Source organism: Phocoena phocoena, chromosome 2 (assembly GCF_963924675.1).
Source record: "Phocoena phocoena chromosome 2, mPhoPho1.1, whole genome shotgun sequence".
NCBI lineage: Eukaryota > Metazoa > Chordata > Mammalia > Artiodactyla > Phocoenidae > Phocoena > Phocoena phocoena.
The window spans coordinates 138,667,617-138,925,069 of NC_089220.1; the positions used below are offsets into that span (position 1 = coordinate 138,667,617).

The window sequence follows — 257,453 nt, forward strand, 5'->3', positions numbered from 1 at the left end:
AAGTTGGATCTGAGTTTGGAGAAATATCTTTCCAACTGAAGAGGGTGTGATTTTGAAACCAGATTTTGTAATGTAATAGCTCATATTTGTAGCGTGTTGGACAGATCTTTCCAGAGTGTTATCTTCTCAGATGAAAAGTCACTCTACATTTCAAGTACTACTTTCCTCCAATCCTGTGGTACTTGAATATCTAAAAACCCTGCACTTTGAAAAATCAGCAGTTGCTATCTGGAACTAAACAGAATTACAAGTGAAATGACCTATAGATACTTTAAAAAAAAAAAAATTCCTGGCTTCCTCTCCTTTGCTATAGGACAGACAGGAATGTAAATAGTGGGTCTGTATGTGGATGTTTAAGGGGTAAAGGGAGCCACCTGAGGGCCTGGATGCAGACCCTCATGGCCGCAGGTGAATGTAGTTTGGGCATCGGTCCAAGTCATGTGACAGTAATGTCTGTAACCTGAAGAAGTTGTTTTCTGACAATCACCAGGTCATCCTAAATAATAACATCAAAAACAGCCGTATCTGAAGAGACTGAGACTTCTATGGTCTCGACTTTGCTTCAGTACAATTTCTCACACACACCAAATTCATCATTGTGACTTTCCCCCCAAGTTGTTACTTTTCAAGTGCTTTTCTTTTTCATGTTCTTTTAGTACAAATTGGCACTTTATCATCTACCCCTCAATTTCGAAGCTAGTCTCTCCCCTCTGTTACTTTTCCCTCCAACCAACAACCACAGCTATAATCTAGAAGGTTCATGGTCATATATCCTGCCACAACCTTCACGTCTCAAGACCTTTTTTTGTGAAATTAGATGAATGAAGCAATAACTTAATGGGGTTGATCACCATCCCAGGAAGCAAGAGGCTCCTTTTCATTTGCCTTAGGTCACATCCTTTGATCTATTCTGACAAAGCAGTGGCCAGGTACCAGCTCCATTCAGGAGGAGAAAACAGTCCTGTTGTCGCACACTTGGCAGGGATGGGGGCAGAAGTCCTCGGAGCCTGGTGTGCACGGCAGTTCTGGTGGCCCACGGAGGAGAGGCAGGGCTCGGGGCACAGCCTTTGTTGCCACATAACCGGAATTTACCCCACGGGACTGTGGAGACTGCCTCCCAGCTGAAATCTTTTTAGTGTGTGACTCTGAATGGCACTTACATTCCATTTTGGCTCACATGAAATCAACTGAAGGCCTCTGTTCAAGCTCCAGGCTCTCAGGCATGGAAATAACAGTGTAACTGTGGCTATCTTACAGGAAAATTCTTGTTTGTCCCTGAATGAGAGCACAGAGGCATTGAATTTACAGAGATGCGAGCTCGCCTAATAAACAAGGAAGCAGCATTTTATATGTAGGTCAGCTTTTTCCTTCCTCCAGCTTTCCTTGCTTTTCCTTCGTTCCTGATGATAATGTGAGGGCTCTTGCTACTGAGGTCCTCTTGGGCTAAAACAAGGCAGAATTTTCAAAAAGTATTTGAATATTATATTTTAAAATCAGGTTAAAATACAATAAAATCAGGTTAAGGATATAAATTGCGGAAACCTAGACAGTTCTATCGCAGGAAGAACATGTTAAAAACCAAGCAGGGGCTTCCCTGGTGGCACAGTGGTTGAGAGTCCGCCTGCCAATGCAGGGGACACAGGTTCGTGCCCCGGTCCGGGAGGATCCCACATGCCGCGGAGCGGCTGGGCCCGTGAGCCATGGCCGCTGGGCTTGTGCGTCCGGAGCCTGTGCTCCACAACGGGAGAGGCCACAACAGTGAGAGGCCCGCGCACAGCAAAAAAAAAAAAAAAAAAAAACCAAGCAGGTTTTTAACAGTTCTCCGGGTGGTTCTCCCTGCCTCTAAACAGTTTGAAGACAGTGATGAAGATCCCAGTCAAGTCAGGATTATCTGACTTGAAAAAATGGTCTCAAGTCTCCTTGATGCATTTATGTTAGTAGGGAGTTTAACAGACTTGAGGAAAACCTCTTACCTTCCCGCCCGTGAGTTTGCACCAGTGATTCCAGAGCAGAAGGAAGGCAGAAAGTTGTTTGTTGTCACTATATTCTTTGAACCTCCCCGCAGCGTTTTACACGTGAGAGTGGGAATATACCTGCAAGGGGAGCATCCCTTTCTTGACATGGTGTTAGGGAACCAGGGTTTGGGAGACTTGGATTCTTGTCCTGTCTCTAATTTACATTGGATTGTGGGCAATCACTTCACCTCTCCGAGCTCCAATTACCTCATCTTAGACCATCTCTAAGTCTACTTAATCTACTTACACATCATTTGCCAGAACATTCCCGCTGGCCTTCTTACAGCCATTGCGAGTGGAAACAGATAAGTCAAGACTTCAGGCTGATCTTGAGGGGACTTGGAGAGAGGGAGCTACTGCATTCAGCCTTTGCTGGTGAAGACCCTTGATTTTGCCCAAAGCCCTGTGTCTCTTACTGGCTTCTCTTCAGAGCCTCCATTGTCATCTCAATATTCTTTCTGTACTGAGGGTGGTCTTATGACTGGGACAGGTGCTGACCATTGGAACGAGGTGAATGTCCCCATCCTTCTGTGTGACTCGGGCAAGCTTTGAGAGTTCCCAGGGCAGAAACCCTGCCTGCTCAGACTTTCATTCTAAAACTACAGTCTTCATTAAAGCTGAACTTTCTGGGTAGCTGAGCTTATATGCCTGGCATCTGAATGAGAGCTCTCTTTGTCACTGTGTGGCTTGAGATCCGTTTTGCCAGCTCCGGGGAAACAATACATGTGTTCTTGTTTGTGTTTGCCGGGCAAGCAGATGTCTGAGCTGTGAGAGGCTTTTCTTTTCCCGTGGCATTGCTTCTGACTTAGCACTAAAGTGAAGATCACTGAAACATCACGTTGAGTTGAAAACTCAGGTCTTTGTCGTCTAAGGCAGGACAGGAGAGTTATTAAGAAGCATTTCACTGCAGCATCCACTCACAATATCATCTGGAATTGTTCTCTTTGCCCAGAAAGCCTTAACTTGCCTCTAGAATATCCCCTGGTGGTACAACACTATAGTGGCTTTGGAATTCAAATTATTCTGCTGCAGAAGTCTGAAGCAAAGCTGCCACAAAACCAGAAAATGTCTCCATGTGGCCTGTACGCTCCTTATTACATTAGGTGCCCCCACCCCTTGACAATAAGAGCAATCCAGAACTGGCCAAACACCTCATCTCTGATGCCTTTCTTCCTTCTTGGCCTCACTCTGTTGTTCAAAGCCACTTTGGATGCTTCAAAAAACCATGAAAAGTGGCCTGCCTTTGGCATTTAGAGGCCAAGCAATTGAGGGAAAGGTTTTCTTCTCCCCCGTGTTACCAAAGCAGAGGGAAGTGCCCCCTCTTCATAAACTAGGATTGCTTTTGCCAAATTCTATTTGAAGGGGAACAGGCCCGTACTCGCAGTGAGAACTGGGATGCTATCCAAAGCTACAGCTGCTTCCTCTTGCCTATGTCACTGCTGCAACCGCCTCGGACGCTGTAGCCCAGGCATCCCCCCGAAGTGGCCCTTGGAAGCAGGCTGCAGAGCCCAGCTCGCCAGCCATTCTCAGACCCCAGACGGTAGACAGCTGCCCCTTTTGAAGGAGTCAGCCCCCTACACACACCACGTTTTCTGAACCGTTTTTCCTAGCATGTATTGTGGGTAAAACATTCACCTATCTCTAATGAATAAGCTGAAGTTAATTTCCAACCAGTGAATTAAGTCCTTTAACTTGACTCCTGTCAGTTAGTAATAAAACCTATAACCTGCCGTCTTCCCGTTCTGGTCCTCATTAGCCAAGAAATCTATCGCCGTAAGTTGGGGACAGTCCACGTATAGCACCTGCAGAAATACCTTTCATCTCAATAGGCATTCTCCTTCCAGACCACCCACATGGAGCAGCCAACAGTCACGTAGAATAATTGCTGAGGCCTCAGTCCCAGCGCCAGCCACTCCCTCCCAGTGGGTGGACCGAGTTCCTGGGTGTGGGAGTTAGGCTTGGTTTGGTTTTTGTTTTGGCCTCTTTAGTTTTCCTAAAGCACAAGTCCATGTAGAATCCTGTCACCTCTCCACACCAGTTTCAGGTGATCTGGGTCTCTCCCACTGCCTCAGGAAGACCTTCACTGTACCTGAGCTTTTGACTTCTGCCACTGCAGCTGCCTTAGCGACACCAGGGGCTGGGGGCGTGGAGGGGGGAGCCAGTTTGCATCTCCCCCTTTCCTGGTTAGACTTCCATGAACCCCATGTTTCTGTTGGCAGATCTGCTTCCAGACTGATTTTTGAGAACCATCACTTTCACATTCCTAATTTTTGTTTGTTTTGTTTGATTTCTTTTTTTTTGGACTTTCTGAAACTTCAAATGCTGCCCTGAAAATAATGTATTTTTGAGTTTGTGTTCTGAAAGCCTCCGTGCTGGTGGATTGGGGGTGGGGGAGGCAGAATACAGGATCCTCCAGCACTGAGGTGTTTAAGATTTGCAACTAGCAATGCAATTTTTTCTAAATATGAGGATATTTACCTTTATTAAGAAATTAAACAGTGGTGTCCTTGATCATTTTATGTTCTCATATTACTTTTGGTTCTGTTTTGATTCTGTGTGGTGGTAAACAAAGATCATTACAAACAAAAACTGTAATTTTGTTATCTTTGATTCAATGGAATTTCTTTACTTAAAAAAATAAAAGGCTAAAAATGTGGCGTGGCTGTGCGTCCTTTGTAGTGGAGCTTTTCTATCTAAAAGGATTCTTCCTGTGTCTTCACCGAAGCACGAGCTTGAAAGAAATGGGCAAAACACCAAGTTCTCATCACAACTGATTTTAACCCAGCCTTGCAAATACCAAGGAAATGAGCAGCCCACAGGTGTCTTTACAAGCCCATCCTCTCCAGGAAGAAAGCCAAGGCCTGGGAAGAGTGAGATATCAGCATTTTAAATACTTGCTCTATAAAGTGAACCATGTAGACAGAATGTAAGGTGAGATGTAAATGGTGGCTGCCACGCATGAGTCCCTTCCTTTTCTAATAGTGTTCTTTGAAAAGACTGGGTGAACGTGACCTAAATTAAGGTTATACTGGGTTGGTTGAGTAATGGTGGTGTTTTTTTCTCCTTTGCCTCTGTCTGAATCCAAGCTAAGGGTCTCCAAGGGCCAAGCCCTGGCCCAGCCAGGACAGTTGTGCCAGTCCGTGCTCCCCCCACCCCAGGGACCTTGCACTCAGAGTTTTCTTCCCTCCTTGGCCATGCAAAACCTTTGACAAGCTAAGTGGGGTGGGGAGCGTTGGTTTTGGAGGACATTCATTAGCGAGGCCTAAAAATGCCCAATATCGAATTCCAAAGTGTATCCCTTGCTGGTAAGCAAGCTTCTCCCCCAGCACCAACCCCACCGCCCCACTTCCTATCACCCACAAAATAGCCAGACTACTTTGATCCAAGAAAACCAACTTGCAAAGAATACTAACTATGAAAAGTACCACATGAAAGAGATTTCAGGTCCAGGGTGTTAGGCAGATCGATGCCAACAGCTTGCCAATGTGGTCAGCGCACAGCTGTGCCTCTCCTGATTCTACCCTATAGATTTGCTCTCGGTGACATTTATCTACAATCACTCGCTGACCCAAGGGTGCTGATGTCTTTTTTATTATACCTTCCAATAACAGGCCTCTCAGCTCTAGCTCTATAGGGAGTACTTTCCCATGTTAAGGACCAAACACCTAACCGGATGGCCCTCCAGCTGTATGACAGCCTCCCTCCTCATTTCTGTCTTGGTGTATCCCCCCTTAGAGGGGGTCACATGTAGCTGAGTGGTTGGGATGACCTTACCGGTGGTTTAGCCTTGAACTGCTCAATCTCTCCCCAAAGAAAAGTTAAACCTCTCTCTCTCTCTGTGGCTATGTGCACCCAGGACTTATATTTGATTCGTGCTGTCTACCCCATTTGGAATTACCCCAGCATCTCTACTGAAGACCATTTGGTTTCCCCTTAAAGTTATTTCCTCCTTTATCTGATGATGTTGGTGAAATTGACCTGGAATAAATGAAGCTCTAATTCCATGGTTCCTCTTCCCCACCTCTACCTACATTTCCTCTATCCCCAGAAATAAACATTTGAGACAAAGCATTGGTAGTAACAGAGCCAAGGGATTTGGGGCCAGAGTTGCTGGGTTAGTGTCCCATCCAGGCCACTTCCTAGCTCTGTGACCCTGATCAGTATTGGACCGTGGGTTTTCCTTTTTCTTTTTCTTTTTTTTTAACCCCTAAGATGAGAATAATTTTAATAAGAATGGCTGTCTCTAGATATTGACAGAATCAAATAAAATAATGTTTTTCAAAGTGTTATGTTGAGCAGTCCCCTCCTGGGACCACACTTTGAGTTGTAAGTCTCTCTGGTATCCTGTGAGCTTCCAGACCCTGCACTGCTAACCTTCCTCAACACCAGAGCCACGCCCACCATTGAAAGTGGGATGAAAGGTGGTCCAGTTCACCCTGAAGGTGACTCTTCAGCTCTTTTCCTGGTTGACTTAAGACCTGGGCATCCCTCTTCCAGGAAGACTTTGCCAGGATACCAGGGAGCATTGGCCTCCTACAGCGTCCCTTAGGTAAACTCGAGGCTCTAAGCAGTGACCAGTCTTGCTCAAAGGCTCTCTGCGGCTGATGGCCCATTTCCCTACTGAGACCTCCATCCACACCTTAACAAATGCTTCCATCTGCTAACAGATAGTATTTCCCCAAAGGGCCACATGACGCATCACTGTGACTTCCCAACCTTTGCTATGCTCAAATTACTTTCACATGCAGAACGCCTGCTTCATCCCAGACGTCTCCAGAAAGGAAGGTGTTCTGAGCAGCAAGTGGTCCTCCTTCCCATATTTGCTGGCTTTCAAGAGTATTTTACTGTCCCTCTTCCTCTCTCATTAATGCGGGGGTTGTGGCCACTTGTAGGAATACAGCATATGTAGGCAGCTCGGATTCTGTGAGACTGAGCACATCAGATTTTAACATTAACATTTGTGGTCTTCAGGCACCTGTTCCCAAAGGTGGCAGCACCACCTTCCTGGCAAGGTCTGGCTTGGCCTGCCCCTGGCTAGTCTGTCCCTGGGCATGGAGGGGCAGTACCACGGCACGGCCAGCAGGGGGTGGTGAAACCCACGGTCAGAACCGACTCGCTGGGTCCCAACCCTCTAGATTCTTCCTCAGAAAGCCCCTGGGCTTTTACGTCAAACCCTCCCTAAGCTAAGGCCCTAGCCCTGCTGACTTTAGGAGGGACACCAGCATCCGTTTGGATTTGAGTAAGACAAAGCTGCCCCAAGAGCCTCGGCCTGCAGTTTTTTCCATATCCTGATCCCATTTATAAATTAGAGCTCCCACAAATCAGAGGGTGGGACTAGGAGGGCTCCTGGCAATTAGGGGCCAGGGGAAAGATGAGAGTCATCCAAGAGTAATCAGCCACTGTTTTCCTCAAATTTGGGACACAACTCTTTTACAAAACAATTATAAGTGTATCTTGAAAGTTTAAAAAATGCTCATTCCTGTAATTTTTTAAACTCAGCCTCATCCCTGCTCCCACTCCACCAACACCTGTACTGTCGACTCACCAATGCCCTCTATCTTAGCAAACGCAAGTCCCCATTCTCTTATCACTTGCCCCCTCAGCGGCATGTTTGTGCCCTCACACTTGAAATACCTTCTTAGCTCCAGATGTTCTAGGAGATCTCTCGGGGTGAGGCTGCTGAGCCCCCTTCAACCATATCACCTCCACTCTTTTTAGGCTTAATACTAGAGTTCCATGTAAGGTTTGATTTGGAAAAGTTTCAAGGGGTTTAAAGAAGGGTTTGGGAGAAATCCTCACTGGTCAGCCACCCACAATAATTTGCTATGATTCCTCCTCCAGCTCTGAAGTCGTATATGTATCATTTATGAACATAGATTGTTGACTGTGAACGTCATAGAGAAGGAAATTACTTGGGTGATGAGCATACACTGCAAACCCTAGAACTGAAAGAAAAGATATAAGAAGTAAATGCATATATATGTACAGTCACATATATATATATATGTACATGTACATAGCCACACTGGAAAACGAGAAAGAGAATTCAGTGGTTCAGAGAAATTCCTAAAGGCGTGAAAACAGACTGCATTGGATTGAACCCACAGCCCAGGAAACAGCTGAAGGTCCCGCCCCAAAAGGTAGGTACAGCACCAAGGGTGCTTCATGCCCAGAAGGAGGCAAGAGCAGAGAAGTCTTGGGATGATTATCAGGGTACCTCGTGGAGGCAGCCAGGCCAGGTGACCCTCACCCACCACCATGAGCCAGACAACAGGAACAAGTGTCTGCCTCCACTGGGAAAGTCAGTGTAGGATCTTGGGAAAAGAATCTGTCAGTGCCTATGAGCCCCATGCCCAGAAGAAGCCAGGCCTTCCCCAAGACAGAGCAGCATGCCCAGCACACACTCAAAAGTCACCAGACACTTGAGGAAAGCCAACTGCACAGAAAGGAAAGCATTTATATTTGTCTAAATATGCAGAGCTTGAAAGTAGAAGTTCATTTCTATAAGGTGTCTGAGACTGAAGACAAAGAAGAGCTTTCACTGTATAACTTGAGGACTGGGAGAGTGCTCAGAGAGGATACCATCTGTAAATCTAAGTAAAACCATCCGTTGAGGCAAGGGGTCTGGAGGAGAGAGCTTTGGTGGAGAGACCCCACAGACAGAAGGAGGGGGACACAACTGCCACCCTTGAAAGAAGTCCAAGCTCCTGACCACCACTGCATACATCAGACTGCACCTGAGGGGGACCAGACCACCCCAAAATGGAGCTACTTCAAGGCTGCTTCCACCCTGGAATTACACGTGGAAAGCGTTTCACCTGCCTACCAGCCACCAAGATCACTATACTTGCCAGATCATTTGCACTTATATTCCCCCTCTCTTATCTTCTTTTTTATATTTTTAGGGGTGGGAGAGACTTTTAAACCAGCCTCCTTGCCTATTTTCACAGACCCTAAATAGTAAAACTATTACAAAGAAAATCACTGAGAAGCTTGATTAGAGTCTTTGACACTCAACCCCACACAAGTCTCCGTCCTAAAGCTTCAGAGGCAGTAGGAATATAACTGCCCTCGCTTCTTCTTGCTCAAGGGAATTCCCCTGCTTTTTTATTGCCCCCCAGCTTGGGAGGAGGGTGACACCTGAGCTCACCCAAGCTTAGGAAGGTTCAGAGGAACCACAGTCACCCCAGGCAGCCCTTTTCCCAGCCTTCTGGGTCCAGGGCAGCTGAGGAGAGGCGCAGGGACACTAACTACAGATCAGATGGCAGGGGATGTTCTCAGAAGGCTGTGTTCTCAGCTTGGGCCCGGGGACCAAAGAGCTGTTCAGCAACGACTTTGCCGTCATACTTGGGCAGTGTGCCCCCAAAGTCGGAGGGCAGGATGTCCTCGTTGAACTCCTGGTAGAAGCTGGAGAGGTCTTCTCCATGGACAAAGACCTGCAGGGAAGCAGAGGAGATAGAGCTGAGCAAGGGGGTTCCCTTAGGATGAGGGCTGGGGTGAGAAGAGGGACAGGACAAACGCACACATGCCATCTCTGCCTGGTGATGGCCTTCTCAAAAGTCCCCCTTGTTGTGCTGTCTGTGGGATCCACTTGGTTCGGAACCTTGGTACAAAGCCTGAGGAGGGCTCAGGCGGGGTGCCCTCCTCCTCCACCTTCATCCCTCTTGTCTCCTGAACCCTTTCCTGCTACAACCCCCTTCACTCACTCACACACCAGACGATCACCAGGCACCTTCCCTGCGTGGCCATGCACTCACCCTCTGGAGCAATTTGCTCTTCAAGAAGGGCTTGACCACGTTGTAGGTGGTGGTGAAGTACCACGGCTGGTGGATGAAGTGGATGGCTTTGAACCGGGCTGGGAAGGAATCCTGCAGGGACAGACAGCACCCCACCACATGCCCCATGACCTCAGAGGTTCCCACTCACTCTCCCACTGCCTCTCCCCATGACAAGAGGACAGAGTTGTCATCACTCGGTTGCCCCAGAGGATAGCCCACTGAAGGTTCCATCCCCAGGCCAGCAGCTGGGGAGCCCTGGCTTCACTGCAGCTCCAAACTGAAGGAAGGATGCCCCAGAGGCCACGCAACCCAACCCTCATCCTGCAGATGCACAAAACCTTGTAATTAGGTGGAATAAGGAAATGAAATGGTAGCCTTGCTTGGTTTTTAGGTGACCAAGGTTTTTCAAATCCACTTGCCTGCTGAGCAGACTGCAAACTATTATAGACCAGAGGTACACTATTGTCATGCCTCATTGTCCTTTGTCCCCTCCCATGACTCCCACCTCCCATCTCTCCTTTCCAAGGCAAAGCAGATTTAAGATTAGATTAGGTCTAAGAAAGGACTTCTGACACATCGGTATATAGGAGTGAGTTGTCAGGAGCACTAATGATATCTCTTTCTCAGGAGAAATTCACATCCAGAGGGAGGCAGCATGACATATGTGGACAGAGAATGGGATTCTAGGTCAGAAGGTGTAGGTTCAAGTCCCGCCTCTGCCACTTGATAGCTGTGTGACCTTGAGAAGTCACTCAAATCTCTGAGCCTAGATTTCCAGGTTTGTAAAGCGAAGCAGGGAAGCAGGCAGAGAATGCTTTTAAGAAGTTAATAAATTAATGAATTGTGGACACGTGGCAAACTGTTGATCACCACGAAGTGTTTGTGGCTGGGGCTGTGATTGTCATTGCTCTTTTGGGCACTAGACGGCTGTCTTCTCAGGTCCCTGCCAGCATCATTAAACCGGGAAACCCAGCCCAGCCTCCCAGCCTTCCCACCCGTGAGAGGCTCCTGCAGGACAGGGTTCTGTGGCCTCACCTGGAGCATGTCCACCATCTTCCTGAGATCTGAAGCCCGAAGTCCAGCAGCCTGCTGCATGGTAAAGCCCTTGAAGTTCTCAATGATGCAAAAGCCATTAATTTGAGTTTCCTCATTCTCCAGTAGCTTCTCCAGGATGAAACAGTATGCCTGCAAGATCTTGGGCACAACGTGAACAGGCTGTAAGATCCAACCCACAAAGACAGTTAAGACTCAAGGTCCTAAAGGGAGAGCTAACTGGTATACCCCTTCCCAGAGGTAATTTGTCACAGGCTTTGAGCTGGGACAGTCCACCTCTGTGAATGTATGCCAAGAAAATAATCTTCAATGTCATATCCACAGTTAGATGCCAGAGTGTTTATCGTTGTACCCCTATGATAGTGGAACAACCTAAATGTCCAGCAATAAGGGACTGGTGAAATTATGGTGTATTCATGCCATGGAGTATTCTAGAACGGTGATATATAAGACTAATGATATAGAAAGATATCCATTCATGGTATATTATTGTAGCATACAATCCCATTTTTATAAGAAAAAATGTGTATGTCTGTGTGCATATGCGTTCACATATGTTTCTAGGTTTCTAGAAAAAATAGGCTGGAAGGATGTCAGTGGTAGAAATCTCTGGGTGGTAGAATTGTGGATGATTTTAAATTTGTGATTTTTTTGGTATTTTCTAAAATGAGTAGATATCACTTATGTAACAAGAAAAAATATTTGAAGTCTCTTCCTTACCATACGTGTGTATGCCTCAGTCCTAAAGCCAGTATCTTATTCAGTAGCAAACACTACAGGCATCCCTAATACGATCAGGAACAAGATAAGCATGTTCACTTTCCCCACCACTCTTCAACTCTGTGTTGGAAGTAGTGGCCCGTGCATCCAAGTTGTTTTATTTTTTTTTTTTTTAAATCAAGGGTATAAGAACTAGAAGAGGAAAAGAAAAAATGTCCCCCATTTACAGATAATATGATAGTATTCTTAGAAAATCTGAGAGAGTCATTTATGTGAGTAACATAAATAACAGAAGAATTCAGTAAAAATACCAGGATACGAAATTAACATACAAAACCAATAATCTTCATAGATACAAAAAATAACCAAGTAGGAGATATAATGGCAGAGAAAGTCCCACCTATAGCAACAATAAAATAAATACTTATGACAAACTTATTGACAAACATGCATAAGGTTTGAAAACTTTAAAACATTCCTGGAAGCTCAAAATGTAAAAAGGAAGGCATCCCTTTTTTGTGGATAGTACCACTGGCCATGGATGTTGCATTCATAAAGATGCTGATTCTCCCCAAGCTTGTTACTTACATTAATGTTATACCAATAAAAATCTGACATTTCTCCTAGAGCTTAATAAATTAATTCTAAAGTTCATAAGGAAAGGTAAACATGCAAGAATAGCTAGAAAAGTCCTGAAAAAGAGGAGCATTAAGGACAGAACTAATCCCAACAGATATTAAACATTCTATACCATCTCTATAATTAAAACAGTGTGATATTGGAGCATGAAAAGACAGACAGATGGCACAGAATAAAAAGTCCAGAAATAGATCCAAACACATATGAAGATGCAGAATATGATAAAGATGGCCTCTCAAGCCACCAGGGAAAACGATGGACTTCTAAATAAATGGTGTTGCGACTACTAGGCAGCATTTTCTAAAATGAGTTTGTACTTTTTTTTTTTTTTTGTACTTTTTTTTTAAGGCCTGGTGGCACATGCCAAAGTTCTCCCAAGATAAACCCTAGTTCCCCCGCTAGGACAGCTCTCTTAAAGGCCTGACAAGTGAAATCACATATATATATATATATATATATATATATATATACACATACATATATATATATATATATATGGCCTGTGTCACTCTCAGCTTTCAGCATTTGGTAGGGCTGATCCCAGCTCGTGGCCCATAGCTGTCACTCCCACTTGGCAGGGGTATCAGGGGCTGGCAATGTACTGCCAGTGGGCCCTGCCTTCAAAGCTGCTGGATTTTCCAGCTGCCATGGCACATCCTAGGATTTCTCCTCCTGCCGGGAAAGGGCCTGGTGCCATGAGCTACTGGCCATTCCCCCACAAACCTCGCTTCCTGGGGAGCCAGGAATGAGGGTCCAATAGAGGCCAGGTTTGGAGGAGGGAGCCCAGCCCAGGGGATGGGAAGGAGCCAGGCGAATCCCCACTGACCTCATCAAAGGTGATTTCTTCAGAGTCCCAGTTCTCAATATTGAAGAGCATGACCACTCGGCCATACTTGTCCCGACTGGAGAGGACACCAGGGTAGCCAGCCTCGACAGTGCAGCGGACAGCCTCCAGGGACAGGCTGTCAAAGAGCTCTGGGTACTGCAGCCGGAAGTTCACATAGCCTGGCAGAGGGGGAGCAGAAGAGGCCCCTCAGTGAGCCAGCCCATCCTGGGGTGGCACATGGTGGGCATCCAGAGACCCAGGCTCCTGCCTGGCTTCTCCACCTACATGCTGTGTGTAACCCAGCAGGATACTCAACCTTTCTGTGCCCCATATTACCTCTTCAAAAAATAGGACGATAATATTGGCCTATCTCAACAAATTGCTGTGGTAATCAAACAAGATTCCAGGTACAGATGCCATGAGTAGACTGTAAAAACACAAGATGTAATCCTAAATCTAAGGACAATTACTATTTGGTATTTTTCTCTTTCCCAACCGTAGAAGCACAGGTTTCTCAGTTGGGCACAGGGCTAGCTGAGAGGGGGCGGGGGTGTGGGGGGGGAAATGACCCCCAGATAAAACCCAAAGCAGGATACAGAGGCCCTCTCTGACTCCAGCGGCACTCCCACCACCCACTAACCCCACCCTGACCCATCCTGAACAGGTCCCCGCCTATCTGCGATTGTCTCTTCCACCAAACCCCGGAGGGACCTGGCCCAGAGGAGGTTTGGGGAGGCATTTGCCAAGGGAAAGCCACTGACCTCCTTGCTGCTCCTCCAACACTCCAGGCCCGTTCCCACCACCTAGCCTTCATCCTTGCTGTACCCTCTGCCCTACTGCTCTTTCCCCAGGCATCTCATTTCCTTCAAGTTTTTCTTTGCACTGGAGCCTTCCTAGCCTCTTTACCTAAAACTTCGACCCCTCAGTCCTTTATATCCACCTTCTTTTTTTTTTTTTTTGCGGTACGCGGGCCTCTCACTGTTGTGGCCTCTCCCATTGCGGAGCACAGGCTCCGGATGCGCAGGCTCAGCAGCCATGGCTCACAGGCCCAGCCGCTCTGCGGCATGTGGGATCCTCCCGGACCGGGACACGAACCCGCGTCCCCTGCATCGGCAGGCAGACTCTCAACCACGGCGCCACCAGGGAAGCCCCATATATCCACCGTCTTTATTTTTCTCTGTATATTTTTATTTTATTTGTCTGGTTCATTATTTCCACCATTAGACTATAAGACCCACGAGGGCCGGCAGTTCTTGTCTGCTTTGTTCTCTGCCACATCCTTTGGCCTAAAGCAGCGGTTGGCAAAGCAAAGCAGAGAATTACCATTTGCGGAAGGAAGGAAGAAGTAAGGAGACTCATCACCCTGCATAGGGCCTGCTCAGACACCCCCTCCCTCCACCAGCACCAAGGACTTGATTTCCTTAAGACACTGGTCTTCATCCCGTGGGCACGGCCAGGATGGTTCTGTCCTTGGGACTCACCCCCAGGGCTGGCACCATCTTCAATTCTACTATGCGTGAGGTTTGGATACCTGAGGGGAGTCAAGCTCATACCCACCTTCCCTGCAGTGCTCCAGAGCCAAAACCTAGGCTGGGCGGGTGGGGGAGGGGAGAGCAGGTGTGAGAGAGGAAACTACCCCAATTTGGGTGACTCAGTTCTGCTCATTGAGACTCAGGAGAGTGGAGAGGCGGGGCCAGACCTCTAGGAATCTGGTCCTGCCAGACTCATCCATTCATTGTCAGAGCTGAAAGGGATCTTGAAGTCTATGTAGTTCACACACCCATTTTACAGGGAAGGAAAAGGAGGCTCAGAGAGAGTGACTTGTATGGCACAGGGAATGGGAGGGAAGTGAAGGAGTGGGTCTCAGTGCCCGGGTGAGGGTCAACGCCCTCCTCGTGACCTTCCCCCCTTCCCCCCTCACTCCCCACCCCCCGCAGCCTTCCCAGGGCCACCCATCCGGCGCAGGCCTCACCTCTGAGCAGCTCGTAGGCTCGGCCCACGTGGAATTTGCGCGCGCGGATGAAGCGCAGGAAGAAGGCGCTGTCCTTTCCCTGCACCCTCTCCGCCACGGCCACGGCCAGCTCCTGCCCCGAGGCTGCCTCCCCCTGCACCAGCTCCTGCAGCTCCCGCACCGCCTCCTCCCGGGTCTCCTCCCTCTCATTCAGCTCGTCCTTGGCCTGGAACAGGGGTGGGGTGCAGGCACGAAGTCAGGTAGGCGCGGGTGCGGGAGGCTCCTCCAGGTGCCAGACCGGCTGAGGGGCAGAGGGCACGGCAGCTGGGGCCATGGCTGCTCTGCCCACAGGGGCAGCTTCTGCACTGGCAGCACCTCAGACTGCCAATTACATTTGGAGAAAATTAAGTCAAACTTTCATCCTGGGTTTGTTTGAGGAGACAGCCAGAGAGCTAAACGTTTCTAATCACAATAGCCTACTGGAGCCCTGACTTAGCACACTGCTAAGTCCTTTAGATACATTATGTTTTTAAATCTTTGCCACAATCCGTCACAGGAAGGTTGTCATCTTATCCCCATTTCTCAGGGTGAGCAGACTGAGGCTGATAGAGGTCAAGGTATTCTTGACCAAGGTCACCCAGATAAAAAGGGGTGAAGCTGAAACTCTTACTCAGGTTGGACTTTTAATCGCTTCACTCTGCTGCCTCCCAGGCTCATTTCTGATCTTTCCAAAATCAAAGATACCAGGCAGATGGCAGCCTGTCCTCTGCCTCCTATTCCTCCCCTTGGCTGAGCCTGGAGAACTCCTCAGCATGCCAGGGGCAGCTCTTTCCTTGGATGGCATGAGGGGGAAAGGCAGGTCTGGGGGAGCTCAGAGCACCTTTCCCTTGAGACGCCCAGGGAGCAGAGATGGAAGCCAGGAGCCCGGGTCCAGCTCAACCCCAAGACAGCTCTGCCACCCTCCACAGAGCACAGTCTGATAAACTCTGAACTGGTTCAACAACTTTCTTTCACAGGTACAGAAAGCAAGACCCAAAGAGGGAAAGAAGTTTGCTCAAGGTCACACAGCAAGTTGGAAGTCGGTCTGGTATTAGAACTCAGGCCTTCTCCTATCCAATGGGGGCAGCAGGTGGATCCCTGTTCTCCAAGACCATTGCAAACCAATGTTCCTCACATCTGAGTCTAGGATGATCCCTGGTCCAGAAGTCCTAGGTCTCGGCATTGGTTTCAGGGAACACTGTTGGTGCCATAGTCTTGGAATAGGTTGGCCTGGACATCTCGTCACCCCAACTGCTGCCATGGCCCTGACCTTCAGAATAGCCCCTAGAACAAGCCAGTCCTTTAGGTCCAGAATGACCTGGAGAGCTGGTGCTGGACCCTTTCTACAGGAGAGAGGATGCTATCAACATTCCCCCTTTTTGCCTCTCTACCCTGTCCCTCTGCACACCCCGGGGCCACCTCACCTTCTGCAAGGTGTGGCGGGGCAGCTGGCTGCACTGGCCAAAGACAGGTCCGTGGTCTTTGGTTGTAAGCCGCTCCAGTTGGGCACGGAGCTCTTGTTCCTCTTCAGGGACCATGCGGAATGTGCCCGCCTGGGCAGAGAGAAGTCAGGAAAAGACAGGAAGAGACCCCCAGCAACCTGAGCAAGCCAGTCAAATGGGTCTGCTCAGACCTTAAACTAGTGCTTTTGCCCAAGGTCACCGTTGAGCTTCCTCCCTTTGGGTGGGGTCAGGGACTGCAGAGAGGTTGTAGGGGTGAATGCCCATAACCCTGAGCAGACCAGATGACAGAGAAGCAGGAAGGGAGAAAGGGAAGGAGGGAAGGTGGATGGAGGGGAGCCCCAGGGCACAGGGGTACTCACCCCCTCTGACATGCTGCCTCTGGAAGACTCGGAGTGCTCGGAAAATGAAGGACCCCGCTTCTTCTGTCCTGGCCTCTCCAGGCAACCTCCTTCCTAGGAGAGGAAGTCAGGGCTGCAGTGGTATGGAGAAACTGTTCTGTTATTGTCTCAGAACAGTGGATCTCAAACTTTTGAGTGCATCAGAATCACGTGGGGCATTTGTTAGAAATGCAGATGCCTGGGCCCTTCACCTGTGATTCTGACTCAGGAGGTCTGAACTGGGGCCCGGGCATCTATACTTTAAAACAGCACCCCCGGTGGCTCCGAAGAAGGTGGTTCTTGGGCTACACTTTGGGAAACACCCCTTTGAGACGGAACACACACAAAAATACCTCAAACCTCAGTTCTTAAGATGAGTTGGCCCAGCCAGGGAAAAACTAGGATCAGCCTCAATTCTCAGTTACATGATCACTGCAGGATAAGGCAATCCATCCTCCCATTTGTGACCCTCCTTTTCCAGCCCAAAGGGGCACCTCAGAAACTTCCCAGCCTAGTGGATGGCCCCGTTCCAGTGAATTAACTCTCCAGAGGGGTGGTGGCTAGTTACATAACCATAACTGGGTGCGTGTTCTGTGCCTTGTGATGCGCTATTTTCAAATCCATTGTCTGGGAGCCAGCATTATTATTCCCATTCTACATAGGAGGAAACAGGCCCAGGAGAATAAGTGACTTGTCCAAGGTCACACAGCCCTCAATAGCCAGGGATCGGGACTTAAGACCAAGCTGTGAACTTTCCATCAGCATCAAGAGGCAGCCTGTTGTGGCAAAAGTTAGACCTGGGTTCGAATTTTCTCTTCCATTTGCAAGCTTTGTGATTTAACCTGTATATTGGCTGTCCCCTGTAAAAGGGAGATGGAAGTTTATGAGGATTTAATTAAATAATGAACACAGAAGCAGTGCCTGACCACCATAACCAATTTCGTTGTGCACAAGACAATCCACTGAGTATTTTTGGAGACAACTCTTCTATTTCGATTTTCCCCTCTCCTACCTAAATGTCCCCAGACCCGTCACCACCCTGCTCCTGCCTCTGACCAGGTTTCCGTTGGTCAGTTCTGTCATCTGTTCACTGTTGGTTAGTAGCAGAGGTGGGGCTTGAACCTATGTCTGCCTGAGACCTAGACTTGCCTTGACACCTAGAGCCAAGACATCTCCAGGCAAACTCCCTAGGAGAGCTGGTGTCACAGAAAACCCTTTAGGGTCAGAGAGAACCAGGTTTGAATCAGGCTTTGTCATTTACCACCCATATGAGCTAGGGCGGTAGGTTATTTAACCTTTCTGAGCCTCAGTTTCCTCATCTGCAAATTGGGGATAATAACCACACCTACCAAATAGAGTTGTAATGAAGATCCTATAATTTCTGTAGGGTACCTAGCACAGTGTTTTGCTCTAAAACATAGTTCCCCTTCCCTTTCTTAGCACCATACTGATCATTACCTCAACTTGCACAGAGAGACTTAGAGGATGCCAGGGAACATCTGAGGATCTCCCATTTCCTGCCTCTCCCACTCCACAGACCCAGCAGGGCAGGGATGTTCTGGGGGCTGTCATCCACCAACAGGAATAAAATCTAAGTCAGCTTTCTAGCAGGTAGACTTCCAAATATGCAGGCATATATACAAGACAGACTGAAATACGACTGTGCTCTCCCTTGGATTTTGCTGGAAGAGAAAGGGAGAGGCTGATAGAACTCCCTGAGCAAGGGACTCAGACAGGAGAGACAGTGGCTAGACACCGCCAGCCGGTTAGGCAGCTCATCAGGACAAGATCCTAGATCTTAGAAATGGAGGGTTAAAGTCAGTACAGCAACTCTTTTTAAAATATGCCCAATCTACTAACTCTGATTTTTTAAATATTGATTTATGAGCTGTATACAAGAAAATATACCCACCCCTCACTCCGTGTCGAGGCTGTTCCCTGCCGTCTAGGGTTGCCAGTTAAAATACAGAATGCCCAATTACATGTGAGTTTCAGATGAGCAAAAGTTTTTTTGAAGTGTTTAAGTATGTGCCATACAAATTTGGGACATACTTATACTAAAAAAGTATTTGTTGTTCATCTGAAATTCACATTTAACTGGGTGTCCTATATTTTTATTTGCTAAGTCTGCCATCAGGTTGGTCTGGCTCAACCTGAAAAATGGCTAGCTGGTTTCGGTTTTTGAGCAGCCTGAGATGTGGTCTCTCCACCGCTGACTCCTCACCCTAGTCCTGGGCTTCCTGGCCCAGCCAGGCCCCTGCTACTGACTTACCTGCCAAGTCAGCGGCTCCTCCTTGGGACACCTGGTGCCTGTGTCCTCCAGGGCCTGGAGGTTGCCTCCTCTGGGGGCGTGGTCCAGTCAGCAGGTTGGAATTAGCGTGTCACAAGGAACTTCTCACGGCCCACAGTTTCCCGTTAAATCAGGCTCACAGGGAGGCCCAGATTGGGGCAAGTGACGCACCAGGGGGGAGAGGGGATCAGCCTGGGCCTGGCTGGAGCCACCTCAAAGCCCTCCTTTGTGTGCGTCTGCTCCAGAGTTCCTGCTCAGCCATGTGGAAGCCGGGCTGTGGGGATGGGATCTGGGCCAGCCCCATACGCTTCTCCCTGTCTTCTCTCTCATCGCAGGGAGGTCTGAGAAAGCACACCCCTGGGTAGGACATGCTCAAGATGGAGGGAAATTTTAAATGTGATTGTAGATGAAATGGCAGCTGTGGAGAATCCTGGCCTGTCACCCTCTCCCCAAGCCCAGCAGGGCCTGGCGTGGTTGGGCAGTGAGTGAGGCCAGCTGGGAAATGTAGCTGGTTAAGATTGAGTGTGGAAAAGACAAGACAGGCTGACCCACTTTTAGGCTGTGGCGTGCAGTGATAGGAGCCTGCTTGGGCACCAGACTGCCCACTTTTATATCCTAACTCCGTCACCTTCTAGCTGTGAGACGTGACTTCACCACTCAGTGACTCAGTTTCCTCCTCTGAGAAGTGGGAATAATTAGAGGAAGTCCTATCTCCCAGTATCTCAGAATGGGACTGTATTTTGTTGTTTGTTGTTGTTTGCTTTTGTTTTGTTTTGTTTTTTTTTTGGCCTCACCGCGTGGCAAATGGGGATCTTATTTCCCTGACCAGGGATCGAACCTGAGCCCCCTGCAGTGGAAGCATGGAGTCTTAACCACTGGACCGCCAGGCAAGTCCCAGAATGTCACTGTATTTGGAGAAAGGGTCTTCAAGAGGTAATTAAGGTAAAATGAGGTAATCAGGGTGGGCCCTAATACAATATGACTGGTATCCTTATATGAAGAGGGAATTTGGACACAGACAGTTACAGAGGGAAAACGATGTGAAGACACAGGAAGAAGGCACCGTCTACAAGCCAAGGAGAGGGGTCTCAGAAGAAAGCAGCCCTGCGGACACTTTTACCTTGGACTTCTAGCCTTCAGAATTGTGAGAAATTGAATTTCTGTTGTTTAAGCCACTCAGTCTGTAGTACCTTGTTACAGCAGCTTTATCAAAGTGATGTTAAGTGGGTTGTTGGATTTTTTTCCCAGGTATTTCACAGAGTGTGAGGCTCATGGGAGATAATGGAGGTGGAGGTGAGGGCTCAGGGTCCCCACAGGAAGGAACTATGGAGGCCACAGAAGAGGCTTTGTCAAGCTGGGTGATGGACTCTAGCACAGAAAAGAACGCTCCTGTGCACCAAGAACACTTTCGAGCTGATGGCACAGCCCTGACGGAAGTGAGCTACTGTTCCCACAGATTTTCAGGATGCTGGCAGGCAGCGAGGCCCTTTTTAAAGAGCAGAGCTTTCTATGACATTCCTCTGCTCACAGCTTTTCTCTGCCTCTGCCCTGCCCTTCCCCCCTCCCAAAAGTCACATTCATGTCCAGTCTCTCTGGCTGGAACAATAGTACCAGTGTGTGAGCAGAGATGCTGCCCTCATTGGCCCAGACACCTGTGCTGGCCACATTGGCGGACTCTGTGGGCTCCCTGGCTCTCTCTGCCAGGCTGGAGGGAGGGAGGGAGGGGGCTTGCATTTGCTGTGCCCCCCATTCTGTACAGTGGCAAGAGCCTTACCAGTGTTATCTCATCCAGTCCTTTCAGATGTGAAGTAGAGAGTAAATTCCCCCTTTCCACAGAATAGGGAACTCAGAGTCAGAGAGGTAAGGAGACCTGCCCAAAGCCACACAGCTGGTAAAGAGTCAAGTCCTGGTCTCTCTAAAGCCCTCTCATTATTTAATGCACAAGGCTGCCCCCTTCTCCAGAAGCGAGAGCGACACAGGTGTGACTGCCCAGAGAAGTCACACCTGCCCCCTGGCCGCTGGGGAAGGTGACATCACCTCACCTTCCTGGGAGCAGCTTCAGTGGGCAAGTCTGGTCATTGCCATTCCCTCTTGGCCAGTACTAATACTCCTGGGCCAGGGAGGACCCCAAGGGGTACCTGGGCCTTAACCCCTCCTTTGAGAGATGGGAAAACCCAAGTCGAGGAACACCTTCTGCACCTTCCTTAAAATTACCCAATGGTATTGAGTGCCCCGACTAGCATGGGCTGACCCACAGGGCTTGCAGCCACCTCGTGCTCTAAAAAGCTCCAGTTCCTCCGGGAGCCATGCTCATTCCATGAAAAAGAGTCTGCCCTGTGGCAGTGGTGGAGTGAGAGGTGTCAGAGATTAAAGTAATGAGGAGTAGAACAATAAAATCAATCTGTGTGCTTGTTGAAAGAATATTTTCTAACTAAGCAGGTTTAACAATATGAGGAAAAAACAGTTGGTGCTTTCAGATGGGAAGTTGGCTTTAGCTCCCCACCACTAAAGAAAAAGATGTAAGTGTTTGCTATGGACTGAATGTTTGTGTCTCCCACCAGATTCTTATGTTGAAGCCCTAACCACCAATGTGTTGGTATTAGGAGGTGGGTCTTCTGGAAGGTGACTAGATTTAGATAAGTTCATGAGGGTGGGGTCCTCATGATGGAATTAGTGCCATTATTAGAAGAGGAAGAGACACCAGAGCTCTCTCTCTCTCCACATGAACACATGGAGAAAGGCCTCATGAACACACAATGAGAAATCTGGCAATCTGCAAGCTTGGAAGAGGGTCTTGACCATGCTAGTTACCTGATCTTGTGTAGTGAAATGTAGTGGAATAACTGAGGACATGGAAAGGAGATGTGACCCATGAACCCCTCGGCAGACCGAGAGCTAGCGAATAAGCCAGAACCCCTTGGCAGACTGAGGGCTGGCGAATAAGCCAGGATCCCTCGGCAGACCAAGGGCTAGCGAGTAAGCCAGAACTGCAGGCAGTCCTGGATACTTTGGGCGCTGATCCATGAAATGATCTCAGTATAATCAGAATGATGGGAACACAAGGAAATGTCCTTGTGCTACTTTAGTATAATCAGAATCATGGGAACACAGGGAGATGTCCTTGTGTTGCTTGTGAGCTCAAGGATGAAGTACAGCATGTCTTCAAGAAAGCCCATTGTTGCTTGTATAATCAATAAAAGCATATGTTGCTGCTTTGGCATTTCTGGAATGTTAAGAAAACAAGTCTTAAGATGTAAACATAGATAATGCCTAAATAAAAGCTACCACAGCAGGACAGATGGCGCTGTTTTGCCTGAGCGAGTAGCAGCCCTCTACTGCTGTGTTTCGGCACAATTCATCTCGTGTGATGAGCTTACTTTCGGCCCTGTCATTAGAAAACTACAACATCTTGTGCTTCCAGCCTCCAGAACTGTGAGAAAATAAGTGTCTCTTGTTTAAACCATCCAGTCTATGGTATATTTTTATGGCAGTGTTTATAGGAAGGAAGCCATAGAAAGGGAGAGGTTAAAGACTAAGGTCAGAGAGGGGTAAGTGATAGTAAGTAAGGTTCTTGGTGAGAAGATGGAACAGAGAGGGAGTCATTGCTCCAGCAGAAGTACCAGCCTTGGCTGGGTTGGTCAAACACTCTCCCATTGCTACAGAAAGCTAAAGAGAAGAATTTGTGCGGATGACAGTGAGTTTAAAGGTTTGGTGTAAAGTTAAGCTCACCTGCTGTGAGTAAAGGATGATAAAAGAAAGTTTGAAATAATTCTCATGAAGAAAAAAAAGGTTAAACTTACTAGGGAAGATTGGCTGTGTTGAAGGCTTGAGATTGGTTACAATGACTTCTTCTTTTCAAACTGAAGTATAGTAGATTTACTATGTTGTATTAGTTTCGGGTGTATAGCACAGGGATTCAGTTATATATATTATATATATAATATATGTATTGTTTTTCAGATTCTTTTCCCTTATAGGTTATTACAAAATATTGAGTATAGGTCCCTGTGCTATACAGTAGGTCCCTGTTGGTTATCTATTTTATATATAACAGTGAGTATATGTTAATTCCAAACTCCTAATTTATCCCTCCTGCATCTTTCCCCTTTGGTAAGCATAAGTTTGTTTTCTATGTCTATGGATCTATTTCTGTTTTGTAAATAAGTCCATCTATGTCTTTTTTTTTTTTTAGATGCCACATATGAGTGGTATCATATGATATTTGTCTTTCTCTGTCTGGCTTACTTCACTTACTATGATAATCTCTAGGTCCATCCACGTTGCTGCAAATGACATTATTTCATTCTTTTTTTAATGCCTGGGTAATATTCCACTGTGTGTGTGTGTGTGTGTGTGTGTGTGTGTGTGTGTGTATATATATATATATATATATACATATATACCATATTTTCTTTATCCATTCATCTGTCAATGGACATTTAGGTTGCTTCCATGTCTTGGCTATTGTAAATAGCGCTGCAGTGAACATTGGGGTGCATGTATCTTTTTTTTTTAACATCTTTATTGGAGTATAACTGCTTTACAATGGTGTGTTAGTTTCTACTGTATAACAAAGTGAATCAGCTATACATATACATACATCCCCATATCTCCTCCCTCTGTGTCTTCCTCCCACCCTCCCTATCCCATCCCTCTAGGGGGACAAAAAGCACAGAGCTGACCTCCCTGTGCTAGGGGAAGACACAGCGGCTGCTTCCCACTAGCTATCTATTTTACATTTGGTAGTGTATACATGTCCATGCCACTCTCTCACTTCGTCCCAGCGTAACCTTCCACCTCCCCATGTCCTCAAGTCTGTTCTCTATGTCTGCATCTTTATTCCTGTCCTGCCCCTAGGTTCTTCAGAACCTTTTATTTTTTAGATTCCATATACATGTGTTAGCATACGGTATTTGTTTTTCTCTTTCTGACTTACTTCACTCTGTATGACAGTCTCTAGGTCCATCCACCTCACTACAAATAACTCAATTTCGTTTCTTTTTATGGCTGAGTAATATTTCATTGTATATATGTGCCACATCTTCTTCATCCATTCCTCTGTCAATGGACACTTAGTTTGCTTCCATGTCCTGGCTATTGTAAATAGAGCTGCAATGAACATTGTGGTACATGACTCTTTTTGAATTATGGTTTTCTCAGGGTATATGCCCAGTAGTGGGATTGCTGGGTCATATGCTAGTTCTATTTGTAGTTTTTTGAGGAACTTCCATACTGTTCTCCATAGTGGCTGTATCAATTTACATTCCCCCCAACAGTGCAAGAGGGTTCCATTTTCTCCACACCCTCTCCAGCATTTATTGTTTGTAGATTTTTTGATGATGGCCATCCTGACCAGTGTGAGGTGATACCTCATTGTAGTTTTGATTTGCATTTCTCTAATGATTAGTGATGTTGAGCATCCTTTCATGTGTTTGTTGGCTATCTGTATATCTTCTTTGGAGAAATGTCTATTTAGGTCTTCTGCCCATTTTTGGATTGGGTTGTTTGTTTTTTTGATATTGAGTTGCAGGAGCTGCTTGTATATTTTGGAGATTAATCCTTTGTCAGTTGCTTCATTTGCAAATATTTTCTCCCATTCTGAGGGTTGCCTTTTTGTCTTGTTTATGGTTTCCTGTGCTGTGCAGAAGCTTTTAAGTTTCATTAGGTCCCATTTGTTTATTTTTGTTTTTATTTCCATTTCTCTAGGAGGTGGGTCTAAAAGGATCTTGCTGTGATTTATGTCATGGAGTGTTCTGCCTATATTTTCCTCTAAGAGTTTTATAGTGTATGGCCTTACATTTAGGTCTTTAATCCATTTTGAGTTTATTTTTGTGTATGGTGTTAGGAAGTGTTCTAATTTCATTCTTTCACATGTAGCTGTCCAGTTTTCCCAGCACCACTTATTGAAGAGGCTGTCTTTTCTCCATTGTATATTCTTGCCTCCTTTATCAAAGATAAGGTGACCATATATGTGTGGGTTTATCTCTGGGCTTTCTATCCTGTTTCATTGATCTATATTTCTGTTTTTGTGCTAGTACCATACTGTCTTGATTACTGTAGCTTTGTAGTATAGTCTGAAGTCAGGGAGCCTGATTCCTCCAGCTCTGTTTTTCTTTCTCAAGATTACTTTCGCTTTTCAGGGTCTTTTGTGTTTCCATACAAATTGTGAAATTTTTTGTTCTACTTCTGTGAAAAAATGCCATTGGTAATTTGATAGGGATTGCATTGAATCTGTAGATTACTTTGGGTAGTATAGTCATTTTCATACGTTGATTTTTCCAATCCAAGAACATGGTATATCTCTCCATCTATTTGTATCATCTTTAATTTCTTTCATCAGTGTCTTATAGCTTTCTGCATACAGGTATTTTGTCTCCTTAGGTAGGTTTATTCCTAGGTGTTTTATTCTTTTTGTTGCAATGGTAAATGGGATTGTTTCCTTAATTTCTCTTTCAGATTTTTCATCATTAGTCTATAGGAATGCAAGAGATTTGTGTGCATTATTTTGTATCCTGCTACTTTACCAAATTCATTGATTAGCTCTAGTAGTTTTCTGGTAGCAACGTTAGGATTCTCTGTGTATAGTATCATGTCATCCACAAACAGTGACAGTTTTACTTCTTATTTTCCAATTTGGATTCATTTTATTTCTTTTTCTTCTCTGATTGCTGTGGCTAAAACTTCCAAAACTATGTTGAATAATAGTGGTGAGAGTGGGCACCCTTGTCTTGTTCCTGACATTAGTGGAAATGGTTTCAGTTTTTCACCATTGAGAATGATGTTAGCTGTGGGTTTGTCATATATGGCCTTTATTATGTTGAGGTAAATTCCCTCTGTGCCTACTTTCTGGAGAGTTTTTGTCATAAATGGGTGTTGAATTTTGTCAAAAGCTTTTCTGCATCTATTGAGATGATCATACGGTTTTTCTCCTTCAATTTGTTAATATGGTGTATCACATTGATTGATTTGTGTATATTGAAGAATCCTTGCATTCCTAGGATAAACCTCACTTGATCATGTTGTATGATCCTTTTAGTGTGCTGTTGGATTCTGTTTGCTAGTATTTTGTTGAGGATTTTTGCATCTATGTTCATCAGTGACATTGGCCTGTAGTTTTCTGTTTTTGTGGCATCTTTGGTTTTGGTATCAGGGTGATGGTAGCCTTGTAGAATGAGTTTGGGAGTGTTCCTCTCTCTGCTATATTTTGGAAGAGTTTGAGAAGGATAGGTGTTAGGTCTTCTCTAAATGTTTGATAGAATTTGCCTGTGAAGCCATCTCATCCTGGGCTTTTGTTTGTTGGAAGATTTTAAATCACAGTTTCAATTTCAGTGCTTGTGATTGGTCTGTTTATATTTTCTATTTCTTCCTGGTTTAGTCTCAGAAGGTTGTGCTTTTCTAAGAATTTGTCCATTTCTTCCAAGCTGTCCATTTTATTGGCATATAGTTGCTTGTAGTAATCTCTCATGATCCTTTGTATGTCTGCAGTGCCAGTTGTTACTTCTCCCTTTTCATTTCTAATGCTCTTGATTTGAGTCTTCTCCCTTTTTTTCTTGATGAGTCTGGCTAACGGTTTATCAATTTTGTTTATCTTTTCAAAGCACCAGCTTTTAGTTTTATTGATTTTTGCTATCATTTCCTTCATTTATTTCTGATCTGATCTTTATGATTTCTTTCCTTCTGCTATCTTTGGGGTTTTTTTGTTCTTCTTTCTCTAATTGCTTTTGGTGTAAGGTTAGGTTTTTTATTTGAGATGTTTCTTGTTTCCTGAGGCAGGATTGTATTGCTGTAAACTTCCCTCTTAGAACTGCTTTTGCTGTGTCCCATAGGTTTTGGATCGTCATGTTTTCGTTGTCATTTGTTTCCAGGTATTTTTTTATTTCCTCTTTGATTTCTTCATTGATCTCTTGGTTATTTAGTAGTGTATTGTTTAGCCTCCATGTGTTTCTCTTTTTTACAGATTTTTTCCTGTAATTGATGTTAGTCTCATAGTGTTGTGGTCGGAAAAGATACTTGATACAATTTCATACTTCTTAAATTTACCAAGGCTTGATTTGTGACCCAAGATATGACCTATCCTGGAGAATGTTCCATGAGCATTTGAGAAGTGTAATCTGCTGTTTTTGGATGGAATGTCCCATAAATATCAATTAAGTCCATCTTGTTTAATGTATCATTTAAAGCTTGTGTTTCCTTATTTATTTTCATTTTGGATGATCTGTCCATTGGTGAAAATGGGGTGTTAAAGTCCCCTACTATGAATGTGTTACTGTCGATTTCCCCTTTTATGGCTGTTAGTATTTGCCTTATGTATTGAGGTGCTCCTATGTTGGGTGCATATATATTTACAATTATTATATCTTCTTCTTGGATTGATCCCTTGATCATTATGTAGTGTCCTTCTTTGTCTCTTGTAATAGTCTTTTTTTTAAAGTCTATTTTGTCTGATATGAGAATTGTTACTCCAGCTATTTCTATTTGCGTGGAATATCTTTTTCCATCCCCTCATTTTCAGTCTGTATGTCTCGCTAGGTCTGAAGTGGGTCTCTTGTAGACAGTATATGTATGGGTCTTGTTTTTGTATCCATTCAGCCAGTCTATGTCTTTTGGTTGGAGCATTTAATCCATTTACATTTAAGGTAGTTATCAATATGTATGTTCCTATGACCATTTTCTTAATTGTTTTGGGTTTGTTATTGTAAGCCTTTTCCTTCTATTGTGTTTCCTGCCTAGAGAAGTTCCTTTAGCATTTGTTGTAGAGCTGGGTTTGGTGGTGCTGAATTCTCTTAGCTTTTGCTTCTCTGTAAAGGTTTTTTTTTTTTTTTGCGGTACGCGGGCCTCCCGCTGTTGTGGCCTCTCCCGTTGCGGAGCAGCAGGCTCAGCGGCCATGGCTCACGGGCGCAGCCGCTCCGCGGCATGTGGGATCTTCCCGAATCGGGACACGAACCCTTGTCCCTTGCATCGGCAGGCGGACTCTCAACCACTGCGCCACCAGGGAAGCCCTGTAGAGGTTTTAATTTCGCTGTCGAATCTGAATGAGATCCTCGCTGGGTAGAGTAATCTTGGTTGTAGGTTTTTCCCTTTCATCACTTTAAATATGCCCTCCACTCCCTTCTGGCTTGCAGAGTTTCTGCTGAAAGATCAGCTGTTAACCTTGTGGGGATTCCCTTGTATGCTATTTGTTGCTTTTCCCTTGCTGCTTTTAATATTTTTTCTTTGTATTTAATTTTTGATAGTTTGATTAATATGTGTCTTGGTGTGTTTCTCCTTGGATTTATCCTGTGTGGGACTCTCTGCACTTCCTGGACTTGATTGACTATTTCCTTACCCATATTAGGGAAGTTTTCAACTATAGTCTCTTCAAATATTTTCTCAGCCTCCCCTTTTTTTTTTCTCTTCTTCTTCTGGGACCCCTATAATTCGAATGTTGGTGCGTTTAATGTTGTCCCAGAGGTCTCTGAGACTGTCCTCAATTCTTTTCATTCTTTTTTCTTTTTCTGCTCTGTGGTAGTTATTTCCACTATTTTATCTTCCAAGTCACTTATCTGTTCTTCTGCCTCAGTCATTCTGCTATTGATTCCTTCTAGAGAATTTTTAATTTCATTTATTGTGTTGTTCATCATTGTTTGTTTGCTCTTTAGTTTTTCTAGGTCCTTGTTAAACGTTTCTTGTATTTTCTCCATTCTATTTCCAAGATTTTGGGTCATCTTTACTATCATTACTCTGAATTCTTTCTCAGGTAGACTGCCTATTTCCTCTTCATTTGTTTGGTCTGGTGGGTTTTTACCTTGCTCCTTCATCTGCTGTGTATTTGTCTTCTCATTTTGCTTAACTTACAGTGTTTGGGGTCTCCATTTCGCAGGCTGCACGTTCGTAGGTCTTGTTGTTTTTGGTGTCTGTCCCCAGTGAGTAAGGTTGGTTCAATGGGCTTTGTAGGCTTCCTGGTGGAGGGACCTGGTGCCTGTGTTCTGGTGGATGAGGCTTGATCTTGTCTTTCTGTTGGGCAGGACCATGGCCAGTGGTGTGTTTTGGCATGTCTGTGGACTTATTATGATTTTAGGCAGCCTCTCTGCTAATGGGTGGGGTTGTGTTCCTGTCTTGCTAGTTGTTTGGCATAGGGTGTCCAGCACTGTAGCTTGCTGGTCGTTGAGTGGAGCTGGGTCTTAGCATTGAGATGGAGATCACTGAAAGAGCTTTCGCCATTTGATATTATGTGGGGCTGGGAGGTCTCTGGTGGACCAATGTCCTGAACTCGGTTCTCCCACCTCAGAGGCTCAGGCCTGACACCCAGCCAGAGCACCAAGACCCTGTCAGCCACATGGCTCAGAAGAAAAGGGAGAAAAAGAAAGAAAGAAAGAAAGAAAAATAAATAAATAAATAAAATAAAGGTATTAAAATAGAAAAAAATTATTAAAAATAAAAAGTAATAAAAAAGAGGGAAAGAAAGAAGAGACCAACCAAACCAAAAACAAATCCACCAGTGATAACAAGTGCTAAAAACTATACGAAAAACAAAAAACAAACAAAAAAAATGGACAGTCAGAACCCTAGGACAAATGGCAAAAGCAAAGCTATACAGACAAAATCACACAAAGAAGCATACATATACACACTCACAAAAAGAGAAAAAGGAAAAATATATGTATATAAAATAAAAAAAGAGAGCAACCAAATCAATAAACAAATCTACCAATGATAATAACTCTAAATACTAAACTAAGATAAACATAAAACCAGAAATAAATTAAATGCAGAAAGAAAACCCCAAGTCTACAGTTGCTCCCAAAGTCCACCACCTCAATTTTGGGATGATTCGTTGTCTATTCAGGTATTCCACAGATGCAGGCACATCAAGTTGAGTGTAGAGATTTAATCTGCTGCTCCTGAGGCTCCATGGAGAAATTTCCCTTCCTCTTCTTTGTTCGCACAGCTCCTGGGGTTCAGCTTTGGATTTGGCCCCGCCTCTGCATGTAGGTCGCCTGAGGGGGTCTTTTAGGAAGTCTGAGGTCTTTTGCCAGCGTTCAGTAGGTATTCTGTGGGAGTTGTTCTACATGTTGATGTAGTTTTGATATATTTGTAGGGAGGAAGGTGATCTCCACATCTTACTCCTCTACCATCTTGAAGGCACCCCCCATGTATCTTTTTGAAGTATAGTTTTGTTCAGATGTATGCCCAGGAATGGGATTGCTGGATGATATGGTAACTCTATCTTTAGAGTTTTCTACAATGACTTTTAGGGTCCCCGTGAACACAGTCACGTGAAGCCTCCAGCACAACCAAAGCAATCCAGATATAGCCACAACAAAGAATATGGCTGGCCTCATACAGGGTTAGGATTTGCCAGATGGGTGGGATGGAAGGACAGACAAGGTGGCAAGTTGAATTCAAGATGAAGGAGGAGTGAGGGACAGCAAAAATTAGAGAATAGGTAAGTGGGTATAATTGAGCATTGAAACTGGACAAAGAGGAAGCTGCTGTCTGAGTAGTGATTCTGCTCAGGCTGTGTCCAGGAGAGTAAGTGGCTGAGGTGACATAGATGAGGAAGTCAGGGAGATGGGAAGAGAAGCACCAAGAGGCCTCATGTAGGATGGAGGATCCACCTCAGTTTTGCAGCCATCTAGGGTGACAGCAGAAGAGGGTCACGTGAAGTGGAAGATGAAGAAGAGGCATCTACCTGTCGTCATCAAAGGGGCAGAGATGGCTGCTCAAAGTTTGCTGATTATTTACAAGCCAGAGCAGATCACTAGGTTCACAACTGGCCTGATATTTTCAAAAAACTTTTTTATTTTGTCATAATTTCAGAATTACAGGCCACAAAAATAGTACAAAAACTTCCCATATGCCCTTCACCTAGAAGTTAACATTTTATCACATTTGCTTTACAATTCTCTGTCAATATATACATATCATATTTTTTTTCTAAACCATTTTAGAGTAAGTTGCAGACATGATGCCCCTCTTCTCCTAAATACTTCAGGATATATTTCCTAAAAACAAAACATTCTCTTAATTAACCACAGTATGAATATCCAAATGAGGAAATGAACATTGTTATAGTACAATTGGATAGTCCATAAACCTGAATCAAATATCACCAGTTTTAAGGGACCAGTTTTTTTTTGGGTTTTTTGGCTGCTTTGGGTCTTCGTTGCTGTGCATGGGCTTTCTCTAGTTGTGGTGAGCGGGGGCTACTCTTCATTGCAGAGTGAATGCTTCACATTGAGGTGGCTTCTCATTGCAGAGCATGGGCTCTAGGCGCACAGGCTTCAGTAGTTGTGGTGCATGGGCTCAGTAGTTGTGGCATGCGGGCTCAGTAGTTGTGGTTTGCAGGCTCAGTAGTTGTGGCACAAGGGCTTAGTTGCTCTGTGGCATGTGGGATCTTTGCTGACAAGGGATCGAACCCATGTCCCCTGCATTGGCAGGTGGATTCTTAACCACAGCGCCACCAGCGAAGTCCCCAAGGGGCCAGTTTTTAAGGATTACTTTCCACCCTGCTTCCCCTTTCCCAAGTCCTCTTCCTGTCTTCCAGACAGGCCTCTGAGAAACAAGAGACAGAGCAGGGTAATGGAACTAAACTTTTTGTTTGTTTGTTTGTTGTTGTTTTTGTTGTTTTGAACTTTTAATCTTCAAATGACTGCCGATTCACAGGAAGTTTCAAAAGCAGTAATGTAGTTTTAAGTCAAAATTTTCATTTTGAAATTGAACATTTTATTGAAATAATTTAAAAACCTATTTTTCTAAGGATGTGTTCATAATTTTGCACCCATTTAACAAATATCTGAAGCACCCACTGTGTGCCACTTTTCCAGACCCTGGGATTACAAATGGTGAGCTGTTAAACCTCTACCTTAAACCCTACTAAGTCAGAATTTCTTCAGGATGGAGTCAGATGGTTCTTCTTAACAATCCTGTGACCTGCCCACGTAATAGGACCTTTTTTTTAATCTTAATCATTTCTAAGTATACACTTCAGTAGCGTTAAGTACATTCACATCGTTGAGAAACAGATATCCAGAACTTTTTCATCTTACAAAACTGAAACTCTATACCTATTAAACAAGAGCTCCCCAATTCACCTTCTCCCCAGCCCCTGGCAACCACCATTCTACTTTTTGTTTCTTGGAGTTTGAATCCTTTAGATACCTCATGTGAGTGGAATCATACAGTATTTGTCTTTTTGTGACTGGCTTATTTCACTTAACATAATGTCCTTCGGTATCATCTATGTTGTGGCATGTGAAGGGATTTCATTCCTTTTTAAGGCTGAATAGTATTCTACTGTATGGATACACCACATTCTGTTTATCCATTCGTCTGCCCATGGATGTTTGGGTTGTCTCCACCTTTTCACTATTATGAATAATGCTTCCTTGAATATGGGTGTACAGATATCTGATTAAGAACCTGATTTCAATTCTTTTGTATACACACTCTGAAGTGGGATTGCCGGAGGGAGCTGAAACTATTTTTTTTAATTCAAAAAATACTTTATTGGTAAAAAATACTAAACATCTGAAACTTCAGTGACTTGTAATCTTTTTGCAATAGTAACATCAACACGGATCACCAGACCTACACTATTAAGTGCTCCTAAACACTAGGCTCCTTATACATGCTACCTTGATTATTCTCTCAAGCAATGCTGCCCTTAAACCCAGGCAACTGGAGTGCTTGAAATGGGTGGGTGCTTCAACAGCTCCCTTCCTAGATGATGAGGAGTCCAAGAAACTTGGAGTGTGAACGCACTGAAGCCCACGTGCCCTCCTTTAGACCATGCTTGGGGTACCTTCCCAAACATCCCCAAGCTCAGTTCCTCGGCCTATATAGGCTCCTTCCTAAGTCCACCCTCCCCAGAGTGGACCTGCTAGTGTGTACAGCATAGTCAAGGGTAGCCAAGGGCAGCTTTAGAGGAGAGACATGGTGTGGATTTTCAGGCTGGGTGTCCACATGCAGGCATATGAAGCCCCTCACACTGCAGGATGGAGTGGGGAATGATAGGGGGCCTCCATTTGTACTTTTCTCTGGACTCCTGCAAATACCAGTAGCTATAATATTATTATCCAAACATGAGCTACTGACAAGGTCTGAAGAACATTTGATTCCAGTGTTGTAAACCTGTTTTTAACTGGCTGTGTTTTCTAGAATCAGTGTATCACTAGCTGACCAGTGCATGGAGTCTAGTTGGTTGAAGCAGATTGGTAAGATTTGCTGCTTAGTAAGGAAGCCTGCACCAGGGTGAAAAACATTGTTATGAATCTAAGTCTGTTCTCTTCCTTTGCATATGTAACACCCATTAGCACTAATGGAAAATACAGATGATACATTCATGCAACAAGGGGAGGCAAGACCCCCTGCCGCAATTGTCAATGCCAGTGGGTAGATGCTCACACAGGCAATGCAATAAGTGCACCTGGGATGCAAAAATGGAAGTTCAAAAAGGCAAATGAGCCCTTTTGAGCTACACAAATTCATGGCTGCCTGGCTCAGTCCCAGAAGCAGCCTGGAAGGGTGGTTTTGTGGGGAGAAGATGAGGTAAAGTCATCTGATTCCTTGGCAAGCTAAAGGATTCCTCTCAGGAATAATCTTCCAACCCTGCTGCTGTGTTTTAGCCAAATATCACAGCTTAATATTGGGCCAGAAATGTGGTAGAAGTAAAAAGTACTTAAGTAGTGTCATAGGCTTCCCTGGTGGCACAGTGGTTGGGAGTTTGCCTGCCAGTGCAGGGAACGTGGGTTCAAGCCCTGGTCTGGGAGGATCCCTCATGCCGTGGAGCAGCTGGGCCCCTGTGCCACAACTACTGAGACTGTGCTCTAGAGCCTGTGAGCCACAACTACTGAGCCTGCATGCCACAGCTGCTGAGGCCCGCCTGCCTAGAGTCCGTGCTCTGCAACGGGGTAGGCCACCGCAGTGAGAGGCCTGCACGCTGCAGCGGGGAGTGGCCTCCACTTGCTGCAGCTGGAGGGGCCTGTGTGCAGCAACGAAGACCCAACACAACCCAAAATAAATAAATTTATTTTTTTAAAAAAAAAAAAGAAGCGTCATAAACAAGTAGCAGACCTAGGCACCTGAGAGGCATCATTCTCTTCCAGCAGCTATGTTTCTTCCAGAACTGGCCAAATAGATCCATCCTACCCCTGGGAACTGGGAGACAGGCTCCAGACTGAATGCCCCCTGATCTTAGCATTCCTTCACATGCCATCCCATGGTCTCACATTTGGCAAGTCCAAATCTGAAGGCTTCATCATCAACTCAAATTTTCATCCTTCCCTGTGTGTCAGTCAACTGGCAGTATCACCAGGGTGCACCCAGTCACTCAAACCTGAATATTCCTCAAACCCCTCCCATCTCTCCCCAAGGTTGGGCCACCACCACCTATGTCCAGGACAACTTAGAGCCTCCTAAGGGGTCTTGCCTTCAACTTTCCTCACCTCCATCATCTTTTTTTTTTTTTTTGGCTGCATTGGGTCTTCATTGCTGTGCATGGGCTTTCTCTAGTTGCAGCGAGCGGGGGCTACTCTTTGTTGTGGGGGCATCATCTTATTGTGGAGCATAGGCTCTAGGTGCGTGGGCTTCAGTAGTTGTGGCACGGGGCTCTAGGGCACACGGGCTTCAGTAGTTGTGGATTGCAGGCTCTAGAGCGCAGGCTCAGTAGCTGTGGTGCGTGAGTTGAGTTGCCCCACAGCATGTGGGATCTTCCTGGACCAGGGATCGAACCCGTGTCCCCTGCATTGGCAGGCAGATTCTTAACCACTGCACCACCAGGGAAATCCCCACCATCTCTTTTAAATAACCTCTGCAGCACTCACCTGCCAGAAATACTGTTCTACAAAGTGAATACAATCACGCCCTTCCACTTCAGCTGTTCCCCTCTTGCTCCTGATGTGAAAAAGATTAACAAGCCCCTGCTTTCCCACCCCCACCCGAAGCACCTGCACCTCCCGAACCAGTCAGACGCTGGATTGCTTGTTGCTGTCAGGCCCTTTGCACATGCTGCCCATTCAACGTAGTACAGGTTCTCGAACCTCTCCTCCATTTCTCTTTGCTCTATTATCAGTTGTTCATTTAACAAATATTTACTGAGCATTTACTGCTTTGCCAGGCTTTGTGCTAAATGCTGACATTTTGTATGCAATAAGCCCCCTGGCCATATGAGGCTTACATTTTAGGGCTGTCGACTGAAAGAAAAGTGCGTAACCTAAAAGTTGTGAGTTATGTTTTATCCAGGTACCTTACTGAGGACTATAGCCCAGGAGACGTCTCTGAGATAGCTTTGAGGACCTGCTCTGACGAGTTAAGGGAGGAGCCAGGATATATATATAAGTTTTCGGGGGGGGGGGGTTTTGGGGGGAGATCCATGTAATCAAAGATCAAGATTACTGATCACAAAAAAACAGATATTTCAAGTTAATGACTTAAGTGCTTTCCTATGTATGGGAAGATGCAAGAATCTGGGTTCATTGAAACTTTTCCTTAGATATGCATCTTAACAATCCAAGGATCCTTACATCCAAAGCACAAAATGTTTCCTGTTTTTCTCCATCCTGAGCTCCCCTCAGGCACACTGAGGCCAACGACTGCAGTTGCTACAGCCTTGATCCCTATAGAAATGGAATGGCAGGCAACCCTTTTTTCCTTTACAGGAGTTACACCTCCACTGGCACAAGGAGTAGAACACCTTCCTGCGCCTTCCAGGCACTTCCAATGCAAAGACCTCTACAGCTATCACTAGATTCATCCCCTTTCTCACTAACCCTTTCCCCAACAGTACACAAGAAGGCCTTAACTGGTCAAGGCACCGTGGTGGCCACACCCAGGCCACACTGCCCTGGCTCACTCTGCGGTCCCGAATTGGAGTTCTAAGGCTGCCCCCGCAGGAGTTTCCCCCTCCCTTCTGCCTTAATGGTACGCCCCATGCGCGTGCTCCCGGGCGGCGGAAGTGAGCCGCGGGAGGCGGGAGCTGCTGCTCCCGGTAACGGAAGTTCGGCGGCGTTGGGTTGAGCGGACTTTTTGGAAGCTTTTGGAGGAGGTGAGGCTGAGGAGACCGTCCGGAGGGCCTTCGCGCGTTGCAGGGGCGGTGGGACTCAGACCCGGGGAGGTAGCGGGTGTGGGAGGACAGGAGGACCCCACTTCCATTGTGACGTTCTGGCGTTTTCCTTGGTTTGGAAGGGTCCATGTGCCCTGCTGTCTCCCTCCGCGTTGGTTGGCCCTCCCTGCTCCCCGGGCGTGCTACACTCTCGGCCCTCTTGTTAAATTCTTCCTCTCCATCAGCGCTTAGCTCCTACGTCTGAGAAATTTCTCTAAACCTGTTTCGCCTTTTTAGTTCGGTCACAGCGCACATCACCAGCTGCCTCATTTTATAGTTTCCCTATTGGTGTTTACTTCTTGCTCTCTGAGGAGCCCCGGCGCAAGACCCGCGGCGTTTCACTTCTGTGGTGCGTCACTAACCTCAGGGCCTCTTGACAGAGAATCTGCAGCCACCTACTTGTTACTCTTCTCTGGTTTTAGGAAGAATTTAGCAAGTGTACCTGCTGAAATAGAAAGAGTTCAGCATCTTCCCCTTAGGGCTGGACGTCTCTTTTAGTCGGTATACCTTGTTTGCATCCTCTACTGCCACCCAGCCCCTAACAGAGGGTAGCAGGTAAAAGCATGGGATTTGGGGTCCGGAGCTGGACAGACTCGGATTTCAGTTCTGCTTCTACCCTTACTAGCCTTCTAACTTTGGGGATTTGGGGAAATTCCTTAATCTCTCTGAATCCCAAAAGATCTTTATCTAAATTGGGAGTAATAACACAGACCTCATGAGGTTGGTGTGAGGATCAAATTAATGAGTGTAAAGAGCTGGGCCCAGGGTCTTGCCCATTGTAGGGATTCAGTCATTCATTTGTTCAGCAGATATTTACTGGGCACCTTTTATGAGCTAGATACTGTGCTAAGTACTGGAGGTTCAGTGTTAAACAAAACCAGACAGGTTTCCCTGCACTCCTGGAGTTTGAAGTGGAGTGGGAGGTGTAGTTCTTAAGCTAATAATTACAAATGTAATGTTAAAAGTGTGGTGATGGTGAGAGAGATTACAGTTGCCTTGAAAGAATGTAATAGGGGAGTGTTTAATCTAGACTGAGCTTCTAAGGAAGTGTGGATTGAGCTGAGATCTGAAGAATTTATAGGAATTAGCAATAAAAGATTGGCAAGCAGCAGATGAAAGGAGGGGTATTTGTATAAGTTCCAGACAGAAAATCATGTGTAAGGGTCTGTGGCGAGAGGAACTTGGGGGTTTGAAGGACTGAAAACAATTCAGTGTGCCTGGAGAATAGAGTGAGGAAGGGGAGTTAGCGTGGACCAGACCTTTTTATCCTGAATTCAGGATTTTGGACTGATACGAGAGTAATGGAAAGCCACTGAAGAGTTTTAAGTTGAGGATGGAGATTGAGGGAGGATAAGTCACATAATCTGGTTTGTGTTTCGAAAACATTATTTTAGCTGCTGTGTGGGGGACAAGTTAGGAAACTATGCAGTAGTTCAGGTGAGAGATGATGGTGGCTTTGGAGTAATGTGGAGGTAGTGGATCTCAGAGAGAAGTAGACTTGAGAGATGTTTTAGGGGGGTAACATCATCAGGACTTGGTAGTGGATGTGGAGGATGAAGGTGAAGTGGTTAAGAATGTTGTCCAGGTTTTTGGTTTCAGCAGCTGAGTGGATAATGGTACAATTTATGGAGATTGGAAACACGAAGAAATGCAGGAGGAGGAGCAGGTCTTCTTTCCATCAGTGTGCATTTCCCCCTTCCCATAATACTCCCATAGCTAAACACTAACTCCTGTCTGTCTAATGTGCTTCCATTTCACCCTTTCCTTTCTACTCCCCAGAGTCACCACCCTAAGACAGGCCTTTGTCACTACCACTAAAATAGCTCCCAGTAGCCTCTTAGCCTGTTCTTCCTCCTTACTCCCTCCCTGCTTTAATCTGCACATTGATGCCAGATTCAGTTTCCTCAAACACTGTTTCAATCTTGTCAGATTATCTTTTACTACAGAAATTTTTGTTGCCATCTATTATTTACAGAATAAAATCTGAATTCCTTAACCTGGCTTTTAAGAGCTTGCACAGTTTAGTCCCACCCTTTCTTTCTAGCTTTCCTACTCACTACTCCCCTACTTGAACTCTCTACTACTCATTTTCCCCAAATAAATTTTTCAGATTCTCTTATGAATGCCTTTGTTCATGATACTCTCCTTCCCAATAATGTATACCATGTGGTTATCTTGACTGTCTAAATTTAATCTTTAAGTTCCAGTTTAAGCTTTCCTCTACTGGGAAGGCTTCTTGATGTTTGAGCACACATTTATTTCTTAGCCTTGTTAACTTCTCATTTGTTTTTACACCATTTAATTGGTATAAATGCATTTACAGTGCTGTTGATTTATTCATTTATCTAGTGTTACTTTATTATATGTTATAATATTCTTGTGTATGTGTCAATAATAATTTATTATATATTTGCTAGACTGTTAAATGATAGCTTTGTTCTGGGCAGCATACTGGGTAGATGCTTAAAAAAAATGATAAAAATGTGACTTGGAATTAGGAAACCACTTGATTAGACTACAACTTTCTAATAAGGAAATTCCAGGGAATTCTCAAGATTATTTTGGTTTGGATAAGAATCACCTACTCATACTAGTTGGTAATCCTTAGCCTGTTGAGTACCCACTGTGTACGTAGTCTATAATATGTATGAAATACTCAGTTAACAGGTAGAGAAGGGAAAAAAAATCAAACTTGTTTCCTTCTGGAAGTTTCATCCAGCTCTGACATTTTCCCTTTCCAGTTTCTTGATATGTGCAACAATGGACCAGAAAATTTTATCTCTAGCAGCAGAAAAAACAGCAGACAGACTGCAAAAATTTCTTCAAACCCTGAAAGAAGATGATGTGAGTATTAGGAGGATGTTCTGCCAAAAGCAAATGTCAAGCATGATAACAAATTCAAGGGACATGTTAGAAAAATTAATTCTGCCACTTCATCTGTCCCCCACTCTCCTTAGGAGACAAGGATTTATTTGATAACAACTCATAGATACAAAGAAATGGGAGAGAGGAAGAGATATGCACAACTTAAGGGCATTTATGTACATTTATACAACCGTATTTATTTGTTTGTTTATTGATTGATTGCTGCAACATGCAGCATGCGGGATCTTAGTTCCCTGACCAGGGATCAAACCGATATCCCCTGAAGTGGGAGCGTGAAGTCTTAACTGCTGGACCACCAGGGAAACCCCTACAACTGTATAATATTTAAATGACATTTATGCAACCGTATAAGCAAATTAGTACACTTTTTAGTTCTTAGAACAATCCTATTTGAAAGCAATATCCAGACTGTAGTTATTGATGTGAGACATTAGATTTGCCTGTTGATGCTTCATTTGTGTTTTTCCCTAAAGAAGATAAGTTCATAAGTAGTAAGATATTTTGAAATTATTAGTAAAAGTGAAAACCAACCAATTTACATTGTGTCTTCACTATAAGTATATGATTATAAAATGGGACAATAATTACCTTCTATGTTAGGCTTTCTAATCTTTCTCTCCTGATATACTTCTCCTTATTCCATTATAAATGATCTCGGCTTATTCAGATCCCTACATGGAAAATAATCCCTCCTTAAAATTAACCTTAAACATTAGTATATATGTATAGACAAATTAAGACTTTGAGTATTATTATTATTTTTTTAATTTCTTTAATGTTATATCTATTTATTTTTGGCTGCATTGGGTCTTCGTTGCTGCGCATGGGCTTTTCTTTTTTGTTTTGTTTTGTTTTTGCGGTACGCGGGCCTCTCACCGTTGTGGCCTCTCCCGTTGCGGAGCACAGGCCCAGCGGCCATGGCTCACGGGCCTAGCTGCTCCGCGGCACGTGGGATCTTCCCGGACCGGGGCACGAACCTGTGTCCCCTGCGTCAGCAGGCAGACTCTCAACCACTGCGCCACCAGGGAAGCCCTGGGGGGGCTACTCTTTGTTGCGGTGCACGGTCTTCTCATTGTGGTGGCTTCTCTTGTTGCGGAGCACGGGCTTTAGGCGTGCGGGATTGGTAGCTGTGGCTCACAGGCTCTAGAGCACAGGCTCAGTAGTTGTGGTGCATGGACTTAGTTGCTCCACAGCATGTGGGATCTTCCTGGACCAGGGATCAAACCCATGTCCCCTGCATTGGCAGGCGGATTCTTAACCACTGCGCCACCAGGGAAGCCCCGAGTGTTATGTTTTTAAGGAACTTTTTATGTGCTAGTTTTTGTGGTCATTGAAGCTAGGTGCATCTCAATCTTTGTTACCTTATGCTAACTGGGAATTGATATAGGGATGTGCTCTCATTTTTTTTTCTTTGAAATTATCCAGAAATTGCTTTTTGTGGCGCTTTTTAAGACAGCCTTTGCATGAGTTGAGAGTTGAATCGTCCTATAGACAAGTTAAAATTTGGTTGAAACCTGCTTTCTATTTATTTATTTACTTAGAATTTTTATCTTACCTGCTTCCAAAAGGAATTTGAGGCGGCTTTAACATTACACTATAAAATAAGTAAAAAATAAGAACTAGAACAAAACCCATGATAGATGCTATGAATTACTTCTCTGATTCATGCTTATCACAAAAAGAATTCCTATCTTGGTTTTTGTGAGGATGAAATGAGATACTGTATGCATCTAACATCTAATAGACCCTCAATAGGCATCCAGTAGATGCTGAATAAATATTACAAAAGGTCCTTCAGCTCTTCCTATTTTAAGTTTCTTCGCCAACATGAACACAGTCCTCTGAACATTTCTGTTTTGTTAACATTACCTTTACAAGTTTTGTACCTCGAACACAGGGCTCCACGTGTTCTACCACTAGAGTAGAGGGGCACTAATATTTCCCTAATTCTTCCATTAATGCAGAGTCAACTTTTTGGCAGCAATATCATATTACTGTCTCATTGCTCTTACAAGCAACTAAAAACCCCAAGTCATTTTTGCATATAGGCTAAATTTCCTTCATCTCCGAACTTCAATAGTTAGTTCTTAGAACCCACATCAAAATTTTTATTTTAAATCTGTTACTTATCTTTTTAGATTAATTTGATTTCACTCCATCAAGATCTTCTTGTTGTATCCTGATTCTGTTGACCATTGTATTAATCATCATTTTATATCCTCTATAAATTTGATAAGCATTCCAGCAATATATGCATTCAGTCCATTTGATAAAAATGTCCATAGAAGATGTGCTTAAGAATACAAAATTATAAAACACATAAGTCCATGACAAGGAAGACTGACCTATCCAGCAGTGGGAAAATTTACATTCAAAGATTTAGAGAGAATAGAGGAATCTAAAAGGGACTGCTAGAATAAAAGTAGAAGTTAATAAAGTGGAGAACAGTAGATCAAATTAATACATAAAAATCCTGGTTCTTTGAAAAATAGACAAAACTATTAACTAATCAAGAAAACAATGGAGTAAGCACAGATATACTAAATAAGAAATGACATGGGGGAAATAACTATTCATATAGAGAAAAATCTCAAAAAATACTAAGAGACTACTCTATATATCTACTGCAAATAAATTTGAAAATGTAGATGCAATGGATAATTTCTTAGGAACATACAGTTTAATTAAATTGACCCAATTTGAGATGGAAAGCTTAACCAGATCAATTTCTATAAAAGAAAAAAAGAGTTATCAAGCAATTACTTGACACAAAAATACCAGGCCCAGAAGTTTCATAGGAAACGTCTACCAAATCTTTAGAGATCAGAGGTAAGAGATAGTCCCGTTGCCACATAAATTGCTTTAGAGTATATATAATACATAAGAAAAAATGTGCATATATAAGGAAAACTTCCAAGTGCTTTTTTTAAAGTATAACATTGATACCCCAAACCTGATAAAGACAGCTTGAAGGGGCTTCCGTTGGTCAAATCTGAACATTGAAATAATCAAGTTCAGTTATGAATTATAAACCACTGAAAAATATAGAAATTTGTGAGTCTGTATTGATAATAAATGATAATAAATGATAATAAATAAATAAATAACTCTGCTTACCACAGAGTTAGAAAATCATCATTTGGCAACCATCATGATAAAGATTGGATCAGGCAGGAAGCATCAGTGGATGCTAAATCCAGGAAGAATTTTTTAACTCTTTATTTTGAATTGATTTTAGACTTACAGAAAAGTTGTAAAAATAATAGAGTTTCCATCTATCCCTCTCTATTGGTGTCTCTTTTTTCTTTACATTTTCTCCCTGGATGATCTTACATGTTCTCACTGAGCTCCACTTTGGCATATTCAGTTATCGATTTGACATCTCCACTTGGATATCTTAAGAGTAACAGTTCTGAGCGCCACATCAGATCTGCTGAATCAAAAACTGCAGGTGGAGTTCTCTGTTTTAACAAGCCCTCTGGATGATTTAGATGCTTGCTTAATCCGAAATTTTCACCATATCTGTAAATGGTGCCACCATCTACCCAGTTAGTTGCTTAAGCCAGAAATTTGAGTCCTCCTTGATTTCTTCTTTTCCTTCATCACCACACCCATTTCACGTCTAAAGCCTGAGGAAGTCTGTCTTAGTCCATTCAGGCTGCTGTAACAAAATACGGTAGACTGGGTGACTTCTAACAACAAACATTTATTTCTCATAGTTCTGGACACTGGAAATCCTAGATGATGGTGCCAGTGTGGTCGAGTGAGGGCCCTCTTCTGGGTTGCAGACTTCGCATTATACCCTCATATGGTAGAAGCAGCCTGGGGGCTCTGTGGGATCTCTTATAAGAGCACTAATCCCATTCATGGGAGTTCCACCCTCATACCTAATCACCTCCCAAAGGCCCCACCTCCATATACCATAACATTGGGTATTAGGATTCTAACACGTGAATTTTGGGGGGACATAAACATTCAGACCATAGCGAAGTCCTACTGATCAAGCTCCCAAATATATCTTCAGTCTACGGATCTTCCCCAAATTTTGATGGGGTTACATCCCAATAAACCCATTTTAAGTTGAAAATATTCTAAGTCAGAAATGCATTTAATACACCTAACCTACCAAACATCCTAGCTTAGCCTAGCCTTACCTTAAACGTGCCAAGAATGCTTACATTAGCCTACAGTTGGGCAAAATCATCTAACACAAAGCCCATTTTACAATAAAGTGTTGAACATCTCATGTAATTTATTGAATACTGTACTGAGAGTGAAAAACAGAATGGTTGCGTGGGTACAGAATGGTGTATCGGTTGTTTATCCTTGTGATCCTGCAGCTGATTGCTAGCCCAGGAAAAGATAAAAATTCGAAATACAGTATCTACTGAATGCCTGTCACTTTTGCCCCATTGTAAAGTTGAAAAATTGTAAGTTGAACTGTTATAAGTTCAGGGCCATCTGTACTTTTCTTCATCTTACAAAGTACTACAAACTGAGTACCTTAAACAATAGACAGTTATTTTTAAAGTTGTAGGAACTAGAAGTCCAGGATCACGGTGTTGGCATTGTTGGTTCCTGCTGAGGGCTGTGATCATCTGTTCCGTGCGTCTAGCCTAGCTTCTGGTGGTTTGCTGACGATCTTTAGCATTCCTTGCCTTGTGTCACCCATGGTCTCTGCCTTCACTTTCACACAGCATTCTCGCTGTGTATGTGTTTCTGTCCAAATTTCCCCTTTTTCTAAGGACATTAGTCATACTGGATTAGGGCCTACCCATATGACCTCAGCTTAACTAATTACACCTACAATGACCCTATTTCCAAATAAGATCACATTCTAAGATGCTGGGGGTTAGAGCTTAAACATGAATTTTGGAGGGGAACACAGTTCAACTCAGGACATCTCCCCTGCTATTACCTTGCTGTAGGCCACTATCATCTCTCATTTGATCACTGATAACAATCTCCTAACAGATGTCCCTATTTCACTCTTAAACCCTCCCACAACCTATTTTCTACAAAAGGAATAAGACTGATTTAAAAAAAAAAAAAATCTATATATCACTCTCCTCTTTTCTCGTTAGTTACTTCTTTTGCATTTAGAGAAAATCTAAGCTTCCTATCATGGCCTACAAGATTCTTATTATCTGGTTCTTGCCCATCTCTCCAAATTCATCTTGTGCCACTCTTTTCTTACTACTCTTCAGTCAAATTGGTCTTTTTTTTTTTTTTCAGGCCATCCAATATGCCAAACTCTTTGCTCTCTCAGGGCCTTTGCACATAACAATACCTTTATCTGAAGTGTTCTTCTTTCTTCCCTTTGCATAACTAGCTCTTTCTCATCCTCCAAGTCTCTAAAGAAGTGTCACCTACCTCAGAGAAGCTGACTACCCTAGCTGAAGTTGCTTCCCTTTCCTCAATTATTGTCTCAGTCTTTTGTTTCTGTTACAAATTTTTTTTCTGATTTTTTTTTTCTTGTCGTCCTTTTCCCTCCTGCTCTACTGTAAACTGAGTCAGATTATCATGTTCATCCTTGTATCCCTAATGCCTAGGAAGAAGAACATGTTCAAAGAGAATTTGCTGAATGAATGTATATCCCCAAGAACATAGCTTGATACCTAGTGCTGATTAAATACTTAATAAACGTTTGTAGAATGAATGTATGAATAAATTTCAGTCTTGACAACCAAGCATCATGTTAAGATCTACCCTGCTATATGTAAATAAATATATTATTTGTGATACCTGGAGTCTCTGAAGGATATGAACTTGACAGATGTGTGTTTTTCATACAGGGAGTTTAGGTCATTCAGGTAGGGAAATTGTTGCCAGGGACTTGTAGCTTTTTCTTTTCTTTGCAGCTGGCTAATCTCCTTCAGAATCAGGCAGTGAAAGGAAAAGCTGCTGGAGCACTCCTGAGAGCCATCTTCAAAGGTAATAATAATGCCACTTCTATCTCTCTGGATTCATTGGTATATTTGTTTACTTTGGGTGCATATTGCTACTTTTCTTACTGTTTGATGCCCCACTGAGACTTTTCTGTTTTGGGGATTTTACAGAATCAACTAAAGCAGCAGTCTCCTGTCTTGTGGACTTAAATAATTTTGCTAAAGGGGGTTGAAGTGGCTACCTGAGATTGTATTGCTGGTTTTGGAGCCTGTAAAGGATGCACGTCATAAAATCCGCTTTGATTTATTTGTGCTTTTAAAATTGTGGAGAAGAGGACTTCCCTGGTGGTCCAGTGGTTAAGACTCCGTGCTTCCACTGCAGGGGGCCCGGGTTCTGTCCCTGGTCGGGGAAGTTCCGCATGCCCTGCGGTGTAGCCAAAAGAAAAATTGTGGAGAAGAGAGCAGCAATGTTTAATAGTTAATCTGTGCTTAACAAAAGAGGCTAGGGTGCTCTGAGTTTTAATGAAATGGAGTATCTTAGGTGACTTATGTAGAGATTCTTAATTCCCAGTGGGGCATATTTTTATTCCATATCTTGAACAAGGGCCAGTTCTACATTGTTGCTGGTTGTGACTCATAGTTGTTTTATAAATTGTAGTAGAATAAAATTCTACAAGCAAAAATTAAAAGTTGCTTTACACTCTTAGCAGGTTATTTTAACTTGGTTTATTTTTCTTACCCCCTCAAGTAAATTGTGTCTCTCCTTGCAAGGGTTCAAAAACACATCTTCCTGTGCATGAAAAAAAAATTTTTTTTGACTCTTTATTGGAGTATAATTACTTTACAATGGTGTGTTAGTTTCTGCTTTCTAACAAAGTGAATCAGTTATACATATGTTCCCATATCTCTTCCCTCTTGCATCTCCCTCCCTCCCACCCTCCCTATCCCACCCCTCTAGGTGGCCACAAAGAACTGAGCTGATCTCCCTGTGCTATGCGGCTGCTTCCCACTAGCTATCTGTTTTACGTTTGGTAGTGTATATATGTCCATGCCACTCTCTCGCTTTGTCACAGCTTACCCTTCCCCCTCCCCATATCCTCAAGTCCATTCTCTAGTAGGTCTGTGTCTTTATTCCTGTCTTACCCCTAGGTTCTTCATGACTTTTTTTTTCTTAGATTCCATATATATGTGTTAGCATACGGTATTTGTCTTTCTCTTTCTGACTTACTTCACTCTGTATGACAGACTCTAGGTCCATCCACCTCACTACAAATAACTCAAATTTCGTTTCTTTTATGGCTGAGTAATATTCCATTTTATATATGTGCCACATCTTTACCCATTCATCCGATGATGGACATTTAGGTTGCTTCCATCTCCTGGCTATTGTAAATAGAGCTGCAATGAACATTTTGGTACATGACTCTTTCTGAATTATGGTTTTCTCAGGGTATATGCCCAGTAGTGGGATTGCTGGGTCATATGGTAGTTCTATTTGTAGTTTTTTAAGGAACCTCCATACTGTTCTCCATAGTGGCTGTACTAATTCACATTCCCACCAGCAGTGCAAGAGTGTTCCCTTTTCTCCACACCCTCTCCAGCATTTGTTGTTTGTAGATTTTGTTTGTTTGTTTTTGTTTTTGTTTTTGTTTTGTTTTGTTGTACATGGGCCTCTCACTGTTGTGGCCTCTCCTATTGTGGAGCAACAGGCTCCGGACGCGCAGGCTCAGCGGCCATGGCTCACAGGCGCAGCCGCTCCGTGGCATGTGGGATCCTCCCGGACCGGGGCACGAACCCACATCCCCTGCATCGGTAGGCGGGCTCTCAACCACTGCGCCACCAGGGAAGCCCCATGTTTGTAGATTTTTTGATGATGGCCATTCTGACCAGTGTAAGGTGATACCTCATTGTAGTTTTGATTTGCATTTCTCTAATGATAAATGATGTTGAGCATTCTTTCATGTGTTTGTTGGCAATCTGTATATCTTCTTTGGAGAAATGTCTGTTCAGGTCTTCTGCCCATTTTTGGATTGGGTTGTGTCTTTTTGTTATTGAGCTGCATGAGCTGCTTGTAAATTTTGGAGATTAATCCTTTGTCAGTTGCTTCATTTGCAAATATTTTCTCCCATTCTGAGGGTTGTCTGTTGGTCTTGTTTATGGTTTCCTTTGCTGTGCAAAAGCTTTTAAGTTTCATTAGGTCCCATTTGTTTATTTTTGTTTTTATTTCCATTTCTCTAGGAGGTAAAAATTTTTTTAATTGGTTAAAAATTGGAAACTTGCTAAATGACTGTTTTGTAGAAATATCAGAGAAAAGGAAATAATGAAAGATCAAAAGCAGCTGTCAATACATGCTAAGTGACAGTAATAAGAATAAGTGGAAGAAATAAGAGTAATTTCTTTCTTGGGTAGACATACCTGGAACAGATTATCATGGCTCCCACTTCTGTAAATAACCTTATTTTTACCTTATATAAAAACATAGATTTGGAAATCCTAGTTTAAAAGTAGCATGAATTACCAAGTATATATGGACACTACCTCATAATCATTTTAATCCTGTTAAATCAATGGTGTAAACCAATAGTTAGCTAATGATGACATTTTAGAAAATTGAGATATAATCCACATACTAAAAAATTCACCCTTTTAAAGTATACATTTTTTGTTGAGATATAATTGACATTGTACAATTCACCACTTAAAATAATGCATTTCAGTGGCTTTTAGTATATTCACAGAGTTGCACATCTATCACCACAATTTTCAAGAATTTTTATTACCCCTAAGAGAAACTTTGCATCCCTTAGCTATTGCTTCCCTAAACTTCTGATCCATGTCAGCCCTAAGAAACCACTCATCTACTTTCTGTCTATAGGTTTGCCTATTCTGGATATTTCATATAAGTGGAATCATACAATATGTGGTCCTTTGTGACTGGCTTTCACTTACCATAAGGTTACTAAGATTCATCCATGTTGTATCCTGTATCAGTATTTCATTCCTTTTTATTGGTGAATAATATTCCATTATATGAATATATCATACTTGTCCATTCATGAGTTGGTGGACAATTAGGTTGTCTACACTTTTGAGCAATTATGAATACTGCTACAAGTTTTTGTGTAGACATATTTTCATTTCTCTTTAGTAAATAAGAGTAGAATTGCTGGATCATACGGTAACTCTATGTTTAACTGTTTGGGGACTGCCAAACTGTTTTCCAAAGCTGCTACATCATTTTACATTCCCACCAGTACTGAAATAAGGATGCCCATTTCCCACATCCTCTGTCAACACTTGTTATTGTCTTTTTCATTCTAGCCATTCTAGTGAGTGTGAAGTGGTATCTCATTGTGGGTTTGATTTTCATTTCCCTGATGGCTAATGATGTTGCATATCTTTTCTTGTGCTTACTGGCCATTTGTATATCTTCTTTGGAGAAATGTCTGTTCAAATCCTTTGACCTTTTAAAAATTGGGTTGTCTTTTTATTACTGAGTTCTAATATTACTTTAAATATTCTGGATACAAGTCCCTTATTAGATATATGATTCACAAAATTTTTTTCCCATTCTGGTTGTCTTTGCACTTTTTTGATGGTATCCTTTGATGCACAAAATTTAAAATTTTGATGCCTAATACTTAATTTTTTTGTAGCTTGCGCTTTTAGTTTTATATCTAAGAAGTCATTAATCCAAAGTCACAAAGATTTATACCTGTGTTTTCTTTTCAAAGTTTTATAGCTTTAGCTTTTAAATTTAGATTTTTGATCCATTTTTAGTTAATTTTTGTATATGGTGTGAGGTAGGAGTCCAGCTTCATCTTTCCCCATTTTCAATAGCACCCTTATTGAAAATCAGTTGCCCATAAATGTGACGGTTTCTTTTTGGACTCACAGTTGTATTCCCTTGATCTAGGTGTCTCTCCTTATGTCAATACCACACTGTCCTGATTAGAAGAGCTTTGTAGTAAGCTTTAAAATTGGGAAGTGTGAGTCCTCTAACCTTTTTTTTTTTTTTTTAGGATTAGTTTTGATATTCTGGGTTCCTTGAGTTTCCATATGACAAGATTAGCTTGTCAATTTCTGCAAGAATGGAAGCTGGGGTTCTGGTAGTGATTTTGTTGACTCTATATATGAATTTGAAAAGTATTGCTATCTTAATATGTCTTCCATTAATGAACATGGAATATCTTTCCATTTACTTAGGTCCTCTTTCATTTCTTTCAACAGTATTTTGTACTTTTCAGAGTACAAGTCTTACACTACTTTTATTTGTACTTTTCAGAGTACAAGTCTTACACTACTTTTATTAATTTATTCCTGAGTATTTTATTCTTTTTGGTGTGATTGTAAATGGGATCGTTTTCTTAATTTAATGTTCTCAGTGTTCATTGCTAGTGTATAGAAATGCAATAGACTTTTGTATATTGATCTCATATCTTGCTACCTTCCTGTACTTGTTTATTAGTGCTAGCAGTTTCTTCTTTGTGGATTCCTTATAAACAAGATTATGTCATCTGTGAATAGACACTTTATTTCTATTTCAATCTAGATGCCTTTTGTTATTTTTCTTACCTAATTACCCCAGTTGGAACCCTCAGTAGAATAGAATTGGTGAGAGTAAACATCCTTCTCTTGTTCCTGATCTCAGGGAAATCTTTCAGTTTTATATTATTGAGTGTGATGGTAGCTGTGGGCTTTTCATGGATGCCCTTTATCAGGTTAAGGAAGTTCCCTTCTATTCTTAGTTTGTTGAGTGTTTTTTATCATGAAAAGGTATTGGAATTTTCAAATGCTTTTTCTGTGTCTACTGAGGTGATCATGTGGTTTTTATCCTTTATTTCTATGGTATATTATATTGATTTTCATACATTGAACTACTCTTGTATTCTTGGGTTAAATCCAATTTGGTTATAGAGTATAATCCTTTTAAAAATGTTGCTGGGTTCAGTTTGCTAGTATTTTGTTGAGGATTTTTGCATCTGTAGTCACAAGGGATACTGTTCATAGTTTTCTTAGGATGTCTTTGTCTGGTTTAGGTATGAAGATAATAGTGGCCTTGTAGAATGAGTTGGGAAATGTTTCCTCCTCCTCTTTTTTTTGGAAGAGTTTGTGAAGGATTGCAGTTAATTCTTTACATGTTTCATGAATTCACCAAGGAAGCCATCTGGTTTTGGGCTTTTCTTTGTAGAGGAGTTTTGATTGCTAATTCAGTCTCTTTATTTATAGGTCTGTTGTGGTTTTCTATTGTCTTTTTTAGTCAGCTTTGATACTTTGTGTCTTTATAACAATTTATCCATTTCATATAAGTTTTGTAATTTATTGGTATACAGTTACTCATTGTATTACCTTATTCTTTTTATTTCTGTAAGATTGGTAGTAATGCCCCTCTTTCATTCCTGATTTTAGTAATTTGATTCTTCTCCCTTTTTTTCTTGGTCAGTCTGAAGATTTTTCAATTTTGTTGATCTTTTCAAAGAATAAGCTTTGGTTTTCTTGATTTTTCTCTATTCTTCTATTCTCTTTTATTTATGTCTGATTTTACTTTTATATTCTTTTCACTTGCTTTGAGTTTAGTTTTGTCTTTTTATAATTTCTTATGGTGGAAGATTGGGTTATTGATTTGAGATCTTATTTTTTAATATAGGTATTTACAACTATAGATTTCATTCTAAGCACTACTTTAGCTGTATCCAATAGCTTTTGGAATATTGTGTTTTTATTTTCATTCATCTCAAGGTATTTTTCTAATTTCTCTGTGCTTTCTTCTTTGACCCAGTGGTATTTAAGATTATGTTAATTTCCACATATTTGTCAATTTTCCAGATTCCTTCTGGTATTGATTTCTAGTTTCATTCCACTGTGGTCACAGAACATAAATGATATGATTATAATCCTTTTAAATTTATTGAGAATTTTTTTATGGCCTAATGTGTGGTTTATCCTGGAGAATGCTCCATGTGCACTTGTGAAGAATGTGTCTTCTGTTGTGTGTAGTGTTCTATATAGATGTTTGTTAGATCTGGTGTGTTCAAGTCTATTTCCTTGTTGATCTTCTAATTGTTCTGTTGATTATTGGAAGTGGCATGTTGAAGTCTCCAACTATTGTTGAATTGTCTATTTCACCCTTCAGTTCTGTTAGTTTTTGCTTTGTGTATTTTGCAACTCTTTTGTTAGGTGCTTATATGTTTATAATTGTTATGCCTTGATTCTTTTATCATTATAAAATGCCCTTTTTTGTCTTTAATAGTAATTTTTGTCTTAAAGTCTACTTTTTTCTGTTATTTTTAGAGCTACTTCAGCCCTCTTTGGTTACTGTTTTCATGGTATATCTTTTCTAAACAATTTGTATCTTTGAATCTAAATTGTGTCTCTGATTGACAGCACATAATTGGATTTTTAAAAATCTGTTCTGCCAATCTTTGCCCTTTTTTAAAATAAATCTATTTATTTTATTTATTTTCGGCTGTGTTGGGTCTTCGTTGCTGTGCGCAGGCTTTCTCTAGTTGCAGTGAGCAGGGGCTACTCTTCGTTTTGCACGCGTTTCTCATTGTGGTGGCTTCTCTTGTTGCGGAGCATGGGCCTTAGGCGCACGGGCTTCAGTAGTTGTGGCTTGTGGGCTTAGTTGCTCTGCGGCATGTGGGATCTTCCCGGACCAGGGATTGACCATGTCTCCTGCACTGGCAAACAGCTTCTTAACCACTGCTCCACCAGAGAAGTCCCAATCTTTGCCTTTTGATTGGAGTATCTAATCCCTTTACATTTACCATAATTGCTAAAAAAGTAGGATTGATATCTGCTGTTTTGCTCTTTGTTTTCTTTACGTCGTGTCTTTTTGTTCCTTGTGTGTTATATGTTAAGTAGGTGTTTTCTAGTGTACCATTTTAATTCCTTTGTAATCTTTTTCACTAATTTTTTCAGTTACTTTCTTAGTGCTTGCCTTGGCGATTAGAACTGACATCTTAACACATTATTGACTGGAGACATATCAATACATTTTTAGAGAGTGCTACAATTAACATCACCATGAGAAGTTGTTAGAGCTTAAAATTGATCAAGGGTTCATTATACAACTTATGATTGTCATTATCATTCACATTTTGCTCCGTTTGGTTTTTGCTTCAATCTTGTGTATATTATAAATGTAAAGTTTTCAAAAGTGACACATCATGAAATTTTGAGTGAAAAATTTTTTGGTGAATTTTATGCAGATACTTTCTATGATTGTCCAAGTGACATATATACTAGTGTCTCAGAAGATGATAGTTCTTCAGAATATAATTCTGATTCAGACGATGTATTAGACCAACAAAGAGACAAAAAACCTTAGTGATTGATTCTGATACAGAAAGTGAAAATGAAATTCATGGTGCAGGAGAAAGCTCCTTTGCTTCTATAGAAGGGTGGCTTGAAGACAACATTTTACAAAAATTAGAAGACTTTACAGGTGTGTCAGGTCTAACTATTGAATGTAATAACCCACAAAGTGTTAGTGAAATAACAGAATTAATTTTTTGGCCGGCCAAAATAAAAATCACCGGCCACATGCATTAGTTTCTGCAAAAATTCCCCTGGGCAATAATGAGTTAATTTATAACAATCTAGTTCAGATTAATACCAGCTTAGATTTAATAGTTATAAAACTTTGCTCTACATATAGCTTCATTCTCCCCTTTCCTCCTCTGTGCTATTATTGTCCTATAAATTACATCTTTACACATTTATTCCCACCAATGCAGATTTATAATTGTTGTTTTATGCAGGTGTCTTATAAATCAGATAGGAGAGAAAATAATTACAAAGCACATTTATACTGTCTTTCATATTTTCCTATGTAGTTACCTTTACTGATGTTCTCTATTTCATGTGGATTCAAATTCTGTCTGGTGTCCTTTCATTCCAGCCTGAAAGACTCCCTTTAGCATTAGGGCAGGTCTTCTGGCAGCAAATTCTCTTTTGTTTATCTGGGAATGTCTTAATTTCTCCATTTTGGAGGGATAGTTTTTCTGGCTATAGAGTTCTTGGTTGACAGTTTTGGAGGGATAGTTTTTCTGGCTATAGAGTTCTTGGTTGACAGTTTTGGAGGGATAGTTTTTCTGGCTGTTGAGTTCTTTCAGTACTTTGACTATGTTATCCCATTTCCTTCTGCCCTTCAATGATTTTTTAAAATGAGAAATCAGCTGTTAATCGTATTGAGTACTCCTTTTACCAGATGAGTTGCTTGTCTCTTGTTGCTTTCAATATTCTCTTCTTGTCTTTAACTTTTTTATTTAACTGTACAGTTCAGTGGCACTAAATGCAATAATTGCTCTATCTAGAACTTCCAGTATTATGCTGAATAGAAGTGGAAAAAGTGGGCATCCTTGTATTTTTCCTATCTTACGGAAAAGTTTTCAATCTTCACTTATTGAGTATGATGTTAAGTGTGGGTTTTTCACATATGGTTTTTTTTATGATGAGGCATCTTTGATTTTGATAGTTTGCTATGGTATGTCTAAATGTGGATCTCTTGGGTTTATCCTATTTGGAGTTCTTTGAGCTTCTTGAATGTGGGTTTTGTTTGTTTGCTTTGTTTTTTTGGCTGCACTGTGCAGCTTGTGGAATATTAGTTCCCTGACCAGGGATTGAACCTGGGCCCTCGGCAGTGAAAGCATGGATTCCTAACCTCTGGACTGCCAGGGAATTCACTGAATGTGTAGATTAGTGTTCTCATTAAAATTGGGAAGTTTTGGGCCATTACTTCTTTTTACTCCTTTCTCTCTTTCCTTTCCTTCTGGGACTTTCAGTATGTCTATGTTGGTATTCATGACGGGATCCCGCAGGTCTCTGAAGCTCTGATCATTTTTCTTTTTCTTTCTGTCCCTGAGACTGGATAATCTCAATTGCTCTATCTTCAAGTTCTCTGATTCTTTTTTCTGCCATATCAGATCTCCTGTTGAGCCCCTCTAGTGGACTCTTCAGTTCAATTATTGTACTTTTTAATTCCAGAATTTTTGTTTGGTTCTTTTTTATAATTTCTGTCTCTTTATTGATATTCTCTATTTGGTGAGACATCATTCTTATATTTTCCTTTAGTTCTTTAGACATGGTTTCCTTTTGTTCTTTGAACATATTTAAAATAGCTGATTTCAGTCTTTGTCTAGGAAATCTAATATCTGGGCGCTCTCAGGGGTGGTTTCTATTGATTCCTTTTTTTCCTTTGTATGGACCATGCTCTTGTTTCCCTGTATGTTTTTTATTTTTTTGTTCCTGAAAACTGGACATTTTAAATGATATTTTGTGGGAATTCTGGAAATCAGATACCATCCCCCTCCCCCAGATCTGTTGTTGCTGTTGTGGTGTTGCTTTTGTTTTTATAGTTGTTCTTCTGAACTAATTTTGTGAAATATGTATTGTTTGTTGTGTATGGGCACTGTTCTATGTGGCCCCTGAAGTCTCTGTTTGGTTAGCTTTGTGGTCAGCTAATGATTTGGCAAAGATTTCCTTTAAAATGCCTGGAACCAGTGAGTTTCCCAGCCTTTGCTGAGGGACCCTGTGCATGTCAGATGCACACCTCCAGTTCTCAGGCAGGTAGCTTATAACTCCTCCTTAGCCCTTCTGCTTGTGTAGAGCCTCAGGATCATCCAGAGGTGAGAGATTAGGGTCCTCTTGGGTGTTGCCTGGCCATACACACAGCCCTTCCCATGTGCACAACCCTAAGTATTTTCATGGCTTCCTAGGTTCCCAGGAATATGTCAGAATGTTTCAGAGTCCCCTCTGCACCTTTCTCCAGGCTTATATTTTAAGTTCTTTGGTCAACTTGTTGCATGCCCAACTGTTATTGCTATCCAGGCAGCTGAAAAAGTAATCACTTGCAGCTGGTTTAGACAAATGCCCCTGGTAAAAGATTGCACTGGGCGAGTTCTAAGTCAGGTCAAGTAAAGACAAGTCTTGAGAGTGAAAATTTCTAAGGAATAGCCAGACAGGTCAAATAATGACAGTTATCTGGGAATTGGGCTTTGGTGGAACTCCAGTTATATTCTGTCCCCTCCAGAGGCTGCTAGACTGGTGGCTTGTACCATGAGTGTGAACTGTTGGTTTTAAAGACTACTGGACTGGTGGGGGGTAGGGGTTAGGAGGTGGAATGAGGGCATGTTGAAACACAACAGAGCCTGCTTTTCTCACTTAGATTCAGCTGTTTATCTTAAATAAACTCTCCCTGGATTGTTGCAAGTCTGGTTAATTTCCAGAATCCTGAACAAGTTGGTTTTCACTGTTTTTGTTAGTGTTCTAGTTGCTTTTATGGAGGACAGCATTTTCCAAGGTCTTTATTACTCTACATTCCTGCTGACATCAATCAGTGATGATGTTTTGAAGTGAAGTATGTTAAAGGCACTTAATTTGGGTTACTGGATCCCAGAAAAGCTCTAAAGTATATTAGAAGGTGTTCCTTCTTCTGCACTATAAAATTATTTAAAAAATTAATGACATGGGTGGAAGTAGAAAAGGTAATGTTTCAGTTTTCTGTCTAAATTAAATACTTTTTCAAAGCTCCTAAATATTGCTGTTCTAAACACCATAGTAATAAGTAGTTTGATAATTCTGTTTCTATATTCAACTACAAAGCTGTTTTGTTTTTCCTGTTTACCCTTCAACCTTGTAAGAATTCTGCCTTTTTTCTTTCTTTGTTTCTGTACCACCTGTTTAAAACAATAAGGTTTCCCCTGTTCTGAAGAAGCTGGAGCTCTTAGGAGACTTAAGATATACAGTTGTTGTGTCCAATTGTTGGAATCAGGGGATTTGCAGAAAGAAGTAGCATCTGAAATCATAGGATTACTAATGCTGGAGGTGAGATGGAAAACAAAAACTTTTTTGGTTTTGGGTGGATTTTGGGGGGTTTGTAATTTGTTGAGGGAGGGAAAACTTAAGTGTGCCAAACCTACCATAGCTCCTATTTATGAATAAGAACTACTGTTATAAAACAAAATAGTTGATGGAAGAGCCATAAACCATTTAGATGTTTACGTTATATTTCTGGTATCATGGACATGTATCTCTTTGAAGAGTTGGCGTATTTGAAAACATCAGGGAACTGGTGGAAGATCCTGATCTATGAAATCCTTTACAATTATGTTTATACCAGAGCAGAATGATTCCCTGAATCACTTATAGGACCAGTTCTAGGTTTCAATGCCAGTTCTATTAATTCAGCAAAAGAGTATTTCTTAGACAGAGATATCGAACATTTAGATTTCTGCTTAACATTTTTTTAATCCCATCAACTTTTAGGTTCACAATTTTCCAGGAGCATTATTGGTTGAATTAGCCAGTGAGTTTGTTGATGCTGTCAAACAGGGCAACCTAACGAATGGAAAATCTTTGGAGCTATTACCCATCATTTTCACTGCCCTTGCTACCAAAAAGGAGAATCTAGCTTATGGAAAAGGTAATTTTCTTCCAATCTTAGTGGCTTTTACTCTCTTCACTGAATTAAATTTATTCCTCAGTGTATTTTGCATTTCTAGGTGAACTAAGTGGGGAAGAATGTAAGAAGCAGTTGATTAACACCCTCTGTTCTGGCAGGTGAGTCTTTCTTATTAATGTGTAGAACTTTCTCAGGACTACAAGTGACCAAAAAAAGAATTATCATTTATTTTAGGAATTTATATCACTCAAGTTTTTAGCCCATTTTGGTTTATGGTCTACCATTATAAAACCATTTAGTCTGTGATGAATTTTTGAGAGAGATTATTTACTGTATTCTCTGTTCTAAGACTATACATATAGTTTCTGTTTACTTGACTCCCCATCTTAACACAGCAGTTTATCCCTATAGCAGTATTTGGAGTCCCAAGGTCCTTAAGGCTGGAAAGTCACCCTACCACTATCTTTTATATTTTTTTGAGGGAGTGAGATGTATAAGTGATGTTGTATCTTTAAACCAGAAATATGAGAATCTACCCTAAGGAGAAATTGCAACATATAAGAAAATCTTCATACATGAACATTTCAACACAGAAATTTGTGACCAACTTAAGCATACAATAATGGAGATATGTAAGTTATGGTATGTAAGCTATGTATCAATAAGTTAAGGTAGACCCATTCCATGTAACTTATAGCCATTAAAAATGAAGTATATAAAGACATACATCAAAGATGAAAAATTCTTACTAGTAAGAAATCCTTAATACGTATATATTTTTTAAATTATTTTTGGCTACATTGGGTCTTTGTTGCTGTGTGTGGGCTTTCTCTAGTTGTGGTGAGCAGGGGCTACTCTTTGTTGCGGTGTGCGGGCTTCTCATTGCGGTGGCTTCTCTTGTTGCGGAGCAAGGGCTCTAGGCACACAGGCTTCAGTAGTTGTGGCTCGCAGGCTCTAGAGCACAGGCTCAGGAGTTGTGGCGCACGGGCTTAGTTGCTCTGTAGCATGTGGGATCTTCCTGGACCAGGGCTCGAACCCATGTCCCCTGAATTGGCAGGCGGATTCCTAACCTCTGCGCCACCAGGGAAGTCCCTTACAGAAATAATTTTAGGCATGAATCAGCACATGTATATTTATCCATTTATTTGTTTTTAATTACACAAAAGAGTTTATTCATTACATTGTAATATACCTTTGATTTTTCATTTAACACATCTGTTCATGTCAGCATATACCACTTTACATCATTCTTTTTAATAGTTCCATAGTATTCTGTTATAATATTTGGCTAGTGTCCAATTGTTAGATTATTTGTTTTTTGCTGATAAATAATATTTGGCTATTTGGTTTTTTGCTATTATAAAAAGTGTTGGAATTAACATCCTTATATGTCTAGGTGACCTTTTATAAGCATGTACATAGGATATATTTCTAATAGTAAGTTGGGTGGGTCTTTGGTTATGTGCATTTTTAAAGTTGATAAGTAGTATTGCCAACTTGTCTTCCCAGAAGGATTATATCAGTGTACATCCCCTAAAACGGTATGTTAAGTACTTGTTTCCCAAAATCTCACCAGCACTGAATATCATCAGAGTTTGATTTTGCCAGTCTGATAGGTTAAAAGCTGTTATTTCATTGTTTTAAATGTCATTTCTTTGATCTTGTTTCCCAGTGGTACCAAATCAAACTTGAAATGGCCCTAATTTTTTCCTCCTTACTAATTTTACAAAGTAATATGTAAATAAGTTTAAATGACATAAACTTCCTTTGTCAATTTCTTTAATCAGATGGGATCATCAATATGTAATCCAACTCACCTCCATGTTCAAGTAAGCATCATCATTCCCTTTTCTTTTTATATCCTGCTATGAGAACTTACCTACTAGAAACTGAAATGTAGCAAGGTCAAATACCACTGTTCCCTAAATAAGAGTATCGGTACCTCTGTTTTCTGTTACAGAATTTACCCCCACTCTTTTTTGCTGTGATTTCTTACTTAAAGTATAACTTTATGATTTTTTTTTCCAAGATAACTTTGCTTAGGTAAGGTTATTGGTCCCCTTTAAGGTTCTGCATTAGAGAAAAATCAAAAGAGGTAGTTATAGTATTCTAATATCTCCCAAATTAGGCTCTGATCTTTAGAATCTTTGATCCACAGGGATGTCCCTCTGACTGCAGAAGAGGTGGAAACTGTGGTGGAAAAAGTGTTGACGATGTTCTCCAAATTGAATCTTCAAGAAATACCACCCTTGGTCTATCAGCTTCTGGTTCTCTCCTCAAAGGTATAAATGAAAAATTTGCTTTTTTTTTTAACTCTGGTGAAATGACCAGTTAGTACCATTCAGCTTATTCATACTCTTGTTTTATATACTAGGGCATAGATGCTTTTATTTCATGTATGATGATTTGATCTAGTAAAAAGGTCATGGTCCTCAGCCAAAGTAAACATACATTATCTCTTGTAGTACCACATTTTGTGTGTGTGTGGTAGTAAAAGGGATAAAGATTTCAGAAAGGGTGGACTATAGGCCCCTTAAAATCTGATATTAAGATGTATTTCAAACTCAGTTTCAACATGAAAGTGTTCTATAAATTCTTAGTGTGACTCTAGGTTATAATTTATTTCAATTCATACTTGAAAATCCTTCAAGCTGAAAAGAACTTTAAGTTCAACTTGCCCTTTATGGAGAGACCTTACTTATTTTGTATTTTTTTCAGGGAAGCCGGAAGAAGGTTTTGGAAGGAATCATCACTTTCTTCAACAAGCTAGATACGCAGCACAGTGAGGAACAGAATGGTGATGAGTGAGTATCACAGTATAGAAATAAAATCATTTTTCCAAATTCATCTTATTGTTATCTAACTGTTCAGTCCATACCTTCACTTCAGCACAGAATTTCCCTAGTCCCCTTAGCTGCTCAGTAATAAAATTAAAAGAGTAATGCAGTCTCTTCAACTCTTTCATTTTAATCTTTCCAGGAAAACAGCAATAATTATTCTGTAAGTTGCAAGCTTAAAAGCTATTTAAGTGTTTACTTTGTGCCAGAAACTATTTGGCCCTAGGACTACAGTGATGAACCAGTCAGACAAGGTTCCTGCTCTCATGGAGATATTTCAACGAGAAGAGAAAAGAAAATAAATAAATAACAAAAATATTAGAGTGAAAAGTGTTATGCATATATTTCAGATGGATGATGTGACAGTGACAGCATAGCTACTTTAGGTTGAGTGGTTAGGGAAAACTTCTCTGAGAAGGTGGTATTTTAACTGAAGCCTAAATGATAAGAGCCACAATATATAGATCAGGAAAAAGCACATTCTCAGTTGGTGGAACAGTTAGTGCAAAGGCAGGACACAGCATGATGTGACTGAAAAAGAGGATGTTTTTTGAAACAGATACTTAACAGAGTGCTTGCTCTGTGCCAAGTGATGTTCTAAGCACTTTAAACCTTACAGCAACTCTCTTTTGCCTCTGCTTTATGCATATAGAAACCAAGGCACAGAGAAATTAAGGAATTTCCAAGGGTTATGTAGCGATAAATTGGTGGACCTGGGATTTGAATTCAAGCAGTTTGGCTGCAGAGTTCGTGCTTTTAATCCTGTTTCAGCCTACTGCTTCTAATCTGGAATAACTTTTAGTTGCTTGGCTTGAGCAATTGATTAGAAGGTGGTCTTGTATACTGAGTTAGGAAAGACTGACAAAAAGCAAGTTTAGGGGGAAATAAGCTCAGTTTTGACCATGTAAGTTTGAGATGTATATTAGTATCCCATATGGAGGTGTTGAGCAGGCAGTCTGGGGTTTTAGAGGTCAGGACAGGAGATACAGATTGGAAAGGACTAAAGCCTTCAGACTGGATAGGGTCACCTAGGGAAATCGTGAAGAGAAGAGAAAGAAACCCAAGACTGAGCTCAGAGGCATTCACCATTTAAAGGGAGGATGAGCCAGCACAAATAATTAAGAGGCCAGTGACAATGCCTCGGAAGCTAAGAGAAGAAAATGTTTCAAGAAAGAAGGGGTCAACTGTGTCAAATCTGCTGAGGCTTTAATTAAGATGAAATTTGGTTATTGGTTTTGACAGTGTAGAGGTCATTTGATTATTCTTGCAAGGGCTACAAATAGCATTGGAAGGGAGGTTAGGGAGGGGACAGAAGCCTAATTGAATTGAATTGAACTGGGAAGAGGTAAAGAAGTGGAAATAATGACTATAGACAGTTCTTTCAAGAAGTTTTGTAAAAAGGAGCAGAGAATGAGACAGTAGATTTTGTACTTTGTGCCTGCCTCCAGTGATCATATTAGTTCAGCTTGAGTTTTTCTGTTTGTTCATATGAGCATATGCACTGTTGTCTCTTTCCCAAACTATAGCTCATACCGTTCTGTTGAATCTTTTAGGCTGTTGGATTTTGTTACTGTACCATCAGGTGAACTTCGTCACGTGGAAGGCACCATTATTCTACACATTGTGTTTGCCATCAAGTTGGACTGTGAACTAGGCAGAGAACTACTGAAACTCCTGAAGGTAGCCCCACACTCTTAAGGAGATCCAGGATCTCTTTATGAAACAGGGATGTTTGAACTCAGGCCTCTCTTATGCCGGTTAATGACAGGAAACAAATACATAGAAATATTGTAGAACTACCCTGGGTCTAGAGGATCTCTTTTTTTTTTTACTTTGAAAGTGGAAGATATGTGATATCACTACATTCTTAAGCAAGTTCTGTTTTAAAACCATACCTTAAGTGTTTTAGTGTTTAAAAAGAAAAAAAAAGGTGAAGACTGTTCAGCAGGAAACTCAAAATTTAACCTTAACTCCATTATTCTATGAGCTTCAGTCTTGACCTCTGTTTCCGTATTTGTGAATTGGGAAATTGCCTATTTCTAGTAATATATTGTGGGGTTTTGTGAAGCTAAGTCATTCATCATTAAATATTTGTGAAGTAGTAAGATAAAAATTAGAAATGTTTTGAACTCTTTTTAAGTATTTTGCTACATTTACCTTATCTCACTTTCTCACAAGTATAGATTTTTTTCTGAACCATTTAAAAGAAGAAATCATGACCCTTCAATGCCTGAATACTTCCACAGATGTCTTCTAAGAATAAGGATTGATACCTTTTCATTGAGTTTTTTGAAGCATCCAGCCCAGTTTTCTTGTGTCTCTCATTGTCAGATTTGTCTTTTTCCTCATGATTAGATTCAAGTTAAACATTTTTGGCAAGAATATGTCATAAGTGATGTTGTATACTTTCTCTTGTTGGGGTCAGCAAACTTTCTCTAAAGGGACAGACACTAACTATTTTAGGCTTTGCAGGTGATACGGTCTCTGTCAGTGCTACTCGGCCCTACTGTTGTAGCAAGAAGGCAGCCAGAAACAACACATAAATGAATGACTGTGGCTGTGTGCCAATGAAACTACATGGGCACTGCAATTTGAATTCTATTTAATTTTCGTGTGTCACAGAATATTATTCTTCCTTTGATTTTTTTTTTCCCCTCAACAATTAAAAAAGTGAAAATCAGTCTTAGCTCATGGGCTGTACAAGAATAGGTGATGGGCTAGATTTGTCCCAGAGGCTGTAGTTTGCCAACCACTATTCTATTGCATTATGTCAGAAGGCTCATAGTATCAGGCAGTCTTAGCCAAATCATTTGATCAAGACAATGACCATCAGTTTTCTTCATTTGCAAAGGTATATGTTTCATTTTGTAATTAGAAAGTAATCCATAATTCGAGGCATGCGGAAATTCTTTTCCTCAGCAACCTTTCACACAGTGGATTTTGTTTTCCCGTCTACTGATGATTCTTGGCCTAAATCACTAATTATACTCGGAGTTGCAAAATGGTAGAATTAAGATTAGAAAATTTTAATTCTGTCATTCCTTCTACATTATTAGCTGGTTTTCTTCTGTGAAAAGAGCCACCTCCCATTTTTTTGGATATTGTTATGCAGCCAATGAACCTTTTAAAATTCAATCTGCTCGTATGTAGTACCCAAAGTGACCCATATTTGGCTAATTGGATCCTTGAGGTAGGCTATGTGTCCTTCTAACATGGCCCCATTAGTCTTTGAGCACTTCTGTGGCATAAGCTATCCAAGACACACTTGTACTTTCCGTACCCCATTCTGATTTCTCTAAGGAGCCTTGGGTCCCTTTTGTAGGAAAGGATATTTAAAGACCATGATGTGGGAACTAGCCTTTAAAGCTCCTTTGTCTTGTCTGTATCTGTTCACTCTTCTTTTTATTTAGGTTTACAGTAACTATATTATTGATCTTTTCAAAGAACCAGCTTTATCGACTGTTTTATATTTGTTTGTTGGTTTTCTGTTTTATTCATCTTTGATTTTATATTTATTCCTTTTTTTCTTTTTTTTAATTGATTAATTTATTTGTTTTTATTTTTGGCTGTGTTGGGTCTTCATTGCTGTGCACAGGCTTTCTCTAGTCGGCGAGCCAGGGCTACTCTTCATAGCAGTGCATGGGCTTCCCATTGTTGTGCCTTCTCTTGCTGCGGAGCACAGGCTCTAGGCGTGCGAGCTTCAGTATTTGTGGCATGCAGACTCAGTAGTTGTGATGCACGGGCTTAGTTGCTCTGCAGCATGTGGAATCTTCCTGGGCCAGGGATCAAACCCGTGTCCCCTGCATTGGCAGGAGGATTGTTAATCACTGCTCCACCAGGGAAGCTGTATTCCTTTTTTTCTTTTGTTTCTTGTCATTTCTTTCAGGGCTCAAAGATCTATTTTTTAAGCTTTATTGAGGTACAATTTACATAACATAAAATACACCCATTTGGGGCTTCCCTGGTGGCACAGTGGTTAAGAATCTGCCTGCCAACGCAAGGGACATGGGTTCAAGCCCTGGCCCAGGAAGATCCCACATGCCGTGGAGCAACTAAGCCCGCAAGCCACAACTGCTGAGCCCATGTGCCACAACTACTGAAGCCTGCGTGCTTAGAGCCTGTGCTGCACAACAAGAGAAGCCAGGACGATGAGAAGCCCACGCACCGCAACAGAGTAGCCCCCACTCACTGCAACTAGAGAAAGCCCACGCACAGCAACGAAGACCCAACACAGCCAAAAAAAAAAAGAAAAAAAAAATACACCCATTTTAAGTGTGTAATTCATTGATTTTTCATAAGTTTACCTAATCGTGCAACCATCATCATAATTCAGTTTTAGAATATTTTCATCACCTTGTAAGATTCTTCATGCCTGTTTCTATAGATTTACCTTTCCTGATTTCATATAAATAGAATCATACAATATGTAATCTTTTGTGTATGTCTTCTTTCATTTAGCATAATTTTGGAGGTTTATCCATGTTGTAGCACTTACAAGTATTTCATTCCTTTTTATTGTTAAATAGTATTCCATTGTATAGACATATCCATTGTTTAGCTGTTCACCAGTTGATGGACATTTGAGTTTTTACTTTTTGGCTATTATGAATAATGCTGTTGTGAACATTCACATGCATGTCTTTGTGTGGACATACGTTTTCATTTCTCTTGGGTAGATACCTGCAAGTGGAATTTCTGGGTTATGTAATACATTTATGTCTCTCTCTCTCTCTCTCTCTCTCTCTCTCTCTCTCTCTCTCTCTCTCTCTCTCTCTCTCTCTCTCTCTCTATATATATATATATATATATATATATATGTATATATATAAAATGTTTTTCTTTTTTTCTTGGCCATGCCGTGTGGCATGTGGGATCATAGTTCCCTGACCAGGGATCGAACCTGCACCCCCTGCAGTGGAAGCACGGAGTCTTAATCACTGGACCACTGAGGAAGTCCCATATGTTTATAATTTAAAGAAACTACCAAATTGTTCTTCAAAGTGGCTACATCATTTTACATATCTGTCAGCACTGTATGAAGGCTCCTGTTTATCCACATCCTGGCCAACATTTGTTACTGTCTTTTTTTTTTTTTTAATATACCTATTCTAATAGCTGTGAAACAGTATCTCATAGAGGTTTTACTTTGCAATTCCTTAGTGACTGATGATAACCAAACATCTTTTCATGTGCTTATTTAGTCGTTCTGATATCTTTGATGAAATGTCTTTTCAGATTTTTTTTTTTTTTTGCGGTACACGGGCCTCTCACTGCTGTGGCCTCTCCCGCTGCGGAGCACAGGCTCCGGACGCGCGGGCCCAGCGGCCATGGCTCACAGACCCAGCTGCTCTGCAGCATGTGGGATCTTCCTGGACTGGGGCACGAACCTGCGTCCCCTGCATCGGCTGGCGGACTCCCAACCACTGCACCACCAGGGAAGCCCTTGCCCATTTTTTGATTGTGACTTAAAGAGTTTTAAGAATGCTTTGTATACCATGGGTACAAGTCCTTTATCATGTATGTAATTAGCAAATATTTTTTTCAGTCTGTGGCTTGTTTCATTTTCTTAATGGTGTCTTTTGAAGCACAAAAGTTTTGATTTTTAATGAGATCCAATTTATCAGTTTTTTTCTTATATAAATTATGTTTTTGTTATTGTATCTAAGAAATCTTTAATCCAAAGTCTTGAAGATTTCCTACTGTGTTTCCTTTTAAAAGTTTTATAGTTTTAGCTCTTATATTTAGGTTTCTGATCCATCTAAGGACTTGTTTTTAAGTAGGATATGTTATACTTTTCAGATGTATGTTATGACTCCTTTTTGATTTATCTGTTCTAGGCAGGACAGCAAGGAGATTTCAGTAGTAATATATGTCCTTTCAGCATTGCCCTCTTCCTCTCTGTAACAAGAATACAGAGATTTGAGGAACAGGTATTTATGAATGACTTTTTGGTTCCTTCTGTAGTTGATAAAGTGTACAATAGTCTGTTTTTAAAAAATTATCTTTTCCTAAACAATTCCACTCCCACCCTGCTAGCAGCATATTTCCCTATAAGAATGTAGGCCCACACTGTTCTCTGTGGGCTGCTTGAAGACTTCTTCAGATACTTGGTTTATACCTCCACTTCCTATTGTGTGGTAAGCCAGGTGGTGAGATGGGAATAAGAGTGGAAACATCACACAGTCCAAGTAGCAAGAATGGGAAGTTTAGCTGGGTATTCATTGCAGTTGTATTATGTTGTAGCTTTCTAAGAAACTGTCCCTGATCAACTTGAAATTAATGAGAATCTGTTATTTGAAAGAATGAAAATACAAAATCCTTTACCCTTTTTTCTCATATGTGTTTCTCTGGTTGTGGGTAATATTGCTTTTTAGCCCTTTTTCTCTCAAGGAAGACCTGTCTTCAGCTCGTTTAAGTTCCCACTGAAAGTCATAATTTTTGTATCATACTCATCAGTGAAACAGTTGTCATAGGGATATGAGTGTATGGCAGCAAGTAGGAACAGTTACAGGGTTAAGATTCTATAGTATGGGCTATCATTTTTTGCTTCATTTTCCTATTTCTTTCATTATATTAGGTATTTGACCTTTTAAAGTCTTTGGTTATAAAAAGCTTTAAGGATCTTCAGCTTCTCCAAGGCTCAAAATTTCTTCAGAATCTAGTTCCTCATAGATGTTGTGTTTCAACCATGATCTTGGAAGTGGTAAAGAATAGGTAAGTTCATGAACCATAAGGTTCATAGGGTATTTAGTGTTAAGATCAGAAGATCCTTGAATCCCAAGGGCTGAGTTCTTGGCCACCTTGATAGCAAGGATACAAAACTGAAGTAGGTACCTTTGCTCCTTTCATGCTATTTCCTTTAATGCTATTACTACTCTATTGGCCTGAGTCTTCATTGGCTTTTTAGGTGAGTAGAAAACCGAGTTTTATTTACTTTAACTGTTGGAGTTTGGGACTGATGGATGGAATTGAATTAGCAGTTTTAGACAATTAAATTAGCAGTTTTAGGCAAATCCATTTTAAATCAAATTGAAAAAACTGGTAACCATCCTGGTTGTTACTTTCATGTTTAATGTTGTATTTCAGAATATACTTTAGCTGTTATAACGGTCTTTACTATGTCATGCTTTGTCTGTGGTTTGTCTCCATGGTTTGCTATATTTAGCTCTATTGACATACTTTGTGTTTACCTGAAGATACTTAGAGGTGCAGAACATTAATGTACTAGGAAAAAAAATCACCTATGAACCAATACAACTTCCAGGTTATACTTACCTACCCTGTTTACCAATCATGTATGAGCTCTTTCATGTTACAGATAAACATTTTGTAGCAAACCGACTACAACTGTCTCCTCCCTCCAAGATGGTAACTTTAGCCCACAGCACACATTTCTCCACTTCATTCTTGTTAAGATTATTAACAGACTATACTTACTTAGACTTCATAATTTTACTGGTTTCTTTGTTTACATCTATCTTTTGAACCTCATACTTTTCACTTGGAAATATGCCATAAGTATATATTTTTTGCAGTAATCCTTTCTGATATGGTTTGTGGATAGTAAACTTTTCATATCTGAAAATGTCTTTGTTTTGCTCTTCCACTTGAACAGCAATAGTTGGACGAGGTTTAAAATTCTGAGTTTATAAAAAAAAATAATAATTCTGAGTTTATAATCAGTTTCACGTTGTCTTTTTGCATCTAGAATTGCTGATGAAAAGTCTGATGGTTATCTGATTCTTGTATTATTTTAGATAATCTGTTATTTTTCTTCATGGGAACTTTTAAGACTTTATTTTTATCCTTGATCTTCTGAAATTTAACACAATTTGTGTTTATGTAAAGTTCCTTTTAAATTCATTTCTGTTTGGTAATTGGTGTGCCCTCTCACTGTAAGGAGTCATGTCTTTCCTAAACTCTGTAATGATTTTCTTCTATTTTCTTTGAGTACTGTCTCCCCTTTTTCTCTCTTATTAACTGTTGGAATTTCTTGATCTGTGTGCTGTATCTCTTAATTTTTCTTTCACGTTTTTCATATTTTTGTCTTTTTGTGTCAAGTTCAACAAAAATTCCTTAGTTTGCTCTTCTCGATAATTATTTCTTCAGCTCTGCCCATTTTATTCTTAGGTCCATTTATTGAGTTTTTCACTCTATCCGTCATGTTTTTTATTTCCAGTATTTCTAATTGGTTCTATTTTCATAACAGTTCATTTTTTGTTTCATGCTATAATATTCTTTCTTATTTCTCTGAGGATATTCATTAGACTTTTAAAATCTTCTCTTTGTTCCATTAACCTTTTCCCTTAGCGATTAGTTGTCTTCATTGAGTTTGGTGCTTTTCTTTCGTGGTGATATTGTTTTCTTGTATTTGGTGGTTATTGCTTATCTCCTTATTATCGTTTTTGATATTCCCCATTAGTTTGTCTGAGAGTGCTGTATCTTTTAACACATTCTGCCTCTGTGACTTGAGGATAGTGGTAGGGTGTACCAAGGGCTAATCTTCTAGGTGTGGCATTGCCCTAATCCTCCAGCATGTTGTCATCCTCTCAGAGTGCTGCCCTGCCTCATATGTTTTTTAATGTTCTGTAGTTTTTGGATTTTCTCGGTGTTCTGTCGTTAGAGATTGCTTGCCTACCATTCCCATTACTGTTCATTAAGAAATTCAGAATTGATGTGGAGTGTTGGTTATCCAGGTCAAGTTTGGGAAATATGTAACGTGGCAGAGAATATAGAGGTAAGGTATTTTACTAAGTTTTTCTTCTTAACTAAACTTTGTTTTCTTGCAGTGTTCACAGTTGGGATCATGTTACTCAGGGTCTGGTAGAACTTGGCTTCATTTTAATGGATTCCTATGGGCCAAAGAAGATTCTTGATGGAAAAACTATTGAAGCCAGCTCAGGTCTTTCTAGAATGCCAAACCAGCATGCATGTAAGCTGGGAGCTAATATCCTGTTGGAAACTTTCAAGGTGAGACTCTAGTTTAGCAACCATTCCCTAATAAATAGGGCATTAACTTGGGAGTCTGGGGGACAGGGCAATTTGAGTATGTAGCAGTTTCCCAGAACAGAAATTGGGATAGTAATTGAAACATTATAGACCCAGTTTGATGGAATACTTACTTTCTCACTCTTTATTTATATGAGATTTTCATTTATTCTAATTTCTGTTCTTCCTGACCATGTTTTAGAAGTTTGAATATAAGTTAACTTCCTCATGATTTCCTCTTCTTCCTCTAGCAGTAAATCATTTCTGGGTTTTTAAAATTCCCTTATACAAAAAATAATCTTTTAGGTTGCTGTAGAACATCAAGCTTGAAGAATCATGCTTATTGGTTCATTGTTTCTGAAGAACCAAATTGGGGAATTTACACTCTTTTAATTCATTACCATATTATGGCTATCATCTCAATCTTAATTTCTGAAATAGCTTTCAAAAATGCATTTCAAGTTCAAAAAAGATCATATCTGAGACTAAACAAATTTGCTTTGCTAGTGATTTCTCTAAGACATCTTCTTTACATTCAGTTGTTCACTGTATCTACACAACAAAAGTATCTGCTAAAAATGTTATTTGGAGGCCAATTTAAATGTAAATCTGATGTTCTGATCCAGAACTATGAAGTGAATGCCATATAATAGTCCTTGAGAGTTGTGTATTAGATACATATGACTCTCCTTAACCATAATCCGATTAAAAACATTCTTAGAATAAGAAAATGGTTTTTGTTTTTAAATTAATCTTTTTTAAAACTAAGAAGGTTCCACTTGATTTCACACAGATGTTGGCTTTGCCAAGGTATCTATAGAACATAGAATTTACTAATAATCAAATTATTAGTCCAGGGTCTGAAAGTAATTAGTCTGTATCCCAAAGTTATCAAGTTCAGGTATGAAATTTAACTAAAATTCAAGTAAAAATTCAAAACAGGTTGTTTTTTAGGCAGTTGCTCTGCTTGTAGAAACTGAGGAAGGGCTTGGTGAAGATTTTGTAGGTTTTCAGAAATTTTCGTGGGCTTTTAAATTTTAAAATAAAAGTTGTGCATACTGTCAGGAATATGGACATTGGCATGTAATAGATACCTAGGTAGAATTATTCCTGTTTGATGCTGGACCTTATATGTAGCAGTACTTTCATATGATTTCTCTTTTAGGCTAATAAAAGTTTGCCCTGCTAATGAATTGTCTGAGCACAGAATGAGGGTAGAATTGAGTGATTCCAGATGATTCACATTATATTTGTCTTTGAAATAAACAGTCCAGTTTTACCCATATTCAAACTATTCTTTAATCTGCCTAACATGCATTGATATAATTGTAAGCTGAAGGTCACCAAGGAATATTTTATTGGTTCTTCTGTTCTTTTTAGATCCATGAGATGATCAGACAAGAAATTCTGGAGCAGGTCCTCAACAGGGTTGTTACCAGAGGATCCTCCCCCATCACTCATTTCATAGGTATTGAACTTTGGAAGGGTGGATAAAGTTGTCAGGAACATTTTTATTTAAATGTCATAATGCTTTTGGTCCTGGAAAAAAAATGTAATGATACAGTAGATTGACATCTTTAATGACATCTTTGATTATGATGCCAGTAAAACATAAATGCATTTATATTGTCTATGGTTGTCAAGAAGGGAAAGAGCATATAACTAATGAGTGAAACTTCTGTCTTGCATCAGCTTTCTCTCTTTTTTGTTTGAATACTTCTCAGGTGAGTGCTACCCTTCTGCTGTCACTCACTGACCTCCCGTTCTCTTAACCCTTGACATTCGTTTTTTGTTTTTTTGTGGTTTTTTTTGGCGGTACGCGGGCCTCTCACTGCTGTGGTCTCTCCCGTTGCGGAGCACAGGCTCCGGATGTGCAAGCTCAGTGGCCATGGCTCATGGGCCCAGCCGCTCCACGGCACGTGGAATCTTCCCAGACCAGGGCACGAACCCGTGTTCCCTGCATCGGCAGGCGGACTCTCAACCACTGTGCCACCAGGGAAGCCCTAACCCTTGACATTCTGACTTCAGTACTGGTCTCTTTGGTGACCTCTGAATATTTTGCTCTTTTAATACGTATATCCTAATGTCTAAATCTACTGGTCTTTTCTTAATCACCAACTTTCTTAATTCCTCTATCATTCTACACTGTTTACAACTCCCCTGAAGTTGATAACTGTAATAATTTGCATCTTATCCTGCCTATGATCAGTTTTTTTTTCTTCTTTAGTGATTCCTTTTCTTCTATCCTTAAATGTCAGGGTCTCCAAAACTCTGTACTTGACAGTTCATTCTACTTTTATTCTTTCTTTACAGCTTTATTGAAGTATAATTGAGGTACAACAATGTTCACATATTTAAAGTATAACAGTTTGATAACTTTTGACATACGTATACACCAGCGAAACAGAAAGTATCACCACAGTCCAAATGAACATATCTATCACCCACAGATGTTTCCTGGTGCCTCTTTGTAATTTGTTCCTGCATCCCTCTCTTCCTTCCCATCTCTCATCTCTAGTCTGGTCTGCTTTCTGTCACTATAAATTTAAAAAATTTTATGTAAATGGAATCCTACAGTGTGTACTCCTTTTTTTTTTCCTTTCTTTTTGGTCTGGCTTTCACTCAGCATAATTCTTTTGAGATTTTTCTGTAGTTGTCACACGTATCAATAATTGATTTCCTTTTTATTGTTAGTATTCCCTAATACGGATATAACCACAATTTATTTATCCGTTCACCTGTGTGCAGGTTTTTAGGTTGTTTCTAGTTTGGGGCTATCGCGATTAAGCTGCTTTGAACATTAATGTATAAGTCTTTCTGAGGATGTATGCTTTCATTTCTGTATGGAAACCTGTTATAATGGAATGGGTACACCATATGGTAGGTGTAGGCTTTATAGTTTAAGAAACTGCCAGACTATTTTCCACAGTCGTTGTACCATTTTACGTTCCTATAAGCAGTGTTTGTAGTTGCTCCACATTGTGACCAACTCTTGGTATGATCAGTCTTTTTAATTTTACTCATTCTAATTGTGTTTTTGTTTGCATTTCCTCAATGCCTAATGATATATTGAACATTTGCCATGCTTATTTGTCATTTCTATATTTTCTTTGGTTAAATGTCTGTTCAGGTCTTTTGTCCATTTAAAAAAATTGAGTTGTTTCCCTTTTTTTACTGAGTTGTAAGAGTTATTTATATATTCTAAATACAAGTCTTTTGTCAGATATATGTTTTGCAGATATTTTCTCCTGGTCTGTGGTTTGACTTTTAATATTTGTAACAGTGTCATTTGAAGAACCAACATTTTCAATTTATCAGTTACCAGTTCATCAGTTTTGTGTAGTTCCTGCTTTTTATGTCATGTATTAAAAAATTTTTTTGCCAAACCCAAGGTCACTAAGATTTTCTCCTATATTTTCTACTAGAAGCCTTATAGTTTCAGCTCTTATACTTAGATCTGTGATCCATTTTTGTTAAATTTTGTATAGGATGTGACATAACAGGGTTCATCTTTTTGCTTAAGGCTACCCAGTTGTTCCAACACAATTTCTTGAAAAGATTATCTTTTCTTCATTGAGGTACCATGATATCTTTATTGAAATCAACTAACCATACATGTGTGAGTCTATTTTAGGAATCTGTTCTATTCCAGTGAGCTATGTGTGTGTTATGTCTTGATTGCTATAGCGTCATAATGTGTCTTAAAAGCAATAGTGTAAGTCTTTTAACTTTTGTCTATTCTAGGTCCTTTGCATTTCCAAATAAATATTCTAATCAGTTTGTCAATTTTTATAAAAGGTCTCAAGTTTTGATGGAGATTGCCTCAAATGTATGGATTAATTGGGGAGAGAATTGGCATCTTAGCAATATTGAGTCTTCTAACCCACGAACACAATGTATCTCTCCATTTATTTACTTCAATTTTTTTCAGCAATGTTTTATAGTTTTCAGTGCATGGATCTTGCATATCTTTTGTCAGTTGATCCCTATTTCATTTTTTTGACACTATTGTAAATAGTATTTTTAAAATTTTCAATTTCTGATTGTTGATTGTTGTTGTGTAGAAATAGTTGCTTTTTTAATATTGACCTTATATCCTGCAACCATGCTAAACCCACTTATTAGTTCTAGTCGCTTTTTGGCAATTCCTTAGGATTTTCTACATAGAAATCACGTCATCTCCAAATCTAGACGTTCTTGATATCAGTGATATGTCTTTTTTCTTTACCAGTCTGGCTTAGAAGCTTGCCAGTTTTACTAATCTTTGAAAGAATGAGATTTTAGTTTGAATTTTCTCTCTTTTTTTTTTTGTTTTCAGTTTCACCAAATTCTGCTTTTTATTATTTCCTTCCTTTTGCTTGCTTTGGGTTCATTTTGCTCTTTTAAGTGATTGAAAAACATCAAAAGAAGAATATATCATGATACATGAAAATTTTAGACTTTAGAGTTCATAAAGTATAGTATTATTGGAATACAGACATGCTCAATCATTTATGTGTTGTCTATCTTGCTTTTATACTTTACCAGCGGAGTTGAGTTGGTGTGTGTATATATATATACACACACACACACACACACACATACATACATACATACATACATACATACATACATACATACATATACCAACTCGTGATATATATATCTATCTCACATGACCCATTAAGCCTAAAATAGTTATTGTCTGGCCCTTTACAGAAAAAGTGTGCCAACTTCTGGTCTGTTATATTTACCTAGATATTGATATTGCTATTTTTTCCTTCCTGATGATTGAAGTTTCCTTTTGTTTGTGTGAAGGGTTTTAACTACAAAATCCATTCTTTTAATAGAAGTAGGGCTAGTCATGTTATCTGAATCTTCTGGGTGAACTTTGGTAGTTTGTGTCTTTCAGGGAATTTGACCATTTCATCTTAAGTTATCAAATTTATTGTCATGAAGTTCCGAGTATTCCATTTAATGTCTGTAGGATCTATATTGATTTGCCCTTTCTGACTCCTAAAAGCCATAATTTGCATCTTTTCTCTTTTTCCTGATTAGTCTAGTAAGAGGTTTATCAATTTTATTGATTTTTCTCCAAGAACCAGCTTTTGGTTTCATTGAGTTTCTCTGTTGTTTTTCTGTTTTCAGTTTTATTGATATGTGCTCTTTTTTGTTTTGTTTTTACTGCTACTTTCGGTCAGTCTGTGCTTCTTTTGATTAAAAGTGTATGTCATTAATTTGAGACCTTTCTCTTTTTTTTCAATACAAGCTTTAAACTATAAATTTCCTTCTAAACGTTGCTTTAGCTGCATCCCATAAATTTTGTTTTTTATTTTCATTCCGTTCCAAATACTTTTAATTTCTTTTGTGATTTGTTCTTTAACCAGTGGGTTATTCAGAAGTGTGTTGTTTAGTTTTCAAGTATTTGTAGATTTTCCAGATTTTCTGTTATTGATTTCTAATTTGTGGTTATAAAACATACTTTGTATGATGCGAATTTTAAAAAATTTATTGAGACTTGTTTTATTCTCAGAATATGGTTCATTTTGATAAATGTTCTCCATGCTATTGAAAATAATATGTATTCTATTATTAGGTAGTTTTCTATAAATCACTGAATTCAGATTATTCAAGTCTCCTGTGTCCTTACTGATTTTCTGTCTACTTATTCTGTTAACTATTAAGAGAGGGGTGTTGAAATCTCTGACTTTGTATTTATAGAAATGCCTGTCTGTGCCTTTCAGTTCTATCAGTTTTTGCTTCAGGAATTTTATAACTCTATTATAGGGCATAAACATTAAGGATTGTTATGTCCTCTTGGTTAATGGATCCATTAATTGTTATGAAATGACCTTTTTGTTCCTGGCAATATTATTTACTCTGAAGTCTACTTTGATATTAATATAACCTCTGCAGCTTTCCTTTTATCAGTGTTAACATGGTATATTTTTTCCATCTTTTTAGATTTAACTTATTTCTGTCCTTATATAGTTAACTTGTGTTTTATTATAGACAACATACAATTGTGTTTTACTTTTTTTTATCCAATTTGACAGTCTCTGACTTTTAATCAGGGCAGGCCATCTACATTTAATGTGATTAACATCTGGCTATTTGTTTTCTACTTTGTCTGTTTTTTGTTCCCTTTTTTCTCCTCTTCCTTCTTTTTTTTTCTTTCCTTCTTTTTTTTTTTTGCGGTACACGGGCCTCTCACTGCTGTGGCCTCTCCCGTTGCGGAGCACAGGCTCCGGATGCACAGGCCCAGCGGCCATGACCCACGGGCCTAGCCGCTCCATGGCATGTGGGATCTTCCTGGACCGGGGCACGAACCCGTGTCCCCTGCATCGTCAGGCGGACTCTCAACCACTGCGCCACCAGGGAAGCCCTCTTTAGTCTTTTTTACTTTGTGTTTCATTTTAGATAGTTTTTATTGCTGTAAATTCAGATTCCCAAATCTTCTGCAGTGATCTTATCCATTAAAATTTTCATTTTTAGATGTTTGATTTATGTCTTCCGTATCTTCTCTGTCTTTTTTTTTTAAACATGCTTCCCTGACCTATCTTTTTTTTTGCTGTGCCACATCTTCTTGCAGGATCTTAGTTCCCCAACCAGGGATCAAACCTGGGCCCCTGGCAGTGAGAGCACCAAGTCCTAACCACTGGACCACCAGGGAATTCCCTTCCCTTACCTTCTTGAACATATATTTATTTTAGTTCTTTTAATGTCCTTGTCTACTAACTCTTATCATTGTGTAATTTCTGATCTGTTTTTATTTATTTATTTCCTCGTCGTCATGAGTTGTGTTTTCCTGCTTCTTTGCCTGATGAATAATTTTGATTGGATGGCAGACACTGTGAACTTCACATTGTTAATTTGCTGGATTTTTTTTTCCTTCGAATATTATTGAGCTTTAAGTTTCTTGGAAAGCATTTAATCCTTTTTATGATTATTTTTATGTTGTGTTATATAAGACCAGACAGCCTTTAATCTAGGGCCAACTTGGTGCTACAATTAAAGCAATGCTCCTTGTATATTATGAGGTGTCTCCACTGTGGATGTTGTGAATATAAACTATTTCCTGTCCTTTATGACCTCTGAGAATGGATTTGCCTACTGCTTGGCTGTGATCTTTTCCCTGACTTAGATTGTTTTTTCATACAGATGCACTGACTAGCATGCAGCTAACATACAAGGGGAGCTACCTGCACATCTCCAGGGCCCTCTTTCCATGCAGCTCTTTCCTTTCTGGTACTCTGCCCTATGAATTCTAGCTGCCTTAGCTTTCCTGAATTGTCAGCTCTGTCTCTGTAACTCAGGAAGACCGCTGGATTCTGAGTTTCCCCTCTCTGTGCTACTGCCTAGAAACCCTCCAGGCAGTAAGATGGGGCAATTATTATAAGTCTCTCCTCATTTATTTCCCTTCTCTCAGGGATCATTGGCTGTACTGCTTCTTGTCTGGTGTCTGAAAATTGTTGTTTCATGTAATTTGGCTTATTTTCTTGTAGATGTTTAAAGTGGGAATATAAATCTGGTTACTCTTACTCCATCCTGGTGGGCAGTGTCTGTCCCTCTTTTTATACATTATCTTACTTGCAGATATCATACCCCTTCTCATGATTTCAGTTATTTTGGTGGGGTCTTTTGTGGGCATGGCTCCCAAATCTTTATGTCAAGACTCCTCTTTCCTTAGTTCAGTGCTTCAATGACTTCATTCCTGCTGGATATTTCCATTTAGTATTTTTTTTCCTTTTATTTCAAATGCAATACTGTTGCCTTCAAACAAATTCCCCTTTCCGTTGTCCCTATTTCTGTTATCTGAAACACGGCTCTGAGTCTCAGAGGCTAGAATTCCTTTTAATCTTCTCAAATACACTTGGTACCTAAGTTCTTTCATTCTTTCCCTCATACTGTTACCTCTTTCTTCTTTTTTATACCCTCCCCCACACACATACACCCATTGCCTAATTCCCAGTCTTATAACCTTGCATTTAGACTACTACCACAGCTTCCTAACTGGTTTCCCTGCTTTCTTTTTTCTCTGCAGCGATTCTGCCTGCAAATTGCCGCCAGATCAGTATTCCTAAAATACCACTCTGTCATTCAAAACTCACTAATACTTCCTTTCATAAATTACCAGCTCTTTATCCTGGTATTTAAAGTCCTTGATGGAATTCTCTGGCAGTCCAGTGGTTAGCACTCAGTGCTTTCACTGCCATGGGCCTGAGTTTGATCCCTGGTCGCAGAACTAAGATCCCAGAAGCCACGTGCCACGGCCAAAAAAAGTCCTTGACAATTTGATCCAGCCTACCTTTCCAGCATTAACTTCCATTATTTACTTTTCTGAATGCTTCACCCTATCTCCGCAGATTTCTCCACCATCCTCTGAATATGTCTTACACTTGCCTTTCCTGTACTTTTACTCGTACTTTTCCCTTTAAATATAATAGTTCTTTCCAGTTCTTTGTGCATCTAAATGTTACCCATCTTTTAGAATCCAGCTTAAATTCCTTCTTCTCTTTGCTCTCCTAAAGCACACCATCTCATAATGATCTCTTCCTTTGCGCTCCTGTTTAAACTCTCTCTTTACCATTTGCTAGACAATAAACAATGTTTGGAATTATTAGATTTTTGGTATCATTCTATTACTTCTTTCATTCTTTTAAAATATTTTTTTCTTCACTTCCAGCTAAATTAACATTCTTGAAGGAAGAGAGACCAGGTTTTGTGCTTTTGAATATTCCTTATAGGACCATATTATTATGCTTGCACATAATAGAAATTCATAAATATTTATTGATTTATTTCAGTTTGGAAATATGAAGACACTGTGTGCTACTTATTCAGGCAGTATAATGGGTTTCTTCCTTTCTTTTAGACAGTTTAATTTTTGTAGTCTTATACTATCACCAGAAGAAATTTTACAAGTATCCTGGTTACATTGACCTTAAAGTCTTAATACATAGAATCAGTAGAAATCAATGTTGCAGTGTATTTATTTGAGAAAGAAACAAAAAACTTTTTACCATTTCTTTCTCCATTTTATGTTCCTTTTATTTGAAACGTTTTTAGTTATTTAAGGCAACTGATTATAGATTCTGTTTTTCAGACCTGCTTTCAGATATCATCATGTATTCACCCTTAGTTCTTCAAAGTTGTTCTTCTAAAGTCACAGAAACTTTTGACTATTTGTCCTTTCTGCCCCTTCAAACCGTACAAGGGCTGATGAAGGCAGTGCTGGTAAGTCTTGACTCCTAAAAAGAGCTCACCACAACTGAGGTTGAACTGCCGAGTGGAGGTCTGATGTATTTCTTACACATATACGTGTAAGAAATACTGTTTTCCTTGATTCTAGAACATAAAACTTTCCATTAAAATAGAGTCTATTTTCCAAGTTTACCCCCTCTTCATAGTGCTACTCTCTCTCCTTTGATTCAGTTTCAAGTTAGTGAAGTAATTGAAAGGCTCTTAGGAAATTATTAATTGAGGACAGTAGGTTTAAAGGTATTCACAACTAGTTTCAATTAAGCATTTCAAAATATAAAATTGTCCTTATTACTAAGTGTAATAAACAATGCAACTTGTTTATAAAACAGAGCCAAACTTTCTTATAAAAGCCAAATGGTAACAGTATTGAGTAGAAATGTGCTAAGGCTAATAAACAAATTGCTGTTTTTACCTACTGATTCTTCCTCTTTCAGCCCCTTCTAAAAGTCAGCTTGTCAATAAGAGACTCCTTGATACTTGTCCTTCGGAAAGCTATGTTTGCCAGGTATGTAGCCTCCCATGAGATCTGAGGAAGTGATGCTTTCTAATGTTACTTAGAGTCCTCTCTGCAGTCATCTCTAGTACAACCTATTCACAGCAGTCATGCAAATTCCTAACCCAAACTTAGAGATGATAATACCATCTCCTAAAGATACTATGAGATGGGTAATATGTGGGAAGCATTTGTTACTTTAAGGATAAGATACCAAATTAATATCACATTGGCCATATTATAATACACTCATGGATATTCAGAGGAGCAACGAGTAAGTAGCCATATGCTATTTATCCCTATTCTAGAATTAACAGTTTGTTGTTACTCCTTACCCAAAAGCATGTCTGATAGGCCAAGGTTGTATATTGTAGCATCTATAACATGAATTAATCATTGAGCCTCAGTGAGATGAGTGTATCATTTTTCTGCATGGAGGGTTTATAAGGCACCAAGCACTGCACTCCTCTATGAAGAAAGGAAGTGCTTCTTTAAACTCAGAGAAAATCAACAATTTCCTTTGCTATATTTAGTACTTACATTTGAGTTATCAACCCATTGTAGAGCCTTTCAGCACTCTTGTTCTCATTTCCCTCATAGACTTGTCAGCAGGATAGAAGAAAGTATAGATAGTGCCATGAGGTTAAGTAGATAATGCAAAATTCAGCTGAATTCCTATACTACTAATTGCTGTGAACAGCCAATGCCTTTTTTTTTTTTTTTTTTCGGTACGCGGGCCTCTCACTGTTGTGGTCTCTCCCGTTGTGGAGCACAGGCTCTGGACGCGCAGGCTCAGCGCCCATGGCTCACGGGCCCAGCCGCTCCACGGCATGTGGCATCTTCCCGGACCAGGGCACGAACCCGTGTCCCCTGCATCGGCAGGCGGACTCTCAACCACTGCGCCACCAGGGAAGCCCCAATGCCTTATTTTGAGTATATAAATTCAATTTATTTTGCTCTGTGCTTCATTGTTTATACATATTCCTTTCCTGTACAGAACTAACTGAATTTTTCTGACCCAGAAGCCTATTCCTGTGAAATCAGTACTGTTTGGTAACTTCTTCTCTGTCTATTCCTGAGCTAGCCAGCTTGATGCCCGAAAATCTGCAGTTGCTGGGTTTTTGCTGCTCCTGAAGAACTTTAAAGTTTTAGGCAGCTTGTCGTCTTCTCAGTGCAGTCAGTCTATTGGTATTAGCCAGGTAAGGATTTTTTTTCACACCAGCTTATAGTGTGTGCACTGATGCAGGAGCTGATGATGTGCAGACTCTTTTTCTTTTACTCCTGTTCTGGTTGTACAAATGATCCTGAAACTAAGAGTCTGATGATGATGATGATATCAGCCAACACTTTTTAATGGAAAATTTGCTGTGTGTTAACTGTGCTTTTCAAGGTGGCTGTTGAACTGAATATTGATTGAAATGTCGCTAGTTCAAATTGAGTGTTGCTCTGTGTGTAAAACACACACTGGATTTTGAAGACTCTGTGTGAGATAAAAGAATGTAAACTATCTCGTTAATTTTTAATTTTGATTATGTGTTGAGATAATATTTTGGATGTGTTGGGTTAAATAAAATATTAAAATTAATTTCACCAGTTTTTTTTACTTTTTTGATTTGACTACTAGAAAATTTAATATTATATATGTGGCTTGCATTTGTGATTTGTATTGTGTTTCTACTGGACAGCACTGTGCTAGACTCTATGCTAAGTGCTTTACATTTATTTTCTCATTTAATCTTCACAGCAATTCTCTGAGGCTAAATACTGTTATTGTCCCCAGTTTTAATAGTTTACTTACTTTGTACATCTATTAAAACCTGTAACCTGAGAAAACAAAACATTTTACAGTAATGTGATAATCTAGGTTTTGCAGCAATAAAATTGTCTTTGTCATTTAAATTCAGTAATATACGATTTGTAAATAAGAGATGTATGTGTTTACTAGTTTCATTAAGAATCCTTTATTGCTCTGGTATAACTATACAAAACTTGTGTTTATAACATACGACATAGATTAAATATTAGGAACACTGGGTATCATTTATGTATTGTTATTATCCCCAATTTAAGGGTAAGAAAACTGAGACTGAGAGAGGTTAAATAACTTGCCCAAGGTGATATGGCCAGTAATGGGTAGAACTGGGATTTGACCTCAGTCAGTATTAACTTCCTCACTAAGATGCCTGAAGTAAGGATTAGGAGTTCTTGGTCTATAATGGCTGAATTTATTATATGACTCAAACAAGCAGTGTTATTCTTTGTCAAGTCCATATCTGAAGAAAATAACTACCTACCTCTAAACCTCTCAGGAGTTCACGGAACCAAAAAGCTCAATTCTTCTAGCTATTGAAGACATGTAAGGAAATCTTTTAGACCTTTTATGTAAAATCAAGTTTATTATGACTACTGAATTCTAGAGGCATGAAATAATCTGTGTGCCTTCCTAAGCAGGTGACATTGCCAAGGAAAATCTTAAGGAATAAGGAAGAGTTAATTTTTTTAAGTGCTTGAAAATTCTCTTAGTCCAAACTAGAATAAGAGTGATAACTTATCATGGCCTAATAATGGTTATAATGTCTGCCTCAGTCCTGGGTTTTGGCATATGGGGAAAGCTAAATGTAAGGTTCTTTGACCAAGTACATCAGCTCATTTTACCCCCTTGATAGAAACTACTTACTCTGGTAAGATAGACATGAACTGGCCTCTCTTCTTTTCAGGTCCATGTGGATGTCCATAGCCGTTACAATTCTGTCGCCAATGAAACCTTTTGCCTTGAGATCATGGATAGTTTGAGGAGATGCTTAGGCCAGCAGGCTGATGTTCGACTCATGCTTTATGAGGTAAATCAGCAGAGTGAAGAGATGTAGTACTTCCCTCCCCAACTCCGCTAATAATCCTTTTAATTTTAATAATTTTTTTTCTGATTATCAAAGTACAGTAGATATGCTCTTACTTAATGTAGTTAGGACCAGTAGTTAGCGATGATTAGCCAAAAAGTCATTTAAGGTGAGGAATCATAAAGAATAGTTAAAACACCTTAAATGTTTTATTTTAATTTGAAATATTTAAATGTACTGTTAATTTACCAGTCTTTTGCTTTAAGGCCAAGTCCTTTTGGTTTTGAGTATGAGTCTGCCATTTGGAACTTCCTGTCTCTCAAACAAGCCATAACTTCAATGTATTGCCTATAATTTCAAGTTTTTGCTTATGTAAAGTAGGATAAAAACTTTAAAACACTTCAGATACAGTCTTAGTATAGAAATCTTCTAGATATGTTCAGTTTTTCCCCTAAGTTTTTAGAATTGTCTTACCCCTAATTCATCAGAAATTGGTTTTAGAGATTTACTTTTATTAAGTCTTTCCAAAACATTCAACTTAGTGTTTTTTTTTTCAACTTAGTTTTTATGAAAACAACTTCTCATTTTTTTGTTGTTGTTGGTTTTGGCCATGCCACATGGCTTGTGGGATCTTAGTTCCCTGACCAGGGATTGAACCTGTGCCCTCGGCAGTGAAAGTGCAGAGTCCCAACCACTGGACGGCCAGGGAATTCCCAGAAACAAGTTCTTTTTCATTTTGCTCTTGGTTTCCAACAGTTTACAGAATATCTGATTAGATCACATAATTAACAATGATGGTACAATTAGCAAAAACTGAGAGAACAAATATTACTACTGACTTGTGATTAGGATATAATTCAGCCAGTGGGAACAAAAGTTTGCAGTCATGAGGGATTGCACTACGATTGCTAGCATTTAGTATGCTGTGTACTTCAGCATACATATTTCATAGGATGGAGAGCATTAGATAATCTAGGAAGTAGCTTAAGTGGAAGTCATTTCAGAGAACACCTACTGTAATACTTTTAATTTGCCCCCCTTTTTTTTTTTTTACTAAATTTATTTATTTGTGGCTGCATTAGGTCTTCGTCGCATGCGGGCTTTAGTTTTGTCGAGCAGGGGCTACTCTTCCTTGTGGTTTGCGGGCTTCTCATTATGGTGGCTTCTCTTGTTGTGGAGCACAGGTTCTAGGCACGCGGGCTTCAGTAGTTGCAGCATGTGGGCTCAGTAGTTGTGGCTCATGGGCTCTAGAACACAGGCTCAGTAGTTGTGGCGCTCAGGCTTAGTTGCTCTGCGGCATGTGGGATCTTCCGAGACCAGGGCTTGAACCTGAGTCCCCTGCATTGGCAGGCGGATTCTTAACCACTGAGCCACCAGGGAAGCTCCTATTTGCCCTTTTTAAAATAACATTTATTGAGCTACAGTGGTTGCAGGGCACTGTACCAGACATCGGATTTTTCAGGTTTATTGTAGAAAATACAGGATTTTTTTTTTTTTTTTTTTTTTTTTTTTTTTTTTTTCTGTATGCAGGCCTCTCACTGTTGTGGCCTCTCCTGTTGCAGAGCACAGGCTCCGGAAGCGCAGGCTCAACAGCCATGGCTCACGGGCCCAGCCGCTCCGCGGCATGTGGCATCTTCCCAGACCAGGGCATGAACCCATGTCCCCTGCATCGGCAGGCGGACTCTCAACCACTGCGCCACCAGGGAAGCCCCAGGAAAATATTTTTTAAAATATTATTACTAATCCTAACACTCATATATGTATATTTATACAAAATTGGAATCATAAGATTTATCTAGCTTTTATCTCTTAATATTGTTGTACTATGTATTTTCCCATTTCATGAAATGTTCTTTGACACATAATTTTTAATGCTAAAAAGTTCTTTGTGTATACAGTGATTTATTTAACTGCTTTGGGTCATTTCTGTTGTTTCCAGTTTTTCACCGTGAACGTTGTTGTACCTGAATATTTGACCACATTGCTGGGTTAAAGATTAGAACATTTTAAAGTCTACTGGCATACTCTGGCAAGCATTGAATTTTTTTAATAATTAAAAATATTTTTGTTCAACATTCATTTGTGGTAAAACTCTCAGACGCTCTTAGCAAACTAAGATTAGAGGGGAATTCCTCAACCTGATAAAGGGTGTCTATGAATCCTACATCTCATATAAATAGTGAGACACTTAATGTGTTTCCCCTTCGATCAGGAACAAGGGTATTTGTCCTCAAAATTTTTATTCTGCATTAAAGTGAAGGTCTGATCCAATGCAGCAAGGCAAGAAAAAGAAATAAAGGCACACAGATTTGAAAGGTTGAAGTAGAGCTGTGTTGTTCACTTAGTGTACATAGACAATACCAAAAAGTCTGCGAAAAATGAGTTTAGTAAGGTCGTATACAAGATCAGTAACCATGCAAAAATCAATTATAGTTCTATTTTCTAGCAATGAACAGTTTGAAATTGAAAGAAAGCAATATTTATAGTAGATAAAAAAATACTTAAGGATAGATTCAACAAAATATGCACAAGATATGTACACTTGAAGACCTCAAAATAGCTGAGAGACATTAAAGAAGGATTAAATAAATGGAGAGATATGCAATGTTCACAGATGAGAATGCTTAATATCGTTAATGTTTTTAAGTCTCAGAAATATCTGTAGATTCAATGAAATCCCAGGCTCTTTTTGTAGATATTAAGAAGTTGATTGTAAAATTTATGTGGGGCTTCCCTGGTGGCGCAGTGGTTAAGAATCCTCCTGCCAATGCAGGGGACACAGGTTCGAGCCCTGGTCCGGGAAGATCCCACATGCTGCGGAGCAACTAAGCCCGTGCGCCACAACTACTGAGCCTGTGCTCTAGAGCCCGTGCTCCATAACAAGAGAAGCCACTGCAATGAGAAGACCGCGCACTGCAACGAAGAGTAGCCCCCGCTCTCTGCAACTAGAGAAAGCCCGCGCACAGCAACGAAGACCCAATGCAGCCAAAAATAAATAACTACATTTTAAAATGTATATAATAATAATAAAATTAATGTGGAGTGTAAACCACCTAAAATGAACAAAACAACTGAACAAGTATAAAGTTGGTCAGTTGAGTTTTTTCTTTTTTTTTTTAATTAATGTATTTATTTTTTGGCAGCCTTGGGTCTTCGTTGCTATGCACAGGCTTTCTCTTGTTACAGTGAGTGGGGGCTACTCTTCGTTGCGGTGCGGGGGCTTCTCACTGCAGTGGCTTCTCTTGTTGCGGAGCACAGGCTCTAGGTGGGCTTCAGTAGTTGTGCCACACGGGCTTAGTTGCTCCGTGACATGTGGGATCTTCCCGGACCAGGGCTCGAACCTGTGTCCCCTGCATTGGCAGGCGGATTCTTAACCACTGCACCACCAGCGAAGTCCCTGGTCAGTGGAGTTTTCATGGAAATCCCAAGTAATTCAGTGGAGAGAGGATGGTCTTTTCAACAAACGGTGCTGGAACAATTGTTTGTTGTATTGGGGGTCCCCAAAACCACCTCTGTGTTTAAAGATTTCTTTAGAAGGACTGATAAAACTGAGCGTAAATTTGTTCTCATGGCTGAGATTTAGAGTTAAAGGATAGAAAGCAAAAAACAGCAGAGGCGAGAGGCAAATAGGGTGAAGTCCACAGGAGACCAGGTGCAAGCTTCTAAGAGTCTGCTCCAAGTGAGATTGCACAGGATGCACTTAATTCTTCCAGCAAATGAGTTGTGATAACGTACGCAAAGCATATTCAAATAAGTTGTGATAACATATGCAAAGCGTATTCTACTAGGGAAGCTTATTAGAGAGCACCCAAAGCTTTTTATTGGCAGCTGGTCACATAGGCACCCTTATTTAGCACGTACCAAAATTCCTAACTCCCAGAAGGAAATCAGGTTTTCAGCATAAACTATATTGTTTGTACAAACAGTTTAGGCACAGTAAGCTTCTGATTGTTTAGGGAGTTTTATATCAGTATAGGAAAAAGCTGTTTACCAGCCAAATTCCCAGCCACCAGCCAAGGGCCAACCTTGGAAGCAGACCTTTCTAAGGATAGCAATCTCAGACCACTGTGTTAATAACTCTTTTCTGCACAGTCATCCATATTCAAAAAAAAAAATCTCAATCTTACCTACCTCCAAATTTAAAAAATTACCTTGTAGCCGCCACCTTTCCCGTCCTGCGTGGGGCTGAATGGGCTTCCGTGACGCCCTCTGCCGTGAGGCGTTGGCGATTCCTCAGCACCCTGAGCACTGCTGACTCATCTTCCTTCGGCCAGAAACCCTCCTCCTTGGGCCCGCGCGGGAGGAGCGGAGCGGCGAGTCCGCTGGCCCCAGTCTCTTTCCCTGGCAGCGGCGGCTTCTTCCGTGGGACAGTATGTTCAAGAGAATGGCCGAATTTGAGCCTGACTCCGGTGGGAGAGTGAAGGGGGTTACTGTCGTTAAACCAATAGTTTATGGTAATGTTGCCCCATATTTTGGAAAGAAAAGAGAAGAGGATGGGCACACCCATCAGTGGACAGTATATGTAAAACCATACAGAAATGAGGATATGTCAGCATATGTGAAGAAAATCCAATTTAAATTATATGAAAGCTATGGCAATCCTCTAAGAGTTGTTACTAAGCCTCCATCTGAAATTACTGAAACAGGTTGGGGTGAATTCGAAATAATCATCAAAATATTTTTCATTGATCTTAATGGAAGACCTGTAACCCTGTATCGTTTATTAAAGCTATTTCAGGGGCTTCCCTGGTGGCGCAGTGGTTAAGAATCTGCCTGCCAATGCAGAGGACATGGGTTCGAGCCCTGGTCTAGGAAGATCCCACATGCCGCGGAGCAGCTAAGCCCGTGAGCCACAACTACTGAGCCTGCACGTGTAGAGCCTGTGCTCCACAACAAGAGAAGCCACGACAATGAGAAGCCCACGCACCGCGATGAAGGGTAGCCCCCGCTCGCCGCAACTAGAGAAAGCCTGCGCACAGAAACGAAGACCCAACATAGCCAAAAATAAATTAATTAAAAAAAAAAAAAAAAAACGCTATTTCAATCAGACACCAATGCAATGCTGGGAAAAAAGACAGTGGTTTCAGAGTTCTATGATGAAATGATATTTCAAGACCCAACAGCAGTGATGCTATAATTATTAACAACATCTCGTCAGCTTACCTTAGGAGCCTATAAGCATGAAAGAGAATTTGCAGAACTTAAAGTGAAAACCAGAGAAAAATTAGAAGCTGTGGGGAAAAAAAACAAACTTTGAAATTGCAGAGCTTAAAGAGAGATTAAAAGCAAGTCGTGAAACTATAAATTGTTTAAAAAATGAAATCAGGAAACTCAAAGAAGATGATCAGACAAAAGAAATATAAACGGTTCTGAAGAGAACTCGTAAGTGAAACTAAAAATAAGGTGGAGTTTAAAGGAGAGATGGACTACAAATACTGCGATGTTTCTTAGAGGAACTGCACATATAGTTGTCAGCCATAGATTTCTCAGCAATGGGGTCAAAGTATTTGTACTTTACAAGCAATCTTTAATGTGAAATAATATAGCTGTATAATGCTGTATAGGCATTTTATCAACCCATTTAGGGGTAGTTCTGTGATACTAAGCACAATTTTAAAACGTTTTTACTGCATTGTATATATAACTTATCCTTTTGACAGACATCAAAATTTCATTATAAAGTATAACTTGTACAAATTTTGTACTTTCCTAGTTAAATTCGTGGTAAAATTAATGTGTATATTTAATTTCTTAAGTTCTTACCTGCCCCAGTCCCAACTCTTTTGTATCTGATGTGCCCAGTAAGCACTCAATAAATGTAGTTTACAGATGCTGGAAAAAAAAAAAAAAATTACCTTGTAATGGATCATAGACCTAAATCTGTTAGGCTATTGTTGTTCATTTATTCATCAAAGAGCTTATTTGTCCTCTGTTTGATTCCTTTTAGGGGTTCTATGATGTCCTTCGAAGAAATTCTCAGCTGGCTAATTCAGTCATGCAAACTCTGCTCTCACAGGTAAAATGTATTTTTATGGATATAAGGGAACAGATACTAAGGCAATTAAGAGGCGATTGACATTCTTCATAATTTTCAAAATATGAAATAGTTCCCAACTAGTGCAGTGGTGCATTGTGACCATGCCTGAGGTATGTGATGCTATTTCATGTTATTTTATTTTAATCACCACTTATTGCCATTATCTGACAGTTATCCCTCTCAGTTAACAGTCTGCATCCTAAGTTAGAAGGACGTTCTGAAGAACCATTTGTACAGAGGCCATCAGCAGCTTTATTTGTTATTTTTATTTCTGAAAGAAGACAAAGAGAGATTTGGAGAAAATATAGCACAATATTGACATTTGTTAAATCTGAGTGACATATTAATGAGTGTCTATGAGGTTATTTTCTGTATTTCTCAGTTTTAAAAAAAGCTTTAAATTATGAAATATTTCAGAGGATTATCAAGATGAGAAGAATTCAACTGGAGAATATCTGCTGTAAATAAGACCTTTTACTCAACGTTTATTCATTAAGAATTTATTTGAATTTTTTTAATAACAGTTTAATAGCAGTTTTGTGGTGACATAATTCACGTACCATGCAATTCACCCATTTAAAAAAATATAACTCATATATTTGCAGAGTTGTGCAACCATCACCATAATCAATTTGAGAACATTTTATCACCTCAGGAAAAGAAACCCTACGCCATTTAGCTACCACCCTCTAATTCTCCCATCCTTCCCCCAACCTCCTACCCCTAAGCAATCACTTATCTTCTTTCTGTCTCTACAGATTTGCCTATTCTGGACATTTCATGTAAATGGAATCATACAGTGTGTGGTCTTTTGTGACTGACTTCTTTCACTTAACCTGATGTTTTCAGGGGTCATCCATGTTGTAGCATGTATCAGTGCTTCATTCCTTTTTATGGCTAAATAATATTTCATTACATGAATCTTTTTATATATTGAGAGAGTTCAAGATACTGTTATGTACTAATAGTAATAACAACAGTACCTAACGTTTAGCACTTATAGAAGGCCAAGCAGTTTATGAAGCATTATATGGTGGATGATCTCATTTAGTCCTCACAAAACCCTGTGAAATAAAAACTGTTATCTCCATTTTACAGATGTATATTTTAAGGGTCTGAGAGATTAAGTAATTTAATTTGCCCAAGGTCACACAGTTAATTAGTGGCAGAGCTGGGATTTGAACTCAGATCGTCTAGCTCAAGAGTCCAAGCATGTTATTCTCCTATTTGGAGTTGATTAAGCTTTTTGGATCTCTAAGTTGATGCTTGTCACCAAATTTCAGAAATGTCCACTGATTATTTCATCAAATATTTTTTTCTATCCCCTTTTTCTCTCCTTTCCTTCTGCGACTTCATTGGTATGTATGTTGGAATGCCTGATATTATTCCACACATCTCTGAGACTTGTCTCATTTTTCCTCAATATTTTTACACTATTTTCTTCAGATTTGATATTTTCTCGTAATCTGTCTTCAAGTTTACTTTCTCCTCTGCCATTTCAGATCTGTTGTTTTACTCTTGAATGTATGTTGAATTTTATCAAATACATTTTTGTATCTATTGAGATGACCATTATGATTTTACTCCTTTAACCTATTACTGTGATGAATTATATTATTTAATCTTTTAAAGCAACATGGTGGGGGGACTTCCCTGGCAGTCCAGTGGTTAAGACTCCGCACTTCCAACTGCAGGGGGCGTGGATTCCATCCCTGGTCATCAGGGAGCTAAGATCCTGCCTGCCATGTGGCACGGCCAAAAAAAAAAAAAATTGCATTCCTGGGATGAACTCAAATTGATGATGATGTATTACCTTTTTTATACACTACTGGGTTTGGTATTCATTTAAGACTTTTACATATATGTTTATAAGAGGGAATGGCCTGTAATTTTCATTTCTCACTGAACTTCCTTGGTTTAGTATGAGCTTATTAATAAAATGATTAAGGATATTCCCTCTTTGTCTAGTTTATGTAAAATTTGAAATTGTCTCTATTTCCTTTTTTTCATTTTTTCCCTTAACTTTTTTCAAAGTTATATGTTATCTTTCTTTAAACTTTCAGCTAGATTTTTGGCTTTTGATTTTTCGGACTACACAGGTAGTGTGAATTCTACCCCATCTACGTTTGGAGACTGGCTTGTGGTTAGAAAGTCCCAGGAGAGACATTTTTCCCCCTTCACCTAAAGTCAGGGGTCAGTTAAGCCGATACATATCCCTCTACCATCCTCCTCCATATGGTGGATTTATTTTTTAGGTTTATCCACTAAGAATATCTCCTGAGAATTCGAGCTTTATGTGAAGGTTTCTTTTTTTTTTTTGCTGTACGCGGGCCTCTCACCGTTGTGGCCTCTCCCACTGCAGAGCACAGGCTCCGGACGCGCAGGCCCAGCGGCCATGGCTCACGGGCCCAGCCGCTCTGCGGCATGTGGGATCTTCCCGGACCGGGGCACGAACCCGCATCCCCTGCATCGGCAGGCGGACTCTCAACCACTGCGCCACCAGGGAAACCCTATGTGAAGGTTTCTGATCCAGCCTCCACCCCATGAGGGCCCTAGGCTTTGTCTTTAATTTCATGATTCCTTTTTACTTTCCTTTTCCTTTCCTCTTAGCTATCTATTTAATAAATATGTCTATATAAAATTTTTAATGCAATATTATTTACTGTTCTTTACCATGAGGATTTCTCTAAACCCTAGTCCACCATTTTGCTATAAATGGAACTGCTCTTTCTCTCCCTCTCCGTCCTTTTTATGCCATTGCTTTGTGATAATTCTGCTAACGAAGCTCCATTTGAAAGTACGGTCTCAGATATGGAGAAATTATTGGGAGGTCCTATACTATTCATCGAAAGCTTTTCAGTGGGCCTTGGACCTGATCCTATATAAAATTTGTATCCTGGTATATTGTATCTATCAAACTGTAATGATCAGTCCATCTACGTTTGCACATTTAACATCGCAAATTATGACTGAAGGCATAGACCAGTGCTTCCCAACTTAGGTTAGTATGTGGACCTGTAAAATTCTACAGACTCCAAAAGTTAAAAAAGAGAAAAATGATAACTTTTTTTTTAATGGAAGTATAGTTGATTTACAATGTTGTATTAGTTTCTGGTGTACAGCAAAGTGATTCAGTTATATATATATTCTTTTTCATATTCTTTTCCATTATGATTTATTACAGGATGTTCAGTATAGTTCCCTGTGCTATACTGTAGGATCTTGTTGTTTATGTATCTTATATACAGTAGTTGGTATTTGCTAATCCCAAAGTCGTAATTTATACCGCCTCTTTTCCCTTTGGTAGCCATAAGTTTGTTTTATGTGTCTGTGAGTCTATTTGTTTTGTAAGTAAGTTCATTTGTCTCGTATTTTAGATTCCATATGTAAGTGATATCATATAGTATTTGTCTTTCTCAGTCTGACTTAGTATAATCTCTGGGTCCATCTTTGTTGCTGTAAATGGCATTATTTCATTCTTTTTTATGGCTGAGTTAACTAACAGTTTTTTGAGCTCTGTTACGTGCCAAGTAGTATTTGAAGCTCCTTACATGTGTTAGCATGTTTAATCCTTATATGAATTTATACATTTATATTAATAAATATCCTCATTTCACAGATGAGGAACCAAGGCATGGATACCTTTATTGAATTAATAAGTGGTGGTACTGGGATTTTAGACTCAGCCAGTCTGACTCTAGAGCCTATATTCTTAACCTTCCAGCTATACTGAAAATGCTGATTGCCTATACAAATTTAGGAATTGGTGTGAGAGAGTATGAATGTTTTATAGGAGAGGTTATGAAGTGGAAATAGGAAAGAAGATCTCAGTTGGTACAGTACCTAAAGCAAGGGCAAAGGATATGGTTGAGTCAAAGCAACACAAATTTTGCTGCAGTGTTCTTTGGACAGTTGGGAAATAATGTCTTAGAAAGCATTAAAGGTGCCATTAGCTTGACCCGCTAAAAAAGTGAAAAACATTCATGAGCCATGGTATCTTTTTCCTTACCATACACAGTTAAAACAATTCTATGAGCCGGAACCTGATATGCTGCCACCTCTGAAATTAGAAGCTTGTATTCTGACCCAAGGAGATCAGATCTCTCTACAGGAACCACTGGTGAGACTTTTTTCCCTCCTCCCAGAACCATTATTTTTACTCTTAAGTAAAACTATCAGCCATGTTGATATGGTTGATCTTCAGAAACAGATACCTTCCCCTGTGGAGCGCTCTTCCCGGTACTCCCAATGAATTTTTACTCTTAACTCTTAACTGCTTATCTTTTCTGACCCATCTTCACCTTGGTTTTCTTGGTAAGATATCTGCATGTCAGCACTTTACTAAATCAAGGCATCCATTGTTTCTCCCAAGGAGCATTTTATCTCCTGTTTATGGCTCTTCGGTTACATACACTAAATAAATATACTTTAGAATGGAGAGAAGGAGGTCACCCAGAAGCAGATGAACCCAGGGGACCTGCTTCATTAGTCTGGGGTATATGATTTAGGCTGAGCTAGAATTGGCATTCTGTCGAACCTTCAGAGGAACTAGGACAGGTTGGTTTTCTATTCTAGTTGTCTAGCCTCAGAAAGAGAAGAAAAGATAAAAACTGAAACTGTCTCATCCCAAGTGACTTATAAGAGATGTCCTCAGCCTGGATCAGAGATGCTAAAGATTGGTCTCCTAAAGATTCCCTCAACATAAACCCCTATCTTTAGAATAGCCTCTGTGACTCAAAGGAGCTAGAGAGGATTTAATTTCACAGCCTGGCTCCATGGTGTTCGTACCAAATCAGAGGCAGCACATCTGATGTTGCATTCTTAGGTGTCAGCTACTTATGAAGCCAGTGCCTTTGGGAAAGGCCAGAAAACAATGCCTCTGTTAGTTCAATTATTTTTTTTCCAGTTTTGTTAATCCAGATTGACTTAACTTGTGATGCTAATGAATAACTTACTTTAGCCTTATAGATAAGGATTATTTGTTGATTATCAACAGCTTCATAGGTTATCCTTTAACAAGAATATTCAATTATTATTTTCTTCTGCAGGATTGTCTGCTTTGTTGTATTCAACACTGTTTGGCCTGGTATAAGAGTAGAGTGATGCCCCTACAGCAGAAAGAAGAGGAGGAAGAAGAAGAGGGATTCTACCAAGACTTAGATGATATGTTGGAGTCTATTACTAGTAGAATGATTAAGAGTGAACTAGAGGACTTTGAACTGGTAATTGCTAAGTCTCAGCTGTGTTGAATAATGGAGGTTTTTAGTAGCTTATTAATTTTATCTTCTGTTTTTTAGGACAAATCAGCAGATTTTTCTCAGAGCACTGGTATTGGCATCAAAAACAATATCTGTGCTTTCCTTGTTATGGGAGTTTGTGAGGTTCTAATAGAATATAATTTCTCCGTAAGTAATTTCAGGTAAGGTATTGCTGTGACTCTACTTGTAGTTCATTTTATGTGTGTGTGTGTGTTTTTTTTTGTTGTTAACACTAACAATATGCTAGGTATGAACAGACCACAGACCATACACTATCTATTAATGGACATGTAGCCTAAGACCAATCTATGTTCTTTCTACCAGGGAACACCAAAGCATATGCCAAAGAGGCTGGTGAATTTTGTCCCTCCAGCAGGCTTTAATGTATTCAAAATTCCCCAGACCCTGAACATAAGAACTCCTGATTTTAACAGAGAAATTTTGATTGGTGGTAGTATTGAACTTTCATTCTCTGCAGTGACTGGTATAAATAAGGGAAGAAAAGAAATAACCCAGATTGGTATGACCTGGGAGTGCTATGTTAATGAAGATCCATTCATTTGTAATGTTGGGTCTAAAATATGACATCTAAAGAAGCATTGTGATTTCTTTATTACTGTTTGTGAAAATAAACCACAATATTCTGATGCTTGTCCTTGGTGGTCTCTTTTTCTTTTTTACACAGTAAGAATAAGTTTGAGGAGGTTCTGAGCTTATTTATGTGTTACAAGGAACTCTCTGACATCCTTAATGAAAAAGCTGGTAAAGGCAAAACTAAAATGGCCAGCAAAACAAATGATAGTTTTTTGTCCATGAAATTTGTGTCTGATCTTCTCACCGCTCTTTTCAGGTAAGATTCTAACAGTGCTTAAAGACAGCAGTGTGGTGAAGATAAAAATACCTACCCAGGCTCACTGATATTACCTAGCTTGGATTCACACAGTTCTTAGCACATATACAGTAAGAAGTAAGGTAGGAGGTTTGTAATTTTCTTGAAATGAAGGCAGAACAATCCTACCTAGGCATTAAAGAGATACTTTGAATTATTAAAGGAAAAATCAGAAACATGGACTAGTGAATGAAAAAAATAGGATGAATTCCAACAATGTGTTCTAAGAAAATCAACCTAAGTAGCTCAAACACGCTAACAGATAAAAAAAGAAGAAAGAAAAACCTGAATTAAAAAAAACAAAGGGGCTTCCAAAGAAAAACCTGAATTAAAAAAAACAAAGGGGCCTCCCTGGTGGCGCAGTGGTTGAGAGTCCGCCTGCCGATGCAGGGGACACGGGTTCATGCCCCAGTCCGGGAGGATCCCACATGCCACAGAGTGGCTGGGCCCGTGAGCCATGGCCGCTGAGGCTGTGCGTCTGGAGCCTGTGCTCTGCAACGGGAGAGGCCACAACAGTGAGAGGCCTGCGTACCACAAAAAAACCCCAAAAAAACAAAGGAACAACAACAAAAAAAAACCACTAAAGAAAACTAAGACATTTAAATTTCATCAGAGTTAAAGGAGTGGGGGAGGGGGAGAAAGTGAGGAAACACTGAGAATGATGTTTGTAGGACAGCCATGGCAGTGACTCTGGCATGGGCTGCTTAGAGTCTGTCATTTAGAGCTTGCTCTGTACTATTACCCTGAACAGTCTCTAGAAAACCTAATTCCAGGTCCCAATAGCTGTAGAGGAATCTTTCTCTTCTTCTTTCTCTAGGGACAGTACCCAAAGTCATGAAGAGAGCCTGTCTGTTCTAAGGTCCAGCAATGAGTTTATGCGCTATGCAGTGAGTGTGGCTCTGCAGAAGGTACAGCAGCTAAAGGAAATGGGGCATGTGAGTGGCCCTGATGGCAGAAACCCAGAGAAGGTCTTTCAGAACCTCTGTGACATAACTCGGTAAGCCCCACTCACCCTTAGAAACCGTTTCCACTTGCTGTGGAGTCTCCAAGAGAAGAAATTGGGGGTGGGGATGAAGGTGGGTTTGAGGTTGGGCATTGCCCTAAAGGTGAAAGTGCAGTCACTATATTGGGTTCTTTTTCCTAGTCATATTTTGGTGTGGATTGTTAGTCACATATAAAACGTTATTCTGTTACCAGGAATAAAGAGGGATATTACATAATGACTAAATAATTTATCAAATAGACATAACAATTTTAAATGTATATGTACCTAACAACAGAGCTTCGAAATACTTGAAGCAAAAATGGATAGAACTGAAGGAGAAATAAATAATCTACCTCTCTTGGTAATCAGTAGAAATAGAAAATCAGGGAGGACGTGGAAGACTTGAACAACACTATCATCCAGCTTGATTTAATTGACATTTATAGAACATTAAATAAGTTTCAAAATACACATTCCTTTCATGTGCATATGGTACATTCATCAAGATGGACCAATATTTTGGGCCATAAAACAAACTTAACAAATTTTTAAAATAGAAATCAGCGTGTTCTCTGACCACAATGGAATTAAACAAGAAAGCAGTAACAAAAATATGCGGATAATCCCCGTATATTTGGAAATTAAATGCATTTCTAAATAACCCATAGTCAAAGAGAAAGTCAGAAATTTTAAAATATCTTAATAGAATGAAGATGAACATTTGAGCATGCCAAATTTTGTATGGTCCAGCTAAAGCAGTGTCTAGGTAGAAATTTAGAACAATCAGTGTTTATATATTAGAAAGAAATCTGAAATCTCTAATGTAGGCTTTTACATTAAGAAAATAGAAGAGCAGGTTAAAATGAAAGTGAGCAAAAGGAAGGAAGTAATAAAGACAAAAGTAGAATCATTGAAAATAAAAACAGGGGCCTTCCCTAGTTGTCCAGTGGTTAAGAATCTGCCTTCCAATGCAGGGGAATGCAGGTTTGATCCCTGGTTGGGGAACTAAGATCCCACATGCCTCAGGACAACTAAGCCTGTGCCGTAACTACTGAGCCCACGCACCACAACTAGAGAGAAGCCCATGTGCCGCAATGAAAGATTCCACATGCTGCAACAAAGATCCCGCGTGCCGTAACTAAGACCCAACGCAGCCAAATAAATAAATAAATTTTTTTTAAAAAGAAAGCAAAAACAATAGAGAAAATGAGACCAAAATCTAGTTGAGATCAATAAATTCAATAAACTTCAGCCAGACTGACCAGGAAAAGAAGACACAAATTACAAATACCAGGTATATGAGGAAGAGGAGACATCACTACTGATTCTACACATATTAAAAATTCATAACAGAATGTTAACTTTATGCCAATAAACTTCATAACTTAAATGCACAAATTTCTTTAAACCTCACTCAAGAAAAAATAGGTAACCTGAGTAATCCTATCTCTATTAAATTGCATTTGTGATTCAAAATTTTCCCTCAACAAAAACTGCAGACCTGCATGTCTCCACCGTTGAATTCTACCAAACATTTTAGGAAATAACACCAATTTATGCAGACTCTTCCAGAAAATGGAGGAGGGAACATGTCCCAACTCATAAGGCCAGTGTAAATTACCCTGACACCAAATCCAGCCAAAGACATTAATAAGAAAAGTACAGACCAAATTCTCTCATGCATATAGATGTAAAAAAATTAGCAGATTCATCCCAACAGTTTATAAGAAGAATAACTTATCATTTAAGTGGAATTTTTCCCAGGATGCAACATTGGCTCAAAATTTGTAAATCAATCAGTGTAATTCACCATGTCAGCAGACTAAAGAAAAAACCATATGTTCATCCCAGTAGATGCAGGCAATCAGAACTCAACATAAACCATGATAAAATCTCTTGGCAAGGGCTTCCCTGGTGGCGCAGTGGTTGAGAATCTGCCTGCTAATGCAGGGGACACGGGTTCGAGCCCTGGTCTGGGAGGATCCCACATGCCGCAGAGCAACTAGGCCCATGAGCCACAACTACTGAGCCTGCGCGTCTGGAGCCTGTGCTCCACAAGAGAGACCGCGATAGTGAGAGGCCCACGCACCGCGATGAAGAGTGGCCCCTGCTTGCCACAACTAGAGAAAGCCCTCGCACAGAAATGAAGACCCAACACAGCAAAAATAAATAAATTAATTAATCAACTCCTACCCCCAACATCTAAAAAAAAAAAAAATCTCTTGGCAAACCAGGAATGAAAGAGAATTTTCTCAGTCTAATAAAGGATATCCACAAAAACCCTATAGTTAACAGCATACTTAATGAAGAAAGACTCAGTGCTTTCCCCCTTGTGCTTTCACCACTACTATTCAAAGTCATACTGGAGGTGGTCCTAGTCAGTGCAGTAAGACAGGAAAAAGAAATAAAAGACAAAAGATTGAAAAAGAATAACACTGTCTTTATAGACATAATTGTCTACATAAAAATTTCCAAAGAATTATTTTTAAAGCCACTAGATCTATTAAGTAAGTTTAATAAGATTGCAGGATTCAAGGTCAGTTTTTTCGAAAACTATTTTTATGTACATACTAGTGGTGAACAACTGGAAATTGAAATTTTAAAAACTACCATTTACTATAGTGTCACAAAATGAAAACTACTTAGTGATAAATCTCAAAAACATGCAAGATTGATGTGATAAAAACTATAAAACATTAATGAAAGAAATCAAAGAAGTCCCAAGTAAATGGAAAGACATACAGTGTCCAGGGATTGGAAGATTCAGTGTATCAAGGTGTGAATTATTCCCAAATTAATCCATAGATTCAACACAATACCAATCAAAATCCTATCAAGCTTTATTGTAGGAATTGACAAGATTATTCTAAAACTTATATGGAAAAGTAAAGGACCTAAAGTAACTAAAACAAATGTGAAATAAAACAAAGTTAGAGGACTCCCACTATGTGATTTCAAGTCTTACTATAAAGTTGTGTTTAAGGTAGTGTGGTATTGCTAGAATCAATGGAACAGAAATAGATGGTTCAGAATTGATCCACACAAGTATGGTCTTGACTTTTGACAATGGAGAAAGAAAAGTCTTTTTAACAAGTAGTTTTGGAACAGTTGGACATGAATATGTGAAAAAATGAATCTTTTATCCATTTCTCATGTTATATACAAAAAGTTGACTTGAAATGGATCAGAGACATAAATGTAAAACCAAATATTGTAAAACATCTAGAAGACAGAAAAGGCTTTGCAAGCTTGTTTTAGGTAAAAATTTCTTAGATGAAATACCAGAAGCACAGTTGATATTTTTAAAAAATTTAACTCTGTTCTTTGAAAAACACTCTTAAGGAAATGAAAAGACAAGCCACAGATGAGAAAATATTTGCAAAACACATGTCTGATGATGGACTGGTAACCAGAGTATATAAAGAACTCTTAAACTTGTTAAGAAAACAGTCAAATTGCAAAATGGGTAAAATACTTGAACACTTTACCAAAGAAGATGTATAGATGGCAAATAAGAACCCAAAAGGATGGTCAACATAATTAAACACTAGGTAAATGCAAATTAAAATCACAATGAGATATCAGTAAACACCTATTAGAATGCCTAAAAGTTTAGATTGACCATACTAGAGTGTTGTCACGGATGTGGAAGAATTTGAACTCTTATACACTGTTGACAGAAATGTAGATGGTGCAGCCACTTTGGAAAATAGTTTGGCGGTTTCTTAAGAAGTTAAGCACACACCTACCATATGATATTCCCACCCCACTCTTAGGTATTTACCCAAAAGAAACGAAAGTAGATGTTGATACAAAGGTTTGTATATGGCAGCTTTATCTGTAACAGCAAAATCTGGAAACAACCCAGAAGTCTGTCAATAGATGGATGGATAAATTGGTGAATGGACAAGCTGTGGTACATCCATACCCTGGAGTACTACGCAGCAATAAAATGGGACAAATTACCAATACATGCAGCAACATAGGTGAATCTCAAAAGCATATGCTGTTAGCAAAGCCAGATTCTAAAGGCTGCATAATGAATGATACCATTTTTATATGATAGTTTGTAAATAGTAAAGCCACTGGGACAGGAAACAGACCAGTGGTTGCTTGCAAAATCGAGGAGAAATAATTGATTACAAAGGAGCACATGGGGACTTTTGGGGTAATGGAAATACCTTGATTGTGGGGCTGAGTACACAACTGTGTAAGTTAGTCAAAATTCATAGAACTATACATCTATAGGATGGGAATTTTACTGTATGTAAATTGTACCTTAGTGAACCTGACTTTGAAAATAAAATCACTTTTCCCCAGGGTCTTGCTTTGGAGATACACTTCAATTCCTACTTCAGTGGAAGAGTCGGGAAAGAAAGAGAAAGGAAAGAGCATCTCGCTGCTGTGCTTGGAGGGTTTGCAGAAAATATTCAGTGTCGTGCAACAGTTCTACCACCCCAAGATTCATCAGTTTCTCAGGGCTCTGGGTGGGCATTTCAATTTTGATAAATTCGCTCTGAGTTTGTCTTTCTTAACCAAACCTCTTGATTCTAGTTGTTAACCTACCAGAGGACACCTGAGAAGTCCTAATGTTGGTAAGGAGTGACATCTAGTGGATTCAGAATTGACACTTACTGGATTACATTTATCCACAAACGGTGACTGGAAAATGGAATATAGTATTAAGAAATTGCAGAATGTTAGGAATATAATTAAATCTGCCTCCAGACTTTTTTGGCTTCCTAAAATTTTAGTATGAAAAGGCAAAAAAAAAAAAGCCCAAGCCCATTTCAAAGAAGATAGAGTTCTTTTCCTTTCCTAGATGCCACAGATAAGGAGGAAGAGGTGGAAGTCAGTGTCACTCAAAGAGCAGCATTCCAGATCCGGCAGTTTCAGGTGAGAAGCCTGGGAAACTGCAGTACTTTGTGAGGGTCCTTGGAAAGGGACTGTTAGCAGGGCCAGCTGGTGAGAATGGGCAGACAGTGAGCAAGTAGAACAGGAATTTCTTCTGGGTCATCATTCAAGCAACAAGACAGAGCTCTTAGAATGAGAGAGAATGCATTTAAAAGGATTCTAGGAAGGATGTGTATTTAAGCCACCCCAACCCGCAGGAGTCATTGCCTCTAAGAATCACTGTTTGAGCTGATACAGAGAGATAGTAGCCAGGAGCCCATTAATACATGCTAATGTAATTTGGCATTGTCCGTCAGATTGCATAAAGACTGGACAGTGAAGCCTATTAGTTTCTTTTTAAAATTTATTTATTTATGGCTGCGTTGGGTCTTCTTTGCTGCCCACGGGCTTTCTCTGGTTGCAGAGCGCGGGGGCTACTTTTCGTCTTGGTGCACGGGCCTCTCATTGTGGTGGCTTCTCTTTGCTACAGAGTATGGGCTCTAGGTGCGCGGGCTTCAGTAGTTGTGGCTCGCAGGCTCGAGAGCAGGCTCAGTAGTTGTGGCTCACGGACCTAGTTGCTCCGCAGCATGTGGGATCTTCCTGGACCAGGGCTCGAACCCGTGTCCTCTGCATTGGCAGGTGGACTCCTAACCACTGCGCCACCAGGGAAGTCTCTCCTATTAGTTTCTAACCACTAGTTGTCACAATATCAGGATCTTTTAATCACAGAAGATTTCTTTAATACATAATTTTAAAGTTCCTATTATATGCCAGGGACTGTTCCAGGTGCTGACGATATAGCAAGGGATAAAAGAGACAAAACCCTACCCTCACAGAGCTTACATTGTAGTGGGAAGAGACTAACAGACAAAATACAGTGTTTCAGGTGGTGAGAGAGAAACAGGGAAGGTGTATAGGGAATACCAGCATTGGGGCGTGGTCTAGCCCTGAGGTCAGTGGATGGGCTTCAGGGAGTTGCGAACCACCCAAAACTGGGTGCACGGGAATTCCCTGGCAGTGCAATGGATAGGACTCAGTGCTTTCACTGCCATGGGCCCGGGTTCAATCCCTGGTTAAAGAACTAAGATCCCGTAAGCTGTGTGGCACGGCCAAAACAAAGAGAAAAAAAAACTGGGTGCACAATTCATTCCTGTTGTACATTTGGCAGGGGGTTGGAGAAGGAGTCCATAGTTCTCAAGAGAACACTTAGACTTAGAATCAGAAACAGGGTAAGAAACCACCTGTTCAATCCAGGTTTATTTTCAGCTTTTATCCTCTTGGATTTTTGGTGTTTTTGCGGTATGCAGGCCTCTCACTGTTGTGGCCTCTCCCGTTGCGGAGCACAGGCTCCAGACGCACAGGCTCAGCGGCCATGGCTCACGGGCCCAGCAGCTCCGCGGCATGTGGGATCTTCCCGGACCAGGGCACGAACCCGTATCCCCTGCATTGGCAGGCGGACTCTCAAGCACTGCGCCACCAGGGAAGCCCCGGATTTTTGGTGTTTTTGAATCCTTTCTGTCCCAGCCTTAGGAATCTCCAGGTAGATGTCTCTTCTCCCTGTTAGTAACATGTCTGCTAATGTTTCTGTGTATACTTTTCCTTTCTCAGAGGTCCTTGTTGAATATACTTAGCAGCCAAGAAGAAGACTTTAACAGCAAAGAAGCCCTCCTACTCGTCACTGTTCTCTCCAACTTGTCCAAGCTGCTGGAGCCCTCCTCCACTCAGGTATGAGTACCACTCATTCACTCCCACTTAGCATCCCTCAGAAGACAGGGAGTATTACGTCCTAAAGTATATATCTAAATGTCTGCTTGAAATCTGACTTATTTAAAATAATATATTCAGTTATGCTTCTGAATTAATATAAGATGTATAAGATGTACCTTTCGCAACATAGTGTTTCTACCATGTTATAATTACTGCTTTTGTTTGTTTGGCCACTGTCAAGGATAAACAGTAAGCACTACAGAAAAAATCTTATTTATCTGTGGAGTTCAGCCTTCTTAATGTGGGTTTTTCCCCACTCTTGGTGTTTTCTCTTCTTTTCTAAAATGAAAGTATGTTAATTATCAAGAAGGTAGCTGACATTCAGCAGTTAACTTTGTCATCAAGGTTAGCTGGTACTGAGTTTGGGAGAGATTCAACAAAAGGTGATAAGTCAGAAAGCATGATCATAGTCCTAAAACAGAATCAGTTCTGCCCAGATAGGTTTTAGGTATATGTGTATGGGTCTGCACACATACACGAAGAATGTATGTACCCACATGAGCATTCACACATACAAAATAAGAGAAGTGCCACATTTTGTGGGTCTGTTCCATTCAGGAGTGATTTCCCTAGAGGATGATAAAGAGAGTCCTTGAGAGCCTAGGGCTTTGTGGTTCTACCACACCTCTTTCCTGATCTGTGAGGAGACAAGTTGGAGTGCTGAGATGCAAGCCTCCTTGTGTAAGGCCTTGCTTTAGGAAGCGCTAGCCAGACCAGCCCTGTGTGTTATGGTGTTTGAGCACTGGAAAGCAGACTTGATTTTCCTGTTGTCCTAGTTCCAGGTAGCCCAAAGAAAATCCCTTTTGTTACTTATGTCATCCTAGATCCAAACAACGCATCTGCACTTTACCTTCAGCTTCATTCTTTCATATTGCTACTTTTGCTGCAAGGAGCCCAGGATTAGGAAGGAAACACGGACAGAGAATTGGAACATGGTGACATCTGAGGGAAAATAAATAGATTTGGAAAGGCTAATATAAACAGGAAATTTTTTAAATTTAATTTTCATCACGTACCCCCTCGTAACTTCAGGTAGTCTGTTTAAAATTTTTTAATTTAATTTTGAATGGGTAATAAAGTTCTATGATTTGAAAAACAAATTATAAAAAGATTTACAGGAAATGGTCTCCCTTCTATTCATGTCCTCCATCTGTTCAGTTCTTCTTTTCCCCCGATAAGTAAATAATCTTCTTTTAGTTTCTTATGTAAAGAGTTTTTTATTCCTATACAGCAATATGAATATAGATTCTTATTCCTGACCCTACCCTCTTCACACAAAAGCTTGTTCAGCATCCTGCTTTATTTATTTGTTTCATTTAATACTGTATTCTGGAAATCAGTATTCTACAGTAATCACTGTATTCTGGAAACTTTTTATATCAGTTCGCAGAGAACTTTCAGTTAGCCTCTAAATTGATCTTTTTCCCCAACAGATCAAAAACTAGATTCTTTTTTTTTTTTTTGCGATACGCGGGCCTCTGACTATTGTGGCCTCTCTTGTTGCGGAGCACAGGCTCCGGATGCGCAGGCTCAGTGGCCATAGCTCACGGGCCCAGCCGCAACGCGGCACGTGGGATCTTCCCGGACAGGGGCACAAACCCGCGTCCCCTGCATCGGCAGGCGGACTCTCAACCACTGCGCCACCAGGGAAGCCCCAAAAACTGGATTCTTAATCATTGTTTTACTCTTAAGTATCACTGCATTTCAGTGCCTTTGTGGCTGAAAGCCTATCCCAAACAACTGCTGAAGCAGAAAGCTGAGTGTGTATCTGGCAACATAGGACCTACTATCCCAAGACCTTAAGCTTCCCTGAACTCTTTTCTTTTTCTTTCTTCTTCTTTTTTTTTTTTTTTTAATCCCTCCTCCCTTTTAACCTCCTGTGGCCTCTTGGCTCCTAATAGCTAATTCAACTATCACTATGGCCAGGATCTTACTCTCCTGCACCTCTGTTAGCTTACTGTTCTTAAAGATGTCTCAAATGCAGAGAATGTGGGGCATGGGAAGAGGAAAAAGGGTACTTTAGCCCTAGACCGTGGTGGGAGGGGCAGAGGAAGCTCAAAGGGTAAGAGCCCAGACCCCAGGACCTTTGGCCCTTAATGAGGGCATTGAGAATTGAGTCATATGCTATATTTGAGAAAAGTACCAATAAGTCTTCTCATAACTTTAGACTTATTTTTATGCTATTTTTAGTAGATTACTACCACTTTAGATCCAGGCACGTGTTTTAGCGGGTGATTTGCTTAGACTTGGAAAGGTCTAGGGCTCTTTTAGTCTGGCAACACCTAGGTCTGTCTTTTGGCATGTTTCTGTAATATCTGAATGATCTCTAGTTTGTGCAGATGTTATCCTGGACAACTAAGATTTGCAAGGAAAACAGCTGGGGTAAGTTTCCTGACATGTTTCCTTTTAGGCTTTATATAAAATCATCACCACCAAACAACATTTAGAAAATTCACCAGAGTGGCCAAAATGAAAAAACCACACACAATACCAGTACCAAGTGTTGGTAAGAATATAGAGCAGTTGAACCTCTTGTTCGCTGCTGCTGGAGCTGTAAGTTGGTATAACCACTCTGGAAAACTGTTTAGCAATATCTAACTACTAAAATTAAACATATGCTTATGATCCAGCAGTTCCACTCCCAGCAAAAATAGGTGGAAGAATTCTCACAGCAGCACTATTCTGATAGGCAAAATCGAACCCAAACATTCATCAGCAGTAGAATGGATCAAGGGATTGTGCTGTATACACACAGTGGAATACTGTAATGAGAATGAACAAACTCCACTGACACACAACATGGAGGAATCTCACACACATAACATTCAACAAAAGACAACAGACAGATAAAAGAGTACTTACTGTACGATTCCATTTAGATAAAGTTCAAAATCAGACAAAACTGGATTACACTTACAAGGCAGAATAGCAGTTTCCTTGGTGGGGGGAGGGGGCAGTTCTGGGGTGCTGGTAGTGTTCTGTTTCTTGACCTGTGTGCTAGTTATGCAGCGATAGTGACTAATAATGGGAAACATCTCCCTTGTTTGGACTCGTGGATAGAAGTGCACCTTTGTGGGAGAGCTGCCTTGATTGGAGTGTGTGCAGCACTGGGATATTGTGCCTGAAATATGATGAGCTACATGTTCCAGTTAGGCACCCCACACCCCCCAAAGGACGGACTTGGATTATAACTTAGCTTTTCTTTCCTTCCCACTCCTAGAGGATGCCTCATTTTGCAAGGGCTTGATGAATTTGCTCTTCAGCCTCCATGTTTTGTGTAAGAGTCCTGTGACCCTGCTGCGTGACTTGTCCCAGGATATCCATGGACATCTTGGAGACATAGACCAGGTACCATAGTGAGCCTTTAATACAACACCCTGAGTTGGGGATAGAGGCCAGGGGAACAGCCTTACTGTCATATCTCACCTCTCTTTCCTTCCCCAGGATGTAGAAGTGGAGAAAACAAACCACTTTGCAGTGGTGAATTTGAGAACAGCTGCCCCTACTGTCTGTGTAAGTGTTGATCCCCGACCCTTTGGAAATAGCCTTGTCTTACCTTCCATTTTATTCCCTGTGAAGAGTGAATTATAGTGGCTCACCTCCTGAGGCCTGTAACCCACCTGCAGGTGGCCATGGTTATCATATTACACCAGCAGCTATGTGCAATGAGCCATGCCAGGCATTCTTTTCTTTCACAGTTACTTCTTCTGAGTCAGGCTGAGAAGGTCCTAGAAGAAGTGGACTGGCTAATCACCAAGCTTAAGGGACAAGTGAGCCAAGAAATTATACCAGGTAAGTTAACTAAAATCTGAACTGGAGGACTGCATAAAAGCAGATACCCTGAGCTCTGTTTGTTTGTGCTAGATTTCCAAAGTAATGAAGGAAGTAGAAGGTAGTGTGCCTTATGACAGCATGATTATTAATGTATTCTGCATGATGAATTAAATACATGCTCATTTTCCGTAGAGACTTCCTAGTTAATGATGTTTTGTTGGTTTCTAAATCTCTTTCACTTGAACTAGAAAATAAGGCCAGTTGGGTTTGAATATGCCAGTTTCCTTTCCTTTCAGAAGAAGCCTCTTCTCAGGCAACCCTACCAAATCATCCCATTGAGAAAGCCATCATCATACAATTGGGAACTCTGCTTACATTTTTCCACGAGCTGGTGCAGACGGCCCTGCCATCAGGCAGCTGTGTGGACACCTTATTAAAGGACCTTTGCAAAATGTACACCATTCTTACAGCGCTTGTCAGATATGTGAGTATTGGAGAGACAGTCACTACTATCATTCTGTCCCACCCAGCCAGGACATTACCCCCTGCTGCAGAATGCCCCTGTGCAGAGAGCTCTTGCCTACATCTTTGCAAGTGATGGTTTGATCAGTAGGTGACAGCCGTCTCCACAGGCCCAGAAATAACAGTTGAGGCATAATTCTAAATCTGTTTTTAGAGGCCCTTGTTTCTTTAGGATATGAGTATTGTAGCACCTGATGGAGAGTAAATGCCTCTTCAAACACCTTCTAAGACTCAGTCTAAACTATAGCTATAGAACTTAATCTGATTCCAATTGCACAAAAAATTAGACTATTGCAGACCAGTCTGGGCACTGACAAGGTGTTTGTTCCTTTAACAAGTGGGTGTTAAATGCCTCACAGGTCAGGTACTAGGGTAGGGAATAATTATTTTTAAAAAATAAAAGGCATAACTTGCCCTGGGTTTAAGTTAATGCTTCTTAGTATCTGTTAACAAGAAACTCTTTTTGTACTTGCAATATTTTGATTCTCAGCAGACATTCAGAGAGTGATAAGAACTAGGTAATTTAGTTCTGATTCTAGCAACGACCCACATTAAATACTTAGAAAGGCACAGACAACCCAAGAAAGATAGTAGACCACCTCACACCATGTACCCAAACAGCAGTGTGGCCATTTCTGAGAAGGTGCAGCTCTGGCTACAAGGTATGGCTACTAAGCTTCTGTGGTAGAAATACTGAGAACCTCTAATCTTTATTGGCTTTTTCTAAAGCAAAAACAGCAAAGTCATTGGTTTTCTAGATGCAGGGACTACCAGCCTGAAGGATTTTTAAAGCAATAAACAGAAGAAGTCAGAAACAGAAACCCTTTATTACCTGCTGTCTGGGAAGCTTTGGAGCTTAGAGGAGGGGGAAAAGGAAGCCTTGAGTCTAGGATTCTCCATGAATATGGTAGCTTATTTTCTTTTCCCTCTCCAGTCAGAGCAATAAGTCATACTCCATTTGCTCACTGAGTCACTACCTGTAGTTTCATGGGACATTTATATAGGAGGGCATGCTAAATCTTGGAATCTTTTGTTAGTATCTCCAGGTGTGTCAGCACTCCAGAGGAATTCCGAAAAATATGGAGAAGCTGGTGAGTTGAGAATGCCTTTCCTAGGAACGGGGAAAGCATCTTATTCCCACAGTTACATTGATTTCCTTCTCCTTTGCTGCAGGTGAAGCTGTCAGGTTCGCACCTGACCCCGCTATGCTATTCTTTCATTTCTTACATACAGGTAAGTGATTCAGAGTCTGTACCAAAATGCATCCTCAAGTAGGAAAGGACTCCTTATATTCCCAGGGGACCACTAGGTCACCTGAGCTAAGCGTATATAAAGTTTCTTCCCTACTTACAGTAAGCCAGAGGTGCCCATATGAGAACAAGCCAAGGTTTGAAGTCTTTACAGCAAGGAAATCTTTATATAAAAAAAAAAAAGTTTGATTTAGAGAAGGCATTTGATATGTGTACACTTGGAGCAGGGGAGAAACAAACATGCTTGGGCTCAGTGACTTGGTTTATTTCTGGGTGATTCCAAATCCATGCCTTTGGGCATCCTTTGGGAATGTAAGTAAAGTAGCACCATAGTGAGAATGAATGAGGTGATGCATGGAAAGTGCTTAACACAACATCAGGCAAGTGTTCTCTAATGTTAGCTGTTCTAAAAAATGAACGTGGCCTTACAGCATCATTTCCCAAGCTGAACTCTATGGAACGTTTTGCCAAATAGTAATATTAGGTATTAAAAACACCAAGAACAGGACTTCCCTGGTGGCGCAGTGGTTAAGAATCTGCCTGCCAACGCAGGGAACATGGGTTCGAGCCCTGGTCCGGGAAGATCCCACATGCCGCGGAGCAACTAAGTCCGTGTGCCATAACTACTGAGCTTGCGCTCTAGAGCTTGCGAGCCACAACTACTGAGCGTGCGTGCCACAACTACTGAAGCTGCATGCCTAGAGCCCGTGCTCCGCAACAAGAGAAGCCACCGCAATGAGAAGCCCGCGTATTGCAACAAGGAGTAGCCCCCACTCTCCGCAACTAGAGAAAGCCCACGTGCAGCAACAAAGACCCAACGCAGCCAAATAAATAAATAGGTGAATAAATAAGTTAATTAAAAAAAAAAAAAAAAAGACCAAGGACAGCTAGTTAAGAGGCCAAGCTGAGACTTGAACCCAAGTACTTTGACTCTACAACAGGGGTCAGCAAACACTTTCTGCAAAAGGCCAGATGGTAAATGCTTTTAGGTTTTGCAGACCATACAGTCACTGTCACAACTAAACTCTGCTGTTGTAGCATAAAAGCAGCCATAGTCAATACACAAATGAATGAGCTTGGCTGTGTTTAATAAAACTTTATTTTAAAAAACAAGCAGTGGGCCTCTGGGTTGTAGTTGGTTACCCCTTGCTCTAGAATCATACTTGGTACTCACTGACATGTAAAATGTTGGGAGGTTTTGGGGTTTTGTGTTTGACCCCATTCTCAAGCTCTTCTGCTTATCACCAGGCACCTTCTAGACTATCCTTTTTTCTACATTACAGAAAAACCAGTTTATGTATTCCCTGGATATTTCCCCCCTTCTTGATTCATATTTGACTTAAAGCCTTACTTGACGAGTCAGCTGATCCACAGGCAAACATTTTTCTCTTTGTGAGATGTGCTTAATGAGTGACCTTGGGCAAGAGCCCACATGGTTCCACTAACTCCAACTTCTATCTAGAAATCTGGATTGCATTTGCCACATCTTTCAGAGAGCTGTTTATTCTCTTATAGCCCCTTTCTTTTTCTCATAGCCTTGGATCTCAGTGGGAAGAAAGCAATGAAAGCCATTGCTCCAAAACCCTTAGCATACTGCTCAGAACTGTATACCTTTAAAAGATGCTTCTGGGCTTCCCTGGTGGCACAGTGGTTGAGAATCTGCCTGCTAATGCAAGGGACACAGGTTCGAGCCCTGGTCTGGGAAGATGCCACATGCCACAGAGCAACTAGGCCCGTGAGCCACAACTACTGAGCCTGCGCATCCGGAGCCTGTGCTCCGCAACAAGAGAGGCCGTGATAGTGAGAGGCTCGCGCACCGCGATGAAGAGTGGCCCCCGCTTGCCACAACTAGAGATAGCCCTCGCACAGAAATGAAGACCCAACACAGCAAAAATAATAAACTCCTACCCCCAACATCTTTAAAAACAAAAAACAAGCTGCTTCTCTTCCAGCTACAATTTTAGTCCTACCTAAATCAGCAGAAATGGGCAGTAGATGGGGTTGATTTAGCGAGTTCCAACAAGCTGCCATATTGGGTACAACTTTTAGGAAGATGGCTCACTTCCCATTTGGTCCACATGAGTTCTATCTATGGCTCATACTCTGCCCCTCCCTTAAAAAGTCTTTACCCTCTACCCTGCCTTCCAGGGCCAAAAGCAAGTTTCTTCATACCAGCATCTCTGGGATCCCTGCATTTTCTTACTTTCTAGAACATGCCGTGTGGACCAAGCCTCCTTCCTTTCATATAGCTCCAGTAGTATAATTTGTCTCCATTTGCAGGTCTCTGTTTTTAATTTTTTTCCTTGTCATGTGGAACGTGGTAATGTTCCATTCCTGGAGGGCACAGGACTCCCCTTCAGGTAAAAGGTTCCTGTTTGTGTACCTCACACTTGTGTGGTCTCTCCTGATGCATGTCTCAATTCTCTTCTGCCTTATCAGAATCCTGTTCTTCTTGGCTCCCTTTTATTGGTTCTTCCTTTTTCCAGGAGCTCTTTATTCTCTAATTATGTACAACATAGGGAAGTAAGTGTTCCTATGACCTTTAAACCCTTCTGGAGCGTGTACCACTTGTCATGTAAGATACATCGCTCCGGGAACAGCTTCTCCAGCTTCCCCTTCTTTATGCAACCCTTTTAGCTAACTTCCCAGTTGGGAAACACCTATTTCTACTTAACCGTGACAGTCCTTTTGTGCCTCACTAGTCCCTTGGCTGCCCTGCTATAGTAATGGTTGGTCCTGCCCTCACTTCCATGTGCTAGATGCATCCAAGAGCAAGATGGTAAACCTCCGAACAAAAAATAGAAAAATGAGGATTATAAAGCATCCCAGAATGCTTCCCACCTTCCGGCATCTGCTGCAGGATAATCTCTTCACCCAGACTTGGTCCCCCTAAGAGCTCCCCCATACTCCACTGTAATCATCGTACTAGAAATTTACCACTAGCCTGCTAGCTCTACAGAACAATCCTCAGGAATAACAGAATCTGTTTCTATTTCTTTAGAACAAGAAGAGTAAGAGCCTAAAACATGCAGGAGAAAAGAAAAAGGAGAAAACCGCTGCTGGGCCCACAGCTGTGGTAAGCTGCTGACAGTGATCAAGATGTGGTTGCTGGGACTTCCCTGGCAGTCCAGTGGTTAGGAATCTGAGCTTCCACTGCAGGGGGCATGGGCTTGATCCCTGGTCAGGGAACTGGGATCCCGCATGCCGCACAGCACGGCCAAAAAAAAAAGTGGTTACTGATGAACCTTGAAAATATTAAGTGAAAGAAGCCAGTCAGAAAGACTACATAATATGAGTCCGTTTATAGGAAATGTCCAGAAAAGGCAAATCTAAAAGGACGGATTAGTGGTTGCCTAGAACTGGGGAGTGGGGGGAAGGGGGGTGTTGGAGAAACTGAGAAGGTGACTGCTAAAATGGGTGTAGGATTTCAGGGCGGGGGTGAAAATGTTCTAAAGTTGATTATGGTGATGGTTATACAACTCTCTGAATACACGAAAACACACCGAACTGTACAGTATAAGTGGGTGAATTATATCTCAGTAAAGCTGGGGGGGAAATGTTTGTGTATGGCTCCTTCTCAGCTCATGGACTTTATGTTCAGATGGAACATCTTTTCCCTCTGAACCAAAAAACATATACTTTATTCAGGAAGTACCAGAAAATCTTGAGCTCTTTCTTTAAAAATAGAAATAGCTTAGGATAACCATTGCGAAGGAACTGGTTTTAGGAAAAGTTAATGAGTGCAAAAGGTGCTCCCTAAAGGATGTGAAAGAGTTGGAGAGGGTGCAGGGAAGTGGGTTCTCTAGTGCACTGCTGGCAAAGGTGAGAATTCAGTACTCTCTCACGGGGGCAGTGTGGCAATAACTGCTCAATTTTAGACCTATACATTCACACACACACACTCTTTACTACAACAATTGCATTTTTAGGATATAGAAATTGTAAAGGCCTATGTACAGAATAGTCCTAGCAGTGTTGTAAAGTAAAAGTGAAATACTGGGAAAACTACGATACCCACTGATAAAGGACTGGCTAAATGGGTTTATAGTACATTTATACTGCAGAATACTATGCAGACATGAAAAAAATACAAATCTAAATGTTCAGATATAGGATTCTCTCCCAAGATAATGTTAAAAAGAAAAAAAAAAGATGAAAACAATGTCCTCATTTGTAGTTTCAAAGAATATAGATAGAAACATGTCTATATACTTAAGAAACATATGGAAGGATCTACAAGTTACAATTCAAGTTGAGGGGAAAGAGATATATTAATACCAGCAATGAAAACTCATATGTAGACTAGAGAGAGGAAATAGAGGTAGTGTAGAGTGGGCTCATTGTTACAAGAATATCAAGTCAGGCAACCAAATATCTACAAATGGTCCATCCCTCAGCCAGTTTCTAGATAACAGATATTTAGGAATTATAAATAGGAGGATTCATTGCAATCTCCATTAGCATTTAGGTCCTTTGCTGAGAGTGAACTGTTAAAAAAATCTTAATTACTGGTATATAAGTAAAACTGCATTTGATTGGAAGACTGACTAGCTTTCTTCCAAAGCCATGAGCAGTTCTGCTACAGACAGCTTCAGAGGACTTTAAGAACCCTTGAAGGGACTTCCCTGGTGGCGCAGTGGTTAAGAATCCGCCTGCCAGCACAGTGGACATGGGTTTGAGCCCTGGTCCAGGAAGATCCCACATGCCGCGGAGCATCTAAGCCCGTGTGCCACAACTACTGAAGCCTGCATGCTACAATTCCTGAAGCCCGCACGCCTAGAGCCCGTGCTCTACAATGGGTAGCCTCCACAATGAGAAGCCCCCACTTGCCACAACTAGACAAAGCCTGTGCGCAGCAACAAAGACCCAGCGCAGCCAAAAATAAATGTAAAAAAAAAACCACCTTGAACCCAAAACTTAGGTCTTCTCTTCTTTGTCCTGTAGGCCAGAGCTCTTCGGGAAACCAAGCCAATCCCTAATCTCATCTTTGCCATTGAACAGTATGAAAAATTTCTCATCCACCTTTCTAAGAGGTCCAAGGTAAACATACTGTTTTCTACCAATTCCATTTACCCTGTGAAGGGACCTGGCAAACTGAAGCAACACAACTGCAGTGGGGGAAAAATGTGCAGTTCTTTTCTGTTTCTGATGGCCTGAATCCAAACATTCATGGATTCAAGTGGTTGTGTGCCTTCCTAGAGGAACTGAAGGGTTTGTCAGAGATAGTTTAGGCTGTCCTGGGCAGGACCTATCAGTAGGAAAATGTGCCCATGTTTACAATCCTGTCACAGGTGAACCTGATGCAGCATATAAAGCTCAGCACCTCACGAGACTTCAAGATCAAAGGGAACATCCTGGACATGGTTCTTCAAGAGGATGAGGATGAAGATGAAGAGGTCAGTGCCTGCTTCTGACTGAAGTGCAGCAAGCCCTAGCCACCCTTTCTAACTGGGGTTAGCAGCCTGTCTGGGGGCAGCCACGGGTTAGTGGAGGAGCAACAACCACAGAGAACGGGCCAAAAGGTGGTCAGACAAAGATGAAACAGGCTCCTCAAGAGAGGGGTTGTAAACTTGGAACCATACCCAGTTGCCCAGGCTTGTATACATTTTGGGTAGACATTTCCAGAAAGGGGGTGATGAAAACAAGACCCCTTTCTGTGGGTCTTCCCCTGTGATCTTTTGAACCATTGGAAAATCATGAGCCCAAGCATTCTGGCTCAGAAAGCAGTTTACTTCCTCTTTTATCATGCCCTCATTCGAAGGAGGGCCACTCTATGATCAGCTCAGGTTGTCATGCCAGTTTCTTATCCTCCTTTTGCCCTCTGATAAGACTAAAAGGGAGAGGAACAAACCAGTTACAGCAGCACACCGTGAGCCCTATAGCATCTCTGAAGCAGAACTCAATGTTTCCTTACCTCTAGTGCCTAAAATTTCTATCACCTCAGGTTTGTCTAACATAAACTGGGAGTTTACATAAAACACCCTGGATTTCTAGCGTCTCAAAAATTTTTAACTTACATTCTTCAGTTTATCGCACTCCAAGCCATAATGCACCTGGCCCCATCCACTCCCTTTGCCTACTAGGCATTTGAGTTCAGGGGAGTTATGTAGCATCTTGATGCCCCTTCTCTGTCATCTTGTCCCACGCATGTCCCCAGGTATAACAAAAGCCCAAAAAAAAGAAGTTGGCACCACCTTACTCTACCGTAGAACTCTTCCCTTCTCCAACATAATTACCTCCCAGGAGTGGGAAAGGGGAGAAAGCATGACTAACACAGGCTTTGATGAGAAGATAAAGGATCTTTGTTTTTATTTCCACTGCCTCCGAGCAGGCTTATCACATTTAGAGCGTTACTTCTCTCCCCTAGGGCACTGCATCAGAGCACGAGGGACATAACAAAGAACCAGCCAAGAAGAAAAGGAAAAAATAAATGAAACGCCTGAGTTAATGTGAACTTTGGGGCTTCTGCTTTCTTTTCACCCAGCAAGCAACAATGCCCCCTTGTCCTACAGCCTGCACCAGTGTTGGCATCTTGGTTCTGAACTAATTGCACCATCAGTTAGAGGCAATCATTCTTGGCAGGTCCTGCTACTGAAAAATGGCTGGCCTTAGGCAAGCCCTTTTGCAAAAAAGCACAGCTGAAAGCCTGAGTTTAGGAGCCTGCACTGCCCCGATGAAGCTCCACGGGAGCAAATACAGAGCCTCCAGACAGAGCTATGGTCCAGGCTGGCTTCATTTTTCCAGGGAGCCTTTGGTGAGTTCAATTATCTGGTAAATATCCAGTGCTTCACCTGAAAAATAGTGCAAATTGGTTAGGATGCTTCCTCAAGAATTGTTAACTCAGGTCAGAAGTGAGAAAAGGAACTTAATTAACGTTAAGGTCAAAAAGTACGAAAGGGTTCAGAGTAATTGCCAGGAATGGTAATGTTACATTTGGGGAGGATCTGTTTTCTTTTTTGTATAAAATAAGTTTATCTTAGATACATAGAAAATAAGCTTTTTGATTTACTTGTTTGGCACTCAAAGCACAGTTTTTTCACTTAAGAATGTACTTTGACTTTATACAGTAAATCTTCAAACATTTCCGTTGTGGTTGAAGAGGGAAGGGAACAGATGGAAGAAACCAGAGTTTCAAACATTCCTTCATTTACTGTGAACAGCTTTCTAGAAACACATGCCTTTGTGATTTGAGCATCATGCTCACTTTGGAGCCAGGGCACATTATAAACTGAAACAGCCCAGAACACAGCACAAGAAGTAGACTTCTTATCCTCTGGTGCCCCAAGCTTCGTGTTGCCCAAGACCACTTTCTATGCCTAACGTCCTACGAGTGCGTAACGAGGAACAAAGGTGTTTGTGCTCACCCTCGGGAATCCCGTATCTCCTTTCCATCCCAGTTGGGTTGGAAGGGGTTTTACAATCCATGGTCACTTCCTTCCTGAGGCACTGGTCGATATCGACTGTACTGAAAAAGGCGACTGACTGGGGCAAGTCATTCAGACCCAGCTTGTAGGCAAACATGCACCTGAAAGAGACCCGACCTCCTCTCACAGTCATGTCCCTGCTGTGAATCCAGGAGAGATGACCTGGTATCCGTAAGGCAGAGCCTCCCCGCAGCCAGCTCTGTTCACTTAGCAAAGAAAGCTGAAGGGCCAGCACTGCCCGCTATCCAGCAGCCGAACACCTCCCGCTGAGACACGTGCAATTATGGACTCAAAACACACCTGTTTTTTTCCAGTTTGGTACACTTTATTGATGTCAAAATTTCAATTATTGGGCCAGAATTTGAATATATGAGGACTTTCATTAGCTCTGTTAAACATAACCCCCCCCCCCCCAGGAGATGATTAAGAGGGCAGCGGAGACAGTGTTGAGTATTGTAAAACATTCATTATTTACCCATTAATCAGGATAGATCATGGTTCCCAAACTGGTTCTGGGGCAGATCAACATGAAACTGTAACATCATTAATGTAACCATATAAACTAGGAATTTTACTACAAAAAAAAATAATATATAAAAAAATATGTTTTTAAAATCACATTTGAGTTTCCCCATTAACAATGTTTTCTGTCAGTATTCAGAATAACAAACTTCTGGCACTTAAGAATTAACATTTACGAATGGAAGAAAGTATCTGTTTTCTACGGGTTGAGAAGAGCCTCTGTCATTTTGATTTTCAAAACAGAAAGGTGTGTTCTGAGGGGAGCACAATTTGAGAACTACTCTTTGGAACAACTGCCCTGGCTTCTACCTTCTCACCACCTCAGTGATCTAGTCTTGGTATATGACACTTTCAATCCCCCCAAAAATTTTTTCTAAAGGTTGAGGCCAGTCTTTTTTAAGACTGCTACAAGTTTTAAAAATCAGAGAGAAAAGTGGGAACATTTATTTCTGGGGGGGGGGTATGAAAATTCAGATCATGCTCAGCCTGGTCCAAGCCCCACATATCTGGTATATAGTCATGCCAGAGAGGCCACGGGCCTTGCCTACCTGGTCAAGAGGTTGGTGATCTGCAGGGCAAGGGCAGCGCGGTAGCGGTCCTCCTCCCGCACCAGGTAGCGAACCTCATCGTGGATGCTGATGCAGAAGCGCCCATCAATGGCAAACTCCTCAAACAGCCACTTCATGGCCACAAGCATGAGGTGTAAGTAGTCCACAGCGGAGCTCTGCACCACCCAATTCACACGGCTGGTCATAAACTGGGGAGGGAAGGTAGGCACAGGCGAGAAGGGTTAAACCACATACCAATTCACTAGAGCAGGAGGTAGTACAGGAACCCTGCCCTCCCTGCGACCCTCTCCCCATGTTCCAAGGGTAGTAGGATACCTCCCCCTGGACAGCAGAGGGCTCCAGGGCTCGGGTAATGCGGCAGCCCAGCACCGGGGTACGTGGTGTGTCAGACATCGCAATGCTCTCCAGCTTATTGAACATTTCTGACTCTGTGCCCCCCATCCAGGCTCGTTCAGCAACCACCTCCCACTTCTTCCATTGTGATCTGGGGGGCAAGGAACAAAGAGAGGGCAAGCTTTGTCTTTTAGCATCTTAGAGCTAAAAACAAAGCATCCCAGCTTTCCCCAGGCCAGCCCAGACCCGCCCTCCATCCTTAACACACAGACAGTTCTCACTTCCTAGAAGCTTCTCTCTGGATCTTGCGTAGATCCTGCAGGGAAACCCAGCCATCCTCGGTCCTGTCCACAGGGAGGTCCAACTCCCTCAGCAGCCACTCGCCCTCATCTGACAGCCGATACCTTGAGGGGGGCGGGTGCAGTGTCACAACTGTCATTCCCACGGGAATGCCTCTTCTATGCCAAACCCTGGGCTAGGAGTGTTCAATCCCCTCTCCACTTCCACAACCACCCTGGGGTCGTGCCTTTCCCCTACAAGCTCCACTTCAGAGGGGGAAAAGGCTCAGAGATACTAAGTGACTTTGTGGGATCACACAGCCAGGAAGAGGTAGAGCCTAGATAGGAACCCAGGATTCTGGGGACTACATGAGGGTAGCCCAATAAAGGACATACTCCAACACGAGAACCACTACTGTTATTATTGTCCTAATGCCCTAGACACTGCACTGCCCCATGACCAGCAGGTGGCATGTAGTAGTCCAGAAGGCAGCAAGAGCTATCACCCCACATTGCAGGGGGGAGGGGGGGGCGGTGCGCGTAGGGGGGATAGAACAGGCTACTCCCTGAAAGGGAGAGGACAGAAGACAGAACCTACAGCCAGGCCCGACTGAACCTTCTCAGTCCCCACTGCCCCAGACTCCCAGATTCAGTGCAACTTCAGACATCACCAGGCTCGTCTCCAGATGGCTCCAGAGCCACGCCACTCACCTGTTCAAAGGTGCACCAGGGTTTCCCCACCACCCCTCAGTCCAGACTCCTCTGTGAGGCCAGCAAAGGTTTCCACAACTAAGGCCCAACCTCTTCTGTCGTCACTGCCTTGCCTCCGCCAGCACACACCGCCTACGGTGCATGCCACCCCCAACCCCATGTCCTCCTCTCACCTCCCTGGACAATACTCGGCTCCCCTTTTCTGCCTTTATGCAGTTACTACTTAACTGTTATCACTTAGCTTTTAGTCTTTCCATGAGGAGGTCAGCTAATTTAACGTGGACACCGTGTATTATACCCACGCAAGTTGTAAAGGCACCTCTCCTCCCTCACACTCGATTCAGGAACCCTCCTAGGAGGCTGCTGAGGCCCTGAGCAAACAACAGGTACTATGGGCGGAAGCAAACAAGCCTGGGAAGGCTTTCTCCTCTGTCAAAATCAGTTTAAAGTCTCTGGTTTTCCATAGGCCCTCCTGTCAGCTGTCCTACTAAACCGCCTGCTGCACTTGCTCTCACTCCCTTTAGGCACGTGAGTTTGCAACCCCACGTTACTGTTCACTCTGCATGACCAGAGCTCTGACAGCATAACAAAAGCACAGCTTTAACTCTATGAGGAAAACTGAGCATTAAGCAAGCAGATGTCACAACCCAAGGACAAACCACCCTAGAACTAGGTCACAGGGGTCTGGAGGAAGAGGGGCCAGGTGAGGACTCACGTAATGGGAAGAGGTAGAAAAGAATGGGGCGGTAAAGGTAGTAAAGCAAGCCTGAGGCCCTGGGGTAACGTGGATGGGAGAGGCACCCTCACCTGCGGAGGCCCTTGGTGACCGCATACATCTGTCGGGCCTTCTCAGCCGCCTCCTGCCGCGTGAGCCGGTGGTTGAACTGCATTAGCAGGCGCTCAGCGAAAGGCTGCCCGGCCCCGTAGATGCGGCCATAGTTGAAGACCTTGGCGTGCTCACGGCTGATGCCCACTGTGGCAGCTGTCTTACTGTGTAGATCGGTGCCCCTGCTCTTCCTGCCCTGCAGTGTCATCCACCCAAAGGCTGTGCAGCCTGGGGGGCGAGGCAGGAGTGAGAAAACAGTCTTCAGAAATAATCCTCCTGGCGAGGCATCAGGCTGCCACCGCTTTGCTCCAGCCCCGGCTCCTGCTCACCGTGCATGCCGGCAAAGTGGGCGTCTCCAAGCACAGCTGCAATCCACAGCTCCTGTGAGTCCACATCAGCACCCACGAGGATGTAGCCGGGTGGGGCCTGCACCATGGCCTTCAACTCACTGCCTACTCGGTCAGGCTGCAGGAAGAGTGAGGTCAGCCCCGACCTAGATACCCCAGTACACTCCTCCCACCCATCCCTGGAGCCTGACTAGACTGAGAATGCTGGAGCCCTTCCTGAGGGGATGGTTTTAAGGAATGCCAGCCAGCAATGCCCCAAACTCCACAGTTCCAGGTAAAGAATCCCTGCTCCGTGCCTGGCTCTATACCCAGCCCCATCTAGACTCCACAATAGCTGTGCCTAGCATGCCTTGTCAATGTCTGGCCAGGAGCAGGTGCCCAGAACATACTTGCTGGAAAGCTGGATGAGTTGTGAAGCTAGATTTGAACTTGAGTCCTGCCTGACCCAGATCTTAGGTTCCTTTTCATGCTCCTCAGCAAAGTCCCTCTGCAACCCCAGCTTCTAGACACACAGGAGAGAAAGGGCAGGACCAGAGGTGCAGAGGACACATACCCGGGCGTTGCTGGCAGTGAGCCATGTGGGCTCTACAGCCCGTCGAGTGATGGTGCCAGCGGTCACAACCTGGGGCAGGATGGCCCCATAGCGGCCTTCCTCATCATAGTGTGGGTGCCTGGGGGGGGGGGGGGGCGGGGACATGAGGCTCAGCAGCTTGCTTGGGTCCTAGGACCCGCCCCCGTTTTCCCGTTCCCACAACCACTTGCCAGGACATACCTGGTCACAGCACGGGGCAGAGCTGACCTGGGCAGCCACACCACCATCTGGGAGCTATGGGGACAGACGGGTTGCTCAGCACAGCCATAGGGAGCACACACTCCATATCCCCCATCACAACACGGCCCTCATTTGCCCAGCTTTGGGGGTTGCTGTGCCCCCTCCTTGCCCAGCCTCAACCCTTTTCCCACTGACTTGACTCAGGATGGGCCTAGCATCTACCGTCTAGGAGCATAAGCCACCGGGAACTAGCTAGGCATCTGAGGCAGCTTCGGCCCCCGTCCTGGAGTATCCATGAGGCACCCAGCACCAGCCCTGCCACCACTGCCTTTTCCAGGCTCAGGGCAGACTTTACCAACCCATCACAGCACCCTTCTCACAAGAGTGTGCCGCTGGCAGCCACAGACCCCTCAGAACTAGCCTTTGACCCATTTGCCATTCCCAGCCTACAGGACCCACTCCCAGCCCCCAACAGAGCTTACAGGCTACTAGCCCTCCATGGAAGGGGCCACAGAGCTGGGAGGGGCCGCCAAGGTCCTACAGTACCACTCTTTTTACATAACAGGGAAACTGCAGCTGGAGAGGGAACGAGCCTTGCCCACGGTCCCATGGCATCAGGACCACAAGCAGCCAGGCCTCTAGACCAGGCTGTCCCTCCACTGCAGCACAGGCTGTCAGGGGCCCCTGGGTGGAAGGCAGGGGAAGGGATCCCAAGACTGCAGTAACCCGGCCAGAGGCACGGAGAGACAGCATGTCTCTGCCCTCCCACAGTGACCCACCTGATACGTTTATGGGCATTCCTCCAAAAAGAAATCATTTTGTTGATTTCCAAGGCACGGGGCCCCCTGGCACCTCCTGGGCCAGCCTGCAGGGTGCCGTCCTCCATCTTGGGCAGGAAGTCTTTGGCAAAGGGGCTGCCCACATTGCAGCTGTTACCATCCTGAAGAGAGCAAAGGAAGCAGGGGCTGGAGGCACACGGCAGACCCCTAGCTGGGGAACTGATGCCCTGTGTGCCTGGGCTCTGCCCATCACTGAGCCCACAACCTCAAGCAGAGCGGTCTGGGGCAAATTCCTGACAGCAGCGCGCGTGCACACGCACACACACACACCTAGCTCCCCTCACACACACCTAGCTCCCCTCACACACACCTAGCTCCCCTCACAGTAAGAGCCATCAGTCAACAGATCCTATCATGTACCAGATGTGGCACAGACACCTGACATACCCTGTGTCATTTAATTCCACCACCATGCCCCTCACCACCCAATTTTCAGAAGGAAGACAAAGTCTCAGAGAGATGACAACATTTGTCTGAGATCATACTCTGCGCCACTACTACCAGCATTCCTGCAAAAAGGGAGTCTCCCTGTTTGAGTCACTCTGGAGGCCTACTGTGCACCCTGAGCACAGCGAGGACACCAGGACACACACCTTGTGAGGCAGCTTGAAGAACCAGCAGCCGGGGATATCCACATCATTGTAGGGTCCGTTGCCATGGTGATAAGCTGGCTGGCTGGCTTTTGGGCCACCAGCAGCAGTCTGTGGGGGCCACACACCTAGATCAGGCCCTGCTCCAGCACCTGCATTCAGCGAGGGCCATGGGGTTGGGGGTGGGAAAAGGGCCTGAAATGGCAAGCAGGTAAGCTGGGAAATGACAGGATGGCTATGAGGTCTCAGGCTTCCTCCTTGGCCTCCAACAAGTATGGGGCCACCCAAAGGCAGGGCAGCCATCTCCCAGCTCCCCAAGATCCTGGGAATTCTCTGGGGGGAAAGAGCTACTTGGGCACAAGAGGAGGGCCCTGCCACCCAACACCCACCCAGACAACCCCTGAGCAGGTGCCCAGCTCACCAGAGCTGGGGGTTGACCTGGAACTGCCACTCGCAAGTTCTCCATCCTGGCCTCGGCCTCCACTTCTAAGCAGCCCATTTCTTCCACCTGGATGGGCCCAGGTACCAAGGAAGTGAAGCAGAGGGCTGGCTTGGCCCAAATCCACCACCCCTCCCTGCGACACACAGACAGCCCAGGACAGCCTGAGGTGGACAACCGAGCACATCCAGCACCCCGCTCCCACCCAAAAGGCCACCCCTTCCTTGAGGGAACAGAGCCCCCTCCCCAGAGCTCAGGCTCAGAGCCCGCCCTCACCGTCTGCCACATGGTGCCGCTGTCGGTGAGCAGGAACTCCTCAGCCAGGTCTGCCTCCTGCGGCTCCAGCTGCTGCTTCCCCTGTTCAAGACAGTGCTTCCTGTACAGGGACTCGATGGCTCTGCGCAGAGAACAGCAGCAGCAGCCTCTGGTTACCGGGTGCCCCCTCCGGGCCAGGCAGCTCGCTGGGGGCCTTCCGTGATTCCCTCCGTTTAGCCTCAGAATCAGCTCTGGGGTGGAAGTGGACAGCACTTCCCCTGGTTCATAGACAGGGAGTGACAAATTGAAAATGACAGCACAGTGGTGGCAGGCTGGGTTTCGAGGCCTGGGCTGACTCAAATCTAAGCGCTTCTCCCCAGAGCCGCCACCTCCCCGGTTAAAGGTCTGGGAGCCCAGCAGTGGGAAGTCAGGGCTGGGCCCTGCCCCAGGCTGGCTCCTGTCCGCTCATCCATCCTTCAGCTGCAAAGGGGCAGACTGATCCCTGCCCCTCTGTCCTAAGGCCCCACGGGTGGTTCAGGCTGCCCCGCAGAGCCAGGACTCTCAATTCTGGGCCACTTCAAGTGCTATGGCTTCTCCCCAACACCTGCCTGTCAAAAGCTCAAGGGTTTGTGAGCTCAGACAAGAAACTGACTTCCCTAGGCCTTTGTTTTGCCAACTCTAAAATGAAGATAACCACGAGACTGCCTGGGAAACAAACAAGGGAAGCACTGTAAAACGTTTATTAACACAGGATATAATCAGTGCTCAATAAATTACACTCAAAAAAGGGGGACAAAGCTCATCCCCTGTCACTTCCAACAGCCCTCCCTCTGCACACTCCTGTGAGGGCAGCTGGGCTGCCAGGCCCAGGAGCAGGGCCTCAGTCCCACCCGCTCCAAGCACCATGCCCTCAGCCCCACAGGGCTCTGAGATCCAGACAGAAAAGGCAGCCACCAAACAAAGAACTAGAACCCAGACTCTCAGACCCAAGCTCTTTCCACTAGCCTAGGTGGGTTTGGTCTCTCTAGCCAAGGGGAAGGGGTGCCTAGCCTCCAGCCCCTTCCTCCCTGAGCCAGAGCCTTACGTGTAGGGGCAGGCCACCCCAGCTGACGTTAGGCCGCTGCCTGGTGGCACCTTAGCCAGGTTGTCCCGCCGCCCGGGCACCAAGTATCCCCAGCCATGCCGCTCCGAGTAGTGCAGAGGGAAGCCGTCCCAGGTCAGCGCCATGAGTTTAGGTGTGACCCGCATCTGGAGACTGAGGAGACTGGGGCCTGGGGTCCACGCAGGGTCATCTAGCCGGGGACAGAGCTTCCGATACCACCTATGCCCCGCCAGAAGAGAGCAGTGTCATGGTAGTCGGGGGAGGACAGTGTGTGACGGCAAGGGCCCCACCCACTCTCCAAGACCCCAAGGCTTTCTGGTGACCTCGGCCTACAGTCACCATCCCTTCCCTCTGGGATACAGCCAGGACCCCCACGGAGTCCTCTAGAATAATTCGAATATCCCAGAAGGAAAGATCCTAGGTCAGCCCCCCTGTACTACTCAGAAGTCAGGACCCACATGCATAACCTAGGGCTGGACTCCTTCCCCAGCTCCATTTCATGCAGGGAGCAAGTAGATCTGCCCTCCCACCACTGCTCTAGAGGCACACCAGAGCCTTCAGAGCTCCATCCCTCACGTGCTGTTCACCGGAGCCAACACAAGGGTGAGGCAAGTGAGGCACTCAGGGCACAAAATTTAAGGCGGCCTCATCTCAGGCAAATGTAAAGTTGGCACTCTGCTGTTCACCCTGGCTGCCCCTATTTTCTCATCTCTGCCATTCTATGGGGTGTGAATGAAGGGTCACCTCCTCAAGGAAGCCTTCCTTGATTTCCCCAAGCAGAGTCAGGCACTGCCTCAACACTGATGACTCTTCTGTCTCATCATGGATATAAACTCCAGCTGCGCTGGCTGGTCTGCACAACTGGCTCCTCCCAGGGAGAAGCTACTAGAAAGAAGGAGTTATGTTCCTATTTGTACTCTCAGAGGCTACTGTGAGGCCCAGCACACAGCAGGTGCTTAGTGCACTTGTACCGCTTAAGTCCAGTGACCCAGGAGTCAGAGCAAACTAGTGAGCAGGACTGGAAGACAGCAGGAACAGATGGCAGCAGGTTAGTAAGGGCCCATATGCACACCACCCCCTGTGCTGGGGCCCAGAATAGAGGTGTCCCAGGGTGGAGGGAGGGGTAAGGATGGCTGCTGGACATGTTAGGGAGACAGGGCTTACCCTGGGTGCCCAGGAAGGTGCTGGGGCCGCTTGGGCAGGAGCTCTGTGGTCCCCCTGAGCTGCTCCAAGCAGGCGCGGGCCATGACATCTCGCTGAAACTCCTCCTCCTCACTGGGGGGGCCAGGGTCTGCACAGGGTCGGGGAGGACAATCAGGACCAGAGGAGGGTCTCTCACAAAGGCCTGCCCAGCCTACTCATGTCCAGAAGGCCAGAGCAACCCCTTCCAAGGGACCCCCCGGTCCCAGGACCTTCCCAGGGTCCATCCCTGCCCCACCTCCCACCCATGCTCCCCACCTTCCTGATCCTTGGGATCCCCAGGAGCCTTGGGCCCCTCGACAGGCAACTTGCTGGCTGCGGCCGGCTCCTTCGCCTTCACCTTCTTTGCCTTCTTCTGCTTAAATTCCTGCAGGTCCCACTCTAGGTCCCAGAGCCAGGGATCTTCTTTGTACCTGCACAGCCAGTCCACCAGGGCAGGGCTAAGGCCAAGCCGAAGGCCAGCCCTCCCACCTGCCCATCCCCTGCAGGGGGATCCAGCCGCCCAAGGCCTGGCTACCTCTCTCCTGAGAGCAGCTGGCAGGCATCGTTGGCCAGGTCCATCAGTGACTTCTTCATCTCCCACTGGAGCTCCTCGTAGGTGCTCTGTGCCTCCGCCAGGTAACGCTCCCAGTTCTGGTTGACGGGCAGGTAGGAGACACCCATCTCCAACATGCCAGCCAGAGTCACCGGGTGGGGACACCTTGAGGACAAACACCAGGGCTGCCATAAATGACCACAGGAGGCAAGGCTTTGGCCCAATCCCTGGGCCAGCCTGGCGATCCTCAACCCAACCACCCACGTCAGAGAGACAGGGGTTGAAACCCCAACTCTACCGTCTCCCAGCCATGAGACCCTGGCTAAGTCACTTCATCTCTCTGAGCCTAAGTTCCTTCATCTATAAAATGGAAATAATATCATCCCATCCTCAGGGGTAATGGGGGGAATGACAGATCACAAAAATGAAAATGGCTGCCATTTGCCGAGTAATGACTAAGCGCCAAGCACTGTGCTACAACCCCCCACACACAAAAGATCATACAAGAACCTCACAACTGTAGTCAAGTATATTTGTGTATGTTTCACAGATAAGAACATTGAGGCTCAGGGAAACCAAGTAACTTGCCCAAGGTCAAATGAGTTGGATAGGATAATTAAGATTAGAACCAGGTCTGGCTGACACTTATGACTCTGACCACATCATAAAACTGACTCACTAGCAAACATAACCAAGACGGATGTGAAGTCCTTGGCTCAGGATGTGGGTTCAGAGACGGTGCTTAGCAAACCAGGGCCAGGCACATGAAACAAGCACAGCCTCAGCGCCCCCCTCCAGGGCCTCTGTAGAAACCCCAGAGTCCAAGGCCCAGGTGGCCACCACTGGACAGAGTGGCTCCATGCTCTCAGCCCAGAAAGGCTAAGGCCCCCAGCCTGAGAAAGGCCCAGCACCACCTGGTTACGGTGGGCCCGGGTACCAGGAACCCACTGACCCCCATGGGTTCCCAGAGGGGCTCTCCCTCACCTCTCCAAGAAGAGCGGTAGCTGCTGCTGGAAAACCTCATAGGTGGCCCACACGTCCTGGGCACAGTACTGCATCAGGTCCTGGCACAGGCGACAGGAAGGCGCTGGGTGGGCAGCCATCCCACTACCACCACCGGGCCTCTCAGGGTCAGGTCTGGCAGCTACACTCCCCAGGGTCACTAGGGGTCTGCCACAGCCCATGTCCCCAGAGCCCCTCTCCACCACCATACCTGGAAGTTCTCACGGATGTCCTTCATGCTACCCTTGACAAACAGCTCGCGGGGCTCCTTCTCTAAGCGAGGCCCCCCCACGTAGAGGCTGTGCACGTCTGCCAGATTATTGACACTGCTGATATCCAGCCAGTCCCAGGATGAGATCTGGAGGCCAGAGCAAGGGACACGGCAGATAAGCTCAGTCTCAAGCCAGACAGGCCGGCCGGGGAGGGGGGCTCCCCACAGTGTGCTCTCACCGCTGGGCCGTTGGCTTTGCTCTGGGATTTCTGGCCTCGCTGTGTGGGGTGCCGGGCCTTGCGCTTGCCCTGCTTGGCTGCCATCCACAGACTGCGCTGGAAGCTGCTTAGCCCTGAGATGGCCATGTGCATGCTCATGGTGTCCAGGAAGCGCATGTGGGAGCCCTGAGGAAGAGAGGCTGCAGCTGAGGGGCCAGCCTACCCCTGCTTCGGCACTTCAGCCCACCAGCCCCACCTCAGCCTCCCCTCCCAGCCCACAGCCTCCCAGCGCTAAGGAGTGTCTTCATGCTTGCTCACGCTTGTCCCTCCACCTTTGAGGGGCCTGCCTTCTCAAACCCTAGCCACGCTTGAAAGCGCAGGCCTGGTTGAATCCCAACACACAGGCCTTCCCAGCATCCAGCAACAGCTCCAGGGGCACCTTGGGAACAGAGTGGCCAAAATGAGGCCTTCCAAGCTATCAGGCTCGGCCCCCAGCCCTGCCGCTCAGAAGCTCTGTGGCCCTGGGCAAGTCAACAAGGCTGTCTGAGCCTCAGCACACTCAGCTAGAGGCTAAGGCTACTCTCACCTGCCCTGCCTTTCTCCTAGGGCACTTTTCACAGAATTAATTGCCACAACTATGGTTCTGAGTATTTGATGCGTGCACTGTTCAAACCCTCTCAACAATCCTATGAGGTAGCTTCCGCCATCTCCCTCTCTTTACAAATAAGGAAACTGAGGCTCAGTTTCCTTAGTTGTAAAAGGGATGTTAAGAGGCTCGAGCTGCTCACCAGTGGCCAAGGCAGGATGGCAGCCCAGGCCGTGGGGCCCACAGCCTCCAAAGACCCACGCTAAGCTCTAAAATGCCGCACAGGGATAAGGGCCATTAGTACCCTGTGACAACTGAGGTCCTGTGCCAGGCAGACCCTAGGGACAGAACAGCTGGGTACAGGGACCACGGGCAGGGCTGGTCAACAGGAGGCCCTGTAGCTTCTACAAAGACGATGGAGGCACTGGCCAGGAAAAGCAATGCCTTCCCTAGCCACTGAGAGCAGGGCTCTTAGCCCATCCGGTGTCAGAGCCTGCATTTGGCCCCATGAACCATACCTGGATCAGGTACTGCTCCCTGATATGGGCCCGGTCGAAGCACACGTTGTGCCCCACCACTAACTGCTCCTGCCAGTCTCGCTGGGTGGGGCCGCCGGCACTGGCAGGGACCTCCAGGGGAATGAGGTCAGCCGGCGACAGCTGGCTGGTCCAAGAGTAACGCTCTTCCACCAGCCGCCGGCTGCACCAGGAATACCTGAGGGAGGTGAGAGGCAGGCAGGTTCAGCACGGAGGCATTCAAGTTCCACCCCACAATCCCCACTGCACACCTACCACCACATGCCAGGCCCTACGCTAGCAGCTGGGGGTACAAGGGAGACCACGGGGTGCTCCCAGAGCTAGAGGTCGGGCGGAGTGCTGCCCGGGTATGTGTTGGGAATGCGGAGGAGTTACAAAAGCCTCTTTACTTTTCAACCTCCACAGAGAGAAAGGGAGCTAAGTGCCACGGTCCCGGGGGTCCCAGATGGGCATTCAGCCCGGGCCATCAAGGTGTTTGTTACGCCCAGGGCTCACCAAGTCTGTGCTTGGCTCTGAGGTGTCTTAATGACCGTTATCAACCCTTCACGTTGATAAGCACAAAATGGCTAATGTTCAAAGTGCTAGTAAAGAAGAGAGACAATTGTAATAAAACCCAAAGTGGAATTTTTTTTTTAATTCAAAGTGGCAAAAAAAAAAAAAGACAAATGCTGCACACGGGTACAGGATGAATCATCTGACGGCTGGAAAGATTCTGAAGGACAAAGAGCAAATCACGCACCTTGTAGAAGGTGCTGTGTCTCTGAACAACCACCCTCAGTGAGAGACTGGGGAAAGTGCCAGAATGGAGGAAATGTATGCACATGTGCTAGGAAATATGTGCTAGGGTTGGGGTGGGAGGGGCAGGGGATGAGTGCTGCCTGCTGGGGGCCGGACACTGATTCAGGAAAAGGCTGGAGTTTGCTCAAGATCCACAAGACTAAGTGTGGGGAAATGGCTGCTGAGCAAAAGCCTTTTGTGAACCACAGATTACACCAAAGGGTCAAGGCCACTCAGCATCAAAGTGAGTGACGAGGCCACATGTGTGGCCACCACAGCTGCAAACAAGCTGCCCGTTTCCCTTACGGCGGGGAGGAGGGGTTATCTGCCGCAACAGATACAACAAACATAAAACTAGTTTCTTTGGGGGAAGGGGTTACCAGCAAAAAGAGGTTCCTAGTGTTAAACCTGGTAAAATCTAACTCACACTCCAAATGATGGGAAAACGCTCAGGGACTCAAGTTGAACCCTCCTCCCCTTTCGATTCAACATGTCAAAGCCCTCAAACAAACACAACACAGAAGAAAAGGCCGAAGGATGTCAAATATTTGAGGCTGTGGTGATGACAGGGACTTTAGTTGCAATAAAAAGCCAGACTGTTGTCAAGATCCGGGTCTGCAGCTGTATATGAGAACCATCTTGTTAAATTTATTTGTGATAAAAAAAGAAGAACGCCAAAATGCAAACACCTCTGGCAAATTTAAGATGAGTCAGGACCAATGCCGTTAACACTACACTTTTCCTGTGAATCTTAGATCGGTGTTGACAGCCTGTGTAATGTCCCTCTGGTCTGATGACCAAAGCCCTTACCAGCAGCCTTCGGGAAGCTGCCCTCTGGGCCATCCAAGGCTTTTCCCTCCCACTGGAAACTGCGGGCTGCTCAGGAACCTGATGTTACGCAGCCACGCAGCAGGGATGTGCCCAGGTTAAAAGTGGACTGCTGTCAGGGTCCCATCTGGCACCTCCCACCCTCCGCCATAGTCAGGCTCCCAGAAGGAAGGCCCCAGGATGAGCCCAGTCCTCAGCAATGACTTCTGCCGCCAGGCAAACTGCACAGTGCCCCCAGTACCACCGGCAAGAATGGAATGAGAATGAGAGGAGGATGGGAAGGACGGGGAGAGAAAGAGATGAAAAATTAGGAGAGGAAGAAGAAGGAAAAGAAAAGGGGGACTTCAGGGAAATTGGCCAAGAATGACCAAAAGATCAAAAAACAAGTTCTTCTTATCACTGGTTTCCTAATTTCCTTTCAGCCACCACAGTCTACTTTACTTTCTCAAATGATGGACAGCATTCCCTCTATTTTGACCAAGTTACACAGTAAGCACTGAGATTCTCATCTTAACTGGAACTACATCAATGAGGAATCATCTAGTTTTGCTCTTTTCAGCCGTTAATGCCTACCTTATCTATTTAGCCATGCTTTCACCATTTTCAACTGCATATTTAACATTTCGCAGCTTTCTTTACAAAGATGTAGCTTCCAATAGGAATAAAGAAACTGCCAACTTTTTTGCTGGCCATGCCTGAAAGCATTAAGGTTGTAAATAGTATTTTAATCCTGGAATGAAGAATAAAAAAGGGGAGAAAAGTACTGCCATCATTGTTTGAAAAAGAAACTTGGGTAGCACTTAGAAAGTTATTTAAAAAGAAAAGAGAGATTGAATATACCCTTTGGGGACAAAAATGCCTGCAAGCCTGCTTGGAAGGCTGGGGGAAGGAAGCAGTTTCTCAGCTGGGGGTGGTCACGGGTGGGGGGGGGCGGTTTCCCGAGGGGAGTGGGTATTTGGAAACACTGAAATGGGTCGGGGCTGCGAGGATTTGGTCTGGCATTTAAGGGAGCAGCTGGGGATGCTGAGTGTCCTACACTGCCTGAGCCATTCCCGCAAAAGGTAGGTTTCTCCTGCCCAAAATTACCAATAACATCCCCAAATGGAAACACTGTTCAAATGTCTTGGACTAACTTCTCAGGAAGCTACTAGGGCAAGTGGGAAGGCACCAAATCAAGGTGATCTCAAGTGGTCTCCCAGTCAGTCTCAAGTTCAACACACGTGATTCTCTGCACAGCCCCTATCACCACGTGACATTTGCTTGGGTGTTGTTTACTACCCATACCTTCCTACCAGAAAGTAAGGTCTGTAAATGCTGGGGTCAAGGCTTGTTTTAGTTCACCACTGAGTCCACAGTCCCTGGAAATCCGCCCACCAAACACATAGTGGAAGCTCACCAAACCATTAAGCTGGGCCCCCCACATGTGCTCAAGTCCCCTGACCCCTGCCCATACTCACCAGGCCGAGGGGGATATGGCCACCGCCAATGTGGGGCAAGTTCCCTCTGCCAAGCAGACCTCCACGTCGAACACCAGGGCCCGCTCCTCGGGGATGGCCACGGGTTCGGCCTCCCCCGCGGGGCCGTACCGGGTCCAGCCCTCCGCCCAGGCCCAGCTCGGGGGCCGGGGGGCCAGCTGGGCCTGCAATAACAAGTTGGCCGCCTCCAGGTAGGGCAGGCTCTGCTTCTGGGCCAGGAGGCGGAAGTGCTGGTCCAGGCTGCCCCCGTAGAGGGGCGGCAGGCGCAGCTCCACGTCGGGCAAGGGCGCGGCCGGCTGCCCCCAGAGCCCGTGCTTCTGCAGGTGCTCGACGCTGCGGCGCACCGCGGCCTCGCCGGGCATCTCCCCGCCGTGCCCGAAGATTTGCTCGTGAAGCCCTCTCGAGAGCATCTGGATGTGCAATGGGTTGTGCCGCAGCTGCCCGCCCTCCGAGGACGGCACTGGCTGCGGCGGCGGCTGCGGCGGCGGCTGCGGCTGCCCGTCGCTGGGGACGGGGCCGGAGGCGGAGCTGGAGACCCAACGCCCCGGAGCTGGAACCGGCCCTGGCCCGACGGTGGCGCCGGCCACCTTCCTCCAGAGCAGGCGGCTCATGGTTGGTGCAGGGAGCCCCCCGCTGGGAGTCAGCACACCTGGCTTTGGGCTCCAGCTTGGCAGCTTCTACTGGCTGAGAGACGTGGAGAGAGACACGTCCTGTCTCTGTTTTCCTGTCAGTGAAATGGTTCTGACCATGCCTGCCTTCCACCCACAAATCCTAAAGGAGACAGATGATATAGTGTTACTAATGACACACGTAACATGTGTGATATTAACAGCCATCATTCCTTAAGCATCTTCTGCGGCCCAGGCAGTGTGCCAGGCGCCTTTAGGTACATTTTCTCAGTGAATCATCAAACAACCTTGGGAAATAGCAATACCCCTCCTGAGGAAAACTGAGGTTCACGTAAGTTCATCAGGGAAGGTGAGAGACGTGGTTAAGAGGGCAAACTCTGAATAGGAGCACGCGGGTTTGAATGCCGGCTCTGGCTCTTACGAGACGTGTGACCTTGGTCAAGCTCCTTAGGCCCCAATTTCCTACTCTGTAAAATGGGGTTACGGATTCTACCTGTCATACAGGACTGCTGTTTGGGTGACACAGGGCGAACACGCCGCGCGGCCCGGCCCTCGGCAAGTCCTCGGCAAATGGTGACTGCCTTTATCGCAACCGCCGCAGCCCGAGGGCCTAGCGCCTTTAGGAGACAGCGCCCGGATTCGAACCCGCCAGGTGGGCCGACGTCCCGCGGGGCCCCGACCCACGCCTGAGCCCGGGCCCAGCAGGCCGAGGGCGCCCTGCAGGGGGCGTCGGCAGCGGCCCCCGCGCTCCCGGCCGCCCGCCCGCCCGCTAGCCTGAGCCCGGCGGCCGCGCCGCGGTGCGACCTGGGACCAGCCTCCGCCCAGCTCAGGGCCTCGCTCCCTGACTGGAGAGGGAGGGGCCGCGCCGCCGCTCAGGGACCCGGCCTCCCCTCAACGGCGAACCCGCCGGAAACCTCAGTCCGCCCGGTGCTTCCTGGTCTGCGGCTCCCGACCCCAGGCCGGCGACGCGGCGTCTCCCTCCGCGCGGCCTATGCAGCCTCGGGGTGGCCTGTGGCCTGCACCGAAGCAGTCCGCCTCGCTGGCAGCCGCAACTTCCCGTCTGCGCCCCGCTCACTCCCGCCGCTACCCGAGAGGCAAGAGGGAGACTCCCAGCGCGACCAATAGGAGAGCCAAAAGTGGACCGGTCCGCCCGCGGGGTGGGGAAGAAGGACTTCCGGGTGGGCCTTCTTGAAGAACTCTGGGAACCAAGGTCCAACCTCCCCTGCTCAAGAAGCAGATGGATTCGTCCTGGGCAAGCCGATGGGCGGTAATAATACTTTTTAGATTGTCTGAAGAGAGTAAACTAGCGGGTGGCCGCGTGGCCTAATGGATAAGGCGTCTGACTTCGGATCAGAAGATTGCAGGTTCGAGTCCTGCCGCGGTCGTAAGGGGTTGCTTATAATTTTTGCCTTATTCCTTCTTGGGAATTAAATACTGGAACAGTACGAAACGCTGTCGCCGATTACCACCTCACGTGGAAGTCTGGGAACACCAAGATCTGCCGAAATAACTACCCCCACACTCCACACCCAGTATGCCTCACTGAAATTGCTCCCTTACTTGCCCTGGGGGCGGGAGTAGTGGTATTTTTCTAAAATGTACCTGCCGGGCTCATACCCCCACGCTGGTAGAGTAGGGTGGGGGCATCCTACGCGGAAACCCCGATTTTAAATCAACTGATAAGTGGGAATAACAGAGATTCACGTTTGAGGGGAACACCCTCCCTCTCTTCATCCTGGGCAATTCTGATGGGTAAAAATACTGCCTTTCGTTGAACCCGAATCTGCCACCCGGTAGATTAAGCCCTCGCCCCGGCGCGTCCGGCTCCCCCACGCCTGAGGAGCTACCAGAGGTTGCCTTCCAGTCTTTGCTGGCTCCTATCTCTGCATCCACCTCCTGTTGCTCCAGGTGCCTCTGATAAACTGCAAAGCGCCGCAGAATAAGGCCCACGTGGATAACGAGAGCCTGGGAGTTGGATGCTGGAGACCCAGGAAAGCAAGGCTCAGAGAGATTTGAAACAGACCTGACACAGCTGACTAGGGACAAAACTCAGGTCTCACAAAAAGTGGGCGCCCACGTCCCAGGCCGTGCGTGTGCCAGGACACCGTGAACTGACTTGAAAAACAGACTTCGGTATTTTTCAGGGGTGTGGTTTGGGGATACCCAGGGAAACACACTCCTCCGCCTGTCCTGCGGACTGATCCCGCCCAGAGAGGCGGAGAGAAGCCCCAGACCAAGGCTTGTGAAGGTTGCACTGACGTTGAACCTAGATCCTTCCATACATTTCCCTTTTCTTTAAGTAAGAAATATTGTTTATACATTGTTCTAGATGTATTTAATATACACACAAATGTATTTTTTTTCTTTCTTTTGGCAAAAAATACAAGCAAATGAAAATTCAGTGTCTTAAAATCTAGGCTTTTTCACATAACCTTGTACCACTGATATTTAACAAAATGCCGAGAGAAGAGGTTCTCGGTTTAAATCAGGGACTCCCTAAATGGGGAAAACATTTTCATTATTTCTTCTAATCTCCTAGTGCAATTTAGCATTTCCTTCAATTATGAGGTTAGGCTACCAGCCACCGTAGTATCAGCAGCACCTGGGCCTTTGTCCCCAGTAGCAATCACAGATATGTCCATGACACATTACAGTTGCTGCAGATTTTTCAAAATATTGTTTACACTCATCTGTACTTCATTTCTTCTTTATTTTAAATTGGGGTATAGCTGTTTTACAATGTCGTGCTAGTTTCTACTGTACAGTGATAAGTATCCCCTCTTTTTTGGATTTCCTTCCCATTTAGGTCACTACAAAGCACTAAGTAGAGTTCCCTGTGCTATACAGCAGGTTCTCATTAGTTACCTATTTTATACATGTTAGTGTATATATGTCAATCCCAATCTCCCAATTCTTCCCACCCCCCCATTTCCCCCCTTGGTGTCCATACATTTGTTCTCTACATCTGTGTCTCTATTTCTGCCTTGCAGACAGGTTCATCTGTACCAGTTTTCTAGATTCCACATATATGCATTAATATACAGTATTTGTTTTTCTCTCTCTGACTTACTTCACTTTGTATGACAGTCTCTAGGTTCCTCCATGTCTCTACAAATGACCCAATTTCATTCCTTTTTATGGCTAATATACACTCATCTGTACTTCAGAATAACAGTGTGGTAGGCCACTGCCCTGATCTCCTTTTTCATGAGTTAACCAAAAAATTACATATTATATCATCTGTTTTTTCTAATATTTCATTATCTTTGTTTTCCTTTGTAATCCTATGTGTTTTATGCATTTAAAAAACATTATTCTTAGAAGGTGTCTATGGCACAAAAAAGCTAAGCTCTCTTGCCCTACCTGAATGTCACTTCCGGGGATGGTGTTGCTGGACCTGCCTGATATCCATTAAGAGAACAGCCTTCCCCATAGTTTCAGGGTCAGGAAATGTCCAGCAGGATGCCTGCGCCTCCCAGAAGGTACTTCAGGACAGTCTGATACCCTGGCCCTGGAATTAGAATCTTCAGCAAGAATAAAACTGACTGACACTGATTCCTGCTGAGGGAGGGTACCTGGAGGCATGAGCACTTCCTGCCCAGCTGCACTGTTTCCAGGGTTTTGAGCCCAGCTCCCCAACCTTCCCTCCCGTCTTTTCTGGGAGCTCCTGCGAGAGTGTGTCCTTCTAGAAAAGTCTATTTTTACTAGTAATACCTGAGAAACCACGTACATTTCCCTACAATTCCCTGGACCTCTCCTCCCACATAGCAAGAGACAAATTTATTAGGAACCCCCTGTCCAAATTGAAACACTGTACTTTTTTGGAAAGCATGTACCTCAGTTGTAACAAAAGCTGATTTTTTTTTAAATCTCCCCTTCCACTGTTGTAAATGCCCAGGAAGACTGACCTTGTGTCTCACTGGATGCTCTCTCCAGGCCCTGGCTGGAGCTTGGTAATAACAACCAGCACTTATTAGATGTCAGGTTCTGGCATCTAATTAATTAATCCTCGCATTGACGCCTAGGACAGAGGTACTATTATTATCCCCTTTTACTGATGAGGAAACTGAGGCACAGAGAGGTAAAGTAGGGCACTTAAAGCCTGAGAGCGGGTAAGTGGTAGAGCTTCCCCAAGATTTGAACCCAGGGAGACCTGCTCTAGGGGCAAGGATTTCAATAACTGCGTTACACAGTAAACACCCACTCACCCTGAAAGCTGAGGACCCCAGCTCCAAGGTTATGTGCCAGACATGGGCTGGTGCTGGAGATGCAGGCTGGTGCAGACTCTGCATCACTGCTGCTGACTAAGGGACTCTTCGGTCACGGCCTGCTCCTCCAGTGTCCCTCTAGTGAGCTTACTTCCTGGTGACCGTTTTCTGTCGTGTTTGCCAAGCCCAGCTTCAGCAGTTTCTGCCTCAGAGAGAAAATATCACTGTTCTACCTCTATCAAGAGCTACCACTGCCAAATGAAACAGGCTAAACATTTTAGGGTACCATCTGCTTTAATCCTCTCAATAACCCCTTTGGTACTATTGGTACGTAGGTACTATTATTATCCCATTTTACAGAGGAAAAAGGAAAAAGTCTCCAGTAACAAGTATGAGGTTGACTCACTTATCCAAAAATTACACAGTGAGCGCAGGGCCTGGAATAGGACCCAAGCACTGTATGATTCCAAACCCACCAGGCATTTCTGCAAGCCCACTAAACACCCCATGTGAGAATGGGAGTCTGAGAAGACAGAAAGCCAACCCTGATCCTGGGTTTGCTACCGGCTCACACCAGAGTGACTGGCGTAAGATCCCAGGTCATGCTAATAGCTGCCCCAATATTTGTCAGAAGGCAACATGAGTTTATTTTTATTATTTTTTTAACACTTTATATTTGTATCTGAGTGATACAGGTGTTTAACTTTTTCTTTTATATTGGAGTATAGTTGACCAACAATGTTGTGATAGTTTCAGGTGTACAGCAAAGTGATTCAGTTATGCATATACATTTATCTATTCTTTTTCCAATTCTTTTCCCATTTACATTGTTACATAATATTCAGCAGAGTTCCCTGTGCTATACAGTAGGTCCTTGTTGGTTATCCATTTTGAATGTAGCAGTGTGTACAACATGTGAGTTTATTAATATTTTTCATGAGTCTTCCTCCTTTGTGCTTGACCAGTGGGACCCCCAAGGGAGTTGAACAAGAGGAACAGGATGAAGAAGGGGGGAGGGGAGGGGTCTTTTAACCAAATATTATTTACCACGCAGTTCATAAGTCTCCTTATCTGTAAAATGGGGACGTTATAGCACCAGCACCATGGAGTTGCTGCAAGGGTCAAATGAGCTCTACGTGTAAAGCATTGAGAACAGCACCCGGCCCAGAGTAATCGCTCACAAAGTGTAAGGTGTGATTATTCTTATGTCAGCACCTCCATAAAAGCTGTGCCAGCACTGTGAGCACCTCCAGGGCATTTGTCCCTGAAATAACCACACCTGCGCTACCGGCCTTCAGAAAGCAGAAGGCGACCATCTCTTTTGAGCTGTTTCTAGCAAAAACACATGGGAAGGGGAGGGCTCGTTTGGGGTCAGCTCCTGCCGTGCCAGGTCTCCATCTACCACCTGTGGGATCAAGTTGGCATGTGTGTAAAACTGGGGATGAGAGGTGTGGGCTATTTTCAAAATGTGCTTCATATTTCAGAGGGGTAATTGTTGATGTCAAACCTGTGTAGTTTAAGGGAAAAAGGGAATTAATGGAAATGCAAATCATTGGTCTTGTGGATGAGAAGCTTCCTGACCAGAAGAGACCGTGCCCTGTCCATTTGTGTGTCCCTAGCATGGAACCTGGCACATAGAGGTGGACGCTTATTGTCTCCCTCCACGCCACCCCACCCCACCCCCAGCCAACACCAATAGTCCCTTCCTGACTCCTGGCCAGGGCTGAGGAGCTGACTCAGTCCCCACAGCCAGGGACTGGGCTTATTAATGAAGCCAAGCCAAGCAGGCATTCCACCAAAAAGTGAACAGTATTTCCTTACCATCAAACAGCCCGTCAATGTTGCAATTTCCAATGGCAAGAGCCCCTTTTTGCTTTAGCTCATTTGGGTTGATTTCCTGTTGTTTGTGATGGAAAGAACTCTCACGGATTAAGTACTCATTAAATATTTGCTGAATAAATGATCGAGCTTTTCTTTTTTTACCTCTTTAGGTAAATTTCACTGAAGTAAATTTCACCAAGATAAGACCAGGCCATACACAAGATCCTCCACAACAATTTATGATACTGGAGATATCTCTGATACAGAGAAGTATTTAAAAAGAAAACTTGATTTATTTCTACCATAACTTGAAAACTATCACATCATAAATATAATTTTAATATATACAGCTATAGAATATTAAATATACATTGAATGTATAATTCAACATATAAAATTTTAAAATAACAGACACCAGCAAGAAATTCAGCCGGTTTACAAAAATCCACACCTGAAAATAAGTTCCTCCCTCAGAAGAATGGAACATTATGAACACTATATAGTAAGGAGACACTCAGTTAACGTACATTAGTTTAAGATAAAGTTGAGGTTTATGGGCTTCCCTGGTGGCGCAGTGGTTGAGAGTCCGCCTGCCAATGCAGGGGACACAGGTTCGTGCCCCGGTCCGAGAAGATCCCACATGCCGCAGAGCGGCTGGGCCCGTGAGACATGGCTGCGAAGCCTGCGCGTCCGGAGCCTGTGCTCCTCAACGGAAAAAGATGCGGTTCTTGGTCAATAAGACAATTTCATTCTTAAAACGTTGATGTTAATCAGCCCCAAGCCATCTCCATCCACATGTGCATGCCACGAGAAAGGCAACTGAACTGGCTTCTCTGATATACATTTGCATACTTGTACATACTTCACCTACTAAACAAATGCCAACTTCTGGAAGTGACATTTCTACAAATCACTGAAAAAAAAGTCCCCACAAGGATCCATCCTGGGGGCCATGGCATCAGTGCAGTGTGTCCTTCCAGACAGAGAAGGGCAGAACCTTCAGTTCCTGAGGGATTGAAATATCCATGGGCTCCAAGCCCTGGCCAGGGCCCTGTGGCCTGTTTTGCCAGCTGCAAAATTGCGAATCCCATGTCCTAATCTATTAGATCCCGCCAGGCCCGGCCTGGCGAGCAGTGCCCTCTGTGGGATGAGCACAGCACCACCCACGGAGCCTTGACCTGCAGTGACTACTCCGCCCACCCGCCAGAGATGGTAAATGGGTTTCTTGCCATTTGTTTGTCACTAGAGATTTTAAGCTCAAAATACAGGCTGTGGGATTAAAAGAAATGCATATTTCTCTCCTGCAGAGACATTTCCTTAAGGTGCGCTAAAGTCTAAGCACCTAGAACTTTTGTGGAGATTGTCTTGCTCTCCTGTTAAAAGGGGACAGACCCCATCCCATCCCAGGTACAAAAAAAGGTTTAAGTCATTCATTCATTGGGGGATAAATGAGAGCAAGACTCTCTGAGATCAGGTGTTTACATGTAGGGAAACATCCCAGGTATCCTGCTTCTGGAAGAAAATGGTCATCTTGCCTTGGCATTTAATTGTCAGGGTTTCGAGACAAGATTCTGTCTGTTGTCCTTCAGGGGAAATTGTAATGTCTGGTAATTGTAATATGCCGTTCAGTTTAGATTGGTCTGGTTATTTATTTATTTAGTCCCTCCCTGCTTTGTTCCAGAAACACTTTCAGGTGGCAGAGGTTCGTTTCAATCACATAATCATTACCGTCGGAGCATAAAGCCGGGAAGCAGCTCAGGTTGGCATCTGGTGGGGTCAGTGGCCATGGGGGGGATCCTGCCAGGAGGCTCACAAAGGCCTGCCATGCCCAAGGCCCCACTCCCCAGCAAACCAGCTGTGCTCCCCTGGCCACAACTGGCTGGACTCAGGCAGGAACCTGAGTCAAGGTAGCTGTGGACCAACCAGGTCTGAAAGAGACTAAATGTCGATGAGGTGACGCTTAGCCCATGGGGTTGATCCAAATCAGATGGTGACCAAGCGTTCTGATTGCACCCTCTTTCAGGAAGTGTGCAGGGGCCATGAACATTCTCATCTGAGAACACAAGATGCCCAAGGTCACCAGAGCTACTGCTGCACCCACATGGTGATGAGCCTGGAAGGCCATCCCAGCCTGGGAAGCTCAGGCAGCTCTCCCCATGACATTGGAGTGCCACACTGATGCAAAGTTGAAGACGTGGCTGTGATTGTGGCAGGATGGTCGCTTTGCTAGAGGCCCAGTTCTGGAAGTCATTCTGGAGGCCCAGCTGAGAGCCCACCCACCAGCCCTTCCAAAGATCTGTAAGCACCTAATTCCCTATACTAAGTGCCTTTTGTATTAAAATATCTGGAAAGGTCTCTGTTTCCTGAAACTGAACCTGACTGATGCCAGGACCCTCCTCTGGGCTCCCAGCGCACCGTGTGGTGTGGATCACATGGCCATGGTGGCTTAGCTTCCCCCCGCCCTCACCCACACACCCACCCAGCTGTGAGCTCGCTGAGAGCCGTGTCTGGTTTCTCTCGTATCCCCAGCACCCAGCACAGAGCCTGCAGGAAGGAGGTGCCCAATCCATATATGTTGCGCGAACCAATGAATCTCCCCAGTGAGAACAAATTCTTTTTCACCTTCATACCCGTATCATTCAGAGTAGGAACTACGAAACACTCTGGTTATTTCAAGCAAAATGAGATGTGGTACAGAACTTCACCAGCAAGAATAAAGATGGCTGGAAGAGCTGGCATAGTGGGTGTTAGAACGTGACTTGCTTCAAGGTCACGCCACTGCAGCTGGGATCTGGAGCCAGATTCTAGAGGACAGGAGGCCACTGTTGAAACGGCTACCACCGTTGCTGCCACCACAATGCAAATTCAGTGACTAGAGAGTGACACACCGAGTTGGGCTGCGACAACAGTCTTGTCCGCCAGAGCTGGTCTGTGCTAGGGCCACAGGAAGACGGCCCCTGCCTCTTTTTGGCCTCTCAAATCTCTCATGAGTGTATCTCACAGGCAGAATATAAATCACACCCAGAACCATAGCTGCAAGGGCATCTGGGAAATGCACACTGGCTCCCAGCACTGAGGGCAGGGGTTGTTTCTTCATTACCCTGGGCGTGGCTCATGCTCAGAGGACAACAAGTGCTCCATCCATGTTTCTGGCCAAGTTCTCCACCAATTTCTGTGGGTTCCCAAGAATGGGGATCTAGGAGAGGGACTTCCGGGCTACCCTTAAAAACTGCCAGCAAATGACCAGCGCTCCCTGACCCCTACTCACAGGAAGGGAGAGGCCACAGGGAAGAGCGGTTGAATGCCTGGGCCTGGGGCCTGAGGCACCTCAGCTCAGCGACCGGCAGCATCTTGGAAAGCAGAGGACACAAGCTAGCAGGAGGGCAGGCCTGGACCAGGCAAACAGAGGAACCCTGGGGACCTTGCTGAGGAAGCCTGCTGGCTCCAGACAAGGGGGATGCCCAGTGTGAGGGCCCTGGGAAAGGTGTGTAACCCCAGGAATCCACAGCGACAGGGATCAGCTGCCCCTCCTTGGGTTTGCAGGGAGACTCAGTGACTCCCAGCTGGAAGCAAAGGCCGCTGAAGTGTGACTGGGCTCCGAGAGGCAGGACCCCAGGGGAAAACTGCCCCCACTGCAAGGGTCAGAGAGCAAAGGTGGCTGCTCTGACCCACCAGCACGGGGCTCCTCACGCCTCAGCTATCGAGGTGGGTGGGATTTGGCTGTTCTGATTCGGCACCTCCGAACCACAGTGGGTCGGTGTGTGTCTGGTTCCTTCAGCAGCCCACGTCTGGCAGAGAGCAGACTCTGACCACCCAGTCCAGGTGCCCTAGCCTCCTGCCAGTCCTGGGTCTGATGGGCTAGGAGGAGTCCTGGGGGTGGGGGAGGCCACGATGAGGCCAGCCCTCCGGATTGGAAGCTAAGCCCCAGCAGGGCGGGGTGGGAAGGGGAGGGCATCGTGGAAGCTGCTGACACACTCCAGCCCCAGGGTCACCCACGCCTCTCCCGGAGTTCAGCTTGGGAGGACAGAAGGGCAGGGGAGGCCGGGCCCACCAAGAGGCAGGCACGCCCCCAGGACCAGATGAGAGCAACAAACACTGGCTCTCGGTCCTCTCCGTGACTCCCCTCCACCCTGGAAGTCCTGAGGGGAGCTCCAAAGGCTCTTTGCCTTCCCCAGAATGCAAGAAACTGACACCATCGATGACCACCTCCAGGGGGCGGGGACACAGGGAGAATTTTCATTTCAATCCTACAGTAGCTTTTGAATTTGGAATGGTGGACTTGTTATTGGTCAAAAATCATACATTACACTAAACTTTACAAAGAAAAAGAAGTCATTTTTCTCCCTCCATACGTTATCTACTTCCATGTTTAACACACATTCACCTTGACCACAGGGGACAGTCAAATCACTATGGTTCCTCAGGCAGGACCCTCGGTGTTACTGCTCTCCACCCAACCCGTGCACACACCCTGCCACCCACAGGTGGTCTGTAAAGAGCTGCAGGCACCATCTTGGCCACAGGGACAGATCTAAAGGTGGCAGGTGAGCCAAAGGGGCCCCATCAGGCTCTTTGCCTGGGATATTTTTAAACAGTAGCTAGAAGAGAGGGTCAGGTGTCAAATCTGCTGCAGCCATGCACCTGTGGTGTGTCGAAAGCTAGTCTGACCTGCGGGGAGAGGAGAGGAGAGCTGGACAAGACCCCAGTGATGTCAGGTTCCTGTCATCCCTTCCCTTTCTGCAGTTTGGCCGTGTGAGCCAAAAAATTCCCCCTTTGTCTGCCAAAACTGGTTTGAATCAGGTTTCTGGTGCTTGAAGCCAGAAAAATCCTAAGTGACTGGCCTTCCCCTTTGTAAAATAAAGGGGCTAGACAGGCTGGTCTCTGGGGTTCCTGGTGGCTTTGGCATCCGGGGTCCCTGTGCCCTGGAGTGAGCCGGGGTCTGGCCTGGATGTGACATAAACCATTCCCCTCCATGTCAGGCAGAATGGCTCATTCTTGGGACACTGCATTCAGGAGGATGGGCCAAATGAAGAAAAGGCATTTGGCCACCTTCTCTGGCCCTATTCTGCCATTACCTACCCTGCTGCTGGGCGAGCCAGCTTGGGGGAAGTGGACACACAACCAAAGCCTCTCCGAATAGGGAATCAGCGCATGTTACTGCAGATAAACCTCACAAGCCATGACCTTCCCCTTGTAGAGATGAGGACACTGAGGCCCAGGGAGATCCAGCATAATTTGCTTGAGGTCACATAGCTTAGACAGGTAGAGTCAGGATTCAAACTCATTTTTTTCATAGACCTCTACTTGGCATTGCCACAGGCCTTCCAGGTCCTCTAGCCAGACCCACCTGGAAGGGAAGAGGAAATCCACTCTTTTCCAGGGGCTTGGCCCCCAGGGGCCCCGAAGCAGCACTGACTCCATGGATGTCAGCAGGAAGTGTCAAGGTGAAAGGCCTGAGCCAGTGTAGGTCACGTCCAGCACTACGTGGCCTCAGCAGGGGACCTCTGAGAACTGCCATCACTCATCTGTAAAATGGGGAGAAATGCTTCCTTTGCCTCCCTCACGATCAGGTGAGCCCTCAGGTGTGGAAGCCTCAGGACATTGTTCAGCTCCCTGCCTTCGTCAGAGTTCTGTGTGCCTTGTGGGGAGAGCTGTGGCCTCCCACATCCCCTGGCCACAGCCCATGCCAAGGGCCACCTCCTGGGACCAGCTAGGCTGCTTCCACTTTATCTCTGCATGAGAGACCAGGGCGGCAAATGGAGTTAACAGGGGAGGTGGAAGCTCAACTGCTTCCCCCAACCCCTGCCTTTTTTTTTTTTAAGCAACTAATATTTTTTTCTGTTTACCACCCGCCTACACCAAAACCCCCCCGCAGACTAATCATAGAAATTTTAGAAAATATATCTTAATCAATATACAGTCAACACTCATTATTCACGGATTCTGTATTTGTGAAGTCACCTATTCTCTAAAATTTATTTGTAACCCCAAAACCAATACACGCTGGGATTTGCACAGTCATTCTCCAACGTGGGCAGAGCCGGGAAAATTTTGAGTGGTGGAGCGCTGGCTTTTCCAGCTGAGGTCCAGCAAGGCAGCATTCTGCCTTCTTGTTTCAGCTCTCAGATGCCAGACAAGTGTCCTTTTGGCAGTTTACGCAGGGCCACTTTTTTTTTTTTTTCACATCTATACGCTTTTTGTGGTGATTTCGCTCTTTGAAATGACCCCCAAGCCTAGTGGTGAATGAAGTGCTGTCTGGTGTTCCCAAGTGGAAACAGGATAAGATGGGCCTTAAGGAGAAAATACGGCCATTCAATTAGCTTTGTTCAGGCATGAGTTATAATGCTGTTGACCCTAAGTGCAACATTAATGAACCAACAATATATATTAAATAAAATGTCTTTAGGTAGAAACATCCCCCAAACAAGGTTATACAGCTACCTGTTGATCCACTGAGAAAAATGCGGTGACCTGAGGCTGGCAGGAACCCAACCCCATGTTGCCCTAGGAGCGCTGGTTCAGCCTTCGCTTCTTCCCCATTTTTGCAGGACTTTACTGAGCCTGACTACTGAATAACGAGAATCACCTGTTCACTAATCTAGAGGGAGGGCGTGATATTCAGTTCAATGAAGATTGAAGGTTGCACAGTACTGAGTATAGGATGATCCCATATTGTAAAAAGTAAAATAAATAAAGCAAAGTTAAAACAAAAAAAAAAAGTCCTTCACCTGTGTGTTTGATGTTTGCTGGAACTTGGAATAAAGAGTGGAGAGGTTCAACCTGACTTTCCTGGGTGGAGGGAGAACAAGGTGTGTGGGGGGGATGATGAAGTCTTTTCTTTATACACCTCTGCCTTGTTATGAGAGGCGTGTGTCACTTTCGTAATTTTTAAAAGTTTCATACAACAGAAAAAATCAGTATCCCTTTCTCCTGGTGGCGCCACCTTGTGGGCACATCTGGAATTACTGACATTAGTGATCCTCGCTCTGACAGGTGTCAGCCGGGACCCCAGCCCTCAGCCCCACGTGCTCCTCAGAGCGTCTGGGGACATCTCACATGGGTTCAGGGACAAGTCGCACAGTTTGTCAACCCATCGAGGCCTCTATGCATGCCAGCTGGCCCCCAGCACGGTACCCTGAGAGCCTGGCTCCTCTGATGGGAAGATGGAGAGCGGTCATTCCCCAAACCACAGGGAACTTTGAAGGGTGGTCAGCGTGAGTGGTTAAAAGCTGGGTTCTTAGCACTGTGTGACCTTTGATGAGTTACTCAACCTCTCTTGGCCTCAGTTTCCTCGTCTGTAAAATAGGGATGCCAGGGGTACCTATGCATCAAAATCAAAGCAAACTGCTTGGCAAATACCTGGCCCCTTGTAAAGACCATGAAAGCTAGCTATTATTATTGTTATTACAGAATTTATAAACTTTCAGAAGATTCCTGTGATGTTGTGATTTATAAGAAATGAACATTTGGTCCTTATCCATGCTTCCTGGCTCACAGCTCCCAAAGCCCTTGGAATTTCATGAGCAATAAAAGCAATGGGAACATCTTTTGCTATAATACTTGGTCTCCTTTCCTCAGTTCCTGAAATCACTTCAGAGCTATAAAAGTGAAATGGGTGTTTGATCATTCACAAGCCCCTTTCCACCACAACTGGCTTTATGTTAATGAGGCGACTTGGGGAAATCCTCTAAAGACAGGGAGCTGGTTGACCGAGGAAGCAGCCCTGAATAGACGGGTGGAACTTTCAGTCTCACAGTCAATTTCCAGGGAGAAGAGAGAGGCTGGAGGTGGAAGCAATCACCAATGGTCAATTAATTAATCAATCATGCCTGGGGCTTCCCTGGTGGCGCAGTGGTTGAGAGTCCACCTGCCGATGCAGGGGACGTGGGTTCACGCCCTGGTCCGGGAGGATCCCACATGCTGCGGAGCGGCTGGGCCCGTGAGCCATGGCCGCTGAGCTGGTGCGTCCGGAGCCTGATGCAAATCATGCCTATGTCATGAAGCCGCCATAAAAACCCAAAAGGAGAGGGTTCAGGGAGTTTCCAGGCTGGTGACCCATAACCCTTTCACATGCTACCTTGCCAGCCCCCAAACTCCGCAAACTTCACAGGGACAGAGGCTCCTTTATTCAGGGCCTCGTCCTGTGTAACTCTTCATCTCGTTGTTGATTCACATCCTTTAATATCCCTTGTAATACACCAGTAATCTAGTGAGTAAATGAGTTTCCTGAGTTCTGTGAGCCACTCTAGCAAATTAATCAAACCCAAGGAAGGGTTTGTGGAACCTCTGATTTATTTCCAGTTGGTCAGAAGCCTAGGTGACAACATGTACTTGCAACCGATATCTGCAGTGGAGGGTGGTCTTGTGGGACTGAGCCTTTAACCTGTGGAGTCTGATGCTATCTCCACAGAGTCAGATTGAGTTCAATAACAGGACACCCAGCTGGTGTCCAACAATTGTGTGCTGATGTGGGGAAACCACTACACACATTAGACTTGGTGATCAGAATCCTGGTTGGTGGGATTGTGGAACTAGAATTGTAGTTCCCAAAGGTCACATGAAAATACCCTTCTGGCTGTAAGTCCTGTTAGTCCACAAGGCCAATCCAGACTGTATGAATCCCACTTAGACCCAAGCTGCCCCTCACCACCACCCCCATACTGACAAACAAAAAGAAGAGAGTTCAAAGGGCTTCCCCAAGCCCATCACCCAGAGATAATCACTGCTGACGCCTTGGTGAGTGCACTTCATGAAGTTGGTATATTTGTACTTTTCACTACATGCAGTGGACCTACACCCGTGGCTTTCACCTGACACTACAGAGTGATTATTTTTCTGTGCCCGCAGGTAATCATTTACACAAGAATACACGTGACTGCCTGGACACTTGGCTGTTTTCCACTGATTTCTCGCTTCACTTGGATTTCCTCACTCCAGATGGTTTATGTGGATCTGTGGGCTCTGCCAAGGTGATGACTAACTGGTCAACAGGGCTGGGAGGTGCCCCTGTGGCACAGAAGGGTGGCATTGCTGCATTTCAATTTAGCTGAGATGCAAACACCCACAGACACCACCGGCACAGGCTGCTGGGAACATGGCCCTGACATATGCCACAAAATCTCTCCTGATCTAGAACAAGCGTATATCTAGAACAAAAAAGTCTTTGGATAGATGAATATAGGCCTTTGGGGAGATACGTCTTATGACCTGCTCTAGCTTGGAGTGAGATGATGCCTACTGCTGTCCCTGGCTGGCCACAGAGCAGGGACAGGACAGGAGAAATGCAAAAGAACAGAGCCTCTCTCCCCAGCCAGGCAGAAATCGGGGCCAGCATCAGTCTGGAGCAGTCTGAGTTTCCAGGGTGAATGTGGGACTTGATGGCTAAAAGGAGCCGATGGCAGATTTCTGAGCATGTGTGAGGCGGGGACAGGTGAGCGTGGATCAGGGAATGACAGCGGGTCCCTCAGGGAGCCACACCAGGTTTCAGGGAAGGAAGGGGGCGTGAAGCAAGAGAGTCCAGTGACCTGGTGACCAAGTAAGACCTGTGGACCTGGACCGCATACCTTAGGACATGGATGGGCAGGGTCTTTGCATCGTGATAACCCCTCTGTCCCAAACCCACACTGGCCCCAGCAAGCTGGAGTTCACCAGCCAAGATGGGAAATGGGGGTGGAATGCAGCTCATCCATTATGGGTTAAACTGTGTCCCCCACAAATTCATAGCTTAAAATCCTAACCCCCAGTACCTCAGAATGTGTCTGTATTTGGAGACAGGGTCTTTAAAGAAGTAATAAAGTAAAAATGAGGTCATTAGAGTGGAATCTAATCCAATTTGACTGGTGTTCTGATAGGAAGAGGGGATTAGGACACAGCCAGCACAGAGGAAAGACCATGTGAAGACACAGAGAGGAGAAGACAGCCATCTACAAGGAGGGAGGCCTCAGGGGAAATGAACCCTGATTTACTAAGTGCCAACTCCATGCCTGGAGCTGTGTGAGGCACGTGGTCGCTGACAGGGAATCCACTGCTTGTACTTAGAGCGCATGCTCAGATGACCTCTACAGCACAAAGAGCTGGGCCACTTTGTTTCCTTCCCCTTCTTTACACACAGGATAGGATCGTGATTGTTGGTATTCTTTGGGGTGGCTATAGAAGGCTGTTGGAGGTTAAGCAGGGCCTAAAGCCACCCCTTGGCCGACCCCTCCTGCTGGTGGCTGGGCCCCCTGCCTTTTTACCCCGTCTGGCCCTCCCCCAGCCTGTCCAGTGCCCTCCACCGTACATTCACCCCCTGTTGAACACCAGAGGTGGCAGCCAGGAGCTCGCCCACTCTATGGGACAATGAGATTTCTCAACGTTTTTCTGTGATCGCCTTTTTTTTTTTTTTTTTTTTTGCGGTACGCGGGCCTCTCACCGTTGTGGCCTCTCCTGTTGTGGAGCACAGGCTCCGGACGCACAGGCTCAGCGGCCATGGCTCACGGGCCCAGACGCTCTGCGGCACGTGGGATCCTCCCGGACCGGGGCACGAACCCGTGTCCCCTGCATCGGCAGGCGGACTCTCAACCACTGCGCCACCAGGGAAGCCCTCTCTGATCGCCTTTCAACAGACATAAACATCTCTTGCTCTCCCCCACCAGTTGCACACACCATTGAGAATCAAGATCTTCTCCACAGGCCCCATCAGAAAAGAAGATTTAGTCCACCTTTACTTTCTATGGTTGTCTTGCCTAAACAATGCAGGATTTCATTTTCTCAAAAGGAAATTATTTTTATATATTGGATATATAAAAATATACCCAATGATGGATATATTTTTTAGGATGACATTCCTCCTCACCTAAAGATTCTGATATGCTTCCCTTCCCCCTGCAATAAGTAACCCTGGGAGGAAGGACCAGGGCACCCCCTGGAGTAATGCAGTACCCAACCTGCACAACTGTGCATGGTGGCCCTGGCTCAGCAGGCAATCCTAGCTGAACAAGGTTGCTCTACAAGCTGTCAAAACTGGACTGTCATGGTGCGGGGACTGCAGTCACCAAGACAGGCAGAGATGCCTGCAGAGGAGGAGAGAGAGTGCCTGCCTGGCTCCTTCTGAAGCCAGAGCAGGGACCTGAAACTCCTTGTTTCGGGCCTGAGGAAGGTATTCAGGCCTTGGCTGGCATCCCTTGGCCTTAGCTGGGAGGGTGACTTCAATCAGCAAAAGGGACGGAGAAGCAGCCAAATCACAAGGGCTTGGCAGAGAGAAAATCAGGGCATGAAAGCAAGGAGATGGGAACCAGCAACCTATTAAAGGCTAAAATCAGGAGGGGCCTTCATAGTCTGGACACATAACACACAAGCTTTAACACAGTTCCTGAAGCCCCAGATGAACTGTAGCCTGAGGGCATCCCTCTCTGGTTCACCTATCCTCTTGGCTCTGTTTACATACCTCCAACAACAGGGAGCTCACTACCTCAAGCAGTAAGCCCATTTCTTGTTTGGGCAGATCAAGTTACTGAAATCTCTGACTTGTGTAATCCTAGAATCTCAGAATGCACTCCGAAGGAGAGTGGGGCCATTGCTATAGTAAAAGCTGGCGGCTAACACGGACTGATCACTTATGTTCAAGCGTTATCCTCAGCGCTATCTAACAATTGTCCCATTCAATCCTTTCAATAACCCCCATGAGGAGGGAACACCACTAGCCCCATTTTACAGATAGAAAATATTCAGGTGCAAAGAAGTTATCAGTTGGCAAAAGTCCCACAGCAAATAAGTGATGGGTGGAGATGAGAGCAAGGACTATAATGTTGATCTCAGGCTCAGGGTCCCCAGGGGTTATGCTGGGGAGCTCCAGCCCCCTCCTTGGCAGGTGCCACAGAGGTCAACACACATCTCCCTGGTGATGCCAGGAACGGCTCTGGAGTTGGCCACCCTGCTCCACTGCCCTGTGGCCTCTACTCAGTTGCTGAGCTGGGGTCTGGAGTGGCAGGCCTGTCCTCAGTGAACCTTTGGGATTGGTTCCTGCCATTGACCTGCATGTCCCTGGGCTGTTGGTCCCCCCACCACCACCACCCAGGACCTGCACTGCCCTGGCTTGCCAGCCTTCCTGTGGTGGACCCCGCCATGGTGCTATCAACATAAAGCCTGCCCCTGGCTTGGGGCATGTATTAGTCAGAGTTCTCCAGAGAAATATAACCAATAGGATAGATATATATTAAGAGATATAACATATATCAGAGAAAGAGAGAGAGGGAGAAGGAGAGGGGAGAGAGAGAGAGAGAGAGACATGTATTTATAGATACGGGGGCTGGCAAGTCTGAAATCCACAGAGCAGGATGGCAAGCTGGAGACCCAGGGAAGAGTTGATGTTGAAGTCTTGAGTCCAAGACAATCTGGAGACAGAATTCCTTCCTCTTCAGGGGACCTCAGTCTTTTTCTCTTAAGGCCTTCACCTGATTGGATAAGGCCCACCCAAATCATGGAAGATAATTTGCCTTACCCAAAGTCCACTGATTTAAATGTTAATCACATCTTTTTTTTTTTTTTTTTTTTTTTGTGGTATGCGGGCCTCTCACTGTTGTGGCCTCTCCCGCTGCAGAGCACAGGCTCCGGACGCACAGGCTCAGCGGCCATGGCTCACGGGCCCAGCCGCTCCGCAGCATGTGGGATCTTCCCGGACCGGGGCACGAACCCGTGTCCCCTGCATCAGCAGGCGGACTCTCAACCACTGCGCCACCAGGGAAGCCCTAATCACATCTTTTAAAAATACCTTCACAGCAGCATCTAGACTGGTGTTTGACCAAAAAACTGGGTGCCAAGGCCTGACCAAGTAAACACACAAAATTAACCATCACAGAGCAGGTCCGGCTTCTGGATGCATCCCATGCCGTTCTGCCTGCTCTTTCACAGTCTTGCCTTTCAATGGACAGCATCCCCTTGGTCTCCTCTTTCTAGGCCAACCCCTTCCCCAGCCTCTACTGTTTACACAGATTGAGGACCAAAGTCCGTAAGGCCCTGATCACTCTGTCAGTCAATGTCCCTTTTAAGTTAAGAAGCCATCTTTGGTCAGCTTCCCCCAAAGCAGACCCCAAGGCAAGGATCTGTGGCTAATGAAGTGCTCCAGGAGAACTGGGAAGGGAGTGGGGGAAGCAGGACCGGGGAGGGGCAGAAGCCCAGCAAAGATGGGATTTCCAGCAAAGTCCGAGCCTCAGTGTATTTCTGCAGAAGGCCCTGGGATGTGAGTCACACCTCAGAGTTTGTCCTTGAGGGAGCTGGGCTTTCATACTTCTGCACAAGATATCATCAGTTACAGGCTGCTCTGGGGCTGGAGTCAAGGCATAAACTCCCAGGCACTTCAGCCCTTCAGTATGCAGCTGACGAAGCTCCAGTCTTCTTTTTTGTTGTTGTTGTTTTTTTTTGTTTTTTTTTTTGCGGTACACGGGCCTCTCACTGTTGTGGCCTCTCCCGTTGCAGAGCAATAGGCTCCAGACGCGCCGGCTCAGCGGCCATGGCTCATGGGCACAGCCGCTCCGCGGCATGTGGGATCTTCCCGGACCGGGGCACGAACCCGTGTCCCCTGCATCGGCAGGCGGACTCTCAACCACTGCGCCACCAGGGAAGCCCGAAGCTCCAGTCTTCTGAAGGAGCTTGCAGGTGCTTGCCCTGGAACGTCAGATGTTATGAGAGGAATAGGAGGGGAGCTGGATGGGGACCCAACAGTGTCCACTACAGCACCCACCTGAACACAGTGCCCCAGGGTGGTGTGACCACACAGCTCTGGGAGACTAGCACGAGGCTGAGCCTCCTTGAGGGCAGGAGCCGTTTCTTTACCGTGGCACTGCCTGGTCTGTGTCCCCTTTTCAAGCAACATTTGGGAAATTAACAGAGGAAGGAACAAAAGTTTTATCAATCAGGCACCTGCACAAGAACCAGAAACCACTCTGACATGTTAAGCGGAAAAGAATTTCAAAGAATTTAATGTAGAGAATTAGGTAATTATAAAACTGCTGGAAGGACTGGGGAAGCAGTTGGAGGGTAGACTTGTAGGAGTGACTCTCAGAATGCTGCAGAGCTGGGCTGCCAGAGGAGCTACACTTCCACCACTGTCTGGAAGGTAGGAAGTTAAGAGGTGGCCCATGGGACTGTTGACTTTAACAACACCCTGCTGTGGTTGGGATCCAGGAATCAAATAGTCACCACCCTTAACTATGAAAACGCCTATAGATTCTCAAGAAGCAGAAGACTGTACACTGGAACATGTTGCTGGAAGTCCCACATCTCTGCTGCATTGCTCAGAGGTGACCGGAATATGGCCCTGGCCTCACTTCCGCCTTGAAAATTGCTTCTATCCAGAATATGAGATGCCAGGGAGTCTGGATAAAGTCGTTTTAGCTTTCCAGTTTGCTTGACAGGAGGGGTTTGGATCAGGGAGCTGGCAGGGGCAGAGAACAGAAGCCTCCTCCAAGCAGGCCAGTGGAAAGGGGTTTATTGCAAGACTCTCCTGGGAGGGGAGGGGCAGAAGCCCTCTGAGAAAGTCTCAGGCACTCTCTCCCTGGAGCCCCAGAGCCTTCTCTCTGCTGACCTCTTTACCCATCTGCTCCATTCTCCTCTCAGCTTCTCCGCTCCCTCATCACCTGGGCTGACACAGCACTGACTCCATCAGGCTCATGCAGACCTTCTCAGCCTGGTCTCACTTCAGTGCTCAGAAGAGACTCAGGTTGAGCCAGGGATTATTCCCGGTGAGCCAGTGGCCATGCCTGATAAAATCAATGGATCGTCACGGGGAGGAGAGAATGCAGGAGGTGCAAACATGGCCACTTAGGCCCATCTGGTCTTTTATCTGAAGGAAGATATGTCTGGGTAAGGTTTTATGGAGGAGGTGAAATTTGCCTAGAATCTAAAAGATACTCCAGGGCTTCCCTGGTGGCACAGTGGTTGAGAGTCCACCTGCCGATGCAGGGGACACGGGTTCGTGCCCCGGTCCGGGAAGATCCCACATGCCGCGGAGAGGCTGGGCCTGTGAGCCATGGCCGCTGAACCTGCGCGTCCGGAGCCTGTGCTCCGCAACAGGAGAGGCCGCAACAGTGAGAGGCCCGCGTACCGCAAAATAAATAAATAATAAATAAATTAAATAAATAAATAACCTATAAAAGATACTCCAGAGGGACTTCCCTGGTGGTCCAGTGGCTAAGACTCCACGTTCCCAATGCAGGGGACCTGGGTTTGATCCCTAGTCAGGGAACTAGATCCCACATGCTGCAACTAAGAGTTTGCATGCCACAACTAAGACCCGGTGCAGCCAAATAAATAAATAAGTATAAAATACACTAAGTGTATAAAAAACAGAATTATAAAAAAAAATTTTTAAATAAAAGATACTACAGATTCAATGCAATCCCTATCAAATGACCAATGGCATTTTTTACAGAACTAGAACAAAAAAATCTTAAAATTTGTATGGAGACACAGAAGACCCCGAATAGCCAAAGCAGTCTTGAGGGAAAAAAACGGAGCTGGAGGAATCAGACTCCCTGACTTCAGACTATACTACAAAGCTACAGTAATCAAGACAATATGGTACTGGCACAAAAACAGAAACATAGATCAATGGAACAAGATAGAAAGCCCAGAGATAAACCCATGCACCTATGGTCAATTAATTTATGACAAAGGAGGCAAGCATATACAATGGAGAAAAGACAGTCTCTTCAATAAGTGGTGCTGGGAAAACTGGACAGCTACATGTAAAAGAATGAAATTAGAACACTCCCTAACACCATACACAGAAATAAATTCAAAATGGATTAGAGATCTTAATGTAAGATCGGACAGTATAAAACTCTTAGAGGAAAACATAGGAAGAATACTCTGACATAAATCACAGCAAGATCTTTTTTGATCCACCTCCTAGAGTAATGCAATAAAAAAGAAAAATAGGGCTTCCCTGGTGGCGCAGTGGTTGAGAGTCCGCCTGCCAATGCAGGGGATGCGGGTTCGTGCCCCGGTCCGGGAGGATCCCGCGTGCCGTGGAGTGGCTGGGCCCGTGAGCCATGGCCGCTGAGCCTGCGCGTCCGGAGCCTGTGCTCTGCAACTGGAGAGGCCACAACAGTGAGAGTCCCGCGTACCGCAGAAAAAAAAAAAAAAAAAAGAAAAATAAACAAATGGGACCTAATGAAACTTCAAAGCTTTTGCACAGCAAAGGAAACCATAAACAAGACGAAAAGACAACCCTCAGAATGGGAGAAAATATTTGCAAACGAATCAACGGACAAAGGATTAATCTCCGAAATATATAAACAATTCATGCAGCTCAATATTACAAAGACAAACAACCCAATCCAAAAATGGGTAGAAGACCTAAATAGACATTTCTCCGAAGAAGACATACAGATGGCCAAGAAGCACATGAAAAGCTGCTCAACATCACTAATTATTAGAGAAATGCAAATCAAAACTACAATGAGGTATCACCTCACACCAGTTAGAATGGGCATCATCAGAAAATCTACAAACAACAAATGCTGGAGAGGGTGTGGAGAAAAGGGAACCCTCTTGCACTGTTGGTGGGAATGTAAATTGATACAACCACTATGGAGAACAGTATGGAGGTTCCTTAAAATACTTAAAATAGAACTACCATAGGACCCAGCAATCCCACTACTGGGCATATACCCAGAGAAAACCATAATTCAAAAAGACACATGCACCCCAATGTTCATTGCAGCACTATTTACAATAGCCAGGTCATGGAAGCAACCTAAGTGCCCATCAACAGACGAATGGATACGGAAGATGTGGCACATATATACAATGGAATATTACTCAGCCATAAAAAGGAACGAATTTGGGTCATTTGTTGAGACGTGGATGGATCTAGAGACTGTCATACAGAGTGAAGTAAGTCAGAAAGAGAAAAATAAATATCGTATATTAAGCGCATATATGTGGAACCTAGAAAAATGGTACAGATGAACCGGTTTGCAGGGCAGAAATTGAGACACAGATGTAGAGAACAAATGTATGGACACCAAGGGGGGAAAGTGCCTGGGGGTGGTAGTGGTGGTGGTGGGCTGAATTGTGCGATTGGGATTGACATGTATACACTGATGTGTATAAAATTGATGACTAATACGAACCTGCTGTATAAAAAAATAAATAAAATAAAATTAAAAAATTAAAAAAAATCACAAGGAAATACACCCAAAAAATATAAATAAATAAATAAATAAAAGATACTCGAGAGAGGAGTATTACAGGCAGAAAAATGGTAGGTGCACACAGAGGCAGGGAGTGAGTGGTGCTAGAGTCTGGGTCTTGGGGAAATGAAGACATCTGGGGTGGTGGGAGTGTCGGGGACACAGAGAAGGGGACACAGAGAAGGAGACACAGGTCAGGTCACAGGGGGAGTTTGTATGCCTCTGAGAAACATGGGCTTTTATCCTGAAAATAGTAGAACCCCACTGAAGGATTTTCAGCAAGGAGGAGATATGATCAGACTGGCATTTTAGAAGGGTCCTCGTCCAGAAGCGTGGATGACACATTGGAGGGGGCTGAGTTCTGAAGTGGAGCCCCAGCCAGAAGACTTCTGAAATCATTCGGGTGAAAGAGGAGAGTTGGAAGTAGGGTGGCACACATCCAAAGCTGAATACTGGCTCCAGCAATTTTTAGCTGCGTGACTTTCAGCAAGTTACCTACCCCCTCTGAGTTTTGTCCCCAGAGGCATATAGTAGGAGGTCAGCACAGACTTGTTGAATAAATGTCAAGAACCTATCAAAATGTATGACCAGAGAGAAAGCATAACACCATGCTGGGGCGGGCAGAGTTGCTCCTACCACTGGAGATGTGAGCCTAGGGGGAATCTCAAGACTCTCCAAACCCCAGGGTTTGCCCACAGATCCCATCATTTCCTTTGCCCATTTCTCATTCACCTTTGAAACAAGAGGCCCTTAGGCCTAATGAGAAGTTTTTTGTTTGCTTTTTTTGGTTTTGTTTTTTAAGTTTTCTGAGGTCCTACAGGTATGAAAGGGACTCTGCCTGAAAGGGAAGCTGCAGAGGTGGGAAGGGCGAGGCTGGGAAGTGACTGACACTGCCATGGAGAAAAGGGGCACAGCTTGCCTGGCTACAAGAACCCTTGGGAAGGTCCTGAGCCTGCCCTGTCCACCTCAGTCTCCATAGGACCTTCCTAAAGGAGGCCAAGGTAGCAGAGGCCCAAGTCCTAGATAGGAGAGGAGGTGAACTTTAGGCTTGCTGACTGGCTGCCTCACTGGTGTCCCCATTACCTAAGTGCCTGTTTCCTGACAGGTGAGAGGACCCCATACACATGAGCGGCTAATCTGCATGAAGAGGTCTAGAGGAGCTAGCAGTGAAAATAGATGCCCGGTTCTCTTTAGGCTACTGCATCTTCGTCCCCTCTACCGAGACCCCAAACCATCAGGCAGGCGCCCCACGGGTCCGGAGGCTTCTCTGCTCAGGCGGGAATGCACCTGTACCTTCCAGGAACGTCCGCCAGAGGGCGCTGTTGGACAGCGCGCGGAGCCGCGCTCCTGAGGGCGGCGAGGTCAGAACAGTTAACAGGAGTTCCCCGGACGGAAGCAGGAGGACTTAGGGTGGGAGACTGGAATATCCTCAGTAAGTCCTGTGTCCTGTAGGAGTCCTGTCGTTGTACGGCCAGGTCTTAGGGGTGCGCGGGCTTCAGCCTCCCCAGCTTCAGGTCTGGAACCCAGGGGTAAGGAGGATAGCCGGGCAGCACTGTGCAAGCTCCAGCATAGACGCCAGGGGGCGCTAGTCTGGCCTCCTCCGCTATCCATCTAGGCAGCAATCCGTTCTTGGAAGTCTCCGCTCTCTGTTCCCCGGCGGTCCCAACCCGGGGGTCCGAGTCGTGGGGCTTTGGGGACGGGGATCGTGCAGAGGAGGTCGCCCTCCCTCCCTCCCTCCTCGGCCTGCATGGCCCACCACCCAGCGCTCTTCCTCTGCGCCCCGCGCCCTTATACACTGTCTTTCTCCGGAGAGGGGACCGGCCCTCTTACCCCGCCCCGCCCATGGACTCATCTACCACTTTCCCCTCGAGCTTTGCTCCTGGGAAGGGCATGCCGATCCTCGAACTGGACAGGCAGGTCGAAGCAGAGGTTTGAGTGACCTCTGGGGATGGGCGTCGATATTCACCCGGGACTCAGTGACCCCATAATCCTGCAGTAGGAGAGCAGGATGGGGGCGGTGCGAAGAGAACCTTCGGGAGCCGGGAAAAGATATGCTCACATCAACTGACCCTTTCCTGGGCACTCGTTCTGGGACCTCGAGGTTTTTCCGTGGGTTCAAGCTGAATGCTCGGTCTCTCCTAGGCTCATCGGGGCTGAGAGAGAACACCTCCCTACAGGACCCGAGGGACACTCGCTAGAGCGCTCGGCAGGGCATAGGCGTCGGAACCCGATCCCCAGGCTCGCACCACCAAGCTGAGCTCCCGGAGGGGTTCACACGCTCTCCGTCTCCTCCGGTCCTGAGGCAGGAGAGGTGAGGTCGCTGGGGAGCCAGCCCTGGCACCCTGGAAGTCATGACTAAAACCAGAGCATCATTTTCCCAGTAGGTTGGGAGAAGAGTTGTCACGCTGAGACCAGCCTTTGAGGGCAACATGGGGCTCACGCTGGGCACAGGACGGGGATGGCGCGCCCTTCTGTGCTTCTCCCCGAAAACTGGACCGCCTTTTTTCACGCCCTTAACTCAGGAAAGGCTTGATCCAACTGGAAGCTGGGGGTCTGGGCCCCGAGGAAAGAGGGGAAGGGGAAATTCAGGCTGCAGGAGTGCAGCGGGGAGGGTGGGGAAGTCCAGGAGGTGCGCTGCTGGCTTCCCTTCCCCCATTCCTGAGGCCGCGGCTACTGCCTCCTCAAAAGCTGCACAGCCGGCAAACAACAGGGTTCGGGCAAGCCCCCGGGTGAGATCGTGCAGGCTGGGAGAGAGTCGGCGAGAATTATACTAGGCCTGTACCCGTGCTCATTCCCTCCAGACCGGGCGAGACCCAGATAACCCCGTGCGGACTCCGCCGCGGCCTCCAAAAAGGGCAGCTGAGAGCGGGAGTGGAGAGGACGGGAGGGGGCCGCCAGGGCCCGGGTTTGGCGGGCGCGTCAATGGGCGGCAGGGGCCGGAGCAGCGGCCTAATGGATTCAGGCCTGCCCGGCTGAGGCACACCCGCCCGCCCGCCCGCCCTGAGCTCTCAATAGCGGACAATGGAGTCCCGGGGTGACCTGAACAAAGAATTTGGAAGTAGTTAAACTGCAGAACACGTTCTGGGCCTGGGTGCCTCCTTTCAAAAAGAGCACAGGGAGAAGAAAAGAAAGCACTGGGGGGTGGAGGGGGTGAGAAAATGCCCAGGGGAAAAGTTGGTAGGTCGCCCTAGTTGCCGCCAGCCACCAGACGCCAGGAATTCAATGGGAAATGGGGGGAGGGGGGGAGAGTGGCCCAAGTCGGCCGGACCGCAGGGAGAGGCTGAGAAAGTTCTCCCAGAGATGGCTAGGGTTCCCCAGCAGGGCCGAGTCTTTGCTCAGGGCAGGAATCCGGACCCCAGGCTTCCACTCTGGGCCAGGCTCAGGAGCTGGGCTGCCCAGGGAGTCTAGAAGAAGCTTCTCTTGGGCTTTGGATGCTAGAATGGAGGCCAAAGGGGGGGGAGGGGGGAGGGGGAGGGAGTGACTGGGCCTTGCCCTTGTTCTCCGGTGGAGATTCTAAATGCACTCTCTCTCTCTCTCTTCTGGGTCCCTGTGTCTAGCCCTCCACCTCACTGGGTCTCTCCGAAACTCCTCTAGCAGGATCTCTCTGGACAGGTCTCCCTCTCTGATCCTTTCCTCAGGGCTTGTTTTTGTTTTTCTTTCTCCATCCATTTCAGGAAGGCTAGGTGCCCTCCCCACCTTGGCTCAAGCCACACAACCAGCAATTGAGATTCTTCCAATGAGAATATTCTCTCTCTTTTTCTTTTAAAGTCAGGCCTCTGGGTGTAGAAATTAAGGCCAATTATTATTTTTATCTCATATTTTTCTGATCTTTCTCAATTTTTCCACAATGAACTGTCACAAAGCAGAAGAAGGGGAAGTCAATTAGAAAAGCAGTCAGTTTCACTGTTGTCAAAGTAATTTAGAAGAGGAGAAACAGGAAAGGTTACAGAGACCAAATAAAATGACAGGAAAAAAATGGTCAAGAAATGCGTTGGGGTGGTGGGGTGAAGAGACAAATCATCTTTCCCTCTTCTAGACCTTTCCTCAAGTTGTTCAGGAAAGAGAGAAGTAGGAAAGAAGAAAGGCGCTGTGGCGGCCACAGCTTTTAGGAGGCAATGCCTCTAGAATCGGAGAGAGCGCGCCCCAGCCAGGCGGCTCCCTCCTATGGGAGGCGCTCAGTTTGCAAGGGGTTAACAGCATTGCTCGTGAACTTGGCCTGTCTGTCTGGCTCGTGATGGATGGTGAAACCCGCTGACAAGTTCAGCCGGAGGGACCTCCCCTGCTGTGGCTGTGGGAGAAACACACAAGCAGAGGGGACCGGGGACGAGCGGCCAGGGCGCGCGGGGGAAGACGGTGGTTAGGCGACAAGGCAGGGCGACCGACAAGGCGCGCTGCTCTTCCTGCCCTCTCGGCTCCCGCCTCTCCTTGACCACTCGCCTCCCTCCCCGAAGCTTTCCGACATCACCGTGGAGCACCAAAGTTTCCCGGGGTTCCGCGCTGGGTGTCCCAGAACCCCCTGCCGGCCCCTGTGAGCAAGGCTGGGAGAAGGGAGCGGGGCGTCGGGAGCCAGCCACTCAGGAGGCCGAGTTCAGCATTTGGACAGCGGCTCCGGGGCGCCGTCGGCCAAGAGCGTGCAGTTTGCAGGTACACAGCTCAGGACAGGGCGGGGAGAGAGGAGGCGGAGGCATTGGGCTTTGGAGAGGCAGGACCCAGACTGGAGGGCACCCTCCGCTCCGCACGGGACACGTTTCCCCGAGCTAAAATATCCCTTCTGAGCACACACTGGGGCTCCGGGACCAGCCAATCCAGCGTGGATACCCTCAGCCTAACCAACGCTTGCGTAGGGGAAAAGGTCAAACGTCCCCTTTCAGCCCAGAGAGTAGACGCCCCCATCCTCCCAGCTCTCCATTCTCCCCAAAGCATTCTCCCCGGATCCCTTAGCTCAGAGCTGCCAGCGAGGCTTCCAACCCGCTGCTCCCAGGTTGTTGTTAGCTCTGGACGAGTCTGGCGACGCAAGGGGAATGGAGGGCTCGAATGGCGCCGCGACTCCCCGGGAAAAGCTGGGAGGCAAGCGGGGCGAGGGAAGGAAGCGCCGGGGCGCGGGGATGGGAGCCCCTAGCAGCTTGCCTCCGCCCCCTCCATTCCGCACTGGTCGGGGTGAGGGGAGGGGGGGCGGGGGGAGCCGCGCTGACGTCACTGCGGGCCGTGCCCGCCCGAGAAGGCGGCGCTGAGAGCTGCTCAGAGCCCGGAGAAGCCGCGTACCGCCAAGAGCCCCCGAACCACCGCTGCCTTGCTCGCCTCCCGCGGCTCTCGGCCGTGCGTCCGCCGGGGCAGGGGCGCCTGGAGAGCGGTCGGAGCCGGGCCTGAGCCCGGGAACGCGCCAGATCAGTGGCCGCGGAGCCGCTGTCCCCGCAGCCGCCCCACCCCCGCCGCTGCCTCGCTGGCCCCCGGCCCCCTTCCCGGTCCGTAAGTGCCGCTGTCTGCTGTGTCTCAGTGAGGCTGGGGAGAAGGGGCTAGGGTAACAGGGCGGTAGTCTCTCCTAGGGCAGCATCAGGGAGCTGGTCTGGACTGGGAGAGGGGGCTGGGGCATCCCTGCTCAGCCCCCTTGGGCAGCACGGGCGGCTCTGGGCTTCCCGTTGCCGCCGGGCAGGGTGCGGGGTGCGCTCTGACTGCGGGTGGAAGGTGGGATCAGCTTCTGGATCCTGACCCATCATCCCCAACAAATCATCAAGGCCAAGGTCAAGGGTCGTGGGGCAGTGGGAAGCGCCCAGCGGTGAGGACTTTGGGTGTGCAGAGAGGGGAGGGCGCAGGGCCGATGGAAGTTGTGGGATGGCAGACAGGTTTAGTAGAAAGGAGGGAATGTTTCCGAAGTGAGGTTTCCTGGGGTCCTCCGATCTCCCCCTTCCTCCCCTCTGCCCCTAACTCTCCTCTTCCTTCGTATCCCCTCCCCCACAAAAACAACCCTGAAAGTGACTGCCTGAAAAAATATTTTAAGAAATAATGCAACACATAGTACCCCACTCTAGACAAGATTTATGGCACGCTTTCCCCTTCTGTATTGGGAAGTTGTTGGAAAATGCTTTCTGCTCTACTCCCCTCTCCATGCCCCAGAACAGGCCTCTTGGATCTGTCTGAGGGTGTCTCTTCTGCCTCCTCCATCCCAGGCTCCAGTGAGCTTGGAAAGAATGAGGGTGGCAGTGGAGGTTGAGGCTTTGGTGAGGGGCTTCTCTGGAAGAAGTCTGAGGTGGGGGGTGTCCAGGCTGGCCCACAGCAAGGCAGGGAGGTAGCAGAAGCTGGGAGTGGCTCCAGGTCAGATCGTGGTGGCTGTGCATGCACCCAGAAATACACAGTCTGATTCTTTGTAACTGAAGAGAAATAGAGATGCTGGGGCTGAAAGGGAGCCCCTTTTTGAGCCCCTCATACCCTGAAAAAGGTGGTTTCTCCAGCTATATATATATATAGAGAATGGAGTTTGATGGTCTGGCTTTCAATCAAGGAAAAGAGGCCAGAAGGTAGGATAGGTGGGCATGGAGGTAGGGGTATCATGCAAAGCTCCACCGCAGGAGCCTCTATCAGCAATGCTAGCTCCTGGGGACCCCAGCGGGGGGAGTGCTGCTCTGCCCATGCCTTTTCAGGAGAGGTGTTTCCCAGTTCCTGCCCAGCCTGGGTCTCCCCAGAGCCCACACCCTGAATGCCTAAGCCTTAGCTTCTGAGGAAAGGGAGGCTAGATGTGGGAGCCATAGAGGGCACCACAGCCCAGCTGACCAGGTGTACATGAAGGTGGATGTGGAGGCCCCTGGGGCCCTGGGCAGGAAGCTGGGTCCATCTGAGTTAGTCCAGTGCTGGACTTTCAGACTCCAGACAATAGGAAGATCAGCTTTATCAAAGCTTGAGCCTGACGAAGGAGCAAGGGAGGGAGGGAGCAGTGCGGAAATGGCACTGTGGACTTGGCCTAGGTTGTGACCTGAGATACTGTCTCCTAATTAAGGCCCAGAGGGGCCCAGGAAAGGAAGGCTAGATACAGGCTGAATGTCAGGTCCCATGGCTGATGGAGCTTGGGGAGCTCCATCGGTCTCAGGCTCTCAGTCTCTGGATAAAGGCAAGTCTGGTAGCAGGATAATGGGTCCCTGCACAGGGCTGTTGGCTAGGGTCAGAACTGCCTACTCTCCTTCCATTTAACCTGTTAACTCACTGTGTCCTAAAATAGGCAGGGGGCGGGGGAAGTGCACCCTCCTGCGGGTAGTTAGGGCCCTCGCACTGAGTTGTGTAACCACCAAGAGGAAACAGGAACTTGGGCCAAAGCCATCTCAGAGCCCAAGCAGCTGAGGTTGCCAATGGGTATGAGAGCACTTGTGTACACGTGTGCCTGCACGGGCAAGGTATCTGCCACCTGCCTTAGGCAGGCTGCTAGATGGGTGTTTGGGCCAAGTGTGGGAGGAGGGATTTTCAGGTTGTGTGAAGCTGAAGGGGTACAGGGCACATAAGTGACTGCAGGAAGAATGGGCATTTCTGTAGATACAGGAGTGGGGGGCCCAGGAGCCCCTCTGTCCTTTGGTGGAGATTCAAGGATGAAAAATGAAGTCTCTGGCCCTCGGTGGAGGTGCCTAGGAGGGAAGCCTCCTCATGAGGGGCCACCTGCCAACGGGACTCTCTCTTTAGCTGTCATTCTTTTCTTCCGGTAGCTGCTGGCACCCCTGGAGCTTGGTTTGGGACTGTGGGGAGGAAGCCAAGGATGATCGGGGCAAAGGGAGTGGTGGCAAGAGAGGTCCAGCGGGCAGCTCTCAGCACCATGGCCAGGGCTCAGCCACCACCGCTGGTGCTTTAGTGTCAACACCCAGCACTCAGGCAGCCCCAGTGCCTGCTTTCCCATCACCTTAGGGCCTGTGCTGGGCCCACGGGCCAAGGCCAGGGGATTGGCGTGGGACAAAGCGCACAGATCCCAGACCCAGTCCAGTGTGCAGACAAGAGAGTGATCGGGGCCAGGGATGATCAGGTTCTCCCCACTCAGGCTTGGAATCAGCCTGCTCGACAGCCTGACACCTCAGCTGGCGGTGCCAGGCCCACACAATGCACCTCCACTTGGCATCAACCTGGGCCATTTCCTGGGCCCCTGTCTAATCTGTGCATGGAGGCCAGCCACCAGACCAAGGAGACTACGGTCAGCCCTGACCCACCAGAGCAGCCTCCTCCCCGATGCCTATGCCCTCAAGGTCGGATTTTTCTGTGGCCTCCTTCCTGGGAGTAGTGCTACAATGGCCAGGTGCTGGAGGGGGAGAGGGAGGGGGAGAGGGAGGGGGAGAGGGAGGGGGAGAGGGAGAGGGAGGGGTCGCTCATCTGGGACAGTCCCACTCAAGCAGGGCATGGGTGGGCCCTTTGCTGGCTGGCCTCACCTGCTCCCCGCCAAGGGACTCAGTTTCCCATAAAGGGTAGCAGAAATGTGGCCCTGATAACAGTGGCCTCTCGCATCTGGACTCAGTCCAAATCAGGCTTTTAATTCTTCCTCCCAGAGCCCCCACCCGCCCTCAGCTTGCCAGTCGGGCCTCCGGCGCCGTTGTGTTACCGTGAGCCTCGCTGAGGAGCCATTTTGTGCAGCATCCTGCTTAAATCACACTCCGAGGGGCTTCTTCCTCGCTTTCCCTTCCCCCACGCTCCCTCTCTCCCCTTCCTCTCTCGCAGGTGAGCAGTGCTTCTCCGCCTCTTCCAGCCTCCGCAGCCCCACCCTTCCCACCCGGGGTGGCCCAGAAGGACTAGGGCTCTGGAGGCCACCCACACACACACCAAGAAGGGGAGACAGTGCAGGTTCCTAGAGCTGCAGGAGGAGGGGAAGTAAGGGGCGCCTCCCAATTATGGTAATCCTTTGGAATTAACTGTCTCGGGCCCAAATTCGGGTGGTTCCTTCCCCAGGGCTGCTGTCAGCCTCTCTCTGTTCCTCCACCGTTGTGGCTCTCCCTAGTTCTTGTTCGCCTTCTGGAAAAAGGGATGTGTGTGCAAAATGGGATTTGGAGGGAGATATGTAAATGCTAGGTCTGGTCTGGCATAAGCTGACTAGGGTGGGAGTGGGATGCAGGCTGCCTTGGATTTAGGGTCAGGATGAAAATAGAACAAACCTGAGACAAGCAGTAGGGCTACAGGCACTTGACAAAATTGAGACCTTGGCAAAATGGAGATGTGTCATTTTTAGGGGAGAATAGGAGAGAAAAGCGTATTTAGAAAAATCATGAAATCCTTTCCAAGCCACCTTCTTTTGCCCACTTGTTTGGAACACATCCTGCGGAGATCTGCCTGGCTGTGAGTGGCTCAGTGCCCCAGGGCCCAATAAAATGGATCCTCAAGGGTACCTCTGCCCAACCTCTGAAAAAACTGGTGTGTTGACTGCTGGAAGTTGAGAATCCACCTGCCTGTCCCGCTGCCGATTCTCTCCCTAGCTCTTGGACTAAATTTTTTTTCCCCTGGGGGCATCTGGGAGCAAAGAGATCACATTTTTCATATTTAATCTTTTGCCTCCCAGGGATGGCTAGCGTGAGAAGGTGAATCTCAGCACCTAAGGCTGGAGGGTAGCCACACATCAAGGAGGAAAGGGGTAATGGCTGGGGTGAGCAAGAAGGGGCGCCCATGGACCATTCACCTCTGGGAGGCTGCAATGGGGCCTCCAGGTCTGTGTCAGGCTTACTTGGGGGTGATTCTGGTAGGTCCTGGGTGGCAGCCCCTTCCCCTTGTTGAGCTACTTGCAGTGAGTAGGCCAGGTGTGTGCTAAGAGCCCTAGAAGGAGGGCCAAGGCAAGGGTTTGTGCTTTCATTTTCCGGTGGAACACGAATTTAACCAGCATCGCAGTTAGGGCCTAGGACATCTCCAAGGGGCCGGCCACAGTCGGCTGTACCCTCCTTGACTTGCAGAGAGAGGAGGGACCCAGCAGCCTGGTACTGAGCGCCAGGGCCTGGACCGAGTGTAGCATGGCTTGGGAGCTTCTGCGTGCCAGGCACGCACTAATGGGTGGGAAATCGACCCACGCGCACCAGGACATTTAATTCCTCCTTCTCTTCTCACTCAGTCTCGGCGCGTGGGTTGGGTCGACTGCAAGGTGCTGGGCGTGAGAGAGGGAAAGGGAAGTTAAAGGTTAAACAGCTCCTACTCTTCTGCTCTCGGCCTCCCAAGTGCGCATTTGGCCGCTCTAGAGAGACCTTCACCACGCCCCACCAGCGCGTCCCCAAACCTTGTCACCGTAGCTCCCTAACTCTGACGGTCCGCGGTGGCTGCCAGGTTCCCAGGGTCTTGGGGGAAGGCAAAGGAGTTGGGGGAAAGGCCAGACGGTGCGCACCCTGGCGCGCAGCCCTAATGCTTTCGAGAGCAGCGGGGGCGCTCCCTGCCCTCCCAGAGGGGAAGCTGTGAATGCCGAGGCCATTGTAAGGCTGGGTGGTGCGGAGCGCGGGAAGGGGGCTGGGATTTGAATGAGAGCCTGTGATTGGCCGATCCCTAGACTGACGTCACTTCCCCGCGGGGCGATTAGCCTGAGAGAGAAGGGCTGGCAGTCCAGTGCGCTGGGGGCGGCCGGGGCGCCCTAGGCTGCCGAAGCGCACCGCGCGGGTGTCCTCAGTGCGCCCCGGGACGCCGTCGGAGCGGGCAGCCGGCGCCGGTGTCCGGACGCACAGAACGGGTAGCCGGGGAGGAACGCGATAGGAGGGCGGAGGATGGAGGGATGGAGGGAACTGGGCGGGGGCTGCCGGCCTTGGTTGTGGAAGTCTGTGTATCTGTGTGTCTGTCGGACCCCTTTGGCTCTCCGCGTGCGCCCGGGGTTCCGAGAGCGGCGCCCGCTCCGGTTTCCGCGCCCGGTGGGCAGCGGCACGTGGGGCCAACGGCGCGGCAGAGGCGGTGGCGAAGGGAGGCCCGTTTCTCTCTTTGGTTATCTAGCTGTATGAGTGCCACAGAGCCGTCATAAAGCTAGATAACCGAAAGTAGAAATGACTCTCACAACTTCTGCGTGCGAGCGCCCGTCCCGCCGGCCGCCCTGGCCCACAGGAGCCTGAGGAACCCAGAGGAGCCCAGTGCCGGCCCAGCGGACTCCAGCCCGGCGGAGCGGCCGCGCCCGGACCAGGTACCTGACCTCGTTTCTCTCTCCGGGGACACTTTCCGAACCCTGGAAGAACTTACCAGCTTTCCCCCTACTCCTCTTTCCCCGCCCCCACCCATCCTCCGGCGCCGAAGTAGGAACCCCGAAGTGGAGCGGCCCGGGGGAAGGGAGGGGGATGGGGTTGCAGAGGGGTCGCTGGCGGGGAAGGCGCCAGCCTTCGCCTTCACCCCATAAATCAGGCTGGAACAATCCTCTCCCGGAGCTGCGGACGGGGATTTTGGGATGCAAATGTGGTCGGAGTGAGACAGCGGCCGGTAGGGGGGTGGGAGTGGGGGTAACTGAAAGGGTGGGCAGGGGTCTGCCCTGCCGCTAACAATGCACCCTTTATCGAATTATTCGACGAGTCAGCCCCTGAGCGTCATTAGCATACGGCTTGGGGGTTGCCGGAGCCTCGCCCCTCGGTGAGGTCAAGTTCTTGATAATTTGATCACTTTTCACGGGCTCTGGCAGCTGCCTTTGTGTGCAGTTGGGGGGTCTGTGTGCAGCGTGAAGCGGAGCAGAACTGGCGAGGAGTGCGCTCAATGGCTAGGGGCCGGGGCGGGAGGCCTCCCTCCCCGACGGGCCGGCCCTGCCCTGCATACAAACCGAGCGCCAGCGAGCGATTGGGCGGGCGGGACCGAGCTCAACCCCGCCAACCTCTGCACCAGCCTTGGCTCGGCCATTCCCGCCCGCGCCTCCCCAACTTCCCGGAGTGGTTAGGGTGCAAGCAGGCTCCCGGCGCCTTCCCACTACTCTCCTGCACCCCGCCTCTCTGCTTGCAACATAAGATGTATTACAATGTCTAGCAAATAAAAAAGCAATTGGGGGAAATCTGCATTCCGTTCCCATGGCAACCCAATGCAGCACACCCGGCCACTCAAGCTCCCAGCCCCTCTTAGCTGGGCGTCGGGCTGTGGGACGCGCCCCTGCTCACTGCATGGGCATCAGGATCCCACAGCGCACACAGCGTTGGGGTCCCTCTTGAGGTCCTTGTCTGCCTCCAGGTCACTTTCCTCCCTGATACCTTGACTCGTCCTGAAGCTCAGGGCTCCCTGGAAGCTTGGGGAACCTCCTGGGCTCCCAGGGATGAGTGGCTGTAGACCCAGCCCTGGACCCCGCCATGCCTCAGGGAAGAAAGGAGCCAATGTAGGTTCAGACCCCCTGATGGTTTGGGGGGCTTTATAGGAATGTAGGTGTATGAGTGCTATGACAGGCAGGCTGGAATGAACTTGAGCCACCATTCAGACACGAACCTCCATCCCATTTCCCTTTTATACACGAGGAAACAAATCAGGAGGCCTAAAGTGATTCCTCCGGGCTCTCACAGCTCAGAAGTGCAGAGCTGGGCCCAGGTCTTATTCCCATCTCTGCCCACTTCATTCTCCAGAGCCTCTCCCTCACTTTTTTATATGGCCCATCATTCGCATCCTCTTACCCAGAACCTGCCCACTCCCCTTTTAATAATGGAAATCTTTTCCCATTTTTCATTCCTCCGAGGCTTTTTTTTTTTGCCTTTGCTTAACAAAAATTTTTTTGAAAATAGGTTTTATGTGTAAGAAGCAAAAACTGAAACAGTACAAAAGGGAAATCCATCGGCCCTAGGGAGGGGAACTGTGAGGCTGAGGTGGATGGTGGAGGGAGACTTTTTACTGTATCACCTTTTGAATTTTGAACCACTTGAATGTGTTAGCTATTCAAAATAAAATTAAAATAAGAAGAAAACAAAAGTCCAGGCAGGGAAATTCAGCTGTCCTCCCTCTGTCCCCAGTTATCCCTACAGATAATCCCCAGGTAGAGAATTTTCATGCATCCTGTGTGACACCCCCTTCCCCATTTTTAAAGGCCAGTCTCCCTTTTTCCTGGCAAGAGGCGGGCACAGGGTGGCTATCTTGTTTCAGGATCCTGGAGGCCACGGGTAGCATCCCCTGGGCCGCCCCTCCCTTCTCAGCACACCTGGGAGCCTGTGCACTGATCGTGACCCCATTTCGGAAGAAACCAGAGCAGCTCTTCCTGCCTCCTCACCTTGTGCTCCCTGCCTTCTTTCCCAGCCAGCTGGCCCTGGGTCCTGGGCTTCCATCTTCCCTTCCCACCATCTCTATCCTTTGCTATTTTGCAAGAACTAGTCCTTCTAGTAACCTGGTGGCTTTGCACCCTCACAGCTGTGTCTATATAATTCCAATGTTTTTTTTTTAATTAACAAAAGAATTTTTTAGAACCAGGGTTCCAACCCATCTCGTCAGTCCTGAAATCTGGGTTGGGGGAGGAGGAGTCTGAGCAGGGGAGCATGCGGTTTTCTTTCTGCTTTTTACGAAAATTCGTTGATGCAAACCTCCGGGTCAGGGAAAGGATCGCGGTGGGGCTTCGAGGGACAGAGAGCGCCTGAACCCTAACCTCCCGGACCCCACCCCACACCCACCAGCAGTGGCCCTCGGAGAGAGGTCAACCCGCCGGATTTGGGCCTCCGGGTATGAACGCCCACCCCTGACATAGCCATGTTCGAATCCCCTCTGGACACTTGAAGCCTGAGGCACAGACTTAAAACCGGTGCCTCACCCCATCAAATCTCATCTGGCTTGCCCAGGCCTGGGGGAGCCGCCTGGGCCTTGGCCCTTCTCGCCTCTTCTTCTCATGCCCCACGGAGGCCTTCTTCCAAGTCTCCTCTGGCCACTAGGCTCCCCATGGTTGGGCTACATTTTTGCCGCACGTTTCCGCTACCCCCACCCCACTCAAAAAGGCTTTAGGGAGCCTGAGAACGCAATTGAAGCTGCAGCTTGGAAGCCTGGATTGGTTGGGATCTCAAAGATGCTCTTCACCTAACCCCTTTCATTTAACATCTAGAAATAGCGAGCTTAGTAAGGCCCGGTGGCTCGCCAAAGGTCGTAGACCAAGCCCCTCATGGGGCACGAATCAGGGCAGCCACCGTGGTGAGTGAGGCATCAAGGGCTTCCTTCTCACTCGTCCACTAACTCCCAACCGTGAACGACCGTAGGACGACGAGGCGGGCCTCTGCTCGGCGAATGAAAAGCTGGCATCACTGGGCGCCGCCGAAAATCAGGCTTCGGCGCGGCCAGAGGCCTGATCTAGGCCGGTCAGGGAGCTCTCCACGGCCGCCGGCCGACCTCCCGGGAAATGGGACCAGAGCGCGGAGGGAGCGAGGCCAGAAGGCCTCTCAGGGCCCAGCCGCGACGCTGAAAAGCATGAAGGGTCGGAATTAGGCGCTCATTTAGCGAGCGTTACTAATCCGAAGTTACAGCGCTAATTCCCTGATCCGGCCGCTCCCACACGCAGCGCTGGGATTAGAGGCGCGGTCGCCTAGTCGCCCCGCCCTCACACCCCCAAATGCGCCCGCCCCGCGCCCTCGGGTCTGCGGGCTCAGGGCTAATCCGCCGCGCTCGCCCGGCCCGACCGTGCCGCGCGCAGGGCGGGTCCAGCCAGCTGGGGTGTGCAGTCCTGTACGCCTAGGTCGGGGAAAAGCAGGGAGGGGTCGGCCCTGGGCCCCGGGGCAGCCCCAGCGGGATTTATGCGCCCTCCAGGACCCAAGCGACGCGGCGCGGTCAAGAAAACGGCCCGGATTTTTCCAACCCGTGTATATGCGCACCCACAGCAGAGGCCCCGTGGAGGCCGCGGCGCCATTTTAATAGTCTTCATTTCCCCCTTGGCATCTCTTTCTCGCGTGTGTGTCTCGGTCCCCCATCCCACCTGTACTTTAGACCCCCTCCATCAGCCTGGATAGAGTGACCAATCGGCTCTGGCCTAGGGTGGGATGTGCGTCACCATGGTGACAGCCAGGGCGCCCTGGCAGTGCCGCCCATCACAGAGGGCGAATCTTCACTCCGCCTGGACAGGAAGGTGGTGACTGGTGGGGGGCTGGAGGAAGGCTGTGGCAACTCATCCCGCCTCCAACCCTATTCTCCCTGGGGTCAGTTCAACTTGGGTCAGGCAGGGGAGAATGGATGATGTGGGCACGGCCTTGGTAGAGACCTGAGCTTGTGCTGGGAGTTGTGTTCAGGAATCTTCCCTTCCCCCAGGTGGTGTTCCCCTCTTCTTCCTCATCTTGGTCCAAAGCTCCATCTTGGTCAATCTCTCACCGTCTTCTGTGTCTCTCTTCCTACGAGAGTGGTGTTCAGGGGCTCTCAGAGGTCCCCCAATATTGCCTTGCTCTTAAGGGTTGTTATTTTGGGCAAGTCACTTCCCCTGAGCCTTAGTTTTATCATCCACAAGACGGGCTGGTGTGCATGCTGCTGATGGAAAGCATTGAGTGCACAGTGGGTGCTCTATCAATGTCAGGGCGCCTTCTCCCTTAGCAGGGAGGGCAAGATAATTGGGGACGGAACCACAACGTAGGGATTTCCTTTCTGTCTGGGGAAGCCAAGTTTGGGTGTCTCATGGCTTCCTAGAGCCAGCTTTTCATTGCTCCTCCAGACAGCTGGGAATCGGAGAGGAAGAGAGGGTTTTTCAAAATAGAGGCAGGGCGGGGGCTGTGGCTGGAACAAAACCTTGGTCAGTGGCTCTGAGAATGGGCCGCTGCAGCTCCTATGCTGGCTCGTCCCTTCCAGGCCGGTCCGGCTTAAGCACCACTTTAAGTGGTCCCGGCATTCACTGGCCAGCCCCCTCACCGCAATTGAGCCGCAGGGGTTTGAAAAGAGGGCCAGGGCCTCAATGACAGGACCTTGGGCCAGGCTAATTGGTTTTGGTTCAAGGGGATACTGGAGTTGTGAAAAGCTCCAAACTGCCTTTCCCACGCCAGAGCCAGGCCACGGTTTTAAGGAGACGGGTTGGAGGAGCTCGGGGGCCAGGCGAGAAAGCTGGGAGCTAGGTGTCTCCGGCTGATGATCTTGCTCTAACTAACAGCCAAAACATTCCTCCGCTTGGAGGGTGGGAAGTTGTTATAAGGCATTTCATGGGTGCAGGCAGGTTCTACTTGCCCTCTCTCACACACATGGCTATGCCAAGAAAGGCGTCTTTGAGCCTTTGGCACACCTTAGTTGGCAAAAGCAGCCTCGCTTCTTCCCACTGGAATCATCCAGTAAGAGAAACAAGCCATTGCCCAGTTTTAGTTCTTGCCCACAGAACTGTACCAAATCTAGCCTGTAGACTCTGGGAGAATCCTGCACTCTATCCTGAGGCAGGCGGTGCAGTTGGTCTCATGATAACCCACTTCCGTCTCTTGAAATGTCCCTAAACCACCCTGGGTATGAGCAAACAAGGCAGAGATGGGAAACAGGGAAACTTGAGGTCCTTTTTTTTTTTTAACTATTATATTTAAATAAAGGGTCAACTATTTCTTTACATTCAAAATTAAGCATTAATTATATTATGACAAGTCTATCATTATTGTAGATAATAATGTAAATGCTTTGGAGCTTATGTCTTGAGGTGTACCAGATATCTATGTGTTTGGACCAAATGATTGCACATTCATATGTATAGTATACCCATTCTTATATATATGTGGTTTATATACCGAATCGTACACTTATATGACGATCAGTTATGTTAAGGATGGCGGCAGGGTTAAGGAAGAGCTATAAAAAGGTCACTCCCATTTAAAATGTTGCATTGATTGAGACCTGTTTTTCATGGTTCACTGTGTGTTGGAGGGAGCATTCTGAAGTCATCGCCAGTGAAAGAAAGCCCCTACCCTTCTTATTATCTTCCACATTTTGCACCATGTTTGCCCACTTGAGGCATATGATAAGTAGGAAAAAGGTACTTCGAAGAGATATAGAACTGTGTATCACATTTTCCATTTTTATTTCAATTTTTAATTGCCCAGGGCCTAATTTCTTTGGGACTCTGCTGATCTGCACATTTGAGATTCATGTGTAAATATGCATGTGGCATGTGTGCACGCCTGGGCTTCCTTATCACAGAGTGTGCTCTCTCGGTGTTTAAATACACACAATCCACACCACACACGATTATGGGCTTGCATATTTGCCTCTTCTCTAGAATCGGGTTAATTTTCCCATCGTTAATCCTCAAACCCATTAAGTTCCCCCCCCACCCCCCACCCCCCACCCCCACAAAAAACTGCACACCCTACCACAGACCAGTGGTTTCGCCCCACTTCTCCAGCAGGCAGCTATCCAGGCAGGGTGCTGGAGTGAAAGTTCCTATTAGGCAGACTTCATTAATGTTACCAAATATACCCCAGCACATTTACTCGTCTGCTATGAAGTATTATCATAAATGATTAAAATTAAACTGTACTTGTCAAAATAAATGAACAAGGTACAGTTGGTGATGTCTTTGCCTTGATTTGCTTATTCACTAATTTGAAGAAAAGAAGGAAGGGAAAGGGAGAGAAGGGAGGAAAGGAAGGACAGACTGCCATGGGAAGGGGAGAGGAGATGTTGAGAAAAAGCAGAGGGAGAGAAAGAGAGAGGAAACCCCCTCAGTCATCTGCCCTTGGGTTTCCAGTCATTAGGGCACTCTGGGAGGCTGGAATGCAGTCTCTAACGTCAGCTCATAATGAATATTGAGGTGTGGATGTGGAAGGAGGGATTTCTTTGTTTACTGAGGAATGGCCATGGGAATGGGGGAGAGGATTGCCTTTGGGGATTAAGGAGTGGGCTTTGGTTTTATGAAGGGCCTTACTTCTTTTCTGAAGTTTTCTGCAGCTAATTGATTCAATTCAGACATTCCTCCTCCCTACCAGGCCAGCCAAGGCCGCGTGTCTGTGAGATGTGCACAGCCCCATTTCCCCATCTGCTCTGGCCCCTTTCTCTACTGTGACCCTTGAAAACGGTGTGAACCTTCACATCAATGGAGAAATCAGTCAGCGGCTGAGACCTTTGCATGCATGTGTGTGATACACTGCCACATACTTATACACCTACATGTATATTATTAGAAGTATAATTTACATATAGAAACAGATCATAGGTGTACAATGCATTTACATCCATGTAACCAACACTCAAGATAGCATTTCCCTCACTCCAGAAACTTCCCTCCTGCCTCTTCCCAGTCAATCCCTCCCCAACCCCCTTCAGATATCTCTTACCATGGATCTGTTTGACCTATCTAGAGTGTCAAATACATAGAATGTATGCCAGGACTTCTTAGGAGATTTTGTGTTTGTGGTCACGTCAGACTCGCGTTAAACACTTTCTCCTCAGATGGGCCCGGAAGTCAGGCCTGTAATTAGATTTTCTTGGTGGGGCAGCTGGTTTGAGGTGGTCTTCCTTCAGGACAGCCCTGGTCTCACCCGAGGTCTGTTAATGATCAAGGGACAGGTGAAGCTCACACATTGCAACTTGTCTCCCATCAGTGGCATCCAGGAGCTGATGGAGAGCTATTAATGGAAGGTGCCAGCTTTGTGCTAATTAGAACTTCCTTTCAGCTTCCATCTGCACAGGCACTGGAGCCCCTCACCGGTCAGCCTCACCTCCCCCCACATCAGCTTGCAACCTAGTTTTTGTTCCCTCCATGAATTAGGAGGTGCTATGAGTGGAGCTGTTCTCCTCTGTCTCTGGCCAAGCCTGGGTTCTTTGTGTGTTGCAGGAATGTGCAGGGAGTGGCATTTCTTGAGCCTTCTCTGTCTTGTTAGGATGGAGATGGACTGCAAATTGGAAAGGGAGGTGGGTACCACAGCCACTCCCCCAGGTTAGGCTGGTCTCACACTCCTCGACTTGGGTTTATTTTGAAAAGGACCTTTCTCCTCTGCCCTCTGGCGAGTGTGGCTTCAGATCCTTGTTCCCTCCATTACCCAGATTCCTGGTGTCTCTCAAGTCTGGTTGTACCCACCCCATCTCAACCTTCAGCTGCCATCTCTGCTGTGTCAGGCAGCCTGGGGGATGTCTCCCTGATCTTCTTCTGAAAAAGCCCAAACTTTTTTTTTTCATTTTTCTTTCACTGGTCCAATGGACATAATTTTTTAAGTGGAGGTTGTTTTTTTATAGAGATTTCATTAAAAAAGAAAAGAAAAGAAAAGAAACATTAACGTCACATTAACGTCATTTAAAGAAAAAGCACCTCTCAGCTTGGAGGTTGGGGGAGTTACAGCTTCCTGTGTGATTATCAATTGGGATAAAATCTCTTGAGGGAACCAGAGACAGGGGCATTTCCTAGTAATACTCCTCTTTTTAGCTCCTGAATCCCCCCAGGTCTCCATTGGGGTTGTGTGTAAAAATATCATGCCCTTCCTGCCCCTTCATCTCATTTTCTCCTGCCTGAATTATCTTGATCATAATACAGGTCACCCACTTCTTTGACTGTGTAGACTGGGATTTTAAAAATCAGGAGTGGATTATTAGCCAGCATGAGGCTTTACCAGGTTCCCTCAAGGTTCTGGACCCAGGCTAAAGAGGGTGGAAATGCCTCCGGGGTGCCCAGAGGGCTGCAGAAATTCCCCATCACAGGTCATGGGGAAAGCAGGACGATGGGCTCTCCTCTGTGGCCTTTTCTGCCCCTAAGGGTGACAATCCTGAGTGGAGGCACTAGAATGGAGAACTCAGGACTATCCTGGACTGGGTTAATAATCCAGCAGTCCAAATTTCAGAAGGGCAGCAGCTGCGGGGGGGTGGGTGGGTGGGAAGGGATGCCCACGCCTGTGAGGCAGGATTTGAGGGCATGCTTTCAACATTACAACTCAGTGTATCCTTCACAAGTCATATCACCTCTCTGGGCTTCTGTTTCCCCATCTGTGAAATGGGAATAATAGTACCCACACCTCCAGGGGTCATGTGAGAATTAAGTAAAATATACAAATAAAGTCCTGGCATACAGTAGGTGCTGAGTAAATGATAGCTTTTTTCAGGGTCAGACAGGGGGTGCACATGAATGTCTGGATCTGAAATTCAAACCTCCACCTGCTGGAGACAGAATTGAAAGCACCGATGGATGTCCAAGAATCCCTTGGAAGAACTGACCAGTGCCTGCCATGCCCACTGGGCCCCTGAATTGAGAGGCAAAACAGGACTCCAAGGAGCACCCAGTTGTGGAAGGGGAGGGGCGGCGTTGGAATGGGTATAAAGGTCCAAGCTTGGCTGGCTGAGGAGGACACACAAATGTCTACAGCCTTGAAGGGAACAGATTAGGAATTGACTTTTGAGGCCAAGAGGGCGTCTCCAGCAGGTCCTTGTTAGTTCAGCGGTTGGGGATTTCTAATAGCTGGCGCCTGGGATTCCAGCTCCGGCAGGTTCTGGGTCTCTGGACTCATGAACATCGCTGTCGGGGCTCGGGGTGGGGGGGGGCGGTTAGTCAGGATCGTTTCGGGGCGCTGGCTGGCAGGCTCTGCGCGGTGTGCTGGGCCCTAGGTGCACCCAGATGCCCCATCTCACGGTTCTCCATTTCTGGAGCTCCAGCTCCCAACGAGCAGGGTTTCGCTCCGGAGGGCGGGCCTCCAGCGGCATACTTGCGGGTGGCTAAATGCCTGGCCCGCTGGCCGGTAAGGAGAGCCGGGCGAGAATCCACCTTAGCCAGTACCCCACCGGGCTTCCCTTCTGCGTCCTAGGCGGGCGAGACTGAGGCGCAGAGAGCTGGGCTGTGGACATGACCTGGAGGATGCATGTGTCCCCACCCCACCTTCGAGTGGACGCGGGCGCGCTTCTGGGCAGGCATTGGGGGGGGGGTGCCTGATGTCTCCGCTCTGTTTTACAGCTACTCCCCTGCAAGCGCTTCCCCCTTCGGCGCCGTTCCGCCCGCGCTCAGCGCCCTCTTCGCGAGCACGAACTAGCTGTGGGCACCGGCTCTCTCGTAGGAGGGCGCGCCGGGGGCAAGGTGAGTGGCCAGAGCCAGGGAATGGGAGGAGGAGCTGTCTGCCTGCACCCCAACTCTGCCCTGGATGTCTCCAAGAGCGGGCTCGCCGGCCTGCAGCCCGGAGGTTGGGCGATTCCAAGATCAGGACGGTGGAGCGGCTGTGTTTTAACCTGGGTCACCAGAAAGGCCCTAACCCTCCTCCCTAAGCCCAAATCCAATGTGAAACACACACGCGCAACGCCCTGTGAAATGGCATTAACAATACACTTACTGGCTTGTGATGCTTTGTGATACAATTCGGCAGAGCTGGCGCAGAGCGCGATGTATAGCACACAGTAGGCCCCAAGTAAATGGCGGCTGTGACGGTTCCGGTCTCCGACGCGGCTTTTTGGACACCCGGGCACCCCCCCGTCGGCTTTCCGCGGGAATCGGAGGCGCGCAGTAACCAGCGCCTTGCCCCTCCGCCTGGGGATGCGCAGCCGGCCCCGGAAGGTCTGGGGCCTGTGCCCGCGCCCCTAGTCTCTGGGCTAAAGAAAAGGGAGTCACCGGCACAGACTTGAGTGCCGCAGTGGGGCACGAGCCCAAGCAAAGCAAGAATCCATTTTAAGCATTCACACTTCGTGTACACCCGGGCACTGCCTGGGCCAACGCCCTTCGTAACCAGGAGCGCCCCCAGGCCCCGCGGCGCGGGCGCGGCGGGGGGAGGGCGCAAACAGGACGCCCGGGGCTGGCCGAGGTCGGCGAGAAAGATGGCAGGAGGCCCGCGGCCGTGACCCCTGGTCTGCGCTGAGACTCGAGTGGGGCGCGTTGCGAGGCCGGGAGGCCATTTTGAGAGCTCGAGGAGGGGCGGCAAGATGGCTGCGTGGGCACGAGGTAGGTCGCGGCGCCGCGGCCCTGCCGACCCCCTCCTCGCCCTCGCCCTGCCGCGGGCCCACAGAGGCGGAACGCGCGTCGAGCGCGCCCGGCCCCGCAGTGTCTCGGCCGCCGTCCGTCCCGGGCAGGCCCTCAGGGTATTAATTACCCCCGGGGGGGGGTGCCTTGCGAGAGAACGGCCGCAGTCTTCCTTCCCACCTCCCTACCGGACCCTCCGTCGCGGCTGCCCGCGCACCCCCCAGGCCGCCAAGTGAGCTCCTGGCCGGAGACGAGGAGCCCCGCGGTGCGCGTCGCGGCGGCGGAAAAAGAGGCTTCCGGTCCGAGCCCTCCTCACTTACCTGCCTGAGGCAGGGGCGGAGACGGCTTTCCTTTCGGCCCGAGGGGGTGCAGCCGGTCTTGAGCGGGCCGGGCTGAAGAATGTCGTTATTTTGGAGCCCGGAACCGCAGGCGCTTTGCACTCTTTCCTTATTTCCGGGGAATGTCAGGCGCATGGTTAATGCCCGCTTCTTCTTGAAACCGCGAGGCCCGAGTGGCGAGCAGACCGAAGCCACCCTTCCCGGGACTGTGTGTTCCGGAGCGCAGTGATAGCGGGGGCCGAGGACCAGAGAGCCCCGCTGATGGGGGCGGCGGTCTAGCGAGGGCCTCCGCGTTGCCGCTGTGGTTGGGGGCAGGCCTAGAGGCTCCGTTCGCATCCTTTTAGGCTGCTTCGGGTCCATTGCTTCCTCCGCTGGCCCTGTGGAGCAACTTTGAGTTCGCCCCCTCCAGGCCCCCGCCCAAAGGTCAGAGCTGTGTCTGTTCTGTGGCCTCCGCCCCGCCCCCTCCACCAGGTTGAATAATTTAAGCTCAGTCGCTGTTGTTCTAATTAACCCAGTTGACCCACCGCTACCCTAAAGCAGGTTCCACGCGTGTGCATTTGTACAGACCGACCAAGGAGCTCCAGTAACGTTAGTTGTGTTTGAGTCCTGCTTTGTGCCAGGCCCGCTGCTAAGCACTTCATGTGCATTAGGGCCTCAGCTTGATAAGTAGGGTGATGATTCCCTCTTTGTGATTTTGGCCATAGCTAGGATGCGACAGAGCCGGGGCCAAGATGTAGATTCAGAGCTGTCTAACCCAAAGCCTGAGTTCTTATCCACAGGCTCAGCACTTGCATACATACAACAGACATATGGATTCATCTGTTGTGTCTCATCTCTCAAACAAGCACCAAGCCTGTCCTGAATCCAAGCCCCCATCCCCACATCACATATGAGGGCTCACATATGAGGACTGTCCTGTCACCTCATCCCCAACCTCCTAGCCTAAAGCTCTAGCCTAAAATAGATGTTCTGATTTAATACTGTGGTTTTTCTGAGCCTCCCGGCAGCCAAGACAAGAAAGTATGATGGTTTATAACCTTGTTCCAAAAAGGAAGCTCATCAGGATTTTTAGAGATATGAACATTTTTTCCCTCCATAAGATTTATAGAAAATTTAAAGCTTGGTGATTATGTAGGTCAACTGCTCATGTCATAGATGAGGAACCAGCCCAGAGAGATTAAGTAATTTTCCCCAAGGTCATGAAGTTATCTAGCAGAGCAAGGAATGGGACCCAGGGCTCCTGATTCCCAGTCCAGTTTCCAACCTCTCAGGAGCGGGCTTTAGTGGGCTTCTCAACAATGGTTTAGTTGTTTTTAGTGACCCCTCAATTCCCCACTATAAACTCCTCAGACCTGTGTGCTGTCTTCTTCTTTCCTTTGCCCCAGTTCCTAATGCTAGGCTGGGCTCACCATTGTGGGTGTCTGTAAATATCTGGTAAATGAGTGAGTGGATCTCTCTTAAAGACTAAAGCTCTGTGCTGCGGAGATAGGGGTGGTGGTGGAGAGATGTTCTGGTTTCAGTCCTCTGGAGGGACTTTGTTTTTTGAATGTTACATTCCTGAGCCCATGAATTCCCTAGACCTCTCTCTTTGGGCAAATGGTGTGAACTGGGTAGTGTATTTCCCCTTTTGGCAGTCGTCCAGCTCCTGACTGTGCTATCACGTTGTTGGACCTAGGGAAGGGGTTATTTTTCTCTTATTTTTATTTATTTGTTTTATTTTATTTTTTGTTTTGGCCGTGCTGCGTGGCACGTGAGATCTTAGTCCCCTGACCAGGGATCGAACCCATGCCCCCTGCAGTGGAAGCACGGAGTCCTAACCACTGGACCACCAGGGAATTCCCTGGGTCATTTCTTTCTTGAAGGGACATGTTGTCAGTGAGACCTACAAGTCCCTTTATGTGAACTAAGGAGGGTTTCCCGATGGCCTCAGCACAGCTGCTGTGAGGCCTGGTAGATCCATTCTTTTGTCCTCTTTGGGTAGAGAGCCCCCCTTTCTGTGCCTTCCCAGGTTTAGTTCCTGTGGCTTAAGTACAAGTCATAGAATGTGGCTCATCAGATCCCCAGAACTTATACAGATTAGCAGATTTTCATGCTTCCCAAAAGGTAGGCTTGGAACCCCTGGCATGATAACTGTCAGTGCTGAATAAATTTGGTGAGCCTGCCATAGACCAGATTCTCTGGAAATTTATACTGGAAACTTGTCACCCCTGGTGTGTGGGGAGGAGGTCTGCTTCTTGGTGAGCAGCCCCTATTGACAGAAATGCTGCAACAGATCCTAGCCAAATCCTGACCATCGTCTTTGGGCAGGCTCTGCCCAGGCAAAACAGGGTGGAGAGCTGAGGCCAGTTTACAGCTAAAGCCCCAGCTCTGGAAGAAAAACAGGGTTCAGCTCCCCAGGTTAGTTACTGTCTACAACGATTAAAGGCCCCAAATAATGGCTGGCCTCTCCCCTCCTCCGTGCCAAGGGAAGACATGTAAATACAGCCGCACGCCAGCTTAGGCAGTAGATGTGTATAAATCGAATTTAGCAAATCAGATCATGGTTTAAATGCACTATTTAAAGCAGTCCTGCAGTGAAGCCTTTTACAAAGGGAATAATCATTTTGTGATGCTAATCATCAGCCTCCAATCTATCTCCTTTGTAAGTTCAGATGTTGGTGCACTGGGTGTTCTGAAATTGGGGCGCTCTTGTGTAGGGCCCGGGTGATGGCTGTCTGCCTTCTTTTTCTGACCTCTCATTTTAAATGGGTGCATGTCCTTGTTCTCACTGGGGGCCTCAGGATGCTTGTCACTTCGTCTGATAGTTCTCGTCCATCCCACTCATCTTTTTATAATCGGATAGAGCCCACCATTCAGCTGCTCCTGGCTCCTTTTCTGAGATTTTCACCCTTCCTGGGGGGAGATATAAGCCCTGCTGTTCTCAGGGTATTAGAACCAACTCCCTCTCTGAACTGAACCTTCTTTTGTTTCCCTGAGCTTCTGGTATCTCTGGTGCTGATCATAAAGAAGATCTTAGAGTGGACGGGACACACACCGGCCTCTGAATTTAGTAGGTGAATTAAATGCAGGCACCCACTTGCTGAATAGGCACTGTCCAAAATATTCTCCCCATTCACAGCGAAATAACTGAGGCCTAGATGTTAAAGTGACTTTTCCCACAAGTTAAAATCGGGACTCAAAGGAGAACCTGTCTCCTAATTGCTATAAAAGTGTTTTATACACTGAGCCATAGTGCCTTTCTTTGCAGAGAAAATGTAATCAGAGACCATCTGGGTGGGAGAGGAAGAGAATGAAGGGAAAGAGATGGATCAGAGTGGAATAAAGGAAGTGGGCAGGAAGCTGGGGGCCGCAAGGAGCCTGACCTTGCTTAGCTCACAGGCCCTGATATAGTGTCTTTGTCAATGCTGCCACTATTGGCGCGTTCCTCGGTAATTATGACTGTGTGTTGGCATGGCGACTCGGAGTAAGAAGACTAGAAGCACTGGGTAAATGCACGACTTGTTCTTGCCTTCTAAAGCAGAGAGGAGCTTTTGTGGGTAGTTCCTCCAGGGAGCCGTGGTAGAAAAATCACCAGACCCAGTGCTGGAGTGTGGGTATTTACAACCCTCAGGAGCCAGGGGGCCCGGCTCAGGGGTGGCACACACAGAGGTCTTCATCGAGACTGGCCTCCCGTGCAGAGACCTCCCAGAACCTCCCTTCTGTTCCTTTCTGTTGGTCTTTGTTCCGGAGCTTGTGATTTCAAGTATATCAGTTTCTATTCCTCTCCAGGTTGTCTATTTCAACTAGGTTTAAGTTGCAGTCCCCCTGAATTTGATTTATCATAAAATGATCTATTTCGTAGGCCATGAGTATTTATCAGGAGGCTGAAAGGAAAGGCTGATGGGCCCAGCTGTTGGGATGGAGTTTGGGGCCTCTGTTTCTACACTGGAGCCCTCTCCTTAGATACTTGGGTCACATCCTCATCCAAAAATGGGGGACGTTGCTGGAGTCAAGAGTTGCGTTGTCCAGTATGCTAACCACCGTTGGTCTCGTGAGCTGTAGTCAGTGCAACATGCTGAAATGATAATCCTGGGTTAAAATATATTATTAAAATTAGTTTTACCTCTTCTTACTTTTTGGTGTGGCTTCTAGAAAATTTTAAAGTGATATGTGTCGCTCATATTTTCATTGAGCTAAACTAGAGAATCGAGACCTCTTCCAGCCCCAATGTTCAGTAACTAATCCTGATCTACCCCTGGAAGGTCTCTGGCCACAGAGAGTTCTGTGCATGGAAAAGCCAGGCTGGAGGCTAGTACAGCCTCTTAAATGGGGGTTACCCCTCAGTCCTTTGAGGCAGAAGGCCTGAATCCACAGGCAGCATCAAGTTTTTCAGCTTTTAGGGTGGGAGGAAGAAAGCCAGTGGGTAGCCCCCAGAAGAGTCTTTGCTTGGAGGATTAGTAGTGCCCTGTGGAGTTTGTATGGGCACAGATGTAGATGACAGGAGGGTTGTCCCAGGGGTGGAACATGTCCCCGTAGTTCCTGACCTCAAAGTGATTTCATCGTCTCCCAGATGTGTGGAAACCACAGGGCATGAGAAGGCAGCCGTGCATCCCAGGTTCGTGCCAAACCCACCTAAAGCAGGTTTCCTTTGGCCCGAGGGCTCCTCATTGCCCCTCTCCTGGCTGCCCCTCCTCCCCTGAGTCTCTGCTGCTCTCTGTGAGCTGAAGCTTCTGGGATGCGCCTTGGCTCAGAGCCAGCGTCTTCTTGGAGAAGCCTCCTGCCCTGGCTCCTTGCCAAGCCTCGGGTCTTCAGAGAGATTTTCTGGGGAGGCGCTGGGCTCATCCTGCTGTCAGAGGGCAGAGAGGCCTTCTCACCTCGGAGGACTCCTGGCTGTGGGTCCAGCCTTGCTCACAATCACCTCCCCGTCTCAGAACTTCAGTTCCCTACCCTGGAATGGGTTAAGGGCCTCTGAGCTCCAGTAACCCTTGAGGTTATGAAAAGAAGGCTCCTCACATGAGCCGGGGAGGTGAGAAATTGGCAGACAGGAAATCATAATGAGTCATGATAATGGTGACAGGAACCATTTATTGAGCACTTATGTGTGCCAAGTTCAGCGCTAACGCTTTGCATACTTTACCTCCTTTAAGGCCTGTCTCTTGGGGAGCAGAAAGAGTAATAAAAGTAATCTAGGGTCTGCCCTTCTTTTCTAAGCCAGATGCCATTGGGGTGATTGCATGGGGTATGTTTCAGAAGCTACAGCCCTTGGGTAGGTAGCATCTGAGTCCCCTGTGAGTCCTCATCTCCTAAGGAGTCAGCCTGGGCTTTGGGAAGCAGCAGGAGCTCATTTGGGTTGCTAGAGGATGGCTCTCTAGTGTCTCCTGCTTCAGACTGGCAATATACTTGGATGATCCGGGTAGGAAGGCTGAGTGCTAGGCCCCTGGGAGCCTTGGTGAGATGCTCAGAGGAGTGAGAAGCATCCCACCCACTCCTAGCTTTCTCCTAATTGTCAGCGTGGTCCATAGCCTGGCTGTGCTTCAGTCTGTAAAGTCAGGGGTTGATTCAAGCCCACCAGTCTGCCCATGGTGCCAAGGGATTGCACCTGCCTGGGACGAGGTTGAACCTCCGCCTTCTGCAATGTTACATCCCCTGAGGTAGCATTCTGTCTTCCGGAGAAGGCAAAGGTCTCCAAGTCCTCTGTCTAATCTCATCTGGTCCTTAAACAGAGAACATTAGACCTTCTTCCTGATTCGCCCAGTTTGGTAGCACAGGACAGGAGAGGTGGTGCGTGCCTCTGAGGGCGTGTCATTTCCTTGGGGAGTGCTGGGAGGCTGGGAGTAGAAAGAGGGAGGCCTCCAGTTTACAGCCACCCTCCCTTTGTGCCTGCAGCTTCCTTTAAGCCATGTTTAGTTGTTTCTAGTTCGCTCTTCTCTCTTCTGCTGTTGGATCTTAGGCTTCAGGATCATGGTGGAAATCAACTATACTAAGGGCAAAAAAAGAAAAGATCATAGCGGTGTGAGGAAGTGCGTGTGGCTCAGTGGATGTCGGGGTCTGTGTGACCTAGTTCAGACCCCTGGGGCACACTATTTCACCTCTATCTCTGAGCCCGTTTTCTCATCTGCAGACTTGGGGGTAGTAATACTTACCTTGTGGCACTCAAGAAATGTCAGTTTGCATCCCCCACCTGCCGCCTTGGAGTGGGTATGTGTGTGTTGGGGGTAGGCGGGGGCTGAGCACGAGTGAGCCAGCACGAGTGAGCCAGCACGGCTCTGCCGTGGGGGACCATCTCACTGGTGGGCCACACGTCTGTAATGAATGAAGGCACAGGGGAGGCGGCGATCGGGCTCAGCTCTCTGTCAGGCACTCTACAATAAGTCATGGTGTTTACTGACTGCTTCGGCTCCGAGGTCCAGAGAGAGCCCCAGAAGAAGCCCTGACCTGTTCCCTGACCACTTGGAGCAGAAACCAGCCTAAGAAGGCACACATTTGAGGTGTGCAAAGCTTGACTCAGGCCATGGGAGTTAAGAGAGCAGGACTTTGTGTGGGGTGGAATCGTCAGAGCAGCCTCATTGTACCCCCAAAGGTCTTCTAGGCTGAGGAGGAGGGGAGGACTCCCTGAACAGAGATTCAAAGGTGGGCATGAGTCCTACAGGACTGAGTTAGAGATTTAGGTATGAAGAGCAGGTCGGATGGTGGCGGCCAAGAACAGTGGTAATGGAGGGCAGGCTAGGGGAACTGGTCCTGTTACCATGTGCAAGATGGGTGTGGGTTGCTGCCAGGCCAGCCTGAGTCGAGTAGACACATCACATCCACCGTGGGCCTCTCACCGCTGTTGGCTCTTGGCCTGGATTTCAATACCTCCAGGGCTGTGCCGTGGAACCATCCCAGTTTGTAAGGGAACCGTGGAGCTCAGAAATTGGAAGTCTTCCCATACCAGATTGTATTTTTTCTACTGCATTCATTTATTCATTCAGCTTTCATTGAGCACTATGTGTCAGGCTCTGGGCAATGCCTTGGGGGTACAAGGAAGAAAACCACCACGTCCCTTGCCCAGCACTTTAAAGCTTGTATAATACAGAATTTCATCTATCTATTCAGAACGGGAAGGCTAGGCCCCTGGTGGGGGGTGTTGGATTAGCGGACACTGGGGGTATGACATTTCTCACCCATTTGCGGCTTCCTGGCTTTCCTGCCTCTCTACATACCCCAAGAGCCTGGTAGAGCTGGGTCAGAGGCCATTTCATGCTTTGCCCTTGGTGACCTTAAGCTGCCATTTAGCCCGGGCTAGAACGTCTTTTTTTTTTTTGGCTGCGTTGGGTCTTCCTTGCTGCCCGTGGGCTTTCTCTAGTTGCAGCAAGCGGGGGCTACTCTTCGTTGTGGTGTGTGGGCTTCTCATTACGGTGGCTTATTGTTGCGGAGCACAGGCTCTAGGCACACGGGCTTCAGTAGTTGTGGCACCCGGACTTAGTTGCTCTGTGGCATGTGGGATCTTCCCGGACCAGGGCTCGAACCCATGTCCCCTGCATTGGCAGGTGGATTCTTAACCACTGCGCCACCAGGGAAGCCCGGGCTAGAACTTTAGTTTTCCAGATTCCATTGGTTCTTTATAGAACTGTGACCTCTCAATTGCCTTCTCTTCATTTAAGAAACAACTTTGGGGCTTCCCTGGTGGCACAGTGGTTGAGAGTCCGCCTGCCGATGCAGGGGACATGGGTTCCTGCCCCGGTCCGGGAAGATCCCACATGCCGCGGAGCGGCTGGGCCCGTGAGCCATGGCCGCTGATTTGCATTTGAGTGGTAAGGAACGTCTTAAATGCAATCAAATGATAAATTACCTCTGGGTGAATTCATATACAGTAGGTTTCTCCTCAGAAGAAATCCAACACTGTTTGGGGCCTCAAGGCCAGAATTCTCTCCTGGTTCTGCTCAGACTGGTTGGGAGGTGAGCCTGCATGTAAGTTAGCAACAGTGGGCGCCCAGATGCCTTCTCTCAACACATCTGGCATTTGAAAGAGTCATCCATTTAGCCACTAGGTTGGAGCCCACCCTGTAAATGCATCCACCAGCTCTAAAGCCCAAACTACAGGATCTCATTCTCTCACTTGCCTCCCAGGAGGGGAAAGGCCAAACAGGTTTCATCTTATTGTTGTTATTACTGTTCTGGTGATTTTCTTGTTGAGGTCAATGCGTGTATGTGTTTAGAAAGATAAAACGCTAGGAGTTACATGGCATTTGTGGTCAAAGTACTTGTCAGAGATGTAGGAGGGACCATGCCACTTCCCGCTGCATGGAAGGTGGTTCCAGATCTTTGAATGGAGTCCCAGGTCAGTTGGAGACTCTCGGGGAAGTATCCTCCCCCCAGCTTCTGTATGGACAGGCCAACTGTTGCTGGTGGGCAAGATGAGCATATGTGAGACAGGCTTTGCTCTGTGGACAAGTAAGAGGCAGGTAGTGGGATGCAGAGCAGTGCTGGACTCCGCTTCTGAAACCTTCCATCTTTCCTTCCCTGAGAAACTCCAGAGAGGTTGGTGAGAGTGATTTCTCGGGAAGATGCAGTATGTTCTGCCTTTTATGAGGGACAGGACAGTGGATGTCCAACTGCTGACAAGGAGTAGGCCTTCCCCACACTGGGTGGCCTCTCGCCCTTCTAGCTTCCTGTGCATGGCTCTCTTAGAGGCAGTTTGAATGAGTCTCATATGCACAGAGAATGGCCTTGGGTTTAAATTTGGTAGCCAGTTGACAGCACACACTTTAGCCTCGAAGCCACATGGTTGATGTTTCCTCCAGGACAAAGTACACGCACAGACACCCCCATGCTAATCCCTGATGCCTCTCCAGAGAAGAAGCCAGGAGCACAGCTGTCCCATTTCCCATTCTCTTCTAGTCTTATGTTCCTTCTGTCCTCTCCAGGACGTGCTCCAAAGTCAGAAGACAGGGAAAGGAGAAGCAGGAGCCCTGGTGGGAGAGTCTGAAGGTGGGTCCTGGCCTGATACAAGCCACAGGCCGTGTGTGTGTGTGTGTGTGTGTGTGTGTGTGTGTGTGTGTGTGTGTGTGTTCACAGGTCATTCCAGCGGCTACTTTGACCTGTCTACACAATGAGCTCTCCAGTTTGGACAGGAAATTTAAAAAGGGAAAGTACACCCAATAGTTCTTGGAGCCAGTTGCCTATTAGGTTGGCTCATATGAAATTTCTTTTTTATAGATCAAAAACAGTCAAATATTGGTGATTTTGTATGGTTCAACCTAATACATTTTCACTGCTCTGGGCCAGTGGAGAGGGAGCCATTCATTCTCCTTTAGTCTCAGAAGCACATTTTAAAGAGTCTCTGAGATTTTTACCATTTGTATTCCTCTTCATCCTGCATACCCTTCTCAAAATTATTTTAACTGCAGGAAGAAATCACCCCGACCTGTGGATTCTACTGTAAGAGAAAACTACCCCAGCAAGGCTCCACTTTGCCCCAGCTTCAAGACATGTCTCAAAGTGCAGGACAATCGAGATGACTTTCAAACACCTTTTCTTTCTGTATCAAAAAAATCCTTCAGGGCAGCTCAGATAACCCTGACTAAGGGCTAAGACCAGTTCCAAACCTTTCTGTCTCGGGAGGCATTTGCTTCCATCTGGATGCCTGGAATGGTGTTGTACTTTACCTCCCGCATAGCTGATAGCTGTCCTGGGAGAGAGCGGGGGAGGAGGTTGTTGGAGAGCTGGCGTGCAGCCTCTCCATAACCTTTCAGCCACCCTGGTGCTGGGCGACCAGCGGCGTGGGCTTTTGACTGAATGCACTCGCAGTCCTGCATTCATTATGCCATTGTCAGCGTGTGTGTCTGGGGCTGCCTCTGGGTGTGTGTGTTTCTTTTTGTGTCTGCGTGTCAGTGTCAGGCTGTGCGTGTCTGTTTACGTCGGCCTGTCTAGGCGGGCTCAGTGCGACAAGGAGCTGGGGGCTGTTGGTAGGAGGGAGGGCATTTCAAAGCCCCAGGTCTCCCCCTCAGGAATCTCGGGGGATTTATATATTGTATATATATTTACATGTGTGTTATAGATAGACAGATGATAGGTAGATAGATATAGATGTCTATCTATCTGTATATATAGGGTTTTTGTGTGTGCTGCTCATTGTGTGGGGCTACATGCGAGTGTCTGACCAGGTGTGGTATAAGCAGCTAAGGGCCGGGTGAGCCCCATCTGCCAAGAGCTTACAGACTTGCCTTCCCACCTGCCCACCCGCCGTCCATGGGGAGCCTGTCCCTTCGAAGCTCACGGTCTCCTCTCTAATTTATTAGCTAGGAAGGAGGAGAAAATGAAATGTTGCCTGAAGACAATGGCCGAGACAGCAGGTCCCACCCTGCACAGCCGCCAGCACCTCTCTCCTCATCCCTGTCTCCTCCTCTGCAGTCAGGAACTGTACATTACATTGCTCAGTCGGCAGTAAGAGGAGAAAGAACCCCCAAACCAAGCTATAAAAAGCACATTGGCCATGGACATGCAGGGGTAGCTATAGGCTGTTGAAGGTAGGAGAGGGCAATAAGGCGAAGATTTGAGCTGGACTTTGTATCTGCTGGCCCAGTGGATACAAGGCCCCTCATCCACTCTGGGGTCCCCCACCTCTGAGTCCCGGGACTTCTCCCCGCTGCCAGACAGTCAGGGGAGGGGAGAGGGGCCCAAGGCAGCTGCAGGGACTGTGTTAGTAAACACTTTGCTGGGTTCCCATTTTCTTCATCACCCCACCCTTCTCCACTCCTGATGCCCCATTACACACACTGCCCCCCCCCCACCAGCATCCCTTTTTCTGTGGCCTGCACAATGAGCTCATTGTCCTGGGTGTGATTTGAATAAGGGATCGGCAGGCCTGTTCCCAGCATTGTCCGAGGGGCTGGGAAAAACCCCAGCGCAGGCAGGAGGACCAGACCAGACAGAGACAGATGCCTAAATTAGCAACAAAGCTTTGTGCACGTCCCCCGGACAAGGGCTCGCCTTGTTTGCGTGGACTCGAGGGTGTGGAGCTGGCCGGCTGCTCGCATGTCTCCCCATGTTAATTAGTTTTGCATGCATGTCTGAGAAGGTGCCAGGGGAGATGTGTTTGCCTTTCCCCGGGAGGGAGACCTGTTTGTGGCTGTGGAGCTGAGCTGGGTTGGGCCTACCTGGGGAGCCAGGCTCTGAGCCTGGGTGGGAATCTTGGCTCCCCCATCCTGCTCTTCTCTCTGTCGTTTTAGGGGGGCTTGGCTTTGCTCCCCATGCCTTCTCTACTGCTACCCCACCACGTCTGCAAGTTGGTTAGCTCTGACTACAGGGAACTCACTGGCTTCCACCCAGACCCGGGCCAGTGCCTGTCCATCTGGCAGTCTGTCTCCCACGACACAGGGCCCCCCGGGACCAGGCAGCAGAAGCGGCCAGTCTGGGCTCTCCTCCGTCCCCAAGCCAGATGGCCAGTCTGCTTATCGAATTACGGCCTCCCCTGGCCCCAGACCCCCGCCGCCCACAGTTGGGCCAGGATCTTGTTTGGGATATGACGGAGAAGCCCTCTTTTAGGCCCTGAGCAGGAAAGGGGTCTGGTAGACAGGGCATGAGCACGTCCTTGTCACTGGCTTGCTGCCTGACCTCAGGGAGGCCAGTTCATCGAACACCCGAGTCTCAATGTTCTCACTGGCAAAACAAGTGAGTGGCACTTCAGGAATCTCCTGGTTCCTTCCAACTCGAAAAGTCTGTGATGGTTGTGGTCATTTTAAACCTGTGTTGGTTTAGCACTCACTGATTGAGCATAACGACGGGAATGGGACCAGTGAATTCTGGCCAGGGGTGGAGCAGGGGTTAGAGGAAGGATCTTATCGCTGTTGGCACTGGAGTGTGGGCCTCTGTTTTCGGAGCCGGTAGAGGATTAGGAGCTGGCAGAGCCCCTCTTCCCAGGTCCTCACAGAACCCAGCCCCAGTGGCCCAAGCCCTTCTCCTCCTGCCCCTACCCTGCAATGGTGGGAGGCAGGCCCTGGCTCGGCAGAAGGGAGCTTGGCAGTGGCGGCAAATGGGAAGCTGGAGTGAGAGCAGCTGCTGGCCAAGGCCCTGGGTGTGTCCCGGTCGCCCCCTGCAGGCCCTGGCATGGGGGACAGGGCTGGGAAGGGGCTGGATGCCTGCCGAACTGGGCCTCCGGATAGCTTTCTGGGTCGTGCCTTCAGAGTTTCCAGCTCTGTACAGCCCCTCACAGTAATGCGGGAAGGCCAGGGAGCAAGGGTGTGGAGCATGGCTCCTCCTGTTCAGGTACAGGAGTCTTAGGATCCAGCGACCAGAGGGTCTGGCTTCATGGCCCTTCCCTAGCCTTTCCCCCACCCTGCCCCACTGGCCCTGCCCTCTCATTACAGCTTCTTAGTAATTGAAGGTCTAAGCCTGGGACACTCACAGTCCAAAAAGCCCTGTGCCAAAGCCTCCAGTTCCTTCCCGTTGGGTCTTTATGGACCTATTCATATCATTTCTTACAGACCTGGTGAGTCTATGCAGACAGAAGGGAACTTCTTTTCCTGTGTTTGTGTTTTAAATATTTTGGGATGGCTTTGGTTCAGGAAGTGCCAGGGTTTTAGGGAAGAGCTCTGAACACCCAAATTCCTTCTCTTGTCCCTTCTTTGCCAGCCTCCCCCATCCCTGGTGCTCCCTCCTGCTCTCTCTTATGTTGTGTGGGATGCATCTTGCTCTGGAGTCGGGCAGCTGATTGGAGGGACCCACAGAGAGCCTCTGGGATTACCCTCAGCAGGCGCTCAGTCCTGGCAGGGGAGGCCCTGGGCTCCAGCCCGTCCCCACCCCCAGTGCACTCAGTCACTTCCTACCCCTCTCCCTGTCTCCTAGGCTGCTCCATCTGGGCATCTGGAGGGGAAGTCAGAAGCTAAATGAGGAAGAGTATAGAGGTTAGAACTCATGGTGGGAACAGAGAGCAGGGTCCACAGTACCGGTGGGGGGAGAGAAGCAAGGCAGGCAGGGCCTTGGGAGAGCTGCCCACTGCCCTCCCTGCCCCTCCCCATCCTCCCTCCTGGATTTTAGCCGTCTCAGCTGTAGCCCTGAGCTCCTTAATCTGGTGAGCAGTGTGGTGCTCCGGGGAGGGCTGGCAGAGGCTTTAGGAGGTGACAGGGGATCTTGGGAGTCGCACTCTGCTAACCAAGCATCGCACAAAGCCAAGGAATCACATTCCAAGCATGGCTCCCCATTCCAAGGCTGGACCAGCATGGGTGGTACCCAGTGGAGGGCTGGGGCATGGGCCCTGTGTGCAGCTGGAGTGACCTTTTTCTTTGTTCCTCAGGAGGAAAGCTCCCAAGATTTAGGCTCTCTAGCCCTATCTGCATGGTGAAGGTTTTATTGTTTAGTAGCTGTCCCCACCCTTACCCCAGCCCCCAAATCCTCTGGCTTCCTATCCCAGTTAGGAGAAGCCATGTATACATTGCAGGTATTCCTTCCCCTGGTTAGCCAGGAAAATGCTGTCAGGGCTGGTCAGGGGGTAGGGAATTTGTTCTAGAACTAATCAAATGTGCTGGGCAGTATGCCTCCCCTGCTTACACTGAGCCCTGAGAGAACCCTGGGGAGGTAAGAAAATGAGGTGGGGATGCTAGGCACAAGCCCAGGTGCTTCAGAGCCTTCCAGCCCACTGGGATGGGGATGTCCCAGACCTGGGACCTTGGCTGGAGAGGAGGGACAAGGCAGAGGCCCAGATCGGAGTTCTGCTTCTGACCACCATACAACAGACCCCTGAATATCTGAGAGCCTTTTAACCCTCATCTGTAAAATGGGAACAATAATCCCTACCTCCCCATGGAGTTGCTAAACACTAAATAGGGTTCATTTTCCTTCCCCTTGGGGCAGGTATGAAGGAGTTGAGCTTCTCAAGGTTGGTTGATATAGCTATGATTTGGAGGATGAGGACAGCAGTGACATGCAGAATATTTAACCATGAGCACCGGCCAGTCAAATGGCAGCTGGCCGAAATCAGCAGCCCAGGGAGGAGGGCACAGCTGGGCTGAAAGGAGTTCATTTGTCTTTGTGTCTTTCTGTTCCATCACGTGTCTGTTCATCAGCGATCACACAGACTTCCCTCGAGGGCAGTTCCTGACGAGGTTGCAGGACGCAGGATCCCTGATCTCCTTTGCATTTTGAGCAAGTCAGGTCTGCCTGGCATGGGGCACCCTGCTCCACCTGGCAGAGGACCCAGCAGCAAAGGGCAGTGAGCCGAAGTCCTTCCTAGCTCCAGGCCCTGCCCTGGCTACAGCTGTGCCATCAGGCTCTGTGGGGACAAGCTTCGCCTGGGGGCTTTCACCCTCCTTACACCCATACAAGCTGCTCTTCCTCCCTGGCCCTTCTTAAAAGCACTGGGGGTGAGGACTAGGGACCTGTCCATGTTCTGATCCATCTCCTCATGCCTCTGTTTCCTCATCAGCCAGGGGAGGTTCGTAGTCCCCACTGTCTGGCTGTGGAGGATTGGGAGTGTGGTGGTGGCATTGGTGTGGAGCCCCGTTCTGTCATCAAGGAAGGCTTCTGGCCCCATGGCGGCGTCTGCCCCAGCCCCAGGCTTCCCGAAGCCACCGCTTGACACATGGTGTGCTCTGCCAACAGTAGCTTCTTCTACCTGATCCTTCTGTGTGCCTCGCTGAGTGAAATCCCTGCCTTTGAGGGCTCAGAATAGCCCGGTAGAGTGACAAATTGCATAGGAAGACACAGCCCTACCTAGCTGGAAGTCAGAGACTTGGACTTCCTTCTGGTCTTGAGTGAACCCCCTCCCTTTCTGGACCTGGAAAAGGAGCATTGGCTCGGATGGCACCTAAGGTCCCTTTTAGCTGTGACATTTTATAATCTGGAAGTTTTTCCTGCTTTTTCTCTTCTGCTACCTACCAGTAACCTGCACCCCCAGCCCTCTGGCTCACAGGAAACCCAACCAGCATGGTCTCCTTCAAGTTGCCCTGGGATGCAGGGAGGCATTTCTGCACCCAGAGGCTACAGAAATGAAAACCCAGCTCACTGCTGGCAAGTGACTGTGAGGCTGGGACGTGACCTGGCCTGGGGCAAGACTTTGGCGAGAGAGCCCAAGCCTTAGCTGAGTTTGTTCCTGTCTTCTGATCTGGAGCCTTCTCTTCCGTTTCCATGTGCTCTGGCTAGTCTTTGTCCTGTGGCTCGGTTTGCCACCAGGTGACCGTCACGATGGGTTTGCATTGTTCGCCTTGGGACTTGCCCTCTCCTACCTCCCTTGGCCAGGCTCTTCGAACTCAGAAGATCCAGGTCCCGAGAAGCAATCCGTAGGGAAAATGCTACTTCTCAGTGCCTAGCCCCCCTCCCCAGGACCCCCAGCCAGGTGACTCTGCCACCAGTACAGCTGACACAAGTGCAGGCCACAGAATCAGGTGGACATGGGCTCAGGTCCTTGTTTAACCAGAGCTAGCCCTTAACCTCTCCGAGCCTCTGTTTTCCCATTTCTAAAATGAGGATTCCTCATATTCATATATTTCTCATGAAGTTGCAGCAAGACCTAGCAATGATATAGGTAAAGTTCCTTGAAAATGTAAGGTTGGTCTATCTTACCTTCTCATCCAAGCTGAGCCTTCAAAGGCCACAGACATAAACCATTGTCTTTCCTCGCCTCTTGCCTTTGAGTTTCAGCCTGCTCTGCTGAGGAGGTTCGGAGACAACCTCAAGCAAGCTCCTCCCCCCTAGCCCCAGGGAGCAGAAATACCTACTTTCCGCCCTAATAATACCTGAATGAGATTTATAGGACATCTCCCTCCCCAGAGTGCAGAACTCCCTCTCACATATTATTTCTCTTATCTTTAGATTGTCCTGTGAAGTGTGATGGGACAGCCTCTTTTCACCTTCTCTGAAAATGGAGACAGGAGGAACTGTGGGTCTTGCCAAGGTCACAGGATTGGAATACAAAGCCATGCCGCTCCAGGACACTCAAGATCATCAGAAGGGGAAGAGCCAGGCAGAAAGGGAAGACACAGCAGACACTAACCTGAGGCTGCAGCAGTCAGGGGCCAGGACGGAGGAGGAGGGCTGGGGCAGAGGGCACGGTGCAGGCTCCACTCCCATTCCTGCTCCTGTGGGACTTGGCAGGGGACCTGGGGAAACACGCCCCAACCCGTCCTGCAGAGGTCTTTGCCTTTGACCTGTTGGCCGCCATTTTGGGCCTTGTCACATCGTGTTCCCGTTCCGTCCAAGCTGCTCTAACCTGGCTTCCAGCAAACAGAAGCTCTTCGCCATCCACATCCCCACCCCAGAGGACCGAGGGCTGCACGCTGGGAGACTGCCAAAGCAAGGGGCTCCAGCCTCCCAGGAGTTAAGGACTTGCTCTCTGCAGCTGTCCTCCCCTTGGTGCTCCTCCTTCTCCCTCCTCCTGCTCGCGGCAGGCAGGGTCCGGACCTGGGAGCCGTGCCGCTGTGCTGTTGCCAGGGGAGCCGGGAGCCAGATCTGAGCTATGCAGGGAAAAGGCCCGGCCTGTCAAACTGTCTGAGATGAACCGCCGCCGTCCCCATGCAGCTGGGCTCAGACGTGTCTCAGCTCTTGTTCTGTGCCTGAGAATGGCGAAGCCCAGTGAGGTTCAAGGGCAAACTCACTATTCATTAGTCAGGGGTTCTTGACGTCCGTCTCTCCCAGGGATGGGTTCCCCCCACCCCGCCGCCTCCCTTTTTCTCTCCCTCCTGTAATACATTCCTGGGTGCCTTTGGTGAGGACTGCACACCCTCCTGCTCCTGCCCCACTCTTCTCCAAAAGCCCCTGAATAAACTCCCCCCAAGGGGACAGGCAGGGCAGAGACAATGGCCGCAGGAAACCATTCAGGCAGGACTCCAGCCATGCTGGCCCGCCCTCCACTCCCAGTGCCCCTGTGGGCCCCACTCCCCTCTGACTCAGGGCACCCCTGGACTACTAGCCCACATAGGCCTGGATAGGACAGAGCCACTGGGCACTGCCCTCAGGACTACAGGTCAGTCCGGTGCTACTCGCTGGGCTCCTTGGATGCCTCCATGGCCTGTATCTCACATCTTGGCTATCTTGGTGCCTTTCTCTACCATCATGTATCTATTCTAAGACACTCTCAAACACTGTTGGTTGGAAAGTGTGAAGTGTAAAGGACACATATACTTGGTTACAAACAAATTACACTGCTAGAAATTTACTATATAGTTAACATGCAAAAGTTCCCAAAGAAGAATGTACAAGAATGTTCATCAGAGCATTTCTTTTTTAAGAATGTAAAGAAATTGAAATGAACCTATGGTCCATTCATACTGTGAAATACCATGCAGCTACAAAAATTAATGTGGTAGGTCTCTATATATTAGCTGATATGGAAGGCTGGCCAGTATATATTGTTGGGTGAATAGAATAAATCGCAGAACAGGCAATAGAATATGATCTTATTTGTGTGTATTTAAAAGTCGTAAGTATGCTTATATATGAAGAGATTCTGGAAGTATGTATTAAAAGGCTACCTCTGGGAAGTGGGAAGGGATGAATGCACTCTTCCATTTTTTTCCACTTTTATTGAGAAATGTAAAGAGGCTGTTTAATATAGTAGGCTTAACTTCTGTTAACCAACTTGGCGTAGGAGCTCCAAGAGAATGGTGGTGAAGTTGTAAGAAAAAATATCCCAGAAACTATGCCATTGGCCATTTTCAGGCCAAACAATCACATGTCATCGTCATGGCTGTTATTGTTGTTAATTAAAAGCCTACCAAGTGCCAGGCTTAGTACTTTGGGGTCTGGCTTAGGTGGGTATCATTATTCCAGTTTCCCCATGCTAAAGAGTAGTTGACTGGCTTGTCCAAGTTCCTCAGCAGGGATTGGGTTGTTAGGGGGGATCCCAGTTCCACTGAGGGTAGACACGTTGCCCCTTCGCTTTCAAGAGCTGCCTGTTTAGGGTGGGGGCCTTGGAAGCCCCAGTCATGCGGACCCCCGACACCCACCTGGTCATGTGGTGGAGGGGGGGCATTGCCCCCTTCTGCCACTTCCCAATAGAGGTCTCATTGTGTTGGGGGCCATTGGGCTTGGGCCAGCAGGAGGAGTGGGCAGGGCTGTGAAATGCCTTATTTGCATAAGCAGCATGTGTCCTGAGAGAGATATCACCACACGTAGAGCGCTTTGCCTTCCCTGTTTACTTCACCCCAGAAAAAAAAATGGCCTAGCAAGTGTCTCTGAGGAACAATACGAGGCACTAGGAGTGGGAGGCATGGGTCTGGCTACCCAGGAGGCAGGCCAGGACCTTGCCACTGCCACCGGTGGAGCTCTCCATTGAGCCCCTGATGGGCCTGGCTGGGGTGGGGGGAAAAGATGCCATGGATCTGGATCAAGCAACCACCCAGAGGGCCCTGGGAAATCCGTGGGATAGCAGGATGGTCCCTGGGGCCTGAGCGGCACCTACAGTCGACCCAAATCAGCTGTGGAGCCTGCAGAGAGAGCAGGAAGGAATTAAAAGTGGACCACATGCAGAGGGCTGCAGTGACTCCTCATAACTTTATAGGCTGTCGATATTATCGTTATATCCATTTTACAGATGACACTGAGGGCCAGAAAAGTTAAGTTATAGGTCCCAAGTCACACAGCTAGTAAGTGCCAGAACTGAGATTCAAAACCACGTCTCTTGGACCTCAAGTCTGTTACTCCAGATGCCAAAGAGATCTTGTTTGGCTTGGCCACTTAGAGGAGGTCCCTAAAGCTGCAACCCCTCCTTGCCTACCCCATACATAGAGTTATTAACCCCTCCTCTGCAAGGTCACCTCCTCAAATGTTTCCTTGCCTGGGGTCCTCCCCCAATTTTACCTAATGCCATCTATCTCCTGCAGTATGCCTGGCCCTGGACTGGGCAGTGGAGTGGTGGAAAGGAAGATTGTAGAGACTTTGGTTAGTATAGCCTCTCCTCGGAGTTGTCCAGGGTCAGTATGGTGGTCCAGATGGACTTCCTGGGGGTGGTGGCCTTGAGGCAAAGATATAGCCCAGCTGGTCAAGACAAGCATGAGTGAGCATTGGAGAGTGGGGGCTGGGGACTGGGGAAGGCCCAGGGCTTCCACCTGGAGGGAAATGGGAAGTGGGAGTGGGTGGGGTCAGCGGGTCTAAATGCTGCAGCTTCCCAGTCCCCAGGCTGCAGGTCACCTACAGTTCTGCAGATTCTGCTTCTCCCCTGACCTGAAGGGGCCTTACAGGAAGATGAGGGCACTCCTGGGCTTGCCCCAGTGCTTCCCAGAGTCTGGCCTGATGAGGACCTCAGGGAAAGCTGAAGCTGCAGAAGCAGAAGTGGGAGAGCAGAGATCTCACTCAGGCAGCTGGAATCATTGGGACTTTTCCAAGGCCAGTGGGTGCCCCTGGATGGTCCTGTGGGAGGACTAGGGCAAGTTCTGAGAGAGAGGCCTCTTCCCATCCTGTTAGCCTCACCTCCCTGTTCCCAGCCCACAACAAATAAAGTTTCTTTGTAAAGCCTTCCATGTCTCTGGTCAGTTTTCTGGGAGGAGGACATGGGTGAGGAAAGCAAGATTTATCCACTAGCAAAGACAATTCATGGTGTGTCAGGTGTGGTGGATCCCTGGTATGGATGGGAAGAGTGGAACAAGAAGCCTCCCAAGGCCTTGGAAAGTCTGTCTCCCTGATCTGGGCTAGGGTCCTTTGGGATGAAGGCCATTGGCTGGTCCAAGGCCTACCTCTAGCCTTGAGGATGGCAATTTTAGGTGTACTGCCCTCAGAAGAGGGGCTCTGGAGGTTCTGGATTTTGAGACAGCTCCCAAGCTCCTCCTGAACCTCCATCAGTGTCTTCTCATTTAATCCTCACAATGACACACACCGTGCCCCCACCATAAGACTTAATCCCATTTTACAGACTAGGAAACAGAGGTTTCAGAGAGGCTAAGAAATATGCAAAGACACGCAGCTAGGAAGCAATGGAGCTGAGCTCCAGATCTCATTTCTGTAACCAGAATGGGATGCAAGGTTTTGTAAATCTGAAAGCCCTTGACAAGGTTCTCCATGTATGTGCAAAATCACAGCATTCCTTTTCACAAGGCCCTTGGACTTTCTTGTGCCAGGCACTGTTCTAAGTGCTTGTTCATGTCCTCAATCATGGTTTAATCCCCAGACATCCCTATGCAAAACTGGGCATTACCTTAATTCCTATTTAACCAATGGGGAGAGTGAGGCAGAGGTAGCTGGTGGGTGCGGGTGTGGGTGTAGCCAGGATGCCGGCACAACCACACCTGTCCAGATGCCAGGCACTCACCCACTGCCCACGCTGCCTCCCTAAAGGCCTGGTGCCCCACCAGCCTCGCCCTGCCGCACAACCCCAGTGAAACGTCTCTCATCCCCGCACCACAGCGGCTGGGGCTGCGTACGGCCCCTGGCGGCGCGGCGGGGTCTGCATCGCCGTCCGGCAGGCGGCGCTGCCTGGGGCGCCCGGCTCCCCCCGCGGGCCGCGCTCCGCCGGGCAGCAGGCTCTGGCCCCAGGGCCCCGGGAGGAGCCAGGACCCCGGGCGGGAGGGAGAAGACTGAGGGCCGCGCGGCACAAAGAGCTTTTTATTTAAATTTGTTTAGAGTTTCGCGAATTTGCATGAAAAATGTGTGAGAAAAGCCAGCTCCGGTGACCTCATCCGCACCTGCCATTAACGTTCAATTAGCTGCTGAATAGCGGCCGCCGACGCGACGTGCAGAGAATCCGGCCGGCCCCGCGCAGCTACGGCTACGGGCCGGGTCCAGGATGGGGTGGGAGTGGAGGGCGGGGGCGCCGTACTCCTGCGGGCGAGAGACCCACGGCCTAGTTCGCGCCCCTCCTCTCTGAGGGGACGCGGGGACCCCACAACCCTTGAGTCCGAGGCCGTTTGGGACGCACCTGGGCCCAAGGGCACCTGGAGATGCCAAGCTCCCTCCCGGCGCCGAGGAGGGCGGGCTCGCCACCTCCCCAGAACGAGAGGTGGACGGATGAGCCCCCGTCCGAGCTCAGATGGGTTCCCTCGCCACCTTCCGGACAAAGTGTCAAGTACAAGTTCAAGTTCAGGGCCGGGGCCGGGGGGCGCCAAGCCTTCCCCGGTCGCCTTTGTTCTTCAAGATAATCGCTCCCAAGTCCCCTCCGGGCGGGACCCGGCAGACGCCCCCGCCCCGCCCCACCGGGCCCCGCAGGAGCCGCCTCCTCCCGCCCGCGCGGCGCCTGTCCCCTGGTCTCGGCGCCCCCGCTCGGGGCCACCGAAGGGTCTGGGGGCTCGGGGAGGGGGGAGGCGCGATCCGAGTCCGTGGGAGCCTCCCCAGCCCCGCAGTCCCAGCAGCACACCGAGCTTGGTCGGACGGATGCTCGCGCTGAGGTAAGAAGCCTTGGCGGGGTTCGCCCGCATCCCTTGTGCCCCGCCCCCGCCCCGGACTCTGCGACCCACAGGAACAGGGCAGGGCAGCCCCGCCGGGCCTCGGGGGTGGGGGCGCTGCCCCTCCAGGGTTCTGAGGGGTACCAGGCCTGGGGCGGGGGGCACAGAGGGCAAGGGCGCCCTGTGTCTGCCCGGTGAAGTCGCCGGCCTTTCCCAAGGGCGTATAGCTTATCCATCTCTCATCGGGTTAGCCTCTTGGTCTCCACTTCTGCGCGGCTAGTTCTGGCTCTGGCTCTTCTTTGCTTTCTCTCAGATTCTGCTGGAGGGGCCCCCAGTTAGAGTCTAGTTCCCCAGGCCCTGAAGCTCGGTCTGGAGAGCTGGAGGGGTGTGTGTGTGTGTGTGTGTGTAGCTCAGCTCTAGAGAGAATCAGCTGTGGACATTCCCTCCCCCATCTCTAGCACCTAAATTAAGGTCCTGGGCCAAATGGTGGTAGCTGGGGTGGGGTGGAGTGGGCTGTGACTTAGTGGCAGTGCAGGGGCCATAAGGTATCCTCCTTGTTGCAGGTAGAACCTCTTGCTGTTCCTGCTGTGCCTGGTTCCTGGATTCTGTGTGGGGACAGGTATTAGCTTGTACCTCACCCCACCAGCACACTGCCAGGCTGAAAGGGTACAGAAGGCTTCTTCTGAGTGGCCCAAACCTTGCCCCCCATTCCTGCCTTTCACTGTCAGATAGATGCTCACTCTGAGGTTGTTTATGTACTCGTGCTTTACACACAGTTCTAACGTCCATGATACTTGGTTTCTAAATTCACAGCATCTTAGAAGTAGCAAAATACAAAGGGGGAGATGGGCTTTTTCCTGAAGCAACACTGCTCCCCTTCTGTGTTCCTTCCCTTCTTCTGTGTACTCCCCAGAGTTCTTACTTCTGGAATTTTAGTCATGATGAAGTTTCTGCCTCTGAGTACACTCCTTCCCATCTTCACCTGGCCAAACTTTAGCAAGTGTTTCCTCCTCTAGGAGATCTGCCCAGATTTCCCCCACATCTCCCCCTCTCTTAACATCTTCAGCTGCACTGCCAAATGCTTAGTACATGATAAGTGAAATAGTTTCTGGATGGATTAATAAAAAATCCATCCATTAATCTGGATGGATTAATAAAAAAATCAAATACACATAAATTTAGAAAGCATTGAGGATTGAGGGTCTTTTTTTGTTTTCTTTTTAATAAACATTGGTTCAAACTGAGATATCTCCCAGGGACTCCTTCCCTCTGTTCTATTACATACAAGGTCTCATTCACAAGCAAGAATTAGCAGGAAAAGGCTAGGTCCATGTACTCTGTTAAAAAGAAAGGAGAAAAATTCTACGCAAATTGCTTTAAAATGTAAAAAAGAAGAAATACCAGAAGGGAGCCCCTCAGCCTCTGTAAGGCTTTCCCTCTCCATCTGACTGGGTCCTCTGAGGGCCTGGAGGGGCTGAGGTTTCATGTGCTCCATCAAATCCCCGGCCTTCCTGCAAGGCCTCAGCGGGGCCACCAGGAAGTTGACTAAAAATGGAGACTGTGACCTACCTAGTGCATGTCTTTATGCACCTGATGATTCATCACTGGCATGGCTCCTAGAGGAGCCTAGGAAGATGTTTACATCTTTTTAAAAAGGGAAATGGAAACGTTTTTCCTGCAAAACCATCTGTAAAGGCTGCTCTAGACCCTTCCTCTTCCTCATGAGAACTTCTGACCTGAATCTAGTCTGATTCTCCTTGGGTTATTGTGACATCTTGGATAAACCTTTTTTTTTTGTCCCAGTAGCCAAGATTCCCAACTCATGGTTGGGTAGAATGAGGAACTTTAAGGCAGAAGTTTGCAAAGGGCAGTGTAAATACTATTCTGATATAGAGGGAGAAAATAATAATTTATAATATATATATATATGACCTCATTTAGTCCTCCCAACTAAAGGAGATGGGTCTTGTTATAAGCCCCTTTTATATAAGAGGAAACTGAGGTGTAAAGTAAACTGTCTTCAGTGTCACATCTAGAAAGCAGTCCAGGTGGGCTTAGAACTTAGGCAGGCTGTTTTAGATTCACTGTGCTTGACTACCAACATTTGAGCTTTATTTCTGAGCTAGTCACTGAAAATGCCTCCCAAATCACATTTCACATGGATTCTCTTGCTTTCCCTATCACACAGAGACAGAAAGTAGGTCTTACAGGGTGGGGATGAACAGCTCAACCTTTGGAATCTTGTGTTCAAACCCTGGCTCTCTCTCTTACAAATTATTGATATGTGACTTTTACCAGTTCTCCATTTCCTCATCCGTAAAATGGGCTTGTAAATCGATCTCAAGGGCTTGTTGTAAGGATAAAATAAGATGTTGTGCTTAGTCCAGTGCCTGAGACGTTATAAATGTATCCAAGAGTGAAAGCCATGATTATTTTAACAGCAGTCATCTTTAGTGAAAATGTTACCGTCACTTTGCATTTTCGAAAAACAACACTCGCGCCCCTCAGAAAACACTGTCAACAATTGGTCTCCACGTGCTTTAACCAAACATCTGAGGAGGTGCCCGGAGTGTGGTAGGACAGCTGCTCCATTCTGTACGAGATAACCCAGACCCCCAGATGGTCACATGGATCCCTGCTGTCTTTGAAGGTGATGAAGTAAACACAGACCCTTACAATCTTGTCCCTCCTGGAGCCTAACCCCTTACAGGGATGTGTGTGTGCGTGTGTGTGTGTGTGTGTGTGTGTGTGTCGGGGGTGTTGGAAGAAGGACCTTGTAGATAATTGAGAGAATTAAAGGCTAAGACAGAAGACTACTAAGGAGAGAAATCTGAGATGAACAGTTCTGTTTTTTCTTTCTTAACTTTAAAATCTGGCCATTGGCTCTCCATGAGGAAAATAAGACTAGACCCTGCTACAGAAGCTGATCTGATCAGTGGGACACTTCTTCCTCTTTTCATTGAGTTAATAGTTATTTATTGAGTGCTTGTTCTGCACCAGGCATTGTTTTTAGGCACTAGGGATACAGAACAAAACAGAATAACCCCTGCCCTAGGGGAGCTGACGTGTGTGTATGTGTGTGTGTGTGTGTGCGTGTGTGTATGTAGAGAGAGAGAAAGAGAGGGAGAAAATGTCAATAGTTTTGTGCAGTACAGCCCTGATTGCCTCTGAGCAGGATCCCTCTTGGTGGGGATAGATCAACTAGGCCTCCCACCCTCACTCACCCTTTAAAGCCAAGGGCACGTTTTCACACAGCTGTTTCTGCCTATGGGTGGAACTGAGGATAGAGAAAGGGAGAGAGAGATGACTCAACTTCCATATCAGAAAATGAGTAACGGACTGAGGCAGAGACTGAGGCACTTTTCCTCGGGAAAAGTGCTCATCAAGCAGGCAATACACAGGTGTTCTGCCCTCCTCCATCCCACTCCTGGGCTTCTGGGACCCAGGGAATGCTAAGATCCTGACAGTGGTGCAGGGACAGAAATGGTGACAATCAGTGGTGGAAACCAAGAGGACTGGGAAGGTGTGAGGCTGCATCCAGGGTCTGGGCAGATCATATTAACAGCTTGCCCGTGCCAGCATGCTTCTGAATGCATTACATATATGAAGATTAGCTCAGTTACCCTTCACCAGGAGCCTGTGAGATAGGTATCATTATTAATCTCTGTTTCAGAGATGAGGATATTGAGGCACAGAGAGACTAAGTAAAGTGTCCCAAGGCCACATAGCTGGTAAATAGCAGATCTGCGTCAGATTTAAACCCAGGCAGCTTGGATCCACCAACTCCACTACCAAATTGTTTTTGTTTTTTTGGTAGGAATGTAAATTGGAATACTTTTTCCCCATTTTAGTTAATTAATTTATTTATTTTAATTAATTTTTACTGGAGTATAGTTGCTTTACAATGTTGTGTTAGTTTCTACTGTACAGCAAAGTAAACCAGCTATACACATACATATATCTTCTCTTTTTTGGATTTCCTCCCCCTTTAGGTCCACAGTGCATTAAGTAGAGTTCCCTGTGCTATACAGTATGTTCTCATTAGTTATCTATTTTACCAAATTGTTTATCAAAGGACCATGTTTCAGAAAGAAATGTTCATTCCCTTAGGGAGAAACCAAGTGTCCTCAGAAGTCTGCAGGAATTCCTTGTGCTGCCCTCTCTCACATTTCTTGGAGCCTCAGGTTAGAGATGTTAGGAGTCTTCTTTTATAACCCTCCTCTCTTGGCAGATGAGGAAACTGAAGACGCAAAGGGACTTCCCCCAAGGTCATTGTCAAAGTGGACATCAGAACTGTAGTCTCTTGGTACAGCTCAGCCCACTCACTGCCTTGCTGGCGCTGCATGTCAAGGTCTTGGGGTGAAGAGCTGCTTCCCTTACTGCAGCCTCTTCAAGGTCAGAGAAACCTCAGTCCTTTCATCACAAGCCCAGAGAGAGGATGAGAGATGATCAGGAAGGGGTGGGCTTCCCCCACAGCAGGCTCCATCTGGAGTGCTGCCTTGTCCTACTCCACAGTGAGCCTTGCTGCTGTGAGGAGGAAGCTGAGGTAGGGGGTGGGCCCTTGGAAGAGCAAACCAAGGCCAGCAGGTAAAGGAGTCTGTCTTCTAGCCTGAAGCCTTCTGGTCAGAACTTGACATTCAGTAGCCTTCACTTTACATCAGTCACTGGGATGGTGATAAGGAGGATGCCAGGCTACTGAGATATTCCTAGCTTTTCCAGGAGGTAGAGATTGTATGAACAACCAGTCAAAATATGTCATTTGTTTTATTTATTTATTTATTTATGGCTGTGTTGGGTCTTCGTTGCTGTGTGCGGGTTCCTCATTGTGGTGGCTTCTCTTGTTGCGGAGCATCGGCTTCAGTAGTTGTGGCACATGGGCTCAGTAGTTGTGGCTCACGGGCTCTAGAGCGCAGGCTCAGTAGCTGTGGCGCACGGGCTTAGTTGCTCCGCGGCATGTGGGATCTTCCCGGACCAGGGTTCAAACCCGTGTCCCCTGCATTGGCAGGTGGATTCTTAACCACTGCGCCACCAGGGAAGAAGCCCCAAGTCATTTGTGATATAATAGTCGGAGTAACAGAAATCCATAGGAGGTTCCTGCCCCAACTTACTCCACAACTTGATAAAGCTCTTCATGGGTGAAAGGGTTCTGGCGCTGGGGAGGTCTGAGGTCGGACTTAGGGGGCACCCTATCAAGCAACTCTGCCCAGGGCTCCAGCTTAGCATGCCTCATGGCCTAACTCACTAGAGCGCCTAAGAGGAGGCCCCCCGGTCAGTGGGGTTTTGCTAGGGTGAGAGGCACCACGCCCACGTGAACACAGACTGCACTTGCCCAAATGGCTTCCTTAGAAAAATAAAACAAACTTTCAGCTGGGGGAAGCGGACCTCGGGAGGCCGGGGCCAACGATTACGTACGGGCTTATCTACTTTTCCGGGAAGCGTATTCATTATATTTTTATGATTTATTCTAAATCTGTAATGCTAAGAAAGTCAATCGTGGGCGTTAGTATTGCTGGCCCTCCTCCTGGTCACACCTGCATCTTTGGGGTGCGCCTTAAAGGTCTTGAGAATAGAAAATATAAAAACTGCTTTGCGATGCGTCACCTTTAGTTTTCACCACCTCCCCGACCCGTTCCAATCTTTCACTCCTGCCTAAATTTGGGGCCCCATGCCGGGGCCGCAGCCATTTTGCGGTGGGGACAGAGGAGGCCGCGCCGCGCTGGGTCCGTCCCAGGCCCATGACGCGGTTTGCCTCCAGCGCCCTGCGGTCGCCGCTCCGCGCCTTTCCGGCGTAAGAAGTGGCGCGGCTCTGCCCGGCGCTCCTCAACTGACCCGTACCTTTTACTCCAGGCCGTCGTGCAACGAGGCTATTTGCATGGCCTTGGAAACGCTGCGACTCTCGGGAGGGGGCCGCATCTGGCGTCTCGGGCTCTCTGCGGCTAGCCGGCTGTCCCGCAATCCCCTCCTGTCTCCTTGGAGCAGGGAACGCAGGCTATAACCGGGGAGAACGCTTCGTCCTCGAACCCTAACTCAGGTCCTGGCAGAAGACGCGAGGGGAAGCCTGGTTTCTCTAGTGATCCCTTTTAACTAACCGCGGCCGCCCGCGCGTCTGGCTCTGGGTCCGGCCCTGCTGGGGGCTGGCTGGTGGCACCGCGCTCCAGTCCCTGGCCAGTGGGCTGGCCTCCGCCCCCCTCCCTGCCTCGCCTCTGGGTTACCACTTCTGGTTTGCTCTCACGCCCCGGATGTCGGATTTCCCTAAGAATCGGGATTATATCTGCAATTTATTCTAACTGCAAGGTTCCAAGAAAAAGCTATAATGAACGTTAATATGTACAATCTCCTGGTCAATCTGCATCAAGCGGGAAAGCCGTCGCGTTCTTCGTGGTGGAAAATGAAAAAACTGTCTTGTGATGGGTCAGGTCAGTTTCCTGCTCGTTATTTATGGTCAAAAGAATTTTCTCCTCACGGGGAAGTCAACTTATTTGAAATAGATTTCTCCTCTCTGATTCTCCGGACTGGAGATAAATTATCTGTTTTCGAAACAATTATTTTTTAGAAAGAGGCAACCGGACAAGCCCGAGGAATCAGTCCGAGAGTGCCCACCCCACGAGCGCCTCAGACCCCTGGACATGGCATATACAAAGCACCCTAGCTGCCTGGGGTAGGGTGGGGTAAGGGGGGTGCAGGAGGATGAGAGACACTGGTTGCCCCGCAGGGCTCCAAAGGAAACACTCGGCCACTCCACGGCCAAAAACGCAGAGGACCGGGCTCTCGGTCCCCCACGGCCCGCGCACCAGCTGTGCTCTCTCCCCGCGCACTAAGGCCGCCGATCGTGGGCAAAAGCTGGAGGTTCTTAGGGATTCCGGAGCCACTCTGAGGGCGAGATCGGGTCTGTCCCACGACCTTGGCGCCAGGAAGCTGTGGAAAGAGACAGACCCCAATTTTCTCCCCTTGGAGTTGAAACAAAACCTGAAAGCCCAAGGTTACTCGCACGGCCAGAGGTGGCGCCTCGGCGGCGGGGGCGGCTAGAACCGTGTGTCCGTGCTGTTCCCATGCCTGGGTTCTGTTGCTTTCCTAGCTGTTGAGTTATTTAGCTGGTTAGCTAATAGCCAGTTTACAGGCAGCATTTTCGCAAATGTCCAGCCTGGTCTCACGCTGAGTCTCCGCGTCCGCCAGACCGAGAGTTGCCGGCTGGGCTCCGGGAGGAGGGACGAAGGGGGAATTCTTGGTAATTAGAGGGGAGGTTTTCCCGGGACGCCCCTCGGTGAAGTGTCCTTGGCTTCGGATGAGGAACAAAGGGCTAAGGTGCCTGCGCGCTGCGCGCCCTCGGGGCCCGGCGCGGCCCTCATTCACGCCCCTCCCTACGTCTCTGCGTCCGCGGGCTTTGTGCGCTCGGGCCGCGCGCAGCGCTGCACCTGCCCGGCTTTAAGTACCTTGGTTAAGCAGCGCCGGCGGCTGTTCTAATAGCCATCTTCAAAGTACCTGCTCATGAATAAACACCAGCCCCATTTATCAGGTACTTAGCGCTCATTGTGAAGGGGAAATTGGCCCTTTTCTGAAAGTGTCTATCCTCAACCCATCTGCACAGTCGTGGCTGCAGAACTTCCCCCACCCTTTAGTCACACACACACACACACACACTTGCAACACGAGGCTCCTCCAGGCTAAGATAAACTCGCTTTTCTTCCGGTAAGTGCGTGATTGAGCTGCAACAATGGATGGAAAGGAGGAGGCCGCTAGGTCAATAACCTACGTCTCTCCCATTGATAGGAAAAGTCAGCCCGCGGAACGCACGGTCTTCGGAAAGGCTAGTCCTGTGTTCTGGCTACAGGGGCCTATGGACACACTTGAACAAAGTCCCCTGAGTTCCTAAACGTTGGGCAAAATATTGGAAACGGTGGCCCAAGGTGTCCGTGGTGCCTGTCAACCTTGGCTGGGTGGGCCCCAGCTGCACCCCCTTCCCAGCCCTTCCTGTCTTCAACTCCCCTCTCTCTCCAGGAGGGCCCCACACCTGGGTCTGTTAAGGAGTGAGCACGAAAGACAGGATGTAAGGATCTGCACAACCCCAATTTGCAAAACCTCCTGGCCAGTACAAGGAAAAGTGGCTTTTTCTGGACCGGCTGGGCCGAATGGTAGCTTCCGGCAGAGGCAACTAAGGTTTCTGCCCGCTCAAAGGTTGGTCGGCTAGGCCCGCACAACCGTGGCAGCCCCACGGAGGGTATAAAAACAGGGTAAACAGGCATAAAAATGTAGATGCCCACGAAGTCGCACCAGTGAGTTTATAAACGCGTTTCATCCTGGCGGCTCGCTTGTTAGCCACTCATCCATTCCTTCCAGCATGTGTACACGGGCGCGTGTTCCCAGGGCTCTGTTCCCTGGGTGGAATTCGCCAGGAAACACGATCGATTTTCTGGACCTGCGTGCGGCCACAGGCAGCTCTGAAAATGAAAGGGTTTGCTAAGTGTGTAGATTTCGCCAATCGAACGTTTTAAAACGGCTTTGTCTTCATTCGGCTCTCTTGATTTCATTCTGTTTAACAAATAAAAGCCCGTAGCCACTGCCGACAGCCGGCTTTGCCTCCCAGCCCCTGCATGGCTCCTGGCGGTGATCACGCGGGGTTCAGGAATCCGGGATGTTTAGAAAATCGCTGCTTATTGGGGTTTCCTAGCCCGTCCCCTTTACACTGAACGCAGGTGGCCTCTGAAAACCCAGGCTCCAGTCTCTTGCCAAAGATTGGGTAGGACCCTTGGGGTCTTGCTGTCCTGCTGGTGGGTGTGACTGGCTCGGTTCAGGGGAGGCCTGCGGTGGGGACTGGGTTCTCCTCAAAAGGCGGCGGAGAACGCTGGGTCTGAGCACGAGAACCAGAGACTGCAGCGGTGCAAGCTGAGGGGACGCTGGCTTGCAGTTCTCCACAGAAAGAAGCCAGTGGCCCCGAGTCCCTAGCCTTTCCTGGTGCTGGGCCCGCGGAGATCCTTCCCAAGCCTTGGCAGCACCATCACGCCGAAGAAAACAAGCTCGGCCCCGCTGGGATTCACCCAAATACAGCCGCTCATTTTTGGAATATTCTAGACAAAAAAAAAAAAAAAGATCCCGCGTCTCTTTACGGTTAAAGGGAGGTAATTGATGGGGTGAGCCATTTGCATGAGGGCAGACAAGGGAACGATGAGGGTGATTTCGGGAGATATGCTTTAAACAAGGAATGGCTTGAAATTTCCTTGTCTCCAGTTTCTGGCTACACATTGGACTCTGGTGGCTCCTGTGTTGGGAGAACCCAGGCATTTCTGTGTCTCGGCTTGTGGGCCGCCTCCAGCCCACTCAGGCCCCTTTTGTGGCCGCGGAGTCTGGCGGGCGCCCTCCTCGCCCTGAGAACCAGGGCACCAGGCCGCGGGCCGCGGGGCGCCTCCAGGAGGGCCAGGTGGAAGGGATTCCCTCTCGCCCCACAGGGCATCAAACAAACCCCTTCTCCTCCTGCGAGAGACTACCGCACCTCACGTTCTAGAGGCTGAATGTAGCCTCCTGAAGTTTTATTTTATTTGGAGAAGATTCTGGAATTCGAATTCGTTGTTCCCGTAGGTTTGCGTTGAATAAACTACACGGCGTGCTACATGGTGTGGCTGTGTGCGCTTCCGCAGGGATCTATGGATTTCCGGGAGGCTGACTGTGGCGAAGGGCTTCGGGGACCGGGAGGAAAGGACGATACTGGGACTGATTACCAAGGCGCGGCTGAAGCATGGTTGGGGCAATAAGGGCTTCAGTCCTCTCCTGTCGGCGCCCGCATTTTCAGCCTTCTCAGCCACGCCCTTGGTTCAATACCAGCTGTCCCTCTGGGCTCTGACCCGGCTTCCCCAAGAGACCAGGGAGGAGCGGAGTCGAACGGGATCAGGGCCCGGCGGGTCTCGAGCTGGTTCTCTTACCCGCAGGCGCAGCCAGGCCCGAGGCCTGGGCAGCCGTTTGGGAAACGCTGGGGTCCCAAGAGAGGCCCTCCAGGTTAGACTCTGGCCTCGGCGAAGGTGGAGAGCCAGGTCCTCTCCAAACAGCGTGGTTTGTCCTCAAACAGCCTCTCCAACTCCCCACCACCACCACCACCCCCGCCGCATTTCATTTTGGCTCTTCTGGACGAGTGGCCCCGCGGGAGTTCCTCTGTCCCTAAGATAGGAGTGCGCGGGGCCACCTGGCCTGGGGCTGGGAAGCCTGGAGAAGGCTTGTGGCGTTCGGCCTAGATAAATCCCCAGAGCAGAGCTCTGGCTTACCGTACTTGGGGAGGGAGCCGTGCAAATGCGTAGGGCCGAGAACAGAGTGCTGAGGTCGCCCGAAGCCTGTTATTTGACCTAACAACTAGGCTTAGCAGACCCTTGCGTTGTAATTTCACCTCGGAGGTACGTGTGGCCCCTGAAAATTTCATGCTGCCGATATCGTGGACCCCTTGGAGGGGATGGGGAGGGATCTGCGGTCCCTGTACCGTCTGGTTTTCTGAAACCCCTCGGTTCATTGAAACAATCCTGCCCCTATCTTAAACCCGCGCCTCTTTGGTCCCCCAGCCCCCTGCTCTACCCCATTGATGCCCGGCCACCACGTAGCGCGTCTGGGCGCCCAAGCCTGGAGGATCTCGTTTGCACTCCCTGCCCCCACTGCAGCCAGGGGTCGTGCCCCTATTGTCATCCACTAGCCTTGGCGCCGCCCTCCAGGGAGGAGGGGCGACAGCGGCCCCAGCTGACCCCCGGAGGTGGGGGGCGAGGGTAGTCTTCTGAGGGTTCGGGGTCCCCGCCTTCTCTTCGTGGGGTGGATGGGAGGGAAATTCTTTCCGTTTCTGGGGCTTCTTCCTAGCTTCTTTGGCTGCCCAGAGCCCTCCCTTGCCCACAGCTCAGGTGGAAACGCTGAGGCCGATTGGTTCAGGTTGGCCAGCAGCCGGCGGCGGACCCTGGGTGTGCCCGCCCACCCTGGCCCTTGCCCCTCCGCTCGCTCGTACCCGCGGGCTCATTGCGAGGCGCTGAAAGGAGAGGGGTGTTCCTAGAGACCGCGAGAGGAAAGGGGACGCGAGGCCTTGCGGTTGCCACGCTCCCGCTGCGGAGTTTATTTTCGCAGTCTCCGTTCCAGTCTGGCCAGCGCTTCCTTGGCTTAGCTCAGCTGAGCGGAGTATTGGGGGGAGTAGGTTTCAGGGCGCTGACTGTTCGGGTCAGCCTGATGGTCACGTGCCTTCGTACGGCCTCCTCCGGGCGCGCCTGTTCCAGATCCGCCGGCAGAGGGCGTCCTGGGCCGGGGAGGAACGCGTTTGGATGCCTCTCCTGGGTTCCGGGCGCCACACTGTGGGGCTCTGTGGTTCAGATCCACACCTGACTCCCCCCGCGTCCCAAACCGGCAAAGTCGCACGGACGGAGCCACAGACAGGCGCGGTTGAAGGTAGGAAGGTAGGTAGGTAGGTGGGTGGGCGGGGCGGCAGCGCCACCTGCAGCGGGACTTGCGCGGACGCAGGCCACTGGACTCGCAGGCCTCCCTCTAGTCTGTAATCCTGGGAAACCGAGAAAATCGTTATTACGTGCATTGTGGAGTGTGTGTGTTTGCACACATAAATGCAGAGATAGGGAAGGAGCAGGAGGAGTAACCCCTAACACCTGGCCCCTCCTAGCCAATTTCTAGGCTGGGGTTTTCTAGAACATTTAGTCCAAGCACCTCCTTTTAATAGTAGGAAACTGAGGCCCAGGTAGGGAATAGACCAACCCAAGGTCCTGAAGCAGTTAGATAGGGTGACACAGGTGGCGCAGTCCCTTGGCTGTGTTCTAAGCCTCAGTTTCTTCTGCTGTAAGCATTGAAATTATACTAAGTCTGTGGTTTGAGGGGCATATCTGGAGGGATATGTTCATGTCTAGGAAAGAGCATTTGGCCACCGAGGAGGAGTGTGTGTCCATGCATGGGTGCCTGTGAAAGTATGTTGGGGCCTGTGTATATTCACCCATGAAGGGATACATGTGTCTGCAAATTGTATGGAGTTGTATGTGTGCCTACAGAAGTGTGTGTGTGAAGGGGTGTGTTTGGAGAAGTGAAGGGGTATTTGTGTCTGTTCATGGCATGTGGATGTGGAAAGGGATGATTGTGAATAATTGCACCCTCAAAAGGAGGGAGTGTGAGTGTGTGTGCACACTCATGCACATGCACACTGGCACTACCCTCCCACAGACACACACACGCACATCATGCTCTGATCCACTGCCAGGCCCTGAGCCTGCCCTACAGGAAAAAGGAGTGAGGGGTGAGAAGGCCAAGGGGCCCAGGTTCCAGGGTGTGGCCCTGCCCCAATGCCCAGCACCTCTAAGGGGCTGCAATTAGGCAACGCTTCTCCTGGGCTTGGGAGGAGGAGGAGGATTATGGCAAATTCATTTCTATTTTCCAGCCCACTAAGCCTGTAGTGTGTCCCTGGTGTTAGCATGAGAATGGGCCCGGGCTCTGTGAACCCCTCCCGACCTACTGACCCCTCCCCCCCAAGTGAATAGCAGGACTCGAAGCCTCCCCAGCCTCTCCAACCAGCTCCTGCAAAGCCACAACTCCTAATCAGGGTAATTTAATATATTTTAAGCCCCCGGCGGCTTTATTTTCCCTCCTTTTCGAGTTTGTTTTAGGCATTCACAGCTCTCACCCTGTCATTAGACAGCCTTATTTGACGGATGGAAGGAGCTGCTATGAGACCACAGCCCTTTGTGTCCCCCACATAAGCTAGGCTTCCCTGTAATTAGAATGGTATTCCCAGCCATTGAGGCCTTTCATGAGACGGAACAAAAACCATCCCGAGATGAATATCCCCCAACTCTCAGCCTCCTGGCCTGGAAAGGGGCTGCAAGTTAAAGGGACTCCTTGGGGAAGGCAGTCTGAGAGCAAGGACAGCCTAGGTTCTGCCAAGGTGAGGAATTTAGAGGTCATGGGGAGTGGGCATCAGACAAAGGCTCGGCGAGGTTGCCCGTAAACACATCACCCATACATACTCCCCTACATGCTCAGCCAGCCTGGGGACCTACCTGGGCTCAGACTCTGTAGTCAGAGCACCCACATGTGTCCATGGGATTGGGGACTATGCATGCTGGGGTGTGCAGGAAAAGCACACACACAAACAGAGTCATCCAGACTCTGACTCAGATTTGGCTTCACATCTAAACACACACACACACCTATACGTCATTCACGTATAGTCTTGGAATTACATTGTAGACACACATATGCACAGGCATACGTACATGCTCAGCTACAAGATCACAGTGTCACAGAACCAGGTTAGAAATGCTTGTAAATATACACGCATACCACATGCACTGTCACCCAGACGTAGAACCGGTTTGTTTGTTTGTTTTTATAAATTTATTTATTTTTATTTTTGGCTGCATTGGGTCTTCGTTGCTGTGCGCGGCCTTGCTCTAGTTGCACCGAGTGGGGGCTACTCTTGGTTGCAGTGCACGGGCTTCTCATTGCGGTGGCTTCTCTTGTTGCGGAGCATGTGCTCTAGGCATGCGGGCTTCAGTAGTTGTGACACGTGGACTCAGTAGTTGTGGCTCATGGGCTCTAGAGCACAGGCTCAGTAGTTGTGGTGCATGGGCTTAGTTGCTCTGCAACATGTGGGATCTTCCCGGACCGGGGCTCGAACCCATGTCTCCTTCATTGGCAGGTGGATTCTTAACCACTGCACCAACAGGGAAGACCACAACCAGTTTATTTTTGTCTTTGTGCGTACACACTCACACAAACCACCCAGACTGGGGTTTGTTTGTGAACACACACATACTCATATATACATACGTATACACCCCTAGGGTTATCCAGACCCCATTTCTTCTGTGGCTCTAGGACATTCACCAGCTTGTGCACAGTGTGGTGATGCCACACCCCTCTCCCTCCCCAGGATATAGGCTTGCTCTGGTCATGTTCTTCGATCCATGCCTAGCCTGTGTTCAGATACAGAGACTGTCATGCACACTCATGCATGGACACATGCACATCTGATAACTCACACTAACATGTGAAAACTCAGGAAAGTACTCTGGAACCGAAATGCCATTACAGTGTTTTAGCATTTCCTGGCCAGCCTCTCCCAGACACTCATGGCCAGACATGCACGGGAGTTTCCAGAGTAAACCTCCAACCAACTACACACTGTGTATGAATTCAACCTCCAGATGGGCTGGATTCTCCGTTGGGGCTCAGGTGGGTCTCCTCATGCCCTTTGGGAAGAGAAATCTCCCTTTTCCACTTTTCCCCTTCCAACTGGGCTCCAAAGACAGAAGGCTCTCTGGTAAAATCTGTAGCTTTTCCTAGGTCTCAGGAAAGGCTCAGTGGGTGCTACTAGGTCTGGGAGGCTACAGAAGGAAGAACCCAACCAACCAACTGACTCACAGGGGAAGCCGTCCAATGAAGAAGTAGTGAATGCCCCATTTCTGGGAGGATTCAAATAGGGGCAAGATGATCACCAGTCAGGGATGCTTTGGGGGAATTTGTTTAGTTCAGCCCCTCCTGTGCTCCTGTGTCAGATCCTGTGCTCAGAGCTTAGAATACAATGAAGAATAACATATAAACCTGTCTTCAAAAAACTTAGTCTTAAAAGGGGCAACCACACACAATATATGGGCCCGGGGCAGGGAACAGTGATGACGCTGGGGCTGAGTGGAAAGTAATGAAATGAGTTTCTAGTTTCCACATTGGAATATTGGAATCAGGGACTGGAGTGGCCCATTTAATGTTCTGTGCCTGAGATACAGTTGTGGAACCTTGGAAGTCCCCGTGTTGTATAAATGATAGATTCGCTGGTATTCAAGGCCTCTTTCTACTCTAAGATTCTTGGACTCCCATCTGGGTCCATGGCTGTCTCACTGTGACACTCTTTCCAGGGTGAATGGTTGTTCCCTAACTCACTCTGCACAGTGTAATTTTATCATAGCACGTATCACCTCGCACCAAAGCTGTCCCCAGGCCCATGGTGAGGGCAGGGCTGGGGCCCACTCCAAGTCCCCAGGAACAAAGGAGAGGCTCAGAAAGAGTGTGATGGATCCACTTTGAGGTGGTGATGGTTCCTGGGGTTCCTTCATGTTTCCTGGCTTCTTAGACTTCTTTATTAAGCCTCATTCTCTTCCCTCCTGGAAGGAAAGGAGGTGGGGATCTCAAACTTTTAGTGATTTGCATGTTTTTAATTTTTTTAACCTTACCTCGCCTTTGAAATGTGGGGAAACCATCTTATTCTGGTGCCACAAGGAAATGCATACCCAGGAAGTGACCAGGAAAACCCTTACATCTCTCTCTAGATGAAACATTCATCTGTATCTCTTTCTAGGAGAAATTCCCCAGGGAAATTAGAGAACAAGAGATCCTTTGAAGCCAATTCCTCTTTCTTTCTTTCTCTTTTTAACCACAGTGTTCCAGGGTGTAATGTAGTGGTTGGTGGCCTGGGCACTGGGGACAGCCCAGGTTCAAAGCCACTTACCAGCTATGTGTGACCTTGGACACAGCTCTTGGAGCCTGAGTGTCTTCAATTATAAAGTGGAGATAATAACAGTACCACCCTGCTAGGGTTGTTGTGAGGGTTTAATGAACTAAATTTATGTAGAAGAGCCCAACAATGTCTTGCATGCAGTACTTGCTCTGTTAGTGTTAGCCAAGGTGATTTTTTAAAAAAATTATTTATTTTAATTTATATATTTTTGGCTGTGTTGGGTCTTCGTTGCTCTGCGTGGACTTTCTCTAGTTGTTGGCGAGCGGGGGTTACTCTTCGTTGTGGTGTGTGGAGTTCTCATTGCGGTGGCTTCTCTTGTTGTGGAGCATGGGCTCTAGGCGCGCGGGCTCTAGAGCGTAGGCTCAGTAGTTGTGGCGCACGGGCTTAGTTGCTCCGCGGCATGTGGGATCTTCCCGGACCGGGACTGGAACCCATGTCCCCTGCATTGGTAGGCGGATTCTTAACCACTGCACCACCAGGTAAGTCCCAGCAAAAGTGATTAAAATTAGAGTGCCCTGAACATATTTGTTGGTAGATGAGTGCATTTTTCATTTTGTTTGCATTTAGAATAAAGTTATAGGAACATAAGATCTTCCAGGAATCTTCTCGCGTGTAACTTTGGCGGGAGGAGGGGTTGGGGTCGGGGTTGGCAGACAGTGGTGGTTAGAGGGTCCCCTATAGCTTAAAAAAAATAAGCTTTCCAGTTTTCGCAGCTGGTCCGGGCTCAGGTCGTTACCGAGGACGCCAGCAGGGGGAGCCCGAGTCGCCACAACGTGGCCGGCTCCTTCAAGCCGAGCTAGCGGAAATTACCCTCGACAGAGTACCCACTGTGTGCGGTGCACCCGCCAGTGCCGCACCCGCAGGATAGCTGGAAAGTTGGGGGTTAGGGTGGAGCAGTGAGGTGCCCTGCCTGGAACGAACGCTGTCGTGAAGGCCGACTTCTTGAGCGCGAGGGGCCCCGGTTTGGGTCCTGCACGGGCCTGGGCTAGGGAAGCCCAGTTGGTGGTGACCTGCGCTGGTGGAGGGCCGCGGTGCGTTCCGCTTCTCCGCTGCGCCCTCAGCACCCAGCTCAGAGTAGGCACCCAGTACTTCTCGCTTAGAGTCGCTGGGAAACTTTGTGGCATGGAGGCGTAGGCGCAAGGGCCTCCTTCACGGCAGTTTGGAAGTGAAAACCGTATCCTTCCCCCAGCCCTTCACGCCACCCCTGCGGAGACCTGGGAAGAGGTAAAACCTGAGCCCCTTTGGCACAAGGTGGAGGTGCCACGTGGGATCTGGCCTTGACCGTGACATGCTTGATTCCACTTCCTGCCGCGCTGTTTTCTCCGCCACTACCCTGCGGTGGCGGGTCCGAAGCTGAGAGAAGAGCTAATTTGGGAGCCCTGGTATGTATATATGTATATGTATGTACGTAATAGTTGTTCACAGATATTTTAAAATATCAGAGCTGCTGACAATCCATCATCGTGGCTAATTAAAAAACAGTTTGAGTCTTGGCTTGAAAATGCAGGCATCAGAAAGACATTGAGAAACGGAATGACCTAAGATGGTTTTCTCCTCGCCCCACCGCAGGAGGGTTCCTCACCTCCAGCACCCCCCGCCCCGAGGGTGAGGATGAGGTCTGGCGGTGGGATGTGGAGAGTGGTGGGGGAGTGAGGGGACCTGCCTGGGATGCGTCTGCTCAGCTCCTTACCCGCCCAAAGGGCCCAAAGGACCGGTTGGAGCCAGCGACTCTAGCACAGCTGCGGACAGGCTTGTTGGCCCTGCCAGTGCCTCGCCCACACCTTTTGCCGCAGCAGTCTTGTCTGGAGCCTGGCTCCTGCTCTCTCAGGCGCTCCGAGAGAACTTGGGTTGGAGTCGTGGAGCTACACGTTTCCATCTGTGTGACCCTGGTCGGGTCAGTTAACCCCTATGAACCATCTGGAGCCAAAATACTAGCCCCTTAGGGGGATGTGGGCTCCTCTGGGGAGACTGTAAATCCCCCACTCAGGACTGAGCGCTGGATATACTGCTGAATTTTTATCTTATTTCATCCTCATGCTCATCTGAGGAGTCTTATTCTCCTCATTTAAAGATGAAGGAGCAGCCATTGTTCCCAAGGCCCCTTTAGAAGTTCCTGAAATGGGGTGCTGAAGCCCCTGGGAGGGAGGAGAGACACTTAAGGTAACTCTGGCTGAGGGTAGATGTCGCCTTCACCTGGAGTCTTGGTCAGAGGAACCAAAGTGGGACCCTGGACACAGTAGGTCACCTCCAGGTCCTCACTTTTCCCATCTGTACAGTGAGTGTGAACATGTCTGCCCAGTCCTCAGTGGAGGTCATAGAGGTCTAGAGAGATACCAGGAAATGAACTAGTTGGGATGGGGGAAGTCTCCCTTAATTCTGAGAATCTCCTTGGGCACTTCCCTTCCTGGAGGGCACCCACATTTTAATGAGTCATTGGGGCTATAGTAAGAGGTTTACTTTTATCTCAGTGACTCCTGATAGCAGCCCCCTGGGAGGAACTACGTTCATCCCATTTCACAGTTGAAGAAACTGAGGCTGAGAGCAGTAAAATGAAAAGGGACTTGCCCAAGGTCACCAAGTGAGTGAGGAAAAAGAGAAGGAGCTGGGGTTTGAATGAGATCTGGGTCTGGCCACCTTTTCACACCAAGAAACCTACTTCCGGCCACCTCCCCACTTCTGTATCCACCTCATTATCCGTTGGGGGCAGGGTGATTCTGAGGTTGGGGCACCTGAGCCCTAGTCCTTTTGGAGACTGGCAGGCCTAAAGACCGAGCCCTGGGCTTCCCTGGTGGCGCACTGGTTAAGAATCCACCTGCCAGTGCTGGAGACAAGGGTTCAAGCCCTGGTCCGGGAAGTGCCCACATGCTGCAGAGTAACGAAGCTCATGAGCCACAACTACTGAGCCTGCGCTCTAGAGCCTGTGAGCCACAACTACTGAGCCCATGTGCCACAACTACTGAGCCCATGCCCCACAACTACTGAGCCTGTGCTCTAGAGCCCGTGAGCCACAACTACTGAGCCCATGTGCCACAACTACTGAGCTCTTGCCCCACAACTACTGAGCCCATGTGTCACAACTACTGAGCCCATGCGCCACAACTACTGAGCCTGCGCTCTAGAGCCTGTAAGCCACAACTACGGAAGCCTGCACACCTAGAGCCCGTGCTCCGCAACAAGAGAAGCCAACACAATGAGAAACCCACGCACCGCAACGAAGAGTAGCCCCCACTCGCCGCAACTAGAGAAAGCACGCACGCAGCAAGGAAGACCCAATGCCAAAATCAAATGAATAATTTTTAAAAATAAATAAATAGGGCTTCCCTGGTGGTGCAGTGGTTGAGAGTCCGCCTGCCGATGCAGGGGACGCGGGTTCGTGCCCCGGTCTGGGAAGATCCCACATGCCACGGAGTGGCTGGGCCCGTGAACCATGGCCGCTGAGCCTGCACGTCCGGAGCCTGTGCTCCGCAATGGGAGAGGCCACAACAGTGAGAGGCCCGCGTACCGCAAAAATAAATAAATAAATAAAAGACCGAGCCCCCTCACAGTGTGGGAAGGCTCCCAGAGGACTCCTGGGCCTCCAGTCTGGAGGGAAGGGAAGGAGAGAGGGCCAAATGGCCGGCCGGATGACTGTGTGGACTTGGGCAGTTGCAGAGAGTGCTGGAGAGCCAGACTGATGCAGGGTTTAGCAGTGGGGCCATTCCAGATGCCCAGGTTGGCTCCTGCTCTGGTTTGCCAGTATCCCTAAGGCCAGAGTCTGACTCTCCACTCCCTTTCCCTCAGGGAAGCTGAAAGGAAGCTCCTCTCTGGGGACCCAAAACCCAGAAGTCATTTCAGACAGAGAAAGCTCCTGGTCCCTCCTGGCTTCCCTGACGTAGCAAGACTGCGTCTTTGAGAGCCTGAGTTGGCATATCAAGATCCTTCCGTCTGCTGTTCCCAAGTGGTACTCCCCAACTCCGAGAAAAGGAATCCTGCCAATCTCCAAACAAGAAAAGCAAACCAGTTCAAACACATCAAGAGGAACTAGATTTGGTTAGGGCCCAGCGACGGGAAGGGCAGGAATGGAGTCCTGGCTCTCGCCATTCCATCCTGGAGAAACTCTGCTGTTGGAGGGAGAAAATCTGCACTGTCTGGAACAGTTCAGACTGATTGTCCAGCTCTCGGAGAAGTAGCTTAGTTCTCCAGAGCTTTGTCAACAGCGACTCCATGCACAGTGGTGCAGGAGAACAGGGGCAAGGGCTGCGCGGGAGGCACCCCAGATTAGGTTTTGAACAGCTCCTTCCCCAAACCCGCTGAAGACTCGGCTTCATTTTAAATTCTCCAGAGTCGGGGAAATGAACTCTGGGGTCTGTAGGGAAACTTTTTTTTTTTGCTGCGCCCCGCGGCATATGGCACCTTAGTTCCCCGACCAGGGATCGAACCAGCGTTCCCTGAATTGGAAGCGCAGAATCTTAACCACTGGACCGGAAGTCCCGGACACTTTTAAGAGGTCTTGCTCTCAGGGAGCCCCATCCACTGGTGTTCCCAAAGTCCTTGGGTAGCTGGCTCGTCGGCGCTTGCAGCGGCTTTGTGAGGCAGAGCGACGGCGTTATTGACTCCATTTTAGAGTGTGGCAAACGGAGGTTTCCAAAGGAAAGGTGTTCGCCTAAGTCCAGGGCAGGGCCGCTTCCCCTGGCCGCCGGCTTCCAGCGAGGGCACTGGGCGTGGGCTGAACGACGAGGCTCCCAATTCTGAAAAGGGGCGGGAGCTGTCCACCTAGTGGTGCTGAAACGCGGACCGCCTCTGCTGGTGTTACCGACAGAGCGAGCTGATTCAGCCACACCCCGGGCCCGCCTTCCAGCCTCTGAGACGGGCTCCTCTGATGGAACTGAGGTGGGGGATTCTTCACGGAAGGAAAATAATGCACATCATCATCATCCTGCCTCCAAACCTCAATAGCTACCTAACAGGCCTCACTACTTCCAGCCTTGCCCCCTCAATTCATTCCCCACTCAGCACCCAGGGTAGTTCCTTCAAGAGAGAAATCTCATCATATTTAAAGTTTTCCAATGGTCTCCCATATAATTCAGAGTGAAACTTAAGTGTTCTCGCCACAGCCAAGACACCTTCTCTCCCCTTCAATGATCTAGCCCCTGCCTACTTCTCCCACCTTAAACACCTATCAGGATAGTAGTGATAGGGTGGGAACCAGCTTATTTCTCATATATTTTGAAGGGAAAACTGTTATGATTTGCTGAGGGGCTGGAGGTAGGGTGTGGGAGAAATAGTGGAATCAAGGATGATTACAGGGGTTTGATTTGAGTTTCTGGAAGGATGAAGTTTCTATTTCCTGAACTGACAAGATAGAAATAAGAGCAGAATTTTGGGATTGAGGATATCAGCTTGGGAATTCCCTGGTGGTCCAGTGGTTAGGACTCTGCGCTTTCACTGCCGAGGGCCTGGGTTCGATTCCTGGTCAGGGAACTAAGATCCCACAACCCACAAGTGGCGTGGCCAAAAAAAAGATAGCTTGGCTCTGGACATGTTAAGTTTGAGAGGCCTATCAGAAAGCTGGGTGTGGGGGAGGTCCCATAGGCAACTGGACTTATAGGCCTGGCATTCAGGGGAGAGGTCCAGGTTGGAGTTTTAAACCTAGGAGTTGTTACATTATAGGTCTTATTTAAAACCATGAGGCAAGTGAGATTACTAGGGAGTAAGTGTAGAAAGAAAAAAAATGTTCTAAGGGCTGAACACTGGGGGTAATTTGATTTTGAGGGGAGGAAGATGAGAATCAGTAAAGGAGGCCAAGAGAGAGAGTTTTTGAGTAGGAGAACAAAGAAAGTGTTATCTTTGAGGCCAGGGGGAAAATGTCTTAAGAAGGAAGGAGAAATCAAAAGTGTCCAATATACTGGGCTTCCCCGGTGGCGCAGTGGTTGAGAGTCCGCCTGCCGATGCAGGGGACATGGGTTTGTGCCCCGGTCCGGGAAGATCCCACATGCCGCAGAGCGGCTGGGCCCGTGAGCCATGGCCACTGAGCCTGCACATCCGGAGCCTGTGCTCTGCAACGGGAGAGGTCACAACAGTGAGAGGCCCGCGTACCGCACACACACAAAAAAGTGTCCAATATACTGACAGGCCAAGTAAGATGAGGACTGAGAACTGACCCTTGGATATATCCTCAAAGAGGTCCTCTTTGAGAAATGGGAGTCTGGGTTGGGTTGATTAGAGGGAAGACCAAGAGAGAGTAAGAGGAAATGGTAGCTGGCATTGACATAGCCTGGCAGGCTAAGAAAGAGAAAAATGGACTGGGAGCTGGCAGGGAGGCCAAAGGGAAGGAACCCCATGAGGTGGGAAAGCCCTGAGCTAAACATTTTCAGCCAGGTAAATGCCCCATTGGCAGACCATACCCTCAACATTCCACATGCTTCTAAAATCAGCTCAGAACCTATCTGAGCCTTAATAAGACATTCAGGGCACACATGTGTAGCAGAGTTTTCGTTTTCCTCTTCTTTTTCATTTGAACTCAAGATCCCAGCTGATGAAATGGTTTGACATTCACCCTTGGGAGATCAGAGCTTTGCAGCCCCTTAACCTCACAGGGACCAGATTGCGCTGGGCAATCTGGGAGCATCAGGACACATTCTTGCTTCCCACCAACCAGTGAATCTGGGTGGCCTTGGACCACATACCCTTTGGCAGGCCCCATGCCCAGGCTTGAAACTCTCCAGAGCCACCTCCCTTGCTCAGCCTCCCTTCAGGAGTGCAGTAGATATCTCTTTTTGCCTTATTTTTCAAGTTGGGAAAGATTCAACGCTCCCAAATATAGTCTGACTCTACTTGGCCTGTCATTTAGGCAGATGGTAGCAGGTTTTTCTCTCAGGGACCCTGGGCTCAGTGAGAGTCCCCAGACCTCAGGATCACAGTGATCCCCGAGCAGCCTTGATGAGCAGCCCTGAGAAGCAGAGGTGGGCTCTCTCACTCAGTGCCCACCTGTGGAACAATGGCTGTGAGTTCACTGTCTAGTGGGGGAGCATGAAGCGCCCAGTCTCAATTACCAAGGGTGGAGACAAGGACCAACCTTGTGCTCTCAGGTGCCGAGGCTGCAGAAGTGGAGCAGGTGGATTCAAGTGGGTTCCCTTGGATGCTCCTTGACCTCTGTCACCTCTCTTTAGCTGCTCTGCATCCCCTCCTGAAGTCATGGGAGAACTGCAGAGCCAGGCCACGTGCAGCTCCCAGGCCCCATGGGTGTGTGTGTGTTTTCCTGGGGCTGCAAAGGTTGCTGCTGAGAGACTAGGCCTCTGGGTACCCCCTGCCCATCCTGCTCCTTCATGAACCACACCTCCTGGCATGATGCTTCCAGGACTGACCCTTGTCCCATAAAATATCCATATACAGGCTAAACCTAGTAATGCAAGTGTGGTGTGAGCCCCAGTGGGGGACCAAGAGTCCCTACTCTGCCTCTGTGTGACCTTGGGAAAGTTACTGCCTGTCTCCAGGTCTCAGTTTTCCCATCTGTCAAATGGGGGTTGAGGAACAAATTGGAACCCATCATCTTTTCCCATCTCAAAGACTCAAGGGTAGCCCCAGCTTGCCTCCTGCTGGCACATGTAAGGCTGCTGCATCTACAGCTCAGGCCTCTCTTTAGCCCTGGACAGCAGAATGCCTCCTCCTTCCCCAGCCCAAGTCTGAATGCATACCCTTTCCTGGTCACCTCTTTCTCCCTGACCCTGGGAAGACTCTAGGGAGGAGATAATATCCTAACTAAATGGAGAAGAGAGAAAAATGGCATTCCAAGCATGGGCAAAGGCATAGAGTCATGGAAGCATGGCTGATTTAGAGAAGGCCAGTGGCCCAGAGTGGCTAGAATTAAGGGTAAGTGGCAAGCAATGGGGGCAGATCCTTCAGGGCTTTATAATCCATGCTCATACATTTGGAGCTCATGCTGAAGGCAGTGGGGAGACATTGAAGGATTTAGACATGGTCAGAAGTTTCAGTTTAGAAATATTACTCAGGGGTGGTGTGGAGAAGAACTTGAAGGTTTGTGGCAAAGCCTGGATTGTCTCCCTTTCCCCATGCATGCCCAAAAGGAAGACTGCATTTCCAGCCTCTCTTGGAGTTAGGTATGGACCTGTGACTAAGTTCTGGCCAACTGGATGTAAGCAGAAGTATCTTGTGCACCTTCCAGGGAGTGTCCCTTGTGGGAAGGAAAGTGCCTATGCCTTCTGGCTGGAATGTACCTTGATGGCTGTCGCCTGGTCCTCCTGATCTGATCTGGTTAGGCTGATGCAAGCATGTTCAATGGGCAAGGCCAGGGAGAGATGGTGGCTACCATCTTTGGTCCACAGCTATACTCTGCTCTTCCAGTGTATTCTCCCACAGCTGCCTGAGCCTTTTACTCACCTATCCTAAAACTGGTGGCAACTGGGCCATCTCCACTGCTTCCTTTTCCCCATGTTCCCAACTGTTAGCCCCATTCTGGAGGAGGTATTTCTCAGGGCCATCTCCACATTTGGACAGCTGAGACAATTTAATCCACTTAGTGAAAATAATAACAGCTAATATTCACTGAACACTTACTATGGGCAGGCGCTGTGCTCAGGGCTTTGCATGGATGATCATATATATTATCTCTTAACCTTCATGCCGTCTTGCTTCTGAAACCACACCAGGGTGAAGAGAACAGGAAGGTTCTGATGGAGTCAGGAGTCATTATTGAATAGAACAGATGAGGCTCTTCAGGCCCCAACCCCTGACCCACTTTAATCACCCTTCCTGCTCTAGGTGAGGAACCAGGCTCAGAGATGTGAACCAAGTGGCCCAAGGTCACACAGCTGGAAAGTAGGAGACAAGAAACTCCAGGTATTTACTGTGCTCAAGAGAAGCAGGTGACCCTGTGAACTTCACCTCCAGTGGAGGGATTACAAGGGTGGCTCTGGAGCCTATGTTTAAATACCAGCTCTGCCACTTACTGGCTTAGTCTCTCTGTGCCTCAGTTTCCTCATCTGAAAAAAGGTGGGTAGCAGTAGTGCAACCCACATAGGATTACTGTGAAGATTAAAAGAGATAAGGCAAATAAAGCGTTTTTGCATAGTAGCTATTATTATTTCTATTATTAGTAGTATGATCATGGGTCTGAACCCCTCCCCTGACCTGCCACGGAGAATCAGGAGATAGAAAGGAAGGCTGGGGCTGAGAATTTTCTGCCCCATCACCTGTGCCGGAGGCCAAAGGACAGAGGAGGAGCCGCGTGACTGTCTGAGCTGGAGGGCAATTTACTGGAGGAGTTCATTTGGTAACTCTGACTCCGAGTTAATTAAGGATGGCCGCTAGGGGTCATTGCCATGGCGACAATTAGGCCGGGAAGGAGCCTCATTAAGGTGAGGTTTTAACAAGGCCTGTTGGTTTTAACTGGAGATCCCATGAAAGAGGTATTCTTCAGGCTGCTTCCCTTTCTCCCTTCCTGTGTTTTGGATCCATTTCCAGAGTCTCTGAGGAAGAACAAGACAGAATTCTTGGGATCAGTCCCACTAGAAAATCAACAGGTTTCTCTCCCCAGTGCTGCTCTGCACCTGCAAGGAGGTCTGGGTGGCAGAGGTTTAAGGAGGGAGGGGAGGGTAGAGGCAATGAGGGCAGAGCAGAAGGTGAAGAAGGAGGATTTTATTTAAAATGGAACCGGAAGCCTTTCCTGGAACTTAGAAAAGTTGTTGGTGGGGGGATGGTGTAGATGGAAATGGTGGTGGAAGAGCACCAAGCCTGTTTCTTCAGAGTTGAGGGAGGAAGGGAAGAAAGGAAGGAAGAGAGGAAGAAAGGCTTCTCTTAATTCCAAGCACTTTTTAAAAGTATGTATTTTTTTTCTTATTTCCATAGTAATATATGCTTATTGAGAAAAATTAGAAATTTCAGAAAAGTACAGAAAAGAAAATATCTCTGCATTCCTCCACTCCAACTTAATGACTATTAATGTTTTTGGTAAGATAAGCTGAGCAGAGGCTACAGGAAGCTGAACTGAGGGAAGCAATAGGAGAATGTATATTTTTATGTTTATACCCTTTTCTACTGTTTGAATTTTCATCAGGAGAATGTCAAAACTAAGTTAAAATAGCAGAGACTTCCCTGGTGGTGCAGTGGTTAAGAATCCGCCTGCCAATGGAGGGGACACGGGTTCGATCCCTGGCCTGGGAAAATCCCACATGCCACGGAGCAACTAAGCCCGTGTGCCACAACTACTGAGCCTGTGCTCTAGAACCCACGAGGCACAACTACTGAGCTCATGTGCCAAAACTACTGACACCCATGCAACTAGAGCCCATGCTCCGCAACAAGGGAAGCCACTGCAATGAGAAGCCCACACACCACAACGAAGAGTAGCCCCCACTCACTGCAACTAGAGAAAGCCTGCACACAGCAACGAAGACCAACACAGCCAAAAATAAATAAATAAATAACTTTATTAAAATAGCACACAGTGCAACACTTCTATACATTGAGATGCAGTGTACATTTTTCTCTAGAAAAATAGTGATCATATTGTATCTACGACTTTGAAATCTAAATTTATCACTTCAAGATGACAAGATATCTTGAATGCTTTACCAGGATGTTATGTTTTCTTCCTGACTTTTTTTTTTTAAAGCACATTGTAAAATATGCCATCTGTACAAAGGGTAGACAGAAAAGGTGAGTTTCCTACCTGGTTCCCCACTCCAGAGGCAACCACTGATACCAGTTTCTTCTGTATCTGTCCAGAGACATTCTATGTCCATTTTTTCCATGTATCTGTTTTGTTTAACAATGTTAGCACACTATGCACTCTGTTTTGCACCTTACTTTTTTCCCTTTCAAGTGTGTCTTGGAGATAGTCCCATAGCAGCATGCACAGAACAGTCTCATTCTTTTTTAACAGCTGCATTCGATACAATTCTGGACTCCAGTGCATCTCACCAGTACCCTTTTGGTGGACGCTCAGGTTATTGCCACAGATAAGGCTGCCCCGCTATATCTGAGGTTGGAGTTCTAAAGGAGACTTACTAATTCAGAGTATTACCCCATTATTTTTAATGGTTTTGTAATATTCCAGAACATAAATGGCCATGACACATTTAACAGTTCCTTATGGTTGAACATTTAAATTGTTGCCATTTTTCACAATGGGCTACCCACGATAGTCCTTGAGGAGCCCACAGTCTGCTGGGGGAGATAGACAAGTGAACAAGCCCGTGTAATAACAATTCATTGCATAGCTGCTGTGATGGTGGAGTGTCCAGGAATGGCACAGCACAGCTTGCAGAAGTCAGGGAGGAACCAGGCTGCAAGTAAGAGGAGGGAGGATGTCAGGGCTTTAGGCAGAGGTCCTGAGCTGTGAAGCACTTGGCTGGCTGCTGGAGCTGGGAGTCATTAGGTATGAACAAGAGGTAGTCCTGCCCCTTAAGGGACTCATAGAGGGGTCTTGGATACACTTTCATACCCAGCATTTAGCATAGTGGTCAGTACTTGGTGAATGTTTATGGACAAATGAATAAGTAGAGGATAAAAGGAGAGGAGCTGGCAAAGTGGGCAGAGGCCATGGCTTTGATGACCAGGCTGAAGGTTAAACTTTGTCTGGTCAGGGATGGGGTCCCCCTGAAAGCCCTCATATGGGAATGGGAAGAGTCAGATCTGCTCTCATAGAAAGGTTCCTCTGGGAGCCCAGGTGGAATCAGGGTGGCCACATAGACTGCAAACCAGGTGTGGGAGACAGTAGTACTGTTCCCCCATATTCAGTGTCCCTCCCTTCACCGACCCTCCCTGCAGGAGGATTATACGTCCCAACCCTGGTGAACACAGGCATGGCCATGTGACTTGTTCTGGCCAGTGAAACATGAATGGAAGAGATTTTTCAGGAGCAGCTTTAAGGGATGGTTAGTTTGGGGTCTGCCATGTTCTCATTTCTCTCCCTTGGCAATTGTGGAAGTACTGGCTGATATGGAGTTCCCTTCAGTCTGCATACCTGAGTGACTATAATGAGTACCTGCAATAGGTATTTAAACATGAGTGAGAAATAAGTGATCTGGCTTCAAGCTACTAAGATTTGGGGGGTTGTTTGTTACTGTAGCATAACAATGCTTATTCTGACTGATACAGAAGGGAACTGGATGGGGTAATTCCCAAGTCCCCTCCAGATGTGCATAACAGGCTGTGATTCTGCCGTGCTGGCTTTTCTGTGGCTTGGGCCTGTGAGTCTACTTTTGGCTTACCCAGTGATACTCAACCTCAAGTTCTTTTAAATACCTAGACTCATGGCCTTTCTGCTAGACCCACTTTGAACCCCACAAACATTTCTCAGGTGGAGAGAAACTTAGGGCAGAAGTTTGCAGCGGCTGCTGTCCCTTCTGAGATATGGCTCCTGGGGGTCTTTAAGGGTCAGAAATATCAACAGCCATGTTGGGATCAATAGTAAGAGGAGGGTGTATCCTTATTCACTAGGATTCTCTCTTTCTGAAGGGGAAACTGAGGCCGTAGTGCTACTTTAACCCAAACCCCTCATGCCATTGTAACCAGAAGCTGCCTTCCCAATAGGGACACATCTCACAGAGCTGAAGGTCCAGAAGAAGGATGTCCATGGACATTGTAGCATCAGGGCTCATTGAGCTCCCCAAGGATTCAGGTCCTCCATCTCCATCCTTCATGTTGGCTTTATCCTCAGGAACATTCCCTCTTCCTAATTACAAGGTGGCTGTTGGTAGTCATCAGGGACATGGGATTGCTTTCTTGCAAGTGAGAAGATGAGGGAAAACGCTCTACCCAATCCATGGACCTGTACTCCTCACCAGGGCAGATGGCACTGACTGGCTCAGACCAGCTGTTCCCAATCCCATCAGGTCTAGTGCCCCCTTTCCATAACAAATATTACTATCCTAATGAAATCTGTAGAAAATAGAACCCACTAACAAATATAATTGCAAAAATATCAATGCAATGCCCTAACTGTAAAGGAAAAACAAAAGGAAATGTATAATGAAATGATATGTATTTCAAGATATATCCTCAGTATTTATCAGGGTTTTTTTTAATTAATTAATTTATTTATTTTTGGCTGTGTTGGGTCTTCGTTTCTGTGCAAGGGCTTTCTCTAGTTGCGGCAAGCGGAGGCCACTCTTCTTCACGGTGTGCGGGCCTCTCACTGTCGTGGCCTCTCTTGTTGCGGAGCACAAGCTCCAGACGCGCAGGCTCAGTAGTTGTGGCTCACGGGCCTAGTTGCTCCGCGGCATGTGGGATCTTCCTAGACCAGGGCTTGAACCCGTGTCCCCTGCATTGGCAGGCAGGTTCTCAACCACTGCGCCACCAGGGAAGCCCCAGGTATTCTTGATTCTAGAGTATTCTAGAAGACATGATGAAACAATCAGGTGCCTTCACCTGCACAGACCTCCATGAGTATGGCAGTGATGTATGCAGACAGATACAGATGGATTGTTTTGGTGACTAAAATGCCACTGCTATGCGACTGTGTTGAAATGGTAACTCTTGGAAGATTCTAAACAACACAGAACATAAGCTTCCTCAATGTACACAGTGGTGGTTGTGCTATGGTGTATATTCGATATATATATATTAAAGCTGTGCCAAAAAAACTTTCTGTTAACATGTAAAGTGAGATTAGATCCTAGGCTCAGATTTTTCACCTATGTCTCTGTCCCATGGGACATTTGAAAGTCATGTGGGATTCAGGCCAAAGCTTTGTTCTGTGGAACTTTCAGGGATTCTAGCCCCCACCCCTGCTCACCAAATATTCACAGTGCCCCCACCATCATGACAACCAAAAATGTCTCACAGAAATGTAAATGCCTCTAGGAATACTGCTGCCCTTCTGGAAAACCTCTGGTTAGTCCAATCAGAAATGATTTGTTGGGGGAATTCCCTGGTGGTCCAGTGGTTAGGACTTTTTCCTTCACTGCCAGGGGCCCAGGTTTGATCCCTGGTCAGGGAACTAAGATGCCACATGCCGCACAATGAGGCCAAACAAACAGAACAGAACAAAATAAAACAAAAACAGGAGGCAGAAAGACAGGGTAGGCTGGTCCTGCACCCACTGAGACAGAATGAGTCCTCTCTCCCTGACTTTTCCAGGACACTCAGATTTGTCCAACTCTTCCTACCATACAGAATCCCTTTCCTGCTACTATCTCAATGGACCTTGCCTCCTGTGGGTTCCTTGGCTTTTTAAAAACTAATTTGTAGGAGTTTCCCTGATGGCGCAGTGGTTAAGAGTCCGCCTGCCAATGCAGGGGACACGGGTTCGTGCCCCGGTCCGCGAAGATCTCACATGCCGCGGAGCAGCTGGGCCCGTAAGCCATGGCCGCTGAGCCTGCACGTCCGGAGCCTGTGATCCGCAGCGGGAGAGGCCACAACAGTGAGAGGCCCACGTGCTGCAAAAAAAAAAACACAAAAAAACAAAAAACTAATTTGTAATATAGATACTATTCCTCTTTTTATTTACATTGTTGACATGTTTTCCAATTGTCACTTTACTTTTAACTTCATATGAGGTATTTTTTGCTTCATGTAAATGTTTAACTTTTATGTAATCAAATCTGGAAATCCATTTCCTTGTGTACATCAGGACTGTGAGGCTAGATGAACTGGAGGTTTTCATGAGCTGACGGGAAGGAGGCCTGCTGGGATGAGGAAACCGTGCTACAGAAAGGCCAGCTCACCAGCCTGTGACACAGGCAAATGTCCAGAGGCCTAGACCAAACCTCCCCTCCACTCCTCTCCCCAGGAGGTGCAGCCATTTTCAGGGCCTGGGATGTGGAGTTCTTCCTGAATCCTACCAGTAATACTTCTGGAGCGATGAATGACTGACAGTTCTGTCTGGGGAAGGCTGAGGGGTCCCTGAAGGTCATCTCCTGGCTTTGGGAATGGGTGTGCAGGGCAACAGTGGAGCCAAGTGGAAGCCACCGAGGGCTGGGAGGCAGAGGAGGTGGGGTGAGTTTCAGTGCTGCAGCTACTGGCTGTGTGGCCTTGGAGCAGCCCCTGCCCCTCTCTGGGCTCAGCTTCCTCTTCTGTCTAAGAAGGGGGTTGACCACCATGGTCTCAAGGTTTCCTTTCACTGCATATTCCACCACTGCTTCTCCATGTACCCCTCCCTTGAAAGAGCCTCACTGTGGGAGCTGCCTCGTCCTGCCCCTGCTCACAGGCCTCATCTTGGGCAGGAGGGGGCCTTTGTGTGAGGATGTCTAGGAGTATCCATAGGCCTAGAAATTTGCTCCTGGCCCAAGATGTGACTTCCCTGGTGCCTGGCTTCAGCCCTGGAGGTACAGAATGGAGGCAGGTCCTACAGGGCTCCCATTGGGCATCCCTTCCCCCCCCCCACATATCAAACCTATTAACACGAACGCACACTGAATATAATTTACTCTATGAGGTACGTGGCAATTGGCTTATAGGCACCAGTTCCGTTCTGTAGATATCTGATTAAACATTTGTTCATTTGGTTGTTGCAGTTTTCTTTTAAAAAGCAACACTTTTGTTTTCATGCCCCTTATATTTTTGTAGCCACAGAAAAGCTGATAAGCTGAACCCTGTGCCTGTTGCCAGGCTGGAGACCCACCCCTAGCCCTGTGCTTGCTCCCAACCCCCAACCCCCCAGCCTCCCAGGCTGGCCCAGGCCCCCTCCATCACTCCTCAGTCTTCTGCAGTTCTCCCTGCTTCCAGTCTCTGTCTCTCCAACTTGCCCTACTCAACACAGCCAAAGTGATCTTAATTTCTTTTCTTTTTGAAAAATATTTATTTATTTGGCTGCACCGGGTCTTAGTTGTGGCACGCGGGCTCTTTTAGTTGCAGTACGTGGGATCTAGTTCCCTGACCAAGGGTCAAACCCGGGGCCCCCTGCATTGCCAGCACAAGTCTTAACCACTGGGCCACCAGGGAAGTCCCTCTTTTTCTTTTTTTAATTATAAATACAATTTTCAATTTAATAATTTTTGTTTAGTTTATTTTTCAGAAAGGTGATTCATTCACATGGCTCAAAATTCAATACGAACAAAATATACACAGTGAAGTTTTCCTTCCCACCCCTGTGCCCAGCCACCAGTCCTATCCCCAGAGGAAACTACTGTCTATCATTGTTGTATATCTTCTGAAAAATTCTGTGAATACTCAGGAGTGTATGCATACATATTCTTTATTTTTGCAGCCCCCCCCCCTTTTTTTTACACAAATGACAGCAGGATACTTTTCTAAGTGCACCTCCAACTGGACCTTTGTGTGGCTTCCTAGTGTCCCGCATCGCAAAGCCCAAACTCTTTAGACTGGGACTAAAGGCACTCTGCAACCAGCCCCTCTTCTGACCGCTCCCCAGCGTCCTTGCTCACCCCCAGGCCTGTGCACACCTCTGCCTCCGCTCGGAGCACCCTTATACTGCTCCTGGCTCCTCCTGCTCTTCTTCAGGCCTCAGCTTCCCTGGCTCTGCACGCTGCTCTGGCAGTGTCCCTCCTGCCTATGTGCGCATTCAGCGCCCGCCACGGGCCACTGCCACTTTCTGCTTCCTTGTGAGTCTCCCCCGCCAGGCTGTGCGATGTTCGGGGACAAGAGCCTGTATCTTACGCATCTGGAATCCCCAGATCCGGACCCGGTGCCTGGCACAGAGAGGGAGCTCCCTCCGCAAATGTCGCCCAGTGGGTTCGGAACGGGCTGGCAGGCGGGTATCGCTTTGCTACAACGGCACCTCGTGGTAGGCCTCGGAAGTGCAGCAGGAAGGGGACACTGGGGCTAGGGGCGGGGGCTCCATGGCTCCAGAAGTCCCCTGGGGTCCGAGTCGGAGACGGTCTCCCGCCCATCCACTCTAGACCCCACCTTGCCCAACGGCGCTCAACGTAGGCAGAGCCCAGTGGGCGGGTGACACGCCCGGCTTTCCATCACCGGGACTGTCCTCGGCTAAGGAGATTTGCCTACCCCATGATCATTGGCTTTGGGCACTTAGAGAGAGAGAGAGAGAGAGAGAGAGAGAGAGAGAGAGAGAGAGAGAGAGAGAGAGAGAGAGAGAGAGAGAGAGAGAGAGAGAAAAGTGTGTGTGTGTGTGTGTGTGTGTGTGTGAGATGCACTTGTGCGTTTCAGGGCGTAGTTAGCATGTACCCTGAGCCGATACTTAACACCACTCCTATAAGACCAAATTTTATCAGTAACAATCATGAAATGAATAACAATAAATAAACGGCAGGCAGCCAAAATTTTCTTTTACTGAATTTTGTATATAAACTTATGCCATTTCAAAAACAAATAAAATTAAAAATACAATAATCATTATAGTACAAAAAGGGGAAAAATGGATACATACTTTTAAATTACATTATTTTTAAAAGGGGGGAATATATATCTACATTTTGGTCTATCTCAGTAATGAATACAATTAGAATTAAATCAGAATAAAGACTAACTAGTTAAAAAGAAGAAACTTAATTTATAAACAAACTGTTCAAATACAGTAAAATATTTCCTGTGTAATCTAAAATGTACACTTTCCTAACCAAACTATTATGACCACACAACTCACACTCTAATTCACTGTTTTAAATGTTAAATACAAATAAAACTAAGCAATTCAAGTCCTGTTTCTACAATTTCACCATCACAGAGCTAGGGCTGGGCGACACAAAACCACCTGAAAACACTCAGTTGATTCCAAACACCAGAACTGGATAAGGGGCCAGCTGCATGGAGTTGCGAGGTATTGGGATTAACTTCCATGTAGAACACAGGGTTAATTAAAGGATAAGTAATAAAAAATGTGCTGACTTGAAGCCTACATATTTATTATTAAAGCCAACAGGTTAAGACACAAAAGGACACATGTTATATGATTCCACTTATATGAGAAACCTAGAGTAGGTAATTCATAGAAACGGAAAGTAGAAAGAGGTTACCAGGAGCTGGGGAAGGGGGATTGGAAGTTATTGTTTAATGGGTACAAGGTTTCTGATCGGGATGATGAAAAAGTTCTGGAAATAGTGGTGATGGTTATACAACATTGTGAATGCACTCAGCGCCATTGAACTGTATGCTTAAAAATGGTTAAAATAGTCACAATAAAAAAAATAGAAAAAATGATTAATATCATGTTATGTATATTTTACCACAATAAAAATCATCTGAAAAAAACCCAACAGGTTAGAATTAACAAAATAATTTGGGGAGGGGGAGAGGAATATCTTATCACTGACGTGGTTAAAGGCCAGTGCAAGGCGGGGGGGGGGGGGGGGGGCGGGGGAAGCAGACTGAAGGTGTGTTTTACTATGGTTTTCAAGTTCTCTACAGACAAGGTACTTGCCTGCCTCCAGGCTGGATCCCTTGGGACAACTTTGTTGTGTTTATCTTCGTGGGTCCAAGGTGTGTTTGTCCCTCTTTTGTGTCTGAGTCTGTGAAGTGTTTGTCTTTGGGTTTCTAATGTGTGTGTGTCTCTCTCTTTATGTCTTTTTGTGTGTATATTTGCGTGTCTGTCTACAGTGAGATGATCAGGGACCCATCACAGTGCCTATGATGAGGATCCAACAACTGTTATCTGCTGTGTGCTTGTTTGGGGGTTCTCGTCTTTGTGTCTCCATGGTTCTGATGGTGGTGGGGTTTTGGTGTCTCTGTGTACAAGTTTCTATGTGTGTGTATGGTGTGTGGGGTAGGTACATGGTGACTGTCTCCATCTCTACTCCTCCTCTCTGGCCTGTGTGTGGGGTGCCACAGTGGATGGGCTCATAGGGAAGGCTGCTGCTGCCCCCAAATTTCTGGCTTAGGGTTCCCCCAGAGCTGCACTGGTGGGAGAGGGCACCCCATAGCCTGGCTTTCCCAAAAGCCACACCAAAAAGTCTCTGACATTTTGCCTGAGACGGTCTTCCTAGTGACTCCCAGTCCTTCCAAAGCCCCAGCTAGCCCTGCACTTGCTCATCCACGGACCCCCAAATTGGGCAGTAAGGAGTGGACAGCAAATAACCCTGGCAGTGGGCAAACCCTCTTGAAGTCACCTCGGTCCACCCCTTTCACAGAGCTAGGGGCATGAGTCCTTAGGGCAAGTGGCCCAGGAGCCACATGGGACTCCAATCCTGGGTCTGGAGACCCGATGCATGCCCCTCCCCTGGGCCCGTCAGTCACCCCTCTGGGCCTGAGTTCCACTACCTTCAAAGTAGGCACAGTAACTCCAGTTGGAATCTCTCCCTCCTTCCAAACACAGCCCTAAGCAGGCTTCATTGCAAGTCCCTTTCAAGGCTAACAGGATGAGCCTCGTGAAAGGTCTTCAGAGTAGTTGATGAATAGGTAGGGGGTGGATGGGGGCCGGAGGCAGTGAGCCAGGCAGGCTGAGAATCCTGTAGCTTCAGAGTCAGGAGGGAGCAGACCCGAATCACAAAGCGTGGGGGGCACACTTCCCTTTCCAACTCTGAGGTTCCCAAGCGGGGGGTAGCGGGAAGCCTCAGCTTCCTGAACAAAGGTCAGACCCCCTTGCCGCTGATGCTCTTTTGGGAGCCTTGGCTTTGGCCAGCACGGAAGAAAGGCTCCTTCTCTCTGCGTCGTGTCAGGCCTGGCACAGGGCTGCCTGGGAAACAGAGTCCAGTGTCTGGCTCCAATGGGCATTCAGAAGCTCAGGGCCTGGCAGGCTCTGCCAGCTACCAGAAAAAAGGGGCATTGTCCCTTCCTCACTGGAGCCAACGGGTCTTTCCTCCCCTGCTCTTGGGGGCCCAGTGGACTCCCTGCTCCCAGGGTATGCTGGAACCCAGGGGTGCCCACCGTCAGGCACCAAGACCCAGTTCTGAGGGAAGAGGGCTTGGGGGATGGGCTGGGACTCCTTCTGGTTCTCATTCATGTGCTCAAGTGTGGGGAGAAAGAGTTCTGGATTCAAAACCACCCTCTGAGCTACAAGATGGCCTGACTTGGGGCTGAGGGTGTGTGGGCACCAAGCAGCCAGGACACAGGGCTTCTCAGATGCTTCTGGGGTCCCAGTTCCCATCTGTGTGGTCTGGCACAGCTCTGAAATTCTCCCTACAGACTCCCAAGCTAGCAAGAAGCTACCGAAATCCTTCACGAATCCAGAGCTTTGAGAAGGGCAGCTCTACCCGCAGTCCTGTGTTTAGGAAACCTGCGTGCAGATCAGGGAGGTGCTGAAGCATCAACTGGACAGCTTGTGTGGGTCCCGTGCCCACGGTGGAGACAGCTTTACTGGAAGCTCTGCCTTCGGGGAGTAAGAAAAGCTGATGAAGAATGACACTTCCGTCCTTTCATCCACTAAAAAACAGGTGGCGGGACTTCCCTGGCCGTCCACTGGTTAAGACTCCATGCTTCCAATGCAGGGGGTGCAGGTTTGATCCCTGGTTGGGGAACTAAGATCCCACAAGCTGCACAGCGCGGCGAAACCAACCAACCAACCAACCAACCAACCAACAAAAGTAGGTGACTAAAGGCAATGTGGAGTGGACCCTGGAACAAAGGACATTAGTGGAAAAACTGGTGAAATCCAAATAAGTCTGGAGTTTATATCATCGTATTGTAGAAATGTTAACTTCCTAGTTTTGACAAATGTACCATTGTTGTATAAGACGTTAATGTTTGGGGAATCTGGATGAAGGGTATACGGAACTCTGTACTACCTGCAGTTTTTCTGTAAGTCTAAAGTTATTCCAAAATAAAAAAGTTACTTTAAAAAAGGCCATGGGCTTCCCTGGTGGCGCAGTGGTTGAGAGTTTGCCTGCCGTTGCTGGGGACGTGGGTTTGTGCCCTGGTCCGGGAAGATCCCACATGCCGCAGAGCGACTAGGCCCATGAGCCATGGCCGCTAAGCGTGCGCGTCCGGAGCCTGTGCTCCGCAACGGGAGAGGCCACAACAGTGAGAGGCCCATGTACCGCAAAAAAAAATAAAAAATAAAAAAGGCCAGATGGATACTATAGAAGGAGCCCTTATTGTGCAACACTTTCGCTCCAACATACAACGGTTGTTACTAAGAATGCTGGAAGCCTTAGTCTGAATGCTACTTTTGGATACAACTTATTTAGAATTAATGATCATTCCGTGTTCAAACAGGGCCTAAGAAATATAGTTGCCATTTATAGAGCATATCCTATGTGTCAGGGCCTGCTCCCATCACCTCATATAATGCACATGCCATCCTACAAGCTTAATTTCTGTACAATCACTGTTTAGAGATGGAGAAACTGTGGTTCAGTGGGTTATAAAGCCCGTTGAGATCACAGAGCCAGAGCTGCAGAGCCCAGGCATGCTGACTCCCGTATCCCATAGTCCCAGTGGGGGGGACGACTCAGAAGAGGAGCTGTTTCTAAGCCTCCTGGAGCTTCCCCTGGTTTGCAAACCAGCAACCTCTCAGGGGGTCCATCTCTCATCAGAGGCTGAAGGCCTTTCTGAAGCCCACTCTCATCCGTCACGAGTCCCTGTTGCTGTCCTGGAAGGCAGCATTTTAGCTCCCCCCCTCGCTCCTGGTGGGGACTCTTCTCATACTTTCCGGGCCCCTTGGCCGGTGTGTGTGTGTGTAGGGGGGCGGGTTCCCTCAGCTTTCATTAAGTCTCAGCACAGCTGCCCAGGCTGTGGGTGACTGGGACCCAGCAGGCCCCTGTGATGGGGCGGCAAGTGAGAGCTGGCTTCCTGGGGCCTCCCCGGGTGTTGAGCAGCGTGGCCACTTCCGAAGGCCCCTTTGTTCACCCCTTTATCCAGAAGAGTGGCTGCGATTGTATGGGTACAAAGAGCCTGCGGGCCCTGACTTCCCACCCCTGCCTGTGGCTCAGCAGGGAGAGGGTTTCCCAGGCTGCCCTGCGTAAGCCAGAGACTCAGACCTTCTACTTCTGGGTCCCAGACCTGTTCATTCATCTAGCCTGCCCTGGCTCCCCTGCCCCCGGGGCCCAGCTATTCACACTGGCCACCATCTCCCTGTCCCTCCTGTGCTCACATCGGGACACACACAGCAAGCAGTTCCCGCGCTAAACGCTGGGGGAGACTCCAGGAAGATGTGGCTTGCTCCATTCACCTGCCGCAAAGTGTTTTTGGAAGGTTTGCTGACTTGCAGGCAGCTGAGGATGCACTGGGTGTGGGCCTCCCCAAGAGGCAGCTGGAAAATGGGGTAGGGTGGGGAAGCGGGCCGGAGGCCTGTCTGTGGGGACTTGCACCCACCATGAGCACATGCATGGCTGCCCTGTGCCAGAGGAAGAACAGAGTAAAGAAAGGAAGAGGGGGCTTCCCTGGTGGCGCAGTGGTTGAGAGTCCGCCTGCCGATGCAGGGGACACGGGTCTGTGCCCCGGTCCGGGAAGATCCCACATGCCGCAGAGTAGCTGGGCCCGTGAGCCATGGCCGCTGAGTCTGCGTGTCCGGAGCCTGTGTTCCGCAACAGGAGAGGCCACAACAGTGAGAGGCCCATGTACCGCAAAAAAAAAAAAAAAAAGAAAGAAAGGAAGAGGAAGGCAGTACATCTTAACCTCCTCCTTTAAGCACTGGTATGCCGAGCCCTGGCCTCACATAATGGTGCTCAGTGCCCCCAGTAGTACCCCTTCCTATAGACAACTAAGCCTGAGAGAAGGAAGTGACTTTCTCAAGGAGTCACAGCTCAAAAGTGAAATTTAAGGCCATGGGTATCTGATCCTTAAGGCCATGCTTTTTACTACAATTCAGGAGAGAGAGCAGGAATGCCAACCAGGGGGCAAACTACATGGCCATGGCCAAAGAGCCTGCTCTGGGGCTGGCTGCTTTGGCCCCATCTGTCCAGACTACCCAGCCTCAGCGATCCCCTGGGAGTGGCCACCTTTACCTAGTGGGAAGGTTCTGGTCCTTCCAGGAAAGAGCCAGAAAAGCCTTTTACCCTGGTTTGATCTCTTGCCTCTCTGTCTGCCCCTGGCCTCCAAAGAAGAGAAGGGGTACTGCCCCCGGGCGCATAGGCACACCCTGGGCGTGCTCGCGGGGGAAATAATGGCTCGTCTATAGGCCAATGGCTCTCACCTGACCTGTTTTCCTCTAGGTCAGGGGAGGCAGTGACTCAAGGTCTAGTGGTCTGTCCCTGGAATCCAGAAGGGCAGCCCCAGGGGCCAGACTCTGGACATCAGCCCTCTAGGAAGAGCCTACCATGCCCCACCTCCCACAAGCCAGAAGTCCTTCAGGCATCCCCGTAGCTAACTCATTCCTGGTCTCCTCTGCACAGATGGGAGCAGCCCAGCTGAAACTTCCTTCTCATTCCTCCTCCTCTTCTTCTCCTCCCTCCCTCCCTCCCTCCTCCCCCTCCCCCCTCCTTCCTCTGCCCTCCCTTCTCCTCTCCCATCTTTCTTTCCTTCTTCCTGCTTCTCATCTCTTTCTTCCTCTCCCTTTCCTTTTCCTCTTCCTCACCCCCTCTCTCCTACACTTTTCTTCTCCTCCTTCTCTCCCTCCTCCACTCTCTCCTACCTCCAAACATCTCCAGGGGCCCAGGATTTGAAGCTCATAAATGATATAGTCAGCACAACCTTCCTCTCATCAACCCAGAGTGCCCACAAACCATATAGCTCACACCAGAAGGAGGCCTTGGGTTTCTTCTCCTCCAAGCCCCTCATTTCACAGATGGCCCAGAGACGGGATGCAATTTGCCCAAGGTCACAAAGCCCAGGGCACTAAAGTACTATGTGGCCACTTGTCCATGGGAATAAAAAGAATCATAGCACCATTTATTGAGCACCTACTAAATTTTAGGTCTTGTGCTAGGCATTTGTACCTATTGCATGATAGCAACCCTTTAGAATAGGTATCACTATTTCCTTTTATTTTGCACCAGGGAGCTGAAACACTGAAAAGTCCAATTACTTGTCCAAGGTCACACAGCGAGGAAGTGGAAGAGCAGAGATTCAAGCCACATCTGCTCAGACTCTGACCATGAGGTCTGCTAGGATCACCTGCTCCAGCTCTCTCCTGCTTAGGACCCATTGGTCACTGACTCTCTCAGACATTGCTTGAGGCCAAGCAGAGGCCTCTGTGTTATGCTAGACTGTCCTCTGCCAGCCCAGTCCTGTAGCCCCATCACACACCTTGCTCCTGCCGGAGGTGCTGCCATCAGTTCCACCCAGGGACTCTGTCCTGCTTGCTCAGAACTTGCAAATGAGGGCAGAGGAGCATCCTGGGAGAACGGGGGTAGGGGGCTCAGAGCATCTCCCCTTCCATCTGTCTGCCCACCCAGGAGCCCTCCCTCTGAGATGTCACATGAATTCGGCATTGGCAGAAGCCCAGGGCAGAGAAGGGAGTACAGCCACAGCTGTGGGAAAGAGGCGAGAAGGAGGGAGGCAGGCAGCCAGAGACATCCCCAACCTCTGGCTGCCCCTTGGAGCAGAAGGGGGCCTGTCAGATGTGGGAGGACAAGGACCTAACCCCTGCAGAGGGAAGGCACTAAGCTCAGGCCTCTTGCCAGCCCTAGAGGGCCTGACCCCAGCTGAGCCAGTCTGGGGCAAAGAAGCAGGTTTGCAGGGGAAGCGGGGGTTGCTTGGTCCAGCAACCAGGTTCTTGCCCTTCACATGGTGTCCCCTGCATTCATAGGTCACAGGACGCCTGGGGGTGGGGAATTAAGGGATCCAGGCAGCAGGGATCCCCTGTTGCTGGCCTGCTGAGCATCCCAGACTAAATGGGTACAAACTTCAGGGCCTGAGAGGAGGAAGAAAACTGGTCCATTTGACAGATGAGGAAACTGAGGTCCAGATAAGGGAAGGGACTTCTGTGGTTCAAACATTAGACTATAGGTAGTCAGGGCTCTTGACTGTTGGTGGAAAGGATTCAGGGAGAGCCACCAGGGGATCCCTTCCTTGTCCCATACAGGGTCTCCAGCCCAAGAGAGCTCAGAGTCTAGAGGATGCTATCGGGAGACTGGGGGCAACTTCTTCCTGGGACAAGGGCTTGGGTCCAGAATGCTCATGGGGGTTCCCTGCAGCACCAGAGCTAACCTACATGGTATCTCCATTTGAGTTAGAAAAGAAGACCCATTTCCCTAACACACCCAGACTTTCTGCACCCCAGAGCTGGGTGACCCTGGTAACCTGGCCCCTCTCCACCCCCTGTCTTCTCTTCTAACCGTCACCTCTCTCCACCGCCTTTCCTCTCTCTCCTACCCTCCCATTCTCTGAGCTCAGCTGTGCCCCTATCCCCATCACCCCCAGAAGTCCAAACTCCCCAGCAGGGCTCACACAGGCCTTTTAGGAGCCGGCCTCTCCATCCTTCCACGCGTCCCCTGCTCTAGCTGCACTGAGCGGCTGCAGTGACTTGAGCAGACCTGCCTCGGCATCTGCTGTTTCTTCTGGCCAGAACTTGGTTCTTCCTTCTTTGCCTGGACTGCTCCTGGGCATGCACCAAGGCTTAGAGGCCCCAGTGGCTGAGTTAGCTGCCCCTCTATCGGGCTTCCCCTTACACAGGCCTTGCCTCACTGCACCCTCACGCTGTCTCTACCCCAGGGGACACAAGGCTTCGGGGGTGGGGCGGAGCCCATGTGTCCCCTCCCAGCTGCATCCCCGGGTCTAGGCCCATAATACAAATTGCTACTATCTAATGAGTGTAATGAGTGTATCCTGTGTGCAAGATATAGTGGAAAATGCATTACACACAACACTTCAGCGACTCTTCACCATGACCCTTTGGGTTCTATTACTGATAATTAATAATAAATGCTATTATTAAGCCCATTCCACAGGTGAAGAAACCGAGACCCAGGGAGGTTAGGCACTTTCCTGCCAAGTCTTCTATCACACGTTCCACCTCTGAGAAAATGCGAGGTAAATGAACTGGGTCTGCGTGGAGAGGCAGGGGGGATCTGGGATGCTTCTCTCACCAGAGTGTGGCACCAGGTCCCCGATTCCATCAGGGACTAAGTCCCAGCCCAACGGGCTCCAGGACCTTCTCAAACTAGCGCTGGGTCCTAGCCTCAGCCTCGTCAAGAGATGTGTGAGTCTCATTCCCTGAGCTTCTGGGCTGCTCCTGTAAAATGGACATTGTGGTCCTGCCCTGGCTCCCCGACATGCTGGTTTGAGGGGCTCAGACAAGATCCTGGATGTGAACGTGCTTTGAAAATGGGAAAGCTTCACACAAACAGAAAGCAGTGTTTGGTATTAACAAAAGCTACTGGCCTCTCTTTGGCTCCTGCTGCACCCTTGTCCAGGGTCTGGAGCTCCCCAGACTGCTGGGGACAGGGGTGCTTGGGCTGTCTGGGGGTCATCAGTTCCTTCTCCTTGCTGGATCCGGATGCTCCTCTACGACTTTGTGGGAGTGGGTTGGCAGCCTACCAGGAGATGTAGGACAATGGGTTCTAGGCCCTGGGAGGCCCCTTGCAGCTGTGTGCCCTAGAGCAGGGAGCATCAGTTTTCCCAGGTGTAAGACAAACTTTTAGGGTTTGTCATGAAGACCAAGTGGGGAAGTGGGTTTAAAATCCAGCCTGCACTCAATCCCCAAGCTGTATGCCCTGCAAGTGCTGCCCAGAGGGGGCGCCTTTTCCTAATTTTCACACAAGACTTGTCTGGGCTGGCAGCTGAGCTGGGGTGCAGGCCCTATCAGGAGAGAGGCAGCCTGGCGTCTGAAACCCTTCAGGACTTCCTGGGGTTAGAGCACTTTTCCAGGCATAGATATTCAGCAGGTCTCTGAGGCAGGCATGAATCTGCATCCCCAGTTGCCCATGAGGAACCTGGGTAGGTGATGTGTGTGGAGATGCTGCTGGTAGGCCCCGGGCCCTGGGCTTGATCCATCATCCATCTGCCCCATGGTCTGAGCATCACCTGCAGACATGGCTTCCGGATGCTAGGCCCTCCTCTCCATCCTCCAACCCTCCTCTCTTGGAAAGAATGAGACAGATAATAAAGTTCTATTTCCATCACATTTGCCATTTCCTGGTCTAAGTAAAGAGTATCAGGAGAGTGACAAGCTGAAAGCTGCTGATTACTGTGGCTTCAAGGCAGTGACCAGTGAAAAGATCCAACATCAGAAATAATGTGGTCCAGCCGGTTTGGGGTGCCCAACCCTGAAATTAATCAGCATTGGAGTAGAGGGATGGTTGGAGAAGATGGGTAAGGGTCTGTGTGCCTACCCCCTAGGAGGTGGGGAACCTGACAGTTAAAGGGACAGACACTCTCCCTCTCCTGGGTGGTGGTGGGGTCTGAGGATGGAGGAGGCAGGGGCCAGGGTAGAGTCACCATGAAACGAGTTTTGGTATTTTGAATTCAAACCCATATTGTGAGTCTGTGCCCCAACCTTCCCCCAGAAATCCCTGGGATTATCATTCAATCCGATTTAGCGGCCTACCCTCTGGGGTCCTAAATGTTAGAACAGTGAGGCTGATGGACACACACACACACTCACACACACACACACACCCCACACACACTCACACACACACACCCAGAGGCACTTAATCAGTCTGGCAGGAGGGACAGTTTATAGAAGTGATTTCATTTATTTTACTCTCAATATAAAGGAGGCTTTGCAGGGAATAAACCTTTCCTCTAGGTAGGCTGGTAAACTCTGTGACTTGTTTGCAAGCTTATTTTAAACCTATGGTACCATAGGAATAAGGCTAGTTTGGGGCCTGGTTCCAGCTCACACTTATTCTTGACTCATCTGAGTTATTAATTTTGATGGCACTGGTACCATCATGCACACGATCATCTTGATTTGGGTTTCTTGCATTCCTGTGACTGGTCCTGCGCTGGTGGAGCCCCTTTGTTTCTGGGGCTGTTTTCTGGGATTCAGGAGCTGCCAGTCACGGCTCAAGAGGAGGCTTGGATCTGCAGATCCAGAACTCAGGGTCAGGCAGCACTGCCCTCCTTAGAGGTGGGATGGTGCCCTGGCTTCAAGGTGACCAGGACAGGGAAGATGTCCACATCCCTTGCCACGAGAGCCTCTGGGGCCACAGGGCTGGGGTGGGGAGTAGGGGTGGAAGCTTGGTCTCTTGATCTTTTAGCCCCCTGAGGCTCAGTAAATTAATCCGCTAAAGAGGTTGGGTTGTTTTTTATCTCACTCTCAACACCCACCCCCACCCCGGAGTCTCCTTTATACACCCTGGGGGCTGAGAGAACAGACAGGACTAAAACCCACAGAAGGGTCAGAGGGCACGGCCTGGCAATTAACCTCACATCCCGAGCAGGGTGGGGTCAGGGGTCACTGAGGTGGGGGGAGGGGCTGACCACCAGCTGCCATGCCCAAGAGGAGGCCTCCAGGGGCCCCCACAGGCGGGATTCCAGCCAGGCCTGAGCTGGAGAGAGAAGGACAGGAGGTTCCAGCTCTCAACCACCGCCTGCACCCTCCACAAGGCCTCCAGGAAGCGTCTTTCTCACTTCGCTCCCACACCACACAGGGCCCATCCTGCTGCCCGCCAGGCCTCTTCCTGGGCTGGGACCCTGCACCCAACCCCAGCTAGGAGAGGCAGCTGATTCTCCCCCACCACCCCTCCCCCCTCTCTACTTTCGGAGGAGAATAACCTGTGATAATTTTTTCTTCTTCTTTCTGGCAACTAATGGACTCCTTAAATAGCAAAAATTGCGGCCTGTAATTAAGATCTTGCTTTTTAAATGATTAATCATTGTAACCCCTTTGAGCAGCATCCTACTTTCCACTCTTCTCACATTGAAATGCAGATCGTTGGCGAGGGAGGGAGGTGCTCCCAAGCCACTGAGGAGCAATTAAACCTTCCCAGCTGTCACTCGTCCCGTCTGCCTCCCGGCCTGTCCAGACGCCTTGGAGAGTACGCAGGGCCCTGCTCTGAGTGCTGCACTTGCCAGTGGCCTGGGGCCTCCGGGAGGGTCTGCCTCCAAGCCTGACCCGTGGCAGCGCAAGTGCTCTTGGAAACTCCCGGGAAAGCAGATAACGTTTGCTGAGCACTTTTTAAAAATATATATTTATTTATTTATTTGGCTGTGCCAGGTCTTAGTTGTGGCATGCGGAATCTTCATTGCCACGTGCGAGATTTTTTTTTTTTTTTAGTTGTGGCATGCATAATCTTTAGTTGCGGCATATGGGGTCTTTAGTTGCGGCATGAGAACTCTTAGTTGTGGCACATGGGGTCTATTTCCCTGACCAGGGATCGGAGTCCCTGGTCAGGGAGCATTGGGAGCATTGGGAGCATGGAGTCTTAGCCACAGGACCACAAAGGAAGTCCCTGCTGAGTACTTCTAATGTGTCCAGCTCTTTAGTAACAAGATCTCATTCAATGTTCACAATAGCCACCTAAGAGAGATGTGAAGGTGGCCCAGAAAATGCTTTGCATTTCTACAAAGCACCACCATTTATCAGCCCAAGAAGTGTTTTTCAAGCCTTTCCTCCCTTTGATACATACATGGACTGACCACATGATTTGGCAATGGTACCTCATTAGTGCTAGGAGACTTGGAAGCCCCACGTCCATACCTGTCATCTTACTCAAGAGATTGCTGGGGCCCAGAGGTTAAGGGAAGTGGCCAAGGTCACATATCACACATACAGCACTTAGGAGGATGCCAGGCCCACGGTAGATGCTCATGGATTTGTTCAATGAGTAAACATGGGCAGATATACTTCTTCCTGTAGGGCTCTGCTGCTCTGTTTTCCAGAACCGACTTGTGTATGTGTGTGTGGTGTTGGTGGTTGGCGGGGGCGTCCCCTCCTTTGTAAGGGTTTCAGAGGAAGAGGCAGGGAGAAAAACAGCAGATACAAGCGTGAGCAGGGCTGCCATGTGTGGTCACGCACTATCCCTGCATGAGAGCACCGGCTGGGAAGGCTGACAGGCCAGTGCCCTGCTGGCCAAGCCACGATGGGTGCGTCTAACTACACAGTGATCCATCCTCACTAAGATCCTATCAGCCACATAGTGTGGGTAGGGGATGACACCCACCCCATGAAGGACAAGATATAGCAAAATGACAAAGGCATATAAGCTTTGGCCCAGCGGTCTCCCTTCTGGGAATTTGTCCTGTAGATACACTCACACTTGTGAGAAATGACTTATGAGCAAGGTTATTTGCTGCAGTGACATCTGTAAAAGCAAAAGGTTGAAACAAGGCAAACGAGCCTCAAGAGAGGACTGATTAATGTCATCCTATGAAGCTGTATAAAATGAGGGAAAAATCAGAATACAAGTTTGTATGGGCTTGTTTATGTATAAAGAAACTCTGGAAGGATACAAAAAAATGAATAACAGTTATTACCTTTTTAGGGAGTCATGAGAACAGGGCAGATGGGAGACAGGACATGAAGGAGACTTCTCACAGCAAATCTTTTTAGTTTTATACTAGGTGAAAATATCAGCTTTTGCAAAAAATTAAATACGAATGATCTGAAATGCTCTTGGTGGTGTGGTACAGGCTCATACAAATGTCACCACCCCTGTGGGTTCTCTTAGGTGCCCGCTCTTGTGGGAGGTGTAGGTCAGGTGAAACCACCTGTGGCCTGTCTGCAGGGGCAGCCAGGGGTGGAGGTGGTACAGACCTGCAGTTCCCTTTCCTTCCTCAGGGATACCCCCAGCTTCCTTGGCCTCTTACTCAGCTGGTCTCATGTTGAGACTCACCCCATAATCCAGGTATGGGCCCACCTTTGTCTTGCACTTAGGAACATCTGAGTGGTTCAAGGCTTCTGCTCCAGCCGTACGTGACCGTGGCACAGGCACACGTACAACCACATACACACAGCCAAACGACATGTGCTTGCATGCGCACAGGCACACCTGGGCACATAGGCCTTGCTTGGGCCAATATGCAGGTCAGGGATGCCCCCTCAGCCACAGTCAGGACCAAGGCACTGAGGAGTGGTGAGTGGGAACTCGGAGGGAGGGCTGGAAGAACCGAGAGAACTGGGCTCATCCATCCCAGGCTATCACCTCCCACGGCCTAGACCCAAGTGGGGAATGAGGCTCCATATCCCTTGGGACTGTGAGAAGTAGTGAGCCTTTGAGCTCAGGGGTCAGACCACACAGATACAAAGCCCAGCCCTGCTGCTTGCTCCTGGTGTGCCAAGTGCTTTTCTAGGATGTGTCATCAACATTGGCAGGTCTGCAAACTGAGGCACAGAGAAGTTGACTGGCTTGCTAAGGTCCCACAGCTGGTAAGTGGCAGAGCCAGGATCACACCCGTCAGGGTGGCCCAGCAGCTATGCTTGTCCCCACAGTGCCGAGGGGGCCGCCTCTCAGCTTTGAGGGGCTTTTTGAGGTGTTTGTGCATGAAAAACACAAGAGGTGCACAAGAGGTGCTCAGTAAGCACGAGAGTCATTATTATGGCCGTTTCTGCTCTGTACTCCTATAAGAGGCAGCTCACAGGCTTTCACTCAGGACATGACACATGGTGGCCAAAGGGTCAGTTGTCTAGTCCTGCTGGGCAAGTGTCAGGACAGGTGTCCCAGGAAGCATGGGGGTCCTCAGGAAATCCCTTTGCTGCCCAAGACCCCCAGAGATGAGGTCTCCTTGGGCGAGGGCACTTCATGGGCCACCACCATCTGGGAAGGGACAGCCTGGCTCACTATGCCCAGAATCATTGCTCTGTCCCAGGTCTTCACACCCCACCACGGCTATGTCACCTCCTCTCAAGGAAGTTCTGAGTGGCACAACCCCTTCAGTCACTCTGAAAGTGCAAGACCAGGAATATGAGCCCTGGGCTGTCCTACTGTGTCAGGTAGGATCGTTTCTGCTGCAAGTAACTGACAGCCTGATGGACAGGACAGGGGCTTAAACAAATGAAGTCCTATTCATCTCACACAGTAAGAGGGTGGTGATCCCCGGGTTGGCCTGGTGGCTCAGTGACATCAGGGTTCAGCATCTCTGGTCACCCTGGCACTTGAACCTTAGGCTCTCCTAAACCTGTCCCCTCAACAGGGCTTCACACTAGCCCATCAGGAGAAAGGATCAGTGAACACTAATCCCACCCAGTAGCTGTTAGAGGCACTGGGCCACCGTGGCATCGACAAAGGCCTGGGAAAGGGGCCTGGCTCATACAGGGGGACTGTGTAGTTCCCAGATTGCCCCCCTCCCTGGCCTGGCCTGGGGAGAAAGGAAGGGAGGTGAGGTGTTCCTTTCTCTTCCCACCCCTACCCCACCCCGCATTCCAGGACACTTCCCAGAGCTGGGTCAGGCCAGCCCAGCCTGTTCCCATCCTCCCTGGGCATGATGAATGCCAGGGCCGCTTATAGAGTCACAATCGCCAAATTAGGTTGCCAAAGCATCCCAAGCCTGGCCTGGAAACACCTCCCCAGCTGAAAGGAGGCATGTCTGGACCGAGCAGACGTCTTTATTCAGCTGTAATTGACGTTTCACAGACGTCTGTAACTCCGTCTGGAGAGACACAAAGCGCCCCCATGCTCAGCCCAGGCAGCCTTTTTATGTCGCCCCCTTTCATCTGGCAGTCAAAAGTGTATGAGCCGCCTGGGCCGTCCTAACCTGGTCCTGGGGCCAGGACAAAGGCAGGCGTTGCACACAGAGGCCGCCTGGTGGGCCTTTACCTCCTGGAGTGCGTTATGCTAATCCAGCGCCAGTCCGGACCCCTCCTGCATATCGATGGGCGGCTGTCAGCCTGGCTGGGACAGCCACTGGGGATCCAGAGAGGCCCCACTCACCCAGAGGAGGGGTGGTCCTGGCCAGTCAGGTCTGAGAGAGTGGGTCTGCTTGGACCCAGACTCAGGCAGCTGAGGCAAAAGGGGAAGGGATGTTGGTGCTCAGCAGGGGTTCTTAGCCTGGCATCCCTGCCCCCCAGGGGGAGGGGCATGTGAACCTCTCAAATGGTAGGCAAATCTATGCACAGGTCCTTTTCTCTAGGGAGAGGGTCCATAGCTTTCATCAGATGCTCCAAAAGGTGAGTCTTACTGCTGGGCTCATCCAGTCTCCCGTTTTACAGATGGAAAAGCTGAGGCCCAGAGCTGGCATGCTTTGCCCAATGTCACACGATAAGTTGGTGGTAGCACTTGGGCCCCTACTCTTGCCCAGAGGACTCTCTGCTGTCACAGGCAACACATTCCTGAGCTTACAGAGGCAGGCAAGTAACTGAGGAGGTATCCAGGTTCAAGGAGAAGGGGCCAGCAGGACAGAGGGGTGTGCAAGGGTCTGCCAGGGACACTGCTGCTCAGCCATAGCCCAGTGTTGCCACGTCCTCAAGAGGAAACTTAGATTTTGGGACTTCCCTGGCGGCACAGTGGTTAAGAATCCGCCTGCCAATGCAGGGGACAAGGGTTTGAGCCCTGGTCCAGGAAGATCCCACATGCTGCAGAGCAACTAAGCCCGTGCGCCACAACTACTGAGCCTGCACTCTAGAGCCTGCGAGTCACAACTACTGAAGCCCGCATGCACTAGGGTCCACTCGCCGCAATTACCGAGCCTACATGCTACAACTACTGAAGCCCGCACGCCTAGAGCCCGAGCTCCGCAACAAGAGAAGCCACGGTAGGGCTTCCCTGGTGGTGCAGTGGTTGGGAGTCCGCCTGCAGATGCAGGGGATGCGGGTTTGCATCCTGGTCCGGGAGGATCCCACATGCCGTGGAGCGGCTGGGCCCGTGAGCCATGGCCGCTGGGCCTGCGCATCCGGAGCCCGTGCTCCGCAACGGGAGGGGCCGCAACAGTGAGAGGCCCGCGTACCGCAAAAATAAAAAAAGAGAAGCCACCGCGATGAGAAGCCCACGCACCACAACGAAAACTAGGCCCCACTCACCGCAACTAGAGAAAGCCTGCACACAGCAGCAAAGGCCCAAAGCAGACAAAAAAAAAAAAAAGAAAAGAAACTTAGATTAAAAAAAAAAAAAGTGCTACCATTTTATGTAGCTACCAAAAAATGTGCTACCAAAATAGATAGCTAGTGGGAAGCAGCCGCATAGCACAGGGAGATCAGCTTGGTGCTTTGTGACCACCTAGAGAGGTGGGATAGGGAGGGTGGAAGGGAGATGCAAGAAGGAGGAGAGATGGGGATGTATGTATATGTATAGCTGATTCACTTTGTTATACAGCAGAAACTAACATACCATTGTAAAGCAATTATACTCCAATAAAGATGTCAAAAAATGTGAAATTTGCCAATTAAAAAATGTACATTCATATTTTAGAGCCACTGGGGGGCAGGGTGGTGATGGGATACATGGCCCTCAGGCTGCTGAGTTTGAGACCTTTGCTTCTGACCTCACTGAGATCCCCCATCCTCAGTTCCCAAGACTGCAGACAAGGGAGGCTTGAATGTGGCCACCAGTGCAGATTCTCCCTGTGCACAGGTCCCCCCGGCTCAGAAGTCAAAAGCAGTCTGTAATGCGGACTGGTGTCCAGAAACCCACTCTACTTGTCCTCGGCGCCCTGGTGCACGTCTGCAGCCCTCTGACTGGGTGGCTTCTGCTTTCAGTTGTCAGCCCCAGCTGAGACGTCCCATCTCCAATGACTGCAATTCCTCGCCTTTCCTGAGCCCCGCTGTTTTCCCCACTGGAGGCAGAAGTGACAGGTTAATAGCAGTCTGTGCTGGTCTCTGCGGGGTGCCCTGACCTTCCCTTTGGGCTTGGCATGATCCCACAACACAGATCATCCTCTTGAGGGGTCAATGGGGAGGGGGAGGACCGAGAGGGAGAGAGACAGAGAGAGAGAGACAGCCACAGAGAGAGAAGAGCAGGGAGGTGAGGGAGCAGAGAAGGAAAGAGAAAAAGGAGAAGAAGAGAGAGAAAGAGAGGGAGAATCAGGCGGATACACAGAGAGAAACAGCAAGAAAATCAGAGAGAGATAGAGGATGTTGGTGGAGACAGAGGAGAGAGATGGGGAGTGACACAGGGGACAAGGCTGACACAGGTGGAGAGAGTCAGAGAGAGACCTACAGACAGACATGGAAAGAGACCGCGGAAGAGAGGAGGAGAGAAGGGCAGGAGAGGAGAGAAGGTAGGGGACACCCCTCCCAGGTGCCCCCAGGTCCCCTTCCCCAGGCTTCCCTTGTCAGGACTGTCTCCGCAGTTCCCAGAGGCTCTGAGGGGCAAGAATCAGAGCCCTCCGAGATGATTCCCTCTTTGCTCTGAACCCTGGGGCTGTGCACACCTGCATTTGAAGCTCAGGGGAAGCCGGCACTACCTCTACGCTGGTAAGCGACAGACTCCAGTCCAGGGCCAACATGTCCTGAGGGCTCTGAAAGGCAGAAGGGCAGCTCTCACTGGACTCCAGGGAGGTGCTGCAGATGGGGAGCCCCACCCACCTGTCAAAGGAGTTTACATTTATTTGGGAAGGATGAGACCAAAAATTTCAAATTCTTAAAAAAATCCTTTTGAAAATGTTATTAAGCTTTTAAGATGATAAAGAAAAAACCCTTGCCGTGACAACATAGGAGGAGATCAAGCAAAGAGTAAAAATTCTCCTCCCCTGCAACATCTCCAAACACATTTCTAGGGGACAGGATTCAAATCCGGAGCCCTCTAAGCCAGATTCACAAGTGGTTCCCTTAGCCTTCCCTCTCCTTGGCCCATGGGACTGGGGCTACTGGGGTTGGCATTCGTGCCAGCTCTGCCTGCAGGACCCCTTGGTGGCATCTCTTAGGAACATACAGAAGGGCCAGGTCTTTAGTGAGGCAGCTTTTCACAAGTACCCATGTATGTAAGTGCACAAGCATGTGCAAGCACACACGTGCACGTGCACACACAACCCATCTTCCAGGTGTGGCTCCTGGTGTGTCCGAGGGGTCAGCTAGGTGACCTTTCATTACAATCCTTGGTAATAGTCAACCAGAAAGGTTAGAACACATATTGGGTACTGGTGTGCTGCTCATAACCGTGGTCTTTGGGACACTTGACCTGTGTGCCTTGGTGCTCAGTGACTCAAGGGGGGAAATTCCAGGCACAAGAGAAAGACAAACAGTGCTGGGCCGACAGGGGAGAGGTTTGAGGGGAAAGATGAGCAGATGGGCCAGACCCATTCCTTTGTGTCTTTAATGACTGATATCTTCTTCTATCAAGCATTTACAGTGATGTTTATCTCATGTGCATTTAATTATGTGTATAGACACTCAAAATATTTTTAATTAAAAATACTGAATACATTTGAAAATGTACTCTTTCTTGTATCCTACATATTAGTACATCCATTTATACATGTATATTACTGTTCAGAGTTATATATATAAAACCATGTATACTGACTTGCTGGGCAAATTTTACAGGCTCACTAGGGGTAATATTTTTTTTCAAATATTTTATTTATTTATGGCTGCTTCAGGTCTTAGTTGCAGCATGTGGGCTTCTCTCTAGCTGTGGTGTGTGAACTCAGTGGCTGCGGTGCACGGGCTCTCTAGTTGTGGCGCACGGGCTTAGTTGCAGAGCGTGGGCTTAGTTGTCCCGGCTTAGTTGCCCCGAAGCATGTAGGATCTTAGTTCCTTGACCAGGGATAGGACCCATGTCCCCTGCATTGGAAGGTGAACTCTTTTTTTTTTTTTAATTTATTTTTTTGGCTGCATTGGGTCTTCGTTGCTACATGTGGGCTTTCTCTAGTTGTGGCGAGGTGGGGCTACTCTTCGTTACTGTGCACGGGCTTCTCATTGCAGTGGTCTCTCTTGTAGAGCATGGGCTCTAGGCGCACAGACTTCAGTAGTTGAGGCACACGGCCTTAGTTGCTCCGCAGCATGTGGGATGGAATCTTCCCAGACCAGGGCTCAAACCCGTGTCCCCTGTATTGGCAGGCAGATTCTAAACCACTGCGCCACCAGGGAAGTCCCGGAAGGTGGATTCTTAACCATGGGACCACCAGTGGAGTCCCCCACTAGGGGTAATTTGACTATACTGGATGTTGACTTTAAGTAATGACTCTAACCCCACAAAAGATAAGACTCCACTGTGCCTATTGCCTCCTCTCTGCCAAGCCCCCCATTATGCCCTGGGGGAGACAGAAACAAAGGTCCCACCTTGTGGGATATTGTATCCTATTGGGGGTAGACGTATAGGCACATGATGAGAATATACTGTGATGTGTGTTATAGGGGAGGTATGTCCATGGGGAAATGGCATCCAGGAAGGCTTTGGAGAGCAGAGGACACTGGAGGAAATTCTCAGAGGGGGAGTAGGAGAGGTTATGGGCACTAATAGTTTCAGCCTTGCTCCTGATGTCTGGGAGACAGCCTGGGTTCAAAGCCTGGCCCTGACACATACTAGCTGTGGGACCTCGGGCTAGTTACCTCATCTCACTGGACCTAACATCCACAGCAGATGCTGTTGGTCACCCACCAGCAGGCATTTCTTTGTCCTTGCACGACTCTAACTTTGTCCCTGGCTCAGGGAGGGGGAACCGAGCTCCAGCCCCGGTCCCAGCCTCCGGGGGAGGGTTCCAGAAGATTTAAGTCCTTGTCCCTTTGTCAGTGATTGGTTTAGGCGTTGAAACATATTGCACCATTGGCACAACTGCCTAACAAACCACCTTGACACTCAAACAACAACAATCATTTCCTTTTTTATTTATTTTTGTCTATGTTGGGTCTTTGTTGCTGCGTGGGCTTTCTCTAGTTGCGGCGAGCGGGGGCTACTCTTTGTTGCAGTACATGGGCTTCTCATTGCAGTGGCTTCTCTTGCTGCAGAGCATGGGATCTAGGCGAGTGGGCTCAGTAGTTGTGGTTTGCAGGCCCTAGAGCGCAGGCTCAGTAGTTGTGGTGCACGGGCTTAGTTGCTCCGCAGCATGTGGGATCTTCCCGGACTAGGGCTCGAAGCCGTGTCCCGTGCATTGGCAAGCGGATTCTTAACCTCCGTGCCACCAGGGAAGTCCCAACAATCATTTCTTTTGCTCAATACATCTGTGATTGGGGCAGGAATCAGTGGGATGGCTCATCTAGGTTTCACATGGTATCAACTGGGCAGTTTGAGTGGAGCTAGAGGATCAATCACACGGCTGGAAGCTGGGGCTGGCTGTGGGCCGGTCACTCAGCCTAGCCTGCGGGCCAAGGGCCTCCATTCCTCCTTGCTTGGACTTCTTCAGACATGGACGCTGGGTTCCCAGAACAAGGGTCCCAAGACGCAGGAAAGAGAAGCTGTCGTTTCTTAAGGTCTGGGCCTGGAAGCTGGCACTGTGTCATTTTGTCCTGTTCTATTTGGGCAAGCAGTCACCAAGCTCAGATTCAAGGGGAGGGCACAGACCTCACCTCTTGATGAGAAGAATATGGAAGAATTGGGGGTGGGGGCATGTTTTAAAATTGCTGTAGCCAGTGAAACATGGGGAGAAGTCTGTTGGGGGGTGATTTCTAAGAAAGGTTTCTTTGCTCCCCAAAAGAGACATGGGCTTAACTGAATCACAACTGAGAGGCCAACATAAGAAATGAGACTCTCCCAAGAAGAACGGGATGATCATACGCTTGACCCTTTACGATTATATTCTTAGTTTCATAAAATTCAGGGAAAGGAGACCATTATAATAATATCTCCTGCAGTTGTTATATTTGGGATCATAACAAAGCATGCCTAAATTACATATAATTATGTGAATTATACTTAAAATCCTGTAGAATTTCAATATTTGATGGGAAAACTCAATACTGTCAAGATGTCAATCCTTCCTAAATTAAAGTATAAATACAATGCAATACCACTGAGATTGGAATTTAGAAACATTCTAAAGTTCATCTGGAAAAGCGAATGTGAAAAATTAACCAAGAAAATTTTGAGAGAGAAGACGTGTTCTCACAGGACACAAAAACACATATAAAGGGATGTATCATAGCATAAGTTTTAATAACAAGAAATTGGAGACAACTTGAATGTCCACCCCCAGGGGAATAGTTAAATAAATTAGAGAGTATGACTCAAACTTGAGCATGCATCAGGATCACCTGAAGACTGTCAGGCCCTGCTTTCAGAGTTTCTGTAGGCTGGGGGAGGGAAGGCTCAAGAATTTTGCATTTCAAACAGGCTCCCAGGTGATGGCGATGCCGCTGGTCCAGACCACACTTTGAGAACCCCTGAATTAGAGACTCTCTCTACTAGAGAATACACTGAAATTGATCAAAGGACAAGGGGTGTGTGAGCTGCAAAAGATAAAGAATAACATTAATTTTCCCTCCCAAAACACAAAAACTAAACTTAATCAAATTATGTGTGTGTATAATTTCACTTAAAAAGATGACTGAAGGGAAAAAAGACAGGTAAGGAAAAGGTAGATGGTTGCTCTTCTTGCCCTGGACATTGCCGCGTCTGCACGCGATGCTGCAGCCACCTTTATACTGGCCTGACGTTGGAGCCAATAGCAAGGAGGGAGGAGCCATGAGAATCACAGGAAAGCATGCCCGCGGCCTGGTGTATCCCTGGAACTCTTGTTATGTGAATTAATAAGTCCTCATATGGCTTAAGCCATTTTTTGTTGAGGTCTTCTTTTACTCACAGCCCAAACTGCGTAACTGATCCATTAATGATTGAATAAGATCATATAAGTGAGTGCTTACTTGGGCACTTGACACATAGCCCTCTTCCATCCAGCCACCTTTTACTGCACTTATTCTGGAAAAGCTTTCTGGGCTGGGCCATAATAGGAAATATTGTGAGGAAGCTGGCAGATTCCCTGACTTCCAGGAGCTCAGAGTGGATAAGGGGAGCCAAGAGAAGCAAAAGAAGGAATTTAATGGTTCATGCAACTGGGAAATCCAGGAATGGGCTGGCTTCAGGTGTGGCAGAGTCCTGTTACTCAAATGATGTCAATTGGTCTCTTTTTCAATGTGGCTCAGGTCTCCCCTTTGTGAGCTACTTGCATTCTGTCCTGCTGTGGGGCACTTCCTCTATGCAGTGGGAGGAGAGCATGGATTTTGTCAACCATAAGGCTTACATCCTACCATCTGAGCAAGCCTAGAGGAAAGAGAAGGCTCCTCTTTTCCCTGCCTCCATATATAAAATCCCAGGGAAGGAGTCTGAGTGGCTTAGCCTGTGCCATGTGCCCTTATCTGGCCAAAAATTGTGGTCGGGGGATGGCATACCATGCTTGGCCTAACATGTGTATTGTGTGGGTGTTTACATATATCATTTATGTCATATATGTGTGTATATTGGGTATATATATTTTAATCTATTGTGTTTTTTTTAAGATTTAATTTTATTTTTGGCTGCTTTGGGTCTTTTTTAAAATAAATTTATTTATTTATTTTTGGCTGTGTTGGGTCTTTGTTGCTGTGCGTGGGCTTTCTCTAGCTGCTGAGAGCAGGGGCTACCCTTCGTTGTGTTGCACTGGCTTCTCATTGAGGTGGCTTCTCTTGTTGCAGAGCACGGGCTCTAGGCACATGGGCTTCAGTAGTTGTGGCTCGTGGGCTCTAGAGCGCAGGCTCAGCAGTTGTGGCGCACGGGCTTCATTGCTCTGCGGCATGTGGGGTCTTCCCAGACCAGGGCTCGAACCCGTGTCCCCTGCATTGGCAGGTGGATTCTTATCCACTGCGCCACCATGGAAGTCCCTAATCTATTGCTGTATAACAATATTACCACAAATGCAGCAGTGTGAGACAACATATATTATCTCACTGCTTTTGTAGGTCAGGAATCCTGGCATGGCTTAGCTGGGTCCTCTGCAAGCCTGTAATCAAGGTGCAGGCCAGGACTGAGGCCTTATCTGGAGGCTCAGCTGGGGAAGGGTCCACTTCCAAGTTCATGCAGCACTTGGCCAAATTCAGTTCCTTGCACATACAGGACTGAGGGCTCATTTTCTTGCTGGCTGTCACCTGTCCTCAGTTTCTAGAGGCCATTTTCAGGTGGGCTGCAACATGGCCACCTGCTTTATCAAAACCAACAAGGGAGTGAGAGAATTAGTAAGATGGGCGCTACAATCATTTTTTTTTTTTTTTGGTCACGCCATGTGGCACGTGGGATCTTAGTTCCCTGACCAAGGATCGGACCGGTGCCCCCTGCTGTGGAAGCTCAGAGTCTTAACCACTGGACGGCCAGGGAAGTTCCCGGGTACTACAGTCTTACGTGATGTAATCACATCATCATATACATGTAATCACATACATCCCATCACCTTTGCTGTATCCTGTTGTTTAGACATAAGTCACAGGTCCTGCCCAGTCTCAAGGAGATGGGATTCTGCATGGGCATGAATACCAAGAAGTGGGTGTCATGGGGGCCACCTCAAGAGTTTGTCTCCATATAGTATATATACATACAGGTATATGTTTACTGAATAGTTTATTACATATATAGTTGTTCTCTGCTTGCTATTCTCCACCTCATTCTCCCAGTGTAGCCAAAATTCATTCATTCACTTATTCATTCACTTAACAAGTACTGATCAATCCCCTGCAATGTGCCAGGCTCAGCCCTAGGAAGATGGATTCCTGTTCTCATAGGACTTATATCTACTGGGGGAACTGATAGTTAACTAATCACACAACGAAATACATCATCACAGACTCTGTAAATGCTATGAAGAAAAGTTCAGGGTACAGTAAAGGCATATAACTAGGGGTCCTGTCCTGGTCTAGGGCTCAGCAAAAGTTCCTCTGAGCAATATTTTCTGAAATTTAAGGATGAGTAGAAAATGCAGTGCACAGGGAGTCAATGCAATGGGGCAGGGTGTGTAGAACACTCTAGGCAAAGGGCATGGCCTATGCAAAGGCCCTGAGGCAGAACTGTATGACTAATTCCTAGAACTCAGTGAATTCCCTGAGGCTGGCATCCCGAACAGCAAGGGGGAGTGGAGAATACCGTTCCTGATCCTGTCACTCCTGGTGCTTAAAACTCTTCAATGACTTGTTCTCAGAACCCTTAGTATAATATCTAAACTTGCCCTTGGGTAGACTCCTGTCTTCCCCTCTGGCTGCATGCCTGACCACTCCTGAGCCAGATGTTCTGTCACCTCCCAGAAGCTGGTTTCTCCACCCCCAACCCTTTGCTTGAATAATTCCTATTTGTCCTTCAGGACACAGATTAGACATGATGGCCTCTGGAAAGCTGGGTTAAATATTCTCCTGTTTGTCTCTGCAAACCCATGGGTTCCATGCAGGTTTTGTCAGGAGGGAGGGGAGTGAGGATGGGTCATTGTTCCATGGTCTCCTCTCCTCCCTCCCTCACAGGGTCACTTGGAGCTGGCTATGGCCATTGACAGATATCACTGATCTGCTTGAGACAGCCCTCTCCACATAACCCTCCGCCATCCAGGATCTTCAAACCCTCCCTTCCTTTGTCTCTTCCAGTGACCTAAGAGTGGTAACAGCCTAGCTGTGACTAAAAGTGTGTGATTAAAAGCTGGACCTCTGGGGCCATAGTTTGAATGCCAGCTTTGCTACATACTTAGCTGTGTGACTTTGGGCAAGTTACTCAACCTCTCTGTGCTTCAGTTTCTTCATGAGTTAAAATGAGGATAATAACTGTACTCCCTTCATAGAATTGTTATGAAGATTAAATGAATTGGGACCAGCGGTAAAGAATCCGCCTTCCAATGCAGGGGATGCAGGTTTGATCCTTGGTCAGGGAACTAAGATCCCAAATGTCGCAGGGCAATTAAGCCCATGAGTCACAACTACTGAGCTCGAGCACCTCAACGAGAGCCTGCATGCTGCAAACTATAGAGCCCACATGCTCTGGAGCCTGCGTGCCACAACAAAAGATCCCGCATGCTGCAACTAAGACCTAACACAGCCAAAAATAAAAATAAAATAAATAAATATTTTTAAAAAAGATTAAATGAATTAATATATGTAAAGTACCTAGAACTGTGCCTGGCACCGAGTAGGTGCTTTGTGTTGCTGTTATTGGTCTTTAGTCCTCTCCTGGCCTGACCAGTTACTGTATCATTGCTTTTAGACTTGCCTCCTGAATAGGGCTGTGGAACCTGAAGTCGGAGTGCCCGGGGCTTCCCTGCACCCCTGTCTTCCAGCACCTGGCCTAGTAGAGGTCAAATGGCAACTGCCCAGTGAATTGGATTTGATCTAAGATTTCTGGCCATCATCTCATTCAGGGATAAACATAGACTCTGGCCTTTCCTCCCAGTTGGGGAGTGAGGGGTGCCAAGCTGTACCTGCAGACCCTCCCTTGGATCTCTCTCCCTGCCCCAGCCCCCAGTGCCACCCTGCACCCCAGCCTCCTGACAGCTCCGGGTAGGGCAGATCCTAACAGCCCTGAATGGAACAGTGAGGAGGCACCTGGTGGGTAGGGGGTGGGGGGTAGGGGTGCGCAGCAGCCCTGTGAGCATCTGTGGGGGGAGGGGGCTCCTCACTTTCAGAGGGACACCAACAAGCCAGGTGGGTCCAGTGGGGAGTGACCAGAGTGGACATGGCCCCATCATCTGAGATGCAGAGGTGTTAGGTTGCCACACCTAAGGGAGATGGGAGGGGTCCTCACATGCTGAAGGGGGGCCTGAGGAAGGGAGGGTAGCCCAGAGGGCAGGGGAATGCAGCCAGTGCAGCCCCGGACAGGGAAATAACTTGTATCTGGACTGTTGACAGTCACTATTCTTAATGTCCACCATGGCTCCCAAGCAATGCATCCAGTGTCTGACCATCTTTGTGGCCGTAGCTCTGTGCTGACTGTAGAGGGTGACCGCAGCTCACACCAGTGTGCTCGTGCTAAGGGCCCCATGACCATGCCCTTCTGAAACAGGAGGGAAGGAGACAGGGCACAACATTTGAAGGAATGACATAGCCCAAGGACATGACATAAACTAATTAAAACCAAGTGGGTCCAAGATGGCGGACAAGTCGGCTTCCAGTAGACCTTGAGCCTCAGTATACACTCACTGAAACACATCAGCAAGCTAAATGACACACCCACAGGCACCATGACATTTCCAAGACTGACCATAAGTATCAAAAAGTGGGCAGTGGCCCAATTCTTGGAAATCCACCCCCTTTGTGAAATAGCTGAAATCCTCCTCCCACTCATTAGCCTATGAAATTACCCACCCCTATAAAAACTGACAACCCCAAACCCTGGTGCCTTTCTCACCTTCTGAGATGGCCCACAGTCTGTCTGTGGAGGGTGTTTCTCTCTAAATAAATCCACTTCTTACTTATCACTTTGTCTCTCACTGAATTTCTTCTGCGATGAGACATCAAGAATCTAAGCTTCATTAAGTCCTGAAACCAGGTGTGTGATCACAGTTGAAAGACTGGGTTTTGGCCGGGTTCGAGTCCCAGCCGCGGGGGTTCAGGTCCCAATCTGAGGTGCACGGTTTCACTTCCTGGGTCATCTTAGTTCTCTGCATCCTCCATGCCTCAAACAGAACCCGGCTGACTGTCAGTTCTTGTTTGCTGCTTGAAGGAAGGAATGAACGCCTGTGGTGGGGCCGGGGCAGAAGGGACAAAGGGATCAGATAGACCTGGGTTCAAATTTCTGCTCTTGGGGCTTCCCTGGTGGTGCAGTGGTTAAGAATCTGCCTGCCAATGCAGGGGACACGGGTTCAAGCCCTGATCTGGGCAGATCCCACATGCCGCGGAGCAACTAAGCCCATGCGCCACAACTACTGAGCCTGCACTCTAGAGCCCGCGCACCACAACTACTGAGCCCAGGTGCCACAACTACTGAAGCCCACGCGCCTAGAGTCCGTGCTCCACAACAAGAGAAGCCACTGCAATGAGAAACCCATGCACCATGACGAAGAGTAGCCCCTGCTTGCCACCACTAGAGAAAGCCCGCGCGCACAAACGAAGACCCAACGCAGCCAAAAATAAATTAAAAAATAAATTAATTTAAAAAAATTTCTGCTCTTCACCTACTGGCTGTGTGACCTTGGGCAAGTCATTTAGCTTATCTGAGCCTCAGTTTCTTTGTGAAATGGGAAGCCCAGGGCCTACGTCCCTGGATTGCTCTCAGGCTCAATGAGCTGCTGTGTACAAAGTAGTGACACAGTGGCTGGCGCCTGCATAAAGGCTCAGTAAACTGATAAGAACTTTTTCTGAGTCTCTACACATCCCAACGTGTCCGCTTGCTGTGACTCAACTTACCCTTTCAGGATTCCATCTCTCCGGCACCTCCCAGATTCTATCCAGCTCCCAAACCACTCAAGTCTCAGCCTGGCCCTCAAAGGATCAGGCATAAAGACAGAAAGCTGCCCATCTTCACCCTGAAGGAAACTGGAGGCCAATTCTTCTGTCCTCTATGGGGTCCTTGCTTCCTTCCCCATCCTTCATCTTGACTGGCCAAAAAGGACATCCCAGAGCACAACCCAAGCTGGAAGTTTCTGGAATTCATGGGGAAAAGCCCCACACTAGTTAGGGGAGAGTTCCCAAGGCCTGGGTGCCCCACACTCCCAGCCTGTCTGCTCCCTCGAAAAGGGTCCCAGTACCTCCTATTTTCCCAGCCAGGAGGCCTGCCAGTTCCCACATTACCACATGAATGGGCCACAAGGCGCCCTGTCCACTTGAGCAAACAATTTGGCTAGCAAATTGACATAATTAGGAGAGACAGAGAGGGAAGAAAGCCCCCCGGCTCCCACAGCAGCCCGCGGGCAGCTCCTGCCGAGCTCCTCCTGGGCTTTGTGGGCCTGGTGCTCAGGGCTGATTAGAAACCTTGTGGCCTTTTCAAGAGCCCTAAGTGATTGGCCCCCTTAATCTGATTACAACTTGCAGAGCCCCTCCAGCCGCCTCTGAAGGGCCGTTCTCAAGCATCCTGCTCGATGGTGCACACAAGAGTACACACACACACACACACACACACACACACACACACACTTAGCACCCACTCAGGTCTGCTGGTGGAGGCGCTGCCTCTTTCCTCACCATGGCTCACCTCTTTAGTCAGGGACCTCTGAGGACCTCTGAGCTGTCCTAGTCGCTGCCTTCAGGCCCCATTCCCCTCAAGACAGGCCCTAAACCTGACACACAAGGGGACTGACACTGCCCCTAACACACTGGGTCACCTATCTTTTTACTTTTTTAATTTCTTAATACAATTTTAAAAGTTACTTTCCATTTACAGTTATTACAAAACATTGGCTATACTCCCCACGTCGTACAATACATCCTTGAGTCTATCTTACACCCAACAGTTTGTACTTCCCTCTCGCCCACCCAAATTGCCCTCCCCCCACCCCAACTGGTAACCACTAGCTTGTTTTTTATATCTTGGGTCACCTATCTTTAGAGTGTCCCACTCGGATACACTGCCCAGGCCAGGGGCACATGCATACACTCACACCCCATGGGCATGCCTCCCCACCACCCATCCCTCCTCAGAGCGGCCACTCTGACCATCCAGGACAAGATACCCAACCCCACCAAGGGCAGTCCTCTCTCCACAGCAGCTGTATTTCCGGGGCTTCTCGGGCTGCAGCTCCCAGGGGATTAGGCCCAGCAGGCAGCCTGGACACAGCTCAGGCACAGGCTGCTTGGGCCGCCCCCCCGGGAACTCAGCTCGCAGGGCTACTGTCAATGGCCTCAGCTCTCCACATCCACTTTCTAGCTCTTAATCCCCGGAGCTGAGCCACAATGGCCCCTTTTCCCATACTTGCTCCTGGTCCTCACAGGCCCCAGCCTAGCCTCCGACCC

The 257,453-nt window shown here is 47.3% G+C and overlaps 3 protein-coding genes, 2 non-coding genes and 1 pseudogene across 6 annotated transcripts; 3 read left to right on the forward strand and 3 right to left on the reverse strand.

Moving 5' to 3' along the window:
• Window positions 1–8,890: 8,890 nt before the first annotated feature.
• RLBP1 (retinaldehyde binding protein 1) lies at window positions 8,891–19,384 on the reverse strand. Its single transcript, XM_065871988.1, has 8 exons — window positions 19,134–19,384; window positions 16,844–16,936; window positions 16,446–16,574; window positions 15,004–15,208; window positions 13,032–13,210; window positions 10,829–10,987; window positions 9,773–9,883; window positions 8,891–9,451 (listed from the first exon to the last, which is right to left on the reverse strand). The coding sequence occupies exons 2-8, from the start codon at window positions 16,853–16,855 to the stop codon at window positions 9,293–9,295; spliced, it is 954 nt and encodes a 317-aa protein (XP_065728060.1). The 5' UTR covers window positions 16,856–16,936; window positions 19,134–19,384; the 3' UTR covers window positions 8,891–9,292.
• Window positions 19,385–38,991: 19,607 nt separating this feature from the next.
• FANCI (FA complementation group I) lies at window positions 38,992–112,612 on the forward strand. Of its 2 annotated transcripts, XM_065872361.1 has the most exons (37): window positions 38,992–39,075; window positions 44,979–45,051; window positions 55,702–55,832; window positions 56,274–56,430; window positions 56,510–56,567; window positions 58,197–58,238; window positions 58,568–58,691; window positions 59,128–59,213; window positions 60,800–60,926; window positions 65,084–65,176; window positions 65,824–65,960; window positions 68,036–68,216; window positions 69,615–69,702; window positions 77,320–77,450; window positions 77,912–77,982; window positions 79,055–79,169; window positions 80,688–80,810; window positions 86,755–86,823; window positions 90,863–90,964; window positions 91,893–92,066; window positions 92,142–92,263; window positions 92,788–92,952; window positions 93,809–93,988; window positions 98,297–98,463; window positions 98,799–98,872; window positions 100,478–100,594; window positions 102,967–103,018; window positions 103,857–103,984; window positions 104,081–104,149; window positions 104,335–104,428; window positions 104,707–104,894; window positions 105,970–106,023; window positions 106,106–106,165; window positions 109,184–109,258; window positions 111,127–111,222; window positions 111,474–111,578; window positions 112,550–112,612. In XM_065872361.1, the coding sequence occupies exons 1-37, from the start codon at window positions 38,992–38,994 to the stop codon at window positions 112,610–112,612; spliced, it is 3,975 nt and encodes a 1,324-aa protein (XP_065728433.1). The 2 variants fall into 2 exon arrangements, with proteins under 2 accessions (XP_065728433.1, XP_065728434.1); XM_065872362.1 differs by lacking the exon at window positions 93,809–93,988.
• On the reverse strand, window positions 74,814–74,886 carry TRNAE-CUC (transfer RNA glutamic acid (anticodon CUC)). Its single transcript has one exon. It is a non-coding gene; the product is annotated as a tRNA-Glu (tRNA).
• Window positions 85,180–86,170, forward strand: LOC136119192 (YEATS domain-containing protein 4-like; annotated as a pseudogene).
• A 302-nt stretch (window positions 112,613–112,914) lies between the features above and the next one.
• Window positions 112,915–129,168, reverse strand: POLG (DNA polymerase gamma, catalytic subunit). The gene is made up of 22 exons (XM_065872363.1): window positions 128,540–129,168; window positions 125,460–125,655; window positions 124,377–124,541; window positions 124,138–124,284; window positions 123,909–123,988; window positions 122,907–123,089; window positions 122,648–122,802; window positions 122,354–122,480; window positions 121,172–121,408; window positions 120,109–120,229; window positions 119,815–119,901; window positions 119,397–119,504; window positions 118,744–118,904; window positions 117,965–118,018; window positions 117,746–117,863; window positions 117,175–117,310; window positions 116,827–117,073; window positions 115,312–115,434; window positions 115,013–115,181; window positions 114,677–114,885; window positions 113,547–113,707; window positions 112,915–112,973 (listed from the first exon to the last, which is right to left on the reverse strand). Exons 1-22 carry the CDS (start codon window positions 129,166–129,168, stop codon window positions 112,915–112,917), a joined length of 3,672 nt encoding a protein of 1,223 aa, XP_065728435.1.
• Window positions 129,169–130,498: 1,330 nt separating this feature from the next.
• Window positions 130,499–130,571, forward strand: TRNAR-UCG (transfer RNA arginine (anticodon UCG)). Its single transcript has one exon. It is a non-coding gene; the product is annotated as a tRNA-Arg (tRNA).
• Window positions 130,572–257,453: the final 126,882 nt, after the last annotated feature.

Bases quoted from the DNA above. Each gene is read 5' to 3' on its own strand.
- RLBP1 (XM_065871988.1), bottom strand. The intron at 15,209-16,445 runs GTGAGGTGGCCC...CCCCTGTTCCAG, and splicing joins CCCGCCACACCTTGCAGAAG to GCCAAGGACGAGCTGAATGA. The intron at 13,211-15,003 runs GTGAGGCCTGCG...CCCCTCTGCCAG, and splicing joins AGCCTACGAGCTGCTCAGAG to GCTATGTGAACTTCCGGCTG.
- FANCI (XM_065872361.1), top strand. From the start codon at position 38,992: ATGGACCAGAAAATTTTATCTCTAGCAGCAGAAAAAACAGCAGACAGA. The intron at 77,451-77,911 runs GTAAGTCTTGAC...TTCCTCTTTCAG, and splicing joins GGCTGATGAAGGCAGTGCTG to CCCCTTCTAAAAGTCAGCTT. The intron at 92,067-92,141 runs GTAATTGCTAAG...TCTGTTTTTTAG, and splicing joins AACTAGAGGACTTTGAACTG to GACAAATCAGCAGATTTTTC.
- POLG (XM_065872363.1), bottom strand. From the start codon at position 129,168: ATGAGCCGCCTGCTCTGGAGGAAGGTGGCCGGCGCCACCGTCGGGCCA. The intron at 125,656-128,539 runs GTGAGTATGGGC...CACCTCCCTCAG, and splicing joins GCCATATCCCCCTCGGCCTG to GTATTCCTGGTGCAGCCGGC. The intron at 120,230-121,171 runs GTAAGGCTCTGG...TTCTCTGCGCAG, and splicing joins GGGGTGGCCTGCCCCTACAC to AGCCATCGAGTCCCTGTACA.